Raw genomic sequence first — 288,358 nt, 5'->3', positions numbered from 1 at the left:
CAAAGCATTGGTGTTATTCTAAACAATTACTTAATGATTCCTTTGGATCTTGGGCAATGAAAACAGAGAAAAACTAATTTTAACGAGATGGGTTTGATGTACCTTTCACCATGGCTTGTGCTTGAAGGTGTGTAATCCGACGATCCTCGTAGCCTTTTCGAGCACGGCAAAGGCCCAAAAACGCCCCTTGCTACTTCTCTTTCTTTGCACACCACTCGGTCTATGGGAAACCTTTCTTTGAGCAATCTCTCAATCTCTCAGTTGCTCTCAACTTCGTAGTACGTAGAAAGAGGGACCAAGGGTCTTTTTACAAAAAGCTCCCATGGAACTTTCCTGAAGTGCCCAATTCGTTTGGCCCATTATGTGGGGGTTGCTAATATATGATGAAAGGTTGCTTGAATGAAAGCCATAACCTTATTTAGCAACATAGAACAATATCCTAGAATTCCAATCCAAAAAGGAAACTTCATCTTTGGACCCAAAAGAAAGGAAAACATCCAACAATTGGTTTTTTGCTGGCATCATCCTATGGAAATATTTAGCTATGCGATGTATGCTAGAAAATGGGGAGAGGCTGAAATTTTCAGAAGCAAATTCTTGAATTAGTATTCATTTTAAGCTTATCCCTCATTTCAAAAATATATGATAGCCACTAATGAGACAAGACAGTTGATTGATGCACAAAGTTACTGCAAATCATACCAATGTTAACAGTTTAAGCATTTATATGTACACTAGAAATCCAAACTTGCAATTTCGAGGATGAAAAATTTATGTTATGAGTATTCACCTTGGGAGTTAGGAAGCTAAACAATTTCATCCTCTTTTTCTTCAGTTTTCTTCCAAATGTTCATTTACCAATCTAGGATCTTGGAAAACTAATTCTATTCTACACTGTAGGGAATCTAACCACCCCTCCACACGAAAGCAACGTGTGGAACCCCAACAATCTCAATCACGAGATAACTACACCGGGATTTCCGAGATCTTCCCCGAGGAACATTCCCGCCTTCGGAGGCAAACCGGGGTTACCACGCCCTGAGCTCTGATACCATTTGCATGGAATCTAACCGGGTAGAACTCACCCCTAAAAGCTAGCTGTTAGAAGGAGGGTACCCATTCCCTTATAACCCATTCCCATCCATTCCACTTTTCTGATGTGGGACTATTTGCTTTTGCATGGAACCCCAACATACACAGTATGGGAAACTTTGTACTTTCTTCCCAACCCAAACGCCCTTTCATTATTTAATATACTCATCAATTAAGCTTTCATAGACACGCCAGGGATCAGTACAAAAGTGGGGTTTCTTGCCTTTTCCAATCACATGACACCGATGGTTTAATCTCTTCCATCTCTAGTTCAAATACACCTCCAATCCCAAGATGTTGTATGAGGAAATTTGACCTCTCTTCTATCTCTTGTTCAAATACACCTCTTTTTCTTCAGTTTTCGTCCAAATGTCCATTTGCCAATCTCAGGATCTTGGAAAACTAAATTCCATCATGCACAATATGGCAGACGTTGTATTTTCTTCCCAACCCAAACGCCCTTTCATAATTTCATTATTTAATATACTCATCAATTAAGCTTTCATAGACAGGCCAGGGATCAGTCCAAAAGTGGGCTTTCTTTACTTTCCAATCACATGACACCAATGATTTAATCTCCTCTCTCTTGTTCAAACACAACTTGTTACGGTCCTCAGTGAGAGGCCGCCTAGGTATGAGACTGGGTAGGACTCAGCTTGGAATGGGACAAGTTTAAAGGGCCTTGCCTAATGCTTTACGTCAGCTCTAGAGCCTTTTAGGCCTATTGGTAATGTACCTAACACACCTCCAACCCGAAGATGTTGTATGAGGAATTTTTTTTTGACCTCCATAGAAAAATCTCTCAAATCTAACGTTCTTTTGAGAATAAATAGGGACAGCCACCTATGGTATATCTATGACTGTAGAGGGATTGACTTACTTCACGTGGGAGGGATTAAGGGGCCTGATTGCATTGTACACTCGAGTTGGCGATCCCATGTAAAGAAAAGGGGCAGCTATATCACTTCCCAATACATATTCCAAGGTCAGCAGATTTGTAATTCCCTTGAAAAGTAGGAAAGACCTTTATTTTGGGAAAAAATTCCATGGAAAATGAGAAAACAAACACTGGAAAATTTATTTTCCATGAAAAATATTTCTCTACATCCAAGCACAGCCAGTGAGAGAGAGAGAGAGAGAGAGAGAGAGAGATGGATTAACAAAAGAAGTCATCTACTCTGTAAATTTTTCACTAAGAATAAATATTCCAAGGCTAGCTGATTTGTAATTTCCTTGAAAACAAGGAAAATTCTTTATTTTTGGAAGAAAAAAAAATTCTTTATTATGTTTGTAATTTTTTCAGGGTGAATAAAATATTAAATGGTTAGCTGATTTGTAATTTTCTTGAAAACAAGGAAAATTCTTTATTTTTGGACAAAAACTTCCATGGAAAATGAACAAACCAAACACTGAAAAATTCAATTTTCCATGGAAAATATTTCCCTATATCCATGCAGTAGTAGCCCTACTAGAGAAACAGACAGAGAGATGGATTGTGCTGCAAGGGGAAGTGGAACAACACCCTGCTCTGGACCACCCACAAGACGCTGTGGTCTATGTGGAGTTGCCTCTTACTGTTCTGTTTCTCACCAGGTTCCTTTTTATCCAAAACCCAGTCGTAATCTCTCTCTTTTTAGGCTACTTTTTTTTTTTTTTGACTGCTTGAATATTTGTTGTAATCTTTCAGTTCCTTGAAGGTTCCTTTTTATCCAAAACCCATTCATAATCTCTCTCTTTAGAGAGCTTTTTTTTTACTGCTTGAATATTTGTTGTAATCTTTCACCAGGTTCCTTTTTATCCAAAACCCATTCATAATCTCTCTCTTTAGGGGACTTTTTTTTTTACTGCTTGAATATTTGTTGTAATCTTGCAGTACCTTGAAGAAATTCTCTTCTAAATGCTGTTTTATATGCTTACAGATTCAACATTGGAATGATCATAAAGATGAGTGTGGAAGACTCGAACAGCAAATGCAACGCTCACATCTCCTCCATGATTTCCCATTTTCATTCTCTGTGGAAACTACTTTCCAGGTAATTTATATTCTATTGTTCAGATTCATTCACTAAACCCCCTTTTTATATGTATTTTATTGCCAATTTGTTTATGAAATCTCTTATTTCTAATCCTACTGCTTCGTTAACCACTTATTTAAATGACACTTTAACAAGTTTACCCAGCAATATACACTGTACAATAAGGCCCTGTTTGGATTGCAAGAAAAACCTTTCTGATGGAAAACAAATTTCCTGATGTTTTTTTTTTCTTTCTATGATTTAGGGGGAAATTATATGACTTTGGTTAATTTGGAGGGATATAATAATCATAAATTGAAGGTCTCTCCAAGTCAAAATTGAATAGGACTGGTTCAAGTTATCTCTTGTCATGTGTAAAAAAAGTAGGAAATTTTAGAAATATTTTCCTTTCCATAAAATTCCTGGAATCCAAACAGGGCCTAAGATACACATCATGTTTACTTCGTAAAAATGTGATTAAGGCTCAAGAACTCATCAAATTCAGTTGATACAGATTGACCCATCAAACTAATTTCAACTAAAGGGTGAATGTTTTGGAAGATAGCAAAAACTTTGACTGGTGCTGGAGAAAATAAATCTACTAACTCATCCAAACAAATTATGCTAGCGTGATATAGTTAAAGAATTTACAGGCCATGTGACCTTAACATCTGACTGAATCAACTGTGAAGAGAATGCACTGGATATTACTGAATTGTTAGAAGGTGAATTGATGTATCTTCCCAATTGACAACCAAAAGGAAACATGATTATCTTTCTAAACAAATTTATTCAGGGCATCGAAGCAACCATTCCCCTAGCCTATGGTGTCAAACTATCAAAGTCACAGATCGAATATATGTAGATGATGTCTCCACTAAACAAGTTGTAATTTGGTGCATACAAATTAAAGAGACACACACGCACACATATGTCTGAAGATCCTGCATGTTAACACGATCTGGAGTATGAATAAAAGCACACTGCAAGTAATGTGCTGTTTGAGAAACTAATAGTAGATTCCTTGTAACTTGAGGAACTAGAAAAACATTGGCAATTGAATGGATTCTAGAACCACGGGAATGTAAAAGTTATAATTTATCGTAAAAAATGAGAAGAGAGATTGCATGTAATAATAGTGCATCGACCATTATATGGAGATAAACTAGAGAGAGTAGCTGAATCATTAGAGAATGTTCCTGTTAGAAGCTGCTGAAGAACAGCAGTTGAAACCAATCCATTAGGATTTCTTCCTCTGTTGTATTGGGCTTCAAGTCAACCAGCTTAAGCTTTTACCTGGTAATCAGATGCCTGCCAGCATGATGAGGAGACCGTTAACGACATTTTCATCCACTGCAAGGCGAATATGGAGCAAGGTTCTGAAATGGTCTAGGGGTGTCTCCAAGAAACCTAAAAGATATGTTTGAGGGATTGTTCATGAAAGATCTGGACACTTTTTGGAAAAGTTCTATGGAATGCCATCCCTTTTGCTGTGATTTGGACCATACGGAACAACAGAAGAAGAAGAATCTTTGAGGAGAAAAGAAAGCAGGAGTCCTACCTGTTAATAAAGATTAAACTGATGATGATCGACTTGGCTTGATACAACAACAATTTTTAGGGTATGTCTGTGATGGACCTCATAAGATTGGAAGAATTTCATTGGCTGCAACGTCCTGAGGAAAAAGAGATATGCGAGATGCAATCCACCCCTGTTGGTTACACGAAGTCAAACTTCAATTGATGTTCTAAAGGAAACTCAGGTCCAATAGGTATTGGAGTTATGTCAAGAGATGTAATTCTTTCATTCTCGGGGCCTATTGAGAGGGCTGACTAATGATGCTGAGGTTCGTGCACTGCTTATGGGGCTCAGAAATTTTTCAGAAAAGTCACACAGGTGGACTTGCACTTGAAGGTGATTCAACAAACGTTGTTGCATGTCCAAGAAAGGACAGTCAGGGCCCATGGAGATTGGCCACATTGATGAAATTGTGGACGGGTGTAAGGAAAGGAACATCGTGGTCACACACATCCCGAGAGGTGCAGATGAAATGCCAGATGAGCATGACAAGAGCAGTGTAGTAGATCTGTATTATACATTTGTCAACCTACCTGATAACATGTAGCTGTAATCTTTCTGTTTTTGTTTTATGAAAGTTGTTAATTTCTTCATAAAAAAGAGAGAGAGTTTTGGGTCAAATCCAGTTAGTTTTGCAGAAAAATCTCAACTAGACTCGACCCAATTTCCACCCTTGCCCATATTGCAGTCTAAGGTTTTAAGGCCTGAGCAGTAAGTCAATTTTTATTTGGGTAGGTAAGCTGGGATTGAACGTTCAACCTCAAGGTTGAGAAACAAAGCCTGAACCGTTGAGCTGCAGACCAATCCCCTATTAGTCTCCTTTTTAATGTTGCTTTATATGGAAATCTTTTGGGTTGGTCGCATTATTGTGTTATTTCGTGTAAGAGGCCCTTTTCCTATTGGTGTCTATCTACCTTTACTTTGATCTGAAGTCTGAAATACTTTTCACCTATATTTTGTCATTCCATTGATTCCAAGGTAATTAGGGTCATACAAGGGTCCTTATTTTCACATGTGACATTGTATTGGCATTCTTGATTTTATATTGATTTTTTATGTATCATTTTGATTTCTGATCTTGTTCTTTTGGTGTCTTTGTAGGTGTGCGCAAATCAGGTGACACGATGTTCCTTCTTGATGGAAATGGGCCTTCATCAAAAAGGAATGTGGAAATCTGAATGCAGTTGTGTGACACCAGTTGCTTCTTCTGATGATTCATGGTTTCTTCTTATCTCTTTGCTTGCATGGTGCATGACTATAGTATGTTTGTATGAATCGACATAGTACCTTAGGTGCTTATCCTTGTGTAGGGTAGTGAGTTTATGCTTTCTAGTATAAGGGGCTTATCGAATATGGCTGGAAATATGAATGGGGTTGTGTGATGCTAGTAGCTTCTGATGATGATTCATGGTTTCTTCTGATCTCTTTGCTTGCATGGTGCATGATTGTAGCATGTTTGTACGGAACAATAAATGCTCAGCTTTATGCACGTTAGTGACTAGTGAGTTATATAATTTCTAGTATAAGACTGAAGGATGCTCACTAGAAGAAACAAAGACATCATACAGGTCGCTAATAGGGGTTTGGGATTTCATCTGGTGTTCATGTACTTCACTCAGATGTTATCATCTATCTGTGATTATTAATTCTATGTAAATTTCAAATTATTAATGATGACTATATGCTACCTTTTTTTTTTTAGTTTTTTTTATGTCATGCATGAGATGATCATAAATTAAAACAGTACTGTCCAAAAAAGTTTGTAATAAAAGGAGAACGGGTTTGCGACCTCTACTCTTCCACCCATATCTTCGTTAGATAAATACAACTAGTTAGACAACTGTCAAGGCTATGGCAATGTGAAGAAATCAAATAGATTCAAGATGGCTATTGCATCGAGTGGTTCATACTTCACATGCTTCTAGAATGATGATTGGATTTACCTAGTTCCTTATGTCCATATATTGGTATATTTCTTGTTTCTTTTCCTTTTTTGCTATGGATAACAGAAGGTGGAAGCCCCTTTGATTTAATCTTTTCTTTTATTCAATATTTTCTTATTTGCAGGGCGAATAATGATTGGAATCTACCGAGTGCCTTATGCCCATGTGCTGGTATACTTCTTGTTTCGTTTCCTATTTTGCAATTGGTAAAAGTTGTTGTTTTAATTAATTATTCCCAAATTGCATGCAGATCCAATCAATCCAATATCAATGTGTTTGAGTAGTTGGAAGGACTACTATCTATGGAGATGCCTTCCGCTCCATTCACCTGTTGCTTTGCTTCTTCACTGGGTATGCTTTTCAATATTAGCCCATAGAAATTTACCGACTCTTTACATATAGCAACAGTAGCCTGTTAATTATCAGCCACAAAACACTTGGATTCATCTTAGAAAAGTTTAGATGGTGTTTGTTTGCTTATTTTGATGATTGGCAATAGCGCATTCACCAAAATGGAAGACTCAAGTGCAAGACAAAGCTAATGGATCACAGTTCAAACATTTACATTTCCATCTCAACTCCTTATTATCAGATAACTAATCAGTGGCAGCAAGATTCCACTCTGGCTGTACTATCCTGACTATCATTCTTTTCATTTTGGAGAAGGTTTACGCAATTCTGCTACCATTGGCATCTAAAAAGGGAGCTTGATCTCTATGTTTTATATGGGCTGCAAAAATCTCCACTTCATTTGCTTCATTTATTGTGTTCCCATTGAACATTAGGTTCTACAAATCTGACATAGTAGCTACAAAAATTTGTTATTTTTTTTCATTACAGCCACTCACCATATATCAGGGCATTCAACTTGCTTCTCTGAGGAGATCAATTTCTGAAATTGGCAACAAATTGCACATACACTATTTAGGTATATCTTGGTTCATGTTCCTGTTGACTTCTTCATCCTTACCGTGTGAGGTTCAATTTCTTTTCATAAATTTGTTATTCAGTTGAATACTTATTCTTGTTTTTGTTAAGTGACTTAAACTGTTTGTTTTTTTATTACCTTAATGTTTTAGTGGCAGGTAGTTTATTAAAAACCTTCTAGTTTATGGCTTATGCCGTAGTTTGTTGATTAAAAACTTTCTAGTATATGGATTATGCCGTTATGTCAGGTTGTTGATAAAAAACCTACTACCTTCTATGGGTTGTGCCTTGTGCCCTAGCAGTTAGGGTGTATGGATGGTATTTCCATATCATTGGTTCAATCCCAGCTGGTCATCAACAAAAAAGAGTCTCTTTACCTTTCATTGTTATTTGCTATTTTTTATTTTTAACCTTTTTTGGAAATATAATATAAATCCAAATACTATTAAAAAAAGAGAGGAAATGACGTATGTGCAGCTGCACAAATAAGCTATCTGTGCATGGCTGCACAAACCATAGTGGGGGCCACATTTTTGGGGGGATCCAAAGCATTCATTTGGAAGGCCCTTCCATGGATAGGGTGTGTACCAAAAATCAGCCCTTTAGGATCATCCTAACCCTACCATTTGTGGAGGGAAAAAATGGGCAGAAACAGTGTCTGTCCATTTTCCCCTTCAACCTTGATTGGGTTAGGATGATCCTATAGGCCTGATTTTTGGTACACACCCAATCCATGGAAGGGCCTTCCGAATGAATGCTTTGGATCCCCCCAAAAATGTGGCCCCCACTATGCTTTGTGGGCCATGCACAGATAGCTTATCTGTGCAGCTGCACATACTTCATTTCCTCAATATATATATATATATATATATATATATATATATATATATATATATATATATATAAATCCAAATACAACTTTGGTCTATGATAACTCTTTCCTTCAGGAATATGGTTTTGAACATATTGTGCACCACGTACTATCCATAATATTGTACAGTAATCAAGTTGAGCACCTACAATGCATTGAATTTTTAATGTATAATCATTAGTTATTTTCAATTTACCATTGTACAATGGATAATGTAATGCATGCTATTTTGTAGTTATTTATAAACTTGTACATATAACGTGTTTACTTTCACTTGCATCCGTAACTATGATGATGAAATCGTGTAGTATTTTGAAATATGTATATGGACTCTAGACAAGAGGCATGCTAGATGTGTGAACAGAATGTGCACAATCGATGTGCAGTGTGTGGCTAATTTATAGTGGGGCTCATTTATGATGTGCAAGCACAATCTGGAAAAAGTACTCTTAACTAATTTCACACAACTCTCTTATTTATAATAACATGTCTGTTCCCTTTTAATGGGTATAAATTCAGTCTGCTTGTAATTGCTGTCAGTGATAGGAATGTTGGTTAGTTTCCATATTCAAGAAAATTGTCACTAGTACTACTACTATTTTAGCATTATCTATAAAAGCTAAATTCATTGTTTTGTTGATATTTTAATTCATTTTTTTAATGGCTGTTGATATTTTAATTCATATTACTCTTGTTTCACTGATTTACATGTCTTTTTCTTCATGAACCTTATATTAGGACCCGATAAAGAGCTTCTTCAACTTGCAGTCTTTGGGGAGTTACATGCACTTTTTCCCAATCTTCAGGTGCATATAGAACTTGTTGGACCGGCAGTTCCACAATTTAGGTTGGTTTTAGGATTCCACTTCATATTGGTTAGAGAATATGTTTTTAATCATGTGATGCTATGATCTTTTGTTTATTTTGTATGGCGTGAAGGTATCAGCGCTTTATTTGTTGCTCTTATATAACTGCTTTTCCTATTACTTTTATAAAACAGAACTTTGTATTCTATGCTTAACTATCCAATATATGATGCATAGAGTTTGTCTTTTTTGCAATCTGTAAGGATTACTTACTGCTTTAGAGATCCCTTATATTTGGCTCACTCACTTTGACAATGGGCCTAAGCTTAGCTTAATTTCAACAGAAACAGCAAAGTCATCCATGTTGACAATGCTGTGGTCCTTAAAGTTGGGTTGGGGTGACTATCTCTGACCTCTAAGCCTCCTCAGCCCTCTATAAGATATTTAAGAGAGATGAAAGATATTATTTTGAAATTTAATGAGATTCCATTAGTGTGGAACTAAGTGCTTGATTTGAAACCCTTTCTGTTTTTCTTGATTTTTTTTTTCTTTTTGCTATTATGGCACATGTAGCCTGCTTCATGTTGCATCCATTTTGTTCTTTTTAATGAATTATCTGTTTGAAAAAATAGTTTTGACATAAGTGCATTTAATCCTTATCGAGTTAAAAGCAAATTGTGGAAATTCAATGAAAATAATGTAGCTGTCACCGGGGAAAAGGTAATAACTAACTTCCACCTAACTCTTGTAATGTCTGATGGTGACAGTATGATCCCTCAAACTTATTCGAGGGCTCACATGACTGCATGTAGTACGTATTTAGTCTATATATCACAGTATGGGACAAAGTTTAGTATAAAATAAAATATCTTTTTCCCCATTTCTTGTGGCTATTAATATTAAAGCAGTGTTCTTTGATTTGTTTGCATGATAATTACTGACCATATTTATCTTTTACATGGAATTCATGCCAACCAATAATAAAATGTCGTTATTCGTCTATTTCTTTCCTGCTGCTTAGTACTGACCATATAATGTATTTATCCTTACGGGCCATATAATGTATTTATCTTTTGCATGGAATTCAGGGCCAACCAATAATAAAATGTTGTTATTCTTTACGGGGCATATGATGTATTTATCTTTTGCATGGAATTCAGGGCCAACCAATAATAAAATGTTGTTATTCTTCTTGCTTGCTTCTTACTGACAATATAATGCTGTGAATAAAATGGTTATTGACTGTATCCTTTACTCCATCTGGACAAGTAGGGAGGGTGAGAGGATCAAACTCTACAGTTATGCCCGTTGTGTTGATATGGGTTGCGCTTGCAAATCTTCCAGTGAGAAAAATGGTGGGGTATCCAATGGAGGAAACTCTGCTGTAACTCTGCAGCTCTGGAAAGGCTTTTACCATGACCGGTATAGAGATATAGTAAAGGTTCTCTCTTTTTAATGTTCACATCTCATCTTTTCTTTTTCTGATATAGTAATTTACATATTTTTCATGAAATTCATGAATTAATCGTGAAAGCTTCTTCCAGAAAGAAAAATCATAAATCCATCAGAGAAAGCACATTAAAGAAAAATCCAGAAATTCAGTTACATAGGGTTTATGTGTACATATAAGAATTTATTTATTCATATGAATCCATCATCATGACAGACTGCATCATTTACATAGGATGGATATATGTGTGTGTGTGTGTGTGTGTGTGTGTCAGACATTTCCTACAAGGGTTTTTTTCATATTTAAGGTGTGTCAGACATTTCCTACAAGGGTTTTTTCATATTTAAGGTTAATACTAACTCCAATCTTTATTGATGCACCATGTACCATATGCATCTTCTTTCTGTGTGCAGTGGGGCTTGTTCTTGAGGGACCATAGGATTGACAATCCAAGGGTTTACAAACCCATAATCAAGGTTTTAAATTTCGGTTTCCGGGAGTAATTTCGGTCCTCACTGAAACCGAAATTTTAGCCGAAATTTTGGCTGAAATTCGGTAAGGCGCTCGAAATGTTGTTTTTTTGGGCCAAAATTACCAAAATTTTGGTAATTCAGCTGACATTCTGTAAGGCTCTGTTCACTTGCCTTCTTGAGAAAGGAAAGGAGAAGAAAGTAAGCCAAATTTTCCTGTGATTGGACATGATTTGACATTTTCCACCGTTCACTTGTTTTCTCGGGAAAGCGGAATTACACAGGTGGAAAATATAAATAATGACGTGGAAAACCAACTTTCTTGCACTTTCCCTCTAAATTTTCTCACCAAAAGGATGGGAAAATCACTTTCCTGAGAAAACCACTTTGCCTACATACTTTCTTTTCCTTTCTCGGCCAAGTGAACAACGGAATTTTCTCACAAAAGGAATTTTCTCACAGTTTCTTTTCCTTTCTTTTCTAGTGTTCCACGTCAGATTCTTTTCCTTTCTTTTCTTTTCCTGTAGCTAGAAAACAAGTGAACAGAGCCTAAAGGAATAAAAAAAATAATATTTTATCAAAAATTTTGCCGAGATTTCGGAAATTTCGACCGAAATTTGGTAAATTTCGGCAATTTCGGCAATTTCGGCTTCGGAACGATTCGGTTTCGGTCCTCACCAAAATCCGAAATTTCGAATTTCGGCTGAAATTTAAAACCTTGCCCACAATCACTGAAAATGTAAGAATCCTTACAAAAATGAGGTAGAAGCATCCTTTTACCTTCTTTTCTACTTATTTGATCTGTATCAAGTTAGTTTTTTTTGTTCCGGGACAGATCTAAGTATTCCCGGACAGATACCACAATCTCCGATCACAACATGATAATATGATATCAACTCTTGATTTTCAAATGAAAACCCCTGTATTTACAAAATCTCTTGGAGAAAACTACTAATCACCTTTCAAAGAATTCCCACGGTGCGGATCTCGACCCTCAAATCAGTGGAGAAGGATGAAGAGAGAGCAACGAATGGCTAGAATAAATGTATGACTGATGATGTCAGCTGTACAATTATACGATCGCCAAGGAAATCTCCTTGAAATAAAAAAAGAAAGAAGGGAAAGGAGGATGGCATCAGCGAATATGAGATTTGGCATTCAGTCTATAGTTTCGATGTAAATCATGCTGACTATGATAACATGAAGTGAAGAAGAGAGAGAAAGGGAAGAAAGAAGACTTCTTGGGAGATAAGAAGTCACTCCTTTTAAGTTGTGGAATTGGCCTCTATATTAATCAATAAGTCATAACCACACAACTTTCATTAATGAAATAGAACAATATAAGGATATAAATTAAAGCCAAGATGGGTAGAAGAAAGAGGAGAGAACGAGGGGAAAAGCTTGGGGAAATGACGGAGAATCTCAGAGAAAAAGGGACACTCTAACATATATATATATATATATATATATATATATATATACATATAAAACGGTTCATACACATGTGTAGAGAGTTCTCTACACACTAGCTTAAAATACAGTGGGGGCCCACATTGTTTGGGTGATCCAAGCCATCCATTTTAAAGACCCTCACATAGATAGGGTGTCTATAAAAAATCAGATCCATAGGATCATCCCAACCCTACGATTTGTGGAGGTAAAATGGATGTCTTTAAACCTTCACAAATTAGTCCATTTTTTTGCCTCCACAGTTCGAATGGTTAGGATGATCCTATGGATCTGATTTTTTGTGGACACCCTATCTATGTGAGGGCCTTAAAAATGAATGGTTTGGATCACCCAAATAATGTGGCCCCCACTGTATTTTAAGCTAGTGTGTAGATAACTTATCTACACATGTGTGTAGGAACCGTTTTCTCATATATATATATATATATATATATATATATATATATATATATATATATATATATATATATATATATATATATGGGCACAATATTATATTGTGTGTGTATACTGACGCACACATACACACGTTATATAAGTGTGTATGCATGTGCGCCTATTATTTGGTATGGAAACGGTCTATAGGTTTGGGAGGTGCAATCTTACCACCATGCATGGTAAACTCTAGTTTTGAGGATTCACCTCTTAGAAGTAAAATGTTGAAACTACGTGCCATAGTAGAATCTTTCAACTCGTAATAAAATAACATATAATTCAAGGAAATTATTTTAAGTAGTGAGACATCATTTCTCTTAGTAGTTGCTGATGACTATAGTACTATACATCCAAAATATTGGAGCTTATGAGCCTGCTGGGGTCACAAACAAAAAGCATTCGATCTTTTGCACAAAATTGGAGCGAATGTGCAAGAATGAATGTCACATTTCAAAATCTCTGATATCCGTTTTATCTAAAAAGTAACGACAGAAGGAACTTGCACTTTGCATTATCAACATTTTATCTAAAAAGTAACGACAGAAGGAACTTGCACTTTGCATTCTCAACATTTTACTGTATGAAGCAAAAAATCTGATGCAATCTATATTTGTATTTTTACTTATTTGTTTGTTTGTTTGTTTCCTGATGTTTCCATTTGATATTTATGTATCCAGATGCACAATAAATTTATTTTGTTGATCACAATTTCCTGGCACCTTCATTGTTAAAGTATAAAAGACTAAATAAAACCATCTCTTTTGTTGTCATTGGTTGCTTCACATGGTATCAGAGCAAAGGTCCTGGGTTAAAAAATCCTTGATATTAAAAACCCACATTTGCCATGTGTAGGCTAACCCTAAAAAAGAGGAGCCACACGTGAGGGGGGGGTGGGGGGGGGGGGGGGGGGGCGGTGGGCGTGGTGTTAAAGTATAAAAGATTAAATAATGGCCCTGTTAGTATTTTCCTTTGTTATACGGAGTCATCGTATCAACTTGTCAAAAAGATTGTCTTTATATGTGTTTAGTTGAAAAGCTAGTTTCTGCAAGAGAAATGCATATGTTTTTTATTTTATTTTGCCAAATGAGCATATTAATTTAAACTTTGATTTTCTCGATTCTCTAATGTGGCTAATGTACACTATTTTTCCCAGCTCCAGCTTCTTATAATTTCTATTCTTTGAGCAGGACTCCGTTCCTCACCTAATTGTCGCTTCAAATGCTGGTATTGCTGCTTACTCTAGCTGGTTACCAACCATTGTATGTCTTCTTTATCCTGCCAACTTGACATTCTAACTATGGAATTTTGAATCAAAGGCTGAATTTGCTTTTCTATGGAATTGATGTTGTTGAAGTATAAAAGAATAAATAATGCCTTCTCCAACAGCTTAAGCTTTTGGAGTAACTGGTAGTTTGACATGGTATCAGAGCAAAGGTCCTGCGTTCAAACCTCCTTGATGTCAAAAAATCCACATGCGATTGTCAACCCAAAAGTGGGGCCACATGTGCCACTTGTAGGCCAACCCAAAGAAAGAGGGGCCACACGTGAGGGGGAGTGCTGAAGTATAAAAGAATAAATAACGCCTTCTCCAACAGCTTAAGCTTCTGCGAATGCAGAAATTAATGTTGTTGGAATATCTGTTCATTGGCTGATTTTCTTCTTACTGTGCAAGCAGAACTTATGCTTCTGTAAGCTTTTAATATTCATCAATGCCTGCTTTTTGTTTCTTATGAGGCATGTCTATGATCACCATTTGCAGTTGTGTTTTTCATAAAAAAATGTGCGGGGAAGTACAAGCTCTTCTATTTAATGGGAAATTTAAATAGAGTGGTTCAGTGTTTCTTTAAGCTATTTCCACTTGCTTGCACATGCTTTCCATTGATACTGCACTATATTACTGGCTGTGGGACATTCCTGTCTCCATGTTGCTAGAAACTAATTTATTTCAATTTATTTTATTTCTATCCTTCACTTTACAACTCTAAACTGCATGTTAGCTGAATATCATATCTGACTAGTTCATGCTTTGTTACAGGAACTCATAAAGGAGATTGAGGTACCAGCAATATTTTCTGACTACTGTGAGGAAGCGGCAAATCTAGCTGCTCGTTGCATAAGCACTGTAACTGGACACCCACTTGGGATTCCTGTATGTTTGTTTGCTTCTCCACTTTTTATGCTACGGAAAGGAACTTGAATTTGAGTTATTGATGGCACTATATGTGGCAATATCTTGCAGATTCAATTAAATCCATTTAGACAGCCGATGGCAGTGGAAGATAGTGCTTTGCACATTCCTTGTTACTCCAATTGCTTTCTCTTTGGAATCTGACTCAAGTCCATACAACTGTTTGGAAGAATAGTGAGTTGCCAACAAAATACTTCTGGTTTATTTTGGGTGTAATTGGAGAAATGTGAACCAGTCACAACCCATTTTGCGCGGTCAAGGGAGTGGTTTCTTTGCAAACTTTTTCCATGGCTAGTAAGAGACAACTAAACAAACTTTGAGGTTCTATTTTATCTCTATATTCTATTTTATCTCTATATTTAGAGGCAATGCATCTCCCTTTGTAGCTCAAGCACCTTGCAAGACAAACTAAGCACACACTGACCCATTTAGTGGTGAATTATTGAGAAAAATGCAATACTTCTAACTGGCAGTGGCAAGAAGGAGATCGTTGGCTGCCTTTTCCAGTTAGAAATTTCAAACATCATGGGACATTTCAGTGGGCCTCGCTCCGTTGTAGTTGTAAATTATGGCTTCACTGATGCACCTGTGTCAGACTCATGCTTTCTCTTCCAGCTTTTATATGTTTGAGGTTTTATATCTATCAAATTAGTGTTGGTGCATCATTTTAACTTAAGGGTAGGCCACACAGACCAATTTTGTAATTCTTTTATGATCTTTTTATTATGATAGTAAATCAAGGCAGCTGCAAACTTATACAGAAAATGCCGTGTGGTCTGCATGAATATGAAGTTCTAGATGATCATTGAACTAGTACTTTTTTTTTTTCAAATTCCTCAGGAACTCCAACTTGGACAATGTTTCTTCTAGTCTCTCCATGTTTTAGAATCTATCGTGTACCATTCTTGCAGTTGCCACAAGAGCTACTTACATGGAGTCAGCCTGCTGTTTATATACTCAAGCTTTCAACATTGTGTGACTTCTTTTTTTTTTTATCAATTCATATTTCCTGCAGCATATTAGGAACAAAGTTACCAATGGGAGGTAATATGAGGTTTCAGGTTCTAATTCTAGGCACATAATCAGGTTTTAGTAATCCTACATGTCTGGCGGCCAGGATTTTTTTTTCATGATAAATTTCAGAGGAGACTTGAGAGGGCCTGAGAAGTGGCTAAAAATTAGGAATAATCGTTCCTCTTTTTCAGTAGTGTTTTGTTTCCTGATTTTTAGCTACTTATTATCACTCGAGACACTGGTTTCCTGTGTTTTCTGTTTCTTGATTTTTAACCATTTCCCATTCATCTCCACTTGGGGACACTGATTTATCATAATAATAATAAAAAAAAGGTTATGGTAGCCAAACGTGGCCTTAGGGTCTGACTGGATATACAATAAAAGTCTCTTTTTGTACTTTTATATTTTTTTTGTACGCTTGTTCAATATGATATATGAGATATTGAGATCTACTATCAAGATGGTTTCGTCTTGACGAACGAAAATGACCATAACTTTCCACACGTGGCATTCATGCTTAGTGGTTGGAGTCAGGACCATTGATCTGATGAGCCATCAGTACTAGGGGTGCAACTCGGGTCGGGTTCAACTTGAAAAATTCACATGTCGGGTTGTGTTTGACTTGGGTCTGGTTCAGGAAGTTAAACCCTGACATTTTTTTTAAATTTTTTTTCTTTTCTTTTACTATTTTTCTGTTTTGTTGTTTTAGAACTTAAAAAGCTAAGGGGGAATATATCACCATAACCGGTCAACTTGACTCAACCCGACCCGAATTGGGAATGAGGTTGGGTTCGGGTTGAGATATTAATTTTTTGGGTTGGGTCAGGTTAGCTTTCATCAGGTTGAGAGTCGGGTTAGAGTTAGGGTTGAAGGTTTGAAGTTTCGGGTTGAGGTTGTGTTTCAATCTGACCCAAGTTGCACCCCTAGGCCCATCACAGGGCAAACCAATGGGTTCACGTTTGGCGTTGAACAAAGGATCTCATTTCAAGATTTAGGCATGCAAAAATTAACAGCTTAAAAGATATCTTAAACGGCTTTATTTTAGTTACACTCGATCAATGGTCTAGAATCATCTGATTGAGTAGTGGCCTGATCATCTGACACATGGTACTGGATCACGATAAACAATAATTCTTTTACAAAATTACAAATAGTTTCTCTCATTTATTTTTTTGTTTCAAAATTACAAATAAATTCATTCGTGCTGGCATTTTCAAAAATAATTTATTACAAATTACAATTGTAATAAAAGTCACAATAAAAAAAAATTATAATTTTTTACCCAAATACTACACTATTTTACTTCATTAACCTTTAAAAAAAAAAGTTTAGAATAGTTTAAACTTTTTGAAATGAAATTTTTTTTTATCATGAAGGCAATCCCGTTAAGAGAAGCATCTAGTCTAGGTAATATGGGAATTGCTCGAGGTGGGTGGTCTGAATTGCGACAGACCAGCCGCGAAAAGCCTTTTGCGATGGAGCTTAGCAAATCCCAGGTAATATAATTAGCGAAATAATATTACTCTCTAATATTCCTGTCCGCCTAAAAAACCATATCTCAAAGTAATTTTAGATCATGCCAAAAAACAGCAATGGGCCTTTTTCCAGAGTCATCCGGAACCCGAGAACAATCTTCAACACAAGAAAATTTAAAGAGGAAGAACCCACGTTCCATGGTAAACATTTAGAGGGAGCCTTTAAAAAGTTTCCATTTGCGAGTGAGACCATATCGAAGGGAGACAAAATAAGGTTTTTTCCCCAGAAAATATCCGACGAGGCAATTTGCCCATTTGTTTTCATGCTTCAGAATTTCTGCATCTTGAAAGAGCAATGCCATATTGGTTTTTTCAAAATCCTCGGGAATGATGTGTCCAAGATTGGTTGGGGTGGGAGGGGAACAGCAATGGACCTTTACACTAAAAAACTCTATTTTGAGTATAGTTTTTCTTTTGATTATTTTAAGCCACCTCTCAATCATACCCTCTGACCTCTGTATCCTCTCCCCCTCACTCCCTCCTTGTCCCTCTCCCACAAATTTATAAGCTTATATCCCATGGAAAAAAAAAATTCATGACCGCCAAACATGGCCTAAAATTCATTGCATCAAAATTTGAAAGAAATTGATATCATCACTGTCTTATCAAAATTAGATAGAAATTGATATCTGAACTCTCTTAAAATAGTGGTACTCTTCACTTTACACTTTACACTTTCCTAATTAACTATTAAAGATTATTACAATTCTTAAAAAATCTATGAAGCGTCAATCATATGTGTTTAATAGACTGAATATTGTCATTATCAAAACAAGTGCAGAAATCACTTCCCTTAGCTTGTATGAACAAGTAATCAACATTAACACTATCTGAACTATGGGAAGTACAGATAGCTGGTCATAAATTCCTATAGTTATTAGCAAGGACATGCTGCATAACTCAACACTATCATTAATCTGTTCCCAGTACAATGGGGCCAATCACAACATGCTGCATTTTCATACGTTCTCTCTGTGTCAATAACATGTCCAATCAGACAAATGGAACGATAGGTGCCATTTCACACGGTTAAACATGAAAATTACAACTAAACCTTGAACAAAATAGACCATAAATAATTTCAGCCATAATTTATTAACAAAAGCAAGACATAATTTCAACACCTTATTACTATTTGTTTTTAAAGATAACACCCTTATTACTATACAAATGCGAATTCGAGATTTGCAAAGCTAGTTTGGACAAATGAAGTCCAGAGGATGATGTATACTCACAGTTTACATTTCTCGAGTTCTTGCGTTGTTTGGTAATCATCTGGTATTGCAAGTGGGCAGGGAAGCATTACTATAAAAACGGTGAAGTAGCCTCGCGCAAATTCAAGTCATAATCTTCATCCTTCACCTCAACAGCTAGTTTCATATCAGGGGAATTGAGGTTTAATAATTAATATAACTCAAACCCAGCAGAAATTCAGCTCATTTTTTCTGATATAGCAGCAACAAGTTCAGTTCGAGCTTTCTCCAGGGCATTTAACAATTTCTCCGGCTTTCTTCCACCTGCCTGGGCAAAATTAGGCCTGCCACCCCCTCCTCCGCCACACATTTTAGCTATAGCCCCTATAAACTTCCCTGCTTCAATTCCCATACCAATGATTCTAGGGCTAAATGCAGCAACCAAACTCACCTTGCCTTCACCTGGGGATGAGCCCAAAACCACTGCACAAGGATCTTGTAATGAATCGACAAGATATTCAGCAGCACTCTTTAGCGAATCAGCATCCGTATCGTCCATATTCTCCACAAGAACTCTGAAAACCATTTTAGTTACCTCAAGAAAGTCAATTTATCAATCTCATACGGTAACTCTCAAGAAACCAGAGTAAGCCTGTTAAAACACGGTTAAGTCCGCTGTTAAACGGTAACTCTCAGACAACCAGAGTAAGCTCGTTAAAACACGGTTAACTTTGTTGGCTCGTTAAAACATGGTTAAGTTTGTTGTTACATGGTAACTCTCAAACAACCAGGGTAACCCCGTTAAAACACGGTTAAGTCCGCTATTGCACGGTAACTCTCAAACACCAAGAGCAAGGTTTTAAATTTCGGCCTAAATCACGAAATTTCAGCCGAAACTTCAGTAATTTCGGTTGAAATTTGGTAAAGCATTAAAATAATATTACTTTCTCAATTATTTCGCCGAAATTTCCTAAATTTCCGAAATTACGACCGAAATTTGGTACATTTCAAAATTTTCAGTTTTGGGTCGATTTCGTTTCGGTCCCGACCGAAACATGATACACTTTTTAGTTATTGGGAGAACCCAAGTACTCTTTTGGATCCATGAAACAACTCTCAAAGATCTTTTTCCCTTTTGGAAGATACAGGAGCGGAATTTAAAACCATGACCGTAAGCCCGTTAGAACACGGTCAAGTCTGTTGTTACACTGTAGCTCTCAAACCCCAGGGTAAGTCCGTTATTATACGCTAGCCCTCGAAAAACCAGCACTGGATGTTACAACAGCATCAACAAGATGGTGTTCACATGATTATTATTAGAGGTATTCCAAATTGAAGGGCACCCTTGCAGAAATGGGTTGAGAGGGTGCCCCCATTGGCTGCAAGGGATGGTTGTGAATTTATAATGGATGCAAATCAAAGCGTATTAAATGCAGAACCGTTCCTTGAAGCCAATTGGGGCGCCCTTTCACCCCACGTCTACAAGGGCAGCATTCCTCCTCTTATTACCTGATTCCAGAAGTTCCTACTGTGAAGGCTTTGCTTGCAACCATTGATGCTTTGTATGTTGCTGCTTTAGCACGTACTTTTGAAACTTCGTTCTTCGCCGTTCTTAGTTCCTCCAACAGGCTTTCTACCCTGGACGTCACGTCTTCGGCTTTTACCTTGAAAATGATAACTTTCCATGTTTAGAACTTCAGATTTTCAACAAGTGTGCACAAAATCAAACTCATGCACCTGGCTGTTACAATCTCAATGAATTGCACGAGCCAATGAAGGAGTCTAAATAAAGCGAGAGGTGTGTGGTACTGTAATAAGAGGGTGAAAATAACATCTCCCTGTCGATAATTAAACATAATAATCGATATTCTTATAGGGAATTTGCTAGCGTCCATCGCAGAAGGCATTTTGCGGATGGTCTGTTGCATCTGACAGCAGCCACGCAGACTCACTTTTCAGCAGGTTTTGTCTTCATTCACGAGGTGGCTGCTGTCAGATGCAACAGATCATCCGCGAAATGCCTTATGCGATGGACGCTAGCAAATCCCTTCTTATAGTGATATCAAGGAAACTAATTATGAAGCTGCAGAACCAACTCAACCACAAACTATATTAGGTTTAGAAGCCACTGAGGTTTCAAAATTCTAAAATAGCTCAACACTTGTTCAATAAGAATTGAACTCATGTTTAAAGGGTTAGAACTCAGGTATCAAATATTTACCAACTTTGAACCAAATCAATCCCTAAAGATGTAAAACCTTAACTTTCAGGGCTTTTGAAAGAATAAAAAAGAGCCAAAGAAGTTATCAAGACAATTTAGCATGTCTTGGATCTGCTTCCTTGGGAAAACAGTTTAATTTCAAAAACAATATAAGAAAAAAGAAAAATTATATAAAGAAAAATTACAAAATAAATAAGCAATTAGATTATGAATTCCAGGGAAAGAACATACTTTGAGAGTGGAGCATAAATGTTTCATATGGTTATCGCGAACAGTAATGTAATCAATGAAAGCTTCACCAGCTACGGCTTCAATACGCCTGATTCCAGATGCAATTCCCTGCTCTGAAATTATTTTGAAGCCACGTATTTCAGAAGTATTACTGACATGTGTCCCGCCACAGAGTTCCATCGATACACCAGGAACCTCTACAACTCGTACCTATAATATATAATGTTAACAATAAAATTGTACAAACGAAGCGTACAAACTTGTTAGATTTAAATAGCGTGTTCCATGCTTCCCTCCACCATCAGTTTTATAAGTTGAAAAGATTAACTCAGCACTCTAATCCTATTAATACTTCTTTTTTTGTTTTGAACAATACTCATATCATATAATATTGGTGAAAGAAATCATGAGAAACACCAAGATTGATGGAAGAACATGGCCCAAAAGACAATGAAGAGGACTCTGTTACACTACAGATGGGACCTACCGAGACTATAAACTCGTATTATTTTTCCATGTGTATTTACTTCTTTTTTTAAGAATTCTGCAGATATAAAAACTAAAAATTATGCAATTTACAAGAAAATACAAACCTTTTCTCCATATTTTTCACCAAACATTGCAATAGCCCCAACTCTTTTGGCGTCAACCAGAGGCATTACTTTAGTTTGAAGATGTGTTGCTTCACCAATCCATCTATTAATCAATCCTTCAATTTCCATCAACTCGTGCTCTAGGAGTGGTCGATGGAAGTTGAAATCAAACCTAAGGCGATCAAAAGACACCAAGGAACCAGCTTGAGATGTTTCTTGGCCAATGACACTTTTAAGTGCAGCTTGTAGCAAATGAGTAGCAGTATGGTGAACCTGTAACACCCAGGTGCTTCATCATCACCAAAACCAACGACCAGTCTAAATGAATCACATACTATAGAAAAATATATCAATCATACCAAATGAGTTATTGCCCTACCCCTCTCTCACCACTTGGAGACACTAATTTCTCATGAAAAAAAATTCATGGTAGCCAAACGTGCCCTTGGTGATTTTTGTTCTTTTTAAGAATGTATTTAGAGGGTTTTGAAAACTCAAATGCAGGAAAACCGTGAGGGAATCGGTGATCTTTAAGGAAAACTTTCCTTGTTCTATCCATGGTTTTAAATTTCGGCCGAAATACCGAAATTTCAGCCAAAATTTCGGATTTCGGATTTCGGTTGGGACCGAAACCAAAATTACCAAAATCCCAAATTTTGGCCAGAGTACCAAATTTCGGAAATTTTGGCCGAAATTTTGGGAAAATGTGATTTTCTAAGTTCTTTTCCAAAATTTCGGTAATTTCGGCCAAAATTTCGGTAATTTCGGCCAAAATTTCTGTACAATAATGAAATTTGTTTTTTTTTTACCGAATTTAGGCCGAAATTTCGGTTTCAGCTATGTCCAAAACCGAAACCAAAATTTAAATCCATGGTTCTATCAACATGGAAAAATACATTTAGACAAGGAAACTGACCTTAAAAACTTAGGAGCTGACACTATACTCAGAAATTAACAAATGGATATGTATTTAAGGCACACACCTTAGCCCGCTGTCTCAAATTTGGATCTACTGCAGCATCCACTTCTGTGCCAACCTCTATAGTTCCCTCCCTAATAGTACCCTTATGAACGAAGATATTTCCAAGAGACTTTTTGACATCTTTTATTTCTGCAACAACTTTCTGAGTACTTTCTTGAGATCCTAGATACAAAAAACCATGATCTCCTACTTGACCGCCTGATTCAGCATAAAATGGTGTCCTGTTTAACAAAATTTCTACATCATTTCCTTCAGAAACCTCGGTTACCGGGTCCCCATTTACCAACAGGCCCTTTACAATTGCCCTGGCAAAAAGGGTGTCATATCCTAAAAATTCAGTGTCGGGAACACTACTTAGAAGATCTGATTCACTTTCAACTGAAAGTTTAACAACATTTTGAGCATCCTGAGACTGACGTCTTTGATTCTCCATCTCAATATCGAATTCCTTTATATCTACAGTGACACCTCGTTCTTCAGCAACCTCAATTGTTATTTCTATTGGGAAACCAAATGTGTCGTACAAAGTAAATGCATCTTTTCCCGACAAACAAGGTCTGGTTCCACTTTTAGCACTTAAGAATGCATTAGTGAGCAACTGATCAAGTAGCTTTTCTCCTCTTTCCAGAGTCTGAACAAATCGCAATTCCTCCCTTTTCAGCTCCTCCATGATAAAGGACATTCTTGCTTTTGCATCTGGGTTTATGTGGGTGCTTAACTGGATTACTGTCTCTGCAATTATCGGCAAAAAAGCACCTTCAAGATTTCCCTTACCATCTCCTTTTATACCAAGTAGCCTTCCAATGCGAACAACTCTCCTGATGAGTCGTCGAACTACATAACCTCTCCCAATATTAGATGGAAGAACCCCATCAGATAAGAGATAAATAGTTGCACGCATATGATCTCCAATAATCTGGAAAATAGTAACAGAACAATAATTAGATCATTAAAATGTCAACGTCAAAATTCAACATTTTGTCATACACATCAATAAAAGAAATAAGATGATATGAAAGAAATTGAGATGAGACATACTTTAAGATTCATCTTTGTATGATCGTCAGCTTCAGCGTAGGAGACCGCTGCCAATTTTGAAGCCTTCTCTATAATGGGATAAATCAAGTCCGTCTCGTAATTATTTGGAACCTGCAACATGTAAGTGCAAATTAGATACACCAAACTACTCACTGAGTCAGGCCTACAAATTGGATACACCTCATTCTTCATTGGCTACTAGTATTGGTATGATAACAATGTAATTAATTTCACACTAAATGATTTTATAAAAGCAATGGATACTATGATCCAAGAAGAGAGTCAAAAGATGAATATGGACAACAGCATGCATTACCTGGAGATCAGCTTGTAGATATTATCATAAAGGCAACATGCAGAAGGAGGCTCTAAGAGGCAGTTCTAAGTATGATGGATATCTATGCACAGGGTGTTACTATCTGTTCTATCTTTGGGTAGTCAACCATGTAAATAGGCATTTATTCTTTTTTTGAAGATGGTGTATTAATATTGAGATGAGAGTTGAGTAACATCTCTCACTTTTTCTCCAAGAAATTGTATTTTCGTCTCCTTTTTCCGCTTAGATTTCATCTCCTAGAAGTGGCCAGTTCAAATCAACTCAAGCAAGTCTTGAGTTGGCCAGACAACTCCCAAATTGTGTTTTGCATTAAAAGTTTTAAAATAATTTAATGAGTCCAACAATGTAATACAATCAAATCATATTTAATGAAATTTCATTATTTGAAAAATAAATAAATCAAACCAACCTTTAAGGAATGTCACATTAGTTTTTAGGAAAATTTCTTGCCGGTGGGAAACAGTGCATGATTGCAGAGATGTATATTGAAGTATGGCATTACCTTTTGAAGAATTCGAGCCATGCGCTCCAAGCCAAGCCCAGTATCAATATTTTTTTGTTTTAAGGGTTCAAGGGATCCATCATCCTTCTTGTTATATTGCATGAAGACCAGATTGTAGAACTCTATAAACCTACTATCATCTCCCAAATCCTGAAAATGTATTTCATACAAAAATAATGCAGATAAGCAAATAATAAAAAAATCAATGGAACAGGAGATTTCTCATCAGGAACACAAATTGCTTGATAGTTGAGCTCATATTATACATACGGCATCTGAATACCCCCTCTCAGGATGGAAATCATAATAAATCTCAGAGCATGGACCACAAGGACCAGTAATCCCACTTGTCCAAAAGTTGTCCTCCTCACCCATCCTTTTTATGCGCTCCAAAGGAACACCCACCTGATGAAAGAACAATTTGAAAACAGATCAATATAAAGTATAAAATATTGTTACAATAACAATCCCTTTATAAAGAACCGCCCCAAAATCTGGAAATGTGATAAAGATATGAACACAAATACTGAACAAAAATGACACATTTTCTCAGTAAAACAAATACAATGAACGACGTACAGACAAGATGATCTCAAAGGAGTAGAAATCCTAGAACAAGAAAAATTGAAGCATCAGTGCAACCAATCCACAAACATGCACACTCACCCAATAATTTATAGGTGACATCTTGGCTATTGAACTCAATGGAATCTCAGGTTGTTAAAAGTTTGGATTTTCTTTTAAGTTCTAAGGAAATATGGGATATAGAACAAGAACAGTATTCGTATCAGAATTATGTGGCATGGGTGTACCAGTTGCATAAAGAAATTTCCCAATTGCGGCAAGGAAATAAGCCACTTTAGGAGTAATAGACTGATATGCAAGGTTTATGGGAGAAGTAAGCATTTTTCAAAGATATTTGCTTTCATTGATTCGAAGATGTCGAAAAACTTAAGAAGCATCAAGAAAATAAAACCATTTTTTGAAGTTATTTACATTACTGACTTACTAGCTAACTTGAATGTGGAATTTAAGACTATTTGGACCCACATCTTTGGCACTCAGACTGTTCCATCCCCAAGCAGTGTATATGCCTTCTTTAGAGATATGAACATAGAAGAACAGTTATGGATACCTCCTCTCCTGTACATGATAGTCGTGCCCTTTTATTTGATTCTAAGAGATTAAGATCAAGTGACCGAGGTAATGATAACAGTGGTATGGGGAGTAATAGCTATAATCGTGATGGTGATGGTAGAGGCAGATACAGATCAACTGGGAATAAGAAGTGTTCCTATTGTGGTAGGAACAAACCTTTTCAGAGTCATAATCCTTTTCAGAATCTACGACCCATCTTTTCTAGTAGGACTCCTTGTTTCTTGATATATATGTTTTGTTCAGGACCTTCGTCCTAGTCAACACAAACTGAATGATACTGCTATCAGGTGTGTCTTCATTGGCTACTATAACTCTTCCAAGGGCTATCATAGTTATGAACCTCGGTCTTGCTGCTTCTTTACCGCTATGGACATCACCTTTCGTGAGGATACACCTGATTTCTCGAGTATATCCTCACGGAAAGCAGGTCTTTGCCATTAAGACAATCATACTTAGGATGTGGTTTCTCTCCCTCCTGGAAAGAAATCTATTGGATGTTGATAGGTCTTTGCTATTAAACATTGCTCCGTCAACAGTTCAGAGAGATATAAGGCACATCTTGTTACTTGCTCGCCGGTTCACTCGCACATATGAACTTGCAAAAGGGTGCGCAAGTGTGCCACAGCTCATCCCTTGCCAAGTATGTGTCCTATCAATGTTGGTCTACTGACAAGGCCTTTCTCATTCATGTTGGCTTTGTGCATATTACTCACACTATTCATGTTGCCATGAGTCATCCTGCCTGGAAGGCAGCCATCGCTGAGGAAATGGAAGCTCTTCAGCTAATCATACTTACAATCTGGTTTCTCTCCCTCCTGGAAAAAAACATTTTGGATGTAGATAGGTCTTTGCCCTTAAGCATTGCTCTGACAACAGTTCAGAGAGATATAAGGCGCGTCTCGTTGCTCATGGGTTCACTCAGACATATGACCTTGACTAAGATGCCAATTTTTCCCATGTGGCTAAGTTGGCATCTGTTCGGGTTTTCATTTCAATTGTTATCAATCAGAATTGACCCCTTCTCTAGCTTGATGTGAAGAATGCCTTCTTGCATGGGAATCTCACAGAGGTGTATATGAGTGACTCATCCATCTGGATTTCTATTTCTAGCGTCGAATGGGAAAGTTTGTCGCCTCCATAAGTCTATTTATGGTCCTAAGCAGTCGCCATGAGAATAGTTCTGTCATTTAATCTCAATGATTAGGAGGGACATGGGCTTTCAGCCATGTCAATCGGATCATACTATTTTCATTCACTATGGAACTTCTGCTCAGACTATCCTTCTGGTATACATTGATGGCATTATCCTCACTGGGGAGGATACCCGCCTTCATCACTCATGTGAAAGAGGAGCATGATCGCATTTTGAGGTTAAGGATTGGGAAGCATAAAATTCTTTCTAGGCCTTGAGGTAGCTCGATCTGGAAATATATCTTTCTTTCTCAGAGGAAATATGATTCCCTCAATCTCCTAAACGACACTAGAATGCTGGGGGGTGCAAACACAATCACCCCCCCATGGATCCGAAGCACTCTCTCCATGCTAGGGATGGTGATCTTCTTTCTGATCCTCAGTAGTACTGATGCCTTGTGTGTCGTCTAATCTACTTGATTATTATGCAACTAGATATCCCCTTTGGTGTTAGCCAATTCATGCATGCTCCTTGTTCTACTCATCTAGTTGTCATTGAACTCCAGCAATTGAACTACTTTTGAGGATTCTAATGGTTCGAGTTTCATCGTAATTAACATAAGGTAAGGATAATAATGTTTACATTAATGAGGAAGAAGAATTCAACTTATATCGGAGGATAAAATAGAAATGTCCTATATAGATAACTCCAGCCCAACAAGATAAAATTATACGTGGTATTACTACTGGTAAAATTAATCATGTTAACAGTGATTAGTTCATATGCAACTTGCCTCTTCGTGCCATATAGACAACGTTTCATCATCGTCTTCGAAAACGCTAACCCACAATCTCTCAGGGGGCAATCTGAACCTAAAAGAAGTAAATGTAGTATAACTATAATGTAGAAAAAAAATATGCATCTGTAGTGCAGAAAAAGAATAATGTATAACAAACAACAGTAAAAGATGCCAAATTTATTCAAGGCAATACAGAAACAATTGATAAGAAAAGCACTATTAAATCAATAAAATAAAAAAAGGACGATTTCAGTTTGTAACTATAAAGGATAGCAACAGTCGTCACTTCATGACAAAAAAAATGAGAATGCCCTTGAACAGAAACTATAAAGAAATAAAGTACTGCAGAAGACCGAGAATCTCACAGTAATAAATTCCATAACAGTAGTCTACAAGCTCAAAAAATTAAAAATATGAAATGTATATCTATGTTTGTGGCTAATTAACCAAGTTTGGCAATAAGAGCTCAGAATAAACTGATTTGAGGCAAACCCTGATTAGCTATAAAATATGAAGTATACACTCCTTGAATTTCATCTTAATATGACAAGAGGATAAGGCAAAAAGACCCAAATCCATTTAGATTTTTCAATCTGGCATCTCAAACTTCAACTTAACCACAATCAAAATAAAAGATTAGCATCATCTGCGTCCTAAAATATAACAATTTAAGCCTCTTAAAACCAATGGGACAGTTCAGATCATCCCCTGGTCATTGATCAACCAACAAGATTATCTTGGCATTCAGAGATCCTGCAAAACGTAGCCTGGTACCACAATAGTATGATGCCTATATCAAAAAATACAGGCGTCTCAGATCATCTTAGATATTTTTGTCCCTCATACCTTCTCTAACTATGCTCATCAATAGTATGACACTTGCATCAAAATTACCTGCGAAGTGACCGTGGAGTAAAGTTCACTTCTCATGCTTAACCAGATTACAATATAAGTATCATAGTGTGCCTCTAAAGGTGAGCAGTCAGTTGATGAGGTTAAAGCACTATGGAATGGAATACAATTGCTTTCGAAGATTGGATGCTCAAAAGTTCAAATTGAAGGAGATTCTTTTATCACAATCCATCGACTTGAAAGAGCTTCTTGTCCCCCATGGCACTTCTTGTGATGGTTTAGGAAAATGGAGATGTGATGGGGGTTTTATTTGATGTATTTATTTCCCATTCACAAAAAAGGAAATGGAACAGATAGGCTAAAAATTGGTGTTTTATAATAGGCATATAGTGTATTGTATCGGCACAAGATGACTACCTTGAGGTTCCTTTTGGCAGTTCCGCCTTGGGAGCCTTGTCTATACTCTTTTGTTTCCATTAATTAATTCATTTCATCTTTTCAAAAAAATAATGAAATTGAAAATTGCTTCCTGCCACACATGGAAATAGCTCCTACTAATGTGAGTTTATTTCATTTCAGTACTCCCTCAAAGCCACACTTTGATTTTGATATGAGGTTTATGCCACTCACTATAGGTCTAACCTCCAAAAAATAATATCAGTGTAGCTCTTATATGTAAACAGAGTTCGACCAATTATCAAGATCCTGATGGATCTAAATATTCAAAATATAAGAGAGCTCTCCAATGAATATATTTCAATTCGGTACTCCCTCAATGCCACACTTTTTTCTCGATATGAGGCACCTGATGTTAATCATATAAGCACTGCAAATCCACGTTTATATGGATTCTTCTGAATGGGCGTGTCAAAAACATGTCAGATTCCAACACTTCGGGTGCAACATTAATATCTCTTTTATTGATTTTTTCTGAATACTACGACCACAACTTCACAATTACTGCATGTTGAGTTTTATTCATCCTAATAGTAAGTTTATTATATGGAAATAAAAATATAAAAAAATTATTTACTCAACCTATAAAAGTTTTTAGTATATTATTTTCTATTTTCATGTTATTATGTAAATAATTAAAATTTGAAAATTGATTAAAATATTTTGGCGAATGCACAAAATATTTTCTAAAGGATTCATTAGCCGATCCAACTGGTATGGGACAAAGGCTTAGTTGAGTTGAGTTGAGTTCAACAAAGGCTACTGATATTGGCACTACCACGTTTTGATAATTCCGCTAACTCATCTCGTCTTAGTTATTAAACATCTGTCAAGAGTTAATACAGTTCCCAAAGAGCTACCAGAAGCCAATTAAAAAATAAAAAGACAAGCTGAGTTTGTGCAATTATTAAAAAATTATAGAGCAAATATCAGTAGCCATCCACAAATCTTTCTTCTCGAAGTTTGCCAAATCCAACACTCGATATCAGTGTCAGATTCCAGCACTCATACCCATACTGATGCAAGATGGCTGCAAATTCATCCTTCAATTAAAAAGCTCATGTCATCTCCAACCATCAGAATGACGTGTATGGAGGGAAAATTGCATTCCTCCTGCCGTCTCAGATAAATGGAATATTCTACCATTAAAAAAAAGGGATATTCTATGTATGCAATTTTGAAGCTAATGTCTAAACATAATGAAGCATTATTGATACCACAATGGGCTTTATTAAGCTTGCATACTTCATTTTCATAGCCATTATCCTTCTGTCTATATCATGCATGGGTTCTCATCAAATCCTCCATTAAGGAGAGAAGTCTTGACATGCATCTAATACAACTGAAAGTTATAGGATTCTTCCATCATAGCAAATATATGAATCGATGTGAACTTTGTATTCAGAGAATAAAACTGCATGAAGCTGAGACCTTCTTTTTGTAGGTATACAACATAGTCTCAGAGAATTAATATCCTAGAACCCTTTTCCCTTTCGCACCTACTCAAATCTCAATCTAAAAATGCTTCAAGGACTAAGAAATCCTCAAGTCAAAATAAAGCTCATCTCTAGAAATCAAGTAGGGCCCGTACAGATGACACTAGAGGTCACCCAATAGGTCATCATTTATCCTTATTTTTAAGAAATATTATAGAATAGATTTGAGGTGGATTATTAGTTATTACTGTAATAGTAAGAAAAAGAAGTTATGTTCTATAGCAGATCTGGGATTTTATTTGGGTTTGAAGCCGGACGATGATAAAAGAGTAGTATTTTAGGGGTGATTTGAATCCACGATCTCCTCAACCTGTCAAGAATCGAGTAGAGCATGCAAAACACCAGTCCAAGCTTACCATAAAATCTTTACTTTTTCATGTTCCTTTCCTTCAACATTAAACCTAATCTAGACCAGATTAGATAAGTGGTGAGGAGGTTATTTGACTATTATTGTGGTTGAGGATTTCAGGGCTGTGTTATAATTCTCCAATGGTACCACAGGTTCTCCATTCAAGGTTGTTGTCGACAGTATTTTGGTCCCATCAATGGCTTATCCAAAATATTTGGGCAAATCCCAACTCAATGACTGTTTCAAAGAAGTTAAAGGGTGTTACCAAATCTATGATTGTTTCCGAAAAGGATAGGAATGTGACAGCTTTGCATGTAGAAAATGCATATGAAACATTAAAATTGTTTGAGTGTAATAAAATTAAACCAAGTCTTCTTTTAGAATGCTAGCTTGACAGTACAACTAGAAATAACAATAATTACAACTTATTTACATCAAAATCTACAATGGAGAAAACCCTCAAACTTTAAAGCTTACAAAAATATCACACTAGATAAAATGAGCACCAAAAAAAAAAAACTACCGTGGGTAGAGAACTCAATTTCAGGAAAATTTGATGCCATTGACATAACTCAATACAAGTATCTATAGTACTCAATGATAACCATTGTAGCTGACTGCGTGGTTCTAAATTTCGGCCGAAACCCTCTGGTCCGAAACCAAAACTTTACGAATTCCAAAATTTCGAATTTCACAGATTTCGGCTGAAATTTTGTTAAATTGATTTTTTTTTCAAAAATATATAATTTTTCTATTTCGGCCAAGTCCGAAGCCGAAACCGAAACCGAAATTTAAATATATGGCTGACAGATATAAGGAAGCATATGCTTTGTCCCTACAGAAAATGACTACCAAAAAACCAACAAAGATCACATCAACTCATCACAGACTATCACTATTCCTCAACAAGATTCAATAATATAGGCAAATCTGGTCATGCTTCATTTAAAAAGCACAAATTTACCAATCTAGACTTCATGGCCCATCGATAATAAAATTTTATGCATACTCCTTGGTTGTAAGCTCCCATGCCCAGTTAATCGCTTCCCTCTTGAAGTAATCCCCAAAGCTGAAGTTTCCAAGCATCTCGAAAAAGGTGTGATGACGAGTTGTGCGGCCAACATTGTCCACATCATTTGTCCTTATGCACCTTTGAGCAGTGGCAGCACGAGCTACAAGTCTAGGTGCCTACATGAGGTGTATCAGCATTGTTGTGTATTCCTTTAGCTTAACAGTCATAAAAGAACTTGCAAAACATTCCAAAAAATAGACCAAAACAAGGTAAATTCAATGTTAAATGCTAAGTCGCATAAAAAATGAAGTGTGGTTTCTGAAAAATTGATGTACACAAACAAAAGAGCTTGATAGCAGTAATGCATGAGAACTTGAACAGAGAAATTAGGTTCTAATTTAGTTATATCAACACCAAAAACAATAAAAATTTCATATTGGTTCTAATATAGTTATAAACTCCAAAAAGTATAAAATTTCATATCATTTGCGCAAATAATATCTGATTTATTTTCAGACTGTTTACATAGTATAGCTCATGATGAATATCTAGCCACAAATATATATTTTTCTTGGACTGGTAATTAACTAAAAAGAAAGCCCCTTGGGGCAAAATACAGCGCAAAAAAAAGATATATAGAGGGGCAAGTTAAAACGGTTCAAAATAAAATTACAAAATGATATGTGTAGTGAGAAATGTAATCCCACATCCTATTCTAATAACTACATGAGGTTGGCCACGGTTCGATGTGAGGGGGAATTCTGAGTACTTTATCGTATTTGTGATGGTATTCTGCCCTCTGGGTAAATATGAGTCAACTATATAATAATATAGTAGACATCTCTTCATTCCCTGAATAATAAAATCTCCATTCTTCCTTTCTTTTTCTTTGTTTTGCATCACTTCTATATTGCCACTTCTCCTACTGTTCGCAAAAAGGATTCTACAGTTAGATATGGTTTAAAAACACTTCCAATCATTTTATAAACTTGTGTTAACACAGTGCTAGTGCTCTTTCTGAGTATTATGCTCAGATTCATGCATGGTATTAGCTATTACCCGATAGCGATAGGTATTGATTTTTTTGGTACCAATATGTGACAAGAGGGTTATAAAAATAAAACCAATATTATCATTAAAAAAATCAATATCATATTTGGATCATCTGTTTTGTCCGAGACACATCCTTTGTTGGACAATATGGCCAAATAGATATATGCCAAGCGACAAAATTGGTGAGGCTAGGAATTTTAGAACCATATTTTTCTCATTTATCTTTCATTCGTAGGCTTGAAGAAGGTTCTTAAAGAGATTTGGGGAACTTTTTCTCAAACCTTTGACAGAAGACATGATTTGGTCCTCTGATTGAAAAATTGAAGCATTAGACTATCCATTTTGGGAGTTTTTCATTTTTGAGATAAATGGTTAATCGTTTCATATTTTTACAAGTGAAATGGTTTCTAGTGCAAAAATAAGAGAAAGTCTATTCTTTCCATGTACATGAACATTCTAGATCTAATGTTCTTTTTGCTGATAAATCATCATGTTGTGTTTCAAACCACTCAATCTTGAACCTCCTCAACTTCCATTATCAGCAACTTCTCTATAAAGGATGTTGTTTTTATTGTGTAGAGAGAGAGAGAGACGAAAACCGGCCAAAAACAAATGAGATCTCTTCTTCTTCTTCTTCTTCTTCTTTTGAAGTGAAAAGGAAATTTCTCTTTACAAGCACAAGTGTCCTATACTCCTATCCGAAGCAAAAAGGGAAGGCTTCTGGTAACGATCTTTATGCAATCGTCTTTATGCTCCCGGATGGTGTTCGTCTTCATGACTTTTGCAATGGAGACTAAGATAGAATAAACATTGCTAGATCTTTCGATGAGTTCCTGGCCATAAATAGACGAAGAGAAGGATGGAACATTCATGCCTCTGTGTGTGTGTGTGTGTGTGTGTGTGTGTGTGTGTGTGTGTGTGTGAGAGAGAGAGAGAGAGAGAGAGAGAGAGAGAGAGAGAGAGAGAGAGAGAGAGAGAGAGAGAGAGATTACCTGATTCAACCAATCATCTACAAAATGGGGGCAGCTACAGTAAAAAAACAAGGGGCAAAATATCTTTATTTTTTATTTATGCATCTTGAAAGTTAATTTTTCCTAATTTACCTATTTTAATTCTATTCTTCCTGATTAGTTTCAACAAAACCCTAGAAAAGGAAAAAAATCCTGAATTTCATGTTGTTTAGAACAAGACTTGTCGATATGGTTTGTGACTAGGTAACAAGCACAAGAATGATATCTTCAACATGCTATCAGTTAGGCAAGTCAAAGGTTGTTGGTCATGACAAGGGAGATTGAAGAGAGTGTATCCTAACTTCAATTTCATTGGGACTCCTCGAATTGAATCATTTGCACAAGATGGTTGAATCATGGATCAACAGGATCTGCACGTTCAATCTGTAGGGGTTTCTATACTTGGACATCCCATTTTCCTACTTTTCATAGGCCCATTGCATCTCAGTTTTTGTCAGTGATTTAGAGTTTAACCGCCACCTTTAGCATCTTAAACTAGAGTCAACTGGAAGAGTACTTAGCTCTATAAGGTCCTAAGTATTTGATTAAAGGATTTGCTACAGTGTTGCTTGTCATAAGACAGCCCCACCTTGAAGACCCTAATTCACAATTTGATTAATCAGTCACCTCCCTATCCGGATTACATTATTGTAGTTGAATCATACAAGTGGACCGGAGCTGTATCCAATTTTGCGTACTATCCTTCGCAACTTGTATCATAATTACTAGTAAGTCATTCTTGTTTTAATCACGTTTGAGTATTGACATTGCCTATAGACCTCCACTAGGACCTATTCAGTGTGTTAATACAATTTCCATTTTTTCTGAGATCCTAATGGAACATAGTCTGTAATTATACCATGGAATCACAAGAATAAAGATTTTCTTCTTGTACCCAATCTGAAACTTCTACATTGCTGCTTAGTTTTATTCTTTTGACTTCTTTTTTATCCTTCAATTCTTTTGAAAAAAAAAAAAAGATTTTTGAACAATTTAAATGCGTATAGTCAATGACTAAGAAATTAACTATATATATAATTCCAAAAACCAAAACATGTAAACACACCTTGCCAAGAAATATAGGCTTGAATTGAAGCATCCCTGCAATTGTAAGTAAAACTGTAGGGTCATCTGGCACAAGAGAAGCACTTGGAAGGACCTTGTGACCACGGGAAGCATAAAATTCAAGAAAACGGCGGCGTATAGCATCACCACTCACAGGAAAGTCATTGGATGTATCTTCTACAGCTTCTTGAGTGGTGGGTTGTACTGATGCTGAAAAGAAAAGTGATAATACATCAGAAATGATAGATGGTAGATTCTCGGGATGGAAAATAAATAAAGTATACCTGATGTATTTCTTATGGTGAATAGCGATGAGGCTGCTCTTGATGCGTTCAAATTGTAATACCCATAGTCTAAATTATTTGAAGAAACTTGATTGAACGTTCTTATCCTAAATTCCTCAGATAGCCTGCAACCTGTAACAAAATCCTGATAACGTGGATCGAATAACTCAATTTTATATAAGCAAAGAATAACACACTAACATAGTAATTTTGTTGATCAAATAACTCAACAAGAGATATGTGGAACATTACACAGTAGTTTTGTTTTAGCAGCACACCCATTGTATTTTGAAGAAATAATATACTAACATTTTCCAGATGAATGTTGAAGTGTTCTCTGATTAATTGGTTTTCTGATTGACTTGTGGAAAAAAAAACTTGGAAAGATTTTCCAAAAACCAAAAACTTGATTCCGGGTGTAGGAAACCAGAACTACTAGCAAAGGTACCAGGGAATGCACTGGTTTGCAAGCGACTGAGGGAGCATATACAAAAAGTCAAATCTATACATTTGACACAGAAGTTCATGTAGAAATCCTGTTCGTGAGCTCAATGGATCAGTAGTCAAAAAATAGGAAGGAACTGTTAAGTCCAAAGAAAGATAGGAGTTCGAGAATGTGCGTGGACAGTAGTGCAATCAACAATATTACAATCAAGTACAAGTTTCCAATTCCATGATTGGAAGGCTTCTTTAGTGTCTTGCACAATGCCAATATTTTCCAATTCCATGATTGGAAGGATTTATAAGACAGCTGTGAGGCCAGCCATGTTGTACGGCTCAGAATGTTGGGCCATCAAGAAGCAGCATATGCATAAGATGAGTGTAGCGGAGATGCGAATGCTTAGATGGATGTGCGGCCACACAAGGTTAGATCGAATTAAAAATGAAGACCTCCGTAAAAATGTAGGGGTGGCACCAATTGAGGAGAAGATGAGAGAGCACTGCTTAAGATGGTTTGGGCATATCCAACGTAGGCCTTTGGATGCTACAGTGAGAAGAAGTGACTCGTGCCAAGTTGATAGAGTAAAAAAGGTAGGGGCAGACCGAAAACAACTTGGGTAAAAATAGCGAGGAAACACATGAGGGCTAGGAACATAACAGAGAACATGACCTTGGATAGGATAGAATGGAAGAAAATGATCCATGAAGATGAACCCAACTAGTGTCAGGAGTAGACTTAGTCGATTTGAGCCGGGTAGATCCTTTCACCTTCTTCATGAAAAATTTCTAAAGGATTCATTAGCCGACCCCAACTAGTTTGGGAGAAAGGCTTAGTTGAGTCGAGTCGAGTTGAATTGAGTACTGATATTCGAAGTGGATACCATTGTATATTCATCCGACCTGAAGACAAGAAGAATAATTCTTTCAAGGCAAGAGAATCACCTCACAAATGGTTGGTGATGCTGTCAAACTTTCAAATGCATTGAATAACTATAGGCGGCTTACAAACCAAGTCCTTTGTTTATTCCATAGTAGGTTCGTGGTTGTTTACTTTGATGACATTTTGGTTTCTAGCCACACCTCTAATGAACATGCAAAACATTTATGCTCGGCCCTATATGTATTGTGACAAGAAAAGTTGTACCTAAATCTTATGAAGTGCATTTTTCTTTCCATAACATTGTGTTTTTGGGTTATCATGTATCATCAAGTGTATCAAAGCAGAGAAGACAAGGGTGAAGGACATTGTAGATTGGCCCATGACAACTACTCTTACCAAGTTACAAGTTTTCATGCCCTTTTCTATCTACGCTTCATCAGAAATTTTAGTACATTGTTGGCATCCATCATAGGTCACATGAAATCCAACATATTCACATGGAACCTGTTGCAAATAAGAGTTTTGAACTTATCAAGGAAAGAATGACCCGTGCTCCTATTCTCAACTTGTTAGATTTTAACAAGGTATTCAAGGATTAGTGAATGCCTTGCATGTGGGCATTCCATCAGGCACAAGTCGGAAGGGAGTTGAGGGGCTCTACGTCATTGTTTAAGCCTTAAGATATTGTAGACATTACCTCATTCATCACATCTTTGTTCTATACTCCAATTATGAGGCACATTACCTCATCCATAGTCGTTGTTTAAGCCTTAAGCTACTGTTACAAATACTTTCATTATTTATGTTATATCCATATCGTAGTAGGTTTCATTAATTTCTTTTCCCTATTTTGCTTTCCCCAATTTCTATATGATGTAGATGGCTACTCGGCAAATAATTGTAACAGCCCGGCTTAGCACATTGGAGGCCGAGTTCTCTCGAATTAACTCATCATTTTTCTCCTACTCTATTTTTCTTCTTCATTTTCTGTTTCGAAAGAATTGCGTTCTATCAGAAACCGAGTGTCCTCAAACTTTTGGGTGCCTACATAGTTCACTCTTCTGCTGCTAGAAACAACTAGATTGATAATGGAACAGTTAAAGGCACTTTTTTGGGATACTTTGCTACCCAAAAAGATTACAAATGGTATACAGTGCTAACTTTGGAAATAGTTTCAAGTTATGTCTTTTCATGTGTGAAAAGAGTATGAGATTTTAGAAATAACATTCCTTTCCAAACACTTAAATAAAATTCCTGCAATCCCAAAAGGGGCTATAAGGAAAGGGAGGTGAAAATGAGGAGATTAATGGGTGCAAGAGAATTTCTCTGATTATTTTCCCAATTGGGAGGGAAATGAGAAAAAAGAAGGATTACCACTCTTTAGGGAGGAATAGCGTTTTGATGTGTTGGGGAAGATTGGTCTGGAAGGTGGAGTTGAAGTAGCGAGGAGGAAGCGAGGTTTTGCAGCATGGCTCAATCCATCCATGGCAGAAATGCTGCTTCTGCCCAACTCTCTACTCTCTACTGTCTACTCTCCAAGCTTTCGCTTCTTAGCCATATATATGCGGCAACTTAGCCATTTAGCACCATTTGTTTGTGAATGAATATTAACAGGATAAGGCAAAAAGGAGCTGATTTCCGCACCCCCAGCTTTTGATGAGAACACACTCCTTTTTTATATTTTGATTCTTGAATCTTTAGCTACGCCTCTTACCTTTCCCAGGGTAGTCATCCCGACCCGAAAATAAATCGGGTCGGTTTAGAAATCATGGGTCTTGGGTTGGGTTGGGTTTATCCAAAGGAAAAAAAAAAACCCGCAATCTGACCTGACTCTTAGACTTATATTATAAAAAATTTAAGAGGAATGCTAGATTCACAGGCGCCATTGGTAAATAAGGGCAAAGGACGCCCCTATCGGTAAAAATAGCCTTAACCGATGGGGGCGCCCTTTGTCTTTTATTTTGCAAGGGCGCCTGTGAATCTAGCACCCCTCAACTCTTAAATATCTCTTGAATAGCATAACTAATCATTTTCCAAAATTTTGATATAATTGTGTTCCATTAATGTGATTAAGTTTGTGATGTGAAAACAAGTTTCCTTATTAAATTAATACACTTGATTACTTAAAATTAAGTTATTTTAGGGATTTTGTGTGAAGATTTGTTGTGTTCTACAATCTTGAAAATTAGTCATTGCCCTAAGCTAAACATTAACAACCCGACCCAACCCGGCTTGACCTGAGAAACTCTCTCGGGTAGGGTCGCCTTTGTGATTCTTTGGTTTTTTTCCCATAAAAAACTCGACCTGTCCTCCCCCCCCCCCAAGTTGCTAAATAAACTTGATGGGGCAGCTGGGCAAGAAATGGGGACAAAAAATACACATCACTTCCCTTCTTTAGTCTGAACAGGACAGAAAGGAATGCTAAAAAGGACCGATCGCTGTTCCTAACGTAAACACTTGGAGTCGCACATGTGCCGTGCCCAAATGATGGAGCCCATTCTGCCAAATTTAGGGGTGCAAATTGAGTTTGAGAATTCGGGTTGAGCTTTTACCATAAAATTGGGCCAGGTTTGGTTTAATTCCAGTTCTTATTTTTTAGCAAAAGCTCAACCCTAGTGGGCCACCTCATTATTGGTTCGCCCCATTATGTTTTACAAGATCAATGGTCTTTACTATAGGGGTGTAACCCAGGTCGATTTTTAGGAATTCAGGTTGAGCATTTACCATAAAATTGGTTTGTGTTGGGGTTGATTCTAATGCATTTTTTAGCAAATGCTCCACTCGATCAGACACAAGTTGCACCCTACTTTATTGCAATTGCATGTCCCCGTTTGGACCTTGCTCTGTTCACTTATGTTCCCTGGAAAGCAAATCCCTGGAAAACAACCTCTTTTTTCCTTGACAAGACAGAATTCTGGTGTACTTCACTTGCTTTCTGGTGAAAATAGAATTACACAAGTGGAATTTCTGCAATAAGTCAAAAATGACATGGAAAAGCCCATTTCCCCCCTTTAGGGATTTCATTTCCGACCAAAAACACTTTGATTTCGTTTCCCTGGGAAACTAGTGCAAAAGGAATGACAAGCAATTTCCCTGGAAACCTTTTCTTGCGCAAGTGAATAGTCCAGAAACAGTCCAGGGAAACCTTTTCCTACACAGATTCCCTGGATTTCTTTTCCTAATGCCACGTCAGATTCCCGAGAAACATTCTTGTTTCCTTTCCCGGGAAAACTAGTGAACAAAGCCACCAACTCTAGTGACAAAAATATTCTTTCACATAATAAAAAAAAAAAAAAAAAAACAGGAACAGGAAAATAGAGGAGAGTAACTCATTAATTCATCTTTTTAATAAGAGAGTTGTTAAATGTGTTTTCATTGAAGAAATGATGAAAATACCCTTACTTCAAGGGTTAATTTTCAAGACACTAGAAAAAGATATATTCTACAAGTTCGAATTAGACCATTCTTAATTCTAAATGTCTTCATATCATTGATTATTTTGCTAGGAAGAGGTAGGCGGCACGACCCTTGATCATCTCACAGTCTTCCCTTCATTCTCTTCGCATTCATCTCATGATCATGATCATCACTTTGAACATCTTTCTGTCCTTTGCTTTTTATTTTGTTTTCATTGGTTTCTGATTATTTTTCTTTTATTTTTCATCTCCACGCCTCAATTTGTTATATATCATCATAATCAACATTCATGATCATAAGAAGAGAACACTCTTCTTCCTCCTTTCTCATTTCCTCCCAATTTACATTTGCTTCTTCGTAGCATTTATGTATACTATGTCATCTTACTGTTAGATATCCCCTCTATTAAGTTGGGTGCTTCCAACTATTTCTTATAGAGGGATCATATTGAATCAATTCTCATTAGCATGAATTTGATCAACCACGTCGATGGATCGATCACTCAACCTCCTCCCAAAACCTCAGAAACAATCACTTTTTTTTTTTGGCAGGCAAGCTGGGATTGAACCTCCAACCTCAATGTTGAAGTATACAGTCTTTTCCATTGAGCTAGAGGCTCAACTCCACAAAAATGAAATGAAAAAAGTCTATCACTTAATCAAACTCTTATCAAGGGACTTGTTGCTCAAGTTTGGCCCTTTTCACATCCAAATAAAATTGAGATGATGCCCATGAGCATAATTCATCTAACAAACACAAGCCTCCAGTTCTCATGTACCCAATCAGTTACATACCATTCAAAAAGGTCAATAAATACCTCAAAAACTTTAGCAATATATCGCGACTATCATTCATTTGGTTTCCAATTTCTATACTGTCAAGAGTGTAATCAAGTTATGACTACAATGGAAACTGTATTGAAATAACAAGCTTCGATTGAAGAGCTTAGCCTTTACTATTGAGCTAGAGGCTCAATCCTTACAACACTGTGAGAATGACCAAATCATCATTCTATGCTTCCTTTTGTTGAGCCACTAACAATCTACCTATTCGTGGAAGTGTGATCTATGTTTGAGTTCTAGACATTGAATCTCATACAACTCTCTAACCAAGTAGAAATATGTTGTGTTTGGCCATTCCCCCCAAAACATTTTTAATTTTTTTTTTTCGTCTGATTTTAAATTAAAATAAAATACACGTTCAATACTCTTTCATGCTTTTTTATTTTAAAATAAAAAATAGGAAAAACATATTTGGCATAAAAAAATAATGTATACTTGATTCATTTTTATTACTTTTTCTGCTCTAGAAACGCTTTCAACTAATAAAAAAATGGTACTTTTTGAGACTCTTCTGTGTGCATCCATGTTCACTTGCAATCTCTGGTGTGAAAAGGAAACGGAAAGTGTGGATTTTTCCGTTAAACTAGCTTGTGGTCGTTTACTTAGATTATGTGGAAACCTCGGAGATTACATGGATGTGGAGTTGTTTTCTCTCGGTTGTTGACGTGTAAGATATTTCATTCAAATAAGTTTCCTTTGGGTGTGTTCACTCGCATAGGCTCTGTTCACTTGCCTTCTTGAGAAAGGAAAGGGGAAGAAAGTAAGCCAAATTTTTTCGTGATTGAGCATTTTCTGTCGTTCACTTGTTTTCTCGGGAAAGCAGAATTAAACAGGTGGAAAATATAAATAATGATGTGGAAAACCAACTTTCTTGTACTTTCTCTCTCAATTTTCTCACCAAAAGGACGAGAAAATCATTTCCCTGAGAAAACCACTTTGCCTGCATACTTTCATTTCCTATCTTGGCAAATGAACAACGGAATTTTCTCACAAAAAGAAATTTTCTCACAGTTTCTTTTGCTCTCTTTTCAAGTTTCCACGTTAGATTTTTTTCCTTTCTTTTCATGCAGCTAGAAAAGAAGTGAACAGAGCCTAGAAATGAAACGGAAAAGTGTGTACTTTGCTTTTGAATAGGTTGTTTACATGGATTCTTGGAAACCTTTGCGGGTGATGCTGAGCTGTTTACCTTCCGTTACTGCTTATGTGTTAGTGTAGTGCCCCACCATGAAGTCCAGTATTTTTAAAGAATACATCAGGCCCACTTCAAAGGATGATCCGAACCGTTCATTTGCTGGGCCATTAAGTAAATAGGATGTACTATACAGATCATCTCCACAGGATGACCCTAACCCTCCGATCTATACAGGAACTGCCCGATTGTAGAAACTAGCACAGATCGGAGGGTTAGGATCATCCTAAGAAGATGATATATGGGTTACTGCCAATTTACGTAATGGCCAAACAAATGAACAGTTCAGATCATGCTTTGCAGTGGGCCCACTGTACTCCTACAAAAACACTGGACCTCACGGTCGGGCACCACATAGAATCTCTCGCGGAGCCACTGAGACTAGGGTTTTTCTTCTCTCGTATTCAAAGAAGAAGAAGAAGATTAAGAAGAAGAAGAAGAGAGGTAAGGCTATTTTTCTTTTTCATTTCCCCTGATTTTTTGCTGATTTCTGTTCAACATCTAAATAGACAGTTCGAAATTTTGCTTTTCAACGATTAGGTCCTGATTTTTGTTCCATTGCGATTCAAAATCCTTCAGATCAGCCCTAATTCGTATTTTCTTGGTAATCTGAACGCGCCCTAGTTTTTTTTTTTTTTTTTTTCTCTCATTACGATCGCCCTTAGTTTTTTTTTTTTTTTTTTGTCTTCCTTCTGTTTTATGTTTCAGGACTAGTTTTTAGGAACCATGGCGCGTAACCGAAATGAGAATGATGAACTATCAGAGGAAGAACTTGAAGTTGAAGAAGATTTGGAAGACGAAGAAGAAGAGGATGATAGAGGTTCAAATAGAAAAAGGCGAAGGTCTCAATTCATAGATGATGTTGCTATGGAAGACGACGAGGAAGACGAGGAGGATGAGGAGGAAGTTAATGTCAATCAGCGTAGTCACAAACAAAGGAGAAGACTAGGATCAGAATTCCTAGACATTGAGGCCGCGGTTGATAGTGATGAGGAGGAGGAAGAAGATGAAGGAGAAGATGGTAATTTCGTTACGCGTCTTATCTTATTTTGGGTTGATTTCATTTTTAGTTTATGATTTCATCGTCCTATAAAAAAAATTGCATGCAGTTGCAGTTAATTCTTGAGATTTTTTTTTTTGCTGATTCATTTTTTTTTTTCTAAGGCCATGTCTGGTAGTTAGGAATTTTTTTTTTTCATGATAAATTGGTGTCTCCAAGTGGGAGAAGAAGAGAGATTTGAGAGGGCATTTGGGTTGATTTCATTTTTAATTTATGATTTCATATTCCTATATAAAAAATTGCATGTAGTTAGTCTTTGGAATTTTTTCGCTGATTCATTGATATGATTCTAAGGCTAGGATTTTTTTTTTCATGATAAATTGGTGTCTCCAAGTGGGAGAAGAAGAGAGATTTGAGAGGGCACGATTTAGATGGGCATGAGAAGTGGCTAAAAATTAGGAAAAAGTGTTTTGAGTAGAGTTTTTTGTTTCTTGATTTTTTGCCATTTCTCATCATTTTGAGACCGTAGTTCCCTGGTTTTTGTTTCCTGATTTTTAGCCACTTCACACCGATTTATCACGGTAGCCAAATGTGCCCTAAACGAAAAATATAACATTATTGTGTCACTTTTGGTTATTTGTTCCAATCAATTACTTACTCTAGAATGGAACTAACACATAATCTTTGAATGAGTAGTTACAGTTCTCATTTTAACTTACATGCATCTAAACTAACTTTTTAGTGATTGTATCTTTTTCTTTTAATCATTCAAAGAGAAAATCTTTTTTCCTTTTGTTCATGTAATTATCTTATTGTAATTTATGAAGAGTTTGATCCTTGGTGGTACTTCATATTTTTTATTTATATTTGTGAAGAAGTTTCACTCTCATAACTACCGAACACATATTGGATTATCTCTCGACACTATCACTCGGCATATGGCTGTACTATTGGATTATCTGGACAGTCAATTTTGTCGGCCTCATTACGGATGGGCCACAATATGTAAATCATAGTGATCAAGTAATCCCAGTGAAATTGATCGCCTTCAAACCACAACTAGAAGCAGAAATTGTTGAAAGTCAATATTCAATGGGCAAAAGTCCACTAGTCTGTTTTTTAGGATCACCCATCACAGCAAATTTTGTGGTGATGCCTACTTGTAGTGGGGCCTGCCAATCCGGACCATCTAAATTATACAATTATGCTGTTGTTGACTTCATTATAAATAAGTACAATCAAATGTATACAAATGAGGTTATTGGGACTGTCGAGAGATAATTCATATGAAGGGATTCAATAGTTAAAAAATCATTTTGAACAATCAGATTTAATTGTAGTATCTGTTCTTATCAGTCTAACCAATTCCATAATAATTTTAGCGTTTGAAATAACTTTAAGGGGCCGTTTGCATACGCGGATTTTAGAATCCAGGTTTTTAGTTGAAAACAGTGGAAAAGATGGTCCATGATCAAGCTACTGCATGCTGTCCTGGTAGCGTTCCTTGGCTTTTAAGTGAGAAAACCAGGTTTTAGAAACCTCTCCCCCATCATGAGATTCCTAAAACCTGGTTTTCTTACTTAAAATTCAAGAAACACTGCCAGGACAGCATCCAGCAGTTTGATCAAGAACCCTCTTTTACACTGTTTCAAACTAAAAAGCTGGATTCTAAAATTCGCGTATCCAAATGGCCCCTAAAGTTTTAGTGTTTAAAAGATAATACCTTTTAACTGTCCAACTGGATTAGATTAGACTTCGTGGGAATTACTAGGAAACTCAAAGTCCTTTGGATGAGTGGTCTATTCCCTCCCAGGGGCAGTTAACACTAAATTTTAGTGGGAGCAACAAAATATTTCAATGTGAAGCCAGAGAGTGAAACCAATTTTGGTATAGTCATTGATAGTTTTGGATCTGTTATTTTGGCCTATGCTTGTTCCACTAAAGATGAGAAATAATCGTGTCTATTTGTTTGTTCATTCATTCACTGTGCCTTTTCTCTTTGGATATGCTTAGTACAAGATTCCTAGATTGGGTGTGCTTTTTATCCCCAAATTTGTATGGTTTTTGTATGTAGGGTTGTAACTCTCTTGATTCATATAAAACTTGCTTCTATGCATTTATGTTTTGTCTTCTTATATGCTATTTTACCTGCAAAGTCCTGCATTAAATGGATTTTGTCATTGTTCAGTTGTTCCTTAAATGAATTTTATCACCGTAGACCTTCTCGGTAAAACAGATCAAACTGATTATTATCAAAATGATTCGAACTGTTTCAAAGACCCAGTATGCATTTTTTCGCATTGGGTTCTTTCATCAACGGATAGAAAGATCAACGAGTCCATCATATTTTTTTTTGCTTGACAGGAAGATAACGAGATGGCTCCTTGTGCTCTGAATTCATTATTTGTATTCTGATCTAGGGGCAATACTGAAGTCCATTGAATTATTATTTACATTTTTCTTGTCAACTTTTCATTATCTGTCAGTTGCTGATGGATTTGAAAGTTAAAATGCAGATTTTATAGATAACACTGGAGCGGAATTACTAGAAGATGATAGGAGACGAGTGCATCGTCGCCCAATGTTACCACGGGAAGATGAAGCCGAGGACTTTGAAGATTTGGAGAGAAGAATTCAAGAAAGATACGCAAAGTCAAGTCATGCGGCGGAGTATGATGAGGAGACTACTGAAGTGGAACAGCAAGCTCTTTTACCTTCAGTCAAGGATCCAAAGTTGTGGATGGTGAAATGTGCGGTATGATGCTTTGGTCATGATATGTTCTTATTGTTTCTACTTTTATGAAGTACTCTCCACTGACACTTTTTGTATCAATATCAGATTGGGCATGAGAGGGAAGCAGCCATTTGTCTCATGCAAAAATACATTGATAAGTCGTCTGAGTTGCAGATTAAGTCAGCGGTTGCTCTCGATCATCTTAAAAATTATATCTATGTTGAAGCCGAGAAAGAAGCCCATGTAAAGGAGGTATGCAATTATCAGTTTCTGTAATTTTTTTGAATGATTATTCTTGTAAATTCGTGGATAGTACTGATTTATTTCTGTTTCAGGCTTGCAAAGGTCTTCGTAATATATATTCGATGAAAGTGATGCTTGTTCCAATAAAGGAAATGACGGATGTCCTTTCTGTTGAAAGTAAAACGATTGATCTTTCTAGGGATACATGGGTCCGCATAAAGATTGGGACGTATAAAGGAGACCTTGCTAAGGTATGGATGTCTTACATTGTGGTCTCTGATACCATTGCATCTGTTTTCTTCTAATCTTCAGGCTTTCCATTATGTAGGTTGTGGATGTGGATAATGTACGCCAACGAGTTACCATCAAACTGATCCCAAGGATTGATTTGCAATCCCTTGCCAATAAATTGGTAAATCTCCTTTTGTTATCCATATCCCTTGAAGAAAGAACAAGAATTCCTCGTATTCTCATTATTTTGTGCGTTCCAATCACTCTTTAGAAGGCAGACTTGACTTGTTGAGTTAAAAGTTCAGTAGAAAATTGCCCTCAAACTCTTTTCCTCTGCCTTGGTTTATTGATAAATGAAGGAATTGAACTAGAAGCAAAAAACCGAAGAAAAGGGTTTCTACTCGATTTTGTGAGTTAGTGCTTATTATCCATGAGAATCCTTCCAAGTAGTATATCTCACTGAACAGAGCAGTCTTTAAATGTTATGATTTTAGTTCTATTCATTTTTTGTGGAGTAATCATGAAAACAGTGACGCATGAAACCAAAATCCCCTTAACCAAATTGAAGTTGAAAAGAAGAGGAGGAGATTCATTCACCCCTTCAGTACCAACTTTGTTTTTCCTCTTGATGGGAGGGTAAAAAGGTGAAAGAAGTCATAAAGGTGGGTTGAGAGAGATGATATAGTGATCCTGCACATGTTACTTAATGAAAGATAAAGGTGGCAAAAGTACAGGTTGTCATCGCCTCTTCGATGATCCAACGATTTATCCATTGGGCTCCAGCACGGACATGCATTTCCCCAATATTTCTTTGGATAATAACTTCCGTTCAATAAAGATTTCATGCTTACTGTGCACAACTCTTTTCTATTTTTAATTGTCCATATGTAGGCCGAGAGGTGGAGGGTTAGAATCGTCTCAATGTTGGTATTTTGGGGGCTTGATCTTCCTAACATTGGGGCTCGAAGGATGAATAAATTTAACCAGCACTTTTGCCTGCCTTTTCTTGTACAGAAAGAAGGGTGGTGGTGGTGGTGGGCGGTTGGGCATTGCCTACCTACGATGGGGCCTGTACTAATATGCACATAGCTGCACATATTTTTGAAAAAAAAAATGTGGGGCCCACCTTGCCCGAAGATTCGAAGTTTCAAACCATTCATTTTTAGGTCCCAACGTAAGTAGATTGTTCCCCCAAAATCATCACCATATCATGATTCTACTCCTCTGATTTGTAGAAGGACGACACATTATGGAAACCTCTACAGATCTAAGGGTTAGGAACATCCTATGGCGATGATTTTTGGGCCACAACCTATTTACGTTGGGGCCAACAAATGAATGGTTTGGATCTTCAGATACGGTGGGCCCCGTTGTATTTTAAAAAAAAATACATGCAGCTATTTGCGGACATCATATAAACCACCCTCTCTCACTCTCTCTCTCTCTCTCTCTCTCTCTCTATATATATATATATATATATATATATATATATATATATATGAGGAAAGTGAAGCTACACCACCGGTGTAGCTAACTTAGCTACACCGCCGGCTTAAAATACAATGGGCCCACATTGTTTTGGTGATCCAAAACATTCATTTGATAGGCCCTCACATAGATAGGGTGTCCACCAAAAATCAGCTCCATAGGATCATCCCAACCCTATGATTTGTGGAGGCAAAAATGAAGGTGTAAAAACCTTCACAAATTTGTCCATATTTGCCTCCACAGTTTGAAGGGTTGGTATGATCCTATGGAGCTGATTTTTGGTGGACACCCTATCAATGTGAGGGCCATTCAAATGAATGGTTTGGATCACCAAAACAATGTGGGCCCATTGTATTTTAAGCCGGCGGTGTAGCTAAGTTAGCTACACCGGCGGTGTAGCTTCACTTTCCTCTATATATATATATATATATATATATATATATGAGGAAAATGATTGTGAGCTTGAAGCTCATATTGCTTATATGAGCTTGAGGGCCCAAACACATGTGGGCCTACATTGTTAGGATGATCTAAAGCATTCATTTGAAAGGTCCTTACATAGATAGCATGTGTACAAAAAATCTGCTCCATAGGATCATCCTAACCCATCCAAAAGTGGAGGGCAAAATGGACAGACACTGTTTGCCACAAATCTGCCCATTTTTGCCCTCTGCTTTTGGACGGGTTAGGATGATCCAATGGAGCTGATTTTTGGTACACACCCTATCTATGATGGGGCCTTGCAAATGAATGGCTTGGATCACGACAAAAAATGTGGGACCCATGTGTTTGGGCCCTCAAGCTCATATAAGCTATATGAGCTTCAAGCTCACAATCATATATATATATGAGGAAAGTTTTACTAGTCGGTCCCCTAGATAAGCTTATCTACTCCTCCCTATTAAAAAACCATTGGATCAACTCCCATCTAATCTCAGCCCTACAAACCTAAAAACCCATATCGTAAAGAGAGACCCTCATTCAACAGAAAGTTTTTCTATGGTTTTCAAAACCCAACGACACCTCTCCACCCTCTCTCTCTCTCTCTCACACACACACACACACACACACACACACACACACACAGCGAGGGTTTTGAAAAACCCAGCGAGGGGTTTTCTTCAACTGGTTTCAAAACCCAACGACACCTCTCCACCCTCTCGCTCTCTCTTCAACTGTTTTTGAAAAACCCAGCGACGGTTTCTTCTCACAGATTCTAGGGTTTCTTCAACTGAGTTTCTTCTCTCCCTCTCTCTCTCTCTCTTTCGAAACGGGTCTGCAACGAAGCTCCATCTCCGATGGGACAAACACCACCGACGACACTCCATCTTCTCTCTCCGATGGATTTCGCTGATTTCTAAGCTTGTGAGTACAACTCCTTTTAATCTTTTTCTGAGCTAGGGTTTCTAGAAATCTTTTTAATCTATGTAAGCTAGGGTTTCTAGAAATCTATAAATCAATTTCTCTAGGATGGTTTTACTGATTTAAGAGCAAAGTTGGTTGCTCTGATTTAGAGTTTTTCCTTTGTAAATAGGGTTAGAGTTTTAATCTTGAGGAAAAGGGTTTTAACTTCCCTACTCTATTCACTTTTTTAAATCGAATTAGTGTTTTCATCTTGTAAACTGCTTGTTTGTGAAGATGTCATATAACTGTTTGTAAAAATGCCTCAGAGACATATTGTGATGAAAGGGAGCTATTATATGTACCCACTCTCTTTTGTTAAACTGCATTGGAGAAGATATGTGTTTTTTGTGTTTCTCAATAGAGCTTGTTCCTTTGGGTTTCTTCAATACAACTTATTCCGAGAGCATTTTCCCTATAGATTTATGCTTGTTTGTGTAAAACCAAATAATCACTCAGTGCTTGTCTTGTCCCTATAGATTTATGCCTGTTTGTGTTACACCAAATAATCACTCAGTGCTTGTCTTGTCCCTATAGATTTATGGTTGTTTGTGTTACACCAAATAACCACTCAGTGCTTGTCTTGAATTGGACAATGAGTTGTTGTCACATAGATCAAGTTGTTGAAAATCTTTACTCAATTTGTAAATATTTTTGAAAATTGAACCTATAAACTTTTCTCATATTCTAATATGTTCTTTATTTTTGCAAGGAGGTTAAAGAAATTGATGGCTTCATCTTCCAGTAGTGATGCCCTATTCAGAATCCCTGTACTTCAATGTAAATGTAAGAAGAAAGCTACTCTGAAAATAGCTGAGACTGGTGTGCATGATAACCAAGAACTAGTTTTCTACTCTTGCCATTTCAATGTAAGTAAAGATGGCTTAAGTGAAATTTTATTTGTAGGCAATTTCAAAGGTCGAACTTACATCTGTATAACGTCCAGGATGGTATTACTTGGAGGCGCAATTATTTTGTATGGGTGGACGATGTGTTAAATAACCTGGAATTTGGGTGCCAGAGACAATCCAATAACCATTTGAGAAGGTTGGGAGAAGAGGTAGCCAGATTGAACATGTCGACGCAAGAGGCGAAGGAAGCGGTAGCTGAATTGGGAGATACGGTATCTAGCTTGGTTGGGTGCCAGAGGGAATCCAATAACCATCTGAGAAGCTTGGGAGATGAGTTATCGAGATTGAACATGTCGATTCAAGAGACGAAGGAAGCGGTAGCTGAATTGAAGCTCTTGCTGCGACGCTCGAAAGTAGTCGAGAATGAGAAGGGGCGGAATAAAGTACTTGGAGTTCTTGCCCTTTTTTTCTTGGGTTTTTGGCACCTATTCCAGTGTATTTGAAAATGAAATGACTATATGTAGGAATGCGTAGTAAGAGTGTCTTTGTTGATGTGCATTGTAAGCTTAATGTAATAAGAGTGTCTTCTTGTTATTTCTATTCCTGAAGCTTCACTGAAGCGTAATGTAGTAAGATTGTCTTTTTGATTTGGAACCTTAATGTAGCGTAATGTAGGTTCCAATTTGTTCTTTGAAGACAATAATATTGCGTTTGAAGATTTTGTCCCGAAATCTTCTTCAGCTTCTTTTTTCGACGATCATCAAGTGCCTTATCATATTGTTGGACGAATTCTTGTAGAACATAGCAAATGTTATACAAGGTCAATGTTTACCCTATTCCAGATAGAGATGAAGGATAACAATGATTGTTGGTTTGACTTATTGGGTGAGAATGACAGAGTGACAGAATACAATAGCAGTAGGCCAATAGCATGGCAGTGCCAATAGTAGTAGGCCTTTAAATATCAACACCATTCTGATCTAAAGCAAAACTCTGCAAGTGGAGTTTAGATCAAGAGGAAAGTTTTACCTGCAACAAGCTACATTACGCTACATTAAGCTTCCAAATAAAAAAAGACGGTCTTACTACATTACGCTTCAGTGAAGCTTCAGGAACAGAAATAACAACAAGACACTCTTATTACATTAAGCTTATAATGCACAACAACAAAGACACTCTTACTACACATTCCTACCGACAATTATTTCATTTTCAAATACACCGGAATAGGTACAAAAAAACAAAGAAAAAAAGGGCAAGAACTCCAAGTACTTTACTCCACCCCTTCTCATTCTCTACTACTTTCGAGCGTCGCAGCAAGAGCTTCAATTCAGCTACCGCTTCCTTCGTCTCTTGAATCGACATGTTCAATCTCGATACCTAATCTCCCAAGCTTCTTAGATGGTTATTGGATGCCCTCTGCACCCAACCAAGCTAGATACCGCATCTCCCAATTCAGTTACCGCTAACTTCGTCTCTTGCGTCGACATGTTCAATCTGGATACCTCTTCTCTCAACCTTCTCAGATGGTTATTGGATTGCCTCTCACACCTAAATTCCGAGTTGTTTAACACATCGTCCACCCATACAAAATAATTGCACCTCCAAGTAATACCATCCTGCGCGCTATACAGATGTAAGTTCGACCTTTGAAATTGCCTAGAAATAAAATTTCACTTAAACCATCTTTACTTACATTGAAATGACATGAGTAGAAGACCCGTTCTTGGTTATCATGCACATCAGTCTCGGCTATTTTCAGAGTAGCTTTCTTCTTACATTTACATTGAAGTACGTGGATTCTGAACAGGGCATCACTACAGGAAGATGAAGCCATCAATTTCTTTAACCTCCTTGCAAAAATAAAGAAAATATTAGAATATGAGAAAAGTTTATAGGTTCAATTTTTAAAAATATTTACAAATTGAGTAAAGATTTTCAACAACTTGATCTATGTGACAACAACTCCTTGTCCAATTCAAGACAAGCACTGAGTGGTTATTTGGTGTAACACAAACAACCATAAATCTATAAGGACAAGACAAGCACTGAGTGATTATTTGGTGTAACACAAACAAGCATAAGTCTATAGGGACAAGACAAATACCGAGTGATTATTTGTGTAACACAAACAAGCATAAATCTATAGGGAAAATGCTCTCGGAATAAGCTGGATTGAAGAAACCCAAGGGAACAAGCTCTATTGAGAAACACAAAAAACACATCTTCTCCAATGCAGTTTAACAAAAGAGAGTGGGTACATATAACAGCTCTCTTTCATCACAATATGTCTCTGAGGCATTTTTACAAACATTTATATGACATCTTCACAAACAAGCAGTTTATAAGATGAAAACACTAATTCAATTTAAAAAAAGTGAATAGAGTATGGAAGTTAAAACACTTTTCCTCAAGATTAAAACCCTAACCATATTTACAAAGAAAAACTCTCAATCCGAGCATCCAACTTTGCTCTTAAATTCGTAAAACCATCATAGAGAAATTGATTTATAGATTTCTAGAAACCCTAGCTTACATAGATTAAAAAGATTTCTAGAAACCCTAGCTTAGAAAAAGATTAAAAGGATTTTTACTCACAAGCTTAGAAATCAGCGAAATCCATCGGAGAGAGAAGATGGAGTGTCGTCGGTGGTGTTTGTCTCGTCGGAGATGGAGCTTCGTTGCAGACCCGTTTTGAGAGAGGGAGAGAAGAAACCCAGTTGAAGAAACCCTAGAATCTGTGAGAAGAAACCCTCGCTGGGTTTTTCAAAACCAGTTGAAGAGAGAGCGAGAGAGGGTGGAGAGGTGTCGTTGGGTTTTGAAACCAGTTGAAGAAAACCCCTCGCTGGGTTTTTCAAAACCCTCGCTGAGAGAGAGAGAGAGAGAGGGTGGAGAGGTGTCGTTGGGTTTTGAAAACCCTAGAAAAACTTTCCGTCGAATGAGGGTCTCTCTTTACGATATGGTTTTTTAGTTTTGTAGGGCTGAGATTAGATGGGAGTTGATCCAACGGTTTTTTAATAGGGAAGAGTAGATAAGCTTATCTAGGGGACCGACTAGTAAAACTTTCCTCATATATATATATATATATATATATATATATATATATATATATATATATCTTAGGCTACTGATATTGGCATTATGTTTTAATAATTGCACTAACCCATCTCGTCCTTTATTATTTAAACGGCTGTCAAAGGTTATTACAGTTCCCAAAATGTCTCAGAAGCGAATTAAAACAGAAATGACAAGCTGAGTTATGCACTTATTAAAACATGGTAGTGCCAATATCAGTAACCTATTTTGTATTACTGAAGAACTCTCAAGCCTTGCCACCATTAGTTTTCATTACAAAAAATATGTTTGAGAACATACCCCCCTCTTTTTGCCGGGAGGCATATGCCTCTGAGAAAAACTGTGCCTCCGGGTGTTACTGTACACCACACACAGGGAAGGCTTTTTTTTTTCTTTGAATAGTTTGATTATTTGTTTTGTTTCGGTTTTTGATAAAGCATGTAAGGTTAATTATGCTTGTTTTTTTAATCTATTATTTTTGCTACTTCAAGACTAGTTTTTGTTGTTTTAGGATGGTAGGGATGTCGGGAAAAAGAAGGCATTTGTTCCCCCTCAACGTTTCATCAACATGGATGAAGCAAGGTAATTTGATATATAAAGTGAGCTCCATGTGCTCTGGATTCATTATTTGTATTCTGATCCAGGAGCAATACCAAAGTGTTTCAAACAAGGGTCCACCACCTGATCCCCCAGGAAAAAAAAGCTGAAAAGCCCTAATTTCTGGGATATGGGATTCGGTATGGAGCCATCGTCACACTCGTATAACATGCCGATCAATTTCTTGACCCCGCCTTGCCCACGAATAGGAAGAATCCTAGAACAAAATATACTAATTGCTTTAGAACTTCTGCATTTATAAGAATGACGGCTTCATGTTATTGTTTTGTGCTTGATGAGTGCAGAGAAATGCATATCCGTGTCGAGCGTAGACGTGATAGTGTCACTGGTGACCATTTTGAGACAATTGGTGGCATGCTGTTTAAAGATGGTTTTCTTTTTAAGACTGTATCTATGAAATCAATTACTAGCCAAAATATACAACCAACTTTTGACGAGCTCGAGAAGTTCAGGAAACCTGGGGAAGACAGAGATGGTGACATGGCGAGTTTATCTACTTTATTTTCTAATAGGAAGAAAGGTCATTTTATGAAGGGCGATGCAGTTGTAGTCGTCCGAGGAGATCTTAAAAATTTAATGGGATGGGTTGAGAAAGTTGAGGAAGAAAATGTCATCATCAGACCTAAAATGGCGGGCTTGCCGGTAATTACTTATAGATACATCTGTAATTATTTATGTTTAGCATGTTGTAAACTCTATGAAGGGTAATTAACTCTTATCACATGGTCCATGCAGCAAGAAACCCTCATCGTTAATGAGAAAGAGGTCTGCAAGCACTTCAAACCCGGCGATCATGTGAAGGTCGTGTCCGGTGCCCAAGAAGGTGCAACTGGCATGGTTGTTAAGGTTAAGGATCATGTACTCATCGTCTTGTCTGATACGACTAAGGAAGATGTAAGTGATATTTGACTTGACATTAGAAATGACCTAGGAACTTCACTTAGGGAACAGATTCTTACGACGCCTGTTTTCTCTTGAAAAGTACTACTATGGACGCCTGGTTTACTAACTATTTTTATATTATTGTATTCAGATCCGTGTCTTTGCTGACAATGTTGTGGAAAGCTCTGAAGTAACTACTGGTGTTAGTAAGATTGGTGATTATGAGTTACATGATCTTGTGCTACTTGAGTAAGCTTATACTTCTTTTCACCCCGTCATTGCATTGCTTATGCTTGATGAACTTATTATATTTTCCTAACGTCTTTTTTTTTCTCACACCTTCCCTGAATGTGGTGCAGTAACACGAACTTCGGTGTAATTATACGTGTAGAAAATGAAGCATTTCAGGTAAGCAAGGAGAGTTGAGTTGAAGAAGAAATCAAACAAAAATTCCAGCCCTGGAAGCTCAAAAAATTGAGCTGCTTGATGCACTCACGCACGCATTATTCCTTTAAAAATTTCTGATAGTGCGTAACATGGAGAAATTGGTAGCTTTTCATCCACATATGTCCCTGAAAGATGAAACATAGATTCCCATTACAATTAGAAATCCTCTTCCCCTGACTTCTAACTGATGAGAAAATCCAGGTAATCTAGAACCTCTGAAAATTGCTAAAAATAGGGCTTCTCTGGACTTTACATAAAGTGAAGTTTGTTATTTTAGAGTGTAGCAGATGTCATTGCATTTTCCTCAGTTCTTCCCATATTCTATCCATTACTCTCTTTTTATCTTTACTATTCATATGAAGCCTCAAATCCAATCCTTTAATAGTCCCAAAAATCAAATCATAGATTCTCATTACAATTAGAAACCCTCATTCCAACCTAATATCAACTAATTAAACCATGAAAATTCAGATGATTCTACTCTAGAACTTCTCAACAATGCTGAAACACAGAAAGGCGTGACTTTAGAGGCTTGGAGAAGTTCATGTATCTTCATCAGCCCATTACATTTTTCGACACTTTCTTTTTTCTTTTCTTATATATTCATTCCAGGCCTCAATTCCAATCCTTCTCTTATTTTTGAAAGCTTTCGAATCAGATACAAACTCCAAACTCATGAAAACTCTCGTAGGATTTTATGATAAGTTCAGTTGAGAATTCAATTAAAAAATCCCAACATTTTCTAAATTCAATTGAATATTCAAATAAAAAACGGGAAGTGATAAATGCGCCCCTTTTCTTTACATGGGACAGCCAGCTGCAGTGTATGTGGCAATCAAGTCCGTTGAATCCTTACCACGTGAAGTACATCAGCCCCTCTGCAGTCATAGATACGCTGGAGCTGGCTGTCCCAAGTAAAAAAATGGGCTGATATATCACTTCCCTAAAAAAAATCTCAAAATACACTAATAATTAAAACCAACAGTTCTTTGTATTTTTATTTTGCAATTTTAGAAATATCTGCTGATATCAGCATGATAATTAGATGACACCGTGATGAACTTAATCATAGCTGGCCTACTTTCAGCCTATATTTCTTTCTTCTCTTGTTTATTTGGCTTTGGTGGCATCAATTGTGTGGGCTCTTTATTGGCTTGTAGACTGGTTTTGAGGCTGCATGATTTTGTTTTTTCTCGTTTTGCTGACTTTGCAAGTGTCATTTTATTGCACAGGTGCTTAAGGGCGTTCCAAACAGGCCCGAGGTTGTCCTCGTTAAGTTAAGGGAGATCAAACACAAGATCGAGAGGAAAGTTAATTCACAAGACCGATACAAGAACACTGTGTCTGTGAAGGATGTTGTAAGGATTCTTGAAGGGCCATGTAAAGTGAGTTCCTTTATGATAACCCGGTTTACAGTATTAGTTGTCTTTATGCTTTTTCAGGACTTACCTATCTGTATCTTTATGTTCAGGGGAAGCAAGGTCCTGTTGAACATATATATAGAGGAATTTTGTTCATCTATGATCGCCATCACCTTGAGCATGCTGGTTATATCTGTACTAAGGCTGAGTCATGTGTAGCCATAGGTGGATCACGTGGGAGCAGTGATAGAAATGTATGCTTTTGAATTATATTGGATTTTTAGATTCCGTGATCACGAGATATGCATTTATGGTGTTGCGACTCAAAGCAGTTTGTGGTTGTTCTCATTCTTAGATTACTTTTTCAGAGAGCAGATCCCGTGGGCTCAAGATTTGAAAGTCTTAGAGCTTCTCATATCCTCCAGTCCCCGAGAAGATTGCCTAGAGGAGGACCTCCAGCGGATTGTATGTTGTTAGATATTTTAATGTCTTTTTGGTTCTGTATCTGAATGCATCATCAGGCTTCTTTACTATGTCGTTTTCTGCCGCTGTGATTGATAATTTTCTTGTGTGGCAACTTCTCTTAAAAATTGTGATGCAGTTGGAGGAAGAAATAGAGGTGGAAGAGGAGGGCATGATCCATTGATCGGTAATACCATAAAAATTCGTATGGGTCCATTTAAGGGGTACCGTGGTCGTGTTAAAGATGTTAATGGCTCATCTGTTCGGGTTGAACTAGAGTCTCAGATGAAGGTTGTTACAGGCAAGTTGTGTTTATTTTCAGATTATTCTATTTTATTTATTTTTATGGTATCATGTTCTGTCAAAATTATAATCTGCTCGTACTGTGCAGTTAATCGCGACCAAGTTTCTGATACTGTGGTTGTTGCAACTCCGTTCCGGTAACCCCCCTGCATCCATTTATCTGTTATCAGGAGATCGGATGTTAAAATTTTACTTAATTTATTTTCGTTTTGATTCATAGCGAGCCGCCTCGGTATGGCCAGGGAAGTGAAACACCCATGCATCCATCACGGACTCCACTACATCCATATATGACTCCAATGAGAGACCCAGGAGGTATTTGCTATTTAATTTTGGATGTAGGAACACTTGTTTCAATTTAAGCACCGCAAAGTTTCCAGCAATCTCTATCGCAAATTCTGTTCAATTGTGTTGGTCTTCTAGAATTTCTGACTATACAGCTGCATTTTGGTATTCTGTTCTATTCTTTATTTTATTGGCGAGGGCCTGCATGTATTCGAATGTTGATATATATCTTTGCAAGATTTTCTTGAAGACGTTTCGGAATTCTGCCTGGTTGATACAGTGATTGAACTTTAAAATACTGATCTTGAAGTGGTCTTTTTTTTAAAGAAAAAATTATTCGTCTTTCAATCTGTTGTTACTATATTACTAGACAACTATGTAATATTGAATGTTTTCTACAGCTACACCTATTCATGATGGCATGAGAACACCTATGCGCGATCGGGCTTGGAATCCTTATACTCCAATGAGTCCTGCAAGGTTGTTTTTTAACTTTTATTTGGTTTGAGATTCTTGTGCAATTACTGAAGAATAATGCTACTCTAAATTCCTAGAGTGTTTTCTTTAAATATCAACAATAATAGGTTCTTGTTTTCTTATTTTAAACATCGTTGCTTACTCCATCTCACTTTGTTCTCCCACCCTCATCCAACCAAAATACCTACTTAGAATTTCCTAACCAGAAACATGACATCTTGGAATTTGTCTATATTGGAAGAAATCTTACATTCAGCAAGTGCTTAGGAAGGCACTTTACTGAAACATAACAATTCAGGCATATGCCTACAAAACATATCAAATCTATGTATAATATGGTCTATGCTGGAATTTGACCTTTATTTTTCTCATTTGCCCCCTATGCTGTGTCGAGATTGAAAGTTACTTGTTTGGTCAATTTGAGACATCATCAGAGGTCTTAAAAGGATCCATTCTGGAATCTCTCAGAGGACTTTTTATTTTTCTTTTTTTTTCCTTTTAATTTTCTGATAAAGTGTAAATCATATTGTGAAACTCTAATCCTGCAAATACATTGTCTGGTTAAATCTTAAAATTTTTGGAGTGTCCTATTTATCCAGTATCCCTTAAGTCCCAGTATGTTTCGCTTTGTAAGTTAGGTTTTTGAGCTCGCTCTGATACTAAAAACTGTAAGCTTTGAACTAGTTGATAACCAGTATGGGAAACTGATATATGGCTAATATCTGTCCACCTCGGTCGTTGAGTTTTGTCCCTTGTTGAGCAATGATGGCATGGCCGACTTTTTAAAAATCAGTTCAATAATTTTTTTTTTTCAAAGGGTGATTGGTGGGTCTAGAGACTCGTGATTGGTGAAGGGAACAATGGAAGTAAATCAGAATCGTAGTAGCACTTTTGGAAGGGTATGATGGCGGGAAAAATACCTAGATGATTCTGTTGAAGATTTTACTTGGAGTTCCTCATGGTGAGGCAACTTGAATTCTAGTGCAAGAGTCTGTTGGGATATTAAGTTTTCATTGGGAACCGTAACCAGAAAGATGTATTGTTAGACTTGGGTTTATTTTGGCAGGCGAGGGTTTGGGATGTTTGCAAATTCTGTTTACCAAATATTTGTTAGTCTTGTAATTGTTAGGCCAGTTCCTAGTATGTTCTTCTTAAGTTTTGCAGATTCTCGACAGGAATTTGCCAATTATCAAACTCTTATTATTGAAAGCTTATACAAGTTTTTACTAGAAATTAGATTATAATATGTGATTTACTAATGATTGTAACTTTGAATCTTGACAAAATTGAATCAGGGATAACTGGGAGGAAGCAAACCCTGCTTCATGGGGAACCACTCCACAATATCAGGTTTTACAGTCACCTGAATTCCATTTATTGACACAGAATATAAATCTGAAATTTCTTTTTTGGCATTTCAACCTTAATAAATTCACTATTTTACCTCAGACAGGAACTCCTCCTGCACAGCCCTACGAGGCACCTACTCCTGGTTCGGGTTGGGCTAACACTCCTAGTGCTAATTACAGTGAAGCCGGAACACCAAGGGAAAGCAGCCCAGCCTATGGTAGTTTAGTAAGGTTTTTCAGTTGTGACATCTATTGTTTTCTACATTATAACTCAACTTACACTTGCTTTTTGTTTCAGCAAGTGCCCCAAGCCCTTACCTGCCATCGACCCCTGGTGGTCAGCCAATGACACCAAGTTCGGCTTCTTATTTGCCTGGAACTCCTGGTGGCCAGCCTATGACACCTGGAAATGTTGGTCTGGATGTTATGTCACCTGCAATAGGTTAGTTCCCATGCCTTGCATTTTCCATCTCTAAAAAACTAGGTTACACTCTCAGCGGCAGTACTAGTCTATAATATATACTTACATGTTTCTTTCCATTGTCATTCACTTTTTTTTTTGTAAGAAATTTTTTTATTGGAAAACTTTTTCTTTATATCTTATGTTTTGTTTTGATAGGGTGGGCCCAACATTTTATAGCATGGGCGGGGGCCACTGTTGTACACTTGACCTGGTGGGCCCACTATCTCTACCTAAACCCCATGCATATGGTGGGGCCCACTATTTTACACCTCATGCTATGATGGGTGGGGCCACTCGCCCACCATTTTTCACCTCATCTTATTGTGGGCACACTTCATGTTTTTTATGGGGTGAGGCATGCCATTTTACCGCTCACATTTTGATGGGTGAGACCCACCATCTCTACCCAAACCTATGCATAGGATGGAACCCACCATTTTACCCCTAATATTATTGATGAGGTTGGGTCCACCACATCTATCCAAACCTATGCATTAGGACTCTTGAAGGTTTGTTTGTTGATAATGTGGCAGTCTTGTATCTGTCTTTTCTCAAAGTGGAAGGTCTTAAGGATGCCCAAAAAGCAAAGAGGTAGAGAGGTACTCGAAATTAATGGTCTCCCTTATTCATAAATGTCAGGTGGTGAAGGTGAAGGGAATTGGTTACTGCAGGACATCCTAGTCAATGTTCGAAGATCCGGAGATGATCCCCACTTAGGCGTTGTCAAAGAAGTACTCTTGGTACGCATTTTTAAACACTGGCATCTATGTATTTGGTATGGACTTGTCTTATTATCTTGTGTTGCTATTCTATGCTTCCATTTGCAGGATGGATCTTGTAAGGTTGCCCTCGGTTCAACAGGCAACGGGGAGATAGTTACGGCCCTCCCATCAGAAATGGAGATCGTGGTGCCGAAGAAATCAGATAAGATTAAAATCATGAGTGGTGCTCAACGCAATGCCACTGGTAAGCTCATTGGCATAGACGGAACGGATGGCATCGTCAAGGTGGATGACACTCTAGATGTTAAGATATTAGATATGGTGATTCTCGCAAAACTAGCACCATAATAATTTATATCAACTTGATCACGGAGTTACGAGAAATTGGATTGATCTGATGTGGTCCGATGCAAGTTTGAATACTCTCTCTTGGTGGACATTCACTCTCCTGGTGGACATTCACAGATGTGGTAAAGCTCGAAGCAAGCAAATCTTTTGGTACAGACTGAAATTTTGTTGAGAGAAAAAACCGAGGGGGTGCTCCACAGATTAGACCCACCAATCAAGTGTTACTGCCTTTTTTGGGCCATGGTCCAAGAATCTAACTGATGGAAGTCTTCTGATCGATGGAGTTTCAAAGGATTTGTTGGGCCATTGATATGGTGATCAGTGTTCTATTCGTTTGGATTTCTGTATTGTGGCCGACTCTTGGTTGGCCATAATTGCTTAATGTTGCTCGCATATATATATGTGTGTGTGTGTGGTAAGCTACACAGACTGGAATATTTCAGTTTCAATGGAAATTCCAGCTGAAATCATGTAAAAAACAATTTCGGTTTTATAAAATTTCCACCGAAATGTCTAAAATTTTGGTGGAAATTTCAGAAATTTTCGATATCGATGGGTCATAAAATTTCTGTGCAAAATTTTTAAATTTTGGTGGACATTTTTAAAATTTCGGTGGAAATTTTTTAGAATAGAGTAAAAACAAAATTTTAACTGAAATTTCCTCCAAAATTTATCCGATATATTGTAAGATTCCGATTTAAGGTAAATTTCGTTTACCTTTCATAAAATTGTAGTTCTTGCCTGCACCATCTGCCTTTGCGATTATGACAATGGGCACATTTCTTTATTCTTTTTTTGTGAAACACTTTTCATAGGATCTTGATGTTGGCACTACCACGTTTTAATAGTTGCACAAACAGCTTGTCTTTTCTTTTTTAAATTGGCTTTTTACTAGGGGTGCAACTCGGGTCGGGTTGAGGCCAACCCTAACCCAACCCGAGATAGCATTCCCTCAACCCTAACCAGACCCAACCCGAGTCTTGGGTTGAGGATGGCCAACCCTAACCCAACCCGCCTCCAAATTGGGTCAGGTTGAGTTGGGTTAGGTTCGGGTTGGGATCGGGTTATCTACGACCCAACAGAAAAATACAATAAAGAGAAACATAATCCTAAGAAAATATGATAAAATTAGAAGACGGACGTCGGGTCGGGTTGCTAATGCCTCAACTCTAACCCAACCCGAATTTAAATTGGGTTGGCTTTTCCCAACCCTAACCCAACCCAAGCCGAGAAAATGCAAACCCAACCAGAGCCCGGGTTGAACCCGTCGGGTTTGGGTTGAGCCCGACCCAAGTTGCAACCCTATTTTTTACAGCTTTGACTCCAGTTTGCACCCCTGCCAGCCTAGCTTTTTTAGCATGTGTAGGGTTCATGAAATTCATCAAATACGCATGGATCATAGAAATCATGTGCTTGAGTGCTTGGTTTCCATATTGTTTTTTATTGATGGGTTCCCATTTTGGTCTGTTTGGTTGCACCAAAAATAAGGAAACATAGTTTCCTCTTCCTACTCCCATTTACTATTCACATAACTGCTGTAAAATTTCCAAATTTAAGCCCTTTTTACTATTTGAATTTCTCTCAAATCAATAAAAAAAAAGGAAAGGTTTGGAAATATGTTTTCCTTCAACTTCAGTATTAGGTACATCCAAAAGGACCCTATATGAAATATAGAGTGCTGCTATGGAGACCCATAGAGAACCGATCAAACCTCCACATGCCACTAAGGAAATTATTGCTAAAAAATGAGTAAGATTGCAAACGTGTGAATAGGCTATTTGTTCGGTTCCACTCCCGGTCCCCTACTCGGTTTCCATTTCATTATTTATATGAATAATTGTTTCTATTTTCATTTGAAAATTTAAAATTAAAGGAATAATAAATGCACTTTGGGGTGTTTGGATTCAATAATCTGATAATCTTTTCAACGATTTGTTTGTAATTCAATAGTCTGATAATCTCCTTGAGCATTTCCCACTTGGAGGTTACCACCCTTCATAGCAAACTTCTAACTAGAGACCTGCTCATGAACAAAATCTCCACGCGCTCACATTTGTTTTTTTCCTAAAAAATGGCTGCATTTCTGCCTCCTGTCTGTTTGGTGCTTAGTTACAAAAGGGTGTGGGAATGCTGAGAAAGAGGGTGGAAAGATCATTACCCTGTATAAATCCCCATGTAGACAAGGAATCAACAAATCAATGAAACCATAGAAGTTTTGTGAAGTGCTGTATCATTAGTGTTAACCTCCATTCATCCATATTTTTCTAGAAAGTGTCTTGCTTCTCATTCCCATTCCCACAACAATAAATACAATGATTTGCATTTCAGATGAATACAATCTAGTGAATCCTTGAATTATTTTCCTACCCTGTGAAAACAATGAAGCATCTCTCTCTCTCTCTCTCTCTCTCTCTCTCTCTCTCTCACACACACACACACACACACACACACACACACACAGACGCACACAAAACTAGATTTGGCTGTGCAGCAATTCAACAGCAGCAGCAACCACACCCTTGCCCTCTGCAGGGATGTTGAGCTCTGGCTCCTCAATCTTCCTTTGTAGAAGCTTGTCCAACTCCTCTCTCAACCTCTGCAGAAATCCAATCACACATCTTAAATTATGACCTTCATTCAACCTCTGTCGTTTTTTTTTTTTCTCACTTTCTCCCAAATAAACAAATGCCCAAAATTCAATCACATGAGTTTTTTTTTTTAATAAAGGAAACAATTACAAGGGTGCAACTCGGGCTGGGTCGGGTTAGGTTGAGGCCAACCCTAACCCAATCTGAGGTAACATTACCTCAACCCTAACCTGACCCCACCCGAACCTCGGGTTGAGGATTAACCCTAACCCAACCCTCCTTTAAATCTATCAGCCCCTACCCAACCTGCCTGAGCCGTTTTTCCAAATTGGGTCAGGTTGGTCAGGGGCAAAAAAAAAAAAAAAAAAAAGAAACCAAAAAAAATAAATGGATGAAGGGTTCACAGACCAGTCGGGTCAGGTTGGGTCTGGGTCACAATAAAATTATGGGGATAGTGTCCGAGTCAAGTTCGGGTCGGGTCGCCCGAGTACTCAACCCGAACCCAACCTAGAATTAAATCTGGTTGGCTTTACCCAAAACCCTAACCCAAACCAAACCGAGGGAAGTCCAACCCTAACAGGGTTTAAAACTTTAAATCATCAGGTTCGGGTTAAACCCAACCCAAGTTGCACCCCTAACTATTACTAGTATGAAACAGACCACTCAGAGGCCTCACCTTGATCAGTTGCAACACACTCTTTGATGCCGAGAAATGAAGATAGCCTCCCAGCATCTCAATACCCTCTCCATTCTTGCCTGGCGTTAGATTGCCTCCGAAGAGAAGCAAAGCGTAGTCGGATATATTGGTTGAGTCTCTGATGTATATGCTGGTGGTCTTTACCTTTTCACTGTACACAATGTAAGGCAGAGGAAAGATGTGCACACCAGCATTCACAGAAGCCGGATGGATATCGACTTTTCCAACTTCTTTGCTGAAGAATGATGTCCGCTTTCCTCTTTTTTTGCACTGGACAACATTAGGGTAAAGCCCAGCACATAGAATGGCGCACACCATTTCCAGATCATCACTGTAGCGGTTGTATTCCTGCAAAAAAGACGCAAGCGTATATAGAGAGAGCCATTCTAGCCATTCAAAAAAGAAGCCTTTCTACAAATCGACTTATTTTGGAAGGATGGATTGCTTAGAGCCCTTTTTTTTTACTAAGAATTAAGGATTGAAAGTACCTTTTTGAACTATCAGCTTAAAAGGAAAATGGTATGTAGAAATGGACCCACCACCACACACAGCAGATCAGATTAATGGGGGGCCAATCACCAAACATTTGTGCCACGCGTACACAGTACAGTGCATTGTGGCTCCACTCAATCTCAATTAAATATTCAAGATTCTATCTATGTGCTTCAGATTCAAAAGATCATAACTTACCTTGACTCCTTTTGTTTTATTGATGAAGCCAATGTCTGATAGAAGATCACGAAACTGGTTTCTCATGTCCTCCATCATCTGCAACGTCATGGGTGATAAGAAATTCTCCCAACAAAATGCCCGTTCTCTGTTGTTGCACTTAGCATCCTTCCACGCTTCAAATGCTTTGAGAAGTGCAATATGATCGCTGCGTCAAGGTTATCAATTGATGTTAGGGTATTTGACATGCTGGTGATATATCAATGAAGATAAATTTCACAAAGGGAAATGATATCAGCACAACCATGTTTTGATCTTTTCACTAACGCATCTTGTGTTTTAGTATTTAAAGAGCTGTCAAAAAGTTATTACAGTTCCCAAAAGCTCTCAAAAGGCAATTAAAAAAAAAAGACAAGTTGGGCCTTTGCAATTATTAAAACAGGGGTGTGCTGATATCATTTCCCTTTCACAAAACATTCATTAATGAGATGATAGAAGTGCCCTAAAGGAGTTCCAAAAACATTCATTATCTAATCTTTGGTGTTCCTAAAAGTAAGGGCATTTCTATCATGCTGTGACTAAGGTGCCTATGGTCCGTTTGGTTGCCGGAATTTTTTTGGTTCTTGGGACTCTTGTGGAATTTCTGCAGGAAACCCACGTTTGGTTGCTGGACCCAAAATAATCCCAGGAACCAAAAATAAGCTTGCAGAAGATTTTTTTTCTTCCCAACAGTACAAGCAACCAAGCAAAGCATTTTTTTTCCCACCATACTCCGGTCAACGAAACATGGGAAATTTATTTTACCGGGATACTTCCAGGGAGTTTTTTTTTTTCCACCAATCTCCCAGGGAGTTTTTTGTTCCACAGAAATCCCAAGAACCAAAAAAATTCTGGCAACCAAACGGACACAAGGAGTTAGTTTTGTCGACCTGCAAGAATCGCCGGCGAATGACCTTTTTGCATCATCAGCTTCCTCTTTCCTATTTATTGGAAGGACAAATGGGTCACGATGTGCAAGGGCGGATGCAATTGTTAATGCGGGATCTAGGCACTGAAAGATACATCCCATAACAAGCATTTTTCCAATATTTGGCTCCAAAGGCAGAGTGCAGAGATGACGACCTGTTTAGTTGTGAATTAATCAAAGATCAAAGACAGTCTAATAACATCAGCAGGAAAAAAAGAAGAAAGCTATATATAATAGTAAATTGTAATATCTCATTCTGACAGAACATAAATTAGAATAATAAATTCTACTATTACATACCCAGTGGAGTGAGCTCCTCCATGTCATCTAGTGCCCCTATTGTTTTGAGAAGTTCAACGGCATTTTGAACAGATAGGGGATCAGGTGGTTGCAGAGCCTTTGCTAAGAAAGATGCAATGGTTCCGAGCTGTAAACTTTTGATATGGAGGCATAGTTCTTGCAGAGGTGTCCGAAGAATTTCAGGTAATTGATATTGAGGCATTGCATCATGGATCATCTTTGGGTACAGCCTGTAACAAATTCCAGGTTGCACACGCCCTGCGCGTCCTCGCCTCTAAATTTCTCACCATCACAACATCAGGAAAAACCTTTGATTAGGTACTAATGGATTCACTTCTAACTGTTGTTTTAAATTTCGGCCAAAATCTGAAATTTGGTCATTTTGACCAAAATTGTAAAAATTTCGGCCGAAATGACAGAAATTTGAAAAAAAAAATTTATGTTTTGGTAGGGACCAAAATTGAAACCGACATTTAAATCCATCCTTCTAGCGGTAACTGACAATATATTCACCTGATGTGCTGAAGCCTTTGATATCCATGATGGTAACAAACAAGCCAGCTTATTCAGAGCATCATAGCTGGTTTCCTTTGCCTTTCCACAGTCTATTACATACACAACATCATCTATGGTAATGCTACTCTCTGCAACATTTGTTGCCAGCACAATTTTCCTGCAGAGATTGCCCAAAATTAGAAAAAGAAAAGAAAAAGAAGCTTCAGAGAAAAAGCTTGCGCATGTTTCCAGCAAGGAAAGAATGTGGTTAGTTCGACCTGCCTCCTTCGTTATCTAGGCACTTTAAATGGACATTATATCCATATTGGAAACAACTAACAGAAAACACATAGGAGTCTTAAGTCTTAACATTTGCTTAACTATGGGCAGTTTAAGCATGTCTACATCTTTATTTTCTCCTTGTACTTGTTTGTTCGTTTGGCCATTTTATACATGAATAACAATGTTAAGAGACAAAGGGGGGAAATTCAAACTAACGGGATATCCTAAATATTATTGTTTGTAATCATTATTTATTGCATTCTTTTGTTCTTTTTTTGATTTCTTAAGTTTTAAATTTTATAGTAAAGTGTGTTGGACCTTAGGTAGTACAGTTGTTTTTTTTTGAAAGTTAACATTAATTTTATCGATAAGGAGGGGACAAGATGTCCCATAACAGGTGAGAGAAAAGCTATACACCGAAGTTATGCCTGCTAAGAGGCCGAAGAATCCGAGAAGATTACAGTAGTTGACGGTAAATTAATGCCCTCTTTTGCCAAGGTGTCCGCCGAGGATTTTGCAGTTCTCCTCCGATGAGTAAGTAGTGGGCGGATGGTCCCAACAAGATCCCGGATTTCATCTAGGATGTTATGTAATCTCCATGGCCCTCCCCCATAATTAGACACCCAGGCTATAACATTAGAGGAATCCCCCTCCACCACTAATGGCCCCAAATTATGGGAGGCATACCACCGGAGGCCAAACAGAAGTCCCCTGGCTTCGGCTTCATTCGCGTCATAAATACCCGCAGGACCAAAATATGACAATATAACTCTCCCCAAGGAGTCCCGGATCAAACCCCCAAAACCTGCGGGTCCGGGGTTACCTTGAGAGCTTCCATTGAAGTTAAGTTTCAGCCATCCCTCTCCAGGTGCAGCCCATGTCGGTCTTATATCCCTCTGAGGCAGCCTTTCGCGCACCACCACATGCCAATATTTCAGAATCAGACAAGTAGAATATGGAATTGTACCGTTCGCCTTTGCCCAGGTAATAAGAGCTAGTCTTATTTCCAGTACAATGTATCTCCAGTTCCGCGCCTTGTCGTAGAATATGCGGTTGTTCGTTCCTTCCAGATGAACCATGTAATAGCAAACGGAAGGGGTTTCCATAATCCCTCACCTATACAATGATGAAACGCCCCCCTCCAATTTAGGACCACTAGAAATATTTGCCCCTGCGCAACCCATTGAATTCTGAAGACCCGGAAAAAAGCATTCCATATTCGAGTCGAGAAAGAGCAGTGAATGAATGTGTGATCGGTATCCTCCTCAATAAAGCACATCTGCTGGCAAGTTGAAAACCGCGTTGTTTCAATCAATCACAGGTGTTGATACACCTATGGGTTACCGTCCATGCAAAAGCCAAGATCCTCGGCGGAATTGATTGACGCCAAAAGGTTTGGTATTGAGGTTCAGATCCGTCATCATTCTTCAACTGATGGAAGAACGAGTGAACTGTGAATTCGCCCTCCGACTCCGGCTGCCACAAAATCGAGTCCTCAGAATACCTTGAGAAATAACAGCCCTCCAACAATTGAAGAAGAGAAGTGTAGTTATTAATCTCCTCTTCTTTACGTAGTACAGTTGTTACGGCAGTATCATCATATTAGCTTATGAGTAAATTTAAATACTAGTGATAGCAACCCACTCTTACTTTGAGATTTCTCAGAAACAATTATGGTATCAGAGCCTTCTTGGAAGTTTCGCCTAACACTCAAGAGAATCGTTATGGTTTGAACCAAGATTGCATAGGATCCCAAGGTTGAGTAATAGCATGAAGGGTTAGTGATTTTTCTTAAGGCTGGAAGATGAACCTAGTGTAATTCATGGCAGTTTTTTCAAACAATGTGTATTTGGCTAGAAACATTTGTGATGAGTAGTCACTAACCGAACTCACAACCATCATTCAGTGCACATGATTATACCATGGACCCTTCACTTCTGTGTGGCAAGAAAGATTTTCAAATATCCCCAACTCGGAATTTAGAGCATACATGCAGACGATTTTTTGATACTGATACACATTATATCTAAGATAAATTTCAGTAATTTCATGATTCATAATGTTTATTACGGCAAATCTAGTGGTTCAGCACAAACCATTCATTACAGAAAAATTAACAATCTTAGGAACTAAAATCATCAACAAATTCAGGTACACGGGGTATATAAATAAGAAAGACTGAAAAAGAAGGTGTTCAAAAGTACAAACATTGGATACCATCAGCATTAAAGTTTGGCCATCACAAGCAAAGAATGCTTGCCTCATGTTACTAGGTGGTCTGTCAAATATTTCACGTTGATTGACTGTAGGCATAGAACCATGCAATGGAAGAATTAGAAACTTGCTAGAATTGCCAAGAAAGATATTCCCTTTAATTTTTTCTAGTAGCTTAGATATCTCATCCCAGCCAGTAAGCAATACAAGGATTGCTCCATCCCTTTCATGCTGACAAACAAACTCAATCGTTGCTTCCACCTACAAGTTAACAAAAATAAATGAGACTTGTAAGCTATTGAGAAAACTATAGAAAAGAAAAAACGTTTGGATAATTTTTATGCATGATGTCCTTGTTGATAGTAGATGACTAGATTCAAGGATATTCTCATACCTATCCCTTCCAAGTGTGTGTGCTGCGATAGGCCAAAGGAAGAGGACCTAAATCATATTTTCAATCATACTGATATGGCGCGGAACCATTTTGCAAACTATCTCGGCGTGCCTCTAATTGAGAACCAATCTATTAATGCTAGGTTGCTTCAATGGTTGAGCACTCTAAGAGAAGTAAAACAACATTTGGATTTGTGTTAAAGATAATTCCATCATTCATCACCTGGGACTGGGAGATATAGCAAATGAGATGCAATACGCGCATGGAGGGTTCTTTCAAGCCAATCAGCTTTCTAATTAAGGTCGTGAGTCGTGATTAACCCGGGGAGGATGCTTGCTAGTTCTTTTGTCCATTTTTCTAGTGTCCCTCTAGGGAGGAGATAGCTCTAGGCGCATATAGATTATTCATAGACCATTAAAAGCATTTAGAGTAATCCGTGTGTGTTGGGACAGGCCAAATATATGTCATCTTAAATTAAACACTGATGACGTGTCAAAGGCAATCTAGGTTTATCTGGGGATGGTGGAATCATTAGAAAGTTTGAAGGTAAGCTATCTCTGCCTTTTCTCACTACTATGGAGTTGGACCAATATTTTGGCAGAAATAAGAAGCATTTTGGATGGCCTAAGATACTGTAAAGCCTTTGGTTTCTTGAACGTTTGGATAGAATCTGATAATAAGGTCCGTATTTGGTGCAAACCCAGAGGTTCATGGGTAACTACGGAGAATTTAAGGAGCTCACCGGGTTGGATCACATCATTATTGATATGATTTCCACTCACAAGGAACCCCTTGGTCTACTACTGGCAGGAACTTAATCCCCTTCTCCATCACTTGAAGCCTAATTTGTCACATCAGTTTAGACAAAAAAAACCTGGTGGAGGATCATCTTGTTAATTTTGCATGTGAGAGGAAGAATAATAGGGTGTTCTAGCAGTGAAGAAATCTTCCAAAATTGGCTAGGGTTGCTGCGAGAAGTAAGTCCTTGGGACTTTCAAGTATTCGTAGTAGGCGATTTTTTTTTTTTTGGTATTAGTTTTTTTGGGTCAGGAGGTAAAGTGGTATGTCCCACTTTTTGTACAATTAATAAATTTAAGGTGACGGACCGGGTTCCTAAATAAATTCTAGATTTAAAAGAAGAAAAGAAAAGAAAAACGGTCCAATAACCTTTCAAAGAAAAAAAACTTTCCAACAATAGAAAGTGGTAGCATGCAAAGGGGTATCTATGAAACAAATGCAAACATAAGATTAAATAATTTTAGTACTAATTTTTATCATACAAGTTACTAGAAATATTTAAAAAAGAACATAGACATCACCCAATTATGACTAGGGTGAGTCGACTCGTGCATGTTTGACATAAAGGTAGAATCCTCGAGACGTAGCATAGCTATTCAAATACAACATTCAATAACAAACTATAGAAAACAGAAAATCAGGCCTACTTCTCATGACCAAGCTAGTTGAATTGCCCGAGTCAACTCGGTTGACTCAGCAAAAACTCGCTTGCTGAAACTAGCCTGGTTTTCTCAACCCATCACCGAGTTAATGACTGAGAAGAGTTGACTCGTGTGTCCTGTGTTCACCAGCCTAGTTTATAAATTATGGAGGGAAATAATCACTGCACTCTCCAGGTTGAATTGACTCCTATGAGTTCTTAGTTGGCCAGCCTGATTAAGGACTGAGCGAAATGATATCCAGATTCCCTTATTTTTATGATTATTTTACAGTTTTCTAGTTCTATGTTTAACGTTGTTACAATTTTCAAATAAACACTTAGATAAGTGTTTAATAAAGTGAGGAGTAACATTATCTAAACAAGGGAATGCAGTGATCATTTGCCTACACACGCGCGCCCGCACACACACACACTCTTGGCCCATGCTATGCATGGGTGTAAAATAGTGGACACCATTCCATCAAAACTTTAGGTATAAAATAATGGCCCACCACATTAAAATTTGAGGTGTACATGGTGGAGCCCACCCTATGCATGGGCTTGGTGGAGATGGTGGACTCCACCCATCAAAACATGAGGTGTAAACTGGTGGACCTCAGCCGATCAAAACATGAGGTGTAAAATGGTAGGCTCCCACCATGCTATCATGCTATTCATGGGTGTAAATGGTGGCACCACTTCATCAAAACACGAGGTAAAATGATGGGTCCCGCTTGATGGGTTGGTTTCAATGGAGTTGGTGGGGTGGGACCCACCCTGTCAAAACATGTGGACACCACACTGTAGACACTCAATTTTGTCAAGGTCAGGGGTGATGCCACTTGTAAGGAAAGGAGGACAATTGCCCCTCTTATTTTTTGGAAAAAATAAAAATATACCTTTATTTTTTAATATTTTTTTATACTTACCCCTTTTTAAAAAAATATGCCCCCCTTTCCAATCATCCCTAAGATAGAAAATAAGTTTAAAATTTTAATGTTACCATTTTTATCTCCCTTCTTGTGCAAAATTTACTATAATTTTTGCCCCCTTGTGCAAAATTTTAGATAGAAATTTCTTCTACATAAAAAATTACTATAATTTTTGCCCCCCTTGTGCAAAATTTCTGGCATCGCCCCTGGTCAAGGTGGTACTAATGATAGGTGGTCGCGAGGATGAGTCCCATGACGAGCCCAAGGCCCCTGTGCTCTTTCTCTCGATTTTTCTCTGGCTCGCGAAACAGGAAATATCTCCCAAAAACGAATTTGTCCCAAGGTTAAAACCGAAAGCTTGTTTTCACACGGCACCCGCCTTTTACGGCACAACCAAAAATCTCGTTTTTACACGGTATTTACCCAAATTTAACTTTGAGTAAAAAACGTTCAAAAATTGTGTACACCATTTCAAAGCATGAAATTAGGTTCATTGGATTCTCCTTGCCACAAGGAGTCCAACAGATCTGACCGTGCGCGATTTGGAGTCCAAATGAAGGAGTTATGGTCTGTCAAAGATTCCGAAAACTCCTAAAAACCACTGAAAACCGGTACCAAAATTGCCCACACCACTTCAAAGCGTGAAATTAGGTTCATTAGATTCTCCTTGCCACATGGAGTCCAACAGATCTGACCGCGCGCGATTTGGAGTCCAAACAAAGGAGTTACGGCCCGCCGAAACCCCCGAAAAACACTGGCCGACCTAACTTGGCCAGGGAAAATCGCAATTTGTGATTTTAATCCCGAGCCTATATATAGAAGGGGAGGGGGGGGGGGGGGGGGGGGGGAGTAAAACTAAAAAATAAATGAATTCAGAAGTTAGTTTTCAGTAAAAAGCCTATGGATTTTCCAGTTTTTCGATTTTTCAAGGAAAGACTTTTCGAAAACCCTAGTTTCTTTTCCGACCAGAGAGAAAGTAGAGAAATTAGAGAAATACCCAAGGAGCTCACACTGGGCATCGGCATTCTGCCAAATTTCAGAGGACTTGGAGCGACAAAACTTTTCTGGCGTCGTTGTTCTGCAGAATTTCGGAGAACTCGGAGCTACACCATCCTACAAGAGTTGTTACACCGCCGAATTTTCGAAAGACGTGCCCGCCTTTACTTATATTTACATTAATTTCCCAGCTTTCCGCATTTCAATTGTAAAACCCGGTATCGGGTAGTTATAGGGCTCGAGGATCCTCTTGCCCCGAATCCTATAATGTAAATCCCTACCCTCTCTTTGTAAATAGGGTTACGTTCCCTCTCCTTATCCCACCACTTTGTCTTCGGTCCCACGATAGACAAAAGAGATAAAGGTGAGAGCCTAGCGCTCCGATGGTGTTGGACAAACGGAGGGAACTAAAACCCACCATTTCATCTTTGTTTTTAATTATCCAGATTGACGCGGTTGCTACGTGATTCAGGAGTAATCCCTCAGGACCCAAATCACGTAGTAAAGACCCCTATTTCGGATAATATTAACAGTTTTTTCACGCTAACTCATTTCTTTTCAGAATAGGAATTAAGCTTAATCTCAAATAAGGATAAAAAGATAAGGTTTTGATAAAGTTACTTAAAACTGCCAAGTCAAGTCAAGAGACCGGGTTTACCCGGGCATGAGGGGTGCCTAACACCTCCCCGAATATAACCATATCCCTTACTCGGATTTCTGTAAAGACCATGCCTTAAAAACGGAGTAGAATTACAAGTTCTAGGCCCTGACCTAGACGATAGCTTGGTCATTGCTCTCCTTATGAACTTAGGATCTTTATCTCTAGTTCATCAGAAAAGCAATTACAGGTCCTAGGCTTGAATCTAGGTGGCGACTCCGAGAGACTCTCTTTTCCGTGGAATTCGGATCCCGGTCCCAAGTTCACGGAAAATGCATACACGTTCACGAACACCCCCTTTCGAGCCCCCAAAGACTAGTGTGGCGCCCGCGGGAACCAGCGCCCACACACCCTATGCATGGGTTTGGACTGGGATGGTGTGGCCCACCCATGGGTGTTAAAATTTCATGTACAGCAATGAAAGGCCAAATAATCCCTCCCTTTCTTTGAGAGAGAGATCTTTCCCATTGAAGTGGAGTGAAATTAGTGGGATACTGGGATATAATGAAGTAGAGAGCAAGTAGCCAGATAAGTCCTTGGGGGATAGAAATGGTGAGGTTGCATGTGAAAATTGAATTAGTAGGCGCAAAACCAGGAAAACAACACCGAATTTCTAGGAAAAAAGATACATAAAAAACTTTAGAGGAAAAAAAGCACCGTAAAGAAATGTGGTTAGCATATATTATAGATTGATAGATGGAGACTAGCCAGCCCAATTTTTAGTCATCCCACCCGTTTTGTTCCTTAAAAAAATTTAAGGTTTTTTTCTTTAAACGACAACAAAAATGTCCTTTGACAATATTTTTCTTGTCCTCAACTAAGAGAGTACAATAGGGAAAAAACGCCACCAACCAAGAAAGGAAAATAGGGTTAAGGGAGGATATAGAAACGAGAGAGGCCTTGGAAAGGGTAGCACGGGTTTTCAGCTGGTGTGGTGTGAAATGGCGGTGGAAGGGACCCAGTGGTCCAATAACAATGTCTACCGAGTTCCTTATGTAGTCTCCTAAGCCATGCTCGAGGTGCTTGCTTTAGCCCATAAATTACCTTTTTGAGATTGCAAATAAACTTTCCCTTATCTGTTGTTAAATAAACCTCTAGCTACTCCATACATACTTCTCTTGTTGACCATGCAAGAACCCACTCTTGACATCCATTTGTGACAAAGGCCATCCAAACATATTAGCCAACGCATTGACCAATCTTAAAAAGTGCTATTCACAATAAGACTAAACATTCATTATTGTCTAGTCCTTGTTGTTGAATATATCCTCCTGCCACTAAACATGCCATTTACCTGCCTATGGAGTTATTAACTTGTTGTTTGAACTTGTAAACCCATTTGAAACCAAAGAGATTCTTACCCGGTGTTTTACAAAAATACCTCCTATGTATCATTTTTGTAGAATGCAGTCATCCCCTTTACCACGGCCTCAACCATCAATCAGTCAGAATAGTTGAGAGAATGATGTCAGCTCTCTGATACTTGTCACATGAGCCACTAGTAAATATGTATGTTTGTGTTGATGAGTATAACGTCTATAAGGAATATCTTCTTTCTCCAGAAAGTACAATTTTTTCCATTTTTACATATATGCTCTCTGTTCAGAATTGGATAGATTTGGAGGTTTCTTTTTTGAAAGATGGTAAATTTAAAATTTTACTAAGAAAGAGCAAAGGTGACCGATAAGGTTTGTTAACCGAAAGTTTAGAGAGAGAAAATGAATGAGTTAGGGTAATCTCCCTCTGACTCATATCTTTATACTAAAACATAAAGGAATGTACAAAGTCCTAAATGCCCTTAGGCAAGTTACATATTCCAACACTCCCCCTCAAGCTGGAATGTAGATATCATACATTCCTAGCTTGTTACATATATCACTCAATTTTGACTTATTTAAGGACTTTGTAAACATATCAGCTAATTGGTCCCCTGACCGAGTAAACACAGTGCAAATCTCTCTTTTCTGGATTCTTTGACGGATAAAATGACAATCCACTTCAATATGTTTGGTGCGCTCATGGAAGACTGGATTGTTGGCAATGTATATTGCAGCTTTGTTGTCACAATAAAGCTGCGAAGGAGAAGATGAAATGAAGCCAATTTCAGAAAGAAGTGAACGTAGCCAAATAAGTTCCGTGCTTGTCTGTGCCATTGCCCTGTATTCAGCCTCTGCACTGGACTTAGCTATAACATCCTGCTTCTTACTCTTCCATGAAACAAGATTGCCACCTACAAATGTACAATACCTAGTGGTGGACCGTCTATCTGCTGGGGATCCAGCCCAATCTGCATCAGAGAAGCCTTCAACTTTCATATGGCCATGTCATTTGAACATCAATCCCTTCCCTGGAGCCCCTTTCAAATACTTGAGAATCTGTGTCACCGCAGCCCTGTGAGAAGTACGTGGAGAACTCATATACTGACTGACAACTCCAACAGCATATGAAATATCTTGCTGAGTAACCGTGAGATATATAAGTTTACTGACAAGCCTGCGATACCTGCCAGGATCCTCTAACAACTCTTCTTCTTCTGGAACGAGTTTCACCTTAGGATCCATGGGTGCAGAAGCTGGTTTAACTCCAAGATTGCCTGTTTCTTTTAGCAAGTCCAAGACATACTTTCTCTGTGATAGGAACAAGCCTCTAGAAGAACGAGCAACCTCTATCCCCAAGAAATACCTGAGCTGACCCAAATCCTTAGTAGAGAATTCATTTTGCAAGAAGGTTTTCAAACGCTGTATACCTTGTGAATTGCTCCCTGTGATGATTATGTCATCCACATAAACTATCAACAAAATACACCCAGCTGAAGAGTGATAACTGAAGACTGAGTGATCCACTGCGCATTGTTTCATGCCAAAGCGCATGACTGCCTCACTGAATCTCCCAAACCACGCACGTGGAGATTGTATGAGGCCATAGAGTGACTTGCGTAGGCGACACGTAGGAGGAAGTCTCCGCCTGAGCAACAAACCCTGATGGTTGCTCCATATACACCTCCTCAGTCAGGTCGCCATGGAGGAAGGCATTCTTCACATCCAGCTGATGAAGGGGCCAGCTATGATTAACAGCAAGAGACAGGAGCACACGGACAGAGGGAATTTTCGCAACTGGACTGAAGGTCTCAGTGTAGTCAACCAAAAATCTTAGTGTATCATTTCGCGACTAACCGTGCTTTTAAGCGCTCGACAGTACCATCAGGGAGGTATTTGATGGAGAAAACCCACCGACAACCAACAGGACGGGCACCAGGGGGTAGGGAAACCAGATCCCATGTATCATTACTATGAAGAGCGCCCATTTCTAGGTTCATAGCATCACGCCAGCCAGGATGGTCAAGAGCCTCAGCCACTGACTGTGGTAAAGACACAGAAGACAAGGAGGAAACAAAGCTCTGGAAGGTACTGGTGAGCTTATCATAAGAAACAAAATTCGAAATAGGATGTGCAGTGGAACGGGATCTCGTACGAGATGCAATAGGAGAATCAGAAACAACAGAGGAAGGCGGAAGATAAGATACCTGAGAGCGGGAGAGAGGGATCATCGGCTCAGAAGATGATTGCGCGGGAGGAGGTAGAAGAGACCTATCTGTAACTTGGCGCCGCTGATACTGCTGTGTAATTTTAGGTGGAGCTGGCTTCTCCAACGTGGCAGAAGAAGTAGAAGCAGCAGAAGCTGGCTGCACGGAAATAAGAGATGAAGGAAGAGAAGCAGGTAGATCTGGTAAGGGAAGCGAGACCTCGGACTCGAGAGAAGGGGTGAAAGATGCCGCGCCATGTTGGAAGAATGCCTCAGACTCAAAGAACGTAACATCGGCTGAGACAAACCAGCGACGCAGACGAAGGCTATAGCAACGATAGCCTTTCTGCGTACGGGAATACCCCAGAAAGACACAACGCTCAGACCGGGGATCGAGTTTGTCACGGCCAGGTCCAAGGTGATGAACAAAACAAACGCATCCAAATACACGAGGTGTCAGAGGAAACTGTTCCTTACCAGGAGATAAAATCTCGAAAGAAGAGGCACCTTCTAAGACGGAGGAAGGAAGGCGATTTGCTAAGAAACACGCCGTGAGAAAGGCATCACTCCAGTATGCCTTAGGAACACTCATCTGAAAAAGAAGAGTGCGACCTACTTCAAGCAAATAACGAAGTTTTCTCTCAGCAACACCATTCTGTTGAGAGGTGTACGCACATGAAGACTGATGTAGAATCCCATGTTGGGAGAGATAGGATTGAAAGCCATTAGTATCAGAAAAGTATTCTCTAGCATTGTCAGTACGAAGACATTTAATATTGCAATTATATTGATTCTTAATTTCAGAATGAAATGTGCGAAAAGCAAAGAACACGTTAAATCGACTCTTCAGTAAATATAACTAGGTCATGGGTGAGAAGTCATCAATAAACACAATAAAATACTGAAAGCCAGTACTAGACGCGACCCTAAAGGGTCCCCATACATCAGAATGGACTAATTCAAATGGACTAGACCCTCGACTAATGATCCGGGACGGAAACGACACACGACGGTGTTTCCCGAGTTCACAAGACTCGCACTGAAAGCTAGAAAAAGATCCGGGAACCAGAGAAGTCTGCTGTAGCCGCTGAAGTAAAGGATGCCCCAGGCGACAATGCCACTCAAATGTATCCACAGAGCTATGTAAGACAGTAGGCGGCCGGTAGTCAAGACGATAGAGTCCATCTACCTCACGACCCGTTCCAATCGTCTTCCCAGTCGAGAGATCCTGAAACAAACAGTAAGATGGGAAAAATGAGACAGAACAGTGAAGAGATTTAGTAATTTGGCTAACTGAAAGTAAACTAAATGATGATTTTGGTACACATAAAACAGAAGATAAGGTAAGAGCAGGATGAGGGGAGATATGACCAACACCAGTGATAGGTGTAGTGGACCCATCAGCAAGGGTGATAAACTGAGAGGGAGATGAGAAAGAGAGAAAAGAATGAAGCTGAGAAGAGTTAGCAGTTAGGTGGTTGGATGCGCCAGAGTCAATGATCCATGACCCCGAGCTAGATAGAAGGGTAGTGGGTGAACTACCGCCTGGGCGAAACCTGCAGAGGGAGGACGAGAACTGAGCCGCAGACGCTAGAACTCCTCATAATCGGCACGGGATAATGTATAGGTGGAATCAGCTAGTGCAGGAACAGAAGCAGAGGGAGCGCAATCTGAAGCAGAAGCAGTAGTAGCACCCATGTGAGTCGAGCGTGCCTGACGAAGCTCGGGATGCAGGGTATAGCAATGGTCAATATAATGTCCCTCGCGCTGACAATGAGTGCAAAAAGAACGGCCACCACCAGAACGATCACCACCACGGCCGGCACGGCCACGGCCACGACCAGAGGAGGCCCCACCACGAGGCGGGTGAGTACTGCCATCATAGGTCGCGAGAGCAGAACCATCAATAGGAACAGATATCACTGGATCACCAGGAGAGCACTGTTGGATGCGGGAGTAAACCTCAGTAAGGGAAGGAATAGCGCCAGAACCGATAATCTGCTGACGAAGATGCATGTACTCTGGACCCAAACTCTCAAGGTACTGCACAACACGGATCTGATCCCTCTGACGGGCAGCCTCTGTGAGATCCGTGGTAAGTGGCATGTAAACATCAAGCTGCTGACAGAGGCCAACGAATTGGCTGTAATGGGTGGCAAGAGGAAGATCACCACGGCGGAAACACACCCACTCAGAATAGGTAGAGCAAATCTGACTAATGTTTGCCACGCCAGAGTAAAGAAGAGTAGCCTGATCCCAGATCCGTTTCGCAGTAGGCAGAAGCATCAATGGCCCAGAGACGTGCGGGGCCATACTCTGCCACAGAAGGGTACAAACAAGAGCATCCTCCTGTTCCCATCGATCAAAGGTGGTATCCGTCGTAGGAGGATCACGACGAATGACGCGGGCTTTCTCACGGGCAATAAGATACTCTCGACGGCTGCTTTCCAAGTAACGTAGTTTGCCCCATCCAACTTAACAGTAGTGATCTGTGGGAATGATCTATCCACAGAGAGAGATGATGACGAAGAAGACGCCAAAGAGGGTGTCGGACGAACACCAGGAGCCACTCTTGTGGAAGGATTGTCAAGCACCTCCTCCATAACAACAAGCAAGAAAGAAACACACAATCCAAACCAAGACGAATAACAGGAGATAACAGAATAGGTGGGCAAACTAGGATACGTCAAGAAAGCTAGACGCGGGTCCAAGAATGACAGGCATCGACGAAGCTTGACAAGAGGGAAGCCATGGGGCACAGAGGGGAGCCACAAAGACAAACAAGAATCAAAGTAGGATAGGAGATGAAGATCTAACACATAGAAAAGAGTTGTAGGGTTTACCAAGGGATGAAAGGAAGAGGAGGAAAAATGATGTGGGTTGAAAAACATGGGGTGGGGGGCTGGAAAAAAAATTTGTCGGAGGAGAGGCGAATCGCAGCCCTGGAAACTTATTTCTAGGAAAGTGATTTTGTTGGGGGGGGGGGGGGGGGGGGGTGGTTGCAAATCCTCGTTCCTGGAAAAAAGTTTTTGGGTTGCTGCAGGGGGGTAGAGGACCAGTGGTTATGTGCAGGGAAGGTGAAGATGGTGGGAGGGAGGGCCTGGTACCTTCGACTCTGAGGAAACGACTCCTTCTCAAGAGGAAAAAGACAGCATGCCAGTGTGCCTCAGATGAAACTTGGCCCGGAGTTGGGTTTCGCGGCGAGAGGGATGGCGGAGAAGATGGAGGCTGATAGAGAACCCTAGGGATCAGAAAACCCTAAGGCTCTGATACCATGTTAACCGAAAGTTTAGAGAGAGAGAAAATGAATGAGTTAGGGTAATCTCCCCCTGACTCATATCTTTATACTAAAACATAAAGGAATGTACAAAGTCCTAAATGCCCTTAGGCAAGTTACATATTCCAACAAGATTAATACAAAGGGGAAAAAACAAGCAAGCACAAAGCCAGCAATAGCCCAGAGAGGCAAAGTCAAGGCGGGAGAAAATAAAAAAACTCCAATGAAGCACGGTCTGCACACAAGAAAGCCAGTTGGTCCATCTCATTATTAGTCGACTTTCTGAAATGACGAAAGATAACTGAGGATCCTTCATCCTGGTCCCGGATCTCCTCAATGAAATTCGAGAACCTTCAAGGATAGAGGGTTCTCCTCTCTAGTCACCTAATGACATTAAGGGAATCCCCTTCCACTAACAGCTTGCTCAAGTCATCTCGCTCTAGGAATCTGATTAACTGCAACACCACTTTAACCTCCATTTCATTAGAATCCTTGATCCCAATAGAACCAGGAAAGGACCACCGAGTGATGCCTGACTCGTCTCTAAGAAGGCCCCCAATGCCGGTCAGCCCTAGATTTCCAATGCTCGAACCGTCGAAATTGAAAAAGGATATGAGTCCACTCCATGCATCATTTATTCTATTAAAACCTAGGCGATTTCAAGACACGTTATGTATGGCCATCATCACAGCTAGGAAACAATAAAACTCAAAATTCAAGTAAAATAAAGTTTTATGTTCTAGTTTTTGTTTATTTTTTCTTCTATAAGTAAAAACATGCAAAATCATTCATTTGTCAATCGAAATTTCAAGATTCTGCTTCAATATCATAAGAAATAGATGCACCACCCAATTCCAATTTTGAAACTCATAATTATGCCCAAAGTATTACTTCTGACTTTCCTCCACTCAACAGTAACAGGAAGATAAATATTTTAGTATGTTACCTTAATAACAAATAATTATTTTTCAAAAAGGTTGGATTTTTATTAACAACAAATAGTTAACAATAATTATCAATATGGCCATAAAGAAGCAGTATAGACAGATGCATGCATAGAAAACAGCATTAACAAGACTCCGCAGTTTACCCATAGGAACATATTCAATGATGGTTTAAAAATGGTTTCAGGTACTCACAAGACCGAAATCAAGTTGGAGGCCAGACCAGGCTTCAAGAGAACGTTTTGTAGATGTGCTGTAATTTTTGTAGTGGGAGTTGATATCAACCTCCTGCAACAAGGCAATGATCATCCATGTAAATTTACGTGATTGAATACATTTTACACGGCTCGGAGGAATATTGGGCATTAGATTATGACTAAGCATATGTGATGAAGCAAATCTCGTAAGTGATGAAAAATAATATAACAAAAGAAGGTAAAATTAATAAAGGATAACCGAAGCATCATTCTTTTTAGTAAAATAATAAAGGATAGCCAGAGCATTATTAGTATTATTATTTTGAGAAAAGTAACAAGAGCATCAATGTGAATATGATATTTGTAAAGGGAATGTTATGCATCTCATTGGTATACATATCGTCATGAATGAAAAACAAGTTAGCAAACAGAGATAGAAATCGTGGAACAAAGTCAGAAAAGTAACATGGGAGATGTGTTAGAACAGTGTGAACCATCATTGGCTTGCTTCACTGAAGAATTTGGCACCATATTGAACATCAAACACTGCCTTAAGTACCCGTGTTTACATAAGTACGTGTGCTCATATCAAAACGGATGCAGTTTGAATTGGGGAATGTTTGGATGGGTTTTAAAGGACCCATATTTTTCAAAAACTTTACGGTATGATTTGCATTTATCCCTATTTAGATTCGATCATGTTTTGGAAGACCTGACTGTAGACACATATATCGTGGAGTTATTGATCAATCCTTTTCTAGAACCTCTCTAATTCAATGCAATTGCTTATTAGTTGTGGTTTTGTCTTCTTCTGGCTATTCCTTACCTGCTCAAGGATTTCTAGAAATTCGAACTGCATTGGCTGGTATTAAAGCTTTTTGGCTTTCATTGGGGATTGTTTTCAGGATTCAACAATACCTGCAAGATGGGAGTGCTCCTCCCACTGATATGAAAAGTACACATCATTTGAAGCATGCGATCAAGAAGACTGCCACCGAGCAAAAGAACAAATCCGAACTTTGTTAGGCTTGTTTAATTGTAATGTGCAGTGTGGAAAATAGGCTTTGTATATTACATATGTACACGACTTAAAGGTGTATATAAGTCATGGAGTTAGATATGTTGTGCAAGACATAATATAGACACTATATGCACATAATTGTATACAAGTCACTCAGGGTACTTTGTCTTTAAGGAGAGGAGACAAGTCATGAGGGTGAATTGAACTCCCTCCTTTAATTCTGCAATTATGGTTTAAGGCTTTCATCTCTATCTTCACCTCTTTCCTTTCTAAATCATTCAACTAAGCATTGTTTGACATAGTATCAGAGCCAAGTTAATCAAGATCCTGAAGAGGTATTTTCATTCAATCGAAACCCTAGTTCTCCATTTTGTATTCCGTGTTCTCTTATTTTGGCTCTCCCTTCCGCTATCGGATCTGAGGTCTTTGATTTGATCACAATGAGAGGGAAAAGATACTTGAGAAACATCAACTTTATTCATGATTAAACCAGTGTAAAATTGATTCCAATTTGTCTCCATGTGGATAGCCTAAGGGCCTGTTTGCTTGGAAAGAAAGGCCATTCCACCTAAAAGCCATTCCATCCCTTTTCGGGGAACTCTTTTTAGTTGTTTGGTTCAATAAACATGAAAGAACTCTTTCCATAAAAAAGTATTCATCCTGCATGGCTATTACCTAGAAAAAGGAAAATGATCACTTAAGAGATATATTATGGACAATTGGCCTACATATATAATAATTATAATATTATAGATTAATGGGGCCTCATCAGTGATCTACTAGTTGGGCTAGATGGAGGGCCCAACGGCCAAAAATCAATGGCCTACCTACATCCATCCTTATGCAACAATATACGAGATCACTAGATTAGCCGCAATTGAATTAGGAGAACAGACACAAATTAAAACAACTAACATCAATAGAGAAATAACATTAAAAAAACATCAATAGAGAAATGGCAGACCGACCACAATCAGCTGAAACCGACACGCTTTCATAATCTTTTTATCATTGCGTAATCATATTTAGTGCGAACCATACTTACAAACAATTGTAAGAAGAACTTGCACGATGGTGGGCTATGAAGCACGGGTACGGGTACGGGGTGCGGGTACGACACGACACGGGTACGTGGGTACGTGATTTGCCAAAAAAACCGGGTGCGGGTACGTTCGGGTACGCCGAATATAATAATATATTTTAATATTTTATTATATATTTATAAAAATTTTAAAAAAATAATTATAGAGCAATCAAATAACAATAACATCACCAAAATGGAAAATTCTAATATTACTCTTCATTTCATAAGTGATTAAGTTCCATATTTCATAACATGAGGCATCAATACATCATTCATTAGAAAAAAAAGTTTGTCACCAGTGTGTTGACCAGTGTGTTGACCAGTGCCTGACAAGATGAATAATTTTTAGAGACCAACTTATGAGATTTTTTTTACCGGACTTTTGGGATTTAATAATGTTTGGACAAAATAGATTTTATGAATTTTTAAAATTTGAAAAATACCCCACCGTTTGGAAGTTAAGAAAGTTAAAATTTTGACCCGACGCTTTTTCTTTGAATTTTGTACTAGAACTGGAGAGTTGACTTTTTTCCTTTTAGATTTGGGTGTTGAAACTATTTTTAATAAATCCAAAAGGGGGGTATTCCGTTATTTACAAGTAAATCTTAAGTAAATGAAGACATTTACTTAAATGGTTTACATGTAAATACCAAGTACAGGAAAGTAGAGAGAAGCATAGGAGAGGGAAGGGAAGCAGCAGGAACAAGCAGGACCTGTCGGGTACGCGTGGTGCGCACCCGACACGCAAAACTAGCTTTAAAAAAAAAACAAAAAGGGGTACGTACCCCGGACGTACCCGGGGCGTACCCGCACCCCATACGTGTTGGGTGCTGGAGCCCCGGGAGAGTACCCGTGCTTCCTTGATGGTGGGCCTAGCTATTTCGGGGAAAACAGTGGTGCCATACTTTATCACAGTAGAAACCACAAAGGACCCAGATGCCAATTTCAACAAGTAACTCAATTCCTCCTCGTTTAACCATGAAGCCAGCAATGCACGGATGCATACATAGAGAACTCAAAATTTTCTTCACAAAGGTAAGTGAGCTATATCATGAATTATGGATTCTTCTGAATCGGAGAAGTATACGAGTCAGACATGTGTCGGATTCCAATACTTTAGGATTCACTGTGACACTGCTAGAACTCTTTAATCTATTTTATCTAAATACTACAATAAACTTATGATTATCACTTGTTTTGAGTTTTATATATCATAATAGTAATTTTTTTTAATTCGAAATAAAACAATATTTACTTAACCTACCAAAATTCTAAATGTGTAACCATTTTTATTTTATTTTTACTGGACAATGTGAAACCATATTACCATGTAAAAGAAACAAAATGAGCAGAATCCATGAATCCTTTTTTGAGATTAGCCGAATCTGACACTTTATACCCGTGTCGGATTCCAACACTTGCATCCGTACCCATACAACATAGATCTTCTCCTATTTGGGCTAAAAGTTCAAAATATGAAGATATTGATTACACTAACACCTCAAAGTTTTCAATGGATATATGTAAAGAGCATGTTCTATCTGGAACTCCCCACAAATTGAAGAAGAAGAAGATCGACCCATGCAAAATCTTGAAGTGGTTTGGAGGCAATGCATATGAGATTGGATTGTTGAAAGACAGAGATATTTAGTGTCTCTGATTTGTATGAATACCATGGGGCTCATATGACAGTGAAGATAGCAATAAAGAAGAACAACCAACCATACATACAAATGGAATTTAAGCAGAAGCATCAAGACATCTACAAGGATAATGCACATCAACATACTAGTAACATAAATATTAGTGGAGTAATTAAGAGGGTATAACTAAAATGCACATGAAGATACAGAAATGTATCTTATACATACACAGATGGTGAGGTACCCAAAAGATGAAAAAGAAATCTAGGAAATTATGGCATTTTGGACGTACATTCAAATTTGGAACATATCCAAATGCACCTTAGATGATTTTAGTATTTACATGAATATCAGACAATCAAGCACATTGATTTCCCAAATGTAAAGTTTCTTGTTACGAAGCTTAAAACTACTATACTTAACAAAGAAATTAGTATCTGCATTGCGAAGAAAGCATAATATTATGTGTTTCAGGGTATGCCTCAAACGATTCAGTCAAAGGATCTTTCTTTGAATCAAAATTTCTCCTCCTCCACGCGTTTCCTTGAAAACTGTCAAACTCTGATTTGATATTGTAATGAGTTTTCTCCAGCACGTCTTCTAAAAACAATTCCTCTACAGGAAATGTCAATCCCTGTGGAACCATTTGATAAAATAAATACTGTATTAACAAAGTCACAAACAAAAAATTAACAAAGCACAAAAGAAAATCAAGTGTTCACAATTTACCGGTATATGCATGGTTGGAGCATTCCCAAAATACTTGGAAAAAAGATCCGCATTGATGGTCGCACTCATTAAAATAAGACGCAAATCTGGCCGCCGAAGAAGAAGATCACGCAAAATTATTATGAGAAAGTCCTCATTCATGCCTCTTTCATGAATTTCATCCACCAGTAAATGGCTGACACCAGATAAATTTGGGTCTTGAACCTGTAGTGTTATATCCAATTTAATTTGTTAAGGATGGGGAAAAAAGGTGTCACCAGAAATTTATTTTACCAAGAATTATAATTCATTGTTGCACAAAAGGTTATCTTCATGACTAGGATTTTTTATTCAATTGGCATAAATTTTCCACAATAAGAATGATGGAAATTGGTAGCAATGGCGGCAAATGTGTAATTCCAAATTTCCAATCAATCTCCAAATCCTTCCACTTTACTAGCTTTCTTTTATGCTTACATAGAATCCATGCAGAGTGCAGGTTTCTGTCCCTTTTTTATAGCTATATGTTGTTGATGAGAAGACTAAGCAAATCTAGTTGGTACTAGAGAGTGGGTGACTTGCAACGATGCCTGGACAGACTGATAGCTCGAATAAAAAGTCACTCGTATAAGGTTTTATTGTTTTTTTTTTAATGGTGTACTTTTTTGGGTATTGTGACATGCAGAAAAGTGTCTTTCTCAATTATTACTGTTCTTTTTTCCAATATTGTCATCGCACTATAAGCTTTAAAAAGAAAGTTATGTGATTACAATTGAGGATTGCTATTTGCGGTGACATAATTGACCTTGTTAGATGAGTGGTTAATTCAAATCATGATTTTAAATTTCCACCAAAACGATTTCCATTTCCATCCCAACCGAAACGGATAACTAAACCAAAATACATACCCAAACATAAAGTGTAAGCGTATATATTATATTATTCCAGTCGAAATTGGAAATATGTCAATTTCAATTGGAAATTTCAGTTAAAATCTTATATAACCAGTCCGAAAACATATGCAAAATGGGAGCTGGAGGATAGCATATGAAGTTGGCACAAAGAGATCTATTGAATTTTAAAGTACTGGAAATATGGTATGAATCAGACCTCAAAATCAAATACATATCATATTGTATTGTACAACTGAAAAACAGTTATGTATCAAAAGTCAGCATCAAATACCAAATGATACACAAATTCATATGAGATTACCAAACTAAATAAATACAATGAAAACAAGAGAGATATAAAAGAATAGGGCGATGATATTGTCACCCCCCCTGCGTACGCATTCGCCCCCCTTATTAATGCTTTTTGACGTCAAATCAAGCCAAAAGGGGAGCGAATGCGTAATTTAGGGGGGGTGACAATATCATCGCCCTATATATAGCAGAAGAGAAAAGGAGAGAATTATTTGAATCTCTCCCAAAATTCTATGAGAATTACACATCACTTTTTTTGACTTTTTTTAACTAAGGCACCCATTCAACCCACATATTTTCAATCCTACCCCCTCCTTTATGCTTTTTAACAAAGGCACCCATTAAAGCCACATAATTTCAATCCTACCCCCCTCCATTATGCTTTTTTAATTATGGAAACCTCTATAGATTGGAGGGCTAGGATCAGCCTATGGAAATGATTTTACGGGCACAACCTATTGATGTTGTGTTCCATCACATGGACGGTTTGGATCAACCTATGATGTGGTCTGTACAATTCTTTGTCGGCCCGTGCATCGCACGGGGTTTTTTTACTAGTGTGTGTGTGTGTGTGTGTGTGTGTGTGTCTATATATATATATATATATATATATATATATATATATATATATATATATATATATTATAGCAAAAGAGAAATTAGAGAATTTTTTGAATATTTCCAAAATTCTGTGAGATTTACACGTCCATGTTTCATTTATTTACCATCTAGCCCTTTAATCTTATAGTTCATCCATATTACAGTCAAGGGTAAAATGGTGTATTCCTGAATCTCCTTTTCCCACGTCCCACCTACTACACAGGAATAGATAATCTGCTGCAGATACACGTCCCACCTCCCACCTACTACAGATATTATCTCTCTCTCTCTCTCTCTCTCTCTCTCTCTCTCTCTCTCTCTCTCTCTCTCTCTACAACCCTATCTATTCTTTCCCCAAACCCATTTCCCTCTCCCTCCAAAATCCCTCTCCACCAAGGCGACAGATTTCTCTGATTTTTTCTTCACACAGGTATCTTTCTCCCTCTGTTTCAACTTTCTTTTTTTGAATTTCTCTTATATCAAAATATTATTCGGGTTTGAACCATTCATCCTCTAAAACCAATTCTAGGGTTTGACACATGAAACATTTGTGCCTCTTCTGATTCTGGGGTTTCTTTTGTCTGCCATTCATGTGATCTCTACACAGAACAGGTCATCTTTGTTACTTCTCCCAACATTAATAACAGTCTATATATAGATAATAGCTTCGAAAACTAGCCCCAAAACTAAAATTCCCATCTACGGAAAATGGAACTGAAGGAAGAGCTTAAAGAGGAAAAGAGAGTAAAAAGAAATGCAGTCAAATCTTCAACAGTAGTATATAACAGCCTGTATTATGTTCTTTATAATCTGAAAAGCCAGACAATTCCAAGCTGCCCATGTGGTCGGAGGCTTCATCTTCTTCTACATTGGAGCCACCTCTGCTTCTGAGTTGCTCTGTTTTCTGTTCATACGTTTTGGTCATTTTGTTATAAGTCAGTTTCCATGTCCTATTGTGCTATCCATTACAAGACCTAATAGATAAATGGTTTAGATTGAACAAGTGGGCTCTATTTATACTATTAGCTGGTCATATTTTTCGGATAAAAATACGAGCATGCATCATATACAACTCATATTTACAAGTTTCTTGAGGCATTTAGTTATTACTTTCTCTGTTTTCATTTACCAAAAAATTTGCTTCATCATAATATCTCCCCAAAAAAATTCACATAATAGTACATTTCCTGCTTTCAACCATATGTGTAATGCATATACCAACAGCAACAACAAAAAGACTTTGCTTAAAAAAAATGAATGGTACTGAGATTAACGAGTTGCCATCAACCATACACATGGCGGCATGTTTAGATGCATACGGACATCATTACCCAGTCCATCATTGACAGGCCTCCAAAATTGCGGCCTATTTTCAAATAATTTTTTTTTAAATGATTCGGAAATCAAATTACTTTAATTTAATCATAGTTACAAATGGGATTTTAAATCTATTTAGAAACCATTAACTATCATTTCTAGGACTATAATAATCAGTGTTCGCAAATAATCATATATGGAGAGAATGACATTCATGGATTTTAGGTTTTGCAGTTCTTGATTGCTTCTGATATTTTTGCCAACAAATTTTATGGATTACAAAATCGGGTGTGTGCACCAATGGAACAACACTTAATCTCCAATTATTCTCATTATTTTTCTACAAGTGTGCTCTCTTCATACAATTGGTATCCAAGTAGTTATTTTTATTGAGTTAGGGAGGTTCTGCAGGAAGTGAGGTGGCATGCTATTCTTATTGTATTAATTAGTTACTACAAATTAGAATTTTTAAATGCCATTTTGATAGAAAAGATTATGATGATTAAATCCCGATCAATTCCGAGTTTTAGTGCCTCATTGAATGCCACAAAAATAAGCCTTTATTTTGCAAATGATTGTAACAGAAATTTTGAAAAACAGCCTCATCAAATCTATTTAGCCCCAAAGATTTGTAGCTTTTTTTTTTTTTTTAATTTGATGATTTGAGATGATTGATTTAAATATGTTTGTCGCTTCTGTGCATCGCACTGGATTTTTTATGGAAACCTCTATAGATTGGAGGGCTAGGATCAGCCTATGGAAATGATTATTGGGGCACAACCTATTTATGTTGTGTTCCATCACATGGACGGTTTGGATCGCAAACCAACATATGATGTGGTCCGTATAGTTCTTTGTCGGCCCGTGCATCGCACGGGGTTTTTTACTAGTATATATATATATATATATATATATATATATATATATATATATATATATATATATGAGGAAAGTGAAGCTACACCGCCGGTGTAGCTAACTTAGCTACACCGCCGGCTTAAAATACAATGGGCTCACATTGTTTTGGTGATCCAAACCATTCATTTGATTGGCCCTCACATAGATAGGGTGTCCACAAAAAATCAGCTCCATAGGATCATCCCAACCCTTCAAACTGTGGAGGCAAAAATGGACAAATTTGTGAAGGTTTTTACACGTTCATTTTTGCCTCCACAAATCGTAGGGTTGGGATGATCCTATGGAGCTGATTTTTGGTGGACACCCTATCTATGTGAGGGCCAATCAAATGAATTCTTTGGATCACCAAAACAATGTGGGCCCATTGTATTTTAAGCCGGCGGTGTAGCTAAGTTAGCTACACTGGCGGTGTAGCTTCACTTTATATATATATATGAGGAAAGTGTTGGTGAGCTTAAGCTCACCAAACTTATGGTGAGCCTCTATATATACATATATAAAGAAGCTTTTGCAAAATCAATAGCAAAAAGGATGCACCAAGGGAAGAAAATTCAATTACCAGCTGTCGAAGTAGTACTCCGGTTGTACAAAATAGAAGTCGTGTTTGCACTGAAAGGTTTGCTTCCAAGCGGATCTGGTAACCAACTGTTTCTCCGAGATTCTCACCCCTTTCACAAGAAATCCGTGCTGCGACAGATATAGCAGAAATACGACGGGGTTGTGTGCATATTATATTGCATTCTGCCCCACGAAGACATGATATTTCCTCCTCTAGTATAAATTGAGGTAACTGTGTAGTTTTCCCACAGCCTGTCTCCCCTGAAACTACCAACACCTATACAGTAAAACCTCTTTATCAGTTCTCCATGCTTTCGTAATTTGTCCATGCCACAACGTGAATAGTTGAGAACGTATAAAATGAAGTATTGAAAAGCTGAATATCACTATCGATTAAATCATGCAGGAAAATTAGCAGTCTATTGACCTTGTTAGATTGTTACAATGCAAAAAAAAAAAAATGAAAAAATAACAAATATTTCCATAACATAACTTGGAAAAATCCAACGTAGTACATACTACCATAACTCAATGTGGAAAAATCAAATTTATCGAACAAGAAACAGGTTGAGCAGAAAACGACCAGAATAAGAATATCTTTTTGTAGCACAAAAATTAATTGTTTCTTGCACATCTAATGATTCACATACACATCATAATTTGATTTGTCAAATAGGTATGTCAAGGAACTTTAAGAACGGTAATTATCAAACAGCAGTCTTAAACAAGTATCGGGTAAATATTATAAGGCCAGATCCAAGATCATTGAAGTAAATATTAAAAATAACTAGGGCCTATTATGGAAATAAGATATAAATTCCAAAGAGCGCAAGAAAAACCAAAGTTCTTAGAAGCCAATTCGTTGCTTAGACTGATCATATACAAGATAAATTATTTCTGAACAAGATTGTTCACAGAAGTTGTTTCTAAACGAGATGGATTGAGCGAAAACACCAGCTGCCTCAAATGTATGTCACAGAAAACCAAGATAAACGACAGATCAGTGTACTCCAGTCCAGCCTATGAAATACATCAGAGTCAAACTCGCATTTCTTTGGACTTCATAGGCCCAAAGACTATATACACATGCATTTCTTTGAACTTCAAGTACTCCTGTTTCTAGTTTTCAGTGCAAGCTCGGCATGTGAGCCTTGCTTTTATTTCACCTTTCCTTCCCTCTGTAAATTCTCTTTTTGTTAGTAAAATTCTTTCATTTCTCAAGGAAAAACATAATTAAGACAAAGAAAACCATCCAAAAGATCCTCTCAATCCTACAGTATAGAACATGGTCACAGACTCAAAGGTAACCAAAACAGGAAAAAATAACATGATATATTGTTTCACAATGAAATGGCTGTGTCTTAGTCATATGAAAATAATAAAGTGGCATACATATTCTACTTGATTTGATTAGCATATTTCACCTGATTTTCAGCAACAGCTTTCAAAAATTCAGCTCTCACTTTGTATGCCGGTAATCCTTCCCTGAAAGATAGCATAGCTTTTGAAATGTGGCTTGCCTGCAAATAACTAGTAACTAGTAAAGATCACGTGGACAATATATGCACCTCTGAGTTACCCAATCAGAGATAGGAATTAACTTTGTTGGCCGATTCATTGCTTTATGCATTCAATTATAGTTTATGATAATGACCCAAATATCAGTCAAATTCATATACATACTTTCATTGTTTGCTGCCTGTCCCTAAGTTCAACACTGCATTTTTCCTTGATGGCATCCTCGTCAGATAGGAATCCACCTTTAGTATTTGTTACACTAGGTAAAGATTGTTTGCCGGTTTGACTTGATGCAACAAAGGAGTCATCATTAGGTAATGCCCCTCCTCTTGAGCTGGCCAAAAGATTTCCGACTCTTAACTCCATATCTGTGGACATTCGGATCTGCAGAGAAAGGTTAAGATAAAAAAAATCTTTGCGGGTGTAAGAAAATATGAAACTGATTAAGACAGTACACTCAGCACCTCTTTCTGTGTTGATCCATGGTGTTCATCAAGATCTGCCCTGTAAAACGGCAATGGAACTTTGCTGACTACAAGAGTCTTCCCTGTGTTATATGCATGGCTTGCTTCCCAAAAATACACATCAAAATAAATATTGTCAGCGGAATTTCACTTGTTGTTACTCTATGCAAGGTTGCAAAATCATAGGGTAGCTAGACAGTGCAATGCGGCCATAATAAACTTAGATAAAAACATGGGTTTAAATTTCGGTTTCGGTTTCAGACCCTACCGAAACCGATTTTTTTTTTCAATTTTTTGTCATTTAGGCCAAAATTTTTACAATTTCAGCCAAAATGACCAAATTTCAGCCGAAATTCAAAGATTTCGGACCCAACTGAAATCCGAATTTCGGATTTCGGCCGAAATTTAAAACAATGAATAAAAAGTATTCATCATTGAGTACTATTAAAGAAATGTAGCCTGGCGCTACAACCGGAACATACACTTTAAACTCCAGACAAAGTATCGACTGATGATTTAACGACTATATCTAAGTTGAAGAGATTTTTTTTGTTTATGATATGAGAAAAGAGAAACACATATCTAAGTTGGATTTTATGATACCCAGATTGGGATACGAAAAGAACATGGGAACAGATATCAGACTTGGGAGTTTCCAAAATAGGACACCGATATAGATTGTAGATATAGATATGGGTAAAAAGTATTCAAATTATGACTTGCATGTTGCAAATTATAATTGCAAATATGCAACATTAACAAGAGAAAAGCATTATAGGTAAATTCAAGAATAGTGATCTATTAGAAACATGGTAGTTATTTTGAACGAAAAGTCTATTGTGTACTAGTGTCAGTATGGTATTCTGATGAACATGATATGTTGGAATATCCGGTTATCTATTTTAAGAGTAGCTTTATTAATAAAAAATTAAAAAAAACTATAAATTTACATCAGCGGGCAGCTGCTGCCCACAATACAACTCCACATCATAGGCTCATTTGTATTTTTTTTCAGGTGGTAGTGTCTTGAGCAAACTAAACAAATATCTGGTTACCATATGATACCTACACTTTTCCACAAACATTACTGACAAAGCTCGCTATAAACAGAGCAATACACAATGTTCCCTTGATAAAAGTTACTCCAAATATGTGTAGTTTGCACCTTTAATCTATGTACACAAAATTGCTAAGACAAATCTAAGACATTAATAAAATATAACTAGGTAACCATGCAAGTAAAATGGTGAGTCGAGTCTTATTCTAGGCTTGTAGGCAAACTGGGATTGTCGACTTCCTCTTCAGATCATGTCCCTAATTTACCTTCTACGTCTACAAGTAAAATAGTGACTTGAGTCTTTATTCTAGTAAAATGGCAACTTACGCCTAAATAAGTGTTCGTCCACTTCTTCACATCTGTCATTGTCGGCATTGTCCAACCTTCCTATTTACTGAATGTCTGTATTCAAAATTGTGAACGATGTGGCAAATCGCATTGAGAAACTCCAAAGAGACTGCTTGTGGGAAGGAAAAGAAAAAAAAGAAGAAGTTAAAGCATTTCATTAGGTGAGACAAGGTGTGCAATCATAAAGAGGAAGGAGGTCTTGGTCATCTTGCCCAACGCATGTCGCCCTTTTAGGGAAATAGTTATCATGGTTTGGTGAGGAAAGACGAGCTTTAGTTGAGACATTTATTAAAAATTCTGAAGGCGGTGGCAAATCGCATTGAGAAACTACAAAAGACTGGTTGTGGGAAGGAACAGAAGTTAAAGCACTTGGTTCGGTGAGACAAGGTGTCCAATCCTAAGGAGAACGGGGGCCTTGATCATCATGCCACGCGCAATGTCGCCCTTTTAGGGAAATACTTACGCCAGTTTGGCAAGGGGAGACGAGCTTTAGTTGAAACATTTATTCAAAATCCTGAAGGTTGTGGCAAATCACATTGAGAAACTCTAAGGAGACTGCTTGTGGGAAGTTCAAGACAAAAAAGAAGTTAAAGGTCAGAAAATGACACATGGTAATAGTAGATTTTGCAGGACGTAACTACTTGGGCAGCTACTTAGGGCACTCTCTTTTTAAAAGAGAGAATGATACAGGGCAATGACAGTTTTTATAGCGCATTGCTACTCAAGAGACTCTCTTTAAACGAGAGAATGACACATAGAAAATGGTGGTTTTTGTAAGACATAACTACTTGGGCCTTTCCCATTAAAAGAGAGATAGACACATGGCAACCCATTATTGTCTCAATACAATATTACAATTTTATAACATAAAATTTGACCTGACTTTAAACTTTTGCTCAAAAAAATTTATAACATAAGTAAAATAAAAAAAAGGCGGCCCAGTGCACGAGGCTCCCGCCATTGCAGGGTCTTGGGAAGGCTAGATGTACGCAGCCTTACCCCTGCTTTGCAGAGAAGCTGTTTCCGTGACTCGAACCCGTGACGACCAGGTCACAATGGAGCAACCTTATCGTTGCGCCAAGGCTCGCCCTCTATAACATAAATAAAAACAACAAAATAAAAATAAACTATAATTTTAGTGAGTGATAGCCCCCCATTATTCTCCACCCCTTTAAAAGAATTTGAATCCGTCTCCGTCCATTCATTTTTTAAGAGAAAAGTTGTGAGTGTTGATTGACATTAACTTTTCAACCTCACAATTTTCTCCCCTTCTCTTCACCCATTTGTTTTCCTCTTATCACCTCTTCCCTTCTATTCCTTTATTGTGACCTTTAGTTCCTTTTGTTGAATGACAGAGAATTTTATTGAAAACAGAAGGGGAGCACCACAAGACCGAGATGGTCACAACAGACAGAAATGGCAAGAGGAAAAGAAAACAAAAAAAAGGAAAATACAAAAGCCCTCAAAGAGTAAGAAACAAAAAAAAAAAACTCTAGCTCAACTCCATCTCTTGCCAACCAATTCACCTCACTATTTGCCGCTCTTTTCACATGGCGAAAAGAAATTGATGAACCCCCCACTCTCTCCTCAATCTCATCAAACCAGTGAGCAAACCTCCATGGGTGGGGATGGCTCCCCTTCAACCATCTAATTAGGTTGAAGCAGTCGCCCTATACTATTAGATCCAAGATATCACTCTGACACTCTCTATGCCATGGAGTCCTTGGAGTCCAACACGCACCTCCGCCTCGTTGGAATTTGTTATCCCTATGGGTCTTGAGAAGGCCCACCTCGTCGACCCATGCTCATCTCTAAGCACGGCTCCAATCCCAGCTGGACCCGGATTACCCATACTTGAACCATCGAAGTTTAATTTCAGCAAGCATGGATCAGGAGGCTCTCATTCAAGAGAGAGGATGCTCGATTGTTCACTACTATTACATATCTCTCTCAATGCATACCATGGATCATGAGCTGATACAAACTTGAAGGAGGGGATGGTTTTAACCCATGCAATGGTTAGAGTTATTATCTTTGTGAACACGAAGTGCGCACTTTTTGCTACGCCATTGAACACCCTTCCATTTCTTTCTTTCTATCGAACCCAGAGAGTGGTAATTGGTACCACTTTCCACTTTCTCATCTTTAGTTCCTTTCTTCTTCTTCTTCTTCTTAACAGATTTTCATTCAACAAGGAGCTCGACTTCTTCTTTTCTTTATAGGAATTACGTCGCAAAATATTACCACAAATTTTGCATGCACTACAGTTCTAGGTCGCAGAAAGTAATTATCTTCCATGAAAACTAAGAAATTTTTACCAATAAGTAGTAAGAGTACACAGATGTAACACTTCAAAGAATAAAAAAAGATGTCAAAGAATGCTTCCCCAAAATAGATGAATAAATAGAAACAAATAGGTATTGCCTTCACAAGAAAAGACCTAGTTGCTAGAAACAATACCATTGGCAGGTCAATAGTTCTCACAAAATACCAAGTGAAAGAATGAAAACAAAAACAGATACAAGTTCATTGATTAGAAACTTACGGAAAAAAGCATGATGATTACAAAAATAAAAGAAATGGGTTGAAAGAATGTCCATAGAAAAGTAAATAAATTGGAAAAAAAACTAATACACTTACAAGTAAAGGCCTAGTTGATGAGCCATATCTGCCAAAGCTTGTTGCCCTTCACGTCCATAATTACGCTTAACTATTAACTCTTGCTGGCCTCCTTCTTTCATTTGTTGCATCTTTGTCCACCATTCATTCTCATCAAGCATTTCCACCTAGAAATAAGGCATGCAAAATATGTTAGTTTCACTATATGTGAAACCTAAACAATGGCTAGTTGCGAATTAGTGGAATTTAAAACTTTAATATACTTTAGATACTACTAAATGGGTAGAGATTCTATTTTATTTAGAATGGTAATGAAAACTTTGTTAAAAAGCTAAAAAGGACAGAGGTGGTCAAAGTACAAGAAGCAAGAAGAGCACCGCTACATACAAGAAAGAACGGAACAATGATCGATTTTGATGAAGGAAATCAAGAAATTCCAGGAGGAGACTGGACAAGCCTTAATGGGCAAGCTAGTCAGCGTCATTATCTGACCTTCACACATGCTGAAATCAAACTCTATGGCCCGTCAAAGTTCAGCTTATACTCGCCAGCACAAGGAGGGGCCCAAAAAGGGGCAGGAGGCGACTGAAGATCCTTTCTGCAGCAAAGCACTCTCCAGAAATGTCTAAGGTGTAGAAAGGAATTCTTCTGAAGCAAGGACTGATGAGCTTTTTGTAAATTCTGATGAGAGGATTTAGATTTATTTTTGAAAATGCGGTTATTTCTACACCTTATCCCAAATCAGAATTTCAACTTTAGCCCCTACAAAATCTCAAAGCTCTCTCAAACTTTTACATTTAGATTCTACAATTCAACCCAAATTAGAATTTCAATTTTAGCACCTACAAATTTTTATGGCTCCAAGCTTCCCAGTGTGGATTCCTTCCATAATCAAAACTGTTCCAGTTTCTAGCGGTTGCAGGCCCCGAAATCTCGAAAACACATGTTTCGGGAAACCCAACATAAGCTGCTTCAAAACTCCAAGAAAGATCACTATAACTACCAGGGATGAAAAACAATGGGATTCAACAAATTTGGTTGAATTTGGGCACAGTGAGGACCACCTGCTGTGTCAGCATGAAGTCATCAGTACAGGCTCTTTTGGCCCAAAGTTCTCATTCCTCTCTTTGGCTTCTATATACAGGTTGTTATAATTCTTTGTGATTTAGAGGCTGAGCGTTGGCAATTGGCATCACCTAGTTCCTAGCAGGGATTTAAATTTCGGTTTCGGGAAACCGAAATTTTGGCCAAAATCCCAAAATTTCAGCCGAAACTACGGAAAAATAGTATATTTTTGGGAAAAAAATCATTTGGGAAATTTCTGAAATTTTGGGGTTCGGGGGATTTTGGTTTCGGTCCCAACAGAAATCCAAAATTTTGGCCGAAATTTCGGTATTTCGGCTGAAATAAACCATGGTTCCTAGTACAATATATTTTTTTTTTTTGGAGTGGTAGAAATTTCCTAGTACAATATTGAAATGATGGTAACAATTGATCTATTTCCGGGTAAAGATAGATAAGTATATCATGCAATTCTTTCATAGAAAAGGTTCTTCACGGACTAATACTGGTTTTCAAGTCTACTGAAAAAATAATTTCGTGTGAAAAGCAGTCCAAGGTGAGCAAATCATGCACAATTTTCATGAAGGAGGTTTTCAAAGTCAGTTTGACATTTTAAATTTCATTTGAGAAAGGAGATTCAGTTGAACGGGGTTTAAGATTTCTTTGTTAGGTACATGGAATGGTCTTTCATAAATTCAAAAGATGAATATTTCAAACATGAAAAACTTCTCAATCAACTGTATATCATCTATACTATTAATATTTCGTCGATTGAGAATAAATCAAATGGGTATCTGGTTTTCCCTCCAAAACTTTCTGTTTTCTGTCTGGTATGTATTCGAGCATGCATTCTTCTAGCCCCTGTTTGGATTGCAAGAAAAACATTTATCATGGAAATTTTCTTCTTGGGAAAACTTATCCTTTCCAAAATTAAGAGTGAAATGGTATGAATATAGTTAATTTCAAGGGATATTATCATAAATTGAAGGTTCCTCTAAGTAAAATTTGAATATATTGGTTCAAATTATCTTTTCTAGGGTGAAAAAAAATTGGAAATTTTAGCTATAGTTTCCCTTTCCAAACTTTTCTACAAAATTCCTCCAATCCAAACAAGGCCATAGTATAAGGGAGATAAAGACAGACACAAACCAATAGACAGACATCAACAGAGAAAGAGGGAGAGAGGGAGGGAATCAAAGAGTACTCTGATAGGTGCATACTATTATGGTGTTTATGGGGTAGTTGTAATCACGGTTTTAAATTTCGGATTTCGGTGGAGACCGAAACCGAAATTTGCCGAAATTCAGGATTTGGCGAAATACCAAATTTTGTTCCGAAATTTCGGAATTAATTAAATAATATTTTTTAATTATTACCGAATTTTGGCCCGAAATTTCGGTGGGGGTCCGAAATGGGTACCGAAACCGAAATTTAAAACCTTGGTTGTAAATTTGTAATGTAGTCATTATGTGCTTATGACACGCATTTTAGAGTAGTGGGTGTTAGTTATTGATGATATGTCTGGTAAGTGGGCAAATGGATAAATGGGTGCTACTTACCTTTGTTCTTGTATTTGAATAGTTATTATACTACAAATAAGAGAATTTGACAACATTCTTCATTGTTTATCTGTGTTACGGTGCACATAACATATTCATAGTAAAAAAGAACAGCAGATAAAGATTTTTTTTTTATCATCAGGAGCAAAACCCTAGAAAACCCAATTGGGAGAGAAGAAAAATGAAGAAATACCTCAGCAGCCTTCTGTCTTAAACGCTCGGCTCGCCATACTGGGTCCCACCACCTCTGCTCTCCGCGGCCCCCACCCCTTCCACCACCGCCGCCGCCGCCCCTTCTGCCGCCACCTCCACCGCCTCTCCGGCCACCACCTCTGCCTCTGTTGCCACCGAATTGGGGACGAGCAGACATGGCGATATGAAACCGATTCGAAACGGCAATACGAAACGGCAGAGATTTAACACAACAGAAATCGCATTTAGTCCCCAAGGAGAGAAGTCGAAGGGACATCAACTAAAGGGAGTAGAGGCGTAGAGCAATCAGAACCTGCGGAATGATATACTGCGAAGTTTTAGGTGGGCCCACCAAGCTCGATCCTTCATCCAACGGCCCACCACTTGAGAACAACATTTTTTTATCTATAGAGGGTTAGGATCAACCCTCTAATATTCAATCCCTCTATAGATCGGAGGGTTAAGATCAACCAATGGAAATGATTTTTGGGGGCGTGGCCAATCTAATGGACGGTTTGGATCATCCTATGGTGCGGGCCATTACCGTACTTTCTTTATAATGTGAGTGCGATCATAAAAAATACAGTAGTGGTGATATCATTTCTTGTTTTGATTGCCTTTGCCGGTAATCAAAAAACGAATTTAAGAAATTTACTTTAAGAAAAATGTTTCCCCAAGAAAACATTTTCCCTAGAATTTTTTTTCAAAGATATCATCCTCAAGAAAATCTGGGAAATGTTATTCACACAACCATATTTCGATATTCGTATAAACCTAGCTGTCTTTTCATCTTTAATAATCGGCTCTTGAGAGCTTTTTTGGGAAGTGTAATTGTAGGGGCCAAAGCCCACCGCCAATAACATCTGCTAATCTACCACAAGTGAACACACAGAAATACCCAAGATGATATGCGCCAATAAACTACAACCACAAAGGGAGCAGATCACAAAGCAACTATAAGAAGACAAGAGTATCCGTGGTTCACCGCAATGGGCTACTCCACAGACAAGGCAACGCTCAATCTACTATTCAGAACCAAAATAGTATAATTTTACCTCTGCCGGCTGTAAACACGAGGGCCATAATTATTACTTCAAACCGTCGACGCTTCGGGCTACTAAAGGCAGTCTTTTCGTCTTTAAGAGAAAGTTGCAAGGTTGCTTAGCAAGAGACGAGAAGAGAAAAAAAAAGTTTGTCTCCGTGATCCAAAGGGTGATGGAAAGCTTTAATAAGCTAAGCGACGTTTCCTCATCAGGTGAATGTGATGGAGTGGATAGAAAAGGCAAAAGGAAAGTAGTATGAGAAAATTCAGTAGAAGAAAGTAAAACAATATCCAACGACAAGGAGGAAAGGACATATGTAGCTTCTCCAACGCCAAAAGAGATAAAGAGATGGAGATCCTAAAGCAAGAATGGAAGGAATTCAAAAAAGCTGCTAGAGAGAATGCAGAAGAGTTCTTCCATCTAACAGGAAAGAGAAATTTCAAAGGAGCTTGTGTTTCAGTTTATAAACTCTTGCATTTCAAAAAGGCCTTGGAAGAAGAGAGGAGGAAAGGAGGTTTCGTTGGGAGTCAGAACAAAAGGAAAGTGGGAAGGAAAAAATGGCCAGCCTGGAGGATACCAGGACCTTCCAAGCCAAGGAGGAAGTCAATACTGCTGATGAAATTGATGAAATGCTAGCTATTGGCGATGTCTTTGGGACAGGACTTGAAGAGAAATCAGTAGAGGAAAAGAGGAGGTTCTTGGGATTAGATGACAGAGATTTGAGTGAGAAAGAGGAAAAAAGCAAAAGTCATGGCCGGGACAAGGGAGAGCCTACCACTCCCAGAAATTAGAGTAATTCCCCCCTATGTAAATAGTTTTTTATTAGGGTTTTTGAGTCTTTCTCTTTGTTTTTTGTTCTTCGCTCATATTTGGATTTCTGGAAAAGCCTTTGTGCAAGTAGGAAATGGAAGGTCAATTTGTAGGAGTCGGGGGTTGGGGGTTTTTTTGTAAAGTTGGAACTACGGTTAGAAGAATTAGTTGTTTTCAGATTCTAGAAGTAGCAAGTTGTTAAGAGAGAGGTTTGTGAAGGGGTTGGTGTTTCCTCACTAGAGTTTTGAAGATGGTGGCTCGTAGGTAGTCTACTGTTCTCTTGTTGGAATTATGAGGTTAAGTTGTTTTCTACTTTGATGCAAGCATTTCTTAGGCGGGATGCCTTGATGTAAAAGCCAATTTTTTTAAAAAAAAACTGTGTTTATACCGACAGTTGAAGGAGAGATTTTAGGGAATGTTTGTATCTATGTATTCTTGAAGAGTAAAGGGTTTCTGGGAGCAAAAACAGGGTTGAGCCCACGTTGTTGGGGTATCCAAAGCATTCATTTGGAAGGCCTTTTCATGGATAGGATGTCCACCAAAAATCAGCTCCATCAGATCAACTTAGGATGTCCATTTGTGGGGTGAAAAAATGGGCAGATTAGTGGACAAACAATATTTGTCTATTTTCACCCCCAAATAGACACCCTATGATGATCCAATGAAGCTGATTTTTTGTCATGATGGGGCCTTTCAAATGAATGCTAAGGATCACCCCCACCAATGTGGCCCCACCCTTGTTTCGTGCACTAGGAACCATTTTCTTATTCCTGAATAATAATGCAAAAGCCAAATTTATAAATACGGTTAAGGGAGAGATTTTAGGAAGAGAAAGGGAGAGATCTTAGGGAGATTGGAATGGAGTGATAGACGGGAGAGATTTTAGGCAGAAAAAGAGAAATTTTAGGGAGAAGTGAAATAGATGAAGGTTGCAGAGAACCGAATGAGAGTGATAAGGAGAGAAAACTGAAGGATTATTTTAGCCGTGTGCCCCTTGAGATTTGGGCGAAGAGCAGAATGTCTTATTGCTATGCAAGATAGATACTGGAGTAATGTTCCCCAATGGCCCAAAATTCCCAACAAGGCAACAACTAAACAACATTAGTATTTAATGATATTTTTGGCTACTCGTAATGGCACTACACGTTTTAAACAGCTGCCAAATGCTATTACATTTTCCCAAAAAAGCAGTCATAAGCAAATTAAAAAAATAAAAGACAAGTTGAGTTCGTGCAATTATTAAAACATGGTAATGCAGATTTCAGTAGCCGTATTAAAACATAGTAGTGCCAATCTCAGTAGCAAGGGATTGAACCTCGAACTCAATGGTCAAGACTTTGTTCTTCAACCTAGAGTCGAGCTTACCAACCAAAAAAATCTCAGTAGCCTATTTTTCTTTCTGCTTTCGAATGTGAAGATTTTCATGTACATTCTGTTAAGGTCCATGTTAAATATTCCAAATACTATTCATGAGATGCAAATATTGACAAACCTAGAAAATAATGCAGATATAGCAGTTGCAACAATCCTAATACCATTCAGAAGAAATTCTTCCAGTCTCACAATTCACCAGAAATGTAACTAAAGCAAAATCCAATAGCCAATCTATCAAATAACTCACTCAAAGACTCATCTCAAAATCCACTCCTAAATAAGTTATAGATCAAACAGGATGGGTGTTCCAAACAGTTTCAGTGCATAGAAAGACTTAAAACACGACATACCACCTTAGGAAACAAGGGTGTCATTCAATGACAATGCCCCCAATTGATCAGATGGGGAGCTAGCTTGCTGCTGGGCCACACTCCTCAGAACCTCCATGGCTTCGGCCACTTTCGCTTTCAAAGCCTCCGGTGACTCTAACAGGTGTAAAACCTCAGTCTGGTCCATCTCTAGAAGCATGCCCGTCACCTTAGCTGCAAGATCATGTTCCAGCGCATCCACAAGTGGGTACAAGTTTTCTCCAAGCATCTGCACACGTGAACCACAGGGCAAGACAGAGAGATTTTAACAGTTGCACCAAAGAATACGGATTTAATTTGTGAAATGGAATCAACCTGAACCCGACCTGATTTTATGGTAAGAGCTAAACCCGAATTCCCACAAATCGATCCAAGTTGCACCCCCACTAAAGACCCGTAAAATGTTTGGGGTGATTATACAGAAGAATCACATCAACTGAAAATAAGGCTATAATGGATTGAGCTTTGGGTAAAAGCTAAATTGGAATCAACCTGAACCCGACCTGGTAAAAACTCAACCCAAATTCCCAAAAAATTGATCTAAGTTGCACCCCTACCGAAGACTTATAAAATTTTTGTGGGGTGATTTATACAGAGAGAACCACATCAACTAAAAATAGGTAAATTATACAATGCCTGAGCGTCAAGTCCCAAGTGGGTGGTACGACAAAAGTACCACCGTTGATGTTCGATCCAACAGCAGCCTCCTAAAAAGTAAGCTGCTGTTGGATCAAATATCAGGGGTAAGACGAAATTGGAATCAACCCGAACCCGACCCAATTTTATGCTAAAAACTCAACCCGAATTCCCAAAAATCGATCCAAGTTGCACCCCCTGCCAAAGACCCATAAAAATTTTGCAGGGTGCTTTTACAAAAACTAAAAATTAGGCTACATTTCAAAGAGGTGGCACTTTCCATATGCAAAAGCACCCTGCTAAAATAGTGCACTTCCAGGCATGATAGCATATGACAAATTCACATAATGGATGAAAGCAAAAGCTGAAGCCAGAGGAAATAGACTCACCGTCCTCTGCTGCTCAGGAGTTGCATTTGCCAAAGCTGATGCCAGAGCTCCAATAGGGATAGGCTGAGAAATTTGGGCCTCCCGTAATGAGTCGTATGGAACAGGAAGCATGCCTCCAGCAACACCCGGCATCGGAGCATCGGGCATGTTACGACCGGGTGGATAGCGATAGACACGTCCCCTTGGAACCATCTGCCACACATTCAAGATATAAACAAATCGCCAACACAGTAAAAAACCAGAAGACACAATTTTATGGGTCATTCGTGGGTTTGGGACCACCACCTACCTGCGGCTGAAGCATCGGCATAGGCTGCGGGTTTTGTGGCATCGGTCCTCCCGCACGTCTTCCACCAGGGCGTTGAGCCTGCTGACCTTGTTGGACTAATGGCATAAAGAAATTTGGCATTGGACCTCCACCAGGCCTCATTCCAGGAAAAGGCTGTTGGTGGTACCCAAACCCAGGCTGCCAAAATTATCAATAAAAGAGTAACCAAGTTGTTAAACTCCATCCAAATGTCAATAATGGGGGTTGTCTTCTTCACCCAAATTACTCAGTAAGAGTAACATTTAATATATAATCTCTGAGAAGTTCTCAGCATACAAAAATAGTGAGGGTAAAGTGATCAAGTCTAAATACAATCTGCATGAATAATCCATCAGGTAACATGAATTGTGAGATACATTACAACTGTACAAGTGATTTGATCCCTTCATGCATTGAAATATCAGAAATGTGCGTAGATGCACTCGAACAAAACCCACTCCAGTGATCCTGATTGGCGCAAAATAGCCCAACCTAACCGTGTAAATCCACTCAGGTGACCTTCCCCCGACCCAAATAAGAAATAGACGAGCCTAAAGGTACATTAACTGTGTTTTATTTGCCTCTGGTTGGACCCTAGAGTGCATTTCCAATCACAACACACTGATACAAGTTTGGACCACTGGGCCTCCTTACATTCTTTCCATTTGAAATATATTCACAGAAAATGGTAATGGCTTTAACACACTTCAATACAAAGCACAAACATAACCAATGGTATATTTGTGACACTGTTTAAAGTGGACATGGGAAAGTAAGAGGGTTACAGAATGATGGACACTTACTTTTGAGATTCTTCGGTTGATCTGAAAAAACATAATGACATGATTTTCGTATCACATATGAAAGAACTTTTGTCCCCAACTAGTTTGGGAAAAGCTTAGTTGAGTTGATTATATGAAAGAACTTTTGTCCCAAATCTAAAATTTTATTAAAATAAAGTTAACCCTCTAGGCTCTAGCTAACAAATAAGCTTCCATCATGACATGTAAATGATATGTCATGGAAATGATATATCAATATCACTCAATAAACAATGAATTTCATCAATAGTAAGCGCAATTCCCCATGGGGCCAAATGACTAGCACGGTACAGAAACGCACTTGATGTATGTTGGTTGCAAGTATGAAGAAGAATTCCACAATACATGTTACGAAAATTGAAAGAACTCAAAAAAAAAAAAAAAAAACAATAAAATAAAATAAAATACAATATTCAGACCAGAGTTTAAAAACTCAGAGAGTCAATCATCAATTAGTAAAAGTTGACTCAGTTTTATCTAGGCTAATTCTCATCTAATCCAAGACTAACCCTACAGAGTCAATAAAAAGTGTGGGCACACCCAAGTTAATGAAAGTCAACCACATCAATCATTGACTTGCCCAAGACATGTCAGTTATACCATGACTTGTTGGCATAAACACAGTAGCATAGTGATTAGGTCTACTTAGACCCTTTTTCAAACTTATTCTTAGCTCTGTTTGGTGTTATTTGGGTTGTAATTCTCAGAAATTTCTTCCTATACCACACATAGAAGAAATACACTTGGTATTTTGCCACCACAAATCCTCCCGAAAGTAGAGTCCTTAGTTTCTCGAACAAAAATTTTGAGCCACCAGTGATAAAAAGGTGGTGAATTGCTGACAACATCACAATAGCATAGCGATTGGGTCTACTTTGACCCTTTTCACAATTTTCAATACTTTCCATTGTGTTATTTGGTGTGCATTATCAAGCTGTCAGCATCGTTTCTTCTCGAATCCAAGTGCATCTGATGGTGTCGTTAAGGTATGACAGATTAGGGAAGACAACTTAGGTTGGATGACTTTATCGCTGCCAAGAGAATTAAAGGATAATAAGCTAAAAGGTTCTGAGTCTATTTGGACGGGCATGCAACTCAACTCAACTCAACTAAGCCTTTGCCCCAAACTAGTTGGGGTCGGCTAATGAATCCTTAAGAAAATTTTCATGAAGAAAGTGAAAGGATCTACCTGGCTCAAATTGACTAACTCTAATCCTGACACTAGTTGGATTTGTCTACATGGATCATTTTCTTACATTCTATCCTATCCAGGGTCATGATATGTTCCTAGTCCTCAAGTCGTTCCTCACTGTTTCTACCCAAGTTGTTTTTGGTCTGCCCTACCAACCTCTTTTTACTCCATCAACTTGGCACGAGTCACTTCTTCTCACTGGAGCATCCAAAGGCCTACGTTGGATATGTCCAAACCATCTTAAGTGGTGCTCTTTCATCTTCTCCTCAATTGGTGCCACACCCACCTTTTTACAGATGTCTTCACTTTTAATTGATCTAACCTTGTGTGGCCGCACATCCATCTAAGCATTCACATCTCTACTACACTCATCTTATGCACATGCTGCTTCTTGGTGGCCCAACATTCTGAGCCGTACAGCATGGCTGGCCTCACAACTGTCTTATAAAACTTTCCCTTCAACTTGGTAGGTATTTTACGATCGCACAAAACTCCTGAAGCATGCTTCCACTTCAACCAACCTGCTCTCATTCTGTGGTGAACATCCTCTTCAATCTCTCATTCCTTATGTAGAATTGAACCAAGATAGCGAAAGATATCCCTCTTAGGTACCTCTTAGACAGCCCTCTTGGGTGGGCATACAACAAGTAATATGGGAACAGGTTCGAGGGAAATGATAAATGCACCGCTTTTCATCACATGGGACACCCAGCAGCAGTGTATCAATGACTGCAGAGGGGCTGATGTACTTCTCATCAAAAGGGTTCAATGGATTTGATTGCCACATAAACTGTAGTTGGGTGTCCTATGTGATGAAAAGGGGCGCATCTATCATTTCCCTAAGTAATGAGGTAAAGAGGGAAGAGATGTGGGGAAGATCTAGACAGTCAAGACAAATCTGGACGAAACTTAGGCATTATATGAATTCCCTAGCATACCTTGGCACAAACAACATTTGATAAGCCTTTAGTAATCCATAGGTTTCCCGACCAATGCCAAAATACCCTCGTTATACAGGGTTAGCTTCTATGTTGCATCAGTATGGATACGAGTGTTGGAATCCAATAGGGGTATCGAGTGTCGGATTCAGCAAACCTAAAAAAGAACGATTCGTGGATTCACCAAAATATTTTAATCAATTCTCAAATTTCAATTCTTTTACAAAATAATATGATTATAACAAGTAATATGATGAAAAGTTTAATAGGCAAAGTAGGTATAATGTTTTATTTCCATCTAAGAAGTATACCATTAGGATGAATAAAACTAAAAATATGCAGTAATTGTAAAGTTGTGATAGTAGTATTACAAAAAAATAAAATAAAAGAGATTTAGAAATGTCTCAAAGAATCCTGAAGTATTGGAATCTGAGACGTCTCCGACACAGATTCTTCGTCCATGTAGAAGAATCCATGCAACACAGGTTAGCTTGGATTGTGCGGATGGTCATGGCACATGCCTCCAATCTTCATGTCGGATGATGAAAAGTCATCCATCCCGATTCTAATAGGAAAAAAATAGTCCAGTTTGGAGTCTCTGACCTTCCATCTGTGTGATCCTCCCTCAGAGATTTAATTTTTTCAAGGAAGTTCATTTGCCTTGCCATCTTGATCAATGACCCATCTCTTTGCACTTCCGATGGGCCTTCCATAGATATATCCTACTTCCGATCGATGACTTCCCATTTATGCTCTGACACCGAGTCGATGTAAAACTTATCACTGGAGGGCATAGGGAAGCAAAGAAGGGACTTTTTAGGGTATTAGGAGGGAGCTAGATGGAATCCAAAGGAGAGAGATGGAAGTAAACTAGATCAAACAGTTCTAGACTCTTAGGGTTTCAATATAAAAGCAAGAATGCACCAAAAAATTCAGGAATGGTCCAATGGTTGGATCCATTCGAAATTAAGGGGCTTAAGTCTCCAGATGATGAAGTGTAAGCCCAACTAGTTTTGATCAATCTAACTGCAGGATTGGAAATAAAAGAGGAGCAATCAAAACTGAAAAGAAAGGTCACATAGTCAACTTTTTGGAAATTTTGGCAATACAACTCATGCAATTAGCTTCTTGATAGAATCGTGAACAGCATATGATTCTGACTTGTAAAATGTCCAAAATAACCTTATATATAAAGCCAAAATAATAATTTTTAAAATTAAGATTTATCAAACTAACTTTATTACTTTATTAAAAAAACTATGATTAAACTAAATTTATTAAAAGGGTGTGATCTTGACGGTGCAGCATGCAGATGGCGACCCTACCCCTACATTCTTGTGGGGCCCAACATTGAAATGTTCTTTAGGCTGTAGACGTGTCCCACGTGTACAACATATATAGGGTGAGATGTGGAATGTGTATTTAGGTAGCAGTAATCAAGGTAGAATGTGGAATCTCAAAATAGATGAAAAGTCTTATCCTACTTGGGCAACCAAACAGATGGTATGCCAGAATAGATCACATGACTAATTCTTAGAGCCCTCACCCACTTTGACCCTATTGGCTACAAATCACCCACTCCCGCAGTAGGGCCCACACAGTTAAGATCATTTAATGGGTGCCCACAAATAGCAACATGATCACACTTCTATCCTTACCACTCTGCATGTGGGGCCCACCGAAAATTAGAGTTTCTGAAGAGTCCACATCACTCATCACACTTTAATATATTCGGTTCAATTAAAAACATTTAATAAATTAATAAGTTTATTTTAATCTTAATTTAAAATAAGGTTATTTTTGGCTTTTTATACATATAAGGATATTTTGGACCTTTCACAAATCAAAATCATCAGCAGTTCACGATTCCATCCAGATGCTAACTGCGTTACTCATTCTGCAACATTCAGCAATTTGTGATGACGCTTTTTGCAAACTGTGAAACAAGGAGACTCCTTTTGTAAATAGACAAAAGTGGAAGACTTCATTTGCAAAAAAACCCTTTTTCGTATCCCTTATCATCCTAGTTCTCTTTAATTAATTTCTCTTCTCTCGATCTTCTTCAAATTTATTTCTGCAAAAGTTTCAAAAAAAAAAAAGATTTTTTGACATTTCTTCTTTAATTTACAATCCAAAGGTTAGATTAGTCTAAATCTTGCTGGGCTTACTGTTCAACGTAATGAAACTAAAGCCCACTAATATGATTAGATCCAACCATTGGATCATCCTCAAATTTCTTGGGCAGTCATAATTTTGATATTGACATCCCAAAAGCCTGAAATTGTTTGATCTCAATTTTCTCCTATTTCCCTCCCTATGGATTCGATATAATTTTTTTTTAATATTATGGATTTGACATAATTCACTTCTAATAAACCAATCCTACACTTCTTTGCTTCTCTAAGCCCTCCATTGATCCATCCGACATCAGTAATGATTGTATATCCAAGTGAAAAGTGACCCGTCCCTCCCACTTTTGATGCATAACAGGCATAATATTAAAGATTTACAACACAAGAAGGCAAACAACTCCAAACAATCTTATTCTGCCACATGCCTCTAGAATGCTTAGATCATTTGCCCCATAATAAAATACCAAAAAGATCCAACAAAAATTATCTTCAGACTAGAGAATTCAAGAGTCCATGAAACTCCACCCGTGGAGAGTTAACCATAAGAATTTCTGCAATTAACTTTTTTTTTCCAACTTAATAACTAATAATGTCTACAAATGACTCGCAAGTTGCCATAGTTTTGGCTTTATAGAGTTGAACAAAAAAACTCAGCAGATTCCTTTTGAGCAAGTTCTTGTTAGACTAAAGATCTAAACATACCAACAATTCCACAAGAACCTCCCTCCTGCTAAGGGCATAGAGCTTCTATTTCCCATATCACCTTTACAGACCTTTACTCACCTCCCTAAGCCTTTTGAACCTCCTATTGACTAAGTTACCTTGCATTTGCCACGCTATTTCCTACAAAAAGATATCAAGTATCTTGCCATGTTCATAAAAGAGTCTAATGACAATTTTTGTACCCATTCTTCACACATTTCAATTTAGAATTTGAGAATGGTGATCTAAAAGGCAAGTTATCTTACACAAGTGGCGTTCAGATGCGCAAAAAGTCTTCCCAGTGAAATAGTTTCCTGCAAAAATTAATTTTATTCACTTTGGTTTGGCTAATTTCTGTGAAAATATATCTCAGGCCGTAAAACATTTCAACACTTATTGGGGTACATGGCAATGTGTACACAGTTTTAGTGAAAATCGAATTCTCTCTTGAAAAGCTAACACCCTCCTTTCCTAAATATAATATCGGAAAGGCTTTCGTTTCCATGAGATAGACAAAGTTGGGAATGATGAAAATATCCCTATCTAATGGAAAATGACAAAAAACAACATAAATCATAAAAAGGACAAAAATAGTCCATCTAAAAGGTAAAATTTTCAAACCCTATCATGACATACTAATCGAGGTGTGATAAGGGGCCTCCCTAACGCTCAAATACAAGTGTCTATGGTACTGGCTTATTGCCTTTTTTGAAGCGGGAATGATAAAACTATCCCTATCTTACGGAAATGACCAAAAACCACATAAATCATAAAAATGACAAAAATAGCCCATCTAAAAGGTAAAATTTTCAAACCCTATCATGACATACTAATCGAGGTGTCATAGGGGCCCTTAACGCTAAAATACAAGTGTCTATGGTGCTGGCTTATTGCCTATTTTTGAAGCTGGCAACATTATTGTAGCCTCTAAGATTGAGCAAATAAAACAATATCACCTCTCCGATGCAAACTAAATCGTTGGACAACATCAATGCCGATCAAAATCTCGACGCTTGTCTAATATGGCACCAGAGGATAGCTTCTCTGCAAAGGGTTGTTTTTGGTTGTCAGAAAAGCAATCTAACATCTAAATGTTGATTTTATTTTAGACTCATTTCAGAATTTGGGGGGTTGGGGAGCATCCTTACCCAAACCTTATTTCCTGTGGCATCGTTTTAGTTGGGCAAGGAGTCTCGGATCATCACTAGTTTTGCCCAATCAATGAAGACATCAAGTTATTAAAACAGCTTTTACCCACTGGTTTGACCACTTTTTTTAACTCTTTTCCCGGTCCTAGACACGTCGTGTATCTATTGACCGTGTTGGTGATGATGAGAACAGGATTGAAATTTTCTGGCAACCCTAGATAATATTTTAATAGTTGGGCCCATTAATTTGTACATAACTTTCAAAAAGTGAAGTACAATATATATTAGCAATTGGATCAGTCAAACCATTTGATAATAAATAATGTTCATGAAATTATTAGCCAAACGACACTTGATTTCTAGGGAGAGTTTCACCTCTGTTGCAAAAGTGCATTGCCCCGAAATCAGGCCTCTCACTCTTTTGAGAAGGGCTGAGATTAAAAAAAAAAACATGCTTTTTAGTGAGATTGCCTCAGACTGTCAGCCCTTCTCAAAAGAGTGAACGGCTGATATCTGGAAAACACACTTAGTGGCGACGAAGGTAAAACAACGTCTAATTTTTAGGAAAATTAAAAGATGTCATACAAACAATGCAATTAGATTTTTGTGGAAATGAGGAATCCCACCCAAACAATGTAAAACTATTTACCCGTAAATATATTTCAGTTGAAATTTATTTCATGTGAAATCGATTTATGACGGCAATCGAATTACACACATCCAAACAAACACTTATTAACCCCCTTTTCACATTGTTCTAGTGCTGTAACCTCTCGCACCAACCCTTTGTCGCTTGGATGGGTTCATGGGAGTCAAAGGTTTAACTTGGCTCTACAAGTTCAATGGGGTCATACATGACAACGAAATTTATTAACCGCAGGTTATGATGTAACCCTATAAATTGGTGAAGGCAAGGTGTAAGAAAAGGATGGTTTCAGCTATGTTCCTAGGCATTTATAGAAAAGCACTAGCTTAGTGAGGTAATAATATGCTTGAATTGGATTCTCTTTTCTGAATTTCTCAACTGAATCATAAAAAATATATAAATAAATTGAAACGCTCTTGTGACGTACAAAATGTTTAATGCCTTCCACCATGCCAATTCCCATGTTACAAGTGAAACCAATAACCTGTTAGAGCATATTTTTTGTCCACTAGTTTTTTGTAACCCAAACAAGGAAAAGGGATCCTGACGAAGAAGAGTGTCAAATATCAACAACCTAAACTACAATTAGAATCGAATTCACTCGGATAAGTTGTTCTCATCGTAAAGAGTCGCAAAATATAAGACATCACTCCTCTTCAATTACTTATAAAATATAAGGATGTAGGTTTAGAATTTAAAAACAAACAAGAAAAAAATTGTGGACTGTCAAATAATAACAAGTTATAAACAACAAAAGTGCTCATTGCAGAAAGTCGCCCAACAATTATTAAAAAATCAAATAAAAGAGTCAAGTATTTAAAAGGAGATTTATATGGTGGACGGCCGTGCATGCACGTGTAGCCCAAAACAACAGTGGGCCCCACATTGTTTCAGTGATCCAAACCATTCATTTGTGGGCCCTGGCGTAGATAGGGTGTGCCACAAAAATATTCTCCATAGGACTCCACAGATTAGAGGGTTAGGATCATCCTATGGAGAAGATTTTTGGGGCACACCCTATCTACGCCAGGGCCCAACAAATAAACGGTTTGGATCACCCACACAACGTGGGGCCCACTACATTTTTGGGGCTACACGTGCATGCACGGCCTTCCACCATATAAAATCTCAATTAAAAGAAAGAGGAAAAAGGCATGCACCTGTGGGGGCATAAGAGCAGGGGGGCCTTGACCATAAAATATTTGTTGTCCAAGTCCAGGACCCCCAGGGGGATACATCGGGACACGAGATGCAACTGAAGGCGCAATTGCAACTGGCCGCATTTGAGAAAATTGTGCCTGAATTGATAATAGGAAAGAATCTAAGGAATTGCAGCTAAAGAATAGTTCAAGATAACCATGAATGAGCATTCATAAACGAACATGAGCACTTAAAGCAAAGTAACCTGTAAATTACCTAGTTAAAGGAAATATATCGAGGAAGGAATGTACCAAAACTCAAAGTAATTTGGTAGTTGCATACAATCAAGATGAAGACCACACAAGTAATAAAACACAAACTAGCAATAGAAGTATTTCATGAGTTAAAGTTCACAATAAAATTAGAAGTTGCAAATGTATAACTTGCCAATCTATACAATCAAAATGGATCCAACATCCCACGTGACCCAAAGAAAGGGCAAGAGTCTAAAATACATATAAAAATAATTCCCACAGCCTGCTAGTCAAAATTTCCAGTGCCATAATAACAAAATGGCAACTAAAAAGCCCTAATGAACGTCCCTCGTGTCAGAAACATATAAACAAAAACAAAAATAGAAGCTATTCGAGGGTATTATGAATCTTTAATAGAAAGATGCCACATGTTTATTTTTCCACATTAGGCATGGCCCAATCCAGATTCATGAAATTGAAGTAAGAGCATGGCCAAGTTGCTTGAATCACGGCCCTCCACATATATATCATACAACCTCAAATGATTTCTGATTTTTTAACAAATTTCAAATTGATCTAACCAAATTCTCAAATTAATTGTAAGTTAAGTTTTCAAGGATCCATCAATCGAAGTTGATAAATCACAAACTAATCTAATAATATAAGTAGAACAGAATCCTACACGCTGTGAGTGCACCACATGGCAACTTCAGTGGTGACGCTTCTATTACGAATTGAGGAGGCGTTTGTGTTTAAAAAAAAATGGAAAATATGATTTAGGAATATAGGAAAATATGTTTGAAAACAGGGGAGAAAAGGATGGGTGAAAATTTGGGTTTACGATCCTAAAATATGTGTCTAGATTGAAAAAATATTTCTATTAGGTTTCGAGTAGGTTTAAAAGGGTGCCGATGTATGCCGGGAAGGTGTCGACATGCCGAGAAGCTGCAGATGTGTGCCGGGAAGATGCAGGCAAGGGTTTTGGGAATAATTAAGGAACACATGGTTTAGGCTGAGATGGGATGGGTGAAACAAGAAGAAAAAAAATAATTTTTGAGATTTTAAGCAAGGGAAAAGAATATTTTCAGCCCCAGGAAGAAACCAAGAAAAGAAGAGAACACAAGAAGAAAAATATAAATTGTATGAAAACAATATACTTATCTCAAGACATCCCCACCAAAGAAGCTTTGACATCTCACCAAAGATGAAGAAGATTATGCAAGAAATAATAAAATAATATAACAACCTATAAGCCACTTCACATTGGAGATGCAAATGACCTTGACCTGAATACATCTACTCGCGAGAAAGAAGTGTTTCTCTCCAGCATATTGCACATATTGACTTTCTTCGCTATCGCTGACAAACAAAAGACATCCACTCCTCTTGGAAGCATGGGACCATGCCAAAGCACATTCAAAGTGGAGATGAAGAGCCCACATCGTCAGAGAAAGAAAAGAAAATTGATTTGACAAATAAAACATCTAGGGGGTTAACATGCCAAATTCTTCTATCGGGTCAAATAGAGAAATAAGGTTGTCTTTTAGGAGGGATATATCCTAACAGACAACCTTATTTCTCTATTTGACCCGATAGAAGAATTTGGCATGTTAACCCCCTAGATGTTTTATTTGCCAAATCAATTTTCAAAGAGAGAGAGAGAGAGGCGGTGATGTACAAGAGAAAACTCGAATTCCTCTTTCTTTTTTTGGAATGGCAAGCCTCGAAATCATCTTATTAAAATGATGAACCAATCACAACAAACCCACCCATCTCATTACTCTCTGTAATGCCCAACTCACAACAAAACTACTACCAATAAAGGCACGGAAAAGCACCGGATAGAAAGGAGTCACCTAACCAAAGATTTCCCCCAAATTTAATAAGATTGATTTGACAAATAAAGCATCTTGGGGATTAAATACCATATTCTTCTATCGGGTCAAATAGAGAAATAAGGGTGTATTTTAAGAGAGAGAGAGAGAGAGAGAGGGGGGGAGGGATGGGGAAGGAGGGAGGGAGGGAGAAGAATAAGAGAAGACTCAGATTCCTCTCTTTTTTGGGAATGGCAAGCCTCGAATTCTTCTTATTTGAGATCTTAATGGTCCTGTTAAAAATGATGAACCAATCACAACCCACCCACCCAACTCATTACTCTCTTTAATGCATAACTCACCATAAAATTACTATCAATAAAGGCACCGAAAAGTATGGCATAGAAAGGAATCGCCTAGCCAAAGATCTCCCCCAAATTTATCTCCCCCCCCCCCCGGGTCTCTTTTCGTTTAAACCTAATCTCGGTCTCAAATGACATGAGTGAGGAACAAACAGATTGTCATACTAATGGGCCTTTCCAATAGGGTTTCCAATACTGCAAAACACACCCCATCCTACACTAAATCTATCCCCAAGAATACTATGCCAAAGAACTTCATTATCTTCCCTAAACGTCCATTGGAGCAGAATCCAATAATAGACTAGCAATGAAAAGCAAAAGGAGAGAAGGAATTAAAGACAGTAATATTTATCAGCAAAAAATTAAGAAGCTGTGAGGATAAATTAGCCACCACAGCAACAATACCGCAATTTTAAAATAAATCATATGATACAACCAAATATGACAAAACAATGTTCATGAAACAACTAATTCAGGTAATTTATAAAGTTGCACCGAGACCAGGCTCAAGTAATTCAACAATTTCGAATTCAACATTTTTTTTAGGGAGATGATATTTTCACTCCCCCTGCATTACGTGCACGCTCCCCTTATAACGGGATTTGACGTGAAAAGTTGGCAACTTCAACGCTTTTTGACGTCAAATCACATTATGAGGGGGGCGCGCATGCGTAATGCAGGGGGGTGAAAATATCATCGCCCTTTTTTTATAAGAATATTATAATAGCAATTTTCTGATAAACTGAATCAGGCATATTGTCTTTGATTAGCATGATAACATAAATATGATTGGTAAGTATCAGAATTAATCTTGAACAGTTACCTGCAACCTTGCTTTTCTGTCTTCCTTACGTTGTGCAAGCGCAACATAAAGAGGCTTGCTAACAACAATTTTCCCATTCATCTCAGAAAGCTATAAAAACAAAGAAAAACATTTAGCCTGTGATCACATTTTTAAGAAAGCAATTGTGAATATTAACTTACAGCTCGAGATGCTTCTTCAGGAGTCGAGAAAGCAACAAATCCTGACCCTCTACTTACTCCATTAGGATCCCTCATGACCTGTTTAAATTACAAACAAACAAAAGATAAAAAAGACCTCTGACAAAAAAGGAACACCGGGTATTTACCATCCAAGAAAACTTGATGCGCACCTTGCATGAAGTAATTGTACCAAACTCAGAGAATAATTCTCTCAGTTTATCATCACTAATGCTATCATCCAAGTTCTTCAAATACAAGTTGACCCCTTGGAATTTCTCTACCACCTCTTTCATGCTCTGTTCAAACCGTCCTTTGAGCTCCGTCTCTCGTTCAGATTTCTTTTGCGCTTTCCCAACATACCACTCCTTATCTTCAAATTTCTTTCCATTAAGAGCTTCAACAGCTGTAGCAGCTTCATCCGAGTTTTCAAAGTTGACAAATCCAAAACACTTTGATTTCCCATCTCCCTCCCTCATTACTACAACACTAGTAATTGTTCCATATTCGCCAAAATTTTTGTTTAAATCCTCTTCCGTTGTAGACTCTGAGAGATTTTTGACAAAGACGTTATTAAATTTTGTATTGTTGGTAGCAATTTCCCGCTCCTGCTTACGAAGAAAAGGTCCAACAAAAACTTGTTTATCATTCAACAGCATGCCATTCAGCTTGTCAATTGCATTTTGAGCAGCCTCCTCCAGGTCAAATTGGACAAACCCATAACCTTTTGACTGGCCAGATGGATCTGTAGCAATCTTGCAAGAGAGAATATTCCCAAATACAGAAAATGTATCATGAAGTGCTTTGTTATCGATTGCCCTGTCCAGATTCTGCAAAGAAAAGGGGTGTAAACCACACTTCAGACAATAAAAAAATATATATGAAAGATCCCACACAAAAAATCATATATAGAACCAACATAAATATCACAATGTAACCTACTAGAAACGGATAGGAAAGAAATACCTTGATAAATATATTAGCAGCACCACTTTTACGGATACTAGGATCACGGTGAGAATACATTATTCGAATGGGCTTGCCATTGAGAGGGGTGAAGTTCAGCATATCCATTGCCCTTGCCGCTGTCATCAATATTAGCCACAGTGAAACAACAAATAAAAAACAAAGATAGCAGAGAGTTTTCTTTCAAGCTAACATGGTCTTCAAAAAGGATTACATTAGGATCTCCCAAAACAACAGAAATCATAAAAGCATACATTTCCAGTGCATAAGTAACATTAAGGGGCTGTTTGGATACGTGGATTTTAGAATCCAAGTTTTAGTTTGAAAGCAGTGTAAATTCTGGATTTTACAATCCATTGTCCTAGATTTTAAGTAAGAAATCCAGGTTTTAGAAATTTCAGATCTCTCCCCCATCCTGAGATTTTTAAAATCTGGAAACAGAACGATCACCTACTCTCTCGCTTGACGGAAAGAAGGGCGAGAAATCAGAAAACGACGGGTGGTCTCCATCTTTCATCTCCCATCCAGGATTTTAAGGAAATCCAAGATTCTAAAATCCGCTTATCCAAACGGCCCCTAAGTAAATTTGGCAAAGAGCTAAGAGCTAGGCATGTTGGAGGTGGCATTTTCATCAGCCATGGAAAGGAGAATAGACATTGAGGGTGATGCAGCCAAAATTATTTTTTGGGTGAAGTGGACAAGGATATATAGAAAACACTACTCATAAGAGGATCAGTGGTCGTGAGATTTTTCACGAGTCCCGACATTTTCATCAGCCATGAAAAGGAGAATAGACGTTGAGGGTGATGCAGCCAAAATTATTTTTTGGGTGAAGTGGACAAGGATATATAGAAAACACTACTCATGAGAGGATCCTTGGTCGTGAGATTTTTCAAGAGTCCAGAGTTTGAATGCTTTAGCTGATAGGTTAGATAACTCTGGAGGGCCCAGACCTACTTTGTATTAATGGTTTTATTATATTTGCAACTATTTATATGGCATATTTCTGCCTGTTTGTTTTTTTTTTAAATGGGTATTTTTGCCTGTTTGATACATACAGGATATCTGAGACTTTAAATCTTGCAGGCATGGATGCATATGAGGAGAGCCAATGGGGCGCCAAGGAGGGTGGCGTCCCCGGGACTGCCCCTCCCTGCATGTCCTGAACGTGAGCCAGACTCACATGCAGGGCACGCAAGGTATGGCAGTCCCAGAGATGCCGTCCTCCTCAAATCATGCTCCGAATGTTCCTATATATGTAGCCAATGACCTGGGTAGGGTATAAAGCAAGCTTCCAAGACGCCCCCTAGAACCCGCTACAATTAATTACCACCCTTGACAGCTACAGAACCATTTGTTCATGAACTGAACTCTGTTAGGTGTTAGGTATTAGCAGTTATGCAAAAACCTTATGCATCCAATTAAAAATAAGACTATTGTGTTCAAAGGTATGGTGGGTATAAAAATCAACAATTCCATAAAGAAGTCTTTATATCAACCCATCAAAAGAAGAAAAAAATCTCCTGATATGAAAACAAAAGGAGAGTTAACGTGAAATCCAACAGAAAAGTTTTATGATGGGAAAACAAAAATTCTAGAAACAACTGAAATGGACCATCACATAGTGGTTCAAATGCAATAGAGGTCAAAATATTTAACACTACCAACAGAATCTTTTTAAAAAAAATGAGAAGCTTACAAAACAAATACATGGATTTCCTTAAACAAGATAAAACACTAAAAAGCATGTGTGATTATTTGACAGCAATTAAAACACTGAACAAATAATACAATCAGTGAACACATGTCCAGCAAGCTAACAATAATTGCAGATCCACAAGCAAAATGCCATCCAAAAAAGAACAAGATAGGCTAGAAAAGCCATAAGCAAATGTCATTTTAAGAAAATCCATCTTATCCGTGGATTGAAAAAAATATATAAAGTCAAACAAATAGTGTTACATGCCTAAATGGCCGTAACACAATTAAATAAATAAAAAGATAGAAGAAGAGAGGAGAAATGTTGATTCCAGGCAATCAGGCCTCCTCGAGGTTCAATTCGACAAGAATCACGACTCTCCTAAAACAAAGGTTCTTTGTTGCCAAATTCTCTACATTTCCATTATAATACAACTATTAGATACAAGAACAAGGGTGGTTTCACATCATCCACGTACACAACACATCATCAACGACTAACAATCATTACCCTAAAACACATAAGTCATAAACACATAATAACTACATTACCACTACCTCATAAACATCATAATAGTATGCACACATATCAGAATACTCTTTGATTCCCTCCCTCTCTCGCTCTTTCTCTGTCACTGTCTGTTTATTTGTCTGTCTGTCATTATCCCCCATATGCTATAAGAATGCATGCTGAAATACAAAACATACAGAAAACAGAAAGATTTGGAGGGTAAACCAGATACCCATTTGATTTTATTCACAACAGATGAAATATTAAAGTAGCATAAACGATATACCGTTGATTCAGAAAGTTTTTTTGTAATGTATGTAACTAGCAGTCTAGAACCCACTCACAAGACATCACCAATCCAAAAACATCATAAACAACTAAAACCCACTACATAAAAACACATAATAACTACATTATAATTTACAACTACGCCATAAACAACATAATAAAATACATATATCAGAGAGAGAGAGAGGACTAACCCTCTTGGGCACTGCTGTAATTCACATAGGCATAACCAAGGGAGCGACGAGTACTGAGATCCCTACAAACACGAACTGAAACAACCTGTCCCAACTGGCTAAAGAGATCATAAAGCTGCGAATCCGTAACGTTCTGCTCCAAATCTCCCACATACAAAGATGTAGAACCAAACTGATTTCCCCCATTGTTCCCAACCCCATTCGGCCCCGATAGCGGAGGCTGTGGTTGTACCTGAACTTGTGTCGCCATTTCTAAAACAACAAAACCCTAACTTTCTTTTCTTTTTCGTTTTTAGGGTTTGATCAATCAAACCCTAATATCACTTTTTCTAGATAGATTCAAAGAGAAAAAAAAAAACAGAATCCACAACAAACCTACCTTCTCTCTTCCGATCGATTTCTCTGTTATCGTTTCGGACGAATAATCGATTAAGGAATTTCAGGATTTTTCTTTTTCGATTTTTTTCCTTTTTTTTTTGGGCGTTTTTCTTTTGGAGTGAGATATAAGAGAGAGAGAGTGTAACGGATCGGAGATCCGAAACGAAGAGAAATGAAGATTGGGAAAAGAGAAAGGATAGATGACAAAAATCGGGAACGATAGAGAAACCCTAATTTGGGAGCGCAGCCCTACCTGCACAGCAACGTATCTGGTCTACAGTTTCGCCTTAAATACGCCTTCCCCGCGCGTGAAAACCCTAACTTTAATTTTGTGGTTAGATTATCCACCCCCTATCTTTTCCTATGCGCACCCCCTTCCCCAACAAAGTACGGGAATATCATATGTCATCTAAAAAGGATTTTTAAGCATCCTTAGGGCTGATTAGTCTGAGTTCATTAGGGAGATGATATAAGCACAAACATGTTTTAGTAGGTGCACGGTCCCAGCTTGTCTTTCCTTTTTTAATTGCTTGATGGGAACTGTACTAACCTTTTGACAGGACAGCTCTTTGAATACTAAACGAAAACTTTTTAGGGATAATTACATTTACACCTCCTCTAGTTTCTGACACATCAACTTCCACCCCTATAGTTTAAAACGTGACAAATACACCCCTGTAGTTTCAATTTATTTAAGGTAGGCCCCCTCAGCTGAAGTTTCGTCCATATATTGAAAGGTTAGGATGATCCGATGGAGCTGATTTTTTGGGCACACCCTATCTATGTCAGGACCCATCAAATGAACGCTTTGGATCATCCAAACAATGTGGGCCCACATTATTTGGATGATTTTTTGGTAGTATTTGGATTCGGGTATGGGCCCACATTATTTGGATGATTTTTTGGTAGTGTTTGGATTCGGGTATGGGCCTACATTATTTGGATGATCCAAAGCGTTCATTTGATGGGTCCTGACATAAATAGGGTGTGCCCAAAAAATCAGCTCCATTGGATCATCCTAACCCTTTAATCTATGGACGAACCTTCAGCTGAGGGGGCAATCCTTAAACAAATTGAAACTACAGGTGTGTATTTGTCATGTTTTAAACTTTAGGGGTGGAAGTGGATGTGTCAGAAACTAGAGGGGGTGTACATATAATTATCCCAAAATTTTATTTTGGCACCGCCACGGATTGATAATTGCACTAAGTGAACTAGTCTTTTATTATTTAATGAGAGGTCAAAGGTTAAGAAAGAAAAGACAGTGTGAGACTGTGCAATTCAGTAACTTTTTTTGTCTTTTTTGTCTCCATTCACCCAACGTCGCACATGACAGATCACAAATTCACAATTAGGTGCTTAGGAAGAAATGTCACAAATCCCATTGATCACGTCTACAAACCCTTGCGGATAGTGATCTCATTTAATTAATCTAACCACATCCTCCACAGTAATGTATTGAAGTTATCTTTTGTCTACCACCTCCGTTTCTTTGGAAAGTTTCTCTAATAGGACTAGAGAAAGCCCAACAAACTATTTTCCCAAAATTTCTTAGAAGCTCCCTAGTTTTGAGTGATCATGGGTTTTCAAAACTCGATCAATCAAAGTTAAGCTTTAAGAATCCATGAGGACGGTCCCAATGATGAGTGAGACTGTCCTTTTTACACATGGTCGACCTAATCTCCCACAAATAATTATAGAAGGATGCCACAAATATTGTTAAGATTTGTCATACATGATAAGATTTGATCGGTGGTAAATTGGGGTAGTTGATTTGGATAACGATGTGGATTAGGGAGGTTGGTTTAGATTAGGATGATCTTCATCTCATGTTCCTATCTTGTCTCTCATGTTTATCTTCAAGTGCTTATTTAAGCACTGATTATCTTAAGTGTAACACATCTGAGAGTAGAGAAAATCATAATTTTAACATGGTATCAAAGCGGGTAGATCCCACACGGCATTGAGCACAACACATAAAATGCCATTCCGGCGGACAGCTATTCCGCTAGAATTGCCGTCCGCCGGGCTATCGTCAAACCCTATCACAATCCCCACCACTTGCTGCAAATCGACCACAACACAAGCAGTCTTTCTATTTCATCTCTGTCGTCTACTGCGTTTTGATGGAATCAAGGCTTAGGAGCTTCCATTTGAGCTTGGGAGTTCAGCCACTCTCTTTTGTCCCATGGAGAACCTTTCTTCATACCTCAGTCAACAATATGGCCCTCGACCTCTTTGTCGGAGCTGTTGATTGCTCAACCTTTGTGGCGAAAAACTCCTCTCCCTTCAGGAATCTCGGTCACCTCCTTATCTCTATAGTGTCAAACCCACTTTTGGTTGGCTCACCTTATCAAGTACTTGTTGGTTGCTTGCTGTCAGAAAGGTTAGTGTGTGAAAGAAGGAAGAATTAGCTCCCATTAACTTTGATTCTTGCAACTGGTCTATGTCCTTTGTAATTTCCATAGACCTAGATTTGATATCAACACCCTTCTTCATTCTATTTTCAAAAAATAAATTTCATCATGCCTTTTGATCCCTTATCCTTATTAAGATGCCACCTTTGCTTTTACCCAAAGTTCTACCCCAACCTTATTAAGACCTCATTCATTTGTCTTTAGTTCGATGTTCTAATCCCTCACTATTGATATTTGTAGCCCTCTTTGTGTACACACTGTCTAATTTCTTTTGAAAAAGTTCCATTTGACCTTTGATGTTTGCCAATAATCATTGTCATTAAGCCGCTAGTTGCTGTTCTTTTTTCCATTTTTCCTCTCATTTTCCATTTCAGTTGAGGTACCTCTTTTTGAGTTGCGTGCCTGAAATAACTACTCTACTCAGTTGAGGTGCTTCAGTCCCTTGAGGTAAATGACTTGGACCCTTGGAGTGCGTGCCTGAGAGTGTTTTCTTGCCCATTGGGCTTATTCTCGCCAATTTTGACATTGGTCCATGGTGACCCTTTTTATGTAGACTCGCCCATCTAGGCATTGAGTCCCATTTAACCCATTGTGGCTTCCTTTCGGCAACTCGCTCCAGTGGACATTAGGCAATCGGCATCCGTGGACATTTGGCAAGAAGCATCAGTCAACAAGTGGATCTTCATCAACCGTTAGAAGATTCAATAGTTTTCTAAGTGTGCCGGGGACAATGTGTTTGGGACAATTTTTTGTAATTATTGGGGATATTTTATTGTAAGCAAACGCATATAGATTTTCAATCAATATACGTTTGAGGGGGCGTGTTAAGAATTGTCATACATGATGAGATTTGATCGGCGGTAAATTGGGGTAGTTGATTTAGATAAGGATGTGGATTATGGAGGTTGGTTTAGATTAGGATGATCTTCATCTCATGTTCCTATCTTATCTCTCATGTTTATCTTCAAGTGCTTATTTAAGCACTGATTATCTTAAGTGTAACACATCTGAGATTAGAGAAAATCATAATTTTGACAAATATCCCACCAATGCAATGAAGGGTGGTTGCTCAAAGGACAATCCTTGAGAAGATTTGTCTCTAGATACTCCCTCTATTGACCCCCATATTTCTTTCTTTTGTAACAATCCAAAGGATTACAAAACAAAAAAAGTAAAGCTCCAAAGAATTCTACCTCTGAAAGGCCATGGAGCGAAAGCTTGCGATTGAAAGGGGCCATTTGGATACATGGAATTTATAAGGCCCATTTTATAATCCTGGATTTTAGAAGCTAAAACCTGGATTTTAGAAGCTAGAACCTGGATTTTATAAGTTAGGATTGCAAAATCCAGGTTTTTAGCTTATAAAATCCAGCTTTTAAATTTTGAAATTCAAGTTTTAGCTTCTAAAATTAAAGATTTCACCATCCTAGATTATAAAATCCATGTATCTAAACTACCCTAAAATGATTTGCCGGATGCCAATGAAGAACCCAACTTATATAAAAAATCTCAAAAATAAAGGGAAATGTTATCAGCACTATTGAATTTTGATGAGGGCACTCACTTTACTAAAAAGTATGGTATGACCCGCACCATAGGATGATCCAAACCGTCTATTAGATGGGCCACAGCCTAAATAGATTATGCCCCAAAAATCATTTCCATAGGTTGATCCTAACCCTCCGATCTGAATGTTAGATGGTTGATCCTAACCCGTATAGATCGGAGGGTTGGGATCAACCTATGGAAATGATTTCTGGGGCACCACCTATTTGGGCTGTGGATCATCAAATGGACGGTTTGGATCAACCTATGGTGCGGGCCATTCCATACTTTTAATAAAGTGAGGAGTACCCTCATCAAAATAGTAGTGTGCTGATAACATTTCCCAAAATAAAATAAGCCAAATCTCTTGCATGGAATTGTGACGAAGCGAAAGATGACCGACAAACTTGCCTTCCTCTAAACATGATGTACAATGGTTCGCAATAATCATCTGACATTTTGCAAATGTGAGAATTTTCTCTAGGCATGTTGTCCAACAAAATGGACCCTAGGAACTTAAGTTACGTAAGCAGCCCAGTGTCCGGATTGGGGGTTCAAGTGTTACAATAACATTTGACCATGATCTTACCAATGGATGACCATTTCCAAATCCTCCTATCCATATCAAATCTCCTAATATAGATTTAGTTAATTAACTAAAGCAAAGTTATTGCCTCCTGAACACCGTAATAAAAGAAATCCTTTTGCGGACTATGTTCCACCAAACTCTCACCAAGTATCCTAAAGGAGTCAGCCACTCTAACCCATTTGCTTGATGCCGCCGTGAAAACTACAGGAAAATACGAGATTGAGGGGCGTATTCATGCACCACTCATCTAACCTGCAGCGATCCTGGGTAGAACTCACACTTAAGTGCTAGCTGTTAAGGGGAGGTGCCCATTCCCTTATAAGCCCATCCACATCCATTTCACTTTCCGATGTGGGATCTTTGCTTTTGCGTGGAACCCCCGTCAATCTGCCCCTCCACGCGGAAGCAACATGACAATCTCACCCCTCCACGCGGTGGCAACGTGGGAACTACGAGATCTTCTCCGAGGGAATTTCACCGTCCTCGAAGGCACACCATGGTTACCGAGATCTTCCCCGAAGGACTTTTCCTCTTCGGAGGCAATACCAGGGTTACCACGCCCTAGCTTTGTTACCATCTATAGGGACCCTGGGTAGAACTCACACTTAAAAGCTAGCTGTTGAGGGTAGGGTGCTCATTCCCTTATAAGCCCATCCACATCCACTTCACTTTCCAATGTAGGATCTTTTGCTTTTGCGTGGAAGAACCAACAAAACCAAAACTTAATCGTTTCCCCCAGCGAGTAAGATGTTCACAATTGGAGCTGGCATTTCTCCTTATGTTTGTCTTTATCAATGTCGTTTGTTAGAATATGTGAGATCCAACGGTTGTATTGGGTTGAGATCCAACGTTTGTTCACAATTGGAGCTGGCATTTCCCCTTAAATATGGTAATCTGGCTTGATGAGGCAATTAGAGTCAATTAGATCAAATTAGTAAGTAGGTTAGATGGGGCAAGCTAAGTAAATTAGGATATTAGATTTGATTTGGTGGCAAATTGATGTAGGTAGGTTTATTAGGAAAGTAGATTAGATTGAGATTATATCTTTCCATGTTTATCCTTTTGAGTGTTCTATTTAAACACTCATTACTTCATTGTAAATTATCCAAGTTTAGTGAAATTCCTAGAGTAAATTCTACATCCTCTGTGTACATTTATTGTCCATTTGCTGTTTACAATCCCAACGAGTTGAATGCATTAGACAGTAAAGGGGTGGGAGACTTGTATTAAGCGCCATTATTCTGCACCATTCTTCTGAGTTGGCCTACATTTTGCATATGCTTTCACACATTTCCCAAGTTTTTTAGGATTTCCACCTAAATTCCTACGCGAAGTTTACATATTTCTATTTCCATCTAAGACCTAAACACGTACCAAATCTGAAACGTAAAACCTTGATAAAGATTGTTCTTGGTTATATGCTAGCTAGTCAACAGATCACCATGTTATGAATCAATGGAGACTTTAAAGGATGTAATCCAATCTTACAGCGATGCGCCATATAGTGAGAGGAATCCTCTCCGGTTCACTTTCTACGCTGTTTAGGAAGCTAATTCGCACGTCCTTCACAATGTCAATGGGTTTAACTATACTTTTGCCATGGAGCTTTGCCTACCAAAGAGTCAAGTGAAGAAATGGAACTATTTCTTCTGTTTGGTTCTTCAATGAGTTCCTTGCTGTGGACTTTGCTGGCCATGTACAAGAACATCCTTCTGTTTTTTTATCCTCTCAATCCTACTAACTAGAGAAGCGTTGTTTTCCGTGTATATTTCTGAAGTGCAAAGATCATATTTAGCAAATCTTGGAAATAATTTTTTAGAATCACTTTCATTGCCTTCTTTAGGATACTGAAATTCTTTTCAACTTCTGATTTTAGAGAGAGATTTGACGGTTGATTTTGCAATGAATTCTCGGAGTAAAGCGGAGTTGCTCCAAGCAATTGTCATCCCGCCAGTTTTGCCCTGTCTAAAGACAAAGAATCAGAAGCATTGAAGAACATGATCTTAGAAACTGAGAATTAGGATTGAAAAAAGAAAACCCCTCTGCAACAATTATAAGAGTAGAAAACACATCTTTTGTAATGAAATAACAGAAAAAAATTCCTATATCTGTCGTTCTCCGAAACAAGCATGTCTGCTTATTAAAGAGCCCGCATATTTTATATGAAACACAATTTCCCCCAGTTTCCTCCCCCCTTTCTCCTAACAAAGGTACATATTTTCACAATTTTCCTTCCTCCCAATTCTCATCCAAAGCCTTTTGCATTAGGGGAAACTATCCAATCACCATTGGCACAAAGGTTGGAAGCCTTGGCATATATAACAGACGGAGCAAAAATGGGACATCAGCAAATTGGGTTTTCAAGGCCACTGTCCCTCTACAAAATTCACATTTTCAAAAGATTTCCCTGCTCTCATGCACAAAATTCCTTCGGCTATGGCAATGAGTGACTGGTCCTGTAACATTTGAGACAATCAAGAAAGCTAAAGAAAACATATGAGAGTGAGAAACCCAGTTTTAATTAAGCAAGTTGCAAAGGAAAGTTCACAAAGCTTACATTAGCAACAACAGTGGTGAGCGTAGAGCTGAGTATGGTTCGAAGGATAAGTGATTGATCCAATGATCCAAATACCTGGCTGTTGGAGTTCCACGCAAAAGCAAATAGTCCCACATCGGTAAAGTGAAGTGGATGGGGATGGGTTATAAGGGAATGGGCACCCTCCCTCTAATGGCTAGCTTTTAGGGGTGAGTTCTACCCGGTTGAATTCCCTACAAATGGTATCAAAGCTGGGGCGTGGCAACTCCCGGGAAGATCTCGGTAACCTCGGTGTGTCTCCGAGGACGGTGGAATCCCTCGAAGAAGATCTCGTGGTTCCCACGTAGCCGCAGCGTGTGGTCCACGTTGCTTCCGCATGGAGGGGGAGATTGTTGGAGTTCCACACAGAAGCAAATAGTCCCACATCGGTAAAGTGAAGTGGATGGGGATGGGTTATAAGATAATGGGCACCCTCTCTCTAACGGCTAGCTTTTAGGGGTGAGTCTTACCCGGTTGAATTCCCTACACTGGCCTTTGCAATACTAACAACAATATCTCTGAAATATCATCATAATAATTGAAAGACCCTCATTTGCTTAACTACTGATAGGCAAATGTAACCAAACATGTTGGACATTTCAAACTTCAGTAGAAAAAAGTGAGGCAAACACTAGGCTAAACAAAGGCTATTAGTTGGTTCTGAAATGAATTATCTACTGATCCTGATGCAGCTGATGCAGAATTCTTTTGTACAAGAAGCCCACATTGATAGGCAAATGAGTAACACCAGAGCTGATCTTTTCTTCTATGGATTTAAAAGTCTTAAACCATTTCAACAAAGGGCACACAGAGAAAAAAGAAACTGGTCTCTAGTAAGAACACGAACACCAATCCGACAGTATAATTAGTCAATCATATAGTGGGAGTGTCACACATTTGACAAGAAACATTTACTTTCTAACCTAAAGATGACACATATGAAAAGTGTTTGAATGTTTAATGGGGTACCCAGAGGTACAAGCAAATACAGGCAACACTAGACAATAGGTGGATATTGTTTGGCTTTCTGATGAACCCTTTTTTATATTCATTTTTTAAAAAAGGGTTAAGGAAAAAATATCTTTTAACATAGTTTTCAAGCCATTGATTCTTTGTGTGATTCATAATTCACAATTCACCGTAAGAAAGGAGCCTTCTGCCTTTTCTTTCCCCGGCCCGAAAAAAGGATTGCAAGAATGTTGGATCATAATCCCAAATATCTCTGACTTTTTCCAAATATAGCGATTTTATTGCGAATTTTGATAAAAGACCTAATCCTGAAATAATCCAGAGATTTTAAATAAAGTACCGATATTTTCATTTTTAAGGGATTTGCTAGCTTCCATCGCAAAAGGCATTTCGCGGATGGGCTGTTGCACGTGAGAGCAGCCACATAGGCTCACTTTTCAGCGGAGTGAACGCAAAAATATATAGGCATACCTCAATTCTAGCGTCTTCCAAAGACCAAATGGAGCATCTCCCCATGCATCAATTTATTACTTTTTTATGGTAGGTAAGTTGGGATCGAACTTCTGACCTCTGGGTCAAAGAACATAATCTTTACCAATTGAGCTAGAGGCTCAACCCTGCATCAGTTTATTACTATAATCCGAAATCACACAAATTTCCTGCAACAGGCTTCTCCTTCATTTTTTTCCCTTTGTGACTGCATTCTTGAGCTCTTCTATCAGTGTGCTCAAATGGACGTAAGACGATCCACCTTCTTCCATAGCCTTCCTCGCCATCTCCCTCAACTCCCTTGCTCTCTTCCTCATCCCCACCGCCTCTTCTCCCCCGGCCACCACTCTAGTTATTGCCTTCTCTATCTCCTCACTCCTAATCACCGGCCTGTCCTCTTCCTCAAACGCAATCCACACCTCAGATCCTACCCCAACCCCAATCTTCAACACCTCTGTGACAAGCTTCTCATTGAAGAATTGCTCCGCAAATATTGGCCATGTAACCATGGCCACGCCCGCACTCACACCCTCTAATATCGAATTCCACCCACAATGAGTCACGAAAACTCCAATCGCATGATGGTTGAGGATTAAAATCTGTGGTGCCCACCCACTTATAATTAGACTTTTGTCTTTCAACTTCTCCTCCATTTTGTTAGACATCCAGTTCTTGGATCCTTCACCATTGGCATCTCTAATCACCCAAATGAATGGCCGCTCGCAAGCTTCGAGAGCCAATGCAATCTCTGCCAATTGAAGATCAGTAAATCGACATAAGCTCCCAAAACATATGTAAATAACTGAATTGGGTTCTTGAGAATCAAGCCAGCTCAAGCACTTTCTTCCATTGATGGAAGCCTTCTTCCCTCTCTCAGACATATCTAGTGTGTTTCGATTGCGGAGAGACACCGGGCCGATGTGCCATGCCTTCCTACCCATGTTCTTGAAGTGATCTACGTAAAGCGTCTCCAACTCGTTGAAGCTGTTCATTACGAAGCCAAAGCTATTAAGATCAGCCTTTCTTATTTGGTCGATGAAGTGGATAAATTTTTTCCCAGATTTAATGTAGTCGGGCAGTTGGGATCTCTTCAGCTCAATTGGGTGTGGAAGATCTGGCACCAAGAAGGCCTCCTTATCTGAGGCTACCTATTAAAGTACGAATGATTAAATTACACCAACTCTAACAACTTAAGCTTTTGGAGTAATCAGTTGTTTCACATGGTATCAGAGCTATTGCGTCGTGGATTAAAACCCAACAACTCCTTGATATTACAAATCCACGTGTACAGCCAACCCAAAAAGAGAAGTCACACCTGAAAGGGGAGTGTTGTAAATGACTAAATTACAACCACTCTAACAGCTTAAGCTTTTGGAGTAATTGACTGTTTCACATGGTATCAGAGCGCTATTGTTTAAAACCCAATAACTCGTTGATATTAAAAATCCAAAAAAAGAGGGGTTAGGATTGTTGAAGTATAAATGATTAAATTACACCAACTTTTAACAGCTTAAACTTTTGGAGTAATTGGTTGTTTAACACTACCTTCCCGTGCGGTGTGTAACGTTTGAGACTTTCGGAGATGGAGAGGGAGAAGAAGCTGGACCCACTGAAGGTGAGCCTCGGTATGTGGAACTTATTAGTGACATCGAAGGTCCAAGGCAAGAACGAGTCGGAGACAATACAGTCAGGGAGGTGTTCTCCGACAAGTTGTTCGAATGGGTCCTGGATCATGGAGATGGCCTTGAAGAGATTGGCAAGCATATCTTTGGAAATGATGGAATCGAAAACTTCGCTTCCATGGGGCAATCCAGACTCTGAATATGGGATTTGGAGAAGGTAGAGTTGGATTTGATGACCCAATTCCTTGCCTTGATCGATGGTTTTCTTCATGAATTCGGCATTGAGAGTGGTGGTGATTAGGCTGACCTTAACTCCGCGCTCTGCAAATAATATGGCCATGTCTAGCATGGGAATCATGTGGCCATGAGCCATGAAAGGGAAGAAGAACATGTGAAGCTGATGAGCTTCTGAATCCATGGAGATTTCTATCTATCTGAGTAGAGAGGAAATGGAGATGAATCCTTACTCTTTAGATTTTTCCCCACACAAGTTGGGAAAATAGATAAGCATTTCTTGAGCAAGGAATGACAAATCATTGTCAGTGTTGTCATTTGGCGCTTGCAAGTTGTGGCTGCAATCTATTGATACAAACCCAGATAGTTTCATCACATATCAACGAGCTAAGACATGGAAATACTTTGGTCTTTGAATGATATGGTCCGTGTATTTTGGTGGGCAAAAATCTTGTACACTACAAGAAAAAGACCCCTTTAAACGACTTAAAAATAAACTCACCCAATAAAGATATCCGTCCCTATATGTAATTTTTAGAGATTTGCTAGCGTCAATTGCAGAAGGAAATTCGCGGATGGGCTGTTGCATGTGAGAACAGCCACACTGGCTCACTTCTCAGCAGATTTTGTCTTCATTCATGAGGTGGCTACTCTCACATGCAACAGCCCATCCACAAAGTACCTTCTGCGATGGACTATGCGAATACCTAATTTTAACCTTCTGCGATGGACTATGCGAATACCTAATTTTAAAGGCAAATTATATACACGGTCATTATTAAACATTTGTGACAGTTAAATATTTTCTTTCTTTAAAAGATAAACCATTAGCGACACTTTTAATTTATCCGCCGGGGCGGCGGCCGCGCGGGGGGGGGGGGGGGGGGGGGGGGGGGTGGGGGTGGTGCACCTCGACCACCCAGTTTGCATTCAAAGTGAAATCAATTGAAAAAGAGAAGCATTAACACACTAATTAATTGGGTAAAAATCAAACATTGAACCAGATGCTCAAAATATTTAAATGCACATAGCCAACTAGCTTATGTCCAAAGCGTGTTGATTTCAAAAACTTGCTAATTCTTTTCCAAAATCAAACACTTAATAACCAAGTACACACATAGCGAGCCTGTGGAGCATATTTCTACTTAATTTTATCAAGATATTTTCTATGAATGTAGAGCACACATTGCATATTCTATCAGACTCGAAATGTATATTTCTCAAAGCTAATTTTAGAGAATGCATATTTCTGCCACCCATTTTATCAAAACAAGAGGCTTGCACGTAGAACGCCCTTGAATTTCATGTCAGAGCACACGTAAAAATATTACATGGCTTAAAAATATAAATTCAAATGTATACTAATTGTAAGTATAATAGATTGCAAAGTTAAAGATCTTGGTAGATTAGAACTACCATCTTCTTGAGAACGTTGTGTTCAAACCTCATTGCTTAAGCGCTTTACCATTTAAGCTAAAGATCCACCTCTTAAACGAAATATATCACAGCCTATATCACCTAACAAAAATCAAGTTCAAGAGACAAATAAGAGGATATAAGGCCACACAAAACACACGAAACCGGCATCAATATGCAGGATACATAACAAGGAGTTTGAAAATATAGAGATCAAAGTACTTTGGAAAGAGAAGATCCATACAGAATCCGTTTAACTAAATAGGAATAAACCACCAAGACCTATTAAAGAACAAAAATTCAATGTCGGGCTCCTGTTTTAAAGCAGTACAAAAAAGAAATTGAGAACATCTCAAAGAAGTTACCCATAAGTAAATATAATCATCCAATGCAACAACTCAATGTTACAAAGTTTAGATGCCATCAACAATACAATAAAGAAGGATAAGAGGTTAAGGAAATTAAGGAATACACATGGGATCTTGATTAGTACACTCTACAGTCTTCCCAGTAAGAAGCTTCATTTATACTTTTATAACACACAATAAAAGAGATAAGTATGAAAGGATGAAGGCTATCTCATATGTAGAACTGTGAGGAAATACATTGTTTAGGTGAATTGGTTAGAAGACGAAATTGTCAACATATGTGTATATATTGTAACCATTGTGTGCATATTAACATATCTGCACTGCCATTAAATAATAGAAACGCGAATGTGAATTGTCGTTTCATTTTTTATGATTGAGAATCAGCCAATCAAAAGAAAGACCTGAGTTCTCTCATTCTCGAAGGATTGTAAGTACAACTGCTGCTTCGCGCTCTTTCCAACTTCTTGAAGTGAAGACAAATCCTTTCTAAACCCATTGAGGTGCTTGACTTTATATCTTTATAATAACACATCAGCACATATAAGAAACAGTGTCTACCTTTCTGCAGAGTTTAATTGTTTCTGATCTGTGACTTAATCGAACCCGAGAAACTGTTACTTGAAATGAGAACTTTTTTTCTATTGGAAATCAGAAATCTAAATAAACCAGTACTTATCTCTTTTGTAGAAAAACATTTCTGGAAAAACCGATTAAGAAGAAGAAGGCTGAGTCGTGCCACTGGTCTTTCTCCTTAAGAATCGTATCCGCCCCCTACCGGTGCAACCGGGATCTGCGAACCGATGCTCCAAGATAAAACAGCCAAAGTTGGCTCCAGTTCACGTGCACTCGCTGACTGGTCCACCCAGAACCACCTTGGAATAATGCTCAGACACAGAAAGATTGGAGGAAGAAGATGATAAAAACAGAACAGAAGTTGCCTTTGAAAATCAGAATACGTGTACATAGATCTTGTTGACTCTTTATGTGAAAAGAAGTCTTTTTGTAATTCAAACTTACAATGGGGTGTTTTTAGTAATTTTATGTATGCTTTTGGGCTTCCCTCCAAAAAGACTAAAGTCATGAGAAAACTTTAGTCCTAGATGAGAAGTGTGAGAGGATGAGAGTGGCCATATATATACTTTCACTCTCTTAACCTTGTAAATGAGCAAGAAGTTATGGGGATCCTACGCGCACGGATCGCCCACTTGGTTCCGGTGGGCTTTTGATCTTACTACACACGCGCGCCGCCCGGCCCGGCCCGGCTCGGCCGGCCGCGCGCGTGGACCTAAGGCTTTTCTTTTTCTATTGTTTATTTTTCCTTTTAACGGTCGAGAATTTATTTATTTTGTTTTAATTCTTTTTTTACCGTTTGAGATTCCTTAATCGTGGTTTAGTGACCGTTTGGAAAACGTCTCTCACGCACTAAAAGAGTGAGACGTTTCATCATAACGGATCGATTACCTTTCTATATAAATCGGTTTTAGAGAAAACAGAAGATCATCCTTGACGGATTCTTCTTCTGCTCTTTCTCTTCTCTGGCTTTCTCTCTGGTTTTCTGCTCAAGGCTTTTGGCAAATATAAGCGAGTTCTTAGGCATCCGGGCTGCGTGAGTGCACACCCCTGGAGCGAGAGTTGTTGTATCCTGGAGGCATACGCTGAGACGCCCATCTGCACCGTTGATTCGTCGTAGTGGGGGCGAGATTTGCCTTAAGGACAGCGAAGATTCTTCGTGCCTCAATTCGATAAGTGATCTAACGATTTCTTTTTCCTTCACAGATTATTATTGCAGAAAATAATATTAGTAATCTCTGTCTTCAAGTTGTGAGATTAATTTCTTATAAGGTATTTTTCGAATCCTAAATTACAGATTTGCACATCAATTTTTTCTAACAGATCTATGCCCAAACAATGTTGTTCTCTCCTTTTTATAGATAATGAGGAAGTGACCGTTGGAAGAGATTAATCACCACCATTAGTGTCTTAAACGTTCTCTCCCAACAGCCACAAATATGACTATTGGATATGAAAGGGTTTGCACACTTATTAGGGGTGTCAATACCAAAACGTGGGGAGATTAAAAAACTGATTTAAATTTAATGGGAAAATTAAATACGATTTGGGCACTAAAAAGATACTTTATTGTACCCAAACCCAAACCCAAACCTGATCTTGACCTGGGGCCACGGTCCGGCGAGGTGAGGCGACGCGCACGCATGTGTTATTTACACATTTGCTTGTGTTCTTCTAAAAGCCCAAGATCTAACAAATTCTAAAGCCCCTTGAAGGCCCAAGCCGTTCTCCAACTCTCCATCTTATATGAATGAGAAGAAATTTCTTCCGAAGCAATGTGAGACTATTAATTTGCCTTTGGTTTAGAGAGCACAACATGCATACACACACTCCAAGGTTTTGGGTTCAAGTCCCCATTCAATCAAAATACATTTGCTTTCAAAATAAGAGGGGAAACTTTAATTTGAATCTTCCCTCTAAATTTTAAACCCAAAGGAAAAAGCATCTTTGACTTTTCAACGTAAATTTTCTTTTAAAATTTCTAACAATCCCCCACAAGATTCAAAATACAGTTGCAATTTGAAAACGGAAGTATCTGAGCACTTAAGAAAATAGAGTGGATTCATACCAGTGTCTTTTGGACTTCAACCGATATTTAGGAGAAACAGATTACGTTACCGAGTACTGGTAGAGTTAGACTCCTTCAACCTTTCCTCGTAGGTGTAACCGACTAACCTGTCACCTACACCCTACCATCGATTCCTTGGTGATTCATTCACAGTATTGGAACATTTTGGCCTTGTTCCCCTCTTGGTTATCATGAATGTTCTAGAGAATTACCCGTTATATTCTCATAGGAAGCGGCCTCACCTCCACATTCACTTAGGCCTGTCATCAAGTATGCACTGCAAGTAACATACCACCCAATACAGGTTATGAACTGATTAACAGTTTACAACTCATTCTACCTCATTTCCAGTGAACACTATCTTCCTTTATTTTGCATCTAGGAGTAGGGGGTGATAATGTTAACAAACCATCCAATGACTTATTAGTACCCATTGAACCTAATTCCAGGGATCTCCTTTCACATAGGTTGGGTGTCCATCACTAATGGTTCATGCCACGAGCTTTAACTTCATTCCATGCGATGCCTCATAAACCACTTTGTTTATTTGTGGCTTTGTCAGAGGATCTGCCAGATTCTTCTCTGACCTTACAAAGTCGAGTGCTATTGTTCCCTCACTCAAGAATTGCTTCACCAAAGTATGCCTTAGGCGACTATGTCTTCTTTTGCCATTATAGGTCTTACTTTTGGCCTTGGATAAAGCAGCTTGACAGTCACAGTGTAAAGACACTGAGGGAACCAGCCTTGGCCATAAAGGCACATCTGCTATAAAATTCCTGAGCCATTCGGCTTCAGCTCCTGCTAGGGCTAAGGCTATAAAGCCCGCTTCTATAGTGGAACTTGTACTGCATGTTTGTATTTTCAAGAAATCACACCACCACCAAGGGTGAATACATATCCACTGGTAGACACTGAATCTCTTGAATCAGAGATCCAATTCGCATCACTATAGCCTTCCAAGACAGCAGGATACCCCTTAAAATGCAGTCCAAAGTTCATTGTACCCTTTAGGTATCTCAACAACCTAGTCAAAGCTTGCCAGTGTTCATGTCCTGGTCTATGTGTGTGTTGACTATGTTTTTCAACTACTAGTGCTATGTCAGGTCTAGTACAATTCATCAAATATGACACTGAACCTATAATCCTTGAGTATTCCTTTTGGGATACCATCTCACCTTTATTTTTCTTTAGGTGAACCTGACAATCTAAAGGTGTCTTTGCAGGTGAACTATCATATTGTCTATACTTCCTAAGAATGTTCTCTACATAGTGAGACTGTGACAATATTATTTCATTTTCTTTTCTAATGATCTTCATTCCTAGAATTACATCAGCTTCACCCATATCTTTGGTTTCAAAGTTTGACATTAAAAATCTCTTAGTAGATTTAACTATGTCCAAACTAGTACCCATAATCAATATATCATCTACATATACATACAGAATTACACCTTTATCACCATTAAACTTACTATAAACACATTTATTAGATTCATTTATCTTATAACCATTTGTAATTAAGACACTATCAAATTTGTCATTCCACTGTTTCGGTGCTTGTTTCAAGCCGTACAGTGACTTAATTAATTTACAAACTTTATTTTCATGTCCAGTTACAATGAATCCTTCAGGTTGTTTAATGTAAATTTCTTCTTCTAAATCTTCATTTAAGAAAGCTGTTTTTACATCCATTTGATGTATTACCAATTTATGAATAAAAGCTATAGCTAATAATATCCTAATGGTGGACAACCTAGCAACAGGAGAATAAGTATCAAAGTAGTCTATCTCCTTTTTCTGTCTAAAGCCTTTAGCTACTAGCCTCGCTTTAAACTTATCAATTGTCCCATCAGGTCTTAGCTTCTTTTTAAAAATTCATTTGCTATCTAGTGCTTTAGTTCCAGGTGGAAGTTCCACCAATTCCCATGTGTGGTTTTCTATTATTGAATCTAATTCACTTTTAATAGCTTCTTTCCAGAATACAACATCTGGAGATGTTACAGCTTCAGAGTAAGTTACAGGATCTTTATCTATTAGATAGGTGAACATCCCATCTCCTAGATTTGTTTTTTTCCTTTGTCTTTTACTTCTTCTGAGTTCTTGAAACTCAGGGTCCAAATCCTTTTCAGTTTCAATTTGATTTCTTGAAACATTACTAGGTTCTTTAGGAATTTCTCTCTTCATAGGGAAGTGATGTTCAAAGAACTCAACATCCCTATATACAATTATAGTGTTATATTGTAGGATATTTTCAACTGATTTCAAAACCAGAAATCTATAGGCAGTACTATTTTGAGCATATCGTATGAATACACAATCACAAGTTTTAAATCATAGTTTTTTTTTCCTTAGGTTCAGGTATTTCAACCTTAGCCAAGCAACCCCAAACTCTCAAATGAGATAAAGTGGGCATCTTGTTATGCCATAAATCATATGGTCTTTGACACTTCTTCTTTGGAGGTATCCTGTTATATATATAACACGCCGACAGAAGTGCTTAACCAGAACTTACTAACATAGCATTGAACATATCCTTTAAGATTATATTCATCCGTTCTGGTATATCATTTGATTTAGGTTGGTATGGAGCTGTGGTTTCATGGATAATACCATTATCATCACAAAACTTAGTTATAGAGTATTCTGTACCTCTATCTGTTCTAAGTCTTTTTATCTTTTTGTCTAATTGATTTTCCACTTCATTTTTGTACTTTATAAAGGCTTGTTCAGCTTCATCTTTAGATCTAAGAATGTATACTTTAGTGTATCTAGAGTAGTCATCTATAAAGGTTACATAGTACCTTTTACCTCCTCTAGATTCAAGATTTCTGAAATTAGCTAGATCACTATGAATTAATTCTAATAATTCAATTTTTCTTTCAACACTAAAGTGAAGTTTCTTAGTGAATTTTGCTTCAACACAAATTTCACATCTTTCTTTACTAGGTTCAATCTTTTCATTCATTAAACCTAAGTTGCAAAGTCTTTTAATGTAAGGTGCACTTCTATGACCTAATCTACCATACCAAATATCAAAAGACTCAACTATGTAAGCAGAAGAAGATGATTTTTCATTCAAGATTTCAAGTACATTCAGTACAAACAGACCATTGGCATTATAGTCATTTCCTACAAACACATTATTTTTACCAAGGATAGCCTTGTCTGCTTCAAAGTGAGCTTCAGTCCATTCTTGTTCAAGAGCACACCAGACACCAAGTTACGCCGTATATCCGGCACATGCAGCACTCAAGAAGTGCAAGTACTTTTCCTGAGGTTAACTTCAGTAAGACCTTGCCCTTACCAACGACTTTTGAGGTCTGTGAGTTCCCCATGAAAACTCGATCCCCTTCCTTAACTATGGTGTAGTTGTAGAAGGAGTTTCGGTCTCCACAAATGTGCTTGGTAGCACTAGTATCCAGAACCCACTCCTTTGGATTTTCCACCAGATTTACCTCAGTCACAACTGTTGCAATTACATCCACCTCGGTTAGATTAACCTTGGCACTGGACGAACCAGTATTTCGGTGTCGGTAGTCCTTCTTGTAGTGTCCGAATTTTCCACATTCAAAACAAACTCCTTTCTTCATAGGTGCATTTTTCTTGAAATTCTTTTCCTTCTTCGCTTTCAAGTTCTTAGACCCATCATTTTTTGTTTCAACTATGTTTGCCTTAGAGGTATACTCTTTGGCTTTCTGTTGCTTGTCCTTGAGTCTATTTTTCTCTTCTATCTTAACCCGAACCACTACTTAGTCTAAGGTCCATTCCTTTGTCTTATGTTTCAATCCGATTTTAAAATCTTTCCAAGACAATGGCAATTTCTCAATGAGAGAACCAACCACTAATGTATCAGCTAACTTCATACCTTCCTTAGCCAATTCTCCCACAAGAAACTGGTATTTGTCAATTTGGGCAGAAATAGGTTTTGCATCATCCATAGCAAAATTCAGAAAATTTCCTATAACATATTTCCTATTACCAGCATCTTCTAAATCATACTTAGTTACCAAAGCATTCCAAAGATCAGCAGCATGTTCATAGGAATAGTAAACATTATATAATTCATTTGATAACCCATTCAAAAGATGGTTTTTGCAGATGTAATTGGCACTATTCCAGTTATCAAAATCAGCATCATCTTCACTAGGTTTTGGTTGAGTAAGAACAAAAACAACCCCAATTTGTTGTAAAGCAAAGAAGATCTGTTGTTTCCACCGTTTATAATTCAATCCAGTAAGGCGTTCGATTTTGAAAAAATCTGGAATAGTGTTCAGGATTCTGTTCACAGCAGGAGTGCGAACACCCGTACTTGGATTGGAATTCTCACCGGTGATGGGAAGAACAGAATATGAGTTCGGATTATCAGAAGCCATAAGATCAGATCTGTTTCGGTTACGATTTTTAAGAATGTTGGAATTCAATGTTCTGATCTGTGACTTAATCGAACCCGAGAAACTGTTACTTGAAATGAGAACTTTTTTCTGTTGGAAATCAGAAATCTAAATAAACCAGTACTTATCTCTTTTGTAGAAAAATGTTTCTGGAAAAACCGATTAAGAAGAAGAAGGCTGAGTCGTGCCATTGGTCACTCTCCTTAAGAATCGTATCCGCCCCCTACCGGTGCAATCGAGATCCGCGAACCGATGCTCTAAGATAAAACAGCCAAAGTTGGCTCCAGTCCACATGCACTCGCTAACTGGTCCACCCAGAACCACCTTGGAATAGTGCTCAGACACAGAAAGATCGGAGGAAGAAGATGATAAAAACAGAACAGAAGTTGCCTTTGAAAATCAGAATACGTGTACATAGATTTGTGCCCAAACGGTGTTGTTCTCTCCTTTTTATAGATAATGAGGAAGTGACCGTTGGAAGAGATTAATCACCACCATTAGTGTCTTAAACGTTTCTCTCCCAACAGTCACAAATATTAAACAGTTTGCACACTTATTAGGGGTGTCAATACCAAAACGTGGGGAGATTAAAAAACTGATTTAAATTTAATGGGAAAATTAAATATGATTTGGGCACTAAAAAGATACTTTATTGTACCCAAACCCAAACCCGACCTCAGACCACGGCCCGGCGACACGCGAGCGTGTGTTATTTACACATTTGCTTGTGTTCTTCTAAAAGTCCAAGATCCAACAAATTCTAAAGCCCCTTGAAGGCCCAAGCTTTCTCCAACTCTCCATCTTATATGGATGAGAAGAAATTTCTTCCGAAGCAATGTGGGACTATTAATTATTTAATTTGCCTTTGGTTTAGAGAGCACAACATGCATATACACACTTCAAGGTTTTGGGTTCAAGTCCCCATTCAATCAAAATACATTTGCTTTCAAAATAAGAGGGGAAACTTTAATTTGAATCTTCCCTCCAAATTTTAAACCCAAAGGAAAAAGCATCTTTGACTTTTCAACTTAAATTTTCTTTTGAAATTTCTAACATTTCCAATTTACAAATCAGTGCTTTGTTAGATGTTTATGAGCAACATGCACTAATGAATCCTCTTAAGACGACCTTAAGTTTAAGAGAAGAACTGGTTATAATTTTAAAGATGAAATCCAATGTGAGCTATTGAATAACCGGAAGTGGAAGAAGCATCTTCTGCCTTTCCTGCATAATTGGACACTAGAATTCATTTTCCAAGCCACTAATGGGCATATCTTTATACTCAATGAACTTCCCAGAGAACATTGTAGTTCATTGCTGTGGTAGTGTATTCGCTCCATGACAAAATTGGACGAGCCATTTTCATTGTCTGGGACCATAGAAACTTAGGCTTTGATTAAGCTCATCTAAAAAAAACTCCCTTATATCTGGTGAATGGTCAAATTCCAAGTGAACACATATCATTGAAACAATTCCTCTTCAACTAATTGTCTTTTTCTAATTTCATGAGAGAGAGAGAGAGAGAGAGAGAGAGAGAGAGAGATTAGCAAGTTTTGAAAACAACATAGAGGGAGATTAGCAAGTTTTGAACAGGTGATAGAGAGAGAGAGAGAGAGAGAGAGAGAGACAGAGAGAGAGAGAGATTAGCAAGTTTTGAAAACAGGAGAGGGAGAGAGGATTATCGAGTTTTGGTTCTTCCCTTTCTACTTTTTAGCTTTTTTTTTCTTGTTTTCTCAAACTATTAAGGGCTTGAATTGGCATGGGGAAGTATGAATTCCCTAGCTCGCAACATTCCAAAAACGACACTATTATTTAATGGCAGTACCAATATCAGTTCCCTAAGATAATTATTTGCAAATAATCGTACTTAACTTTTCTAATGGCATAATCATACATAGCTTTAAAACCTTTGCTTTTAAAATTTTATGAAAACATTAAAAAAAGCCCTTACATATAAAAGTATGGTAACCATTATTGGCATATAATACTATATGCCATAGAAGATTGTATATGCAAATTATTTAGAGGGTATCCAAAGAGGCCCTAAACCTAAAACCACCTCTTTGTTTTTATTTCATTACTTCTGTTTTACCTTTTAGGCTAATGGTTGCACTGGGTTTGGGTGCAATCCCTTTGCGATGTGTGTGGCAACCGTTACAAGAAGGAAGAGAATTTATGTTTGTCAAATGACACAAGAACACATATTCAGAAAACAATAGCCTCCATCGACATATAAAGGGTCATGTTTGACAGAATAGACTTATCCATATTTCCTGTTCACATGCTATTTTGTAATGATCCGTTCATCATGCAAAGCATTTGTTGCACCCATTCTGCCTGCTTAGGGACTACTACCATAGTGATTCAGACAAGTTACCCCAATGCGTGTATGGAGGCCAGGTCTGATGCTAGTTGTGTACATGATGTAATGGCGAGTCTCAACCACAACCAAGAACTTTTAGGCCTGCAAAGAGCCGGAATATCATTTCTCTCTGCCCGTTAGGATCTGTGAATCCATGGGCATGATATTCCCACGATGCTGCCTAAGGACAAATGTATGTCAAAGGAAAACAAGCACATCACATACTCCTTTATTGTACCCGATAAATGTCATGAAGTAAAACTTTTATTAATGAATAATGAATTCAATACATCAAAGACTTGTTTTAAGGGCATATGAACTAGCAGGCATAATCTCCTCGGCTCCACCATTAGGACGTCCAAAAACTTCCGATTTGCTCGACAGATCGGCTGGACCAAATGTGCCGAGGTGGTTAGAAATTCTCTCCTCGTCCCTTTCCCCTGAGGTTTCAGATCTCATTACCAAGAGGCGTAGAACGAGACTTCATCCCCATCCCTGAACCGAGCTCCAAACGCCGAAGTGTGCAGTAGGTCTTAAGGATTTGGATCTCATTTTCAAAGGGTCAGAGGCTCGGGCATGCCCCTTCTGAATCAAGAAAGCTAGCACCTATTCTCCAACACCTCGGTCGTCGTGGCTGAAGACGCCAACATCGTAGACGGCCAATACACCTTCACATCATCGAACGACTTCATTAGGATCTGTCGCCTCCGCAGGGCCTGACACTGGGACACCAATTGACAAAGACTAAAATGCACTACTACTCCCTCAGCCCGAACCAGCTTAAGGAAGTGGGAGGTATCTGATGGGGTGAAAATGGATGCCCAATGGAAGGCAGACAAGTGGTACGTGCAGACCCAAACACGCCAGGGGCATAGGGTAATTTTTCAGCTCATGCGGAAGACCTAGAAACCCTAAACCCAAACGCGCAAACCCAAACGCGCCAGGGGCATGTGGTGAAAATGCACAACGCAGCCACGAGAATAAACTTGGAAACTCACTATTCCAGGAAAGTCATCTAATCAAGAAAGAGCCCTGAGAGGCAACTTTCCCTTACTTACAAGAACTCTAATCATATAGAAAGGATCCTAAGGCTCAAAGGTCTGGATTCTGAAACTTTTGTTCATTTTCGTTGGGCCTTCACAGAGCCCATCCCTTCGTATTTGTTGCCGCTAATGACTTAAGCATCGGAGGGCCTTCCCGGAGTCCAAACTCTGGGCTGTTTTCAGACAATTTGTTCGTGTGCCGGTTGCTCATCTTTGCCTTGGGGTCATCTCAGTCACATCTAGATTTCAGTGGCAACAACTGGGTTTCTTTATATAAGCATGGAAAACACTTCCAAAACAAGGGTTCGATTAGAGAACAAAAACAAATGCCTTGTTTGGTTGCTTATTTTAGGGAGATCATCAGAAGATATTCTTCCGAAGATCTTCCCAAAACATGTTTGGTTGCCATTTCGCACTTTGACCACCAGACAACTTCTAGACATCATTATGGCCTTTTTGCCTACGTGACGGCAATGTTTCCCCCTCTAATCTTCTCCCCATTTTCACCAAAATGGTGGAATCTGTGTGGGTGATTAGGAGAAGATTCTTGCCTTATTCACTTTTTTCTCTCTTCCACCCTCTATTTTGGTAGCGACACCCTACATCTTCTGCTAATCTTCTCACGCAACCAAACAAAACTACCAATCTTCCTCCTAATCTTCTCCCCATCTTCTATGCTTGTCTAATTCCCAGGGGCCGAGGCACATATAGCGTGAGGGGGGCCACGCCCCCCCCGAAAGATTTGCAAAATCCCTTTTATTTAATGGTGGATCCAGGTGGGGGCCTTAGATTTTTGCCGGAAAACTTGCCTTGCTATAGCAAGAAAAAATCTCTAACCATAACCTATCTACTACTATATAGCTAGAGAAAAAAGGGATTTCTTTTCTTTTTCTATGAGATTTACACATCAGCATTACTCTTTTATCATTAACCCCTTTGCCGATATCTAACATCTATCTCTATGAAAAATTATTTGAGGGTAAAATTGTAATCTACATACGAAAAGTACCGACCTGGGTACTTGTCTATGACAATTACGAAAAAAAACTACCAAGAAGAGGTAAAGACATATGACAATGACGAAAGAACTACTTTATATTACTCATGCAGGACACTTGCAAAATATTGACGGATTCCGGACACCTGAAGAGGAACAACAATTATGGAAACCTCTATTGATTAGAGGGCTAGATCAGCCTATATTGATTGGAGGGCTAGGATCAACCTATGGAAATGATTTTACGGGCACAACCGATTGATGTCGTGTTCCATCACATGGACGGTTTGGATCAACATATAACCCGCTATAGATCGGAGGGTTCAAATCAACATATGAAAATTATTTTTGGGGCACAACCTATGTAGGCTGTGGCCCATCTAATGAACGGTTTGGATCATCCTATGGTACGGGCCATACTGTACATTTTAATAAAGTGAGGAGTGCAATCATCAAAATACGATGAGTAGTGCCATTATATGGTAGTGAGAACATTAACACTATATATAATTTGAAACCATCGTTGTTACTTGGATGTTCCCACGCGGGTCGGGTTCAACCCGAATTTGGGTTGGGTCAGGTTAAGCTTTTTCGCAAATCGGGTTGGGTTGGGTTGGGAAAAATCAACCCGAATTGGAAATCGGATCAGGTCGGGTTGGGCTGTCGGGCAACCCAACCCGACCCGAAACCCGAATTTGGGTTCCATCTGAAGAAGTTCTGTATATGTGTTTTTCTTTTTCAACACTGAAATAGTCTCTACAGTCCACAATGGACGGTTTGGATAATCCTATGGTGCGGGCCATACCGTACTTTAATAAAGTGAGGAGTGTGACATCAAAATATAGTAGTATGGATAACATTTCCCTTTGTTAATTGTTAGTCCTGGTTTGGTTTGGATTTTGAGAACCGATTGTGAGTTAAAAACTGATTATTGGTGACTCGCTATTGGTTCTCAAAATCCAAAACAACCGGGCTTGGGTTGAGGTGGTCAACTTTGTCGGCCCGTGCATCGGGCGGGTATTTTTGCTAGTGCTTTATAAAATGTACTTATTCATGGTCACGTGTTAAACTGGGAATCTACTTTTTCAGTTTTACTCTATATGAAGTTCAAAATGCCCTTGTGTTTGCATTAAATTACAAACTTACCTCACCTTGACATTTTGGGGTTAATTTTCTTCTGCCTTGTTACTTGTTAGCAATCATTTCTTCCTTTTGGCCTTTTGTTTCGTAAAAATAGCAAAACTACCCTCGTGGAGGGATTTATTCGGTTCCTCTCTCGGTTTCGTAGCAGCACTCTTTTTTAACTTTACCAAGAAAAGCATTTGAGATTTTATGAGGTGTTAGCCCCCATAGTCCAGTACTTTTTGATGGACCATAACTTTTCAAAAAGCAAGGTACGGCTCCCACCTTGCAGTACTTTTTGATGGACCACGGTTTGGATAATCTAAACAGTTCATTAGATGGGCCACAAGGCAAATAGTTTGTACCCCTAAAGACATTTCCATAGGATGATCGTAACCCCTCCCTTTGGTTGCCAGTAAAATTTTTATCCTAAGAGCTTTTTAATCCCAACAGTGAAGTCAACGCAATTTGCTAGGTTTTTTTTCCTACAATTCCTAAAATTCTGGCCAAAATTTAAGAGTGTCATTACCAAATATGGGAAGGGAGGAGAGAGAGAGAGAGGACATCATTCCCTAGGTAGGGGTGGTTATTCAGTTATAACCGAACCGAAATAACCGAAATTTGATAACCGAAACCGAACCAAAATTTTAAAAAACCGAGCCGATTAAAAATTCGGTTATTCGGTTATAACCGAATAGTGGGAGAAAAAGAGGAAAAAAAGCAAAATCTTTGTTTCGATCGGAGGGCTAGGATGATCCAATCGAAATGATTTTTTTAGCATAACCTAATTAAGTTGTGATCAATCAAATGGACGGTTTCGATCATCCTTTGGAGTGCCCATATCACATCTTTTTTTGAAAAAATAATGGTTTTTATCATTAATTCGGTTATTTCGGTTAACCGAATATTTTTTGGAGATAACTGAAACCGAATAACCGAATTGCCAAAAAAAAAAAAACCGAAACCGAACCGAAATGGAAAAAAACCGAACCGAACCAATTCGGTTCGGTTCGGTTATTCGGTTTTAACCGAATAATGAACACCCCTATCCCTAGGAAAGAAAAAGAGGGGACAAGGAGTACATGTCATACTCATAAGCAATCATTACAAGAGTGGGATTAAAAAAAATCTAGTGCCAAAAGGCAACCAAACATGGGATGGGAAGAAAATTTTACTAAAAACTTCCTAGGTTTTAAATTTTAGATCAGAAGGTTGGGATTATAGTATGGAGATGATTTTTGAAGCACACGTTGTGGCCAATTAAATGGACGGTTTGGATCATCCTAGAAAAAAATGATTTTCACCGGAGATATGGCCACGGCCCTCAATGACCAATGCAAGCAAAGTATAAATTAGTCCGGCCCCCCCAAGTGTAAATTTCTGGCTCCGCCCCTACTAATTCCCTTTGACTTCTTCTTCTCAACAATTTGATAATTTCAATGGTGTAGGGATTCGAGCTTACTCATCTTGTTGAGCATGTACCACGACATGGGATTTCCTCTTTATTTTACAAACAAAATTCGGTTTTGATAGCTGTCCTCTATAAGCATTATCATACACTTTGCTTTGATTTCTATCAAATTCGCATGTCCCTAGTTACATGAAAGAATAACCAAATCCGCACTAAAATGACAATAAAATACAAATACGATGGACTATGAATGGTTTTGGGAACAATCTACTGTCAATGAAGTCTCAGCTTTAAGAAGGAGATGATAAATGGGGGAAAATCCACTGATTCTGATTGAATCCTAGGTGATCCCTGCAAGATATTACCCATACAAGAGAGTTGACAAAACCTTCCTTTTATCCCTCTGAAATTTATATACACGCTACCCCAATTTCCATATTTAAAACAAGTCTTTAGACAGAAACTAAAGAAACCCTTTTTCTTTTCCTTTTTTAATAGTCTTATGTTACATTCCACCGATATTTTAGTTGAGAAGGGAAAATTTAAGAAGAAACAAAAAGTGACTGCTTGCTTGCCTCTGATTACTCAGTCCCTCCATTTCCAGGCCCCACACTCCTCTCTCCATTAATTCTCCTTCTCCTCGAAAGGTCCGCCATTAACACACCCTCGAAATACCAGACCCAAAAGAGAAGAGAGAAGAATAGAAGAGAAAAGAAGAGACCCAATTCAATGAAGAACAGCAATAATGCAAAACTGATTCTTCTCCATCCATCCATACAAAAACAAGGAATATCTCACCGTCGATGGCTTCTAGCTTTCGTCTCCTTCTTCATACTCGTCGTCTTTCTTACTCTTCTCACCATGAGAGAAACACCCATCTCTTCTTCTTATTCTCCGGCGACTAAACCTCCTCTTCCGGCGGATGCCGTCCACGCCCTCCTCCACTATTACTCTTCTTCCAATGTCACCGGCCGGATTTCCTCAACCCATCTCCGATCAATCTCCGACGTCCTCCAACGTTGCTCCCCTTGCAACTTCCTCGTCTTCGGCCTCGGCTTCGAAACTCTCCTCTTTAAAGCACTCAATTACAATGGTCGAACCGTGTTTCTCGACGAGAACGAGTACTACATTGCGAGTTACGAAGAAAGACACCCGAATTTAGAAGCATATGACGTACAATTCACGACAAAGGTGATGTTAAAACAGCCATTCGCTCTCTGATACCATGTGAAAACAACTAATCACTTCAAAAGCTTAAGCTGTTGGAAAATGCGTTATTTAATCTTTTTTCTTATACATTAACAGGTGAGTGATATGTGGGGGCTTTTGGATTCGGCGAAGGAGCAGATTCGAAACGACTGTAGACCTGTTCAGAATCTTCTATTTTCGGACTGTAAGCTAGGCATTAATGATCTTCCTAATCAGCTTTATGATGTGAATTGGGATGTTATTTTGGTGGATGGGCCAAGAGGTTATTCCCCTTCTTCTCCAGGCCGAATGTCGGCAATTTTCACCGCGAGCGTGCTCGGGAGGAGTAAGAAAATCCGTGGTGAAACCCATGTTTTTGTTCATGATTTTGATAGGGAAGTGGAGAGGGTTTTTAGCAGGGAGTTCTTGTGCGAGGAGAATATGGTTTTTTCTGACAAAAATTTCGCACATTTCGTCATTGAAACCATGGATACCATCAAACAAGACTTCTGTCAAAATGTTACAGGATCTTCTTCGTAGTGGTAAAGAGTATACAGTAACAGATTAAAATTTACTTGTTCTTGGGTTCAGAGTTCTGTAATTTGGAGTTTGAATTGTCTAATTTACTTGTTCAAAACTGTCGGCTGAAAAGATCACAGTTTTGTTTTTATTTGAGAAATGATACTAGCACTCCTTCATTTTACACATTTCTAACCATGAGAAATGGTAAAACCAAGAAAAAAGAGAGAGAGAGAGAGAAATGGTAAACAGACATGTTGAAATGATCAGACCTACCAATAATGAGAAATGTTAAACAACCACCTGGAAATGATCCGGTCAGTTGATCTGACCCGCGACCACAAGTTTGACCCTTGACCCATTATCGTGACCCCACCTTGATTCGATAATCCATCAAGCCTCGTCTAGGGTTCGGCCAAGAAAAGTTAAACAGTTGAGTTTTTTTATATTCCTTTATCTTATGGATCGGGTATGGGTTCAATATGGACCTCCGACGTGAGTGGGGTCATGATGATCCGCAAGATCAATGGCCTTGGTTTCACATGCATGTCACTATGACACTATGTGAGATCCAAAAATTAGGGTTGCAATTTGGGTCATAAGAGGTTGGCCTGAGAAAAAAAGAGGGCTAATATATCACTTCCCAATTTAAATTTGAATCAACTCGATCAGGACCCGATTGTAGGGTAAAAGCTCAGCCTGAATTCTAAAAAATCGACCTGAGTAGAACCCCTACCAAAAATTGATCATCAGGATTGATGTCTTTGATATAAGTGCGATCAATGGCTGGGATCATGAATCTTGGTGACCTTGTTGGTCTAGGTTTGAGCCCATTTGCAAGATTGAGATGTGCAGATTAACATATTAGGCCCTTATTGTTGTGGATTTTGAGAACTGATTGTGAGACCAAAACTGATTATCGGACTCAAATTTATTTTGTTTGAGTGTTTCAGGAATTATCACCAAGATTTCTACCAACATTGGCTATGATTAATTTCCATCTTTGGCCAAAGATTTCGGACATTTATGATTACTTCTATCTCTACCCAAGTTTTCTGCTGTAATTTATATCCAATATTTCCGTTATCATTTATTTTTAACCTTTTGACATTTTTCTGAAATTATATTAACTCAAAGACATCTTAAAAAATGTATTTACTCAAGAGAAAAGTGTTTCTGCTTGCGCTGTAGCACGTTATAACACCTCCCATTGGTCACTTTTGTGGGCCAGCAAAATGGGACCCGCTAAACAAACCAATGGGGGCGTTATAAACGTGCTACAACGCGGACTCCCTGCGCTGCAGGCGGAAACACTTTCCTCTTTACTCAATTATTGTTATAGCAATGGGTTCATGCCATGCTTGTTTTCCTTAACGTTAACAATGGTCTATAAAAAAGTTTTTCCCATAATTTTCAAATGAATGCCTTAGCAATCAGTCAGAAAATGTGTTTAAAAATAAAGCAAGGAGTGCCACTAATCAAATCAAAGGAGTGCGTATATAATCTATGAAAAAGTTTTTCCCATAACTCAAATGAGTGCTTAACAATCTGCCACTAATAAAATCAAATGATATAATTTCATTATTGCTGTTGCTATTAAGAATGAAAGTGTCGGTGATACGTAACTTTTGCTTTATGCTCTTCCAAAGTTTCTTTATCTTAATGGGTTGCGTGGATTTTAGGTGAGAGAGAGAGAGAGAGACGTTGCACCGACGACCTATCTCCTTCCCTCCCCTACTCTGCCTTTTAATTCACCTTTCTCTTCTGTTCTTGTCTTTAATTGAGTTAGTTCTGTCTTTATTTTGAATTTCACTTTTAAGGTGTTACTCATATCTTGGTCATGGTCATATTCTCTTATGCCATAAAATTAGGCGTACAACTTGCGTAGGCCTCAACCATGGTTTTTAATTTCGACCGGATTTTGGTGCGGACCGAAACTGAAATTTGGCGAAATTTTGAATTTCGGCCTTTACCAAATTTCAGCCAAAATTTTGGAATTTCGAGAACTTCGGTCCGAAATTTAGAGAAAGTGCAATTTTTTTTTTTAAAAAAAGAAAAGAAATGTTACAAAATTTTGGCCGAAGTTTCGGGGTTTTGGTCTGAAATTTTGGAATTTCGGTCGAAATTTTGAAATTTTAGGGGTCCGAAACCAGTACTGAAACCGAAATTTTAAACCATGTGCTCAACCCAAACTTATGGTTGGTTCAACCCAATTTAGGCTTGGGTTGGGTTGGCATTTTCTCATGTTAGGTTGGATTAGGGTTGGGAAAAGCCAAGATTTGTTTCCCCTGAATGGGCTCACAGAGGGATTGAGCCTTTGGCTCAATGGCCAAGGCTTTGCTCTTCAACTTAGAGGTCAGAGGTTCAATCCAAGATTGCCTACCAAAAGAGGGTTGGGAAAAGCCGACCCAAATTAATTTCGGATCAACTTAGTTTTGAGACCTTCGCCGAGTCAAAAGAAAAGATCACACGTTTTTTAAAAGATTCTCTCTCTCTCTCCTCTTCCCTTTAGAGGGAATGCGTATAAACCATTACTATTTATAAAGTGATAATAGATATATTACTAGAAAGTTGGGAATAACTCATTTAAAAAAAAGTAAATTAAGGATATAATAAAGGTGATGATAATAGCGAAAGGATAATAAAAGAAATAATAAATTCGCACCCTTTAGGATAATTCGCATCCATTTAACGTGAATTGATGTCAAAAAAGTGTTAAAGTCTGCCACATCCTCCTTAAAAGGGGAAATTATCCTACAGGGGATACGGATTTATCATGCCCTAAAAGTGGATTCCAAGAGAGTCCATTCATTAGAGAAGAATCCATGTATGTGGATGCTTCAATGGTCCTTTATTGTAGCACATGGGCACCTGAAACAATCCTCTTTAAGGAATCCTTGATTGTAGCACTTGAACAATCCTCTCAACCCCATGATTATTGTACAAGAATTATGGGAAGGATCATGCATTGTTTCATTTGATCCGTCCATTTTGTGATTAGACTAAGGTCTTTTATAAACTCAACCTGACACGAACTTGATCCCATTCCTCTAATTTTAATGTGATTTTATAGCAATTTTTGAAAGGCTATTAATGTTGGCACTACATGTTTTTTTTTTATCGATAAGCTGGGGTTAGGCGGACCCCTACCAGAATATTAATTAAAGAAAGATAGTACAAAGAAAGGAACAAAACCACTCCCCAATCCTTTGAACAATTACTAAGGAAGGGGGAGAACAACCAAGAACATGACCCTTGAAATCAAAACTTAAAACAAGCAAGAGAAAAGAGAATACACGTGAACTCAGTCCCCATACTCATTTAAGCCCCCAGTGATCCAAGACTTCTTTCATCTTCTGGCACTACCATATTTTGACAATTAAACTAACTCATCTTGTCTTTTATTATTTAAACAGTTGTCAAAGATTATTACAGTTCCCAAAATACTCTGAGAACCCAATTAAAAAAGAAAAGACAAGCCGAGTCTCTCCAGTTTTTAAAACATGGTAGTGCAAATATCAATAGCCTTTTCAAAGTCTTAGCATTTTTTTATTTTGTTTTTTTTACCCCATACCAACCTGACCCCATTTGGAAATTGGATGAGATGGGGTGGGTTAGGGTTTCACAAGCCTACAATTACTTAGACCGCCCATATATCAAGTTATTAATCACAGGCGGTTTTAATTGTCCACCGCCAAATTTAGCAATTTTACCCGTTCTTTTCTTCTCTGGATACATTGATCGATTAGAACTCTACATTCTCTACTGACATTACCCCTCTCTAAAAGGAGCCAGATCTCGACTTCTTCCTTTGGGTCAATAGATGGGCTAAAGGGAAGATCAAATAGTTGAGCTCGGCAAAATGGTCATTGATCAAATATTTGTACAAACCCATCTGACTTTTCTTCGTTAATTGGCTCGTGAGAGCTTTTTGGAAAATGTAATAACCTTTTTACAGCTCTTTAAATACTAAAAGACAAGTTATGTTAGTGAAAATATCAAAATATGGTTGTGCTGATATCATTTCACTTCTAAAAAGGGGAATATTATATTCACCGCTTTTTCTTTCTTGAGCCACCCATTTGTAGTGTAAAAGCGTAGTCATAAACATGGTTTAAAATTTCGACCGAAATCCGAAATTTCGGATACCAGTGGGGACCGAAACCGGAATTTTCCGAAATTCTATTTTTCGCCCTTTATCGGTAATTTCGATTTAATGACATTATTTATTAAAAAAAAAAGTGTTACAAAATTTCGGCCGAAATTTCAGAGTTTCGGTCCGGAATTTGGAACCAAATTACCAAATTTCGGACCGAAATTTCGGTTTTTGGTAGGGTCCGAAACGGTTACCGAAAGCGAAATTTTAAACCTTGGTCATAAATACAATAGGGGAGCTGTCCTAACGAAAAAGGGGTTGAATATATCAATTCCCTTTCTCTAAATGCTCCCAGCGGTCGATTAAAACAGAAGGTACAAGATGAATTCAGCTCATCATCAAAACATAGCAGTGCCAGGATGCTTCGGTGGGTTCGGATGAAACAAAGGATTATTACTCCTCAGTGGATGATTCGGCATCCTCTGGTGCTTATATGTATGCTTCATAAGTTGAGGGTCCGAAGGAGAATGGAATCCTAGTTCTATGCCTTCCGCAACTAGGTGTTAATGATTTTGCATTTTCAAAATCATGTATATTACATGTTTTAGTGTTTTGGAAAATGTTTTATCAAAAGCGTTTGGGAAAAAGAAAAAGTTTTCTTGGAAATATTTGCTTTTACAAAAGGATGTAGAAGTGTAGTTGAAAAAGATAGTTCCACATCGGATGAGAGAAAAGAAAGAGAAGGGCTTATAAAGCACTACCTTTTCTAACTCTTGTTGATTGCACATTGGGTTGAACCCATGGTTGGACCCGCGGGACGGTGCAACGCACCGTTCGCACACGCGCACGCGCACGCGCGCGCGGCGTGGGCTATAGGGCGCATAGTGGCGCTTTATTGGCGCTTTTTTAGGCGCACTTTGCACTTCGCACGTACGCAACGTCGCGAGGAGCGATTGGAGCCTTTAATTTTTCCAGATTTGATCTGCACCGTTGGATCAAGATGAAGATGGACCGGTCGGATGGGTGGGTCAAATGGTTCGCAGGCCCATCAAGCCGAATGGTTCAGTTGGGTTGGGCTTCGGTTCGGGCCTAACGGTGGGCCCGTTTCGGTTCGGGCCTAACGGTCGGCCCAACGGACCCATGACTCCAACGGTCAAAGGGTGTGATCAAATGGGTTGTGTCCCTTTCCCCAACGGTCATGTGCCAAGGGGGTGCGATCCACACCATAGATGGTTGATCTAACGATGACTGGGTTGGAGAGAGGTTTTACTCAAGCCAACAGTCACATCTAGGATCGATCAGGACCGTTCAATATCAATGGATGCGATCTAACGGTCAGATTTCAAACATTCTGGAAATGTGCCCTGTAGAGGTGTTTTTCACACTGAAAAGACACCAGATGGTCTATAAAAATGTGCAAACTTCAGTCATTTAAAATAAAAAAAAATCGAATTGGCAATTCTGACTGATTTTACACTCTCTTCTACACTCCTACAAAAATCCCCAAGTATTTCTACATACTGTTTTTCTTTTGTTTACTGTTCTAGATACTGTTTTTCTGCAGAAACAGAATCTAGATATTTCTCTAAGGCTTGAAATTTCGGAAGGGCATTTCGGGTTTGATTCCGCTAGTGCTACGCGTCATCAAACATTAGTAGGGCTTCCCTACTAGGCTTCATTGTATCTTGGAGGCAATTCGCGGATCCCCTTTGCACACTACTAGTGGGGGCGAATCTTGTCTTAAGGAAAGTGATATCACGCCTTGAAGCAACAAGTTTCTGTTTTCTATCATCAACAGTACCCTCAACAAATTTTCCAACACTAGGTCTCAGGTTGTCACCCTCCCCTTAGGACTAAGCAAGGGCTTTCCATTCCCCGCCCCTCTTCGTTCGAGCACAGCCTGCACTTAGCGCACCGCCTTATGTAAAGCATTATTGCTCTCTCCTTTAAAAAAAACCCTTCCTTTATGAAAGGAAAGGCTTCTTTCCATCATATTCATCATCACATGTTTCCTTTCATTCTCCACCCCCTCACATGCTTTGAATATGGAAAAGAAATTAGGGTGAGATAGCTAGCTGTCGAATATTCTTGGTCTGCATAACAACTGCTCAACAGGTCGGGTATTAGGGTCATTTGTTCATTAGAGAATAGTCGGATACAATCCAACCAGAGTAGCAGGCTTGTAAGCAGTAAAAAAGAATGGTTTCGACAGTATGATGGGGGAGAAGTGCCTGTTTCAGTCCAAAGCCTTGAGGTCAAGATTGAACTTAAGAGACTGAGCTAGACTGCAAGCTGTTCCTCAGCGAGTGAAGCGAGGGACTATCGGGTGATAGGCCCGAGCTGAATGCCTTTAGCCAGCGAGCCAAGCTACATCTTTGCTTCCTTACCTCCTCCATGTCCTCGTTGACTCTTGCTTTCTGTACCCCTTGCTTACAATCTGAGAGAGCCATGGCTTCTTGCTTCACGCATTCAGTTTCCCGCCTCTCTACTTCCCTTGCTCTGTCTGGATAGGATAGCTTAAACTTGCATATCTTTATCTTATTGATATCGATAATAAGTAGTACATCTATCTTGCAATGCAGAAATGGACAGTCTTCCTCTTAAGCTCCCCCTCATACCCTATCCTTCTCTCCTCCACGGCCCTGCCAAGTTTCACCTTCTTCTCCCTCTCAGTGGCTCTCACCATTAAACCCCTTGGGGACAAAAAATAAGCTCGTTCTAAACGCAATCCGCCCACTCAAACCCATCTCCTCCTCTTCCTCTTTCATGGGTCTCTCTCTATCACCATCCCCATCAAACCCTACTCCCATTAACACAAACAAAAGACCATAGCATCAGCAGCAGCAGGGGAAGTGGATATGGTGAAAAACAGAGATGGGGTTTGGACTGCTAAGCAAAAGAAGATGGTTGCTCTGTGGGATCTGGAGACAGGGGAGCCCGGGAGGTGAGATATTCAATGCTCTCTTTTGAAAGGAGTTTGATAGGATAAAGGATGCTGTTGGGGCCAATGTCCTCTGGCTGAGCATTTAGAATCCCTTTGAAGTAGCCTAAAAGGATATCTTCATTATCTCCAGATTTGGTAGTGAGCTCACCTTCTGCATTTGTTAGCCCAAGGATTGTGTTTCTGTTGGGTCTGATGTTCAAGGCAGAATGGAAGAAATGGGGGTTGGAATCCCCCAGATTTAACCAATTGATGCGGGATTTCGGAGTTTTTCAGTGCATGAAAACTCTCCCCTCGTTCATGTCTAATGGGCCTTTTATAGGCAGTAAAAATGACAAAATTCTCTTCAAAGTTTGATGTGGGATGTAGTTTATGATTGGGATCTAAATGGTGCAATCGCAAGTTATGTGCTTCTTGCAATGGGATGCATAAGTTTCGATGGTTCTGGATTTTCACTAGTTTTCAAGCTGGACTTTTCTGAATTGTAGAACTTGTATGTGTATGGGATGATCTGGTTTGGTTGAGGGATTCAAGAAACATGGAATTTTATCACTTTTCACTTCCACAGAGGACCTTTGGCCGGATGTCTGAGTAGCAGCTAGAGTCAACCCAATTCCTCATTGGAATCTTCATCGTGGCGACCTATCAATAGTCTGGAACTGGCAAAATGGGGTTGTCTACATCGTGGCGACCTATCAGTAGTCCGGAACTGGCAAAATGGGGTTGTCTACATCGTGGCAACCTATCATGTAAGTGAGGCAGAAGTGTGGCCAGATATGCATCTATAAGAGAGGAATGTAAAAGTGACTTCAATTTTAGCATTTTACAATGAGAATAAGATCCGAACAGCTCTATAGGCAACTTGGGTAAAGGCTGATATTAAAAGAGAATGGCTAGGTAGACAATCACTATTGTTCTGTTTGGATGCTGGTAGATGTTGGGGGATTTAGAGAAGAAGAAGTCAAAGGGAAATCAAAAGGAAATCAGTTAACGGGGAGATTGTGAGCAAATCTTCCCGACGTTGTTTGGTTGGGGGTAGGAGATGTGCATGAGTTTTTTTACCGTATTTTTTAAGATTTTTTTGGGGAATGTTATCAGCACTACTGTTTTTTTATGAGGGCACTCATCACTTTATAAAAAGTACGGTATGGCCCGCACCATAGGATTATCCAAACCGTCCATTAGATGGGCCATAGCCTAAATAGGTTATGCCCCAAAATTATTTCCATTGGTTGATTCTAACCCTCCGATCTATAGAGGGTTAGGATCAACCCTCTAACATTCAGATTGGAGGGTTAGGATCATCCTATGGAAATGATTTTTGGAGCATAACCTATTTAGGCTATGGCCCATCTAATGGACGGTTTGGATCATCCTATGGTGTGGGCCATACCGTACTTTTAATAAAGTGAGAGTGCCCTCATAAGAAAACAGTAGTGTTGATAACATTTTCTTTTTTTTTATAGAAATTTGCTAGCAAACTTCTCCTATGCCACTTCTCGGTATGTGGCCATCCTTGTGCAAAGATGCGCACATGGGCAAAGGTTGCTAGCAAAAGCAAAAATAAGCAAAAAAAGTAATCATTAAAAAAAAAAGTAAAATAGCAAAGTTATAAAGTTTTAAATGAAAAATTACCTAGAAATGGTTATAAAGTTTGAAAATTACGAAAATAATACCAACAAAATGTAATAAGATATGACAATTACGGAAAAAACCACAAGCAAAAGTAGAAAGTTATGACAATGACGGTGAAAAAGAATTTTCCTGATAAATTCTCCCATTTTTTCTTCGATTTGGGAAAATTCGTCCGGCGAATTTCGAGGGTTCCACATCACCCGACATAACCGGCGGTCAAAATTCCAATTTCTGCTAAATCCCTACCAAACACCCCTCGGGTAATTAGGAGAGTTACATTCCCTGCTATTTTACTCAAAAAAACGTAACCAAACAGAGCATATAAGGACTGAGATACAAATTTTGGGTCACACAAGGAGACATACATTCATGTGAAATCATGACATTGATCCACTAGCTATTCTTCTTTCTCTATTTATTTATTGAAGAATGTGTAGCTATTCTTCTTTATTTATTTATTGAAGATTATTATTTCCAAAAAAGACAAAAAAATAGATAACCAAATCATGAAAAACTAGATCTACTAGCAGAAAGTTTTGTGTCACCAAATGACTAGTTCACATCAGCCCTAAAAGTAGAGAGCAATTATGAGAAGAAATTTCCACGAAATGCGTATGAGGACCACAAGATATTGGTTTGGACTTTGATACTTGCGTGGAAAGAAGCAGGAAAGAGTTGTAGAACCATAAGCAAGTGTATTTCTAAGAATTGTTAGATTCTCCACTCAGATCATAAAAAAAATAATTCAGCATGAGTTCAGAAGCTCATCAGCTTCACCTCTTCTTCTTCCCTCTCATGGCTCATGGTCACATGAATCCCATGATAGACATGGCCATATTATTTGCAAAGCGTGGGGTGAAGGTATCCATAATCACCACCTGAAAAAGAGCTTGAACTTGATCCATAGTGGGTGTGGGATTGAGATGTTCTGAACAAGCTGGGCTCTGATCTGCTGTAGCAGAAGTAGCCACCACCTGTGAGGCGATTCGCTCACTCCGGGTCCTGCGAGGTAGCACGGCTCTAGTAGTCCGTGCAGTTGGTACCCGAGCATTCCTCCGTCCTGCCATTTTGTAAGGGGATTTGAACAGCTTTTAGTTCGTGGTCCCACGGATGGCACCAATCTGTTAGGCCTAAAATCGGTAACAGATACGACAGTGACGTCAGAGCTGAGCTGGAGGACCCGAGGAGCCGAAGTGAAGGAGCTGAGTCCTGCGAAACCGGAGTGAAGGAACTGAGTCCTACACAAGAGCAAACGAGGTCAGAAGACCAACCTGGAGTCGTTACTCCGGACAGGCCCTTCGACACTCAAGTCAGTATGAGCAGGAGTGCAGAGCTTGTTTTTAAGAGTGGGTGAGAAGTTATTACCTTTGATTCTGAGCCCTGGAAGGCCTTTTATAGAGGGAAACCTGGGGTGGTTGGATTACCTATCCCAGGACAGGTGTCGACCTGTTATAGGTTTAAATTTACCTACTATTCAGGAAATTACCAGATTGCCCTTGTGCAACAGTCGGGCCTGTGGTGGGCCATCTTGAGGCCACGTGTCGACAGCTAACTGGCTGCTGTTTTTTATACCCTATCATGGGATTTCGGAGTTTTTCAGTGCATGGAAGCTCTCCCCTCGTTCATGTCTAATGGGCCTTTCATAGGCAGTAAAAATGACAAAATTCTCTTCAAAGTTTGATGTGGGATGTAGTTTATGATTGGGATCTAAATGGTGCAATCGCAAGTTATGTCCTTGCAATGGGATGCATAAGTTTCGATGGTTCTGGATTTTCACTAGTTTTCAAGCTGGACTTTTCTGAATTGTAGAAGTTGTATGTGTATGGGATGATCTGGTTTGGTTGAGGGATTCAAGAAACATGGAATTTTATCACTTTTCACTTCCACAAAGGACCTTTGGCTGGATGTCTGAGTAGCAGCTAGAGTCAACCCAATTCCTCATTGGAATCTTCATCGTGGCGACCTATCAATAGTCCGGAACTGGCAAAATGGGGTTGTCTACATCGTGGCGACTTATAAGTAGTTCGGAACTGGCAAAATGGGGTTGTCTACATCGTGGCAACCTATCATGTAACTGAGGCAGAAGTGTGGCCAGATATGCATCTATAAGAGAGGAATATAAAAGTGACTTCAATTTTAGCATTTTGCAATGAGAATAAGACCCCAACTGCTAAATAGGCAACTTGGGTAAAGAATGATATTAAAATAGAATGGCTAGATAGACAATCACCACTATAAGGATTAAGATACAAATTTTGGGTCACACAAAGAGACATACATGCATGTGAAATCATGACATTGATGCACTAGCTATTCTTCTTTCTTTATTTATTTATTGAAGAATGTGTAGCTATTCTTCTTTCTTTATTTATTGAAGATTATTATTTCCAAAAAAGACAAAAAAATAGATAACCAAATCATGAAAAACTAGATCTACTAGCAGAAAGTTTTGTGTCACCAAATGACTAGTTCACACCAGCCCTAAAAGTAGAGAGCAATTATGAGAAGAAATTTCCACGATATGCGTATGAGGACCACAAGATATTGGTTTGGACTTTGATACTTGCTTGGAAAGAATCAGGAAAGAGTTGTAGAACCATAAGCAAGTGTATTTCTAAGAATTGTTAGATTCTCCACTCAGATCACAAAAAAATAATTCAGCATGAGTTCAGAAGCTCATCAGCTTCACCTCTTCTTCTTCCCTCTCATGGCTCATGGTCACATGAATCCCATGATAGACATGGCCATATTATTTGCAAAGCGTGGGGTGAAGGTTTCCATAATCACCACCTCTCTCCATGCCTCCTTTCACCAAAAATCCATCAACCAAACCCAAAAATTAGGTCACCAAATCCAACTCCAACAGCTTCAGATCCCTTATGCCGAGGCGGGTCTGCCAGAAGGATCAGAAAATCTCCAACCCAATTCTTCTCCATCCATGATCTCAAATGTCACCAAAGCCATAAACATGCTCCAAAGCCCATTCGAACAACTTGTCGGAGAACTACTCCCCGATTGCATCGTCTCCGATATGTTCTTGCCGTGGACCATCGACACCGCCGTCAAATTCGACATACCAAGGCTCGTCTTTGATGGGAGCTGCTTCTTCTCCTCCTGCGTCACTGATAATCTGAATCGGTATTGTGAAACAATCAATTACTCCAAAAGCTTAGGCCCTTTTCATTTAAGATTCTGACAACCGATTGTGAGTGCCAAACTGATTATTGGACTCAACTTTTTGAGTCCAATAATCAGTTTGGCACTCACAATCAGTTTTCATAATCTTAAACGAACAGAGCCTTAAGCTGTCAGGGATGGTGTTATTTAATCATTTGAACTTCAACAGTTCAACACTCTGGTCCTGTTCTTTTAAGATTATGACAACCGGTTGTAAGTGCCAAACCGATTATTGGAGCCAAAATTATGTTTAAATTTGAGTTCAATAGTTTTAGGGTTGGCCTACACGTGGCATGTGGATTTTTAATATCAAGGAGTTTTGAACCTGGGGCAATTGATCTGATACCACGTTAAACAACCAATAACTCTAAAAGCTTAAGCTGTTAGAGATGGTGTTATTTAATCATGTATACTTCAACAGGTATAAACCCCACGAGAAGGTGGCCTCTGATACAGAGACCTTCATCGTGCCAGATCTTCCTCACCCAATAGAGCTTACAAGATCCCAACTGCCTGATTCCATGAAAACCCAAAACGATTTTACCGCTGTATTGGGTGGAATTGCAGACTCCATTGCGAGAAGCTATGGTGTCGTGACAAATAGCTTCTATGAGTTGGAGACAATTTATACAGATCATTATAAGAAAAACAGTGGAAAGAAGGCGTGGCAAATTGGGCCAGTGTCTCTATGCAACAGAAACACCGAAAGAGGGAAAAAAGCTTCAATTGAGGAAAGCAAGTGTTTAAGATGGCTTGATGGAAGAGAAACTAATTCAGTTATCTATCTCTGTTTTGGGAGTTTATGCCGGTTTTCGGATTCTCAATTGGTGGAAATTGGGTCGGCCTTGGAAGCCTCCGATCAGCCATTCATTTGGGTGATTATAGGTATGAAACAACCAATTACTCCAAAAGCTTAAGCTGTTGGAGATGGTGTTAATTAATCTTTTATACTTTCAACACTCCCCTCTAGCTCACATGTGCAGGGCGGAGCCAGGAATTTACACTTGGGGGGTGGCGTGGGGGGGACTAATTTACACTTGCTTGCATTGGTCATTGGAGGCCATGGCCACTAGCACCTTTAGGGGGCATGCTATATGTGGCTCGGCCCCTGCACGTGTGGCTCCTCTTTTTCACTGTTTGCCTACAGATAGCACATGTGGGCCCTCGTTTTTGGGTTGGCCATTACATATGAATTTTTAATATTAAGGAGTTTTGAACCCAAAACCTTTGCTCTGATGCATATGAAACAACCAATTACTTCAAAAGCTTAAGCTGTTGGGGATGACATTAATTAATCTTTTATACTTTAACTATAGGTAGTGAAGATGAGATTTCGTTGAAATGGTTGAAAGATGGAATGGAGGAGAGATTGAGAGAAAAGGGTCTGATTAAAATTGGGTGGGCTCCTCAGATTCTTATTCTGAACCATCCCGCGATTGGAGGTTTCGTGACTCACTGTGGCTGGAATTCGATCATAGAGAGCGTGACCGCTGGCGTTCCGATGGTTACTTGGCCAGTTTTTGCAGAGCAGTTCTTTAACGAGAAGCTTGTGACACGGGTTTTGGAGGTTGGGGTTGAGGTGGGTTCTCGGATTTGGTTTATGGAGATGGAAGAGAACAAGGGGTTCATAAAAAGGGAGGAGATAAAGAAGGCGATGAGTAGAGTTATGGGGGGAGGAGAAGAAGGGGAACGGATGAGGAAGAGGGTGAGAGAGTTGGGGGAGATGGCGAGGAGGGCTATGGAAGAAGGTGGGTCATCTTTTGTTGATATGAGTAGCCTGATTGGTGAGCTCGACAAGGCGCGGTTGGAAAGGGGAAGGAAATGAGTGTGGAATTGCAGGGGTGTAGCTATTGAGTTGAGCCTCCATTAGCATCATGTTGTAATAAGATTGCTTTGTCTTAATATTTGGTTGGTTTGGCTATGAAAAGGTGAGAGAGAGAGAGGGAGAGAGAGAGAGAGAGAGAGAGAGAGATTATTTAATGAATAGGCGTACAAATACTTTAAAGTGGTACGATGGAAGTACCACCGTTGATATTTGATCGAACAGCAGCTTCTCAACAAGTGAGCTACTGTTGGATCAAATATAAGGATGGGATGAGGAGTTCGAGCTTATACACCCACTCATAGAATTTCGGGTTTAGCTTTTACTAAAAAATGAATTGGAATCCACTCGAACCCAATTTTATGCTAAATGCTGAACTAGAAAGTAGGGAAAATAAATTGTATTTTGATTAGAACTTTGTTTCCTTGTTTTTCAGCCTTTTCTCACCCTCTCTTCACTCATGCCCTCTGTTGTTTCTCCATCTCCCACCCTCCTTAACCCTCTTTAACAGCTTGGACAAAATAAACAATCCATGGAAAAAAATTCATGGAAGCCAAACATGGCCAACTTAAGTATTATTTTTACGTAGTATACCCTTTGTCGAGGACAAATTTTTTTTGGAAACAAGATTAAAGACACCAATAAAGAACATAAGAACGAATCTCTCTGTCTTTCCTTTATTTACAGGACTCTCCCTAAGGATGGATCTAAAAAAATTATCAAGGAGTCATATGCTTGTCATAATCATTTACATGTGTACTTAAATTCCTTGATTAGTCCAGTCGACTAGAGAGAGAGAGAGAGAGAGAGAGAGAGAGAGAGAGAGAGAGAGTATCACTGTTCTTCCCATTTCCAAGAGGGAGGAAGCTTCCATTTATGTTGCATGCAATGATCTTTAGGGAATAATCGAAGAAGAGAAGCAATTCTATTGGTTATCTGTAAGGATTGATCTAAGAAGAGAAGAATTCTTCTGGCTATCTTTAAAGATTAATCAATGTTGTGTTATGTCTTGATTCCCAAACGATTGAAAAACAATTTCTAAAATTGTTTCTTTCGTGGAAACCTGGGAAGAAGAAACAAATTTAAAATTTGCAAGAGAACAATTATTCTCTTTTGGGGGACGAGAGAAGAAAAGAGAAAAAGAGTGAGTCTCCTCTTGGCTCTTGCTTTCTCTTGTGCCTTTCTTTTTCAAGAGATAAAAATTTGGAGTGCTTTCTCTAGTGTGGAAGAGATGGAAAGATGAGTTGATTCTTGGTTTCTCTCTTCTGGTCACTTTTGTAGTAAAAATGAGGGTTTTCTTTCTTGTATAAAGAAATGGATTTGAGAGAGAAGTGTATCCATGGAAGAGCAAAGAAGATTATGGATTTATGGGATTGTGTAAATCCTGTTGTAATCTTGTTTTATTTTCTCTAATAGTGAAAGAACGTGATCTCGCCCGTGGATGGAGGCCATTGTGCCGAACTATGTTAGATATTGCAATTGAACTCACGCCTGTTTAATTTGCTACCATCTCTTTTATTTTGGACTCAATTTACTATGATTCTTGAATCTTTTGTATTGTAGTGAGGCACAGAAGTCCTTGGTGATGACCTCTTCATGTCTAATTAAACGAGCATTTGTGACTGTGATTTCTAGAAACTTTATTTTTACTCTTTACTTAAACGGTTTGGATATGCCTTGTTAGATAGCTACTAAAGACTTTTGGTTTGGAGTTGCTTTCACGTTCATGAAACAGTGTGCTTCTTTAACGTTTTTTATTCTTCCAAATATACCAAAGAAGGTTTACATGATTTAGCCACCATTGGGGCCGAGTTACACCTATTGATCTACTGAAGTTGGGCCTCCAAAGTTCTTGGCTATGGTTATTGCTCTTTTTAGTTTTGAGCGCTAAGTAACGCCATCACTTCTTGTAATTGACTGTCTCGAATGATCTAATGTCTGACTTTTCTCACGTTAGAGCAATCAAAGATATTACTCATTGTTAGGCCTAAAATCGGTAACAGATATGACAGTGACGTAAGAGCCGAGCTGGAGTACCCGAGAAACCGAGGTGAGGGAGCTGAGTAGCTGAGCCCTACGTAAAGAGCAAATGAGGTCAGAATGACCAACCCGGAGTGTTACTCCGGACAGGCCCTTCGACACTCAAGTCAGTATGAGCAGGAGTGCAGAGCGAGTTTAAGAGTGGTGGGTGAGAAGTTATTACCCTTTTTATGAGCTTTGGAAGCCCTTTTATAGAGGGAAAACTGGGGTAGTTGAGGAGTTATTACTCCAGGACAGGTGTCGGCCAGCTATAGGTTCGAGCTCACCTACTCTGTTGTAATTACCAAACTACCCCTGCTGACGCGGGGTCTGCAGTGGGCCATCCTCGGGCCACGTGTCGACAGCTAATAGGCTGCTGTTTTTATACCCCATCACTCATCTCCATCTTGAAAAGTTTCGAGGGAAGAACTGCATGACCAATTGATGGACTCCAATGCATGGCAAAACATTCTTACACTTGATAAATCTAATACAATGTCAGAATCACCTTTCCATTTATGCCCTAAGAATTTGTTTTCTGGTTTCTGTTAGTCGAGCTTAACCACAAATGTTGAAAGACTTGATCAAGTACATGAAAGACTAGTGAGTTGTCTTGTCTTTGACAAAGTCTTAGACCGAATTGTAGTTCAGGTTTTTTAAATGTTTAAACATTAGGTTACCAATGAATTGGTTGCGATATCATCTTTCTTATTTTTTGTCATCTTAATTTCTGTCCTTTAGGTTGTTAGATGGAGTGTTTAAATATATGGGCACCCTATTAGATGTGTAAATGGTCACTTGTGGGTTCTACATGTTTATAGTAGATTTAGTAAACTTTCTAGCAACTTTGTAACAAACAAAACACTCAGTTTTATATTCTTTGTTTATTTTTATTTTTTTTATGGGTTGTTTATTTTCTTTACAGATAAACTAAACACCCATATCACAAGCTTTCCTTTCTCTTTCTTTTCCAATTCCTTTCCATTTGCCACGTCATTTTTTCCCTTTTCTATTGGAGTAAAACAAATGAACACACCTTTTATGAATATTTTATTATTAACACTTTTAATCTTGTTATGAAAAGCTATTACAATTCTCAAGGGAAATGAAATATTCTCTCTTTTTCTTCCTTGGGCCACCTCATGTGTAGCATAAAAGAGGAGTCATAAATACAGTTGAGGGGTTGTCCCATGGGAAAAAAGGGGTGAATATATCACTTCCCTTCTCAAACAGCTCTCACCAATTGTAAGGGTGCAACTCGGGTCAAGTTGGATTGGGTTGAGGCCAATCCTAGCCCAACCCGAGATATAGTATTCTCTCGACCTAACCTGACCCAACCTGAGCTGCAGGTCAAGGATGGTCAACCCTAACCCAACCCGTTCAATCTGTTTTTTCCAAATCGGGTCAGTTTGGGACTTTGGGTTTAGTCTAATATAGGGCCAAATAGAAAACTACGAAAAAAACACATCCTTAAGAAATCAAGATAAAATTAGAGGACGGAGGTCAGGTGAGTTGCTTAAGGAAAACGTAACCCAACCCAACTTGAACTTAAATCGGGTTATCTTTTCCCAACCCTAACCCAACTCAACCCAACCCAACCCGAGGACTTGCCAACCCAACGAAGTCAAAATCAACCCAATGGTGTTCAGGTTGAGCCGACCCAATATGCACCCGTACAGTCACCAGCCATTAAAAGAGAAAGGACAAGATGAATTCGGTTCATTATCATTCAAAACATGGTACTGCCAATATCAGTAGCCAATATTTATTGATAAACTTTAACCTATTGGTATTTCAACTTCAATAATTTATGGGAAAAAGACTAAAAAAAAGGGGCTTTGTACTAACTATTATGTGGCAGGGGGTGTTTTCTAAATTACCAATTTGAAGTGATGTTGACAGATTTGGGTGGGTTTCGGACGAAAATGCCCTCAAGTTGAAAACTCAAAAGTCTAAACGTTAAACTTAACGTATATGGCGTGTTTCCCAACCTTTTTACCGGCCTCTCTCTCTCTCTCTCTCTCTCTCTCTCTCTCTCTCTCTCTCTCTCTCTCTCTCTCCAACGGGAACAGTTGATGGGCCCAACAGGAAACGTGCCCTGCCCATACTTTTCAAAATGAACGTCACACCATAGGACGATCCAAACCGTCCATTTGATGGGCTACAACGTAAATAGGTTGCGTCCCAAGATATAATTTCCATAGGCTGATCCTAGACCTCCAATCTAAATAGAAACTACATATTATGCAACCTCTATAGATTGGAGGGTTGCGATCATCCTATGGAAATGATTTTTGGGGCACAACCTATTTACATTGTGGCCCATCAAATGGATGGTTTGGATCATCCTATGGAGTTGGTCGTACAGTAACATTACGGCCCAATCGTAGGCCCCACCCATATTTTTGAAAATGAAGTGTATGGTCCAGACCATAGGATGATCCAAACCATCCGTTTGATGGGCCACAATGTAAATAGGTAGTGCCCCAAAATATCATTTGTATAGGATGATTACAACCCTCCAATCTATAGAGGTTTCCATAGTAAGCAGTTTCTCTTTATATCAGAGGGTTAGGATCATCATACGGAAATGGTTTTTTGGGACACAACCTATTTAAGATGTGGCCTATCAAATGGACGGCTTGGATCATCCTATGGTGTGGGCCATGGTTCATTTTGAAAAAACTGGATGGAGAGAGAGGGGGGTTGCATAATATGTAGTTTCTATTTAGATTGAAGGGCTAAGATCAGCCTATGGAAATGATATTTCGGGATGCAACCTATGTGGCCCATTAAATGGACGGTTTGGATCATCCTATGGTGTTGCGTTTATTTTAAAAACTATATTAAACACTTATAAACACTCTAAACCACTGCTTACCCTATATTAAACACTTATAAACACTCTAAACCACTGCTTACCCTATATAAACCACTTATAAACACTATAAACCACTTATAAACACTATAAACCACTGCTAGACTTATATAAACCACTTATAAACACTCTAAACCACTGTTACCCTATATAAACCACTTATAAACACCCTAAACCACTGTTTACTCTATATAAACCACTTGTAAATACTCTAAACCACTGCTTACCCTGTATAAACCACTTATAAACACTATAAACCACTGCTTACCTGGTATAAAGCACTTATAAACACTCTAAACCACTGTTAAGCCTATATAAACCACTTATAAACACTCTAAACCACTGTTAAGCCTAAATAAACCATTATTGAGGATTAGAAACCACTACAGTCGATTATAAACCACTACCGACGATTATAAACCACTACTGGGGATTCTTAACCACTAATCAGGACTATAAACCACTACTCATTTAGTAGTTTATAATCGCCAGTAGTGGTTTAGGTTGAGTAAACCGCAAAAGTTATATAACCCACTTATAAACACTCATTTAGTGGCTGTTCAATAGTGGTTTATCTTACGAAAATAGTGGTTTACAGAATAATAACAATGATTAGAAAGTGTTTAAAGCAATTTAAATGTGATTAAATTGTGATTGAAGGCTTTGTGCAATGGAAGACAGTGGTTTAACGTGGAGAACCTTTATTCAAGTTTGTAAACATGCCTTATAATGGAAAGAGAAGGGAGATGGCGAGAATTACACACTTTTCCATATAATGGAGGCTTTGTGCAATGGAATGGTGGTTTGTAGTGAAGCTTTTAGCGATTTCGGATTCCAACAACGTTTTTGTGCAATAATTGTTGCAAATGGAAGCGTTGTGTAATGCAAGGAAGGCTTTGGCATCTAAAAAGAAGGTTTTGTGCAATGGAATGGAGCTTTTGGCATTTAAAAATGGTGGATTTCAGTTTCTACAATAGAGGTTTTAGGATTTTTGAAACTAGGTGGGAAGAAGAAGAGGGAAAAAGGCGGGTTTTGGGATTTGAAATGTAAAGGTAATGATCGCAAGAAAGGTGATTTGATAAGGAGAGAGAGAGATAATCAAGGACATTTTCGTCATATGCACTCTTGATTGGTAATTTAGAAAACATCGTGCCATGTCATAGTCCGTACAAATTTTTTTATTTTTTTTGGGTTTTTGCAAAAGCAGTCTTCTACTTTGTTTTATTGGCAAAAAGAGTTCTTATTCGACAATTTGCAAATAGAGTCGAAATATTTGAGTGAATTTTGCAAATCAGGTCATGTCATTGGTTTGTGACCAAAATGTCCATAGTAGATTTCTTTACTCATAAAAAGACCAAAATGCCCTTGTATTTAAAAAGACAAACTATCTTATAAAAAGACCAAAATTCCTTATGTATATACCAGCATTCTTATACATGAAAAGACAAAAATTACAGGGCCTATTCTATACATGGGCTCGTGTGGGGATCGTGGGACCTACCCAATCATAGCATTCTTGGCCTGCTATCCATAGGTGTAAAAAAGATGAGCCCACCCTATCACAATATAATCCGTAAAATTGTGAACCCTAACCTATACATGCGCTCTAGGTACCATGTAAATATAAGTCAACTTGGTGGGCCCGACTTTATTCATTGGTTTGAATTGACTTGGTGTGCCCGGCATGCGCTACCAAAACATATCCGTGAGCATCATGGGTATTTTGGTATTTTTCAAAAGATAAATTTCATCTTTTCAGGCGCAGAGACATTTTGGGCTTGTTAAGAAATTTTTTTTTCTACCGTGGGTATTTCGGTATGATCTGATTTGCAAAATCGACCCAAAAGTGAAGACTCTAATTGCAAATTGTGGAACTAGAAGACTCTTTTTGCAAATAAAGCAAAGTAGAAGACTTCATTTGCAAAAGCCCCCTTCTTCTGTTTTTTTTGGTCATTTTCCAATAATTTATCCGTGAGAACTCTCTCTCCCTCTCTCCTTCTCATAGTGATAAACAGATTTTTTGTTCCTCGGGAAGAAATTTAGTAGCACCTCTGCAATGCATAAATGGACAGTCTTCCTCTTAAGCTTCCACCCATGCCCTATCCTTCTCTCCTCCACCGCTCTCCCAACTTTCACCTTCTTTTCCCTCTCACCATTAAACCCCTTGGGGCAAAATATAAGCTTGTTTTAAACTCAATCAAACCCAACTCCTCTTCCTCTTTCATGGGTCTCTCTCTATCACCATCCCCATCAAACCCAACTCCCATTAACACAAACAAAAGGCAGAATATCAAGAATAGAAGAGAAAAGAGAGCCATAACAGCAGCTGCAGCAGGGGAAGTGGATATGGTGAAAAATAGAGATGGGGTTTGGACTTCTAAGCAAAAGAAAGTAGTTGTTTTATGGGATTTAGACAATAAACCCCCAAGAGGTCCACCATACAATGCTGCCATGGCCCTAAAAGAAATTGCCCAAAGATTTGGCCATATAGTAGAAATCTCTGCCTATGCAAATCGCCACGCCTTCATTCATCTCCCTCAATGGGTCCTCGAAGAACGCAGGGAACGCCGCCAGCTGGACTTCCTCGAGCGCCGGAGCTCCGGCGGAATTTCGGACTCTTCCCCCCATATCTGTGGTGTCTGTGGCCGGAAATGCCGTACCAATTTTGACCTGAAGAGGCATTTTAAGCAGCTCCATGAGAGGGAGAGAAATAAGAAGCTTGCACGAATGAGATCTTTAAAGGGGAAGAAGAGACAGAAGTATAAGGAGAGATTTGTGTCTGGCAATCATAAGTATGAGGAAACTGCTAGGGAATTGATTACTCCTAAAGTTGGGTATGGTTTGGCTTCGGAGCTTAGGCGTGCTGGGGTGTTTGTTAAGACTGTGGAGGATAAGCCTCAGGCGGCGGATTCTGCATTGAAGAGGCAGATGTTGCATTCTATGACGCGTGGGATTGATTGGTTGTTTTTGGTCTCGGACGATTCGGATTTTTCTGATATGATTAGAAGGGCAAGGGATTTTAATTTGAGGACTGTTGTTGTGGGTGATGAGGAGAGGGCGTTGGGACGCCATGCTGATTTGTGGGTTTCATGGATTAGTGTTGAAAATGGGGAGGTTGGAGATGAAGACATATTGGTTTCGAGGAGGGACGATGGGTTTTCGGGGAGGGAGGATGCGTTTTTCTCTTCTAGGCATTTTGATGAGGAGAGTGAGGATGATGAGTATGATGATCTTGTTGTTGGTGATATGGTTGTTACAAGCTCTGGAATGAGTGGTATTGGAATTTCAGCATTTTCAGAGGAGGAGTGGGTGACAGAGAACGATTTTTCTTGGGATAATGAGGAAGATGGGAGAGGAGAGGAAGAAGGGTACTTTTGATTGACAGATTATAGGTAAGAAGAGATTGCTGTGGATTCCAATAATCTGCTGAATTGGTGGTTGGTTTACATTGCTTCCTTTTATTATGATCCATTTCTTCGTTGCACATTTTATATTTGTATTCTTTTCAGCCGCTGAACTGAGAATGCTTTGCATCAAATTGCTGGCATAACATATTTGTAATGTATTTTGTTTGGTCATACTATCAGAGTCTGATTTGTCCATAACTTCTTTTGATCTCAGTGTTTGAATAATGTAACATTTGGAACTTGGGCCACGTTTGGATGCCTCATGTTTTTGTATTTGTATTTGGATTTGAGTTTTGGATACGAAATACATCAATCATCCTCATGCTCATGTTGTACGAGAGAGGGAGGGAGGGAGGGACGTCTTGCTGCAGCAAGGTCGAGTTTTTGAATGGGTAGGGTGAAGGTAATTGCCACAAATATGGATTTCCAAATAATGTCTCCCAGAAAAGATTTGAAAATCAGATTTTTTTTTCACTGTTGTAGCTGATTTGGAAATCGAAAGATCCCATCGAGTTTCAAATCTCAACTGCAAATGTGAGAAATCCAAATCTAATTCTTGTTGGTATCCAAACGCGGCCGTAATCCTTCGAATAAATGTGTAGTTTGATTTCTCTCTTGTTTCATGTAAGATCCGATGCTCTATGTACAATGGGATCTTGAACCTAATTTAGCAGCCTCTGGATATTCCTTGTTATTTGAAGTGTAGAAGGGCTTTTCTGAGCAGTTGATACGTACCTAAATGGCCCTGCGTGGGGTAGCATAAATCACTTTAAATATTTATAGTGTTTAGATTTAGCTCTTTAACAGTCTTAGAGATAAGTGTTATCTAGATTGGCTTGGGTAAGAGTTTTAGAGGAATTGGTCAAGTATGTTTCCTATTTATAAATAACATGTTAGCAGTCTTTTCGAAATCAATGAAGAAACTTGTTCCAGAAAGAGGTTGTGCACAAAGGAGGATTGATCCGTCCCTCGAAGTGGGTCAAGGACTCAAGAGGATGATCTTCTCTCTAACAAGTTCAATCACGTTGCGAACCGATTTGGGTTCATAACAGCAGTTTACAGTTAATGTATGTAGACCACATGCTCAATGTTGCATATTTAGGGATGAGGATTGTCAATAAGTTGCAAATTTGACTAAGGTCATTCATAACTCATTTTAATTATTTAATATTTGATCTTCTTCTTTTTTTTCTTTTTCTTTTTCTTTTTTAATTGGACTCTTGGCTTCCTTTCTACTTTCAGGGCATGTTTATATGATTTACATTTTCTTTATTCATGCCCAATGTTCATGTTAATTAATTCCAATTTCAGCAAGGTAATTTGACAAGGAAGAGATATCTTACATCCCACAGTACTCTAATATGCTAAGTGTTACAGATAAAATGGCCTGAAAGCATGGTTTTAAATTTCGACCGAAATCCGAAATTTCGGATTTCGGTGGGGACCGAAACCGGTATTTGGCGAAATTAAATATTTCACCATTTACCAAATTTCGTCCGAAATTTCGAGAAAATGCATTTTTTATTTTTTTTAAAAAAAGCGTTACAAAATTTCGGTCGAAATTTTGGTTTTCCGGAAGTCCAAAACCGGCACCGAAATCGAAATTTTAAACCTTGCCTGAAAGTGCTAGATATCTCTAATATCATCATAACATGTCTTTAGTTGATAAGTATAGTATTTCTCTTTGTAACATGTACAGGGTGCATATTGATTGATCTAGGATATGATATTTTCTGCATTCACTCTAGAACTGTTCCAAGCTAACCCCCTCTCCTTAGAAGGGATTTACTTGATTCAGAGATTTCTTTTGTTGTTCACTCTAATTTCAGCTAGGAAGTTTGAGAAGGAAAAGATATCTTACATCTGGCAGGATTCTAATATGCTGAGTGTTACAGATAAATGGCCCGAGAGTGCTAGATATCTCTAATATCATCATAACATGTCTTTAGTTCGTATGGACACACATTGATTGCTTTAAGATATGATATTTTCTGCATTCACTATAGAACTGGTCCAAGCTAGCCCCCTCTCCTTAGAAGGAATTTACTGGATATGATTTTTTCTGCATTCACTGTAGAAATGTTCCAGGCTATCCCCCTCTCCTTAGAAGGAATTACTAGATTTAAAAATTTCTTTGGTTGTTACTTTCTATATTGACTCTGTTCCTAGATTTCAGATTTTTGTTTGTTGCATTTACAATGTCGTTGGGACGTTGTCCCATTCTACTTGTATGATATCTGCAACAGATTGGATGGATTGCTTACATGCAGGGATCCCACATCACAATAATCATTTTAGCTTTCATTATGAGGGTGAGGAGGACCCAGTGGGGGAGAAGTGGACCTCAATGGCAACAAGGTATTATTGTGATCGAGTGAGTAGATAATAAGTTGATCTAGAATATTGGCAGCAAGGCTTTTGGGGTGCATAAAGATTAGTGACTACGGTTTCATGTTTGGCTTTATACCTTAAGGTACATTTCCTCCATCTAAGATTGATGATTCTGCCATCAAGTTGCTTTTTCTTTACGAAGTGCCAGCGTGGAGGTTTAAAGCATTGATTTGCAAGTGGTATTACACATGCATCTCATTTGTCAATTTATTTAAGTTCAATTCAATGACTGCTACTTTTTTCTTTTTCTTTTTTGTCAAAATAATAATTGATAAACATCCAATTCCATAGCCTTAAAACCAACTATTTCTCCATCCCTAATCCCCAACAAAAAGAAAACCCCACATCTTAAGAAAACCCATGACAGAATTTTACAATATCAGAAAACCCTAATAACACCCACAACCCAAATCAACTCCCAAAACCATAGAGGGTCCTGCCCTGGCGCTTGAGGGCATAGACAGCATCCATAGCAGTAACAGTCTTGCGGCGAGCATGACTGTTACTTAATATGTCACATTTGGTTTTATCCAAATAGGTATTAGTTTATTATTTCTGTGCCAACTGAAGATGGTCTTATAATAATGAGAAAATAATACCCGGCAAAATATTGTGGTCTATTTGTTCAGCGACATCCGAAAATCTCTAGGCTGGCTGGGTCACCACAGATACCGTCGTCGCTAACTTTGTGGGTGATATCAAACTTTCCTTGGTTTATCTAGTACACCTTTTTACTGCAAGAATTTCATTATAATGAGTCTAATAAAGTGGTCAAAAAGTTTACTAAGATGCTCTCCAATTTTGAAGAACGCAATTAATTTCCTAGGTGTTCCATGCGCCTTACTTATGATTGGGGCATACACTTTTGAGGGAAAGTTATGGGGTTAATTCTTCCTTCCACAGTTGAAAGACTATGGACTAGTTTCAGTTTTGTATTCACGATGTTCTTTATACTGCCAATGAATGGGTCCATTTCTTCTTTTTTTGAATGGGTGAAAGTGGAATGCCTTTGCCTTCCCCACAAATATGATATTGTTAGCAGATACCTCGACCATGGTTTTAAATTTCTACTGAAACGGACATGATACAACTAAAATGTTTCTGTTTCCATCCCCCACTGAAACCGAAACCAAAATGACCGAAATGCATAAACTAAAATCGTAGGTATATATTGGTATACCATATCAGTATGCATTGCATAATTAAATTTATATGAATTGCATGCAAAATGTGGTGCATGTATTATGCATAAATATTTATATGAATTACATGTGAAATTTGATATATACTAAAAACATGTGCGACAATGCATGTCAGTAGGTGCTCGATGTCTCCTCGAAACTAGTCCTTCTATTCCATGTCCGATTCGTGAACCGGACCGGACAATTGGAAGGAAGGAGCGCTGAATTGTCGGTCGCTTTCCCCGGATGTACCCTTTTGGGGAACCGGGTCACCAAAGTCATGATTAGAGGTGAGGTTAGCAGGATTTTCACATCTTCTAGCGTTGCCGCTTACATATTCTATTTTAGAAAATAGCTGTTCAGTTGTGCAGTAATGGGGCGGTCTTAGCCTGAGTTCTTTGCTTATTCTGAGCTCGTGTCCCCCTCCCTAGGTAGGGTAAAGTCCCTCGCTATCTAGGCACCCTCTTTCCACCTTGCTTTCTTAGCCTATCCGGCCCCTCCAGCTGCTAGTAGTTGCGGTGGCAGCGCGGTAAAGGTGACGGTCACTACCTTGACTTATAATTGGCATAGCAGCAAAGCGCTACGCTACTAGTAGCTAATAAAGTTGCGAGTAGGGCGGTGAGGAGACCGAGGGAAGCGCAGCCACCTTCCTCATCATATTGAAAGAAAGAGAGACAAACCCCAAGATTAGCTCGCGTTGTTGGACCGATTGTTGTTGTTGTTTGCTTCTATGCCCTACTGTTCTACCAACAATCATTAGTTTGGGGTATCATGTGATGCTGCCGTTCCATCAAAAGCATGCATAAATTGTCTGGCCAGTAGGCCTGAACTCCTGGACTCGTCTTCTCCTTCCCCAGTTCCCGTGCCACCTAATGGATTCAAGCTGCCTGATATCTGCGTGCTTTCCAAGCCCTCTCTAACTACAGCCAAATCTAGCTACACAAATAAAGGCTACTCTCAAAGAATAAGCTAATCCCAAGTATGCAAATCGATCTTATTACGACGTATCTTTCTTGTCTTGATTTCATACATCATTGAAACAATCATGCGAGAGGTCTACTACGTCAATTGCTACATGAGTTGGACAGAGAGACGCAGGAACGGCAACCACGCACACTTATTTTCTGTGTTCGTTCGCCTTAACTCCGTGATAACTGTTATGTTAGAATAAATAAAGGCTTCTCTCCGCCCTATTATTATCAAACCGCGGAGCCGCCAAAGAAGAAGAATAGGGTTTCGGCTCTCTCCATTTCTCCCACGTCAAAATCTCTCTCAAGGTGCATTTCAGAGAAATGGGGAGGGTTGATCCTGCCTTTTGCCTCCTAGGCCTCAGTCGCCTTAGGGGGCACCTCTGCTTGGCTGTATCCTTTTCTTCTTCTTTTTTCTCTTTACGATTCGGAAAGGAATTGAAATTAAACCGTTTCGATTGGTTGTCTTGCTCATGTGATGGTTTCTAATATTATATTTGTGCCTATTCTAGCATTTCTCGAAGCTCTATCTTTAAATTCTATCATTTGCGTATGTTTACATATGCTTCCATGATTTTACAGGATTTCCATTGAAATTCTATCTTTAAAACCAAAACATTTCCATTTCTGAGGTGACCGAAACTGAAATTTAAAACCTGGCTCTTGACTAGCATATAGGATAATTTCTTGTCCGAATCAAAGAAGACAATAGCCCTTGTAAAATCGAGCAGAAGTATAGAACATGAATTTAAAGGCGCAAGGATGACAGTGGATTATGATACCTTCAAATCATCTAGAACAGCAAGTGAGGACTTTTCAAATAAGTTAAATGAATGTTATATCTTGGAATATTTGGAGGGTGGGTTCTAAGTTGAAGAAGAGGCCAGTGAGAGATTTGATTTTGGTAAGACTGAAAGAAGGAAAAAAACTCTTAAGGAATTGCTCATCCCGATTGGTTAAGGAGGCTTTGGAGCAATGGGAACATGGATTGGATGGCCCTTATGCTGGTGGCCTCCCTTTCCCCGTTTAGGGTCGACAATGTCTGATTGAAGGTCCCAGGGCTGAAGAGCCTGATTTTGGAATGATTGAAGTAGACAAAGGTGGATAGGTGGGAAGTTTTAAATTTTTCCAAGCTCCTTCAATCAATGAAAGGGAAAATTACAACCTGGAGGAAAACATCTTTTGGGTCTATCAAAGCCAAGAAAGAAGTGGTTAGGGGAAGCTCAAGAGTCTCAATAAGGAGGCCGATGTGGGTATGACGAGTTCAGATAGTATATCCAGAAGAATGGCTTTTTTTGAATGGTAAATTAGAATTCATTAAAAAGGAGACCAAGGAGGTCCCAAAAAATACAAGATTAATGACGGAACAATGCTCAAGGAAAAAATAGAAATCGAAACACCGAATAAGGTAGAAGAAAATCAAATAGCTTTATGCTAAGAATATCTAATGGCTTTATGCTAAGAATGCCGACAAATCCTATTGTGGGAGAAAATAACTTGGAGGCAGGGATAAAAGGCCCTATGGATGAAAGATGGTGATAGGAACACCAGTTTTTTTCCATAAGATGGCATTGATGAGAAGATGTAAACAGGAAATAAATTTTCTTTCTTGATGGCTTTCTTGCGAAGGATGACAGGGTAATTGAGGAGAATATAGTCAGTTTTATAAGAAGCATTATAAGTTATAACGGTGAGGGCGGATAGAGACCAAAAGTGAGTGGCATTTCCTTAAATCAGATCTTGAGGGAAGCAAAGATGAGATTAGAAATGAGATTTCAAAAAGAGGAAGTTAGAACTTAGATGAGTGGAATTTTCCATGGACTGGGACAAGGCTCTGGCCCTCAGGGCCTGGACAGTTTTACCATGGGGTGACTTAATGAAAGTGATAGATGATTTCTATAGTAGGGAGGCATCGAAGCCCACATTCACTGTTCTCGTTCTTAGGAGAGAGGAAACAGAGGAGCTAAAAGGATTTTAGGCCCATTTGCTTGGTAAATAGCATTTATAAAATCATTTTAAGGTTCTTGCAGGGGATATGTAAGGAGATGGTGTCAATTATTTCTCCCTTTCAAGGGGACTTCAAGGAAGGTAGACAAATTCTCGACGGGGTTCTTATCGCTAACGAATGCTTGGAGTTTGACAAGAGGGAAGGTATTCTTGAAGGGTTTGGGTAGAAGTGGAGGCATCGGGCAATGTAATGCATTTCAAGTCTTTTCTTCTTAGTTGTGATTAATGGGTGCCCTGAGGGCTTTTTCAGAGCTCTAGAGGCCTTAGAGAAGGAAATCCATGGGAAACTAGAGGTGGCAGGTGACTCGTAGAGTGTGATTTCATCAGCCCATAGGGACAATCTTGGGCCATGGAGATTGACTAGATATATTTATAACTGAGAGTGATCGCTTTTGTTCACATTCTGAGTGCCAACATCATTGCTGATAAATTGGCAAAGTCAGGAGTTTTTATGCAGAATTTGTACAAGTGTGCCTCTCTTGCCAGATGATATCTTTTAGTAATATCTTTCCTTTTTATTAATAAATCTTGATATCTTCTTCCCAAGAAAAAATAATACCATGGAGACCTGTTATATATTTATCTTTTCATGTGGGAAGAAGCTAATCATCGAGTTCAACAACTTTGTTTATGAAGTGATGGTGCTATTTCTTAAAGACATGCTTTAAATTTGAACTGGAAAAGAATTTTCTTATGTTATTGATCAATTCTTTGAAAAGCAAAACGTCGTGAAGATTGTCAATGGCTCAATGCAACTCTCTCAATATGAGTTTGGGATCCATTTCCCTGACACTGGTATATTAATTGATAGCTGATTTGATCATAATTATTGAGCTTGCCTTTAAGGAACACATGTCCCGATCATTCTCGTAGACAACTTGTGAATCCTACTTGTATCATGTTCTAGGTTTCCATTCTAGTTTTTATTTTTCAAATTATATGCGACTATGTCGACAATCATGCGGATGAAGGTATTGCAGTTTTTAACCATTGAGATCATTAAGAGACCATGCATTAGTTTGTTAATTCTAATTAAGGAAATTAAAAAAAAGAAGGAAGAAACATGAATACACTTTTTTGTCAAGTCGTAGGTCCTCTTTGTTCATTATACATGAGGTTGACTTGTGTTGGGTGTCATGTTGGTCTTCTACTAAAAAATGTATTGGATTCAACTCTAACCCGACTCAATTACAAGGTAAAACATTGACTTCACTAACCCTTGAATCGTATCAAAATTCCTACAAACTTGAAAGCTTGCACCCTAGCTGAGGCCTAATAGGACCTCTTGAAGTCATTGATCTCATTTTTGTTCCTCACTTGTCAAACAAGTTATTTTGTTGAGGTGGAGCTCTCTCACTTTTAATTTAATGATCTTTTGACTCTCAGTGACAACTGCTTTCTTGGCAGCCATACCATGATGTTCTCATCTATTTGTTTCTTGGTATGTCTAAGATCAGATGTTATTTTTATGGGGTTTTATAAAGAGCTCCCTATAAATCCCGTGAACAATATCGAAATTCCTACAAACTTAAAAATTATAACCAAGCCCTTGCCTTTATGCAATTTTAAAGGTCCCTTTCCATTATAAATTCCCATTTCCACCTGATCTCTTTTTTATCCCTTCTACTGTACTTCTCCTTTTATTCACTTCACGTTGTCTTTTACTCCTCACCCGGGACGACATTGATGGAATTCATTGCATCTACTTCACATAACCAAGCTCGGCAATGGGACCAACAGCAGGCTAACCATCATATGTATAGTCTTAAAGAATATAGTCGTGTCCCGAAGAAAATGAATTGTAAAGGGCCCACTGGTCACGGTAGTTACCTGCCGGGGATCCTCACTGTGAAGAACCCACCAGTTAACCACTGCTAAGGTGGATGGGCCAGGGCTGCACCTTCACATTCCAATTATTTCCACTTCTTGGGTTTTCCATCTTCTCGCAAGATTGCCCACTTATCCAATTGCTAGATCACAGGGTGGGCCCTCAGCGAAGCATTTCTGTCAGCCATCATTGTAACCTCATCTCCATGAGCCTCTGTTGTGCGTCCCCTGATCCTGTGAATACCATGTGTTTCCTTTGTTCCATTACTAGAGGGATATGGAAATCCAATAAACATCTCATCTCCTTATTAGCTTCAATTTGGGATATTTGATGGCTAATCCTTTTGATGTTATAGAGATATCTTTGTAGCACAATTTTGATATGTCAAATATAGGAAGTAATTGATGTTATTTCATCCGGGTCTCGACTCACATCTTCTATGATGAGACATTGTTGGGGGTGCTTTGAATTGTGCACTTATAATTTTTCTCTGTGGAGATGTAGCTGATACTTCTTTCAGGGGACATCTTGGCCCCTCAATTTTGTTTATTTTGCTACACTTTTGAAATGGAATATAATCGTTACCTTTTTAAAAAAAATGGATTTGGATGGAACAAAACTAGCAGGAGTTTTTTAGTCCATGAGGTTATAAGATAATCTCTGGAATTAGCAAGAGTCTTGAGGAGAAAACGGTGATTTCAGTTCATCCATTTGCAGGAATTTCCTCACATCAGACCAAGAGGTTACGAGATAATCTTAGGAAGCAATCATTTATTAATTTCATCAACATTGGGAGAAGGCTCAAATTTTTTGGATCCAAACTAAGCTTAACAAATAGGATGTCAAATCCCATCAGAACGTGTGCTTGGGCGAGAGTAGTACTAGGATGGGTGACCTCCTGGGAAGTCCTCGTGTTGCACCCCTGTCACTTTTTGAACCATTTCAAAAAAAACAAATAGGATGTCAAAGTCAAAGTCATCAATGTGAAAACTCCAAAGTTATGGTAGCTGACAGATTTGTATGTTTATCAATGCAAGTTATCTCCTCGAAACAGATTTGTATCTCTGCTTATTAGGCGGCTTTGAAGTGCTCTTTGGTGCCCAAGGGCTTCCTAATTTAGGACCTATTCTCTGAGATTTTGTGGAACTCATACTCTTCACTTGTCATCCTGGTCATTAAGGACAGAATCTAGTTTATGTGAATCGATCACGCTGCATGAACAATGAGAGGTATTGAACAATGTCAACCTCGTGACAAATTTCCTAGCCCAAGCAGTAATGAACTTCTTTATGAGTAATGTCCTTAAATAGTAAGTACTTTTTGAAGCTTGATCCAAGTTTTGGATATCATTAGATCTGTCTGCACGATATCGGCATTCCAAAGATAGCTTTATGGCACTATGAGCTCTGAATTATTCCATTTGGAGCCACAACTGCACCATTTACATCCCAAAGTTTGATGAACGAGGTATTTCATCCTTCTCTACATGATTGTATGCTTGCATTTCTCCATCTGCTACTACACCCCAACATTGTTGCTTGCATCGTCTTTTTGTGAAGCAATTCACTTACTCTTATGAGGAAAGCTATATATAGCTCACATAATCTCCAAGGAGGGTGCGATGGGCGATCTAAAGAAAATTGCAGGTATGATTGTAAAATATAGCAATTTTCTAAATCCAGTATAGGCTTACAGGGACTTCATAGGATGATCCAAACCATTCATTTTGTTGGGCCACAACGTAAATAGGCTGCAGCCTCTAGATCGTATCCATTGGATGATCCTAATCCTCCAATCTATAGAGGTTTCAATGGGCAAGCGAAAAGGTGGTAAAGTATTTTCTAGCAAGTTCAGTTCAATCTTTTAATCTGAAAGCTCAGTTAACTTCGTGTTCCTTTTGGGCTAGGAACTGATAGATACCTGCTGGCCACCGATCACACCAGATATATGGGAGGGTTAGGATCATCCTATGGTGAAGATTTTTGGGGCATGACCAAGACCAAAAAATGAATGGTTTAGATCATCCAAATAGGTGGGGTTAACAGTACCTTATATACCACATTGTATTTCAAAGGAAATACAGGTCCATGTCTCATATAAAATCTCTCTTTTTTCTAAACTATCTGCCCAATTAATGTATTTGCTTGTAAAGTGTACTAGGAAAAACACTTTTGGTTCTTTTCTGGTTGCCCAACAGAACCCACCCTCCTAAGTCCAACAAACGAGGAAGCAATGAAAGAAAAGAAATAGGCTCTTCTGTGTGGTAAAAATATTTTTAAATGACACCTCCCAAATCTCCTCAATTGGGTTTCTTTATATGATTAGTGATTAGTGATTAGTGATCCAACTGTCAAACACAAGTCCATCCCATTGATAGGATGATTCTAGCCCTTGGATCTATTCGGCCTCATTAAGGATTTTGACCATTGAATTTTTTTATTTTCTCTGTATTATTTTAAGTTGATTGAGATTTGTGAGCGTTTCAATGCCACAACCTAGCCATAATAACAAGATAAGTGCTAATTGTGTTCGCTTTAAGTCTACTTCTTATCCTCTTTCTCTCACCATCATCTTGGCACCACATTATCTTTAGGTCCACCACATATATCTTGATTCTCAAGAAGAGAGGAGCCGTGGTGGCCCTCGACCGCACAGATCCCACGAGTGAATAGAAGGTTAGATCTAAATAGGATATGACCTGAATCGCCACATCTATTTTGAAACTCATTTTTTTTTTTAGAAAGATAATGTGATAAAAGTTATTTCTGATCATAGATCATGGGACCACGACCTAGCATAGGACGATACAGGTTGGATGAACTTGTGACGGCCCACCAGAAAAGGCATTTGTATTAGCCAGAGTTGCTCAACCACAGAAGCTTTTTCTTTTCTTCTTTTCTTTTTTTTTTTTTTCGCCGCTCTGTTCTCCACTTAGTTAGAACTATTATTGCGTAGCCGGAAAAACAAAAGTTTTTCTTTGCAACCGTCATGCCAATACCAACCTAACTTTCTTATCATCTCTGTGCAATTTTTTCTTTCGAAAAGTCTATAGTTTTTAATGAGAGACATTCAACATCAAATTGATCCGCGACAACTGAACTCATACATATAATCTAACAAGTAAAACAAAGAACTTCTATTCCACAAGCGAAATCCTACTAAAGCTTCCCCATTGGCACCCGGGCATTCGCATGTCATGTTGCGCATGCTTTGGATCAGCAGGATGTCGGCTATGATTAGTGATGTGGCGGCGGCCAACAGAGCATGCCATGTAAGAGGTTGACATGTTTGTTTTATTATGTGGGCTCCATCGTCATGTGTATTGTTGATGCCCCATCAAGGGTGAGGATAGTGATCTCCACTCTATTCCATCTCCTCTCATGGAATTCATATGTAATGATGCCAATGGCACTAGATACTCCCTTTTTGTAACTTCTATTCCTTTCATTGATTAATTATGGTAGGGTTCTGCTTACTTTGTTCGAAGATTCAAACTGTTCATTTATTTGTATGGCCCCATAGAGAATCAACTAAAAAAGATGATCCTAGCCCTCTAATATGTAGAAGGATGGCACATTTATAAACACAGATCGGAGGGTTGAAATCATCCTTTGGAGATGAACGGTTTGGATCTTCAAACAAGGTAGGCCCCGCTATACATTTTGAAAAATAAGAACACATATAATATCATATTTTAATATAAAAAAATTCTTAATAAAATATAAGGCTAGTGATATTGACACCATCTTGTTTTAATAATTGCACAAACTTATCATGTATTTTCGGTTTTAATGGGCTTCAATAGATTTCTTGGAACTGTAATAGCCTTTGACAGCTATCTTAATAATAAGCGACAAGATGGGTGGTGCAGATATCAAAACATGGCAGTGCAATATCAGCACCCAAATTTAATTCTATTAATGGATTTGCTAGGGACAATAGGAAAAGGTGCCAGGCTGTTGCCTAATAAAGCAGTTACATAGGTTCAGATTTTGGCTTATTCATTTAATTCAACTGAGGTAGCTGCTCTCATGCAACAGCTGGTCCACAAAATGCCTTGTGCGATAGTCCCTAACAAAGCCCTAATAAATGCCCCTCACTATGTTTTACACATTTGTGATTGGATCATGACAGCATCTTCTATGGTGGGATTTTATATGATGTAAGGGCTTACAACAATCCGGTAGGGGTACTGCCCTTCATATTTGATCCAACAACAGCTCACTTTTTGAACATTTTGAGGAGCTGCTGCTGTTGGATCAAATGTCAAGGGTGGTACTTCCACTATACAAAAGGCCTTACTGTTGGAAGCCCTTACACCATATAATTTCTCGAGAATTTATATAATGCCCCACCGTCAAAATCAGACGGGCTAAGTGGCAAACAACCTGGCCCTTGGATTTTGATCCGGTCAAAACACTCATCAAAATCCAAGGCCAGGTGGCTTGTCACCTAGCCCTTGAGATTTTGAGGGTCGGGCACTATATAAAAACTCTAATTTCTCATTGTATTGTAAGTTGTAAGTTGTAAGTTGTAACATCCACGAAAAGCTAATAAAAAATGTGTAAAACTAAGCGAGTGTGCCAATACCAAAACATACCCGTGAGGATATAACTAATCACTATCTATATATAAAGAAGTGTGAGACTAAGTTGAGAGTGCTTGACAATTGACATAGTAGACATGGAAAGAGGGTTTTGTTCTGAAAACAAAAACGGTGGAAAAGGAGGAGGAGGAAAAGAAAAGCCTCCTTACAGAGGAATAAGGATGAGAAAGTGGGGAAAGTGGGTTGCAGAAATTAGAGAACCAAACAAGAGATCAAGGATTTGGTTGGGTTCTTATTCCACCCCAGTAGCAGCTGCTCGGGCCTATGATACCGCAGTTTTCTACCTCAGAGGCCCATCTGCTCGTCTCAATTTTCCTGAATTCTTAGGCAAAGATGAGTTACAAGACATGTCTTCAGCTTCTATAAGGAAAAAGGCTACAGAGGTAGGTGCTAGGGTTGATGCCCAAGAAACGGGCTTTCGGGCCGCGGAATTAACCTCATCTTCTCGGATTCGGACCCAACCGGACCTTAATCAAATACCCAGATCGGAAAATTCTGAGGAGGATCAAGAGGATGAAGATGAGGATGAAGATTAGGACCTTCTTTTCCTTTTCTATTTTGTGTATTTTTTTTTAGGGAAGTGATAAATTTGCTCTAGAGGGGGGCTGTCCCTAGTAAAAAAAAGGGGTTGAATTTATTACTGCTCTTTTGTTCTAGAGATGGGAAAAACAAAGGGTAAATCCCAAAAAGTGGTCCAGAGATGGATATGACTTTTCTTAGGAATCTGTTTCGTAACTTAGACGGAAATCCCTCCACATGTGCTCCCATGGACCGTGCAAAATGCTGCCTAACTGTCTTCCAATCAGTTTCTATTCTTCTTTCTGCTTTCTTTTTTTAACACTTTTTGGTGTAGTGAAACTTTTCTGTAATCTAATTAGTCTAATGTAATCTAATCTTTGTTGAGAGAATTTCTCACCTTTTTACTCTCTTTCTTTTTTGGGTAATCAATTGTTTATCTCTTTTGAAAGAAAAGGGTTAGGGCACACCATATTGCTCCTCTTTTATGGCATGGGGCCAAGGATGAATTTTTGTGGAGATGTAGAGAATAATGATGCTTCAAGGTGCGTTTCAATTCGTCACTTTTCTTAAGATGATATTCGCTCCCACTATTTGAGTGATGTGCAACGTCGATTCGCCGCCTCCAAGATACAATGAAGCCCAATAGGCAAAGCTTATTATGATTGTTGACGCTTTGAGAAATCTGATTTCTGATTTATGCAAACTAACATAAACAAAAAAAATCATGGCAAAAAGAAAACAATATGTAGGCTTAGAGAGAGAGAGAGAGAGCGCACTAATGCTTGAAGGGCAAAGTGCGCCAAAAAGTGCCACTAGCCCCCTACAACTAGGGGTGTCAACGGATCCAATCGGGTCGGATCCGCCTATGTCACAGTCACGATCCATTCCAATTCCTTATCGGTCGGGTCGGAGTCGGATTGTTCTTCAGATCCTACTTTCCACGTCATGATCACGATCCATTTTAATTCAGACCGTCCATCGGAGTGTCCTATTATGTCCCACTAAGCTAAGTAAACAATTAATTTTTAAAAAAAGAGATAGAATGGCAGTCCACTATTAGTATGTCTCTATGCATTTTCTTCAACTAAATTAAAAATTTATCTATGTTTAATCTATGTGTATAATAATGCTTGTAAATAATAAAACTAATCAAAATTACATACACAAATATAATGTATAACTATTATCAAAGAATATGATGCATAAAGAACAAAACCCCTCTCTCTTTGCCTTCGTGAAGTATGAAATGAAACGATTGAAATGAGTGAATCACATCCGATTCATTAAGTGATAAGAGAGGTTTTGACCAAAATAGCCTTCATAGACCGGTTAGCATTAACAAAATTTGGAGGGTATTTTTGTAAACCATTTCGGATCGTGACTATCCAATGGGCATCTGTGGTGTGCCCATACACAATCCAAAATTTTTCGGATCCAAGATTTGATGATCCGAAACATGCCCATGGATCCTATTCATATGTTTAGATCCCGTTCATTAACGTTCGGATTCGGACGATCCATTGGACCGTCTGGATCCATTGACACCCCTACCTACAACCCATGGGAGATAGTATATTAACCCGTCTCAACCTTTTTGACTTTCCAATCTGGGACTACAAGTCCTTTCTTCCCACAACTCCTCTTCATTTTTTTCAAAAGCTCACTTTTTCTAAAATAAAAGCCTTTATTTTAAAAATTATTTTTCAAAATCCACTTTAGTTTGAAAATATCTCACATATTCTTGGGTTGTTAATGGGCCGGATTCAAGTTGGGCCTAGAGAACGGTTAGGATCGAAATGATCAGGTTAGAATTAGGGGTGCTAAAGCAAATAAAAAGAAATGAAATCAAACACAAAGCTGCAATTTTGCATGGTTCGGAAACACCTATGTCTATGAAGAAGATAAAGCTTTTTCTTTTTCTTTTCTGTCCACTCTCTGTTTTGTTACACGGTTTTTTTTTTTTTTTTTTTTTCAATATGCTATATAGATGGTTGAGATAAAATAGGAAAAGATAACATCTAAATCAACAAATTTCGCCTAAGTTAGTTGTAGCTTGTCCCTTGGGTGATTGAAGCATATCTCTTCAAGAGACGTGCTCCTTTTGCAACACTCCCCCTCAAGTTGGTGCGAATATATCAATGGAGCCCAACTTGAACAAAATTTGATGAAAGTGGTTCTTTCCAATTGCCTTGTGAAGATATTGGCAAGCTGATATGACAATCAACCTCAATGTGCTTCATGCACTCATGAAAAATTGGATTTGAAGCGATGTGAAGAGCAGCTTGGTTATCACATAACATCTTAATCAGATGATTCATTGAAAACCCCAAGTCTTGTTAAAGAAACTTTAACCAAAGGAGCTCGCTTGAAGTTGCTGTTGCCATTGCCTTGTATTCAGCTTCGGCACTTGACCTTGATACAATATTTTGTTTTTTTACTATTCCAAGTAACCAAGTTTCCGCCAACCATGGTAAAATACCCTATAGTAGATCGTCTATCTGCCGTGCTTCAGCCCAATTAGCATCTGAGTAACCTGCAATGTTAACGTGACCATTTGGCTTCATCCATATACCCCTACTAGGGATGCTTTAAGATATCTGAGAATTCTTTCAACGGCTTCCATATGACACGTTCTAGAAGCACGCATGAATTAACTTACCTACTCACAGTGTACATAATGTCAGGCATGGTTATAGTCAAGTAAATTAATTTTCCAACAAGTCTTTGATAACAGTTAGCATCTTCAAGAGGTTCTCCATCATGGGAATTAAGTTTTCTATTAGGGTCGATAGGTTTTCCAATCTCCTTTAGTAGATCCAAAACATACTTTCGTTGAGTAATAAAAAGCCCTTTACTAGAATAAGGAACTTTGATTCCAAGAAAGTATTTAAGGTGCCAAGGTCTTTGAAGTCAAATCTTTTCTTAAGATGAAGTTTGAGTTTAGCAATTCCTTCATTGTCGTCACCAATGATGACAATATGATCAATGTAAATAAGAACAACTATAGTACTTGTGCATCCCTTTTTAACGAATAAGAAAGAGTCATCGCTACTTATTCGAAACCCAATACTTTTTTTTGGGTAAGTAATTGGGGTTAGGCAAGACCCCAACCAGATGCATTAAAATAAGGAAATGTACAAGAGTTAAGGAGGCTCAAAGGCCAGCAAAAAGGGAACAAGCTCCCAACAATACAAAAGCCAATAAATCAAAAGAGCAGCAAAATAATAGCTAACAATGTGGTCTATCAGCCTGACTACCTCAGAGGAGGAGAACAAGCTATTCAGCAAGCACACAATGAAACAGGAGAGCCACAACATTATTTTCGAGGGTAAAGGACTCCCAGGGAATCTTCCATAGCAATGTCAAGGAGGGGTTTGGGAAGAAGATGCACAGGAATGTTCTCCCCCTTGATCGGGCAATCTATCTTGGAAAGGAAGTCGGCACCACGGTTGGCTTCTCTCCAAACATGTGAAACTTCCCAGTGCTCCATAGTGGATAGCAGGGATTGAATGTTGTAGAGAGTCTGCAACTTTTTCAACTTTTTCGAAGGGCACTCTGATTTGCCATTAATGATATTGACCGCTAACAGGGAATCATATTCAATCCACACACTATACAGGTTGTGAGTTATGAAAGCTTTAAACCATAATGTATGGCTTCTAACTCAAGTTCCTGGATGGGACTAGGATCAGAATTAATGGAGAAAGCAGATGTAATCTTGCTGGAGCCTTCTCTAATTAATCCTCCTAAACCTCCCTCATCATCAGAAAGAGATGCGTCTATGTTAAGCTTAGCAAGGTGGGTGGCTGGAGGGACCCAAGAACATAACTTAGCTGGTTTTGTGGCATTGAAACAGGAGAGGTGAAGATTACTGGCTAGGCATTTCCCTCTGAAAGATGGAGCTTCATCAAGATGAAGGTGGATACATCTGGTTCTAATGGAGAAGAGAATATCAGAGAGAATACTCTACTTGTGAGTGGATTTCAATTCGTGAATTCGAGGATTCCTTTCGAGCCATATATGGTAAATGGCTGCATTGAAAGCAATTCTGAGAGCGGTGGCAGCTTGTAGCTTACCTTTGAAGTTATTCCTTATCCAGTCCTCTTCATCTTTTAGCGAAACCCAATACTTAATAATGCTGAAGATAGTTTCGCATACCATGCCCTAGGAGACCGTTTTAAGCCATACAAAGCCTTCTTTAATTTGCACACAAGATCATTCTTCTTTTGCCTGGGATGTCCTAGGGAAAGATTTATATAAACCTCATCTTCTAGGTCACCACGTAGGAAAGCATTTTTAACATCCATCTGGTATGGAGGCCACATAGAATTAACTGCTACATGAGTACACGAACAATATTCATTTTTGCAACAGGAGCAAAGGTCTCCTTATAGTCCACTCCATAGGTTTGAGCAAAATCCCTTAGCAACTAATCTTGCTTTGTGCCTTTCAATGGAGCCATCTGTGGTACCCGATCCCGCGAGAGGGGTGTGGGCGCGAGCCGCCGCGCGCTCTCTCTTGGTCTCTCGTAACCACGCGATTGGCGTGTGCATTTTATGATTGATTTGAATTCATCTTTCATGTGAACTTGGGATCACTAAGGCAACCCGAATTCCACACGAAAGAAAATGACAGAGTCGCCACCTAGATGTGGGATCTAGGACCCATAATTGACCAGAAATCTAGACTCGCTACCTGGTTACGAGAATGGAAGGTATGGGGATTTATCCACCACATGCACCATTCCTGCCCGATAATCGGTCTTCGATTCCAAAAGCTAACTCTTTTGAATTTATTTTAAATGGCTCATTCAACTCTATGTTTATGTGCGAACTAAGTGACATGCATCCTAGAATTCTAATTTCAATGGAAAGTCCTAAGTGATTTGATTAAGCATTTACAAGAATATTAATATACAAAACACCACAATTTGTTTGTGGTGCCGACTCGCGGGTGGTATGCCATCAGACATCCAAGCTGCCTACGTACCCAAGCCTCACTGGGATCAGAGTCGACGTAGTTCGGTGCACCTAAGCTAAGCTACTTATGCCTAACTCAACTAGGACACCGACCTAGACGGGATTGACTGTTTCAACAGTTTTAGGAGAAGTTATTTAATTCAAGTTGAGGATTTTATTATCTTAGGATTTCATCTAAGATGCTATATGATTCTCATCTAAATGCAAATGGTCCCTTAGACTAATGCAGGTTTGCCTACATCCTAGTTTACTAGGCTTGTCCTAGGGAAAGATTGGGTGACTAGTGTAACTAGACCTATGGCACGGTTGCTATACATAGCAAACGTCCGTGATGAGGCTGGACTCCTAACTCTAGGACTCCCTAAAACCTAAGACTCCCTAAAACTTAGGACACGACACGACACCGGTGTTCCTAAATTGGGCTCTAAGGGTCCTTACGACGGAAACCGTAATCCAACGGTTCCGAGAGACACGAGGTGAATCGATTTCAGTTCTTGAGGTTAGTGAAAAAAGGGATGGAAGAGATGATGAAATAGTGTGAGGGAATGAGAAAGATAGAGAAAGGTGCGACTGAACTTGGGAGTGCCAAATTGCCTACGTACCCCGTGATGGGGATCAAGCCACACGTAGTTCCACTGGGGGGGTTACTTGGATTTTGGAAAACAGAATTGGTATTTGGATCAGGAATCGGGTTTGTATTTGAGCATTGGACTTGAGATTCAGAAACATTGATTTATCAATGGGATTTTGGAATTGGGAATTTGCATCAAAGAATTGAGCATATAGGAATCATCAAGGGTTTGAACTTTGGGAATTCAAAATGGGCGGGCTTATGAGATTCGGCCAAATGGATTCAGACATGCGACTCAGATTGTGTTGGGATATGACTTGGTTAGGCAAAAGGGAGGAAGTTCTATTAGGTGTAAACGGGCATTAGTAGAATAGGGGAATGACTCGGTTGTGACATGGAAGGCCGCCACTTGGTCGAATGCGACTCGGTTGCATTGGGATGGGTTGATTAAGGAATTGGATTGAGTCAACTAAGGGGAGAGTCCAATCGGTTAAAGAGGTTGAGCATACTCGACTAGAGAGTTGGGTCAACTCGACTAGGGAGGTTGGCTAGAGTTGACTCAGTTGAGCTGGGTTGGGATCCCACTTGGTTGGATTGTATTGGGGCGATTTGACTTAAGCTGCAGGTGGCCTGGCTGGGTTAGATTTAATGTAACCAGATTTATGGATAAATGGTGTGCCTCAGTGAGTGGACAAAGGTATGGCTTGGGCTGATGTGACTCGGTTATAGGGTTTAAGGCTTATGGGTAGGAGGTTTAGTGAGTTGGGTCTAAGTTAGGAGCAAACCCGAGACTAGCCATGGTCTAACCAGGAGGAAGCAGGGTACAAACCAGGGTGCGGACCAGGGTGCACCAGGGTGCGAACCAGCAGGGAACCAGGGTGCGAACCAGCAGGGAACCAGGGTGCGAACCAGCAGGGGAACCAGGGTGCAACCAGCAGGGAACCTGGGTGCAACCAGCAGCGAACCTGGGTGCAACCAGGGTCTAACCAGAGTGCGAACCAGCAGGGAACCAGGGTGCGAACCAATATCGAACCAGGGTGCGAACCAGTAGGGAACCAGGGTGCAACCAGCAGGGAAGCAGGGTGCGAACCAGTAGGGAACCAGGGTGCGAACCAGTAGGGAACCAGGGTGCAACCAGCAGGGAACCAGGGTGCGAATCAGTAGGGAACCAGGGTGCAACCAGCATCGAACCTGGGTGCAACCAGCAGCGAACCTGGGTGCAACCAGGGTCTAACCAGAGGCTAACCAGGGGGAAAACAGACCCTACATGCTTCCTAACATGGTTTTTCTTTTAAAGTAAAAGATATGCATGAAAACAGACCCTACATAGAATTGAAATAAATGCCTACCTCTTTGGAAACCCACTTTGTGTTTGATTTTTCTTTGATGGTAATTCCTTGAAGATGATTCCTTGCTTGATAATGACTGCTTTTGATATATATCACCCAACGTATAAAATCACCCGATCCGGCAAGGATGGCCGAACCCTTGAAGAGATGAGGGAGAGGGATGAATTTTCTAAGAGAGGGGTTCTTTTTCTTCTTTTTCTTGGATGGTGGGATGAGAGGGTATTTATAGGAGAATGGGATAGGAGGTTAGGTGAGGTTAGGTGAGGTTAGGTAAGGTTAGGTGAGGTTAGGTGGTTAGGTGAGGTTAGGTGAGGTTAGGTGAGGTTTGGATGGTTAGGATGAGAGGAGAGGTTAGGTGAGGTTAGGTGAGGTTTGAATGGTTAGGATGAGAGGAGAGGTTAGGTGGTTTTGGATGGTTAGACCCAGGTCAAGATCTGCCATTGATCTAACGATTTACGGAAATCGGGTCTCGGAATGGAATCAGGGTTCGGGCTATGAAGTGACCCTATCTTATTTTGTCCCGATTGATGATCCGTAAAGTCAGATCAAGATATTAATGACCTAAAACATATATTAGGTTATTGTTGGTTAAAGTAAAGCAAAATGTGGGTGTCTACAGATGCCCCTCTTTGGTAGAGACGACGTAGTCATCGAATACCAAAGTTAAAATGACAGAACCATTTTGCGTAACTTTAATCGACAAAGGAACCCCCTAAACACAATGCAACCTAATATAATGCAAGACCTTAGATGAAATCCTAGAATTGGAATGCAATAAAACAAACCCGCTGCGGTGCCGCTGGCAACGAGAGAAATGGGATACCATTTTCAAATGGATTTTCGGAGGGAAAGGAATATCGCTTTTGAACAGCTTCAGAGGAAATGAGACGTCATTTTCAAATGGTCTCAGAGAGAATAATGGATGACTTTTGAAAGATTCTTAATGAAAATGCAGCATCATTTTTGAATGGGCTTGGGCAAGATAAAATACCGTATTTATACGGATTCCAAGGAAATGAGACATCATAGTTGTATGATGTTCAAAGGGTATAAGAGATCATTGTTGTATGGACTTGAAGAGAATGAAATACCGTATTTGTACGGATTCCAAGGAAATGAGACATCATAGTTGTATGATGTTCAAAGGGGATAAGAGACCATAGTTGTATGGACTCGAAGAGAATGAAATACCGTATTTGTACGGATTCCAAGGAAATGAGACATCATAGTTGTATGATGTTCAAAGGGTATAAGAGACCATAGTTGTATGGACTCGAAGAGAATGAAATACCGTATTTGTACGGATTCCAAGGAAATGAGACATCATAGTTGTATGATGTTCAAAGGGTATAAGAGACCATAGTTGTATGGACTCGAAGAGAATGAAATACCGTATTTGTAAGGATTCCAAGGAAATGAGACATCATAGTTGTATGATGTTCAAAGGGGATAAGAGATCAAAGTTGTATGGACTCGAAGAGAATGAAATACCGTATTTGTACGGATTCCAAGGAAATGAGACATCATAGTTGTATGATGTTCAAAGAGGATAAGAGACCATAGTTGTATGGACTTGAAGAGAATGAAATACCGTATTTGTACGGATTCCAAGGAAATGAGACATCATAGTTGTATGATGTTCAAAGGGGATAAGAGACCATAGTTGTATGGACTCGAAGAGAATGAAATACCGTATTTGTACGGATTCCAAGGAAATGAGACATCATAGTTGTATGATGTTCAAAGGGTATAAGAGACCATAGTTGTATGGACTCGAAGAGAATGAAATACCGTATTTGTAAGGATTCCAAGGAAATGAGACATCATAGTTGTATGATGTTCAAAGGGGATAAGAGACCATAGTTGTATGGACTCGAAGAGAATGAAATACCGTATTTGTACGGATTCCAAGGAAATGAGACATCATAGATGTATGATGTTCAAAGAGGATAAGAGACCATAGTTGTATGGACTCGAAGAAAAGAGGCACCGTTCACAAACGGGCTCAAGGAGAAGACAAGACCATTCACAAATGGATTCGAGAAATGAGGCACCGTTCACAAACGGGCTCAAGGAGAAGACAAGACCATTCACAAATGGACTCGAGAAATGAGGCACCGTTCACAAACGGGCTCAAAGAGGACACGAGACCATTCACAAATGGACTCAGAAAATGAGGCACCGTTCACAAACGGGCTCAAGGAGAAGATGAGACAATTCACAAATGGACTCAGAGAATGAGACACCTGTTCACAAACGGGTTCGAGGAGAAGACGAGACCATTCACAAATGGACTCGAGAAATGAGGCACCGTTCACAAACGGGCTCGAAGAATTTATGGATTTTTTTATGAACTTGAATTTGACGTAGGAATGGATTTTTATTTTTTTTTTTTAATTAAGGATTTGGATTTGATAAATTTTTTTATTTTTGGAAAATGAGGTACCGTCCGCAAACGGGCTCAAGGAGAAGATGAGACCATTCACAAATGGCCTCGAGAAAAGAGGCACCGTTCACAAACGGGCTCAAAGAGGACATGAGACCATTCACAAATGGACTCAGAGAATGAGAAACCTGTTCACAAACGGGTTCAAGGAGAAGACGAGACCATCCCCAAATGGCCTCGAGAAAAGAGGCACCGTTCACAAACGGGCTCAAAGAGGGCATGAGATTTTTCATGAACTTGAATTTGACGTAAGATTGGATTTGTTTGAATCGGGGATTGGTTTTGATGAATTTTTTATTTTTGGGAAATGAGGTACCGTCCGCAAACGGGCTCAAGGAGAAGACGAGACCATTCACAAACGGCCTCGAGAAATGAGGCACCTTTCACAGAAGGGCTCAAAGAGGACATGAGATTTTTCATGAACTTGAATTTGACGTAAGATTGGATTTGTTTGAATCGGGGATTGGATTTGATGAATTTTTATTTTTGGGAAATGAGGTACCGTCCGCAAACGGGCTCAAGGAGAAGACGAGACCATTCACAAATGGGCTCGAGAAATGAGGCACCGTTCACAAACGGGCTCGACGACACAAGATAGCTTTGATTGATGAATTCAACAATGAAAAATTTAGAGATTTTTATGAATTTGAATTTGACGTAGGATTGGATTTTTTGAATTGGGGATTGGATTTGATGAATTTTTGATTTTTTGAGAAATGAGGCACCGTCCACAAACGGGCTCAAGGAGGACATGAGACCATTCATAAATGAACTCAGAAAATGAGGCACCGTTCACAAATGGGCTCAAGGAGAAGACGAAACCATTCACAAATGGACTCGAGAGATGAGGCACCGTTCACAAACGGGCTCAAGGAGAAGACGAGGCCATTTGCAAATGGGCTCGAGAAAAGAGGTACCGTTCACAAACGGGCTCGAAGAATTTAGAGATTTTCCATGAACTTGAATTTGACGTAAGATTGGATTTGATGAATTTTTTATTTTTTTGAACTCAATGAAATCGGGGATATTATGGATCGTGCCCGACAAAGATGTTGGAAACTAGGACTTTGACGAATGATGAAACGGCAAACCTTTGGAACGAAGAACCATTACTAGCAAGAATGGATTAGGAACATTTTTATGAAACTTCAACAAGATTTTTCTCAAAGAGACTGCTGGTCTTGTCTTCTGGGGATTTTGATAACTGAAACCTTGAACAAGACATTTGAGATTGGTAATTTAGAACAACGACTCTCTTGGATATTAACATGGAAAAGCGGGATCTGCTTCTTGACAGGTGTTTAGATAAACATTTCTTGACCAGGATAACTAACCGGAAGGGAATTATGAATTTGAATGGTTCATCTTTCTGAGAAATTGGCTCAACCACCATTGCATCTGAGGTTCTTCCAAGCTTAAGGTGCCTTCCTGGGGTATGATCTTTTCACGGAAGCTGGGCTTTCTGATGTTTCTACTTCTGAACTCTTCTGAGTTGATCTTCTTTGAAATGTAGCTGTTTGACTAGATTCTCGAACCCTTTCAGGTATAATTGCAGGGAGCTGCCTAGGCCGGGCCTCTTTCACCAAGACAGTTACATCATTTGGACATAGGAACGACGATTGACTCTTTCTAAAGAGAAAACTTAGATGAAAGGCACTACTCAAAGGATTGAGCAGCCCTGAAGGAGTGAACTTAGAATAACAAAGATTGACTGACTATACTGACAAACACAGTGATGCTTCTGACTTAGTTAACGTTTTATTTGGTAAATCTATCATTTCAAGGAATTTTTTTTTTTTTTTTTTTTTTTTTTGAAATCGTAAACACTGGACTTCTTCCTCGAAACAGTAATGCCTCAAGAATTTAATTACGACCCCTAAGATTGCTTAGCTTCAATGCCCCCAGTTTTGAGGATATCACTTGAATTTGCTTGAACTTCAGTTGATCTTCAGTCTTGATACCGGCTGTTGCCTTCTTATACTGATTCTCTTACCGTGACCAAGTCATCTCTTCAGGGTTTTTAACTTGGCGGACCGCGCTAGCCTTAACTTTTGCCTGAACCACCTTTCTAGGTTTTCGATCCAGCAGGCTATCCCCTTAGCTTTTGCCTAAGCCGCCCTTTCGGGTTTTCAACTTAGCAGGGGAATGATCTTAAATTTTGCCTAGACCGCCCTTTCAGGTTTTCAGTCTAGCAGATCTTCAAACTCCGTTATTTTTCTTATTCATCATCATTTCATTTTTTTATTGTATCTCAGGACCTAGCTCATTAGTTCTGAACACCAGAAGGACTTTTATAGGTAGGATAGGGCTTTTCAAAGAATGGCTTAAGGCTCAACAAAGATTTCGACCGAACCTGTGAACAGGTCGTCTACATATCCCAAGGTAGGAATCAGGTCGTGTGTAGTTCAGGGCGAATGCCCCTAGTTTGAAGATAAATTGTTTGATTTTTTTTTCCTTTTTTCTTTTCTTTCTGGAACAATTAACTTCTCTTCTTTTGGAACTCGTCCCTCTCTTTTTTTTTTTTGAAAGGATTGAATTTCTTTTCCTTTTTGAATCGACCGAACTCGGTTCAACCGAGTTGCCTACGTACCCCAGTATAGGGATCAGGTCTCGCGTAGTTCGGGGGAATGCCCCAAGTTTGATGGGTTTTCAAGAAAATTTGATTTAGGCTCGAAGGGTTTGCAAATCGGTATTCTTTTGACATTGGGTTTTGATTTTGGGATTTAATCGGCCAAAGGAGGCCTTTCGATGTTCAGATTGGGAATCGATCTAGGTTACTAGAGTCTGTCTGGTACTGATTATTTATTTCTTTTTTTTCTCTTTTTTTTTTTTTTTTTTCACGGAGTTTGACGGCATTTCCAGGTAAGATAATGGATTTTCTTCTTTCAAGATTCTAATGCGTGCTTTCGGCTTTCATAGAGCGAAACTTGTTCCTTGACATCCTCCATCTATGGATTTGTAACTCTTGATATCTGATGACCACTTTTCAATACTTGCTCTTGAACTTCTTATCTTGAATTTGTTGGCTTCATGTTATGAATTTGAGAACCAAGGTCATTGATTGGAAATATGAAAGTTATTTCCACTCTATGCCCCTTGCATAGCATATGATATTCACTTCATTTTTTCTTGAACCTTCTATCTGGGTCTTTCTCTTGACATTAATGGTAACGCTTACGGGACCATCTTTTTATCCTCAAAACGGGTTTACCAATTCTTCACACTCTTCAGAGGGTAATGTATTTTCAATCGGCATTTATTGGATCAAGGTTTCAGTGCCAGTGTTTACCACTTCAATTTCATCTTTGAAAGGCTGAGATTGGCGCTCCTCCTCTTGTTCAAGTAATCGTTGTGACTCAAGTGGAGTTTCGTCAATTTTGTTCTCATTTGAGGAGGGAGTCTTATTTTAAGATCAGAAGCACACTTAAGAAATAGACACAAGTGAACTATTGGAACTGAAACTTTATTTAAAGAAAAAGATACTACATCTGACAACCTATCCTGAACATGTTCAGGATTCACAACTCTAAAAGAAAAACAAAAGATAACTTGCCTAGACTAGGCATTAACCTAGAACTGTAGAACCGGACTCAACAATTGTACTGACCATGATGGCTGACTCAAAATAAAATAGTAAACGACTAAAACTTTAACTGCCGCAACTGTCTAGCTTCGGAGGCTCGGTGAAAGCTGGCTCATAAATGGTACTTTCAACTTTGGATTCGCAACCGGACCTGTGCCCCTTTGAACCTTCAGTTATTTAAGCATTGCGAACGGCTGGCGGCAGTACTGCATGATTCGGTAATAGGTTATTGGTAGCAACGGGACTTGGCTCAAACACAAGGCTTTTATTGTCGAGCAACCTCTGGATTCTGAATTTTAAGGCAATGCAATTATCAGTGAGATGGCCAGAATTTCTATGGTATTCGCAGTGTTGATCTGTTCGCCAATTTGCTGGTAAAGGATTAGGAAGAGCCCTAATGTCGGGCAGGATTATGCGACCTGAAGCTAGACACTCCTTGAGTATCTCAGATGGCGGAAGAGGGAGAGGGGTAAATTCTGTCTGGGCCTGTGGCCGAGGTGCGACAGCAAGTTGGGTATAATCCATCACCATGGGGTTCTGAGGTTTTGAAGGCTGAGGCTTGGAGCGGGAAAGGTTATTAATTTCAGCTGATGGAGGCTTCCTGAATTCTCTGGTATTCGGGTTACTTCGGTTGAACATACCTTGAGCCATAGCCTCCTCTATTTGGGTGCCTGCCACGATAAAGTGTTTGAAGTCCGGATAATACTGCAACGACATGTGATACTGGAGCTGGGGGGAAATATTTTTCATGATTATTTGGACCTGCTCTTCCTCAGAAGGGCGCTCCATCATCTGCGTTGCTGTTCTCCTCCATCTTTTCACAAAAATTAGGAAGGACTCCCTCGAGTCTTGCTTGGTCCTTTCCAAATCCTTTCTAGTGATTTCTGTACCATCATCATATTTGAACTGCCTGATGAATTGCTCGCCGATATCCTTCCATTTCTTGTAACGAGTCTTGTCCAAGACCATGAACCACCTCCTGGCAACCTTGGTCAGGGAAACCGGGAACAATTGAGCCATTTGCTCAGAAGATAAGCCTTGAGGCTGACACATGATGGTGAACATTTGCAAATGTGTGATTGGACAACCCACACCATCATATTTATCAAAGTCCGGCATTTGAAAATTGGCTGGGAGACGGATTTCTGGGAACAGTGTGAGATCACTCGGATTGAAACCACCTTGGTCTTGAAACTGAATGTCCTGAACCTTCCTGGTAAGACTTTCTAATTTCTCCATAACTACTTTATCAACCATGGACTGAGAAGGCCTGCTGCGATTTTCGCTGTACTGCTCTTTTTCAAAATCTTCTTCAGTTTTGTCAGGGATAGGAATGAACACTGGCTGGGCAGGTGCGGCTGAAGTAACTGTATGGTGCATGGACCCTTTATCTTTGGACAACGATGGCCCCAACTTTTCAGAAAGCTGGGCCTTGATAACTCGGTTCTCTTCTTTGAGTTCTTGAAGCTGCTGGAGAATCAAGGTAAGAGTATCGATAATGGCAGCGGGTGGAAGACCATCTTGGTTGTCTGCCATTGGCGAAGATGAGGTTGAGAAAGAAGGAGATGCTGGGATTCTCAGGGAAGGTGGCGGAGAGACAGATTTTCTCTTTAACCGTGAAGAAATCCGAACCCAAGGAGTAGCAGGGTTAGCTATGGTGTTTACTGCTCTGTCATGGAAATAATGAACACGAGGTATATGAGCTTGACATTCATGGAGTGTTTCTTCTCAATGACTGAAAAATATTACACATTTAAGCAAGTAATTGGGATAATAGAATGAATCCTAAAGGACCAAGACATGACAATGATGACAGATTCGCATAGGGGAATGCCCTTAGTTCAAGGATTATGAGAGTAAACTCTGAAGGATTTAGCAGAAATATTCTTGAAAAAGGTAGCCCCTAGAGGAGGAAGAGATCAAGGGTACAGGCAAGATTGGATCATCAAGATTGCACGATCAAATGATTGAGACACAATTTCCGCCAATGAAGACACAATCGAATCCCACAAAAGACGAATGATAGACACATGATCAAAAGATGAGATTGCATAGGATTACTTTCAACGGATAGATCATGAATGACTAATCCTATGAGATCTTTGGAAATGATGGGATTTATATCCTAACCCCAAAGGGAAAGTTTTTATTCTTCACACATTTTATCAGTGTTACCTGAAGGCATCAACCCTAATCCTAATCTAGCGGAGTGGAGATAGGATCTCAACTCATGACTTTGTTTGTGTACCTAGGACCGATCGTAGCCATTGGAAGATGGACTACGGTCTAATCTAGACACAAATGGGTAGGATATCCTAAACTAGGCTCACACATGTGATGCACATGTGTTCGTATACTACATGCATGTGTGGGTTAATCTAGGGGTAAGGCCAAGAGTTCCCTTAGCGCGAATCCATGTTCGATATACTGTACCAGTGTCCGGCGTATCAGTACGTGAACAATAGATCCGTTTACGCACCATAAAGGTACTAGGCTAAGGGTGGAATGCTTCTCTAGCACAGAGGCACCAGGTGATGAAATCCCAGTCAACCATGCTAGATAACACTCCGGGTTCCTAAAATAGGACGTGTGTGAATGTGAGATGCAAGGGTTTAGATGCAAGTGATGTAAGTGTGTGCAATAAGTTCGCGCAATCTATGATGCCTTCAGGTTTTGTTAAATTAAGTTCGAGTAAAATGTGATGAGAGAAAATAAAACAAGACAAACTAATCTAACAAGTATAGAGTTTTTATGAGCCAGTTAAATTAAATTCAAATGAATTATCTTTTGAAATTTTAATGAAGTTAGGTGGTCCCCAGCAGAGTCGCCAGACTGTGGTACCCGATCCCGCGAGAGGGGTGTGGGCGCGAGCCGCCGCGCGCTCTCTCTTGGTCTCTCGTAACCACGCGATTGGCGTGTGCATTTTATGATTGATTTGAATTCATCTTTCATGTGAACTTGGGATCACTAAGGCAACCCGAATTCCACACGAAAGAAAATGACAGAGTCGCCACCTAGATGTGGGATCTAGGACCCATAATTGACCAGAAATCTAGACTCGCTACCTGGTTACGAGAATGGAAGGTATGGGGATTTATCCACCACATGCACCATTCCTGCCCGATAATCGGTCTTCGATTCCAAAAGCTAACTCTTTTGAATTTATTTTAAATGGCTCATTCAACTCTATGTTTATGTGCGAACTAAGTGACATGCATCCTAGAATTCTAATTTCAATGGAAAGTCCTAAGTGATTTGATTAAGCATTTACAAGAATATTAATATACAAAACACCACAATTTGTTTGTGGTGCCGACTCGCGGGTGGTATGCCATCAGACATCCAAGCTGCCTACGTACCCAAGCCTCACTGGGATCAGAGTCGACGTAGTTCGGTGCACCTAAGCTAAGCTACTTATGCCTAACTCAACTAGGACACCGACCTAGACGGGATTGACTGTTTCAACAGTTTTAGGAGAAGTTATTTAATTCAAGTTGAGGATTTTATTATCTTAGGATTTCATCTAAGATGCTATATGATTCTCATCTAAATGCAAATGGTCCCTTAGACTAATGCAGGTTTGCCTACATCCTAGTTTACTAGGCTTGTCCTAGGGAAAGATTGGGTGACTAGTGTAACTAGACCTATGGCACGGTTGCTATACATAGCAAACGTCCGTGATGAGGCTGGACTCCTAACTCTAGGACTCCCTAAAACCTAAGACTCCCTAAAACTTAGGACACGACACGACACCGGTGTTCCTAAATTGGGCTCTAAGGGTCCTTACGACGGAAACCGTAATCCAACGGTTCCGAGAGACACGAGGTGAATCGATTTCAGTTCTTGAGGTTAGTGAAAAAAGGGATGGAAGAGATGATGAAATAGTGTGAGGGAATGAGAAAGATAGAGAAAGGTGCGACTGAACTTGGGAGTGCCAAATTGCCTACGTACCCCGTGATGGGGATCAAGCCACACGTAGTTCCACTGGGGGGGTTACTTGGATTTTGGAAAACAGAATTGGTATTTGGATCAGGAATCGGGTTTGTATTTGAGCATTGGACTTGAGATTCAGAAACATTGATTTATCAATGGGATTTTGGAATTGGGAATTTGCATCAAAGAATTGAGCATATAGGAATCATCAAGGGTTTGAACTTTGGGAATTCAAAATGGGCGGGCTTATGAGATTCGGCCAAATGGATTCAGACATGCGACTCAGATTGTGTTGGGATATGACTTGGTTAGGCAAAAGGGAGGAAGTTCTATTAGGTGTAAACGGGCATTAGTAGAATAGGGGAATGACTCGGTTGTGACATGGAAGGCCGCCACTTGGTCGAATGCGACTCGGTTGCATTGGGATGGGTTGATTAAGGAATTGGATTGAGTCAACTAAGGGGAGAGTCCAATCGGTTAAAGAGGTTGAGCATACTCGACTAGAGAGTTGGGTCAACTCGACTAGGGAGGTTGGCTAGAGTTGACTCAGTTGAGCTGGGTTGGGATCCCACTTGGTTGGATTGTATTGGGGCGATTTGACTTAAGCTGCAGGTGGCCTGGCTGGGTTAGATTTAATGTAACCAGATTTATGGATAAATGGTGTGCCTCAGTGAGTGGACAAAGGTATGGCTTGGGCTGATGTGACTCGGTTATAGGGTTTAAGGCTTATGGGTAGGAGGTTTAGTGAGTTGGGTCTAAGTTAGGAGCAAACCCGAGACTAGCCATGGTCTAACCAGGAGGAAGCAGGGTACAAACCAGGGTGCGGACCAGGGTGCACCAGGGTGCGAACCAGCAGGGAACCAGGGTGCGAACCAGCAGGGAACCAGGGTGCGAACCAGCAGGGGAACCAGGGTGCAACCAGCAGGGAACCTGGGTGCAACCAGCAGCGAACCTGGGTGCAACCAGGGTCTAACCAGAGTGCGAACCAGCAGGGAACCAGGGTGCGAACCAATATCGAACCAGGGTGCGAACCAGTAGGGAACCAGGGTGCAACCAGCAGGGAAGCAGGGTGCGAACCAGTAGGGAACCAGGGTGCGAACCAGTAGGGAACCAGGGTGCAACCAGCAGGGAACCAGGGTGCGAATCAGTAGGGAACCAGGGTGCAACCAGCATCGAACCTGGGTGCAACCAGCAGCGAACCTGGGTGCAACCAGGGTCTAACCAGAGGCTAACCAGGGGGAAAACAGACCCTACATGCTTCCTAACATGGTTTTTCTTTTAAAGTAAAAGATATGCATGAAAACAGACCCTACATAGAATTGAAATAAATGCCTACCTCTTTGGAAACCCACTTTGTGTTTGATTTTTCTTTGATGGTAATTCCTTGAAGATGATTCCTTGCTTGATAATGACTGCTTTTGATATATATCACCCAACGTATAAAATCACCCGATCCGGCAAGGATGGCCGAACCCTTGAAGAGATGAGGGAGAGGGATGAATTTTCTAAGAGAGGGGTTCTTTTTCTTCTTTTTCTTGGATGGTGGGATGAGAGGGTATTTATAGGAGAATGGGATAGGAGGTTAGGTGAGGTTAGGTGAGGTTAGGTAAGGTTAGGTGAGGTTAGGTGGTTAGGTGAGGTTAGGTGAGGTTAGGTGAGGTTTGGATGGTTAGGATGAGAGGAGAGGTTAGGTGAGGTTTGGATGGTTAGGATGAGAGGAGAGGTTAGGTGGTTTTGGATGGTTAGACCCAGGTCAAGATCTGCCATTGATCTAACGATTTACGGAAATCGGGTCTCGGAATGGAATCAGGGTTCGGGCTATGAAGTGACCCTATCTTATTTTGTCCCGATTGATGATCCGTAAAGTCAGATCAAGATATTAATGACCTAAAACATATATTAGGTTATTGTTGGTTAAAGTAAAGCAAAATGTGGGTGTCTACACCATCACTATTATATTTTGTTATAAAAACCCATTTTGTTGCAAATGGAGCACGTTCCTTAAAGAGATGTGCTCACGTCATCGAAGTTGGTTGTAGCTTATCCCTTGGGTGACGTAAGCACATCTCTTTAAAAGACTTGCTCCTTTTGCAACAGGTGCAATTTGGGTCGAGTCATGTTCACCTTTTGCTAAAAATGAATACAATAAACCCGAACCCGGCACATGTTTATGGTAGGATTAGGGTTTGGATTCGAACTGAGTAAAATTCGGGACCATTCGAGTGGGGATTAGGTAGCAAGACCACGGCTGGGATGGCATCTAGCTGCAAGGTCTGGTTCACTTGCACTTCTTAATACTTCCTTAGAGTCTTGTAGTCATTTTCTCTTGTTCTTACTGTTTTGTGTTCTAACCAAATTGTCTCGGTAAAAATGGCTTGTCTTCTCAGGTTTGGTTTCTCAACTGCATTTTTTAATGGAAACAAACATCTTTCACTTTCAACTATATATAGCTTGCATTCACATAACTACTTCAACCGTAAGAAACACAAACCATTACAATTTCAACTGTTTTTTAGGTGTGAGAACCCAGACTTTTATTCTGTCAGGGAAGTGATATGTTCGCCCTTTTGTTTTTTAGTATGACTACTCGTTTACACTAGAGGGGGCTGTCCCAAATAAAAAGAGGGGCGAATAAATATATTATTTCCCTTTCTGTTATGGCAACCCATTATCTCCATATTTGCTTTCCTGCATTCAAGCTGGAATCCTCTTTTACTTGCATGCTTGTCACACTGCAAGATATGGTTGTTTTCACTCAAATTAAAAGGCTTGAAAATCACGTCTGTGTTTTAATCCAGCATTAAAAGTTGGCCATGAAGGATAGGGGTGTCGGTGGACGCATGGTTTAAAATTTTGGCCGAAATCCGTCAGTGGGGACCGAAACCGAAATTTGGCGAAATTTCGGATTTCGCCCTTTACCGAAATTTTGATTTAATGTCATTTTATTTTAAAAAAAAATTGTTACAAAATTTCGGCCGAAATTTGGGAAATTCCGTCTGAAATTTCAAACTGAAATACCAAATTTCGGCCCAAAATTTCTGATTTCGGTGGGGTCCGAAACCGAAATTTAAAACCTTGGGTGGACGCAGGCGGTCATCTAGATCCAAATGTTAATGGACAAGATTTGTGCACAACAATTGGATACAAACCGTGTCTATTGGACCTATATCCTAATGTTCAAAATAATTTGGAATCTTGAACCTGACTTAGCCACAAAATGCAGATAGTGTATTAAATCCAAATGGAGAGAGCCCACATAGGATTTTTTTCATTTATTTGTTCCTATTCACGAAGAGTATTTTTGTAACATTTAAAATCCCTGCTCAAAACAACAAATAACATTTTATTTTCTCGCTTTTCATTTCTACGAGGATTCTCTTCTCGCTTGAGTTTCTTCCATATACTCTTCCTTAGCTCTAAGCTATATGTGCAACCTAAGTAGGAGGACCTAGGACACTTCAATCGGCGGTCCGATTTGAAATGGATCGTGACCGAAACTAAAAAGGTAAAATCCACTAAGCACAACGAAAATGATCTGCATATAAGGGATCCGAACGGATCATGACCAAGACATAGTCGGATTCGATCCGAAGTGGATCTGTTGACACCCCTCATGTAGGAAGCTTCAGTAGCATTTCAATATGATGGAACGCTCCCACTATTGATTGATTTGAACCGTTCACTTGGTAGGCCTTGATTTCAATCTCCTAGCTAAAAGCTGATGCATATAAGCCTAAGTCCCTAATACCTAATAATGTCATATTTTCTCATTGAAAATGGGCCGTAAAAAAACAAGAAAAACATTAAACAACGAAAGATATGCATTAATGGATGTTAGTATCACATGATTGGCGTTGCCCTGTTGTTGCTCGTTTTTCACTCTTTTATTATGATTTGGGCTTGAATAGAGAAACAAGTGCTGCGTGATTGGCGTGAATTTCGGGCCTTTGAAAATCCCAACAAAAAATCCAAAGCAAGGCTTATCAAACGTACCCTTCGGATCAATCAAAGGTAGGACCACAATACAAGGGTTTATCTTTACTTTATGTTTTTTAAGTCTTCTAGTCATTTTCTTTTGTGCTTAGGCACTATTTGGATTGCAACGAAAAACTTTCGGGAATTTTTTTTCTTTCCACAATTTAGAGGGAAATGATATGATTATAGTTAATGTAGAGGAACATTATCACAATTGAAGATCCCTCTAAGTAAAAATTAAATAGGGTTGGTTCAAATTTTATTTTTTTTTATTTTTTTTGCGTGTAAAAAAGAGGAACTTTTTGAAATGTTTTTCCTTTCCAAGCTTTTCCAGAAAATTCCTGCAATCCAAATAGGGCCTTAAAGTCCTAATCAATCAAAGGTAGGACCAAATCTACCGAAAGAATAGCATAACATATAAATATTTAGGTATGCATATTCAATGGCCAAAAAAGAAACTAAAGACATAGTTTTAAGCCAAATTCATGGTGGACTCTACCGCATAAATTAGGGGTGCAACTTGGGTTGATTATTGGGAATTCAGGTTGAGCTTTTACCTTAAAATCGGGTTGCGTTCGGGTTGACTCCAATTCATTTTTAGAAAAAGCTCAACCCAACCTGACCCATGTTGCACCCCTAGCATGAATGCTTCATATCAATCAAGAGGTTCCCCTTGTGCATGATAGTGCTAGGAACCATAAGAATATGAAGCGTTCCAGTAATTAATGCAAGGTAACATACATCCGGCATTGACGCAGTAACTTGGTTGCATAGTTCTTAGGGTTTATTAGGTGTTTTGGTTAGTTTTGGGTTCCACGCCATCTACTGGTACAGTTTGGTTGCATGTTTTGATTTAAACTACTAGGAAGCTACTTCTCCCGTCTTTGCTTTGTCGGCCCATGTGGCATGGCTTTTGTCCCCCACCAAACTACTTGAAAAAATAGAGTATTGAGATTTAACACCTCTCTCTCTCTCATTGAGATTTAACACCTCTTTCTTTCTCTCTCTCTCTCTCTCTCTCTCTCTCTATATATATATATATATATATATATATATATATATATATATATATATATATATATATATATATATATATATATATATAGAGAGAGAGAGAGAGAGAGAGAGAGAGAGAGAGAGAAAACGGTTCCTACACATATGTGTAGATAAGTTATCTACACACTAGCTTAAAATACAGTGGGGGCCACATTATTTGGGTGATCCAAACCATTCATTTTTAAGGCCCTCACATAGATAGGGTGTCCACAAAAAATCAGATCCATAGGATCATCCTAACCATTCGAACTGTGGAGGTAAAAAATGGACTAATTTGTGAAGGTTTAAAGACATCCATTTTACCTCCACAAATCGTAGGGTTGGGGTGATCCTATGGATCTGATTTTTTGTAGACACCCTATCTATGTGAGGGCCTTTAAAATGGATGGCTTGGATCACCCAAACAATGTGCGCCTCCACTGTATTTTAAGCTAGTGTGTAGGGAACTCTCTACACATATGTGTAGGAACCGTTTTCTCATATATATATAGGTAATGACAGCCATAATGCCTTCTTAAACACTACTTACTACTACTTTACGAGAAGACTATTTCACTTCTAATGCACCGGTTAACTAATTTAGTTCTAAAGACCACTATTTTACAAAGCAACTACGTACAACCAAACAGACCTGGCTTGATTTTGTTTTAGGTAGTTTACCTCATAGGGTAGTGGTGCAAGCAGACAAGCCTTGATCATAGTTACCTCGTAGAATAGCTGAAAGTAGTGGTTGTTTTTCAACCTCGTAGAATAGTGGTATAGTGGCTTGGGGAGTAAATACCAAATGAAAGAGAAAGGGAAGAGAGTGAAAGGGAGAGAAAAAACATCAATCCCAATAAAATCCAAGCAAAAAATCACCTTTTTAATGGTTTTTTGTTTGGATTTTGTCGGGAATTTGCTAGCATAACAAGTCACTAGGCTAGGAGGTGCCAACCCGATCCTTTTGGTAGTCTTCAAGGATTTCATTCATCTGCTAATGAGTAATGACAACCACATAGAGATTTTTGATGACATGCACCCTCAAACCCAATTAAAACTTCTAAGCCTGGCTTTTGTGCAACCAGAAAAGGGCCTTGAATTATTTGGTTGCCATTTACTATTCATATGGCTTTCCTTGTTGGGGGTGCAACTTGGGTCGGGTTGGGTCCAACTCGAGCTCGACCTGACGACCCAACCCGAGTTTTTAAGCTTTAAATGTACAAACTAAAAACTAAAAAAAAGCATATGATAAAAAAATACCGGGTTTTACTCGAGTCGGATTGCCCAAGCCCTCAACCCGAACCCAACCCAAACTCAACCCGGGTTAGGAAAACTCAAGCCGAACCGAAAGCTACCCAATCTCACCCTAGTTGCACCCCTACTTGTCTGCTGTAAGTTTTCCAAATGCAAGCCTTCCTGCTCCTGTTGACTTCCTCTTAAATGGAGAAAAAATGAGTAAAGAAATGAGAATTTATAATAATTTCCTCCTACTTCTATAATACATGCATCCAAATGGAGTATAGAAGGAAAATTATTCAAAGACATGCTTGTGTTAGAGCTGTCCAAGGCATGGCATGCCTTTCTTATATGGCCACATGTACCTAACTATTGTATATTTATCATTCAAAAAGAAAATTAAGGATAGTTATTGTCCTTTAAAAAAAGGGCTATGCATGTACACAAACGTTCCTACAATACAGGGACTTTAGAATTAGGATACATATATTTAGCAATACCATGTTTTAATAATTGCACAAACTCAGCTTATCTTTTTTACCGGCTTTTGAGAGCCATTTGTGAACTGTAATAACACTTACTACCAACCGTTTAAATCATAAAAGACAAGGTGAATTAGTACAATTATCAAAAGATGGTAGTGCCAATATCAAAGTTCATTACCAATTTTATCCTTTAGAAAAAGTGCTAGTCCTGTATTACCATGTTTTAATAATTGCACAAAAGTGTCTTGCTAGAACACAGGGACCCTTCAATAATTCTCAAACACTCCTCCAATGAAATCAAAGAATCTTTAAACCGAAGTCTCCTGTCCTAAATCAAACACCAACCCTCCTCCGAAAAAGACTCCATCTCTCTCTGAACAAACAAACCATGTCTTAAAATTAAAGAAATCTCTCCATAAACAATACAAAACCCACATCTACTCTTCCACCCACCTCCCATCTCTCTCCCTCTTTCCTCAACAAGATCAAAGAGGAACAAAAGAGGAAGAAAAAAGAAGAAGATGAAGCTATTGCAGCAAAACTTAAACACCCGTAGGAGCAATAGTTTCAGAGCTGGCCCACCATTAGACCCATCAGTAGATGGGTTTTTCAAATCCCCTTCAGCATTCTTCTGGTTAATCCTCCATGCCCTTTGTTGTCTAATCAGTCTTGTATTAGGGTTTCGATTCTCACGTCTAATCTTCTTCCTCCTCTTCTCAACCCCTTCTACAAACCCACCAAACCCTTCTTTTACCCACAATCTTCTTCGTTCTCAATCCCTCCAAACTCCTCCTCTAGACCCCACCTTTCTAAATCGGACCACCACGACTGCAACCACTAGTCGCGTTGTCGTGGGTCGTCACGGGATTCGAATCCGTCCATGGCCACATCCAAACCCTAGTGAAGTCATGAAAGCTCATAGAATTATAGAAAGGGTTCAGAAAGAACAGAGGATTCAGTATGGGATCAAGAACCCTAGAACCCTAATTGTTGTTACTCCTACTTATTTGAGAACTTTCCAAACCTTACATATGACTGGTCTTATGCATTCCCTTATGCTTGTTCCTTATGATCTTATTTGGATTGTTGTTGAAGCTGGTGGTGCCTCCAATGAGACCGCCTCCATTCTCGCTAGATCTGGACTTCGAATTCGTCATCTTTCGTTTGATGAACGTATGCCTGTGTCTTGGGACGCTCGCCATCGGATGGAAGCTCGGATGCGGCTCCGCGCTTTAAGGTGAACAAACAAATTCAATTTAAGCTTTTATCTTCTTATTATTATTATTCTTTGATCGATGTCGCAGTGTTGCTTTAGATTTGAATCCAATTGGACCTGATTTTGTAGGCTTATGTGTAAGCTGAACAAACCCAATTGATATGCTTTCTTCTTCTTTGATCAATCTCTTTGTGTTGCTTAAAATTTGATTCCCATTGGACCTGATTTCATAGGCTTGTCTTTAAGGTGAACAAACCTAATTGATGCTTTCTTCTTCTTTGATCAATCTCTCTGTGTTGCTTAAAAATTTGAATCCAATTGGACCTGATTTTATAGGCTTGTCATTGAAGCGAATCTGATTTATACTCTTTTCTTCTTCTTTGATCAATGTCTCTATGTTGCTTTAGATTTTGATCCAATTGGACCTGATTGGATAGGCTTATCATTGAAATGAATGCAAGTTACACTTTCTTCTTCTTCTTCTTTGATTAATATGTGTTGCTTTAGATTTGAATCCAATTGGGCCTGATTTCATGGGCTTATTGTGGAACAGGGTCATGAGGGAGGAGAGATTGGATGGAATTGTGATGTTTGCAGATGATAGCAATATGCACAGTATGGAACTCTTCGATGAGATCCAATCCGTAAAGTGGTTTGGTGCTGTTTCTGTTGGAATTCTTGCTCATTCTGGACATTCCGATACGTCTTCTAAGAAGTCGGAAGAGGAGGATCAGAACTTGCCAGTGCCTGTCCAAGGTCCTGCTTGTAACTCCTCTGGCCAATTGGCTGGTTGGCACACTTTCAATTCCTTGCCTTACGCAGAGAAGAGTGCCATGTACATTGATGATGGGGCGACAGTGCTTCCGAGGAAGTTGGAATGGGCTGGTTTTGTTCTGAATTCCAGGATTCTCTGGAAGGTAGCTGAAGATAAGCCTCAATGGGTTCGGGATCTCGACACGATGGCTGATGATGGAGACGACCTCGAGAGTCCATTGTCTCTATTGAAGGACGCTTCCTTTGTCGAGCCTCTTGGTAAATGTGGCCGCAAGGTTCTGCTCTGGTGGTTCCGTGTAGAAGCTCGTGCTGATAGCAAGTTCCCTCCGGGGTTAGTCTTTTGAACTTTGTCTTTGCCATGGTCTTTGGAGACTTGCTTCTGTTTTTTTTTCTTGATTGTTTATTTATGCTTAAGTTCAGTTTGATATTGATCTCATTTCCTGTTGCCTCTTATCTAAATATATGCATATATGACTACTTTTAAATATAGATAGCTCTTATCTCTCATTTCTTGGAATTTACCAATAGTGACTGCAATGATATCCTACTATGACTCTGTGGAATGGATACCTTTTTTTTTAATGGTGAATATTTTATTAAAGATGAAGAGCAGAAAGACTATGTGTGGATACCTGTGATTTAACTACTTCCATGTTTTGATGGCTGTTGATGTATATGAGCTCCAAAAACAAACTATGTTTTGCGATGAGAGGTTTGATGAATATATGCACAAAGAGCAAATTATAAAATGGATTACAAACCAGTATCTCAAAAAGTGTCTTAAATTATATAATAAATGAGGCCTTGGAAGCCAACATAGCTGTGTTTGGAGCCATAAGTCCTTAATACACATGATAAAATGGCTAATTCTCTTAGGGACTATTTTATTTTCGCTTTGTTATCATCCTTTACCATCATGTTTCCATGAGCTCTTGGTATTGCTGATATGTTAAAGTACGTATGGTGTGTTCATATATTTGGTATGGTGCATTTAAGTGATTGGGGGTATTATTGTAACTCTTTTTGTATATGTTTATTGGTCGATCACATTAGGTCGAGCAAATGGTTTCTTACTCCGCTAAACTCGTCTTCCATTCTCCCATTCTTGTTTATTCACCTTGCAACATGGTGTTCTAGGTGATACACTTGATTCTTCTTGCACAGGTATACATTTGTAGAATACTCTTGTATGATTAGATCCCCATTGAAAGGAGAAATAAAAATTTGAAGACCACATAAAAGAGTCATCACTTCTACTTCATTTGAATCACATACTCTGAGTGGCTTGGAGAAAGCCTTTAAAAACTGATGTCTGACAATCTTGAAAAATGCCTTACATTGGCTTGTCTCGAAATGTCTTTTTAGATTCCGTCAAAATTTAGTTTCGTCCACTCTTTTGGCAGTGAGTTCCATTGCGGTTTCGGAAAAACTCTTATTCTCTTTTCCCAAATGATGTTCCTCCAACTTAATATTTCTTTGGGTGGGAGTGAAGACATTACTGTATTCTTCCTTAACCAATGAATTAGATCAATTTTTGTCTCTGTTATCAATCTACCCATTGGTTTGTGCTTATTATTATAAATTCTATTATTTCTCTCATCCAAATATGCCACTATCAATAAATGACACAAGATACCATAGGGCTTTTCTACCACTTCCAAAAGGCACATCATCCCTGTATTCCCCAACTCCCCAGTACAAAGCTGAACAGCCAATATTTTTTTCTTGTCCTCTATTTCCCACTTCCCCTTCATAGCTGAGCCAAATACCTAAGCTAAGTATTGGTTGACTCCTTCATAGCATCCAAGTCCAACCTAGACTTATTCCAGAAGGACCTTCCCAAATACGATTCAAGCTTATGGCATTTAAAAGGTTTTTCAGCATACTAAAAAAAATGGCGAGGTAATAGGGGGACTAGCCCCTAAACGACACAATGCTAATAGGGCGTTTATGGCGCTAGCATGGGTCATTCTTTTGAAGCTCCTTCCCAGCGCCCTTCGCTTCTAGCAACTAACTTCTATAGTTAATAAATGGTAAGCTAAAGGTACCTTTCATCAATCAATTAATGAATGAAAATGAACCTCTATGCAAGGACAAGTTGGCTCGAGGACTCATTGGTCAAGGGAAAGGGGAGGTCTAGTTTCTGAGTAGTATGTCAGCAGAGGAAACCTTTGAAAAAATCATGATTCATTGTTCTGTGTCAAGGAATTTTCAGTGCCCAATTATCTGAAGATGGTGCTGCGAGATACTCTTTCCAAGTGAAGTGAGCCCTCATTAGACATTGACCCCCTACCCGTATAATGTAAGTTAAGCATTGAGGTGTCTTACTTATAAGGGAGCTTTGACTATACTAATATGTGATAAGGCTTGCTGCTTGTTGGCATGGTTTCAAATTTCGGTTTCGGAAAGCGTTTCAGTCCTCACCGAAACCGAAATTTTGAAATTTCGGGCGAAATCCATGAAACCAAATAAAATAATGTTTTATTTCATAGAAAATTTCGGTCGAAATTACTGAAATTTCGGGAAAGTATTAAATAATTAAAAAAATCTAGATTTTTGGGTGAAATTCCTTAAATTTGGCCGAAATTTCGGACGAAATATTGTAACGTTTCGGGGTTGACCAAAACCCGAAATTTCGGATTTCGGTCGAAATTTAAAACCTTGATTGTTGGCATGGAAGCTACCGCTTGACAAATGAATGAAGGAAGAAGGCATCAGCATTAGTAAGACTACCGAGGCATTCTGGATCGACTACAAGACTATGACTATAATAAAGTCATGAGCAATAGCGAATCCAAGCCGGATAGGCCAAAGTCGATTTTTTTATGTCAAAAGCCCCACAACTAGCTATCTTATAGCAGACAAACAACTAATCAAGCCTACTCAACTAATTTCATATGTAAACATCAATTCACAATTAATAGAAAAAAGCTCTGCAAAGTGCACATCCAGTTGCTAATCAGATATCTCTCGTTTGAGTGTATGATTGTATGACAAGTTTATCTTTCTACCTTCTACCGTCCAAAGTCCAAACAAAAGCAACAACTCTAGATAGTGCGATAGGGTACCAAACATTTGCAAGTGGTGATTTGGCTCCTTTCGCCTTTAACTCTGGAAGCATTATGACTGAAGAAGGCAATTCAAGAATCCGGAATTCAAATTCTCTTATCTGGTTTTTTATGGGAAATGTACATTTTACTTTAGGTTTCTCAAAAGACCTATCACTTCCCCCCACCCAATACAATGGAATGGGTCCATTCACCCTCTTTTCAAATAGATCTCAACCTCTCACCCATCTATGGTTTGTTAACAAGTATAGGTCCGAATACGCATGGTACAAAGAAGGCTCACCAACCCATAACTCCTTCCAAAACCTAGTTCCTTCCTTTCTTCACACCATATACCAAATCCTAGACTCGTACAAGGGATGCGAAGAGCAAATTGACCGTCAAGCATTTGAACCTCTACATATCGATGGGTTCCTACACTCTCAATCCCCATACTCCTTCCCATGTTACTCCCTCCCCAATGATTTTTTTTTTTTGGCTCTAGGCATCTTATTCTTCTCCATACCGCCAAAGCCAATTACCCAGAAGTGCTTTGTTTCATAATCATATCTAACCCCATGCAGTTGATCCATTTGCTGCAAGAAAGAGGCAAAAAAAGGTGAGGTTTTGTCGCCACTTCATTTTCTCGTTGTTTATTTGCATCCCTTCGGTTAAGGGGGGAAATAATGTGGAATCATTGTCGGTCCACATGGATTCCTTGCTGGCCCTATTTTCCCTGATTTTATGGCCTTCTTCCCACAACGAAAAATAGCCTTTGTTATCGAAAAATGGACGCACACACTCTCCTCTTCATTGCCTCTCTCTCTTCCTGCACCGCCCTCTCTCCTTGTCCTCCACCGGGTGGCTTTCTCCCCAGCCTCGCAACATCTGTCCACTGAACATGAGAACGAAACCTTGAAGCATCAGAGAGAATTTGAAGAAAAGGGAAAGAGAAATGTCAAAAGAAGAGTCGACTGTCAGAACCCCTTATCTCTACACTGTCCGATGCGGATTCAACAACATCAACAGAAGTTGTACTATGTACTACGCGAGACAAAACCCTTACCAAATCAAAGGGATCCCTCCGAACATCGTTTTCCATGGTCCGAAGGGGATTCTGTTGCACGAAACCATTTACAAAGACACTCATTTCCATTGCGTCTATTGCAGCGGTTCCAACATCACCATTGTCAGATAACCACCATTGGGCGACAAAGATGCTGTTTTCAACAATCCAAAGGGGATTCCGTTGCAGCACTCCTGCTCCTTTCCAATGCATCTATTGAGGGTTTTGGATTTATGTTCTTCATGTTCTGGTGAAAGTCGCATCTGATTCCTTTTCCCAACCAAGGAAGCAGGATTCTTCCCTGGGAGCCGTCCATTCCCGCTTCGATTCCCGCTTTCGATTCCTGCTCTGGCAACCTTGAGTAGGATTCTTCCCTGGGAGCCTTCGATTCCCGTTCTGGCAACCTTGTTCCCAACAATAGAGTACGCCTTCTTCCATCGTCTCTCTCTCTCTCTAACTTTTCCTTTTCTTTTCAGTCATTTCCTCAGGTTTTTGAGATCCGAGGAAAGCAACTGAACGGAGTCAAAGGAAGCCTCTTCCAAGTTCTCCGATTCTCTTTGCAACATTAGATGGTATCTTGAATGATGACATAGGTTACAAAGATAAATTGGCTCTGGCAGTCTTTATTGACATGATTTTGCCGCAAAAAGAATGTCATTTTTTCCCTAGTGGCAAGCTTTCTCTTCAATCATTCAATGATTGAGTTCCATAGAGGTGATGCTGGAATCCATATGCCTAATGGGAGCCCAATATATCTTAGTTGTAGAGTTTCTTTCCTACAACCCATAATTGTGGCTAAAGATTCCATATCCTCTTCATCCACATTAACCCCCTCCACCATGCTCTTTCCAAAATTGATCCTCAACCCCAACACAATTTCAAACCATCAAATACTCTCTTTAGATTTAAAAGCTCTTTCTCATTTTTATTTAAGAAAGTGAGTATGTCATTTGCAAATTAAAGGTGAATACCTACTTACTTTGAATTCTGCCCTTCTTCCTTATTTCTTCTCATCTGATTCTTTTCTTTTGGGGGTGCGTGCGTGTGTGCACATGCATGTGCGCTTGTGTGTATGTGATGAGTGTAAGGTAAATGTGGCAGACTATATGGTTTTATCAATTGTTCAACAACGTATGTTGTACTTGTCGGATGTGCATTACAATAATGTTAATTCCTCCGGTTCAAAGAACTATATATATATATATATATATATATATATATATATATATATATATATATACACACACACACACACACACACACACACACACACACACACACACATGAGTGTCCCATGTCGACACTGACACAGAGTGTCGGACACGGCAAACCCCCAAAATTTAGAAACGGGGACACGGCTAAAATAGAAAGTATATATAATCATAATTTATCGATATGGATTCGTATGTCGAGTTTCAACATGGATATGAGTTGTCTGACATTACAACATCTAAAAATCTAGAAATGGTGACACGTACATACACATAAAATTATTGATTATTGCACAAATAAGTGACCACACGCCCACATTAACTCTACGCTCTTAAAAGTGTCCAAAGGAGTATCGACACGTGTGGACATGCGTGTCGTGTCGGACACGGCAGGACACGCGTATCGACAATAAATTCAAAGGGTCGGCTAAATCATATATATATATATATATATATATATATATATAGAGAGAGAGAGAGAGAGAGAGAGAGAGAGAGAGAATAGAGTTCCTAAGGTGCACCTCATATAGCTTATATGAGGTGGCGCTTAAAAACATAAGGGGCCCACTTTGTTTGGATGATCCAAAGCATTCATATGATAGGCCCTCACATAGATAGGGTGTGCCCAAAAAATCAACTTCATAGGATCATCCTAACCCTTCCATTTGTGGAGGTTGAAATGGATGGGTATAAACTTCCATAAATTTGCCCATTTTTAACCTCCGTAAATGGAAGGGTTAGGATGATCCTATGGACCTGATTTTTTGTAGGCACCATATCCATCTAAGGGCCTTTCAAATGAGTGGTTTCGATCACCCCAAAAATGCGGGCCCCTTATGTTTTGTGAGCGCCACCTCATATAAGCTATATGAGGTGACACCTTAGGAACTCTATTCTCATATATATATATATATATATATATATATATATATATATATATATATATATACACAGTATAAAATGAATGCTCACATACATCCCTAAAATAGGACTGCCCAAATCTTAAAGGAAAAATGAAAGTAAATTTTTTTTATGTCTAACAATGGATAATAAAGTATATCTAACATATATAAATATGTAGATAGATATGTATGTGTGTGTGTGTGTGTGTTTAAAAGTGATGCATCATCATCATTGGGGCCACACACGTGTGGATATGTTATTTTTATAAAGGAGAATAGGAATGGAATAGTACCATCAAAATTATTTCAATCTTTTATTTTATTTTGATTGATAGTGATACAGTACACTAGTTATTTTTATGAAGGCGAATAAGAGGAATTACAGAATAGTACCACCAAAATTATTTTGGCCAAGTTTTTTATTCTTTTGATCAATACAGTACACAAAAAATGACTAAAATATTCTTGAGTTATAACTTGGACACAATGTCAAATATTCCCTTGACAACTATATGAATGATAACACCTCAAGCAGGTACATAGATATCTTATATTCTTAGGTTATAACTTATATCATGCATAACATTCTTGTGATCTAATGCAATTAGTTCCTTTCTTTGTGATTACACCTGCTAACTAGTCCATTGAATTATCCACTTCTGCATGCTTTGTCCTTTTTTGGAGGGATGAATCATATGTGATTTGAATGCCGCTTGATTATCGCGAACTTCTTCATTGATGGCTATTGCCCTATACGTAACTCCTCTGATTGATCTTGTCACAGTGGGCTGCTGTTTGCTCTTCCATGTCACAAGGTTACCACACAAAAAAGCTCAAAAATCTATGGTGCATTGTTTTTCTTTGAGACATTCCTCAGTCATCATCAGAGTAAGCTTTAATATCGAGATGATCGCATGGTGCATAAAGAATTGCTCTGCCTGGAGATGAATTCAGATAGTATAGAATTTAGTGTGCTTCTTCGAATCTCTTCCAAAGAATGGGCATCTGTTGCTGTATCCATTGTTTTAAATTTTCACAAAAATTGGCATGAAAAAGTCGAAATATTCCATTTTCATCCCCACTAGAACTCTTACCGAAACTGAAACGCATACCAAAACTAAAATCGTCAGTTTATTAGTGGTATATTGTATCAGTATGGGTTACATAATTATATTTATATGAATTGCATGTGAAATGCGGTGTGTATATTATGTACAAATATTTTTATGAATTGCATGTGGGTTTGTTTAACTATTATGGATGTTTTTTTATTATATTTTTTTTCTTATGTGGTGGTTTTTCTAAAGGATTCATTCGCCGACCTCAACTAGTTTGGGACAAAGGCTTAGTTGAGTTGAGTTGAGTTGAGTATGTGGTGCTTTTTGAGTTGGAATTTGTGTTTATCCTAGAACTTCCTAAAGTTTCATCCTTTTTTTTTTTTTGAAATGTTCCCTAAAGTTTCATCTTAAATGTCTACCATTTTCGTATGTTTCTGTATGAAACCGACATGTTGTTGTTTCCACCATGGTTGAAGCACATAATGAAACCAAAGCCTAAACCTTGGGCGTATCATCATGTGCCCAAACCTATACGTACCGCATGTGTCAACTAATAGATACATATCATCTTATATGCATGAATTTTACTTTTCTTTTGTGTCTCATGGTCCCCAAAATGGCTGTATCAATATGTGTTATTTATTGTATTGCCTTTTTTTTGAATGATCGCCTATTTAATTGAAAAGACCGAGATGGCCAGATTACAAAAGAGAAGAAAAGCATTACAAAGAGAAATATACAAGAACATAACTTTATGGTGGTAGATAATCAAAGACGGCCAATGTTTCTTTCAACACCCCCAATCTTGCCAGTTTATCCGCCACCTAATTGGCCAATCTCCGGATATGCTTAAAGGATAAAGTCAATCTTTTATTGTATTGCCTTTCCATTCTGTTTTAAAATAAACTTTTATTTCTTTATAGTAAAAAAAAAGATTGCTTCCTTAACACTGAATACACATGAAAATATCCCTTATTTTACAACACCGATCATGAACTGCTCTTTCCAAATTCCATTGTTGGATGTTCCCTTTAAGTAGAAAAATGACTAATTGGATACTCACCCAATTGTTCCTTTGTTGTCCTGTTCACTTCCTTTCCTCAATAAGGTTCCATGGTCCATGGATCCCTCACCTGTCCATGGATCCTCGTCTTTAACTGTTGATTGATGGACGCAATTTTTTCATACAGGTGTCTTGTTTGGGAACTTAAAGCTTCTATCCAAAAATATATTGTAGTGCTCAAGTTTGTTTGTTTCTGTTTTTTTAAAAAAAAATCCTGTAACTGTTGTCATATTGCATTAGTATCGTAGGCTAAAGCTTCATTGTCCAATAGTCAAGAAATCTATGATTTGTGGACACGGAAGTGAGGATTGTTCGACACGGACACGAGTGTCGGATATGACAAACCCCCAAAATTTAGAAACGGGGACACGGGTAAAATAATATCTATATACTATATAGTAGAAGAGCAAAGAAGAGAATTTTTAGAATTTTTTGAAAATTCTATGAGAATTACACATCACTTTTTTTGACTTTTTTTAACAAATGCACCCATTCAACCCACATATTTTCAATCCTACCCCCTCCTTTATGCTTTTTAACAAAGGCACCCATTAAAGCCACATAATTTCAATCTTACCCCCCTCCTTTATGCTTTTTTAATAAAAAATCTACAGGGTGATCTTAACCATCCGATTGAAGAGGAATTATGGAAACCTCTATAGATTGAAGGGCTAGGATCAGCGTATGGAAATGATTTTTGGGGCACAACCTATCTATGGTGTGTTCCATCACATGGACGGTTTAGATCAACCTATGATGTGGTCTATACAATTCTTTGTCGGCCCGTGCATCGCACGGGGTTTTTTGCTAGTACATATATATATATATATATATATATATATATATATATAAACATGATTTGTGGACATGGATTCATGTGCTGAGTTTCGACACGAATACGAGATATCTGACATGTCAACTCCTAGAAATCTAGAAATAGTAGCACGCCCATACACGTACATACTTATAAAGTTAATGTAGCAGTACATTTTAAAGTGTCGAAAGGAGTGTCGACACATGTCACGCCGCATGTATCAGCAATAAATTCAAAGTGTTGACCCATGTCATGTTCCAAAGTCATCATATTGGTTATGAGAAGTTGCATCTAGTGTCAATCAAGCCGGCTCATTGTTTGTTAGGCTATTTTCTTGATATTAGTATGCGTCACTTAAAATGCTTTCCTTTCTTTTATCAATATTCTCATGCCCGAAATGTATGCAGATCTCACCCTTTTTCATGATCTAATTCATCTTTCACATTCACGAGCTGTATTAGATAATTATCCATTAGCCACTGGATGTGCATGCCTTTTTTCATATATATTCAATATGCTAGATGGATTCTAGACCCCAACTGGTTTGGGACAAAGGCTTAGTTGAGTTGAGCATGCTACATGGATTCTAGATTTCTAGTGGTTTGTCTTTTTAATATATAATAATGGTGTTAAAGTATAAAAGAATAAATAACGCTTTCTCCAACTGCTTAAGCTTTTGGAGTAACTGGCTGTTTCACAAATAGTATACATTAAGGTGCTCACAAGATCACCCTTGGCTGGTATCCAACAAAATAACAGATGTACCATGAACTTTAACTGTACCAGCAACGATTGCCAAATGATCGATTTATACCGCTCCAAATACCTACCCTAATGACCATTCTTGTAATCCCCAACATATCTTTGATATCTATGTTTCATTTCCTACAGGTGGATAATAGACCCTCCATTGGAAATCACTGTCCCTGCAAAACGCACACCATGGCCGGATGCTCCTCCCGAACTTGTAACTACTGAAAAATCAACTGACACTACTGAAGGTCATGCAGAGAAGCATCACCGAAAAGTGAGTAGGAATTCCAGGTCGAGGCAAAGCCCTCGCGGTAAGAGGAAGCATGAATCTCATATAGATGCACAAGTTTCTGGGAGGCGTGCAGAAGAAAAGTGAGGCCTATAAACAGGTGATACAATCATTCCAACAACACTGTTGTGCCCTGTAGAGACAATATATCCTTTTTACCATGAAACCCTAACATGTTCTGCTATTACACTCTTATCAGGAAATTGCACCTACATACACCCTCTTCATTGGAATTTCAATGATCAGAGAGCTGGGTTCCATCAGTCAGAGAGCTGGGTTCCATCAGTTAATTGCCTGGCCTTTCCTTTCTCATCATTAGGAGCCAATCAGAAACACGAACAAGGCTTGTTGTTGGATGTTCTTGGAAACATTTTATCAAAGTGGGATAGCTGATAGTTGTGCATTTGGCTTTGCTTCTCATTTTGTTCAGTTTCTTTCAGTCAGGTGATTTGATATTCTTGGAGGTTATTCTCATGAAAGACGTGTGTTTAGAGTAGACTCTCAGCATCCTCTTGCCAGGAAAATGTATCTGATTCGTTTGTGTCGAGATTCATACAAAGAAACTTGAATATGAAATGAGACCCTTCAGTTTCTACTCTGTTCTCAGATTCCTAGAACAATATTTTTGTGAAATGTGTTTGTCCTTATGATCTATTCTTTTCTATGTGATTATCGTTATCATATGTTCTTGTCTATATGTGATGTGTTTATTCATTAATCCTCAAGCTGCTGGCTTATGGTCCAAGAGTCTTGTTAATTAGATGGTGCTAATGCTAATATTTAAAATAAAAAGAATGCTGCCAATATCAAATCGGGTGACTGCGGATATCATAAATCTTAGATATATTCACTCTAGAAAAACACCTTGCGTAATTTTGTATTGATAGTAAAATTGTGTTTTGTTTTTTAATGAGAATGTGGGTTGGCATAGCGTATAGACTTCCAGTTATTTAAAACTTAGTAAATATAAATTATTATTTTTTTGGGTGGCGTAGCTTTTAGAAAAAAGAATAAAATAATAATATTAAAACATAAATTTTATAATTTTGTTGGGTGTAAAAGAGTCCGTCTACCACCTTCACAAAAGCAATTTCACAACCCCTCACTCTCTTTCGGAAGACAAGTGCCACCTCATATGAACTACATGAATAAGACAAATTCAACTATGAGATGGTTCTTCTCCGTACCACTCACTCTCTTTCAAGAGAGAGAGCCACCTCATTTGAATTTAAATGAATAAGACAAATTCAGCTATTAGGTGATTCCTCTCTTGAAAAAGAGGTAACCCAAAATGGCTTCGTGCGAAATGTCTTTCTGCTGAATTGCCTAGCAAACCCTAAATTTCTAGGCCCATGCTACACGTGTAAAGTGGTGGCCCCCACCCCATGCATAGATTTGGCCATTTGAGTGGAGATGGTAGGCCCACTCATGGGTATAAAATAGTGGGCCCCATTGTATACTTGGGTTTGGGTAGAGATGGTGGCCCTACCATATCAAACAAAATAAATAGTGGGCCCTATTCATGCCATGCATAGGTGTAAAATGATGGGCTCACCTTATCAAAACATGTGGTTGTTACACACATGAGTAGGAAAATAAAATCCACTGTAGCAAAAAAAAAATTAAGTAAAAGTTTTCCTAGAAAACGTTCTCCAAAAAGTTTTCCAATTCATTTTTCATGTGGATGCCGGACGCGTTTCTGTTCATCTCAGCTACTGTGCTCATGTTGGTTCCTATCATCATCAGCTCGAGTGGGTTTTCACTTCCTCCTCTTTATCAGTGATAACAGTGATAAGATTTGGGACAAGGCCTCAATTCCCTAGAGATTGTGGCTAATTTCATTACAGAGACTCTCTCTCTCTCTCTCTCAATGCATCCGTGCTTACATGGACCAATTGAAATGAAAGGATATAAGACAAGAATGCCATCAAACATAGAACAATTTATAACTTAATGCTATATACCTTCATTCCCTCGTTTTGATAATGTCACTCCTCTCTTTTGTTTTTTCCCAATTGGATATTTATAGTGTTAGGAATTGCCTAGTAATATTGGCACCACCATATTTTAATAATCTCACAAATTCAGCTTCTCTTTTGTTTTTTAATTGACATGTGAGCATTTTAGGAACTGTTCTAACCTTTGCCACCTCTTTAAATAATAAAAGACAAGATGAGTTAGTGCAATTATAAAAAATGGTTGTGCTGATATCATTTTGCTGGGAATTGGGAATTATAACATCATTGTCAACCAAATTGGAAAAGTATCGAACAAAGAAATGAGTGTCATTATTAGAACAAGGTAGCTTGAATATCACTTTCATATGTGTATTGTATAATTATAATATAAAAGTATTCTTCATGCCCATCTTAAAGAGACCCACATGAAGCTCACTTTCATATGTCACTGAATTATGTGTCTATTCATGGGCTTTACCTACCGACACATAATTCAGTGACATTCCAACCCCTCCCCCCCATGGCTATCCACGCCCCCCCCCCCCCCCCCCCCCCTCGCTTTAACAGATATCGTTAGGATATATGAAGGGGTGGAGGAGGAGAAACCGCTAACTCCAAAAGCAATCAGAGTTAACGATAGGGGGGGGGGGGGGGGGGGTGGGGGGTGGAGAAGAGGGGTGATCAAGGACTAGAAGGGGGCCCGTAAAGGAGATTGAATTGATGACGACACCCGTTTGTCTCAATAATAGGTGGGCTGGTAGTTCTCATATATTATTTTTGTTTAATTTTTGGGCTAGATTTAAGGATATACTGTTTTCCTTGGAAAAACTTGTTTGGGAAAATTCTTAAGACTTGAAGATGCTTACCTGCATTACTTTAGTAATTAATAGTAGAAGGGTTGAGCATGTACAATTAGGAGGACCTTGTACTTTAGAGAGGTCTCATAGTTAGAATTTAAGGAAAATGTGATTGATTATAAAGGATAAGACAGAGTTATTTGATATGTCTTTATGTTAGGAGAAGCTGTCTTTTTGTTTTATCTAGCACTCTCAAGATCCATCCATTGAAGGTTGAAAGAAGAGAGAGGAGAGGAATGCTGAAATCTTATGTGAAGCAAAAATGCAGGGGAAGGTTGGGATCCTATGGAAAACAGGTAAAAGGAGTTTTGCACTATAGGCTAAGGGTGAAGCAGCATTATATAGGCAACTGATTCCATGCGATGCGACTTGTCTTATCTTATACAATCACACGTGACCCTCGAGTCCCTTTATTTGTTAAGTGTTTTTTTTTTTTTTTTTTTTTACTTATCTTGGGGCAGTTTGGATATATGGAAATGTTATCAGCACCTCTGTTTTTTTTATGAGGGCACTCCTCACTTTATTGAAAGTACAATATGACCCGCACCATAGGATGATCCAAACCGTCCATTAGATGGGCCACTGCCTAAATAGGTTGTGCCTCAAAAATTATTTCCACATGTTGATCCTAACCCTCAACCTTCTAACATTCAGATCGGACGGTTAGGATCAACCTATGGAAATGATATTTGGGGCACAACCTATTTAGGCTGTGGCCCATCTAATGGGCAAGTTGGATCTTCCTATGGTGTGGGTCATACTGTACTTTTAATAAAGTGAGGAGTGCCCTCATCAAAATACAGTAGTGCTGATAACATTTCCATATATCAAATTCCGTATTTTATAATTCATCTAGAAACCCTAGGTAATTATCTTAAAAAAGATCCAGGTTTTAGCTTGTAAAATTTAGTATTTTATAATTTTAGAGTATAAAACCCATGTATCCAAATGCCACCTTAGTGTTTGTGTTCCAATTCAAATTAGGGGTGTAACTCGGGTCAGGACAGGTTGAGTTCGGGTTCGGGTTTGGGTTATGGGTTTGGGCAATCCGGCAATTTTTATGATTTTTTATTTTATTTTTGTAAGCTTAGAAACTCGGGTTCCATTGGGTCGGGTTTGAAAAAATGGTTCCTCGGATCGGGTCGGGTCGGACCCAACTCGACTCGAGTTGCACCCCTAATTTAAATCTACTCTCCGTTCGCGGTTTAGGTGTTTGGGGTGTTAGGGTCTTGGGGCTTTGAGGTTTATGGTTCATAGTTTTAGGGTTTTGGGGTGTTTAGGGTTTGGAGTCTAGGGTGTTGGGTTTAGGGTTTTTAGGATTTTGGGGTTTTGGGGTGTGGGTGTAGGGGTTAGGGGTTTCGGGTTTATGATTTTAGAGTTTTAGGATTTAGGGCTTGGGGTTTGGGGTTTAGGTTTATGTAATACCCTCAAATTCTCCCGTAACATTAGGAAAGTATAAGGGTTTTTAGGATTTTGAGGTTTTGGGGTGTGGGTGTAGGGGTTAGGGGTTTCGGGTTTATGATTTTGGAGTTTAGGATTTAGGGCTTGGGGTTTGGGGTTTAGGGTTTATGTAATACCCTCAAATTCTCCCGTAACATTAGGAAAGTATGAGCACTTCAATGGAAGAGTAGAGATTCAATGGATCAAACCGTGTTACATGTGAACCATAACTCCCCTCGATGAGGCGTCACATGACAATTGGGAAACTTAATGGTTATTCCGTGGAAGTTCATACCACCATAAAAACTTAATAACGTATTCATTTCTTGATGATTCTCTTTATGTCAAGATATGCCATTGGTGAGCTCATGTGTTTTGGGAAAATAGAATAACGTAGGGAAATCAAACTTCCCATAAATTGAGATGAGAAACCTTTAAAATAGGGTGCCTCTTCATATTTCACACCCATTTCACCTTCCCTCTCTCAAGAGTATTTCCTTTTGGGAATCCTTGGGTGTTTGAAGAAACGTGGTGGAAAAACCTAAGAGAAGCTAAAGCTTTTGGAAGAATCATAGCAAAGCTTCCTCAGAGAGATAGGTTCCTTGACCTATGTAGGGTTTTTGGATTAGTTTTGGGTTTCTATGAAGGTCTGATCTCACTTGGCTAAGGAAACAGGTGGTTAAGGAAGGCTATTAATCAAACTCACGGATGTAGGAGTTAAGAAATAGAAAAAAGGATATCATAGATCAAGTACCAGATGAGGACATCAGCAATGGGGAGCCGATAAAGGCCATGCCCACTGATTCCCCTAGTGCTAAACTAGTCCAAAATAGTGGCCAAAGCAAAAACCCAGAACTTACACATTCGTCAATCCTAATGAATTGAATATCCATTACTTGACTACCCGATTTTCGGAGAATCAAGCAAACTGGGTCCTACGTCGGGTAGGGGATGCTTTGGGGAGTCACATCGCCTCCTTACATACATGGAATCTGGCTTTTCATAAAGATGCCAAGACTACCTGGATAAGATTTGATGATATTCCTTTTCATGCTTGGACTTCCTCAACAGTTGAAGCGTTACGTAGGCTTTTTGGTCAAGTTCTTCAAACTGTCAGGGAATCATGACCATTGTATGGCCTTTGCTTCAGCTAAAGTTCTTACCTCAGATTGGAAATGCTTGTCTCCATTTATTAGTTGGAAGGTTGAGAATAAAAGTTATTTAATAGGTGTTATGGCCATGCCGGATGGAGGATCTATTAATGGTGAAAAGAACATTAATGGTAAGTTCCATCTGGGAGTTGTAACCGACTCTAAGGTAGGCGATCAGTCTAATTCTGGTATATTGATATCGAAGGAGATGGTCATCTCCGGTGAGGTGAGAAAAGGAAAATCAGTCGTAGCTCAGAAGAAAGGAAAAGAACTATTGGAAAGCCCTGAATTCAGATTTGAATTAGGGTCCAATCGGGCTAAAACATCATTGGATGGTATGCTAAGGCCAGAGCTGGAGAAGAAGTAGGCCGGCTAGATAAATTGGAAAACAAAAGGAATTAAATGCGTACACATGTGGCTAATCAGGAACGGATAACCAAAAAAGAGGGGATTTTAAAAAGGATAACAAGAATGATAGAAATCCACCCATAGCTCCAAAGAAAGTAAAGGATGTCAGAAACCTCAATCCTTCAAAAGATAAACTCAATAGGGCTTTCTGGAAAACGAAACAGAGATCTTTTGTTAAGCGCCCTCTAGATGGTAAACAGTTTCCAAGACAGAATACGAAATGATTTCGTAGGAAAAACATCTCTTGCATGCACGGTGCATTTGGGTTCGTGGATAATTATTACAACCCTTTGTTGGCAGGTCGGTCCTATTCTCTACTAGAAGAAGGTCGGAGGAAGACATCTTGATAGACGTGAAAGAAATAAAAAAGGGTTTGTTTCCAACCTCCTTTCAATGCTAGAAAGCTTTGATATGTCTGGGGATTCGTCTTCCTCAGAGGAAGGGGAGTCTGAGGATCATCAACATTCGCATCAATGTCTGTCACCTCCACCGTTTTATTGGTTTTCTTCCCAGACCTGTTTCGCTTCATGGGTCCAAAAATGGGCATTGTCGCACGAGGTCTGCAAAAGAGAAGATCCCAAATAGAGATTTTGGCCTCAACATTGGAGTGGTTGGTGATCTCACCCAACACAATTGTCTTCTTAGCTGAGATGTCGGACATAGCCCCTTATGATTTGGGAATTAATGTTTGAAGGTGTGGGAGAAGGGAGAAAAGAAAAGAGAGGCAGCGGGCAGATACATGGGTGGTGTCTGTGACCCCTTTTTACACTGAGATATGCCACCTTTGTCAGATGTTTTCTGTAACTTAGGAAGTTTCCAATTTCCTTGGGCATTCTAGAATTTGTGTTTCCATATTCTAGAGTTGCCAAAAACATGTTGCCTTGTATATTTATAGTAATCTTTCATTGTTAAAAGGGAAGAGTCTTAAATTTGGAATTGTTTGGGAATGAAATTTGACTCAAAACCCAGTTTCTAAATTATGTGTAATAACCCAAACGATTGAAGTATTGGAATCTGAAATTTGTCCAACACAGGTACTTCACCCATCAAGAAAAATCCATTTGAATGGAATTCTAGAAGAATCTAGAAATTTCAGTCATTTCTGATTGTTTCAGAAATTCTGTTCCCAACATCCAATTTGGACGAAACTATAGTTTCAGTTTACGGCAACGATATGATTTCTTACTTTTCGAATTCTGGCCTTTTTGGCCAGAAAAAATAGATATCCAACGAATGGGATTGTTGAAATGCATCAAAATGCCTATTTCTAGATAGATCTAGGCCATTTTCTCTTTCCCAAAACCTTATCCCAAGTTTGAATACAACTTCACTTTAGCATTTTGGTGCAGGGTAAGTCAGTGGAAACGAGGCTTTGGCTTGCAGAGTTTGCTGTTATACACTTTGAGATTTCAGTGAAAACGAATCCACAGAAATTTGTACCCGATTCACACTGACTGGACACTCAGTCTTTTCACAACAGAATTAGTGGATGATCTTGTAACTCATTTATCGAAATGAAAACCTGGGTATAAGTTCGAGGGTGTTTTGTAGCCAAACATTAACGATGTTATCTAATGCATAAGGGCAATTTAGGGAACTAATTTTTTTTAGTCACTCAATTTCCTTGGCCTTCTAGCATAGTCAAGCACAGATGTAGATGAACCAGTCAGGCTAATCTCAACTATGGATGAATTGAATCAACACTCTTCAATCTCTGGACCTGATCTAATCTGGTATGGAATTTAACAAACACATTAAAATGCCCTTAAATCCATCAATCCTAATCAAATTCTCTTGCAGCATCAGGTGTTGGCCAGAGGCTATCTCAAAACTCCAGTTTTCATTCATGCTTCCAGGTCTATGGTTTCTCTTTAATGCAAAGAAATTCTTCTTAGCATCAAGCCATGGTTAAATACACACTGGAAAATGGGATTTCCATTCACATGGGTGCTCTGATAAAGTTCATTATTGAATAAATGATAAAGTTGTATAATTGTTTCACGAAATCCTTTATTCAGATGGTGTAAGAGTTAGATTTTACATGTTGATCTAAAACAACAAACCAAAAGTTGACTGATACAAGGCCCTGTTCCCTCAAAATTCTCAAATAATTGACAAGAAAGAGATACAAAACAAGTATTAGTATTGATCTGTCATCAATGATCCAGCACCCCATAATTAGTGATCTTCCTCTGCCTTAGCAGACATCAACCGCCACTTCAAGACATGCTATCAATGTAACCATAAAAGCTGCCTCCAACAGCACCTATCTCTAATTTCACAATCAGTATCAATCATTTAGCTCAAAGCCATTTGCTTAAATCCGGCAAATCATTCAAAAGAACTTCAAGAAATATAGGCTGGAGAAATATGAAAAGAAAATGACTAAAGCTTCAAGAATCTCCTGTAGAAATAACATTCAGCATGAATGTTGCTTCAATTCCAATTTCCAATCACTGTGCCTTGATGTCTTCAAAATAATGAGAAGGGATCTCTGAAGGAGGAGTCAATGTTGACACACACTTGAACTGTTCCAAATAAGTAAATACAGTTCATTTAGTTGCAATCGGAATATATTTTATGATATAGCAATAAGAGGTAAAATCTTCATGGAAACAAAGGTATACCTTGTGTTGCTTGTATTTATCTCTTACTGCTACAAGAGGGGACCCTTTCGTATTGAGTTGCAAGTCATGTATGGCATGAACACAGTCCTTTAGCTCAGACGGTCGGTAACGGGAGTAGTGTTGCAAAGTTAAGCTCTAAACACATACACTGAGCTATTCAGTGCCTCTGAAGTTTAAAAGAAAAGCAAAACATCAACTGAAATTTTAAAGAAACAAATGGGAGTAAACCCTTACCCAAGGATGGATCTTAGGATGTATGGTGAATCTTGAGACAAATATAACTGAAGCAGCTACCATTGATGGCAGGAACCGTACACAACCATAATCAATTAAGCTTAGCTCTGCTAGGTAGTTGCCCAAGAATTCCAATTGCAAATTTGGGGCCTATAAAAGGATCTATAATCAGCACTTGACTAAGAAAAAAGGGAACCACAACTTTATGCACATCTATAGGGGAGAATGAAAATACAAAAAGAAGCAAATGCTGAACTACTTACTTTAGAATTATCTTGGGCTGCCCTTGTAAATCTCCTGGTAAACAACATGATATTATCGACAATCAGTCCAATAAGTTGAATCCGACCATATCAGTCGCAATGACAAATTGAAAAAATAAAAGATAAATCAGGAAACATAGACACCATAGTGCTACATTTAGAGGGCTTGATACTGTGTTCTAACCATGGTTTTAAGACTGAAATCCAAAATGACCGACACTGAAATTGATAAAAACCGAAACGGTAATTTATTTTGGCCAGAATTTCGGTTTTTCCGAAATTTAACCAAAAATTTTTTATTTTTTATTTATATTAATTTAATATTTCACATAAATTTCGACCGAAATTTAATATTGAATAAAATATTAGTTTTGGGTTTTGTACCAGATTTCAACCGAAATTTCGAAATTTCAGGGTCCGAAACCTGTACCAAAACCGAAATTTTAAACCTCGGTTCTAACGACAAATATATGTATCAATTTAGAAAATAAAATACCAAAAAGAAAGTAAAACAAATAATAATCATAACACAAACAGAAATATCTTGCAATAGTTCTTGCCTGAGAAAAGTCTTCACATTGGGATTACCCATCTCAAAGTTCAGATGCTTGAGTACATCAGTCTCCATCTTCACCACCTGCACACATGAACCTCAAAATCAATCACAGGTATTCAAGAAAAAAAATCATAAGAAAAATGGGGAAACAAATAAGAAAGATTAAATCACCTCTTCCTTCGTGCAAGTGTTCTCTGTCATATCGCAGAACTTTTCCACATGTGGAGGACTAATCTCTTCATACTTTCTGCATTGCCAGCAAGAAGGATTGGCATTGTAAGATAAAGAAGCTACATGAAAGAAATCAATTGACAATTGAATGAATGGAAGAAAGAAGGAAAAGAAAAAGGAGAGTGCGTGCATACGAGGCAATGAGCATGCAAGATACACCCAAGAGTTGGAGCTTGGCTCTATTAAGGTCATGTGAAGAAAGGAACCGGTCAAGGTACGAGATTGTAAGATAAAGAGTATCTGTAACGAGCTTGAATTCCTCTGCAACCTCAACCAACCAGTCCACAAGAATGGCTCGCATGTTGGCTGTTACATCAGTCTGAACAGCCTCCATGAAATTCGGCAAGGGCCTTCTTTTCTGCTCCATCTGAATCAGAAGTATTTGTTAGCAAAGGGAAGACCCATTTCTATGACCAGTCGAGCATGTTAAACAACCAATTGCTCCATAAGCTTAAGGTTTTAGAGATGGTGTCATTTAATCATTTATACTTCAACACTCACTCTCACATGTGGCCTCTATTTTTTGGGTTGGCCATGGATCTTTAATATTGAGGAGTTGTTCGGTTTTGAATCCAAGACTTGCCGTGAGGCAGTAGCTCTGATATCATGTTAAACAACTTATTATTCCAAAAGCTTAAGTTGTTAGAGTTGGTGTTATTTAATCATTTATAGTTCAACAGAGCACCCCAAAACAAACTTTCAGGAGAAGAGTAGTAACAAAGGCAAAAGGGGAAAACCATGAAATGGGAAAAAACAATCCACTGTGAAGAAGATAAAAGCAAACTGACATCCAAAATTAAACAAAAGGAAGATCCTGAAATTCTAAAACCAAAGAAATCAATTGGAAGTAAAGAAGACCCTAAATCCCAAAATCCCAAGAACAAAACAGAATCCATTCATCAGCTACGAAAAGAAAAAAAAAGAAGTAAACCCACATCCCAAATCGAGAATAATCCATATCAGAAAATCAAACAATACCCAGAAGATAAGATTCTAAAACAAGGAAATAGGAAAAAACAATCCACTGTGAAGAAGATAAAAGCCAACTTACATCCAAAGAAATTCTAAAACCAAAGAAATCAATTTGAAGTAAAGAAAACCAAGACCCTAAATCCCAAGAACAAAACATAAACCCATATCCCAAATCGAGAATAATCAAAACCCATATAAAAAAAAATCAAACAAAATCCAGAACCTAAGAATCTAAAACAAGATATGCAAGATTTCAAAAAAAAAAAAAAAAAAACGTAAGCATATCTCCCAAATAGCCTAAAACATAAAACCCAAAAACACCCAAAAATCCTCCACATACCTCCATGGAGTGGAGATATTCAAAGATTTCAGACGCATAAGGCGCACACATCTGAGGATCATCAGCATTGGCATCAATGTCTGTCACCTCCACTGTTTTTTTGTTCTTCTTCCCGGACCTGCACTTTTGCCTCAAGGGTCCTAAACTAGGAATCGGATTCGGCCCGGACTCAACATTGGAGAGGTTGGTGAGCTCGCCAAACACAATTCTCTTCTTCCCCGAAGAGGGTTCTGTGGTGGCCAAGGCCCTCTTCTTGGACGCACGCGTGACTCTAACAAAGTTCTCCTTCTCAGCCATAGCCCCTTATGATTTGGGAATTAGGGTTTGAAAGGTTTGAGGTGAGGGAGAAGGGAGAGTAGAGAAAGAGTGAAGAGACATGGGTTCTGTGAGCCCTTTTTACAGTGAGAGAATTGGAAAATGGAAGCAGCAAAAATGCCGCCTTTTCTGCCATTTGAAATATTATGTTTGCGCGCTTCATCGACCGTTTTGATTATTCTGCTTTTTGTATTTTGAAATTTGGAATTTTGAGAGTGCGGATTTTTGGCTCTTTCTCTTGAAAGCGGGGAATCCCATTTTCCTATTTTTGCTTCCGCCTACTTGTTTTGTGCTCAATGTAAGGAAAGGCTCCATTATATTTCAAAAAATACCTTACGGCCCACAGTATAAGATGATCCAAACCGTCTACAAGATAGGACACAACTTAAGTAGGTTGTACCCCAAAAATCATTTCCATAGGTTGATCTAAACCCTCCGATCTATAGAGGGACTGCACATTAGAGGGTTGATACTGAACCTGTATAGATCGGATGGTTAGGATCAACCTATGGAAATGATTTAGGTTGTGCCCCATCTTATGGACGGTTTGGATCATCCTATGGTGTTGGCCGTACCGTACTTTTTTGAAAAATAATGGACTATAAGGCCTAAAAACTCCAATGTAAGAAACTTGAACTGAGCCCGCCGACTTGATCATCTAAGGGTTGTCTGACTTATAGATCATATGATGTGAAAATCAGTTTGTTTGAACATTTCTAACCGTTTGATTGTAGAATTTGATTGAAATGTTGATTAGTTTTTACTTAACTGTCCATTTTCAAGCCCACCCACTTGGATGTTTTTGTGATTCGGATCATTCATCCTAGTGCTGCCTTACTTGTAGATCATACAATGTAAAAATCACTTTGATTTAGCATTTCTAACCGCTCTATTCAATAGTTGAGATCACCCAGTGCATGGTTTTAAATTTCGACCGAAGTCCGAATTTTCGATCGAAATCCAAAATTTCGGTGGGGACCGAAACCGATTTTTTCCGAAATTTCATTTTTCGCCATTTAAATGCCATTATTTATTTATTTTTTTTAAAAGTTTTACAAAATTTGGGCAGAAATTTCGGAATTTCGAACCAAATTACCAAATTTCGGTTTTCCGTGGGGTCCGAAACAGTTACCGAAACTGAAATTTTAAACCATGGCTACTATCATCTCCATAATATGGCCTACCAAATGAATAGGGGTGCAACTTGGGTTTGGTCAGGTTGAGCTTTTCCTGAAAAAATGAATTGGAATCAACCCCCAAACCTGGTCCCATTCTATGTTAAAAACTCAACCCGAATTTCCAAAAATCGATCCCAGTTGCACCCATACAATAGCATGTGAGCCGGCTCTATTCGTTTTATGCCTTGCTTGTTTCAGATTATGACAACCGATTGTTAGCCCTAAACCTGTCTCTAGACTTTAAGGCCCTGTTTGTTTCAGACTGTGACACGGAGGGCCCAACCCATAATCCAACCCATAATTTGGGTTGGGGCCCTCAACATCGGTTGTTAAACGAATAGGGCCTAAATGTAATTTTGAGTCTAGGTTTTAGACTTACAATTGGTTGTCATAATCTGAAACGAACTGGGAATTAGCTTTTGACATGATTATTGGTCTCCAGGTCCTGACAACCGATTATGAGTCCAAACTGATTATTTGCCTCCCCTCCGGTATATTTACGACTACTTTTTTACACTTGAAGAGGGTTGGCCCAGGGAAAAAAAAGGAGCAAGTATATCATTTCCCTCCTAAAATAGTGGATCCTTAAAATCGGTCAATATATCATACTGTTCACTTAGTTGGACCTACCTTAGATTCTGCAGCGGATAAATAAGCATACTGATCGGATGGTTCTAACTATTTCATCAAGACCAATGATTCGGGATTGGGCCATAGCTCAATGGTTGAGGCTTTGTTTCTCAACATTGAGGTCGCACGTTAGACATCATTGACATGGATGGGGTAAACCAATGAATTCAGATATTAATGAACTCCATCGAAGAGTTATCTATAGGAACAATACTCTTACCGATCCATTAACAACAAGTAGATCTACGACAGGGGCATTTCCAATACCGACACTCCCCACCCGCCCCCTCCCCAGTTCTGGTTTAGGAAAGGGTCAATGCAAGGATCTGACTTCGAAGCAATCTCTGGATTTTGCCCTTATGTCTTGCAAGAAAATAGGATTTCTTAGATCCCAGCTTACCCACCAAAAAAAGACAAATGATTTCACGACAAGCATATTTGCAACGACGAACTCTCATTAGCCAAAGATCTAAAAGGTTGCGACTTGGAGCACCTTGTAATTGAGCTAAGGTACAAACCATAATGCTTGTACATCTACCGTTTGAAACACAAAGGTGCAAGGGTGTGGCCAACATCTTTACATGTGGGTTTTGTCATTTACTCAACTCCTACAATTGGATCCCGGGGGGTCACTTACTAATTTTATTTGGATAGCTCTTAGAATAATTGGATCCTACTACTAATTTTATATCATCCAACTTCATCATATTCATTTTCATTAGGGTCATGCAATCTCCACATTTTGGATTCTCAACTAAACCAACTATCAATCCCATAATTGGAGGTATCTCTTAAGAATCAATGAGAAAGTGTAGAGATGCCGCTTATTCTGTAACTTTCTGCTTCACCATCCTCATTATTGTTGTCATCATTTAAATTTATGAAGTTAGAGAAAAATAATGAAAAATAGAACCACGAAATTCTCTTGGTCTGAAACTCGAGGAAATCATTTACAATGACAACTTGGTTTTGTGAAACGTTTGAAGATTGAAAGTAGGCTACCTTTAAGTTTTACAACATCGACAGTTGGAATTCTCATCATTTCTTGTTGGAGTCATACCAGTTTTAGTTAGCTTCTTTCATGTCTTTATGGATGATCAAATGCAAAATGGAAAAGTAGAAAAGACAGCAAGGGAGCAACCCACATAATAAATGGATGGATGGATGGATTCAGGCATCAAAGTCGGAGATTCAAGTCGATCTTGACTAGCTCTGATGGTTGCTTGGGCTGCTGCAAGTCCATGTGAAAGCTTCCTGGCCACATCAAATCCATTGCTTCTTCAAGTGTGAAGGGCGTCCGACTCATCCCAAAGCCCATGGCACAATCTTCAAATCTTGCAACCATTGTAGTCCCATCTCTGTTCGGCTTTTGTACTAGCGAGTGGGGTCGAACACTAAGGGAACGGGCGAGGGGTGCATTGAGTGATGAACCCAACATCAACATCCTCTGAGATTGAAACCTCTTAGCCATCCCTCTTTCGCGCTTGTGGGCATTCTGGTGTCCTCCTAATGCTTGTGAGCTGAAGAATTTCCTCATGCAGAAGTTGCATGAGTATACCTTGTTGGAAGTGGGTTTTGATTGGGAATCAAAACTCCCATCCGGTATTGGTTCATTTCCACCAAGGCTCAGATTCAACCACCCTAACAAAGTACTATCACCAATGTCATCATCTTTGTCGCTGATTTTGGATCTAGTTGTCGATATCTCTCTCACTTCTTCGTCTTCTTGGAAGTTCTTCATTGCAAATCAGAGGTGGAAGGAAATGGAAATGATGGAGGCTTTGTGGGATTGTGGTGATTGCCCTTATAAAAGGAGGAGATCAAGGAAAGATAGAATAAAATGGGGGTGGCAGTGGATAGCTTTTTTTTTTTCTATATCCTTTCTATCTATATAAGTGGCCCATGATGTTGATGCTTGGCATTCTAGGGGCAATACTTGGTCATGTTCACTGTTGCTCACGTCAGATTTGGGATTCCCTACTCACATCCTTTTCTCCATTCCAATCACACCAGCTTTTTATGATTCTCATAGGTGTAAACTATAATACCAGGTTGACAATCCAACAGCAATTTCAAAGCTTGTAGCTTTGAATCAGCTTTCATGGATGCTGTTTCTTCCCAAATAAAGAAAGGGGCTGCTACTTACCAATACCAAGTACTGTAATTTATCAGTCTAAAATTTAAACTAATCATTTGGTAAAAATGAGTTGTCGGCTGGACAAGGTGTACATAAACAAAGAGTTTATGAGTTGGGGAATCTGCAACCCATGTTTGGTAGTTGGAAACTCTTCTTGAAGTCATGTATTGGAATGGCACAAAAAAAGTAGGTATGAAATATAATAAAGGATGGCAACTTCAACGAAAATAAAAGGTGAAGAAGAAAGACATGTGTTCAGATAAAAAGTTCTCTTTCTTCAATGAGTGAGTGATAAGCTTCTCTGCAGGCTGGTATTGAACTGAGTGGAGAAGATATTATTTTATCATGTATAGTTATGAGCCCACATATAAATGTAATTAATGGTGATAAAAAAAGGTTGCTAGAGGTTGATGGTATTTACTATTTTATTTGATTTTCAAATAGGATATCCATGTGGGTGCTTTCACATGCGCTTTTGCCTCTTTTCAAGAAGTGGGCAATGCATTATGTGTACAGTAGGATAAGTGCATTAAGAACCACTTGTACTTTTTCTCAGGAACTTCTTCTTGTTATAAAACCAACGAGAAAACAAGAGGGCACCCAATTTCCCCAAAAGGGTATGTATTTGTTTGCCTCTACTGAATGATGCAAGCTTTGTGGCCAACTTTCAGAGATAAATTCTTGTGGGTTGGGTTTTGATGTCACAGAAGCTTGAACAGGAGACCTGTCTCACCCATCACTGTTACAGGCAATGTCTTCATATCTTCAAGATTAGTTTATTATATTATTGTTTTGCCATGATCTGTGACTATATCAGTAGGACCCACATATGGTGCTGACATAAGAATTTTAAGCATCGATGTTTCCAACTAACCCATTTGGGTGCCATGATATTCCTATACAAATTGATGGGGGAAATATGCCTTAATAGCTATAAAACTAATTATGATGCTATCAAGTGGAACCCTTTGCTCTTTTAAAGCTGGAGAATAGGTTGGCTTTTGAAGAAGTTTGTGATCAAAGAACATGGAATTGGAAAGGAGAATGGCCCAAGAATCTGCAAAGTAGGAAGCTTTGTTTGGTTGCTTTTTAGGTACCGTTGTGAGTTTTTGTGTGGGTCTTTGTTATGTGAGAATACCAAAGAACTCTGCACATCACTGTCACAGTCATCTTGTGGCTCTGGATCCCACCGGATATGGACGAAAGTCCATGGGAGAATCATCTTAACTACAGATGGCAAGAAACATGGTCGAGTTCTAGTATAACTTGGTCCCATACAAAACTCACCCAAGTTTTCCTTGAAAGAAAATAGTGGGGATCATATTATTGGATGATCTAGGAGAGTTGTATTATTGGATGATCTAGACCATTCATTTTTTCGACCAGACTTGCCCCAAAAATCTTCTTCATGGGGGATGATCCTTACTTTCTGATTTGTGGAGTTTTAAATTTTTTTGGCGCAGTATGAAAACCTCCACAGATTGGAAGGTTAGTATCATCCTACAGAGAATATTTTTTGAGCACGGCCAATGAGCTCAAAAAATGAATGGTTTAGATCATCCGATAATGTGGATCACACAATTTTTTTTTGCTACACTTGTATGTAATTAGACCTGTCATGATATAAACTCCAATAACAATAGGTAAATACTAATATTTTTCTCTCTTTACAACATTACTACTTGTTGGAGATTATTGTTATCCATCAGCAACCCCAATTGCATAAAACACAGTGTAATGTGGCTCTTTCTTTTGATATGGAGCCCTTCTTCAATGCTATTTTGTTAAGATTTGAACTATCGGACCTTCAATTACAGGGAGAATTTTTATGATGGGTGGCCGTGAAAACACGTGAAGTCTAAAAAAGTAGGTACGGCCCACTTTTTTTGATGATCCAAACCGTTCATTTGCTTGGGCACAACGTAAATAGGTTGTGCCCCAATTACATGACTAACAGAAAATAAACAAGTACATCCATTCCCCGAGAGAAATTTGGTATCCATAGCAGAGGATACCAGAGCCACCTCTGGTACGGATAAATAAGAAAAGGGGATTGCTAGCATCCATTCGCAGAAGGCATTTCACGGATGGTCTGATTTTGTCTCCATTCACGATGTGGCTGGTCTGACATGGGACAGACCATCCGCGAATTGCCTTATGAGATGGACCCTAGCAAAGCCCATAAGAATAACAAGAAACTGAACTAACAGAAATCAAACCCCCCTGGTAGTAAATCCTGCCATTGAGGCCAATGTCGGTGACAGTTTGGAATAGTATACAGTTTTACTCACAAAATTCAGAATCTATGGTTTGGGGGCAATGCTCTCAATGTTCATTCATCTCTTTCAAGAGATAAAAGATATTATTTGCCGCATGTGAGACTAATTTTCTCACATTCATAGGAAAGGAAATGGCCAAGCAACAAACTATCGAACTTTGGGGGCATATTGTAATGCTTTAAAGATATGGCACAGTATGCCTTCTTTGTAGTCTAGTTTAATTTTGTCGCAGGTGGCCTCCCCACTGAATCTTTGTCCAGCACGCCCCCATTGCTCTAGTTTTGTCCCTGCATATAACTTCCTCTGTGTAGCATTTTTTATAGTTTTGTATGGCTTTGGCCTTGTCATTATAAATATAATAACTGTTTAGAAAAAAAGCTCTTCTGTCTTAATTATAATGATCTTGAGATGAAATTGGTTGAAGGCTTCACTGGGAGGGATACTCTATTTACTTTTAAAAACCAAGTATAAACTACGGAAAAGGATGGAAATTCGTCATGGAGTTATTGGCAACTTGAATTGCAAATATCATCTCCATACTTCTAAAACTCATGATTACGCCGTTTGAGGCTTCAAAAGCCTTCAAAATTTGGTGTAAAAAGACCCGGAAATGAAAACTAGGGGTGTAAATGGATATTCGGAAATTCGATTACCGTCCGCATCCGAATCCGTTTAAAGCGAATATTATCCGAATATGTTTCAAGCGGATATTATCCGAATCCTTTTATGAGATATCCGGCTCTTAGTGGATGCGAATCTGGTAAATGTTATATCCGATCCGTTTGACATCCGAATCCGAGAAGTAAATCCTTTTTATTTATTATTAATAATATCATTAATATTTATTTTTAGTAATGACACATTATCTTTTGTTTCTATAAGAAAAGTGAATATTCTTTTTAGAAAAAAGATATAAAAACAAAAATAGCCCAAACCCATTCCATCAAAATAGCCCAAACTCATTCCATCATATAGAAAAAAAAAAGGAAAAACCCAAAGACCACTACCAACACTATCATCTATCCCGATCGCCTCCCTCTCTCTCTCTGCCTTTGTTTTAAAAGGACGAAGATGATCTTATATATTTTAGGGTTTGAGAGTTAATTTTGTGAAGAGAATGTAGAGGTTTAGTTTTAAGGTTTGGAAAATTCATTCGAGTAAGTAGGAGAAAAAAGATAAAGTGCTGCAATAAAATGTTCGAATTTACCGGATAAACGGATACGGATAATATCCGAATTCGAACAATATCCGACGGATACGAATTCGGTAATAGATATTAAATATCCATCAAATCCGAATCCGACTTCGAATTCGGATAGTGTATACTGTAATCGAATTCGGATATAGCCATATCCGCTCCGAATTAGATCCGTTTACACCCCTAATGAAAACTTTGTTCCATAAGCTTGGTTCCTCTCATTTTCCAGAAAATGAATAATTAATCTCGTCAAATAAACCAATCAAGAAGCAGACACATTGATATGATCTAAAAAGAAACGGAAGTGAGGAGAACAAATAGATCCTGGTCGACGTTTGATAGCTCGAATTGCAGATTTCTCTAATATTACCATTGGAAATGATGCTGATTTCTATTGCTTCAAATTTCTGTGTACATAGTCCAAGTAACCCTGTTAGAGAACCAGCCCAAGACAAAATATGAGTCACTGATGGTTAAATCTACATGAAAAGGTGTCGGAATTTAGTATACAATCAAATACATGTCAAGAAGAATTACCTGCAGTATTCCTACAGCGGCGAATTTGTCCATAATCGTTTTTGAATGTACTGGGTGCACATTTAAAGGCCTTAACAATGCTTCAACACACTGAGAAACCACTCAGTTTAGACACATCAAACACACCATTATCTTATTAAATACAAATTCCGAGTACTCACCTTGGACGTAAAGCGCTCATCCCAATAGGTGTAGCTCAAACCTTCAAGCTTTCCTGTATTACGGAGATCCTCCACAAAAAGTTTCACTTGCACTGACTAATTTGAAATGGGAATAGATTACAATCTTAAGAGAAAATGAGGTTGAATTGAGTACTGATGAAATAAAAGAAGTACCCCTGGATTGTCTGAACCCTGTATGCCAAACGGATAGCCAACAACGAAGCCTGCCAAAGAAAGTTCCGAAACCTGTACAGTCACCAGGTAATTTAAGCCGTTAAAGACAGGCATGGAGAAATTTCCAAGAAAAAAAGCTATTTCATTAGTTAGTTGTAAATCCAAGTGTTGAGGTCATCAAGCTCAGGCGCCATATTATATTGTTCACTAGATTTTGGATTGTAAGTGACCGTTAAGTACAGATTTGCATTTACATGAAAATAGAGTTAAATATCCTTAAGAGTAAAAGGAAAACAATGCTAAATACATTGGTATCACAAACGATTACCCAAACAATACACATTTTACCAATTCGTATTGGTCTAGTCATTCACAGGCCAATACAGGAAAATAGATAACAAAATGGAATACTCATAAATGACCAAATTGACGCCATAATCTTGGAAGCCAGATCCACCAAAAGTTTTGAACCTGTCTTGGGCTCAATCAAGGACTTTGTTTGTGGCAGAAATTGGAAGTTTGGGTGCTTACATGGCCAGATTGTTATGTTAGAATGTTAGTTATGTTATTGTTCACTTAGACTAAGGCAATATGTCTCTGGGGGTGTACAATAATGCCGTACGTGCAAGGTGGGAAGAGATGAGTTGTTATTAACTGTTTATATGCAGTAAAGAAGTAGGAAAAGAGAAAACTTTTCAAGTAACTAGCTACTTTGGAGCCTGAATCGAAAATATTCTTGCTGTTGAATAAAATCATATTACCATTTAAAAAAAAAACTACGTATGCGCCAAATATGCACTCTAATAAAGACTTGCTTCTAAGTTCTAACACAGGGGGGCCAGCTAGCTGCTACTGAAATTAGCACAGGCAAAAGTGATGGAAAATTGCCTCTTCAACAGTAGAAGGCAGGATAAAATACAGTCTCCATGAGACAACATAACTTACCAAAGTTTGAAAATCTCGAGCCATCAAATCAATATTTGTCTTCTTTCGGACCAGGACACTGCATCATTGATATAATGAATACCAAATCCACATTACTCGTGATATAAAATCAAGAAACGAATATGAATAGTAAACAAGAACAAACATGAAAGAAGAAACAAAAGAGACACCAACACCATTTACACTATTCGTATAAATGATTTGTATACTTAAAGTTCCATTAATGGTTTGATCAACAATATATAAACAAGTAATGATCTAAGGCAAATTTCCAGATTTTAGATAGCACATTATAACAGTCCAACATCTTTTTTTCTTTTCTTTTTATGAAAATGATTATAACTGTCCAACAACCAAAACCATAAAACCAGTCGTGACCCATTCATACAACTGACACAAAACTAAAATTAAAATTAAGTGGGAGATGATATTGATACCACCCACTCCCTTGTTCTAATTTCTGATGTTGGCACTCCTCTATTTTAAACTTTTCTTGTAGACTGTTGCACTTGTTAACAAGCTGTCAACAGCCAATTAGAGAGTCTAAAACTAGAGTGTGATTATTAAAACAAAGGACCACGGTCTACGGATATCATGGAATATGCTACTGTAGCAATAGTTGAAGAAGAAAGAGAATGGGGGAAAGGAGAAGGAAGAAGTAAGAAGAAGACATGGAAGGATTAGGCATCAACGGGGGAGAGAAGAGAAGTTACGTAAGGCACTATTTTTTTTTTTTTGAAAGGTAACGATAATTTTATTCCAAGATAGAACAGGGGACAAGATGTCCCACAGAGTACAAGAGAAAATATAGGGCATGGTGACCCAATTACAGAGAAATCCTGCCTTCCGGTAGGACGATGCGCGCCGGAGTGATATCTACCCCTTCCTTAGCCAGGGTATCAGCAAGTGAGTTCGCTGATCTTCGCCTATGCTTGATATGAGGCTTGATGACCCAAACGAGGTCGCGAATAGCTTCCAGCGAGGGATAGATATTCCACGGGCTAGGAGAACAATTTAAAGCCCAGGCTATCGCATTGGCAGAGTCCCTTTCAACCATTAAGGCTTAGAAGCATGAACCTTCTCTCGGGGTGCCGCTCCCACCTCAGAACCTCGATTCGGCGCTCCTTAGGAAGGAGCTTCCAGGGAGCGTGACCTGAGAGAGACGGGAACCGCTCTAATGACACCCCAGCCTACTTCTATTACTCTATAAGTCCCACCATTACCAACTTCCTTACATCAAACTTTAACTCTTCAAAGTACTTCATTGGAGCAAGCACAAAGGCTTGTGCATCTTCAAAATGCACGATGAACGAGTGCACACAAATGAAGATGGTTAGAAATTAGCTTTTAGATGTATTTACATTTTGAAAGATACATATGAAAATGGTTAGAAAATATTATTTTTTGATGTACTTGAATTTTTAAAGATATATTAAGAAAATATTACATACACGCTCTCATGGCGCTCCCAAACTTAGACTCTTCTAGACCCCACACTTCCCTGCCCCCGCTCCCGCTCCCGCCTCCGCCCCCGCACCCGCACCCGCTTCGTGCTTCTAAGCATTAAGGGGCCAAGATTGTTAGTATCATACCACCGAAGGCCAAAAAGGAGTGCTTTTGCCTCAGCTTCATTAGCATCACATACACCAATGGCTGTTAGAATATGTGTGATCCAACGGTTAACAATGGCGCCCGAGAAAGACATGATGGTCCGGCAGTCCGAGTCTCTAATAAGGCCCCCAATCCCGGCTCTTCCGGGGTTCCCAAGTGAGCTTCCGTCGAAGTTTAACTTATGCCAACCATCCGGAGGAGGGATCCATTGAGGGGTTGGGATACAAGTATGCCCTTTTTCGGAGACAACGGTGTTCCAGTTGCGGAGAGCAGTCCCTATAGAATACGGGGATCCCGTTTCTGCAGTGGGTCCAAGAAATGAGGGATATGCGGATGTCAAGGACAGTGTGCTGCCACGACCTTGACTTTCTCTTAAAAATGCCTCTGTTAAGGCACTATTGACCCTCTCTTTTATAACATTAATAAAAGAATGTCAAAGGACAATAAGGTCCCTCATTACACTTAAACATATTCTAATATATTGATGTTTCCCCTCAAGCTAGATCCTATATATCAAACAACTCTTGCTTGGAACAAATATACTCTATTCTACTTCTACTAAGAGCCTTAGTGAATAGATTTGCTAACTGGTCTCTTGTCTTCACTAATGGAGTGACAATCTCACCACTTACGACCTTCTCATGAGTAAAATGACAATCAACATCAATGTCTTTCATTCTCTCATGAAGGACTGGGTTTGAAACAATATAAACAGCAAGCCTAATTGTCATAGAACATATGCATTGGAAGATCAATACAATAGCCCAACTCTTGAAGTAGAAATTTTTACCAAGTTAACTCACAAGACATGTGGGTCATTGCTCTGTACTCAGCTTCAACACTAGATCACATTATTACACTTGTCTTCTTACTCTTCCATGATACAAGATTTTGTCCTAGTATCACGCAGTAACCTGTTGGAGACCTTCAGTCATATGGTCAACCAGCCCAGTCTATAGACTCCTCAAACCTAAGGGGCCGTTTGGATATGTGGATTTTAGAATCTTGGATTTCCTCAAAATCATGGATGGGAGACAAGAGAAAGGGACTGTACGTTTCACTTCTCTTTAGAATCCTGGATTTATTAAGTAAGAAATCCAAGTTTTAGAAATCTCTCCCCATCCTGAGATTTCAAAAACCTGGAAACATGGGATGATCTCCTACTCTCTTGCTGACGGAGAGAACAGCGAGAAATCAGGAAACTACAGACGGTCTCCTTCTCTTGTCTCCCATCCAGGATTTTGAGGAAATCCAAGATTCTAAAATTCGTGTATCCAAATGGCCCCTAAGGTGATCATTGGCTTTATACAAGAAACCACAGACTGGAGAATTTCAGATAGCTCATCACTCTAATCACAACATCATAATGAGGGACCCTAGAAGCCTGCATGAATTGACTCACCACACAGACTGCAAAAGAGATATCTGATCAAGTAATTGTGAGATAGTTCAATTTTTCCTCTAGATGTCCATAATTGCCTGGATCATCAAACAATTCCTTGATCAACTATAAGTTTCACGTTGGGATCCATAGATGTGTTCAACTGGTTTAGTTCCAAGTAAGCCTGTCCTTGCCAAGTAGATCTAAGACATTACTTTCTCTGTGATAGACTAATTCCGAATAGACTAATTTCGGACTCCAGCCTTGCAACCTCAATGCCTAGGAAGTATTTTAGGTGACCCAATTCTTTCCTCTGAAAGTGTCATTGTAAAGGCTTGTCCAGGTCTTCTATTCCTTTTGTTGCCATTCACTGTAACCACAATATCATCAACATGGGCAACTAGAATAATCTTCCCTATGGACATATCTCAACAAGAGACTGAATGATCTGATTGGCATTGTTTGAGACTAAAATGAAGAACTACCTCATTGAACCTCCAAAACCAAGAATAGGGAGACAGCTTCAAGCAATATATTTCTTTCCTCATTTATTATACACTATTTTTCTCTTTTCTTTGTATTCTTTGGCCTTTCTGGTCTCATCAATGAAATCTTGACCATTCAAAAAATATATATATATTTCTTTCCTCATCTTACAAACCTTATCACAATACTCTCTACTAAGCAACAAACCTAGGAGGTTGCTCCATATACACCTCCTTTTGAAGAGTGACACGTAGGAAAGGATTCTTCACATCAAGTTGAAAAGGGGGCCAGCCATGAGGGGTGACTAAAGATATAAACACACGAACAAACGTATGCTTAGAGACAGGAGAAAACGTCTCAGAATAATAAATGTCACAAGTCTATGTAAATCCCTTGGCAACAAGACGAGCTTTCAGTCGCTCAATAGAGCCATCAGCTAGAAACTTCACGGTGAACACCCAGCAACAACTCACACCCTGTTTTATTCACTGGAGTAACCTCACATTGGAGTGAGGAGCTGCCATTCCTTCCTCCATAGTAGTGTGCCAACCCTGACTTGAGAATAGAAATAGAGGAAAGGGATGAAACAAACTAAATGTGAAGAGGATGGGTACAGAAGAACATTACTGTTGCGCAATGCTATAGGTAACTCAAGAGAAGTATCCTATGAACATATATAGGGGCGATGGTTGGCATGCCGGTGGAACATCTTTAGGATGAGGAGCACATTGTTGGTGGCAAGCTTATACACGTAGGGTGCGGAGAGGTAACAAGCTAATCGTCCACATGAAGGGGAACAAGTGAGGAAGAAGTGTCATCGTCACACTTAAAAGGAGAACATTTATCATAAAAGAAAGGATCAGTCACAAAAATGGTAACATCAAATGACACAAGATGCTTACAAAATGTGGGGTTGTAGGATCTGTATCCCTTTTGAGTATGAGTACCCCAAAAAAATACACGCGGAAGCTAAGTGATAACCACCAAAGAATCGCTTTCATTCCAAACTTTCGTATACAAATAGCTTTAGCCTCCGAAAGATGAGCCTTCGACTTGAATTTTTTTTTTCTCTCTTTAAGAATGGTTAAGCTTTATTAAAAACGAAAGAGCAAGGAACCCTCAACCTACAACTAAAACAAAAAAACAAAAGAAATACATGAAAACCCTCAAGGGGGGAAGTGATCAAACACCATAGGTCCTCTCTTAACCCCAGTTCGGGCTAATTGATCTGCCTCACCATTAGCAATGAAGAACCTACTGGAAAGATATTGCAAACCCCTCCACCACATTCAAGACCTCCTCAATTGCATTAAAAAAATCTCTACAGATAATAATTTCCCTCCTCCACCCAACAGATAACATTGAGCGATTCACCATCCACCACGAGGAAGTAAAAAAGGACGTGTCCACTAGCTGAATCCCACTCAAGAGCACACGAATTTCCGCCTAGTTAGGGTCCTTGCCAATCGGGCCTAAAAAGGCCCATTGGGTCGTACCATCAACACTGCCCACGAGGCGTCCAATTCCAGCAGGCTAGGGTTCCCTACGCTGGAACCGTAAAAGTTCAACTTCAGGAACCCAAGGCAAGGAGAAGACCATCTAAGGATCCAGCGCTCACTGTAGACCACACTTACATGAATCACGTTCCAAGAAAGGCAGAGGGAAAACTCAGATATACTTCTAAAATCCAAAGGCGGCGCTGCCCAATGGACTACAAAGGTGAGAATCTATTGCCGGCTACTGCAACGCCTCTACAAGAGCCCTTGAAGACCTTGTGATTTCTCTCTTTCCATACCAGCCACAACGTCATCGAAAGAGAAAGGCTCCAGAGAAATTTCCCCCTAGTGGACCATAGAGCAAATATACAAGTGTCAACAATATCTAACATATGGTTTAGAGGAACCCAATTCACTCCGAAGAGGCCAGGGATAAAAGCCTAGATAGATAAATAGATAAATATGGAGATCGGGATAGAGAAATGATATCCACACTCCATTGTTTTGACATTGGCACTCCTCTCTTCATTTTACACTCTTCTAATTATCAGTTAAAGGCTAGTACAATTCTAAAAAGCTATCAGCAACCAATAAGAAAAGTGTTCAACAAAGTGAGTGACTGAGGATTGGCATTATCAAAACAGGGGAGTTTTGATATCATTAACTGAGGATTGACATTATCAAAACAGGGACATTATCAAAACAGGGGAGTTTTGATATCATTTCCCTAATATTTTTTTTTTATAAGATAGAAATTTCATTAAAGATGAAGGATTAAAAGTGCACTTCGGGTAGTATGGCCATCTCTGTGAATAAAAATGTATACTAACTGCACTGAGAAATTCCATACCTTACAGGGGATGCAATTTTGTTTTGAGCATCTGAAACAGCTAATCCAACATATTTATTCCCAACATCTAATCCAAGTAATCGCCCCTTTTCTGGTCCATTTGTTTTCACAAAGCGTTGAAACAAATCGATTGGCTTCACAAACTTCATCTGTAAGTTCATAAATTATGTAAGTCACATTCAACCTTTTTGATATAGAAACATGCATTACATATCAACATCGAAATATATATAGTCAAGAGTAGTAGCATGGCCATGTTTAATTTTCTATTTTATTTCCATCCTAGCAATGATATTGAGAATGTCACTAAAATCTAAAAACACACTTTAGATAACAAAGGCTAATAATGGCACTCCACTATTGATATCCTCCTGAGGGCCTCTCCAAACATTTTTTTTTTGGAACATGGAATAAAGTGTGCAGTGATTTAGTTAAGAGTTCCTCTCAAAACATCTCCAAGGAACCACAAATTCATGATGCTCGGTGATGCACACCAAGTGGGCACACAAGTCCTGTAGCTCCTAAACCACCTCAGCTAAAAGAAAGCATTAAGAAGAGTAAAAAACAAGGATATGTCCAACTAGTTATATTGTCACTGTTAATAATAGTAGTCTTTATATGCATTATTGGTGTATGTTCTTTAAGTTATTAGTGAAGTACCCTTTACATGCATTCTTGGTGACTATTAAGAGTAGTAGTCCCCTCCCTTAAAGTAACTTAAAACACTATAAAAATCCATAGGAATTTCCAAATCTCGAAATAGAAACTAATAAGGTTTAAAACAGTCTCTGTTTTCTAGTTTAAGACTTCTTCCAAAATCAAAAATAAAAAAATCATCAATTCTTTTTTTCTGAAAATTGACATATTTCATTAATATTAAGCTAGCATTCGGGACTAGGAGTCCCATCCTGCGGTACAATATGTTAAATAGAGAGTGCTGGCACGGGCATACCCGAGACCAACTAGTAAGCACAGAGTAACTATACAAAAACGAGTACCCATCACCTCCTTCTTTCTTCCTTTCATCAGCTAACATACATTATAAGATTAAAGGAGTCCTTGTACACCTTTGCCTGTGCCCTTCAAAGAGTGCGGTTCACACAGAGTTGGTAATAGAAACCAAGCTAAGAAACTGAAACTCTAAAGCAGATGTGTAGCTCCAAGAAGAAAAATAGCAGGTAAAAGAATCCTGAAAGGATAATAAAGGATATAGGCCGGTATTTCCATTTGCTATTTACACCGAAACTTATCTTGGATAATCGATAAGGTCACTATCATCAAACAAACTTAAAACCATCTAAAATAACTTCAAAAAACTATTATCTTCCTTCAGATTAAGCTTCAAAGGAGCCACTATCAACCTCACGAAAACTAAAGAAGGATTCAACCCTAATCAAAAGCGCAAGACTTCTCAAGCCTAGGGGAACCAATTTCCCACCAGATAACCATTACCTAAAAACTGCAAGAAATATAACTCCACTTGCCTCCTTTTATCTATTTCTTTCTTTCCCCCCTTCTTGACTCCCTCTTTATCCTCTTTCTTCTGCCTCTTTTTCCTCTTCTTTTCGGGCCGGAAGGCTTTTATACAGGGTTGTTACCCTCGGCCCCCATAACCTCCTTCTCCATTCCAACCACTTTACTTTCCGTCAAATTCCTAATTGCCATAGAGCGAAATAACTTTTTTGTGGCTTCCAAATCATCATCAAAACCTATTCCAAAAACATCACCTATTGCTAGTAATTCGTCCATTTCCTCGCGGGGAACAAGAACATCTTCTTCCAAATCCAGAGATTCCAATAGAGTTGAATTTGCCTCCTGCAGTTCTTCAACAATGCCTATCCGGTTCCGGACTTCTAGACTGACTTCCAGGTCAAAAGTGTCCCTTGACTCCTGAGACACACCTTCAGGGGGATTCAACATTTTTTCTAGTCGTTCTATCTCCACCGCCTTAATCTCCTCCCATCGCTGACGACGAGCCTGACGTTCATCTGCTAGGGCCTTCTGGAAAAATTCCATCTTATAAATCTGAACAAAAATTTCCTTTGGATCTGATTTTCCTGACATTAAAAGAAATCTTTCTCTGTTGTCCAAAGCTTCTCGCTTAAACTGCTTCCATTGCTGTTTCAGAATTTTCATCGAAACTTCCTTGGGTGTCGGACACTCTTCCAATGCCAGTTGTTCATCGTATTCTAAGTGTTTGAGAAACTATAAATCACCCACCTTAAACGAGGTCACCTCCCACATCCTTAGAAAAGAAGAGGAAGAAGAAGCCAATGAAGGGAGAGGAGGTCTAAAAACTAAACTTAAAAGCTAGGGAGAGGTTTTTGGGGTCCTCTCTATTACAGAAGCCCAGAAGGTTCCGTTTAAAAAACGACAGACCACCCTTTGTGGCTAATAAATATTTTTTCTCGATCAATGCCCCTCGCCCTTTGTGACATGAAATTGTTTTCTTGAGCCAAGAGTCTGAAGTTAATGTACCAGGCTCTTTCAACCGACTATCAATATTCTTCGAACCATATTTCGAAATTGCAAAGTTTTTTTTCTTTCTAAAGAAACGGTTTTTAATCTTGACAGCCTTTTCAAGTGACAGGTTGAAAGCTACCGTCAGATATATCCTTTCTCGAACCTTTCCCCGTACGAATGCTCGATTTAGCTTTTAATGACGTCTGACCAGATCTTTCTTTTGATCTGACCAATATCCCTGTCAATGATGGGACTGAACTTTGCAAGGCTTCAGGCTGGATGGTCATTCCCGAGGTTGCAGAAAATTCAAAATCAGGGGTAGGTGGAACCAACGGCCGCTTTCCCCTGGGAATGACCAAATTGTCCCCAGAGACTGCCGGAGAGGGCCCATTCACCGGCGATTCTACTACCGGAGGGTAGTCAACGAGGGCTCCTGCCTCCTTAAAGGTCATCAAAGGTTCCTCCACCAACCTAATTCCAATGGGATAAATCTTAGAATCTACCATGATATTTATGAAGGATGGCAAGCAACTCATAAAGGAGTTAAAACTTTAACAGAAGCAAATTCCATACAATGGTCATGGCTACCAGACAATTGGGAATCCAGAATCTGACCGAAATGTTGGCCCAGGGATTCCACAGTAGAGAGGAACCAGGCATGAAGTGGGATATTAGAGAATCTCAGTTTCACCGTCCTTGCACCAATATTTAAAGTTGAAGACCAATGCTGGAGGGAAACGAGATAATCTCCCCAGGCGTCACCCCCTTTTCAAAGAATGGAGGTAGCTTGACTCTGGGATTCAAAAGTAAAAAGCACAGAAAGAGGACTCAGACAAAAAGGTTTGCTAAGCAGTGGCAAGTCCCATTGTCTTTTAGCCTAGAACCAAAGCTCTTCCACGAGAGCCCTATTCCTCAAGGTACCTATTAAGCAGCTTTTTAGAACCTTCTTTCTGTCATTGACCACTTTAATAGGTATAGAAATTACTGGGTTACCTTCCTAGAAGGCTCAGGGAAGATGTTGTGAGGCATCTTTGGAACCCATATCTTGCAAGAGTCTACCTTTCTTCCAGTATCTATCTTTGCACTAAGCTTCGGCTCCAGGCATTTCTTACAGATATTCCGCAGGCCAAAGTTATAGTATTTGCATTTCAAACATTTCCAATCGCTGACATTATACCTTAAATCAGCCCTCCTACCATTTACACTACCGTTATTGAACTCCAACCTCCTATTCATCGATCCCAATTCCTCCTGGCTCCCAAGGGATCCGGAGTAAGATCTGTGGGGAACCCATGGAGGCTCTGTATTCACCCCTTGACTAAGGAAAATCAAAGATCTTTGGCAGCAACACTTGGAGATATTAAGAGTGCAGAAAGCTTCTTGAGCTGAGTATCCGCAATCCATAAGATTTAGATAGGACGGGGATACCCATTCTAGATTACAATCACAGATGCACTGGCCTGAGAGGTTCAGCCCAGCCGGAAACTGAGCTCGTTGTCCGAAATTGGCATGCAGACGACTGAAGAAATCCCAGACAGACATATGAATCTTGGGTTTTCCAAGGAAAAAAAACCCAACCCGACTCCAAAAAATCATCAATTCTAATAAATAAAAAGATAACTACTCTTGAATTTCTGCCTAAACAAAGAACTAACGAGTCCTGCAATTCAATTAAGAAACAGGATAATAAAATAGTATTCAAGTTTCTTACACGTAGACCCATCTCAAAACATGCTTAAACATTCTTCCTAGATCAACTAAAAAATCCAAATACACCACAAATCCCATAAAATTATGACAACCAAATTTACGAATTTTAATAATGAACCTCAAAGGCTCAATTTGACATCTTTGGTTGGCTACATCATTATTGTACCTGAAGAAGACCTCAAGAGTTCTCCAACACGCAACCCAAACAGTTCCCTTTGAATAGCATTGATCTTAGTAGAAGATTATTGATCATAGTTGCTAGAAACTCCTTGCGTGGGTGGGAAACCCGTTTCCCATAAAACGCGTTTCTCGCGGTTGGGAAACTCATTTCCCCTAAAATAAGGGAAACACGTTTCGGAAACGTTTCCAAAATATGACACAAAATTGGAGAAATGTTTCTGCAACACCTGGGAAACATATGGAAAACTTATGTAAATAATGTGTAAACGCGTGATAAACGTATGGAACACTCGTAGAAAGTGCATATGAAACGTGTAGGACAAATGTGTGGAACTTACAACAATCATTTTGGAAAACACATAATTTCCTAAGACGTTTCTCGTACGATTTTCTATTGTTTCTCGTTTCTCGTTTCCCCTGTATTTTTTTTTCATGCGTTTCCCGTTTCCGTTTCACGTTTCGTTTCCCAAATTCGTTAATAAACCACAAAAACAACTTGGTAAGAAGCACTATAATTATTAATTGTGTTTAAACTTTAAACAACCCAATTTCATAGCAGAAAAGCCATTGGGTTACAGTTCAATCAGTAAATACCTCTACAATTCCAAATCCAAATTTCTAGTTTATCCGCGCAAAGAGGTCAGAGTTTGGAAAGCAGTAGTGCTAGCTCCTCATCTGACACCTTCACTTCCGCACACGCTCCTACCGCCTCAGCAAGTTGTGCCGCTAACTGATGCTTACACTGAAAAAAAAAACCCAAGAACAGAAAGGTATTACCAAAACCCAACAAAAAACCACATTTGAATGCAAGAAATGTTAAGAAATATGAAGTAGAATGATGGGTACAAAAAGGCAAGCCTACACAGAGTTGTTCCCCCTATTGACAATGTCATAGAAGAAGGAATAGCAAGTACAATGGTGATCGGCAAAGCAAGTGTACTCCTCCTTTCTCCTTGATTCCCCAACCACCTAAATGGAATATCCGCGTTGTTGCACAGTACACACCTGCTGGCCATTTGAATACTTCTCATTTTTAACTGATCGCATGTGTTTATTTTCTTGTGGACAACAGTCCAAGCAAAGGCAGTGACCCTTGGGGGTGCTTTTGACTTCCAAATGCAGGCTCGACTAGAAGCTTTCTTCCCTCCATCGTTTAAAGCAGAGAAAAAAGATCGGACAGAAAACTCACCATGCTCTTCAGGGACCCATACAAAATTAGTGGGTGGTGGAAGGAGTTAGAGGCGGATGGTTGGGAGGGATATAAGTTCTGTAAAAAACTGAAAGGGCTAAAGATGAAGATTCGGGAATGGCAGAAAGTCGAAGATGCGAAACCAATGAGGAGATACTGCAATCCTTACAATCTATGGAAACCAATGAGGACACCTATCCACTAAACCCATCGGAGAAGGAGGACCGAATTCGATTGAAGGAAGAATATGAGGAAATCATACGGAGAGAGGAGATTAGGTGGCGGCAGAAATCTCGTGCATCCTGGCTGCGGGAAGGTGATCATAACTCTAAATTCTTCCACAGAACGGCAAATGTTCGTAAAATGATTAATGCCATTAATTGCTTAAAAATGGGGGATAATTTGGTTGAAGATGGAGAAGAAATCAAGAATCTCATCATCTCCTACTTCACCAATTTGTACTGCAAGGAGTACGTCTGGCGTCCTAAAGTGGCAGGGCTGAATTTCAGATCTATATCGAAAATACAGGCTGCTGATCTGGAAAGTGCTTTCAATGTTGAAGAAGTCGAAGCTGCGATTTTTTCTATGTCAAAGGACAAAGCACCTGGCCCTGACGGATTCCCCATTGCTTTCTTTCAGAATTATTGGAGCATCATTAAGGAGGATGTCATGGCTGTGCTACATGAATTCCACAATCGCGGTACCTTTAATTGGGAAGCTAACACAACTTTCATCACATTGATCACTAAGAAATGTGGTGTCCATGGTCTCAAGGATTTCAGACCTATTAGCCTTACCCACAGTATCTCCAAAATTATTTCCAAAGTACTTGCCAGTCGTTTGAAACCGGTTATGGGAGACCTGATATCGAAGTACCAAGGAGCATTTGTAGAGCGAAGTCAGATTCTTGACGGTTCGAAACATAAAGAGATTATTCAGATGGTTCGAAACTGTATCGGGACTTAAAATCAATTTTGGCAAAAGCGTAGTGGGTGGAATCTCTGTTGCCGAGGAAAGAATTGATCGATATGCTCAAATTATAGGATGTAGCTTTGGAACCCTCCCCATATCATACCTGGGACTTCCGCTGGGTTTTGGAATTCCGTCTATTGCTCAATGGGATCCGGTGTTGGAAAGGATGGAGAGAAAATTTGCCACATGGAAGAAGAAATATATTTCTTTTGGGGGTAGAATCACCTTGTTAAAGGCGGCGTTAGCTAATATGCCCGTATACTTCATCTCACTGTTCCGTATTCCTTCGAAAATTGCACAAAAAATTGAGAAGCTGCAGCGTGACTTTCTGTGGGAAGGAAACGAAAGTTCTAAAAGACTGAAACACCTGATTAGTTGGAAGGTCACTAAGTTGCAGAAACATGGGGGTCTTGGCATTGGAAAAATAAAGCTCCGTAACAAATCACTCTTGGGATCGTGGCTTTGGAGATATGGAGAGGATAGAAATTCTTTATGGCATGCCCGTTATTAGGGACAGATATTGTAGAAATTTGGGCGAGTGGTCTGTCAAGAAACCTGGTGTAGGAAAGGGATCCGGTGCTTGGAAATCAATTGCATCATTTTCGACGGATTTTGAAGCTCTGACTCGATTTCGTGTTGGAAACGGAGAGGATGTTCGTTTTTGGTTGGACTTATGGGTAGGAGATAAAACTCTGAAAGAGGCTTTTCCAAAACTGTTTTCACTAGCTACAATGAAGGACTCTCTGGTGTCTCAATCTATGAGTAGGAACACCGAAGGAAGACGTTTCTCTTGGGACATCAGGCTACGCAGAGATCTGAAAGATGATGAAATTGGCGATCTGGCCGAGCTCCTTACGCTGCTTGAAGTCCACTATTGCAGAGATGTACCTGACGAGCGTGTATGGGTCCCTGAAGAGCATGGTGAGTTTTCCGTCCGATCTTTTTTCTCTGCTTTAAAGATGGAGGGAAGAAAGCTTCTAGTCGAGCCTGCATTTGGAAGTCAAAAGCACCCCCAAGGGTCACTGCCTTTGCTTGGACTGTTGTCCACAATAAAATAAACACATGCGATCAGTTAAAAATGAGAAGTACTCAAATGGCCAGCAGGTGTGTAATGTGCAACAACGCGGAAGAATCGATCGTCCATTTATTACTTCACTGCCCATTTTCTTTTCGCTTGTGGAATGGGCTGATAAAATCGTTTGGAGTGAAATGGGTGTTCCAAAAATCTATCGACAGGGTGCTAACTGGTTGGACGGGCGGAGCTTTTGGGGAAGTGGGTCAGCTGTTCTGGAAACTGCTTCCATTCGCAACAATATGGTCCATTTGGAGAGAGAGAAATGAACGCACCTTCGAAAATAAAATCAGGTCAGTGGACAGGATCATCATTGAGGTCAAAGTCCTCCTTATAGCATGGGCAAGAAGCATAAGAGGAGTCTCTTATGGAACTAGTTCGATACTAAAGCACTGGAATGCAATCATTTTCGAACGGAAGTTCTCAGAAAAGATAACACCAAAATGGGAACCTCCGGTGGAAGGTTGGCTAAAATTGAATTTCGATGGCAGTGCTATGGGTAACCCGAGGCCGGCCGGCATTGGAGGCATTATCAGGGACGACAAAGGCAGAACGATCATGTCGTACTCGGGGCCACTTGGTAAGACGGATACAACTGAAGCGGAAATTAGAGCACTCCTATTTGGCATTAAATGGTACGCCTCCAATCTCTCAGGGCCCTTTGTAGTCGAGGGGGATTCAACTAATGTGATTGCGTGGGCTATCGGCAAATCTAAGGGACCATGGAGACTACAGAACTATATCTCTGAAGTAAGGGACCTCGTAATGATTGTCCGGCCTTCGATCGCTCATAGGAGGAGAACAGCGAATCCGATGACAGATGAATTGGCTAAACAGGGTGTTACTTTGGATTCAATGTGCATCATTATCCCGTGAAATGTAATGGGGTGGGGGCTGGGTAGGAATTACATTCTGAATTAATTTTTATATGTACTGAGCTGATCGGTCTCTGTATTGTTGGGGACATCTTGTCCCCTCTCACTATTTTTAATCAATAAAGTTGTTACCTTTCAAAAAAAAAAAAAAAAACTGATCTCAACGATAACTGGGCGTAAGATCATCTTGAGGGATCGGAATCGGTTCCACCATTTTGTAGATGGGTCATGTTCTTGTCGGGATTATTGTTGAAATGTATAAGTTGTTAGGTTGGGCATAATTCAATTGTAAATGTCTGCTCAGTCCGTCTTCATTGTCTACTTTATCTTTATTCTCCAAATGTATCAGAGTTTACTGATTGTAACTGGCAATTTCTTCCCTACGTGTTCAATAATCAGGAACTATACATGTATTAGGTGAAAATTTACCCGATACTCGTTTGCATTACAACGTTATTTCGCCAATTTTAGGGGCCTTTGGATCTAGGAAAAACATTTATGAAAAAAATCCTTTGAAGAAATACTCTATGGTCGAGCAGAGTTGAAATTTTCCTTGAAAACAGGGGAAAAGTCCCAGTTTTGAAAAAGATTTATAGAGAAAATGAGTTAGCCAAACGCTGAAAAACTAAAATTTTGCCTTTGACTAATATATTTGTACATGTTCCACATCTAAGGTGGCGTTCCTTTTACTTAAAACAGAAAGGGAACCACGATGGGTTCCTAACACTCCCTTCGCAGAGAATTTTGTACCATTGTTTTATAATTTCGTGAGCAATTATACCCTGCAAAATGGACGGTTAATATCGCTCAATCCATCGAGAACACTTTAGTAGCGTGAATAATCTAAGTGGGCATCAATAGATGAATGGTCTTGATCGTCTAAAAGGTGGTCTCTACCTTATATTTGCAAAAACAATGAGCGAATTGATCATTTCCCACTAAAACCCCTTGGATCTCATTCTAATCTATCACATTCATTGTTCCAATGCATTTCTGTTATATAGAGGAAAAAGAATGGCCACAAGAACAAGCAGTTGTGTAGCAGAGGCCATATGGAGTGACATTAAATCAGCTCTTTCAGGTTCATTTTCTTCATTTCTTTCTTCTTCCACTCTCTATTTTTTCCCCAATTTTTTTATCCTATTTTGTCATGTCAATAGTGCCTTGATTTTTCTTTCTCTGCTTGCCCCAAAACCCTAAAAACAATATCAAAACAGTGACAGAAGATCAGCTCTCAATGTTAGTCAGTATCCCTTCTCTCTTCTCCATATTCCACTTCCAACTCTTTGTCGAATACCCTAAAAAAAGGAACTGAAAAAAAAAAATCTCTGAAACCATATTTGGGTCTCTGAATCCCAGCTTGCATTTCTTGTTCGGGAAGAACTTCGAGCGCGCAACCCGAATCGTGGATCAAAGTGGTGTCAAGAGGATTTCTGCAGAACCCAGTACCCGTTTCCTTTACCAGGTTCAATAAATCTTCTTTATTTCTTTCTTTCTCCTTCATTGATGGGTTTATCATGGTTTTACTATCTATTCCATTTAGGTGGTTGGGGAATCAAGGAGAAAGGAGGAGTACATATGCTTTGCTGATCACCATTGTACTTGCTATTGCTTCTTCTATGACATTGTCAACAGGGGGGAACAACTCTGTGTAGGCTTGCCTTTTTGTACCCATCATTCTAGTTCATATTTCTTAACATTTCGTGCATTCAAATGTGGTTCTTTGTTGGGTTTTGGTAATACCTTTCTGTTCTTTGGTTTTTTTTTTTTTTTTTTTTTTGGGGTTTTTTTTTTTTTCAGTGTAAGCATCAGTTAGCGGGACAACTTGCTGAGGCGGTAGGAGCGTGTGCGGAAGTGAAGGTGTCGGATGAGGAGCTAGCACTACTGTTTTCCAAACTCTGACCTCTTTGCGCAGATAAACTAGAAATTTGGATCCGGTTCAATCATCATCATCGTGACATTCTGATGGGTTTAGTGGATAGGTGTCCTCGATTGTGGATCCGGTTCAATCATCATCATCGTGACATTAAGACTTCTTCCAAAATAAAAAATAAAAAAAAATCATCAATTCTAATAAATAAAAAGATAACTGCTCTTGAATTTCAGCCTAAGCAAAGACCTAACGACTCCTACAATTCAATTAAGAAACAGGAAAATAAAACACTATTCAAGTTTCTTACACGTAGACCCATCTCAAAACATGCTTAAACATTCTTCCTAGATCAACAAAAAAATCGAAATCCACCACAAATCCCATAAAATTATGACAACCAAATTTACAAATTTTAATAGTGATCCTCAAAGGCTCAATTTGACATCTTTGGTTGGTTACATCATTATTGTATCTGAAGAAGTAAGAACTCAAGAGTTCTCCAACACACGACCCAAACAGTTCCCTTTGAATAGCGTTGATCTTAGTAGAAGATTATTGATACCACAAAAACAACTTGATAAGAAGCACTATAATTATTAATTGTGTTTAAACTTTAAACAGCTCAATTTTATATCAGAAAAGCCATTGGGTTATAGTTCAATCAGTAAATACCTCTACAATTCCAAATCCAAATTTCTAGTTTATCTGCACAGAGAGGTCAGATTCTGGAAAGAAGTAGAGCGAGCTCCTCGTCCGACACCTTCACTTCCGCACACACTCCTACCGCCTCAGCAAGTCGTGCCGCTAATTGATGCTTACACTGAAAAAAAAAAAAAAAAACAAGAACAAAAAGATGTTACCAAAACCCGACGAAGAACCACATTTGAATGCAAGAAATGTTAAGAAATATGAACAAGAATGATGGGTACAAAAAGGCAAGCCTACACAAAGTTGTTCTCCCCTGTTGACAATGTCATAGAAGAAGGAATAGCAAGTACAATGGTGATCAGCAAAGCAAATGTACTCCTCCTTTCTCCTTGATTCCCCAATCACCTAAATGGAATAGATAGTAAAATCATGATAAATCCATCAAAGAAGGAGAAGGAAAGAAATAAAGAAGATTTATTGAACCTGGTAAAGGAAACGGGTACTGGGTTCTGCAGAAATCCTCTTGACACCACCTTGATCGATGATTCGGGTTGCGCGCTCGAAGTTCTTCCCGAACAAGAAATGCAAGCTGGGATTCAGAGACCCAAATATGGTTTCAGATTTTATTTTTTTTCATTTTCCTTTTTGAGGGTAATTGAGAAAGTGTTGAAAATGGAATATGGAGAAAAGAGAGAAGGGATACTGACTGACATTGAGAGCTGATCGTCTGTCACTGTTTTGATTTTTTGTTTTTAGGGTTTTGGGGCATAGGAAAGAAAAATCAAGGCAATATCAACATGACAAAATGGGAAAAAAATTAGGAAAAAATAGAGAGTAGAAGAATAAAGAAATGAAGAAAATGGACCTGAACGACCTGATTTAATGTCACTCCAAATGGTCTCTGCTACACAACTGCTTGTTCTTGTGGCCATCCTTTTTCCTCCATATAACAGAAATGCATTGGAATTTGGAACAATGGTTCTGGTAGAATAGAATAAGATCGAGGGGTTTTAGTGGGAATTGGAAAATGATCAATTCGCTCCTTTTTTTGGCAAATATAAGGTAGAGCCCACCTTTTAGATGATCAATAGCATCATCTGTTAAGCCCACTTAGATTATTCAGGCCACTAAAGTATTCTGGATGGATGGGGATATATTAACCTTCCATTTGTAGGGTATAATTGCTCATAAAGTTATAAAACAATGCTACAAAATTCTTTGCTGGCAAACCCGGGCCGGGTTCGACCCGACCCGTACGGGTCCGGGGTGAAACGGGCCGGTAAAATTTACGGGTCAGTAATCGTGGACCCGTGGGTCACCTGGTTTTTAGAACGAGTACTGTTGAGACTAGAAAAAAAGGGTGTCTAGAATCCATCGAAATCAATTTTTTCGAGGCAAAAAAATCAACTTTTCAAGGAAACCCCATCTGCAAAAAGCCTTTTCTAAAATCCTTTTCAAAAACCCTAATCTGCAAAAATCTCAGCTACACTTCTCCTATAATCTGAAATTGGTGGGTTATAATTTATACACTTCATTATTTTTTTAATTTCATTTTCCATACAAAAAATGGCAATATTTTTATTGGGAATTCGACTCCTGTACCTGAACAGGAGAACCAAAGAAATATGGGATGAAACATTCTCAGAAAAGGTGCCTTTTAAAAAACAGGGGATTCCAAGATATTTATAAATGGTAGAATTTCGAGGAAAAGCTAGGTGGAAGAGATTGGAGAAAAGGTAAAAGTAAGAACATTTTATAATCTCATAACTCATACAGAGAGAGAGAGCGACCTGGCTGGAGTGGAGGCAACGCGCCGGCCGGCGAGGCCGTTGGAAATGGGTGACGGGGCCGGAGAATCGAGAGAGATGGAGTCGGTGGAGCAAACAGAAGAAGAAATCGATGATATTTATCTTTTTCAATTTTTTTTACACTGTTCTGTGTAAGAGTTAAAAAAACCCTAAATTCTATTGTGATTTTAATAGGCGCCCGCGGGTTCACCCGGCCCGGACCTGTTTTGACGGGCCGGGTCGACCGGCAGGTCAATTTGAAACGGGTCAATATTTTTGGGACCCTGACCCAGAAAACCTGGGTGGGCCGGGTCGACCTGCGGGTCCAGGTCACTTCTTGCCAGGTCTACATTGACCCATGTGGGGCTGTACCTCACAGTTAACCCATACAATGGTGGTACCTAGTGTTTGGTTGTCCACCTCATAGAATACTCATAGTGGTTTTATGCTTGGGTTTTGTTGGGAGTTTCCTGGCATACCATGTCTCCAAACAATCATGGGACAACCAGGAGACATCCCTAGTAGTCTTCCTAGATTTTAATGCTAAATTGGCAATCAAACAAAGAGTTTTGATGATGTCGCACCCAAAAAGGGGAAAACCAAGCAAATCGCTAATCCAGTCAGGCTTTTATGCAACCAAACAGGGGAACTCTCGCAGAAGTTTAAGTGCCAAATAAAATTAGGGAGATAAAAGGAGGTGGATATGAGTAAACTACAGTACGCCATAGCAATCACTATTGGCAGCAAAACTCAAAAACTCAATTATCCAAGGTTGAGTTATCTTATATATTGCAAATTGATTAAAGAAATCGAATTGTTCTTACTTCTTAGCATAGTTATTGTAGCACAACACAACCTAAGGTCCAATACAAGAACTGTTGAGATATCAATCCCCACTCCAAACAGGATATTCTCAATTGGAAATCCACTATGATCTACCATGAAATCAGGGAAAATAACAGTACAATCGAAATCATTATAATAACTGAGAGGGTGTGAGAAGATAGAGATATTGTTTCTGCAATCTACTAGGAAAGCCCAACCACATTCTTCTCTAGTTGCAATGTTAATTCCAGGAACCTAAGTCGTATTTTGGCTGATGAATCCAAGCCAATCGTGATAAAGCTTAAACCCAAAAGTTCAGAGGCCATGCTGCATAGTATTGCTCTGTTTGAACAGATCCAATTTCTTATATCCAATTACTTCTTTAACATCTTAGTCCTCTCCTTCGATCAAGTCTTCTCTGGGTTTTGTTGAGTGCTTCTTTCGTAGTTTACGTGCAGCATTGTGAAATCCTTCAAGATCATTTAAGTAAAATGAGTGCCACCGCAAAGAACTTTGTTTTTTTTTTTTTTCTCTCTGCAAATTCTCCTTGTTCTTCTTCCTCATTTTTCTTTTCTCCAGTCTCATTTTTCTTTTCTCCCCCTTTCTTCGTATTTCCTTAAGCTTTTGCATCCAAAGAAGCCCCTATGATGTGGAACATATACAAATATATTAGTGAAAGGTTAATTTTGAGTTTTTCAGCATTAGGCTAACACAGTTTCTCTATAAATCTTTTTCAATACTAAGAATTGTCCCATGTTTTCAAGGAAATTTTTAACTCCGCTCAATCATGGAGTATTTCTTCAACGGATTTTTTTCCATAAAATCTTTTCCTAGATACATAGGCCCCTAAAATTGGTGAAATAACGTTGTAATGCAAACGGGTTTCTGGTAAATTTTCACCTAATACAAGTATAGCTCCTGATTATTGAACAAGTAGGGAAGAAATTGCCAGTTACAATCAGTAAACTCTGATACATTTGCAGAATAAGATAATAGACAATGAAGACGGAATGAGCAGACATTTACAATTGAATTATGCCCAACCCAACAACTCATACATTTCACCAATAATCCCTACAAGAACATGACCCATCTACAAAATGGTGGAACCGACTCCGATCCCTCAAGATGATCTTACGCCCCGTTATCTTTGAGATCAGTTTAGTTACAGCATGACAATCAGAACAAACACGGAGGTTCTTCACAATCCTAATTGTGGTTCCCGGTCGAGTACTGATAAGCCCGAAAGCAATGGCTAACTTCTCGCTGTGAACTTCGAGCACTCTCTCCTTCTCAATCTCTTTGATGTCGTGCAACACAATCTCCGTCTTGGGGGAGTATCCTTGAGCCTTGAGCAGCCCATTCAACTCCTCCAACATGTCATAAATCTCTTTGCTCTCTGGGTGTTTCAAGTCCCCTGCAACGAATTCATGTGTCTTGTTACTCACTTCAATCAAGCTGCAACCCGGCTCCTTTCGGATCCCACTATCTTTCATCATAGTCCTCACCCTTGCCACTTCTTCCCATTTCCCGGCAGCGGCGTAGATATTGGAAAGGAGAATGTAAGTTCCGGAATTCGCAAGTCCCTTATCAACGAGGAATTCAGCTATGTTCTCACCCAAAGCTATGTTCTTATGAAGCCTACATGCACCTAGTAATGATCCCCACAGCACCGGATCCGGTTCAATCTCCATGTTTTTCACAAGCTCATAAGCTTCTTCTAATAACCCAGCACGCCCAAGAAGATCAACCATACAACCATAATGCTCAATCTTGGGTTCAATGCCGAATTCATCCTTCATCAATCGAAAGAACCCGCGACCCTCTTCCACTAATCCTGCATGACTACAAGCATTTAGCACACCTATGAAAGTTATATCCGTCGGTTGGAAGCTCCAACCACGCATTCGAGAGAAGAGCTGCAAAGCCTCTTGGCTAAGCCCATGGATTGCATATCCAACAATCATAGAATTCCAAGCAACAACATCCTTATCAACTATCTTATCAAACACCGAACAAGCGTCATCCAAACTACCACACTTGCAATACATGTCAATCAACGCCGTACCTACTCGAACGCTGAATTTGATCTTATTAGCCTCAATGTAAGAATGCAACCATTTACCCGATTCCAACGATCCAAGCTGCCCACAGGCAGAAAGCACAGAGAGCACAGTAACTTCATTCGGTCTCACATCTTTCGCCGACAGCATTTCCCGAAACAGAGCCAAAGACTGGTCAGGCAAACCATGCTGCGTATACCCATCAATCATAACATTCCAACACACAACATCCCTCTCCTCCATCGCGTCAAAGAGTTTCTGGGATTTGCTAAGATCCCCTCCCTTCGCGTAACAAGTGATCATAGCAGTGGAAGAGACTAAATTTCTCAAAGGCATTGTGTCGAACAGTTGGTGTGCAGAATTGACGTCCCCACCTCGTGCATAAGCGTCAAGGAGGGCGGTTCGGACGTAGGCATCGGAGTCGAGGGAGAGTTTGAGGGATTGGGAATGAAGGGCTTTGGCTAGTTGGAGGGAGCAATTTTTTGAGAGGGATGAGAAAGTGAAGGCATTGGGTTGGACTCCGTTTTCGAGCATTTGGTGGTAGAGGAGGATTGCCTGGTTAGGGAGGGAATTGATGGTGTATGAATGAATGATGGATGTGTAGGAGAATATGTTGGGGTTTGGGGTTTGGTCGAAGAGGGTTCGAGCTAAGTGGAGGCGGGAGAAGGAGGAGTAGGAGCGTTGGAGTTTGAAGGTGAGGATTGGGTGGTGGTGGAATCCGTGGCGGAGGAGATAGGCGTGGGTTTGGAGAAGGTGGTGGATTGTTTGGCATTTGTCTATTAGAAGGGAAGCTTGTTCGAAGCGTAGATGGTGGTGAATGGAGGTAGGAGAAGGGGGTGCAGGATATAAATTCGAGGGGGTGGTGAAAGGTGTAAGAGAGGTCATCTCAGCAAGTTTCTCTCTCTCTCTCCATCTCTTTGTTTTTTATATGTTGGCCAGTGGGGCCCACATAATTGGATGATCTGAACCGTTCATTTGTTTGTCTATGCAAATGAGTGGACATTACACTCTAAACTAGGGCTGCAACTCGGGTCGGGTTTTGAAGAACCCAACCCTACCCGAGAAATATCTTGGGTCGGGTCGGGTCAGGTTGGGTTTTTTTTCTAGGAAACCCATGGTTCCCAAACCCGGCCCTACCCATGATAAATCTCGGGTCGGGTCGGGTTTTTTTACATTGACGCAATTTTTAAGGAAAACTTTTGTTTGGCAAGGCAACTCAACTCATAGAAGTAGAAAAACTCAAGCATGGCAAGCTCTTTAGTGCATTCCCTAATAACTAGTCCAAGAGAATAAATTGATGCATTACCAAATGAAAATGATTTTACTCATATGAGATAAACAACAAATTATTTAGTGCATTAACTATTTAGTTGAAACTTGAAACCTAGAGCTAAAGGGGGGAGCGAACAGAAGATGGAAAGAGTCCCTAGGATTGTGTGCGTGTGTGAGTTTTAAGTTTTCACTTTTAAAGTAACTAAGTTTTAGGGAAAAAAATACATACTATAACTTAAGTAACTCGGGTCGGGTCGGGTCCCTTCAAACCCGTCTCGACTAGAGATTCATGCGGGCTTTTGAATTGTAGACCTGGCTTGACCCGAAACCCGAGAAACATGAACCCAACCCAAGCTATTTTCGGGTCGGGTCGATGCGGGTCGGGTCAAGTTGCAGCCCTACTCTAAACTGCCTTGAATGCTTTGATCTTCAATAGTCTTCAACTAGAACTCCATTTCTTCAAGTCTTCCACATTCCTTGGATCTTCTAAGGTTCTTTGTCCTCGAGTGATGCTCCATTTACCTTAATCCAAGCTTCTTTGATTTTGATCAATTAAACTCAAAATCTACAACCCATTGAACCAAGTCATTACAAACACAAAATCATTTGTTTTTGGAATCATCAAAACCGGATTTGGTTCCCACTGGATGTTGATGGAACTCCAGTAAACCAGTAAACTACAGCACGTGTAAAATTGATGACAGAGAGGAGTTGAGTTGACTCAGGCAAGAAACCTGGTCGAGTTCTAGTATAACTTGGTCCCATAGAAAACTCAGCCAAGTTTTCCTTCACCCGGCTGTTCAACTCGCTGATTAAGAAAACATGGACAAGTCTCGTAGGTCTGTTGAGACTAGATCTAAACTATATTGTGGTCTGCAGGAAATTAAATATTAGTGGGGCCCATATTATTGGATGATCTAAACCATTCATTTTTTGGGCCCCCGATGTGGCCCGAAAATGTTATCATTAGGATGATCCTAACCCTCTGATTTGTGGAGTTTTAAAATGTACGGCAAGGTATGAAAGCCTTCTCAGATTGGAGGGTTAGGATCATCGTTCAGAAAGAGGAACAAATATACGGTTTAGATCATCCAATTATGTACTCCTCGAGAAATTTTGACCTCACGTAACAAAAGTATTTTGTGCCCTAAAAATCATCCTAACCCTCAAATCTCCTCAGATCAATGGTAAAATGCAATTTTTGAGTCCTCTGGGGGGGGGGGGGGGGGGCATGTGAAATTAAAAGCATTTTTCGTTTAGAAAATCATGAGACAACCCACATGGTCTTGATCCCAATCCAAACCGACATCCGTGCATGAAGTAAAGGACTAAAAAACCAACGACTTAGATTTTCTTCATCCCTATTTTGGTAATGGCACCACCCACTTCAATTTTATCGATTGTACGTGATAGAATATATTATCTTAAAATACATATTTGGTGTATAATGGCTTTCTCCATTACGCCTTTTGCACTGTATCTTTCATAAAACCAGCATATGTGTGGAACTAAGAAAAGCCACAACTGTAAAATGTGTGTCTGAATGCATGGATGGAGAAATAAGCTCTTCTAAGAAGAAACCTCATTTTGAGGAAGTCCTTGAAAGCCCTGTTGTTATATATTATATTTCTAATAATGAATTTTGAAGGGAAAAGTCAAAGTCTTTAGATTTGTGAAAGTTCCCTCCATTATTTTTAAGGGAAAAAGTTTCCTCCATTTTTCCATTTTGGAATCTTTTCAAATGTTTAATTTGGTAGGAATCATCTGAAATTTGTTGAATCCCACGTGGAGATTTAAGATTGGAGCTCTTTCACCTATAAATAGGTGATGGATTCAATCACTTCATTCAAATTCTTTGGAGCTCTTTCTCTTTGAGTGAGCACCATAAATCAACTTTTAGTAGTTTACACACACACACACACACACACACACACACACACACACACGAGGAAATGGTTTGTGAGCAGCTGTTTAGATAAGCTCATTTGAGTAGAGCTCACAAACATAGGGGGCCACATTGTTTGGATGATCCAAAGCATTCATTTGATAGGCCATCATATGGATGGGGTGTGCCCAAAAACTCATCTCCATAGGATCATCACAACCCTACACTTTGTAGAGTTAAAAATGGACGTGTATAAACCTTCACAAATTTGTCCATATTTTGCCTCCATAGTTTGAAGGGTTAGGATGATCCCATGGAGCTGATTTTTTGGGCACACCCTATCTATATAAGGGCCTATCAAATGAATGCTTTGGATCATCCAAATAATGTGCCTCCCTATGGTTTGTGAGCTCTGCTCAGATAAACTTTTTTGAGCAGCTGCTCACAAACCATTTCCTCTCTCTCTCTCTCTCTCTCTCTCTATATATATATATATATATATATATATATATATATATATATATATATAAGAGGAAGAAAGAAAGAAGAAGAATAATTAAAAAAAAGAAGGTTAAGCCTTCTGGCTATAACTGTAATTTTAAACAAAACAATTTTAATTTTAATTGCTGAAACAGTTATCTGTTAAACGGCTATAAATGAAGAGTTGTACCTCTTCTTTAAATGGTGAGAGTCTCTTCGTGAGAGGATGCCTTTGCACCGATTCGAAGTCTTTAAAAAGACTCAATTAGAGTTTGTTATAAAATCATCGTCTTCTTCTGACATTCTCTTCTTTCTTTCATATAAGTTTAAAAGTTTTTCTGAGTGGGTTCTGATTCGTGAGAATACAAGAAGTGTAGTCTTGTTAAAATTCTTAGTGTTGGGCATTGTATCCTGGAGATAGAATTTCAAGAGTCCATCTGCAACTATATGTGGAAAATTACTATCTTAAAGATAGCTTCTTGAAAGTGCCTTGCCTAACAAATTCATCTTTCAATTTTCTGCATTCTATTCTATTATTTACAACACCTGAATATTGTGCCACATGTCTCATTCTCCATCTCCCAAAACATCCTCGTAGTAAATGACTCAATGGTATCTGGTTTCTTTTGGGTGTTTAGATTCTCTCTGCAATTTCTTAAGGGTAATAGGAAAACAAAGGAACACAATAGAGAATTACAAACAAGAAACACCACCAAAAAAGCCGGGATATCTTAGGGGTTTTCCTTGGATTTCTTAGGAATGATTTTCTTTTATCTCTTTCTCTCTCGTCCGCATCCCTGTCGTCTCCCTCTATATTGGTAAAGACACTCCCTACCACTATTATGCGAGTTTGACAATCCAACAGTACTTACCACTATTTTATGAGGTAAATCCAAGGCTTGTCTCCTCCTTGTTCACTACTTATACCAATACTCTCCGATGTAAATAACTGCAACCCAACACTCGAATTTTATGAGAGAGAGAGAGAGAGAGAGAGAGAGAGAGAGAGAGAGAGAGATCCCACCCAACTATTCTAAAAAACAATTGCATGGATATCAATTCTCTTCTTTTATTGTACAGCTCTATTCAAGTGCAAATGTATACATGCACATCGCTGCCACATATCTGCATGCATAATAGCCCACCATATATAAACTTGAAGTTAAGATGATGTTTTTTAACTTAATGTGGGCTTTGGTCAGTCCATTATGTCCGCAGGAACAGACACTTCAGCATTGACGATGGAATGGGCAATGTCACTTCTACTCAACCATCCACATGTATTGGATAAAGCTAAGGCCGAGCTGGACATCCACATGGGACATGGCCGTGTGATCGACGAATCGGATCTTGCGAAGCTTCCATACCTCCACAATGTCATCAAGGAGACGCTCCGACTATATCCCGTGGCCCCACTTCTATCACCCCACCAGTCATCTGAAGAGTGCACCGTTAGGGGCTTCAATGTGCCACGTGGTACAATCCTGATGGTCAACATGTGGACTATTCATAGGGACCCAAAGCTTTGGGTGGAGCCTATGAGTTTCAAGCCAGAGAGGTTTGAAGGTATTGAAGGCGAAAATCAAGGGTTTAAGTTTATGCCCTTTGGGCATGGAAGGAGAGCATGTCCGGGTGCAAACTTGGGAACTCTAATTCAATGCTTCGAGTGGGAAAGGATAGGTGATGTGAAAGTGGATATGAGTGAAGGGAGAGGGCTTACCATGCCTAAGGCCAAGCCTTTGGAGGCAATGTATAGACCTCGTCAAACAATGATCGAAGTCCTCTCTCAACTTTGATCTCCATATTCTTATTAGAAAAGCATATGTAACTTATGAATCTTTTGTGTACTTTTCACTGTTTTCTCATTTGTGTCACAATAAATGTAAGAAAACTGTGAGATATGTTTATGACAATAGGTCTCTAGTAATTATGGATCAGTTGAGTCCTTTGTATTCCCTATCTGGTGTGTCTCAAGATAGGGTTGTTGGTTTTCATAAATAAATGTATCATCTTTCTTTACATTTAATAGACCTGTAGGGGTCCCTGCCAAACCCCAGCTTACTCAAAAAAAAAGAGAAGACAATGATCTTGGTGTGAAACTGTGACAATCATGCCTCATTTAGCACTACAACAAAATCAATCTTTACCAGCGGTCAAAACCGCTGCTAATATTAGGTAATACCGCTGTTATACAATTTACCCGCGGTTTCCTTTCCGCTGGTGTATGTCCCGTCGGTTCATCATTTACCAGCGGTTATAACCGTAGCTATTTAAACCGCAAGTATATGTCAACTGTAGCAGCGGTTATAACCGCGGGTATATATCGATATATACCAGCGGTGTAAACAGCGGCTATTAACACCGCTAGTGTATTGTAATAATTAGCGGCGGTTTTAACCGCTGGTATATCTCAGTGTCGTTAGTTGACCCACAGTTATATACCAGCAGTGTGAACCGCGGCTACTAAACCCGCGGGTGTAACTAAGATAAACTGCAGCGTTTATAACTGCTGGTATATCGGTGTGAACTTGAGATATACCAGCGGGTATAACCGCGGGTAAACATATAGGGATGTTCTCACGCGGGTTATATACCAGTGGTTATAACCGCTGGTAAAAGTGTGAATTTTTTTTTTTTGAAAAATACAGAAACGCTGAATAGAACCTGTTGTACATAGAGAACCTGTCACACATAGAACCTGCTGTACATACTACATGGGTACAATACACATACAGAACCTGCTGTACAAATTAAAGCCTGTCACACATAGAGAACCTGCTTCACATATAAGAACCTGTGACACATGCAAAACCTGCTTTACAAAAGTATAGAACCTGTAGACTTTGACAAAATAACTTTTGATTTATTTAACACAAAAGAAAATTTACAAAGGATGGATCAAATCGATGGGGATGCCTTAAAGGTTACAAGTGCGACATTTAAGTTCCACACCCAAAGCCCGCATTTTTTTCAGCCCAGTTTGATAGTTTGGACCGCCTCTTCAAACGTAGATGTGCATTCTTGATGCCTTCAGTTTGGATTCCTGAAAAATCAAGAAGATAGGCATATAAGTAATATATACTGACGAAATTTCACATTTTATCATACAATTGAATACAAAAAACTTGAAATAAATTGAAAACAAAGGTTACCAAAGTTGGCATCGATGTCATCAAACGATAATGATATATTGTTCCCAATCAACACCACAGTTGCAGTAACCCTAAGCAATCCAAATCTTCTCTCTATATATCTATTCCCTAACCCTAAATCAAAATAAATGAAACCCACACCATGGTGGATACTATGGATCAAAACACCAGCTTCCATGCTTCGTATAGCATAAACTGAAATTTAAAATAAAGGGCGTGTGTTAATATTCAAAATATGGGGGTGAAAATCATTTTCAGTCCTTTGTCAAAAATACCTTCTGCCCTCAACAGGCTTGTAAAGGAGATGAAAATACCAAATAGCCATTCTGAGAGATTCCCATTGGAGCAAAGCTCATAAACAAGAAAACACTCATCTTCTTCATCACAGTAACCCAGCAAAGTCACAAGGTTTGGATGTCTAACATGTGATAGGCTCGTAACCTCCCTCACAAATGTCTCCACATATTCATCCTTGATGTGGACCCTGATCCTGAGAGAGAGGTGAGGGACGAGCCCCCAACACCCTCTGGATCATCCACATGGAGGAGAGCTCTACCAAGGAACTCTCGAAACGGATGCCACTCTTAAAAAGGGGGCTTCTGTAAATGAGACAAAAGCCTGTCTCCTATGGGTGGACTCCTCTAATGAGACCAAGATAGTCTCCTAAAAGGGGAGGCTTGCCCTCAGAAGAGAGCCGCCTAACGAGACAAAGGGTGTCTCCTAGAATGAAATTCGCTAATGAGACCACAATGGTCTCCTAAATGAGGGCTCCAGATAACTCTCTCATTGCCCTTGCAATGAGAAGGGTTCTAATATCTAAAGGTGGCTGAAAGACTAAGAAAGTCTTCTAAATGGCATTTTTGTCTGATGAGCTGAAACATGAATGAACTTACCAATTATATGCAAATAAATGGAGTGCAAACCATATATAGCAAAAGCATTCACTAGCTTTATTTTTCAAGCTTATCATTGAATGTACAAATTACATGCGTCAGCACAGGTGCCTGGAGCTCAAATAAGAGATGAAGTAAGCACTATTAAGTTCTAACTCATACCCAGATATTTCATCTTTTAATGATCTAAAGGGAACAATTATCAAAGCAAGGTTTCATTGTAGAGGAAACAAGATGAGAATGCAACGTAATAAATTTCTAACTAGGAATATGAGCAGGGTATATGACAGACACAATAATGAAAGGAGCTATTGATATTTATAACATCATTCAACTCGCCTTCTACATGCATCCTCCTCTCTTTCGTTTCTCCTTATTACAACTCTCACACAAAACATTCAAGCATACTGACTAGATACACACCTACCTTGTAATCCGACATTTAAAATCACCCTAAGAAGATTGCCTGCCCATACTCTTCAACCACCCTAAGAAGATTATCATGAAGATGGTTATATACAACTCGGGTTGCTGTAATGGTACTAATGCAGTGCAAAAGTGCAGCGAGGGTGCTCTCAGCCTTGATCAACACAAGACTAACCCCAAGAGATCTTAAGGACTGATCCAAGTGGCAAAGAGACTCCCTCAGTCACCCCCTTGGAACTCGGCTAGGATAGAACTGCCCTTCTTCTTTAGGACACCATATATAAACAGGAAGGACACATCCATCCTTAGCAGCCTCCGCTAAGGCAGGATTGTCCTCAATCCCTAGGCCCTTCCTAAACTAAATAACGGTCTTAGATGGACTGCCCATACTTAGAAATTTGCTCCTTAGATGGGCTTCCCATATTTAGAAATTTGCTCTCAAAACTGAACTCAAATCCATCCCATGATCTACCCTAAGATCTTGAAATGAGCTTGGTTGATGGGCTGAATTGCTTAAAAATAGGACTGAACATGGGCTGAGTTGTGCTCAAAACAGGGGCTGAAATGTGCTTAAAATGGGGCTGAAATGTGCTTAAAACGTGCATGAATCAGGGGCAACTCATGGGCTGAATTGTGCTCAAAACAGGGGCTGAAATGTGCTTAAAACGTGCATGAAACAGGGGCAACTCATGGGCTGAATTGTGCTCAAAACAGGGGCTGAAATGTGCTTAAAACGTGCATGAAACAGGGGCAACGCTTGGGCTGAATTGTGCTCAAAACAGGGATTGATTCATGGGTTGAATCTGCAAAAATATTCCATGGAAAATTAGGAGGCCAATTGCGAGAGATGGGTTGAGGAATTGAGATGGTGGGAGTGAGAGGAGTTTGGGGAAAAAAAAAACAATTTTAGGTAGTGTATTATATTTCACTGTTTTTAGGGATTTCTCATCCTCTCTCCATGCACTCTCCACTTGTGTCCTCTCAAGTCTTTTCCCCTCCCTACTTCTCAGTTGTCCTCTTTTACAATTGTGCCCCCAAATATTCCATGGAATAATTTTTCATGGTTGCCAAACATGCCCAAAACTCAACATGGAATACTATTTATTTTTCCCTGTTTTTAGACACTTTCTCACCCTCTCCTCATTGATGCCTTCTCAAGTCTCTCCTTATCCACCCTCCTCCTTACCTTCCTTCTACCACATGCTAAGCTAATATTCCATGGTAAAAAAAAATCATGGTTGCCAAACATGGCACTAGAGAATGAATTTTAAGAAGAGAGCCATGATAACAGACATCATTTGCAGTTTATACCCTTATCAAAAGAATGAATACTTCTAACATAAAAGTAGAAAGAAAATTACACTTTTAATTTCTCTGGATCCATATTAAATACTTAAAACTGGCCACCCATCTAAATATAAATACTAAAAACTGGCCAAGGGTTGATTAAATACAGCTCTAATCTGAAAAATGGTTCCTTTTTCATGGGGTAAAATTAGAGTCTGAAAGAGAGTTCTGCAGCAGATGGGCAGTGTGTTGAGACAAATACAACAGATGTTCTATTTCTATCTATGAGGATTTCCTTTCATGTTGGAGTGGAGCTTATAAAAAAATAATAACCAAGACCTGTTAAAATGGTTGGCAAACAGCGATGAAAACCATTGTCGTTTGTTTAAATAGGACTTTGGATATAATGATGCATTTACCTGATAAATGTATTGTGTATTATGCTGGCACCTTTTCCTTAGAATGATGTTGGGTATTTTCTTCATGCCTCTTCCAGTCTTCCTGTCATACAGAGAGCACATATTAGCAGTGTCAGGTAATGACTGAACTAACATGAGCAAAATCGATATTGTGTCGACGAAGCTTAGTGGAATACTCAGCACATAGAATTGGCATAAATACACTAAAGGGGATGGCCCATGGAATGGCTCTTTAACTAAATTTTCAGCAAATAGCAGATAACAATGTTCAGCGAAACTGTTCAGTTTCTTCAGGCAAACGGAGGACCTTTGCTCCATTGCCCCTCATTTTTTTTGTGGGATGGTCAAAAGGCTCTTTATGTAATAAAAGATGGTGTGCAACTGATGATTGCTCGGAAACTGTCAATCTCCAGTTCCTAAAACCTCCACTACCAATAATCCCCAAAATTCTTTCCTCGAAGGACTCAATCGATAACTGATAGCTTAATATCCACTATATTATGCTGGGCGATGTGATGCAATTGGAAGAATCAAAGACTTTAAACCTGATTGGTGAACGAGGTGGCTAATCGAGTCAGACCCTGAGTGCTGATTAGGTTAGTGACAGGAGGGGAGAATTATGGGCCTCACGTGGGGTCAGGCGGAGACCTTTAAGAGACTGCTTTGGAGTCCTTTCTGCATCTCCACCAAGGAAAGATCAGGCAGTTGATCCTAGACCTGAAAGGTCACACCAGAATCAAATACAGGTACGTGTTTATTCTATGGAGGATGGGAGTTTTCATATTAGTATGGAGCTGGATTTAGTTGTTGCGGATTGAGTGGAAGCTATGGTGTTCAAGTTATACAGTTCCAGGGGCTGTCCTTGAGGGAAGAGGAATTGAGGGAGCTCTTTCATTTTTTGGAGAGAGGAGAGAGGAGGAGAGGGAGTTTTTTTAGTTTTTTTTAAAGAAGAGAGGGCAAAAGAGCCTCTCCTCAATGTGTCGAAAGAAAGAATATGTCAATCTGGCATCCATACCAAAACTACCAAAGGATGGGGAAGGCTATCAAATTCTTGAAGGTGGAAGAGAGGTGTGGTGGGAAGGTGGGTGGAGTTATGGGATTTAACAACCATTAACAACCATAGAGACAAGCTATCAACTTATCATTAACAGCCACCAAGCTATCAACTTATCATTAACAACCATAGAGACTTGAAACAATGGAAATAAACAAATGATTACTGATGATATTATTAAATTTTGTATGGGATTTAACTCAATTTGTGGAAAATCATTTCACTTGTTCACCCAAACAGGTTTCTACCTAAAGCTTTTATCTCATTCAATAGCCTAAAATTCACCAAAACTATACAACAGAGAAGCATACAAGAAGCTAAACATTTACAGATTTGAAATCATCCATACAAATTACGGCCATAAGCAAGTGTATAATGACTGATCAGTTGTTCAAAAACTCAACTAAAATATGCATAAGCTAGTATTAAAGAAAGGGTACCTTTTCATCCAATCTGTGAATAAAACCTTCTGTAGCACTCTAGACTCTACTAAAAGGTAGTAGAAAATCTACATTTCCCCACCCTACCTACACAGTGTAAGTATGTTAAGAAGCAAGAGAAATTTAAGAACACTCAACATAAACACAATAAACACATGAAGGCATACTAAAATATATGCCAAATTCCCAAATTTACACTAATGCTAATAGATGGGAACTACCTTTCTCATCGTCGATCTCGTGTCTGTAGGGGAAGTGAGCAACAACTTCTCAACTCTCGACTCATGACCCATCCACAACTTGATAACTTCTTATTTGCACTGAATTCCTAAAGGTAAAAGTTACATCATCAAGGAAAGTAAAGAAAAATTACATCAGAAAGGAAAGTAAAGAATAAACAATGCTGAATGCAATTCCTATCCCTTTGCTACCTGATCAGTTGTTCATATCAACCTCCTTATTTATGCACACTTAAGATATAAAAATCATTAAGCAAAAATAATATGACCAGCAGCAAAATCATCCCTTTACTACCTCGTCGACACAAAAAATTTGGAATCGGATACAGGAGTTTAGCATATCCCCAACCACTCTTCACATGAAGATTATCTATAGTTTAACATGTCCCCAATGATGATGTCACTCATCATCCATAACTACAAAAAACAGATAACATCCAAGTCCATAACTACAAAAAGGTACTACAAACATAAAAGTAACTTAATTGCTCGGTGCTTCTTTAACCTGCAAAGAAAGTAAAAAAAAACACAAATAAAGAAAACGATTAGTAAATATATGATAAAAAAAAAATTAAAAACCAAAATTATATCATAAACTTACACAAAAAGATGGCCAAATGACATGTCCTCCAGCCACGTTGTGGACCCCGATCCGAGGACGGAGGTGAGGGAACGGGTCCCTACCACCCTCTGGATCATCCACGTGTGAAGGAGAGATCTGCCAAGGAACTCTCGAAACGGATGCCACCCTCATAGCATAGCACGAGTAGCGATATGAAAAGAAAGAGATATGTCTTGATCCGGAACCAAGGTTCGAAACCGAGACATACCTAAAATAAACTTAGAGTCGCCATCCATGGATATGCCATGGAACCCAAAAATCAAATCTTCTGTGCAATGGATAACCAGAAATATATATGGGTTCGTGCCTGGTTACGAATGGGGGAGGTCTGAGAGCACCCCCAATTCGTCCGAGTGCAAGCACTTGGTCTCTTATGCCATTTTTATTAACTCCAAAGAAGTTTGGGTAAAAATCATGTGAAATGGGAACAATCCTCAGGAGTCGTCTACCTAAGCATGCATATCCTGAGGATAAAGATAATAAGCACACATAAAATAAAATGAAAGATGTGTCACCTAAGCATAGCTAGGTTATAAGTGACAAGCCTAATGGGTGTCTAAGTTCTGGTGGACATACACATACAAGCTACAGCTAAAGGTATGGTATCAGTACAAGAAAGTAAGAAAACACATCAAAACATAAAACACAAATCAATCCTATATATATGACAGGACAAAACAAATCCTAACTCTAATGCGACCTGACTCGGACCAAGATGGCCGTCCATCCCAGCTGCCCTATGTATCCCGGCCTCGGGAAGAATCAGAGTCAACGTAGTTCGATGACCTATTCTAAACTACAATGCCTAACCATCTAGAACCGCTATCATAGACTCGATCCACTAGACTCGACTGATTTTTAAATATTTTTGTACGATTGCTTAAATTCAAGTGAATTGTAAATTTTCAGGACTCTCTATATACCCTAACTAATGCAAGTTGGTTAGCCTTAAGCTAATGCAGGTGGTTCCTACATCTTATGTATAACTAGGCTGTGCAACCTAAGAAAAATCATGGGTTGACTATATGCTTCCTAGTCTAGCCATCGGTTCGACTAAATGTCTAACCGATCGACTCGAGGCCTCCTAACTCTAGGGACACTCACACGACAGGACACACCATATCAAACAAATCAAGACAGACTCCTAACTCTAAAACAAACCAAACGGCTAGGACAGACTCCTAACTCTAGGGGAAGATCTCTTTGAAAAAAGTTTTGAAGAAGTTTTTTTGCATTTTTGGAAGCTTTGACAAATTTATTTTTAAAGGTTTGGCTGGACTTGGGATAAAAATCCCAAGCTGCACTACGTACCTCGTGAGAGAGGATCAAGCCAACGTAGTTCGAAACGAACTCTCCTAACTACTACTTCTAAAACACTCAACACTTTAGATTTTGTTTTTAAGATTTTTAAATGTTTTTTTATGTTTTAAATTTCTAATGTTTTTGAGTTTTAAATATATTCAATGTTTTTGGGTTTTAAAGTTTTTCAAATGTTTTTGGATTTCAAATTTCTGGTGTTTTTAGATTTTTAATTTCTGATTTCATCCTTTTGGTCAAAGACCTAAGGGAAAATACAAAGCAACACCCTAGGGTTAAACCCTAGGGCTAACAGGGGAAACCCCTAAACCAAATAAGCTAACTATCAAAGATGACGAAATGATCTAAGACCCAAAAGGCAAAGCTCTAATGAGACTGGACAAGACTCAAGCAAAGAAGAACGAAGATAACACTAAGGAGAAGCTCCCAGCCACTGAAACTAAAGAAAGAGCGCAAATGAGTCAGAGACTCTCCAATGATATTAACAAAAGGACGAATGAGTCAAAGACTCCCTAATAAAATTCTTAAAAGGACAAAAGAATCAAGAACTCTCTAACATTCTATAAAAGAATACCCATACGACATGGTATGTCTTTCAGATCAAAGGGGAGACAAACAGGGGAATGTGAGACTGAGCTAGTCTCTTAAAAGGGGAATCCTCTAAATGAGATAAGGCTAGCCCCTGTGGACCCCGATCCGGAGAGGACGAGTGCGGCGAGGGACGCGAGGTCCCCACAGCAATCCTCTAAGATCTCCACAATGTGAAGGAGAGCTCTGCCAAGGAACTCTCGAAACGGATGCCACCCTCACAGCATAGCACGAGTGGCGATACAAAACGAATGAGATACATCCTGATCAGGAGCCAGGGCTCGAAACCGAGATGTACCTAAAAAGAACTCAGAGTCGCCATCCATGGATAGGCCATGGAACCCTAAAATCAAATCCTCTGTGCAATGGATAACCAGAAATATATATGGGTTCGTGCCTGGTTACGAATGGGGAAGGTCTGAGAGCACCCCCAATTCGCCCGAGTGCAAGCACTTGGTCTCTTATGCCATTTTCATTAATTCCAAAGAAGTTTGAGTAAAAATCATGTGAAATGGGAACAATCCTCAGGAATCGTCTACCTAAGCATGCATTTCCTGAGAATGGAGAAATAAACACGTAAAATGAAAATGTGTCACCTAAGCAAAGCTAGGTTATGGGTGACATGCCTAACTCTAATGCAAGACTGGACTCGGACCAGAATGGCCATCCATCCTAGCTGCACTACGTATCCCGGCCTCGGGAAGAATCGGAGCCCACGTAGTTCGATGCCCTATTCTAAATTATGATGCCTAAGACATCTAGCCCTCTATCCTAGACTCGATCTAAAAGACCGAACCAGTTATTAAAGCTTCTTGTATGATTATTAAAATTCCAGTGAATTGTGGATTTTAGGACACCCTATATGCCCTAACTAATGCAAGTTGATTAGCCTTAGGCTAATGCAGGTGGTTCCTACAATCCTATGTGTAACTAGGCTGTGCAACCTAATGAAAACCACGGGCTGACTATATGCCTAGTCTAGCCATCGGTTCGACTAAATGTCTAACCGATCGACTCGAGGCCTCCTAACTCTAGGGACACTCACACGACAGGACATACCATATCAATACAAATCAAGACAAACTCCTAACTCTAGAACACAACCTAAACAGCTAGGACATACTCCTAACTCTAGAGGAAGATCTTTTTGAAAATGGTTTGAATATTTTTGTAACTTTGAAAAATTTAAAATTTTTATTTTTAAAGGTTTGGCTGGACTTGGGATGTGGATCCCAAGCTGCACTACGTACCTCGTGGAAGAGGATCAAGCCAACGTAGTTCGAAACGAACTCTCTACCTATCAAACACTTACGGCAAATCAACTATGCTCTAATAATACTATTATAAGAGCAAATGAGTCAAAGACTCTCTAATGACAGTAACTGGAGAATAAATGAGTCAAAGACTCTCTAATAAAAGCGACTAAAGGATAAACGAGTCAAAGACTCTCTAATAAGAGCAACTGATAACACTGAAATGAGATAACGAAGTCAAAGACTCTCTAATAATACTGCAAATGAAACAGATGAGTCAAAGACTCTCTAAAAACGGAAACACGAGTCAAAGACTCCAATGACACCAACTAAAAGATAAATGAGTCAAAGACTCTCTAAAGGAAAAGAAACACGAGTCAAAGACTCCACTAACATTAACTAAAGGATTAATGAGTAAAGACTCTCTAAAAGAGATAAAAAACACGAGTCAAAGACTCCACTAACACCAACTAAAGGATATATGAGTCAAAGACTTTCTAAAGGAAAAGAAATACGAGTCAAAGACTCCACTAACACCAACTAAAGGATAAATGAGTCAAAGACTCTCTAAAAGAGATGAAAATACGAGTCAAAGACTCCACTAACACCAACTAAAGGATATATGAGTCAAAGACTCTCTAAAGGAAAAGAAATACGAGTCAAAGACTCCACTAATACCAACTAAAGGATAAATGAGTCAAAGACTCTCTAAAAGAGATGAAAATACGAGTCAAAGACTCCACTAACACTAACTAAAGGATATATGAGTCAAAGACTCTCTAAAGGAAAAGAAACACGAGTCAAAGACTCTACTAACACCAACTAAAGGCTAAATGAGTCAAAGACTCTCTAAAGGAAAAGAAACATGAGTCAAAGACTCTACTAACACCAACTAAAGGATAAATGAGTCAAAGACTCTCTAAAAGAGATGAAAACACGAGTCAAATCAGATAATATAAGATTGAAAATCTGTGATCAAGATGAGATGAGATAGCATAAGATTGCTTTCAACGGATGGATCATGAATGACTAATCCTATGAGATCTTTGGAAATGAATGGGATTTACATCCTAACCCCAAAGGAAAAGTTTTTTAATCTTCGCACATTTTATCAGTGTTACCTGAAGGCATCAACCCTAACCATAATCTAGCGGAGTGGAGAGAGGATCTCGACTCATGACTTTGTTTGTGTACCTAGGACCGATCGTAGCCATTGGAAGATGGACTACGGCCTAATCTAGACACAAATGGGTAGGATATCCTAAACTAGGCTCACACACGTGATGCACATGTGTTCGTATACTACATGCATGTGTGGGTTAATCTAGGGGTAAGGCCAAGAGTTCCCTTAGCGCGAATCCATGTTCGATATACTGTACCAGTGTCCGGCGTATCAGTACGTGAACAAGAGATCCGTTTACGTACCATAAAGGTACTAGGCTAAGGGTGGAATGCTTCTCTAGCACAGAGGCACCAGGTGATGAAATCCCAGTCAACCATGCTAGATAACACTCCGGGTTCCTAAAATAGGATGTGTGTGCATGTGAGATGCAGGGGTTTAGATGAAAGTGATGTAAGTGTGTGCAATAAGTTCGCGCAATCTATGATGCCTTCAGGTTTTGTTAGATTAAGTTTGAGTAAATGTGATGAGAAAATAAAGCATACAAACTAATCACAGCACCAGGATTTTACAAAGGAAATCAGTGATTCCTAAGGTTTCTATTTTGATAATTTAATGATTGAATATGTGATGGAATATTATGATCTGGAAATTTTTAAAACAATTTGATTTTAATTCAATTTACTCAAGGATTTTAAAAGGTTTCAATTCAGATTGTAGATTTACACATCAACATATAACAAATATTTTCAGAACAAGATGAAATTTTTACAGTAACTTCTCCTTAATTATATAAGATTATAATAAAAATTTCATAGATTTTAAATATGGTTTGCTATTAGTTTTTCAATGTTGAAAGTTTCTGTCCAGATTGTGAATTAACACAGTAACGTATAGCAAATCAATTCAAAACAATATGAAATTTCTATAGTATGTTTATTACAATAAGAAAGGATTACTGTAAAAGTTTCATAAATTTTAAAAATGATTTACTATTAATTTACGATTTTACAAATATCCATCCAGATTATGAATTAACAAAGAAACACATAGTAAATCAAATCCAAATCAGTTTAAACTTTATGAAAACATGTAATTCCAGTAGTAATTATCAAACAAATATTTTCAGAAGTTTTCATTGCAATTTACTATTTTTATCAGATTTAATACAGCATGCATGATTTTACGTAAAAAATCATAAACAAATATCCAACAGAAACCAAAAATCTTGAAAAATTCACGGGAGATTAGATTAGATTTAATTTGCATCTCATCCAAATTTCACTTTTGAAAACATTATAGAGTTTTTGAAAATTGGTTTTTTCCAAAAATACCCCTAGAGTTAAATGAATTTTTAAACCCTTTAAATCAAATCAAGAATTCATAAAGAAATTCGTACTAATTCAAAATCTTACAATTATATTATGTTTAAATTTTCATTGATTTTGGATCTATGTTGACATCTTCTTAAATTCAATCTTTAGAATTTTACCCCTTTGAGGGTAAAGTTCAAAAGGTCAAATTACGGTCAAAACGAAGTCAAAATTCTTCGAAATTCCAGATTTCTACACTTCTTAATGTGCAAAACATTCAGAGATTGAAAAAAACATATTTTGAATAACAATAAGAAAAAATAAAAATAAATCACAAATTCTATCCTAGCATGCTTCTAGTTTAAGATATATGAAAGAGGGTTTTGGAATACCAACCTTGCTAGCTCTCCTTGTCTCTAGGGTAAGTAATCCTCGGATATACGCTTTGTCTTACCCTTTCAATTAGCAAAGAAAACCCCCAAAAAAAAATGTTGCCGCCGATCCGTTCCGCCGTTTTTCACTTTCTCTTAGAGGGAAGGATTGGGAGGTGATTGGGAGAGATAATGGAAGAAGAATATAGGGAAAGGGATTGGAGGGAGTGATTGGAAGAGATAATGGAAGAGAAAAAGATAATGGAAGATAAATCTCTCCTTTTTCTCCTCTTTTTTTTATGGATGGGAAGGAAGATATATATAGGGAGAGAAAGAGAGAGAGAGAGATGTGTTGGTGGAGAGCTCATCATGTTGTCCCTCTTAGTGGAGAATCCATCATCATTCTTCTTAGTGGAGGGCCCATCATGTTTCTTAGTGGAGAATCCATCATCATTCTTCTTAGTGGAGGGCCCATCATGTTTCTTAGTGGAGAATCCATCATCATTCTTCTTAGTGGAGGGCCCATCATGTTTCTTAGTGGAGAATCCATCATTATTGTTCTTAGTGGAGGGCCCATCATGTTTCTTTAGTGGAGAATCCATCATTATTGTTCTTCATAAGAGGCCTCACAAGAGGCCCTACTGAGGCCCCACAATGTGGGCCCCACAACGCGGGCCCCACAACGTGGGCCCCACAATGTGGGCCCTCGGTTGATTCGAATTTTAAACAAATGTTCAATGCGGGCCCACCAAACGGGTCCAAATTCTCCCTTGCTTGGATTCTTATGAATAATCTCTCTCAACCTCTCAATACTAAACGGAAAAATGCGAAACATGGCGGAAATGATCGGATGGGGTTTCTCCCAAGCATAGCGAACTTGGGTCCGGTCAAAATGGGGTGTCTACAGATGCCCCTCTTTGGCAGAGCGTGTGTAACACGCGAATGGCAAAGCTGAACAGACGACACATTTTGACTGACCCGAAACCAAAACAAAGCAAATTTTTGGGTTTTCAGTTTTAAAACGATATTCACAAAGATAAAACTCTACTAACAATAGGGAGATAGTCTCTCACCGACTCTTAACTCGGCAACTAAGACATCTCAAAGAGATAGTCTCTCCCTAATACTCATGACTCGACTAATTAATAAAAAACGAACGAACGATTACAAAAACACAAACATTTTTTCTTTTTCTTTTTTTTTTATATATCAGGCTAAGCCAAAGTAAATATAACAATTGCTCCAAGAGCACCAACCAAAGAAACAAGTTAATCACTTTAATCACTCAAAGAGCTTCCATTTTCTTTTTTAATTTTTTAGAAACCACATTGCAATTTGTCCAAGACAAGTATAATTCGAAACACTCAAAGAGTTTTTTTTTTTTTTTTTTTTTTTTTTTTTTTTTTTAGAAACCTGCAAAAATAGGCTATCAAAACTCGTCCAAAACAAGTTCAAAATCAAACACTCAAAAAAAAATTTTTTTTTTTTAAATCATGCCGATCAGTCAAAGACTCGACCAATTACTAGGGTAATCGAATATTCGAGCTAAACTCAAACTTCTAATACCCGAGGCGAGACTAAGTCTCAAGCCTAGCGATAGTTATACAGATCATTGCTGAAAATAAATCTGTGTAACTACCGAGTAACTCTGACTCCTCTCTTTCAAGGTAGCGAATCACTCCGGATCACGCGGTTCTGCTAAACAGTTCCACGTAAATCCAAATTCGTAGGTCCTGCTAAACAGTCCCCTACAAACCTCTTCGCAGATACACATGACTCCTAACACGTTAGGAAGCTGCACATTGCGGAACGATGATTAGGTAAGTTACCACTTGACATTACATTACTAATCATCTGGGTACTAAATACCCGAGGCGAGACTGAGTCTCAAGCCTAGCGATAGTTATACAGATCATTGATGAAAATAAATCTGTTTAACTATCCGAGTAATTCTGACTCCTCTCTTTCAAGGTAGCGAATCACTCCGGATCATGCGGTTCTGCTAAACAGTTCCACATAAACCCAAATTCGTAGGTCCTGCTAAACAGTCCCCTACAAACCTCTTCGCAGATATACATGACTCCTAACACGTTAGGAAGCTGCACATTGCGGAACGATGATTAGGTAAGTCACTACTTAACATTACAATACTAATCATCAGGGTCCTAAATACCCGGGAGAAGGAAGAAAAGATCAATCCTTGTAACACAGGATCAGAAATTTTCCACAATTAAAACCTTTAAAAAGACCAAGCCGTGTAACACGAGTTCGGTAATTTTTCCTTGTAAAACATCTTTGAAAACAGGTTAAAGGAACCACCAGATAGTGCAACACTAAATCCGATGATTTCTTATTCTATTAAAACACTCTTCAAAACACTTTAAAGAAAAGACCAGACCATGTAACACATATTCTGGTAACCTCTATCTTTATTAAGAAACTCCTCAGAACAAAAGAAGAAAGACCAGATCATGAAACACGGAATCTGCTAATTTCTATCTTTATTAAAAATCTTTCAAAATTCGAGTATCTTGAAAGAATTTTTGAAGGTCAAACCTTTTTTTTTTTTTTTTTTTTTTTTTAAAACGCAAAGCATTTTACTGAAATTTAAAAATCTCTGGAGTGAATTCTAGACTCCACTGGGATAAAGATTTTTCAAAGAAATTCAACTCCAAAGGAAAATACCCTGACTAAGAAGCTCAATATAAAGAGTGTTCGAACTTCTCTAGTCTCTATTTTATACAAAAATTTATTTCAAATCTCAATGATTACTTGACATCTTTTATGACATAAGTCATAAAAGATGCCCCTAGTATGATTACTTCCATGAAAAAATTCATTAGAGAGCAACAAAAAAAAGAATGGGCCAAAGGCTGAACATTTGAGATTACAACAAATTTTTTCTGATAAACACCTGGGTTTACAAGGTTTTTCATAGGCACCAGAAACTTGTTATGCTCAAAATTTTCTCATCTCTGCCATCTGCTGATACCGGAACTGAGCTAAAAGCTTGTCGATCTCTGAACACTGCTCTGCTTTACATTATCCACATGAACTGCAAATTTTCTACTTCTCTGAGTCTCTAAGTCTTTATCACCCCGGCTTTGGGAAGAATACTGACTAAACAGGACTCTGGAAATTGACTTTGATTCGACAACAAACTGAGTTTGACAGACAATGACCAAAGACTTTGACGAGTTTTAAACAAGACTTTAAAAGAGAATGAATCTGCTTCTTAAATTGATAAACATTTTTTTTTTAAAAATGGTTAAAGTCCACCACTCTTTAGAGTTTTTTTTTTTTTTTTTAAAATACCATGTTTAAAGATGTTTCAACCTCTTTTCAAGATCTCCATCATGGTTATTATCCCTTCAGATTACTTAGTTTCAATCTCCTGACTCAAAGAGTAACCAAAGAAGCTCTGATGGCACTTATTAACTTGCTTTCAGATAGCTCTGTCCTTCATGAAGTCTTGCCGTGACCAAATCGCCCTTTTGGGTTTTCGATTTAGCGGACCGCATGCCTTAATTTTTGCCTGGACTGTCTGCCCTTGCAGATTTTCCATCCAGCAGGCTCAATACCCTGATTTTTGCCTAAACTGCCCTTTCAGGTTTTCAGCTTAGCGGATTTAAGACTCCATCATTCTTTTCTTTTCTTTTTTTCTTTTTTTTTTTTTTTTTTTTTTTTTTTACAAACCTGGGCCTAAGTACATCAGGAGGACTTTTAGGTAGGCTTAGGTTCAAAAAGGCTGAATATCTAAGGTTCTAAGGATTTGGACCGAATCTGGTCTAGCCAGACTACCTACGTACCCCAAAATGGAGGATCAGGTCCTAACGTAGTTCAAACTACTCTTTTTTTTTTTATATATATATAAAAAAGAAAATGCCCCTGGTTTGGGTTTATCAAAGAAACAAATTATTTTATAAGCCCAAAGGGTTTGCAAAACGGTTTAAAATATTTAGGTTGTTTGGCTCAAAACTCAGATCAATCAAAGACGGCCTCTTGGTGTATTTAAGCATAGTACTTCTTTAACTGATCCAGGTTTGTAGGTTCATTTAATTTTTCTCCATTTTCATTGAGGAGTCTTACGGCTTTTCCAGGCAGGACTTCATCGACGATGTAAGGACCAGACCAGTTTGGCCTGAATTTCCCTCGGGGATCGAATACCGGTGCTCTGTAAGACTTCAAAACAAGATCTCCAGGCTTCAAATCTCGAACACGGACTTTCTTGTTGAAAGCTCTCTCAATCCGCCTCTGATATCCTTGAATATGGTACAAGGCTCTCAATCTCTTCTCATCTATCATCTGCAGCTCATCATACCTGGCTCTAGCCCAATCAGACTCTGGTAAGTCAGCTTCCATCATCACTCTCAAAGAGGAAATTCTAAGCTCAACAGGGAGGACTGCCTCCATTCCATACACCAAAGAATACGGAGTTACACCTGTTGAAGATCTGATTGATGTCCGATAAGCCCATAAGGCATATGGAAGCTTATTCGACCAATCTTTATAGGTCTCAGTCATCTTACTGATAATGATTTTGACATTCTTATTTGCCGCCTCTACAGCCCCATTTGTTTGAGGTCTGTAAGGAGATGACTTGTGATGTTTAATCTTGAATTCTTCACACAGGTGTAACACCTCTTTCTTGAAATGCGACCCATTATCTGAAATCAGCTCGTGAGGCACTCCATATCTGCAAATAATATTGGCACGAATGAACTTCGCAACTGTGCTCGAAGTAATGGAAGCATACGAAGCGGCTTCAATCCATTTTGTAAAATAATCAATTGCGACCAGAATGTACTCATGACCGCTCGAAGACTTTGGATAAACTTTCCCAATTATATCAATTCCCCATACTGAAAATGGCCATGGAGAAGTCATAGAGTGCAACACCGAAGGAGGAACGTGAATAAGATTTGCATAGACTTGACACTTATGGCATTTCTTCACAAATGCGAAGCAATCTGTTTCCATTGTGGGCCAATAGAATCCGAGTCTCAAAATCTTTCTTGACAACATTTTTCCATTCATGTGAGGTCCACAAACTCCTTCATGGGTCTGCTCAATAAGCTCTGCAGCTTTATCTTCATCAACACAAAGAAGCTGTATACCATCAAATGACCTTCTGTACAGCTCTTCTCCGCAAATAATAAAGTTGGCAGCCAACTTCTGAAGCGTCTTCCTCTCTTTGCTTGAAGCTTCTGGGGGATGTCCTTTACCAGCAATAAGATTTCTGACATCTGTATACCAAGGCTTCCCATCTGGACACCTGGCTGAGATCTCTATAGCATTCACATGCGAAGGAGCCCACTGAAGTCTGACAACTAGCGGCTGAACCTCCATTGATACAGAAATGTCTAACATCGAGGCCAAAGTAGCCAAAGCGTCAGCAAAATGATTTCTGGTCCTTGACAAGTGAGTGAACGTAATGTTCTTGAACTTTCTGACCAAAGATTCCAAATAAGTGTTATAAGGGATCAATTTATCTTCTCGAGTTTTCCATTGCCCATTAATTTGGCAAATGATCAAAATAGAATCCCCAAACACATCAATATCCTGAATCTCCAAAGCTAAGGCTGCCTCTAACCCGGCGATGCAAGCTTCATACTCAGCCATATTGTTGGTGCACTCAAACTGCAACTTGATAGAGACAGGAATATATTCTTTCCGAGGGGATATAAGTACAGCTCCTACTCCTTGTCCTCGACTGTTTACAGCTCCATCAAAATACATAAGCCACTTAGTATTCGAAGCTTCTTCTTTAATATCCTTGATCTCTTCGTCAGGGAAGTCTGCCTTCAGAAAAGCGTTCTCTTCAATGGGTGCATCAGCCAACTGTTCAGCAACGACACGCCCTTTAATTGATTTCTGAGTGACATAAGTGATGTCAAACTCAGACAATAACAACAACCATCTTGCGGTTCGTCCTGTAAGGGCGGGTTTCTCAAACAAGTATTTTAGCGGATCCATCCGCGAAAGCAAAAAGATCTTGCTTGAAAGCAAATAATGTCTAAGCCTCTGGGTAGCCCAAACTAATGCTAGACACGTCTTTTCCAAAACTGTGTACTTTAATTCGTATTCCAGCATCTTCTTACTGATGTAGTAAATGGGCTTCTCCCGTTTAGACTCTGAATCTTGCTGAGCAAGCATGCAACCCATCGCTGTATCTGTGATAGACAAGTACAACAATAATGGCTGGCCTGGAGTGACTGGCGATAGAACAGGGGGCAAGGATAGGCACTGCTTAACCTTTTCAAATGCTTCCTGACATTCTTCATTCCACTTCTTCGAGGAATTCTTTTTCAGAAGCTTGAAAATGGGTTCACACGTCATCGTCAGATGTGATATGAACCGTCTCAGATACTGAACTTTGCCAAGGAAACCTCGGATCTGCCTTTCTGTCTTCGGCGGCTGCATTTCTTGAATTGCCTTAATCTTTTGCGGGTCTACTTCAATCCCTCTTTCACTGACCATAAACCCTAAGAGCTTTCCTGATGTAACACCAAAGACGCACTTACTCGGATTTAGGCGAAGCTGATACTTCCTGATCCGCTCAAAGAACCTTCTCAGGGCAACAGTGTGCTCAGGTCGAGTCTTGCCTTTCACAATCATGTCATCAACATATACCTCGACCTCTTTATGGATCATATCATGTAAAAGAGTTGTAGCAGCCCTCTGATACGTAGCACCCGCATTTTTCAATCCAAACGGCATCACCCTGTAGCAGTATGTACCCCATTGAGTAATGAACGCTGTCTTCATCATGTCCTCGGGAGCCATCTTAATCTGATTGTAGCCTGAGAACCCATCCATAAAGGATAGAAGAGCATGACCAGCTGTATTATCAACCAGGAGATCAATATTGGGAAGAGGAAAGTCATCCTTAGGACTTGCCTTGTTCAGGTCTCGAAAATCGACACACATTCGAACTTTTCCGTCCTTTTTGGGCACCGGTACAATGTTTGCAAGCCATTCTGGGTATTCAACTACTTGAATGAATTTTACCTCCAACAGTTTCTTAACTTCTTCATAAACTTTCATCTCCCATTCAGTTTTGAGTTTTCGGAGCTTTTGCTTCTTTGGCTTAACACCAGGGATTAAGGGTAAGCGATGTTGAACAATTTCTTCACTTAACCCTGGCATGTCATCATATGACCAAGCAAAAACTTCCTTGAACTCTTTAAATAAGGCGATTAATTCCTCGCGTTCTTCAGGAGATAAAGTTTTGCCAATTCGAATCTCCTGAATCAAGGTTTCGTCACCTATATTCACGGTTTCAATTTCCTCTTCGAGTGGTTTTGCTCGGCGACTCTCATCCTGTTGAATCATGTATTTGATTTCAGGAGGAGTGTCGTCGGTATCCTCATCAGAGGGGGAGTCTTGATTGTTATTATTAAGTTTATCAGATTCTGAAGCAGAAACATTAGAAATAAAAGTAGAGACTGGATTGTACTCAGAGAAAGGATGCTTTATTTCATTTAATGCTGAATCAGGTACATCAAATGAAAAATTACCCACATCGGGCTTTACAATAGACGCTTGAAAAAAATTTACAGACTCAACGAACATATTGACATTTATGTCAATTAACTCTGAATCAACGATAGAAGTAGCATCTGACTTGATTCCGCTGGAAGAAGAGGAATCATCATCGACCTTAGGAGACTCGACATTTACAGTACCTGCATTAACAGAATTGTTAGAATAAACAGACTCTGAATTAGACCCAAAGACTGACGTGTATTTATGGACAACTGACTCTTTTGGAGGGACATGACTGTTTAGGAAAGTAACCTGAGGTATGACTTGAAAGGTCCAGTTGGTCAATGGTTCCTCTGCCGGGGTGATTAAATGAGTAGGGTTCAGAATCGAGGCCCTCCGATCAATTACGGCAATAGTTTGTGAATCTTCGAGAAACAGTGAACTCAGAAGGCTCGGCTCTACATGTTCTGCCCAATCAGCTTCTGATTCAACTTCTGTCTGCACATCGGTCTGCTTGTCTTCTAACTGCAGATCAAAGAAAATTTCAAATCCTGGCAACCTCTGTCCTGAATTCTCATCTAACCAAGTTTCGGCAAAGCCACAGAAAGGGACATCTGCACCCTCTCTTCGAAAACGGCCATTCATCGTCAAATTAATCGGTGCCATTGGTAATTCTAACCCCCTGCGGCGACATTCAGCCCATTTCATCATCAGCAGCTTCATTTCTTTAACTTCCTTCTTTGAAGGCTTGTACCCCAGCCCAAATAGATTATTGAAGGATTCGAATTCAGGGAACTCAGTCAAACCCTGATGGTGTCTACCTAGCCCTGCACCTGGCATATATCCTTGTCGACGAATCATCCTGACGACATTTGCGTTTGTACTGGTCAGGAAACAAATTTCCTCA

General features: G+C 38.9%; 18 protein-coding genes and 1 pseudogene across 28 annotated transcripts in view; 8 read left to right on the top strand and 11 right to left on the bottom strand.

Moving 5' to 3' along the window:
* The first annotated feature begins 2,554 nt into the window (after window positions 1-2,554).
* Window positions 2,555-16,011, top strand: LOC143851425 (zinc ion binding protein). 6 transcript variants are annotated; one of them, XR_013236328.1, is made up of 11 exons: window positions 2,555-2,685; window positions 3,012-3,125; window positions 5,788-5,906; window positions 6,754-6,800; window positions 6,880-6,980; window positions 7,470-7,557; window positions 9,166-9,274; window positions 10,506-10,674; window positions 14,246-14,282; window positions 15,094-15,207; window positions 15,298-16,011. XR_013236328.1 is itself a non-coding variant. In XM_077360852.1 (11 exons), the coding sequence occupies exons 1-11, from the start codon at window positions 2,581-2,583 to the stop codon at window positions 15,388-15,390; spliced, it is 1,113 nt and encodes a 370-aa protein (XP_077216967.1). In that variant the 5' UTR covers window positions 2,555-2,580; the 3' UTR covers window positions 15,391-16,011. The 6 variants fall into 6 exon arrangements, 5 of the variants coding, with proteins under 5 accessions (XP_077216967.1, XP_077216966.1, XP_077216968.1 ...); XM_077360852.1 differs by having other exon boundaries at window positions 7,488-7,557; window positions 14,246-14,317; XM_077360851.1 differs by having other exon boundaries at window positions 14,246-14,317.
* A 2,725-nt stretch (window positions 16,012-18,736) lies between these two features.
* On the bottom strand, window positions 18,737-38,449 carry EMB1030 (Alanyl-tRNA synthetase, class IIc). Of its 2 annotated transcripts, XR_013235673.1 has the most exons (14): window positions 38,254-38,449; window positions 35,559-35,690; window positions 35,276-35,484; window positions 32,144-32,322; window positions 27,976-28,054; window positions 25,163-25,297; window positions 24,893-25,042; window positions 24,054-24,164; window positions 23,017-23,931; window positions 22,034-22,306; window positions 21,441-21,650; window positions 20,498-20,652; window positions 18,950-19,563; window positions 18,737-18,919 (listed from the first exon to the last, which is right to left on the bottom strand). XR_013235673.1 is itself a non-coding variant. In XM_077358444.1 (13 exons), the coding sequence occupies exons 1-13, from the start codon at window positions 38,363-38,365 to the stop codon at window positions 19,227-19,229; spliced, it is 2,997 nt and encodes a 998-aa protein (XP_077214559.1). In that variant the 5' UTR covers window positions 38,366-38,449; the 3' UTR covers window positions 18,863-19,226. The 2 variants fall into 2 exon arrangements, 1 of the variants encoding a protein (XP_077214559.1); XM_077358444.1 differs by having other exon boundaries at window positions 18,863-19,563.
* A 4,178-nt stretch (window positions 38,450-42,627) lies between these two features.
* On the top strand, window positions 42,628-61,616 carry LOC143849583 (putative transcription elongation factor SPT5 homolog 1). 3 transcript variants are annotated; one of them, XM_077358645.1, is made up of 25 exons: window positions 42,679-42,771; window positions 42,868-42,931; window positions 43,036-43,348; window positions 45,844-46,082; window positions 46,167-46,313; window positions 46,397-46,555; window positions 46,633-46,716; window positions 50,147-50,293; window positions 53,862-53,932; window positions 54,253-54,610; window positions 54,704-54,862; window positions 55,002-55,099; window positions 55,210-55,258; window positions 56,530-56,682; window positions 56,769-56,912; window positions 57,027-57,123; window positions 57,260-57,421; window positions 57,512-57,560; window positions 57,644-57,738; window positions 58,110-58,188; window positions 59,481-59,535; window positions 59,635-59,752; window positions 59,833-59,976; window positions 60,637-60,737; window positions 60,825-61,616. In XM_077358645.1, the coding sequence occupies exons 3-25, from the start codon at window positions 43,054-43,056 to the stop codon at window positions 61,065-61,067; spliced, it is 3,246 nt and encodes a 1,081-aa protein (XP_077214760.1). In that variant the 5' UTR covers window positions 42,679-42,771; window positions 42,868-42,931; window positions 43,036-43,053; the 3' UTR covers window positions 61,068-61,616. The 3 variants fall into 3 exon arrangements, with proteins under 3 accessions (XP_077214761.1, XP_077214760.1, XP_077214762.1); XM_077358646.1 differs by lacking the exon at window positions 42,868-42,931 and having other exon boundaries at window positions 42,628-42,771; XM_077358647.1 differs by lacking the exon at window positions 50,147-50,293.
* Window positions 61,617-63,280: 1,664 nt separating this feature from the next.
* Window positions 63,281-99,803, bottom strand: LOC143851947 (RNA helicase family protein). 2 transcript variants are annotated; one of them, XM_077361462.1, is made up of 16 exons: window positions 99,512-99,803; window positions 96,719-96,864; window positions 92,674-92,773; window positions 92,375-92,593; window positions 92,116-92,211; window positions 90,693-90,968; window positions 86,115-86,318; window positions 85,867-86,019; window positions 81,636-81,728; window positions 69,326-69,540; window positions 66,802-66,961; window positions 66,289-66,562; window positions 65,975-66,143; window positions 65,043-65,229; window positions 64,332-64,700; window positions 63,281-63,663 (listed from the first exon to the last, which is right to left on the bottom strand). In XM_077361462.1, exons 1-16 carry the CDS (start codon window positions 99,785-99,787, stop codon window positions 63,541-63,543), a joined length of 3,060 nt encoding a protein of 1,019 aa, XP_077217577.1. In that variant the 5' UTR covers window positions 99,788-99,803; the 3' UTR covers window positions 63,281-63,540. The 2 variants fall into 2 exon arrangements, with proteins under 2 accessions (XP_077217577.1, XP_077217576.1); XM_077361461.1 differs by having other exon boundaries at window positions 65,951-66,143; window positions 99,512-99,802.
* Window positions 99,804-102,874: 3,071 nt separating this feature from the next.
* Window positions 102,875-120,885, bottom strand: LOC143849820 (polyadenylate-binding protein 2-like). The gene is made up of 9 exons (XM_077359024.1): window positions 120,225-120,885; window positions 117,534-117,652; window positions 116,741-117,397; window positions 116,571-116,648; window positions 116,410-116,499; window positions 113,177-113,314; window positions 104,420-104,596; window positions 104,131-104,322; window positions 102,875-103,334 (listed from the first exon to the last, which is right to left on the bottom strand). The coding sequence occupies exons 1-9, from the start codon at window positions 120,472-120,474 to the stop codon at window positions 103,092-103,094; spliced, it is 1,944 nt and encodes a 647-aa protein (XP_077215139.1). The 5' UTR covers window positions 120,475-120,885; the 3' UTR covers window positions 102,875-103,091.
* Window positions 120,886-127,156: 6,271 nt separating this feature from the next.
* Window positions 127,157-131,377, bottom strand: LOC143849975 (scopoletin glucosyltransferase-like). Of its 2 annotated transcripts, XR_013235918.1 has the most exons (3): window positions 130,732-131,377; window positions 127,711-130,334; window positions 127,157-127,609 (listed from the first exon to the last, which is right to left on the bottom strand). XR_013235918.1 is itself a non-coding variant. In XM_077359297.1 (2 exons), exons 1-2 carry the CDS (start codon window positions 131,224-131,226, stop codon window positions 129,375-129,377), a joined length of 1,455 nt encoding a protein of 484 aa, XP_077215412.1. In that variant the 5' UTR covers window positions 131,227-131,377; the 3' UTR covers window positions 127,157-129,374. The 2 variants fall into 2 exon arrangements, 1 of the variants encoding a protein (XP_077215412.1); XM_077359297.1 differs by having other exon boundaries at window positions 127,157-130,334.
* Window positions 131,378-147,276: 15,899 nt separating this feature from the next.
* Window positions 147,277-148,684, top strand: LOC143850917 (protein IRX15-LIKE-like). The gene is made up of 2 exons (XM_077360204.1): window positions 147,277-147,984; window positions 148,099-148,684. Exons 1-2 carry the CDS (start codon window positions 147,523-147,525, stop codon window positions 148,519-148,521), a joined length of 885 nt encoding a protein of 294 aa, XP_077216319.1. The 5' UTR covers window positions 147,277-147,522; the 3' UTR covers window positions 148,522-148,684.
* Window positions 148,685-159,639: 10,955 nt separating this feature from the next.
* On the top strand, window positions 159,640-162,251 carry LOC143851054 (scopoletin glucosyltransferase-like). The gene is made up of 3 exons (XM_077360374.1): window positions 159,640-160,310; window positions 160,771-161,234; window positions 161,666-162,251. Exons 1-3 carry the CDS (start codon window positions 159,835-159,837, stop codon window positions 162,172-162,174), a joined length of 1,449 nt encoding a protein of 482 aa, XP_077216489.1. The 5' UTR covers window positions 159,640-159,834; the 3' UTR covers window positions 162,175-162,251.
* Window positions 162,252-169,022: 6,771 nt separating this feature from the next.
* On the top strand, window positions 169,023-173,092 carry LOC143849869 (C2H2-like zinc finger protein). Its single transcript, XM_077359137.1, has 2 exons — window positions 169,023-170,460; window positions 172,746-173,092. Exon 1 carries the CDS (start codon window positions 169,133-169,135, stop codon window positions 170,444-170,446), a length of 1,314 nt encoding a protein of 437 aa, XP_077215252.1. The 5' UTR covers window positions 169,023-169,132; the 3' UTR covers window positions 170,447-170,460; window positions 172,746-173,092.
* Window positions 173,093-183,492: 10,400 nt separating this feature from the next.
* On the top strand, window positions 183,493-184,381 carry LOC143850694 (ethylene-responsive transcription factor ERF011-like). The gene has a single exon (XM_077359918.1). The coding sequence runs from the start codon at window positions 183,534-183,536 to the stop codon at window positions 183,990-183,992; it is 459 nt and encodes a 152-aa protein (XP_077216033.1). The 5' UTR covers window positions 183,493-183,533; the 3' UTR covers window positions 183,993-184,381.
* A 2,910-nt stretch (window positions 184,382-187,291) lies between these two features.
* Window positions 187,292-202,530, bottom strand: LOC143850102 (uncharacterized). The gene is made up of 4 exons (XM_077359408.1): window positions 202,173-202,530; window positions 197,545-198,567; window positions 188,134-188,311; window positions 187,292-187,586 (listed from the first exon to the last, which is right to left on the bottom strand). Exons 2-4 carry the CDS (start codon window positions 198,437-198,439, stop codon window positions 187,292-187,294), a joined length of 1,368 nt encoding a protein of 455 aa, XP_077215523.1. The 5' UTR covers window positions 198,440-198,567; window positions 202,173-202,530.
* A 5,316-nt stretch (window positions 202,531-207,846) lies between these two features.
* On the top strand, window positions 207,847-220,027 carry LOC143851447 (putative beta-1,4-xylosyltransferase IRX14H). The gene is made up of 4 exons (XM_077360890.1): window positions 207,847-208,804; window positions 209,337-209,888; window positions 219,610-219,860; window positions 219,960-220,027. Exons 1-3 carry the CDS (start codon window positions 208,089-208,091, stop codon window positions 219,845-219,847), a joined length of 1,506 nt encoding a protein of 501 aa, XP_077217005.1. The 5' UTR covers window positions 207,847-208,088; the 3' UTR covers window positions 219,848-219,860; window positions 219,960-220,027.
* Window positions 220,028-227,559: 7,532 nt separating this feature from the next.
* Window positions 227,560-231,256, bottom strand: LOC143850993 (cyclin-A3-1-like). Its single transcript, XM_077360305.1, has 8 exons — window positions 230,798-231,256; window positions 229,620-229,852; window positions 229,426-229,501; window positions 229,259-229,335; window positions 228,699-228,732; window positions 228,436-228,585; window positions 228,202-228,336; window positions 227,560-228,102 (listed from the first exon to the last, which is right to left on the bottom strand). Exons 1-8 carry the CDS (start codon window positions 231,092-231,094, stop codon window positions 228,028-228,030), a joined length of 1,077 nt encoding a protein of 358 aa, XP_077216420.1. The 5' UTR covers window positions 231,095-231,256; the 3' UTR covers window positions 227,560-228,027.
* A 2,600-nt stretch (window positions 231,257-233,856) lies between these two features.
* LOC143851920 (zinc finger protein 7-like) lies at window positions 233,857-234,708 on the bottom strand. Its single transcript, XM_077361429.1, has one exon. It carries the CDS (start codon window positions 234,659-234,661, stop codon window positions 234,098-234,100), a length of 564 nt encoding a protein of 187 aa, XP_077217544.1. The 5' UTR covers window positions 234,662-234,708; the 3' UTR covers window positions 233,857-234,097.
* Window positions 234,709-238,818: 4,110 nt separating this feature from the next.
* Window positions 238,819-251,260, bottom strand: LOC143850871 (Polynucleotidyl transferase, ribonuclease H-like superfamily protein). Its single transcript, XM_077360147.1, has 7 exons — window positions 251,123-251,260; window positions 246,176-246,324; window positions 240,352-240,409; window positions 239,407-239,478; window positions 239,233-239,328; window positions 239,072-239,161; window positions 238,819-238,964 (listed from the first exon to the last, which is right to left on the bottom strand). The coding sequence occupies exons 2-7, from the start codon at window positions 246,322-246,324 to the stop codon at window positions 238,926-238,928; spliced, it is 504 nt and encodes a 167-aa protein (XP_077216262.1). The 5' UTR covers window positions 251,123-251,260; the 3' UTR covers window positions 238,819-238,925.
* Window positions 251,261-257,203: 5,943 nt separating this feature from the next.
* SSN2 (zinc finger SWIM domain protein) lies at window positions 257,204-259,089 on the bottom strand. Its single transcript, XM_077360148.1, has 6 exons — window positions 258,948-259,089; window positions 258,023-258,138; window positions 257,869-257,890; window positions 257,641-257,746; window positions 257,455-257,562; window positions 257,204-257,329 (listed from the first exon to the last, which is right to left on the bottom strand). Exons 2-6 carry the CDS (start codon window positions 258,087-258,089, stop codon window positions 257,228-257,230), a joined length of 405 nt encoding a protein of 134 aa, XP_077216263.1. The 5' UTR covers window positions 258,090-258,138; window positions 258,948-259,089; the 3' UTR covers window positions 257,204-257,227.
* A 1,557-nt stretch (window positions 259,090-260,646) lies between these two features.
* LOC143849985 (Tetratricopeptide repeat (TPR)-like superfamily protein) lies at window positions 260,647-262,721 on the bottom strand. The gene has a single exon (XM_077359318.1). It carries the CDS (start codon window positions 262,715-262,717, stop codon window positions 260,831-260,833), a length of 1,887 nt encoding a protein of 628 aa, XP_077215433.1. The 5' UTR covers window positions 262,718-262,721; the 3' UTR covers window positions 260,647-260,830.
* Window positions 262,722-266,481: 3,760 nt separating this feature from the next.
* Window positions 266,482-267,485, top strand: LOC143849294 (cytochrome P450 81Q32 pseudogene; annotated as a pseudogene).
* Window positions 267,486-287,416: 19,931 nt separating this feature from the next.
* The window catches only part of LOC143850101 (uncharacterized), an 8,155-nt gene continuing 7,213 nt past the window's right edge, over window positions 287,417-288,358 (bottom strand). The window contains exons 3-4 of the mRNA XM_077359407.1: window positions 287,764-288,358; window positions 287,417-287,651 (exon numbers count right to left, since the gene is read on the bottom strand). The exon at window positions 287,764-288,358 is cut by the window's right edge and continues 595 nt beyond it. Coding sequence (XP_077215522.1) covers window positions 287,643-287,651; window positions 287,764-288,358 — 604 coding nt within the window. The 3' untranslated portion in view covers window positions 287,417-287,642. The remainder of the gene's footprint in view (window positions 287,652-287,763) is intronic.

The sequence above is a fragment of the Tasmannia lanceolata genome, unplaced genomic scaffold (genome assembly GCF_043159265.1).
Source record: "Tasmannia lanceolata isolate RefF3 unplaced genomic scaffold, GAP_Taslan_0.1 ptg000018l, whole genome shotgun sequence".
Lineage (NCBI taxonomy): Eukaryota > Viridiplantae > Streptophyta > Magnoliopsida > Canellales > Winteraceae > Tasmannia > Tasmannia lanceolata.
Note: the sequence above shows the minus strand (reverse complement) of the source record. Positions and strands in the feature narration are given on the sequence as shown.

Coding starts and splice junctions, on each gene's coding strand:
- LOC143849869 (XM_077359137.1), top strand. CDS start 169,133: ATGGACAGTCTTCCTCTTAAGCTTCCACCCATGCCCTATCCTTCTCTC.
- LOC143850993 (XM_077360305.1), bottom strand. CDS start 231,094: ATGGCTGAGAAGGAGAACTTTGTTAGAGTCACGCGTGCGTCCAAGAAG. Junction 228,733..229,258: donor AATGTGAAGACTTTTCTCAG/GCAAGAACTATT, acceptor GTTGTTTACCAG/GAGATTTACAAGGGCAGCCC. Junction 228,337..228,435: donor ATCCTAAGATCCATCCTTGG/GTAAGGGTTTAC, acceptor GTATGTGTTTAG/AGCTTAACTTTGCAACACTA.
- LOC143849975 (XM_077359297.1), bottom strand. CDS start 131,226: ATGGATTCAGAAGCTCATCAGCTTCACATGTTCTTCTTCCCTTTCATG. Junction 130,335..130,731: donor GTTACACACCGCACGGGAAG/GTAGTGTTAAAC, acceptor GTACTTTAATAG/GTAGCCTCAGATAAGGAGGC.
- LOC143851920 (XM_077361429.1), bottom strand. CDS start 234,661: ATGAAGAACTTCCAAGAAGACGAAGAAGTGAGAGAGATATCGACAACT.
- LOC143850917 (XM_077360204.1), top strand. CDS start 147,523: ATGAAGAACAGCAATAATGCAAAACTGATTCTTCTCCATCCATCCATA. Junction 147,985..148,098: donor ACGTACAATTCACGACAAAG/GTGATGTTAAAA, acceptor ATACATTAACAG/GTGAGTGATATGTGGGGGCT.
- LOC143849583 (XM_077358646.1), top strand. CDS start 43,054: ATGGCGCGTAACCGAAATGAGAATGATGAACTATCAGAGGAAGAACTT. Junction 50,294..53,861: donor TCTACTCTTGCCATTTCAAT/GTAAGTAAAGAT, acceptor TTGTTGTTTTAG/GATGGTAGGGATGTCGGGAA. Junction 57,124..57,259: donor AGGAGGACCTCCAGCGGATT/GTATGTTGTTAG, acceptor ATTGTGATGCAG/TTGGAGGAAGAAATAGAGGT.
- SSN2 (XM_077360148.1), bottom strand. CDS start 258,089: ATGGCCACAAGAACAAGCAGTTGTGTAGCAGAGACCATTTGGAGTGAC. Junction 257,747..257,868: donor ACAGACGATCAGCTCTCAAT/GTCAGTCAGTAT, acceptor TCTGAATCCCAG/CTTGCATTTCTTGTTCGGGA. Junction 257,563..257,640: donor GTACCCGTTTCCTTTACCAG/GTTCAATAAATC, acceptor TATTCCATTTAG/GTGATTGGGGAATCAAGGAG.
- LOC143851447 (XM_077360890.1), top strand. CDS start 208,089: ATGAAGCTATTGCAGCAAAACTTAAACACCCGTAGGAGCAATAGTTTC. Junction 208,805..209,336: donor ATGCGGCTCCGCGCTTTAAG/GTGAACAAACAA, acceptor ATTGTGGAACAG/GGTCATGAGGGAGGAGAGAT. Junction 209,889..219,609: donor GATAGCAAGTTCCCTCCGGG/GTTAGTCTTTTG, acceptor CATTTCCTACAG/GTGGATAATAGACCCTCCAT.
- LOC143849820 (XM_077359024.1), bottom strand. CDS start 120,474: ATGGCGACACAAGTTCAGGTACAACCACAGCCTCCGCTATCGGGGCCG. Junction 116,500..116,570: donor CTGAAGAAGCATCTCGAGCT/GTAAGTTAATAT, acceptor TTGTTTTTATAG/CTTTCTGAGATGAATGGGAA. Junction 104,597..113,176: donor CTGCTCTTATGCCCCCACAG/GTGCATGCCTTT, acceptor TAATTTTGGCAG/CCTGGGTTTGGGTACCACCA.
- LOC143851947 (XM_077361461.1), bottom strand. CDS start 99,787: ATGTCCCTTCGACTTCTCTCCTTGGGGACTAAATGCGATTTCTGTTGT. Junction 96,865..99,511: donor TAAGACAGAAGGCTGCTGAG/GTATTTCTTCAT, acceptor CCTTATTTCTAG/GTGGAAATGCTTGATGAGAA. Junction 92,774..96,718: donor CATCAACTAGGCCTTTACTT/GTAAGTGTATTA, acceptor TTGGGAAGCAAG/CCATGCATATAACACAGGGA.
- LOC143850102 (XM_077359408.1), bottom strand. CDS start 198,439: ATGGCAGACAACCAAGATGGTCTTCCACCCGCTGCCATTATCGATACT. Junction 188,312..197,544: donor AGAGGAGGCTATGGCTCAAG/GTATGTTCAACC, acceptor GTACTCATGTAG/CAGTTAATTCTATGTGGCCT. Junction 187,587..188,133: donor AAACGGTCTCCTAGGGCATG/GTATGCGAAACT, acceptor CAACCTGTATAG/TGTGTGGATTGAATATGATT.
- LOC143850694 (XM_077359918.1), top strand. CDS start 183,534: ATGGAAAGAGGGTTTTGTTCTGAAAACAAAAACGGTGGAAAAGGAGGA.
- LOC143849985 (XM_077359318.1), bottom strand. CDS start 262,717: ATGACCTCTCTTACACCTTTCACCACCCCCTCGAATTTATATCCTGCA.
- EMB1030 (XM_077358444.1), bottom strand. CDS start 38,365: ATGGATGGATTGAGCCATGCTGCAAAACCTCGCTTCCTCCTCGCTACT. Junction 25,043..25,162: donor AGAGGGGGTATTCAGATGCC/GTATGTATAATA, acceptor ATACATTTTCAG/GATTTGGGAGATGATAGTAG. Junction 20,653..21,440: donor ATTTATGCTCCACTCTCAAA/GTATGTTCTTTC, acceptor ATCATTTTCAAG/GTAAAAGCCGAAGACGTGAC.
- LOC143851425 (XM_077360851.1), top strand. CDS start 2,581: ATGGATTGTGCTGCAAGGGGAAGTGGAACAACACCCTGCTCTGGACCA. Junction 3,126..5,787: donor CTGTGGAAACTACTTTCCAG/GTAATTTATATT, acceptor GTGTCTTTGTAG/GTGTGCGCAAATCAGGTGAC. Junction 9,275..10,505: donor CCGGCAGTTCCACAATTTAG/GTTGGTTTTAGG, acceptor CTGGACAAGTAG/GGAGGGTGAGAGGATCAAAC.
- LOC143851054 (XM_077360374.1), top strand. CDS start 159,835: ATGAGTTCAGAAGCTCATCAGCTTCACCTCTTCTTCTTCCCTCTCATG. Junction 160,311..160,770: donor GTCACTGATAATCTGAATCG/GTATTGTGAAAC, acceptor ATACTTCAACAG/GTATAAACCCCACGAGAAGG. Junction 161,235..161,665: donor ATTCATTTGGGTGATTATAG/GTATGAAACAAC, acceptor CTTTAACTATAG/GTAGTGAAGATGAGATTTCG.
- LOC143850871 (XM_077360147.1), bottom strand. CDS start 246,324: ATGAAGTTTGTGAAGCCAATCGATTTGTTTCAACGCTTTGTGAAAACA. Junction 240,410..246,175: donor AAAATTGCATCCCCTGTAAG/GTATGGAATTTC, acceptor TCAATGATGCAG/TGTCCTGGTCCGAAAGAAGA. Junction 239,162..239,232: donor ATGAGCGCTTTACGTCCAAG/GTGAGTACTCGG, acceptor GTGGTTTCTCAG/TGTGTTGAAGCATTGTTAAG.